This window comes from Pseudophryne corroboree, chromosome 2, assembly GCF_028390025.1.
Source record: "Pseudophryne corroboree isolate aPseCor3 chromosome 2, aPseCor3.hap2, whole genome shotgun sequence".
NCBI lineage: Eukaryota > Metazoa > Chordata > Amphibia > Anura > Myobatrachidae > Pseudophryne > Pseudophryne corroboree.
Window position 1 is genome coordinate 393,321,762 of NC_086445.1, and position 288,358 is coordinate 393,610,119.

General features: G+C 46.1%; 1 protein-coding gene, 2 long non-coding RNA genes and 2 pseudogenes across 4 annotated transcripts in view; 3 read left to right on the plus strand and 2 right to left on the minus strand.

Moving 5' to 3' along the window:
• Positions 1 to 48,896: 48,896 nt before the first annotated feature.
• LOC135050825 (uncharacterized) lies at positions 48,897 to 182,084 on the minus strand. Its single transcript, XR_010241855.1, has 4 exons — positions 181,896 to 182,084; positions 106,455 to 106,517; positions 68,098 to 68,160; positions 48,897 to 49,093 (listed from the first exon to the last, which is right to left on the minus strand). It is a non-coding gene; the product is annotated as an uncharacterized LOC135050825 (long non-coding RNA).
• A 1,880-nt stretch (positions 182,085 to 183,964) lies between these two features.
• Positions 183,965 to 184,083, plus strand: LOC135051885 (5S ribosomal RNA; annotated as a pseudogene).
• Positions 184,084 to 189,977: 5,894 nt separating this feature from the next.
• On the minus strand, positions 189,978 to 227,870 carry LOC135022483 (uncharacterized). Of its 2 annotated transcripts, none has more exons than XR_010219600.1 (3): positions 227,595 to 227,870; positions 195,717 to 195,822; positions 189,978 to 190,734 (listed from the first exon to the last, which is right to left on the minus strand). It is a non-coding gene; the product is annotated as an uncharacterized LOC135022483 (long non-coding RNA). The 2 variants fall into 2 exon arrangements; XR_010219606.1 differs by having other exon boundaries at positions 195,717 to 195,827.
• Positions 227,871 to 263,244: 35,374 nt separating this feature from the next.
• Positions 263,245 to 263,364, plus strand: LOC135052207 (5S ribosomal RNA; annotated as a pseudogene).
• Positions 263,365 to 284,434: 21,070 nt separating this feature from the next.
• Positions 284,435 to 288,358, plus strand: part of LOC135022416 (inosine-uridine preferring nucleoside hydrolase-like) — a 39,555-nt gene continuing 35,631 nt past the window's right edge. The window contains exon 1 of the mRNA XM_063953314.1: positions 284,435 to 284,572. The gene's annotated coding sequence lies outside the window, so the exon portion shown is untranslated. The remainder of the gene's footprint in view (positions 284,573 to 288,358) is intronic.

The window sequence follows — 288,358 nt, forward strand, 5'->3', positions numbered from 1 at the left end:
ATTGTTCATTGGGCACAGGAATGTCTCCTCGCATCATATCAAAAGGTCATAGGTTAGTTTGAACAGGTGGGCTGTGACTATTTTAAACAGCTCAGGTGGGTGGGAATCTCCGAATTCCCGCCGCATGGATAATGAACTGCAAATATAGAATATGTCCAGAAACTACTAATGGTCATAACTACACGCAGGAGCGATTAATCTTTACCTAACCAACACCGGATTATTGCTACTAAAATACTCTTCGGTTAGGTACCAGACACAGCTGTTCAACCTCAATCAGACCCTTAGTACCACGTAAAGAGGGATTCCCAAGTCCGTGAACAAGTCACATTAACCAAACTTACAGTTATTACTAAAGGGAACATTACCTATAAAACATGCTATTTGATTCTATCATTAAATGATTGAGTCGCCCGCTAGACGCACACAAAGTCTACCGTAAATGCACATACCACGCGCTCGAGCGCATGGCCGAGGCGCCATCACGCGGCTGCGTATATCCGCACACACGGGAGAGAATGTGCACGTGCAGCAGGCACGCGCATGAGGTGCATATATGGCAACGTGCAGTGTGATATTTTTCTGACTTTGACAGTAGATATATATATTAAAAAGTATGTTGAACAATTGGACTCATACCTGAAGGATTCTACCCAGGTTTAGCAAATATTGAAAGATTTTAAATGGTCCCCTGAATATTGATGATGTACAATTGACATTGAATCTCTCTATACGAGTATTCCGCATACCAAAGGGGTAGCAGCTGTAAATTAATTCTTGAGGAAAGATTCTAATGTTAGTGCTAATAAGAGAAACTTCCTGGTAGATTGTATGTTTTATATTTTGACAAATTACTTTATTAAATTTCAAGATCAATTCATGTTACAGCGTTGCGGGACCACGATGGGTACGCCCTTCGCGCCCAGCTTCACGTGTCTCTATCTGGGAATTTGGGAAAATACCCACATTCTAGATAGTAATAGGAATCCATTCTTTCAAAATGTAAAAATGTTTAAAAGATATATTGATGACGTGCTAATTATTTGGGAGGGATCTGAGTGTCACGTCCCGGGGCCTTACCGTACGATCAGAGCCATGGCGGTTACCACTCAGGTGTCTGGCAGGCAGTGGCGGTGCTGGGCTGCTGCGATGGGTCCGTGTGCGGTGGTGAGGGGATGCTGTGGTGGGTCCACTCGTAGTAGCCGGAGGCTGCTGCAGCGGGCTTGCTGGCACTAGGGAGCAGCTTCCGGAGAGGCAAGGGGGAGTTCTAGTGATAACACTAAAATGTGTCTGCTGCACAGGGGCGGCCATGTTGGAGTCCAAAGCTTGAACCTATTGCACAGGCTCATTCTGTCCAGCCAATCCAGGGAGATCTCTCCTCTTAAAAGGGAGCTGGTTCTGGTTATGAGTGCCAGTGTTTCAAGTTACTACTTACGTGTAGGATCTCCAGCCCTGTGCTCCCAGGTTACTTCGGTGCCTTGGTTACTCTCCAGCTTTGCTCTGCCTCAGTCTTTCTGATTGCAGCAGTCCCACCGTCCCTAACCTGATACCATCTGACAGTAATCTTGATTCTTCAAGGATCTTGGTCGTCGACAGTTACCGTGCTCTTCAGCCTCGTTATCCAAGCCACAGCTCACAGTTCACAGTCCTTTATCTTCAAGTGTTCTTCAGCCTCGTTATCCAAGCCACAGCTCACCATTCACAGTCCTTGATCTTCAGTGTTCTTCAACCTCGTCTTTCAAACCACAGTTCATTATCTTCAAGTGTTCTTCAGCCTCTTTATCCAAGCCACAGCCCACCGTTCACAGTCCTTCATCTTCAGTGTTCTTCAACCTCGTCTATCAAACCACAGTTCATTATCTTCAAGTGTTCTTCAGCCTCGTTATCCAAGCCACAGCTCACAGTCTTCAGTTTTCCAAGTAACAGATTACCACCCGCAGTTCATTATTTACAGTGACTATTCCATCTCGGTAGTCTCCACTTCCATTGCTCCTGACCCATGAGTAGGAATTACATCCAGCCACCTTGTCTTCTTCCCTCGCAAGTGTCCGCTTCCTCAGGCAAACCTCAGTCGCCAGATCCTCATTTCCAGCTGAGTGTAACAGTAAGCCTCATGGATCCGACAGGTGATCAGGCTTTGGGAGGCGGCGCTACTGCGGATATTCTGTCACGTCTGAGTAAACAGGAGGCCGTACAATCAAAAATTGTGCAGGTCATGCAAAGTATGTCAGATTGCTTTGGTTCTCTCCATGCAGCTATGGCAGCACCCCAAGTGTCCGTGCCTGCTCACATAGTTGCACCCCCAGCAGCAACTCCATCTGTGCCGATCCCACTGCCTCAATTGCATCTGCCATCGCCTAGTAAATTCGATAGGAATCCAAAACAATGCTGCGGGTTTCTTAACCAGTGTGAAATCCAGTTCGAATTGCAGTCTGCCAACTTTCCCTCTACCCGGACCAAGATAGCGTATATAATTTCCCTTCTAACCGGTCAGGCTTTGGAATGGTCTTCACCCTTGTGGGAAAGAGCAGATCCCGTCCTCTCAAACTATTCTGAATTTGTGTCAACGTTTCGGAAGATTTTCGACGAGCCGGGCAGAACCACTTCCGCCTCATTTGAGATCCTGCGTTTACGCCAGGGGACTCAGTCCGTCAGCCAGTATGTGATTCAATTCTGTTCTCTCTCCTCAGAACTAGGCTGGAATAAAGAAGCACTTATCGCAGCTTTCTGGATCGGTCTTTCCGATAAGATCAAGGATGACCTGGTAACTCAGGACGTTCCTGATAAACTGGATAGGTTAATTTATTTGTGCAACAAACTGGATCTAAGGTACAGAGAACGCTGCTTGGAGAAAGCAAAGTCAGACCGACCCAAGCCACGGGTCTATCCTCCACCCCGACCATCATCTCCAATAACGGAGGAACCCATGCAGATCAATCGTTCACGCCTTTCCAATGAGGAACGCCAGAGACGGAGACAAGGAAATCTATGTATGTATTGTGGTGCAACGGATCACTTTGTTACGTTCTGCAGTCAACGTCCATGAAACGCCCGCTCCTAGCTTGTACCGGAGAGGTTAAGCTAGGAGATCCCATAGAATTCCTCCCCCAGAAAGAATCTGTTCTTCTCACTTGTTTGGAGCTTCCTTCATCAGCCCTTCCCATCCCTGCGCTAGTCGACTCAGGAGCCGCCGAAAGTTTCATTACAGCAGCCCTAGTCAAACGAGCCGGAATACAAACGGTTCCATTGGAAAGGGCTATTTCTGTCACTGTGGTGGATGGTAGCTATAACCCCGAAGGGATAATCTCCTGTCGTTCAGTACCCCTTAAGATGAAGATTGGAGCTCTTCACTTGGAGAACATTTCTTTCCTCGTAAATCCTAAAGCCTCTCACAAACTAATCCTGGGATTACCATGGTTACAGAAGCATAATCCACATATAGACTAGCAAACAATGGATGTACTCACCTGGGGAGGATTCTGCTTCCGACACTGCCTGTCTACAGTGAGTCCTCTTCGCACGCTAATTTCTTCCAGTCTTCACACAGAATACCAGTCCTTCTCGGATGTCTTCAGTAAGCAAGGAGCCGACACTTTACCTCCGCATTGAAGTTGGGACTGTCCTATCGACCTGATATCTGGCAAGACCCCTCCCTGAGGTTGGACATCCCCTATCTCTCCCAGAGACGCGAGCAATGTCCAAATATATTCAGGAGAATTTGGTAAAAGGTTTATTCGGCCTTCTTCCTCTCCGGCTGGGGTAGGGTTCTTTTTTGTTAAAAAGAAAGACGGAGGTTTGTGACCTTGTATTGACTACAGGGGTCTTAATGAGATTACAGTTAAGAACAGATACCCCTTGCCACTGATCCCGGCGTTATTTGACAGAGTAAAGGGAGCCACAGTGTTCACCAAGTTGGATCTGCGGGGATCTTATAATTTGATACGCATCCGCTCAGGAGATGAATGGAAGACCGCATTTAATACCCGGGATGGGCATTACGAATACCTGGTAATGCTCTTCAGCTTGTGTAATGCCCCAGCGGTCTTCCAAAACTTTGTAAATTAGATTTTCAGGGATCTTCTTTACAACTGCTTGGTGGTATACTTGGATGACATTTTGATTTTTTCCAGAGATCTCAAGACCCATCGCGTTCAAGTCAAGGAAGTTCTTGAGCATCTGAGGAGGAATAAATTGTTTTGCAAATTGGAGAAATGTACCCTCAATCCCGTTTCTCGGCTACATTATCTCAGGAGAGGAGTTAAGGATGGATCCGGCCAAGGTCCAAGTGATTCGGGATTGGTCATTACCAACCACTCTAAAGGGGATTCAACGTTTTCTTGGTTTTGCCAACTTCAACATAAAATTTATCAAGAATTACTCTTCCATCATTGCTCCCATTACCGCTTTAACTAGAAAGGAAGCAGATCCAGCCAAGTGGTCCTTAGGGGCCTTGGAGGCCTTTTCTTCTTTAAAAAGAGCTTTTACAACTGCCCCAATTCTTCGTCAGCATTGATCTCAGTCGTCCTTTCATTGTGGAGGTGGATGCTTCCACTATGGGTGTGGGATCAGTTTTATCTCAGCTCTTCAAAGATAAAATAAAGTCCATCCATGCGCATATTTCTCACAAAGATTTTCTCCGGCTGAACAGAATTACGCCAATGGGGAACAAGAACTACTGGTAATTAAGTTGGCTTTTGAAGAGTGGAGATTTCTTTTGGAAGGAGCACAACATTCAATCTCAGTAACCACCGATAAGAACCTCCTAAACTTGCAAACAGCTCGATGTCTAAATCCACATCAAGCAAGATGGGCTCTATTCTTCTCCCGTTTCAATTTACACTCAGCTACCGTCCAGGTTCGCTTAACAGAAAAGCGGATGCCCTGTCACTCTCCCTACGTTCCGATGCCTCTGCCGATTGCTCAGGAGAACAATTCATTTTGGATCCCATTTCTTTCTCCACCACTCATACAACCCAAATTCCCCCACCATGAAGAACTTTCGTTGCTCCGAATCTTCGTAAGAAGTTATTGACTTGGGCTCATACATCACCTTTCATGGGCCATGCAGGGGGTCGCAAAACTCTTACATTTTTACAGCGTTCTTACTGGTGGTCTCATCTCAAGACAGATGTGCAGGAATTTATAGCCGCTTGTCAAAAATGTGCACAGCATCAAAGTCCTAAGGGTTCTCCTCCTGGTTTACTTCACCCATTGCCAATACCACAAAAACCGTGGACACATATGATATCTCTATGGACTTTATAACTGATTTACCCACTTCTGGAGGACTAAACACTATCTGGGTCATTGTGGACCGCCTCTCTAAAATGGCACAATTTGTTCCTCTCCCTGGCCTTCCAACAGCATCTCATCTGGCAAAATTATTTATAACAGGGATCTTCCGACTACATGGATTACCACAGGAGATCATATCAGATCAAGGACCACAGTTCGTAGCCAGGTTCTGGAAATCACTCTGTTCAGCCCTTGGAGTTAAACTAAATTTCTCCTCTGCATATCATCCTCAGACAGATGGCAAGACTGAAAAAGTGAATCAGGATCTTGAAACCTTCCTATGTCTGTTTATGTCCTCTTCCCAAGATGACTGGTTGGATTATCTTCCGTTTGCTGAGTTTGCCCATAATAACCTGTAAATGCTGATTTACTTACAGGACTAAAAGCAATACTTTAAAATACACTCAATACACTTTAAAATTGAGCCGCTGCGGCCGCTGTATTCAATCCTTAATCTACGTACTTTTTACTCAGCGTACAAAGCCCCGTACCGTGTACGCACTTTGCGTACACACGCCGCGACAGACGTACAAAGTACACGCAGTGCATACACACGCACACCGACACACTGAGAGCACAATGCAGCTTCACGTGTAGTTGAAATACACTTATAACCTTAGCAGGGAAAGAGACACAACACCAATTGTATTTAGGAAGTTGGGATCCGACCCGCCAACATATAATTGATAAAAAGGGGTTTACAACAAAGATACAATTACAATAACAGAAAAGAGGCTACAGTCAATGGTACATACGTTTGATTGCCTGCACTTCCCGGTCCGGTCCTCAGTCATCAAGGTAGATGACCTTCAGAGATTGAGAGAGTGACTGGGCCTGCAGCTGGCTTTTTATACATTTGTCCAAAACCTAACACAATTGAAACTGTAATCTATTCATCTATTGGTCACTGGGATAGTCGTTTACAGTACAGGAGAGGTCATAGGTCAGTTTGAATAGGTGGGCAATGTCTGGTCCAGGAGTATAGTAAACTCCTTGTTTCCCCTCTATGTGGCTCGTATTCTCTTCTATATGGTCCCTGATCCCAATTATGTGAATTGTAGTGTGGTTCGTATTCAGGTCTAGGGGGTCTGTATACGTTATGTGTCCCTTTATTCCTACAGTCCCTTGCAAAATGTCCTTCCTTCTTACAATAGAAACATACTATTGACCGTGACTTACCATCAGGGGTCTGGGGTCTTGGCTGATGTGGTTTTGCTGTAAGAGCCTGTATACTTACCTCAGCCTATCCCCTTGCGACTCCCTGTGTTTACTGATGTTCCGATCATGCTTGATAGCGGACTCTCTCAACGCAGCCACCGAGATACCTCTCCAGTTAGGTACTGAGGTTTGCACCCTTGTCCTTAGTGATTCCTTTAAACCATCCATCAATACAGAAACAGCTACCTCCCTGTGGTGTGCATTATCCTTAATATCCTCGATCCCAGTGTATGTAGCTATTTCCTGCAGTGCTCGATGGAAATACTCAGATGCCATTTCACCTTCCTTTTGTCTTATGGAGATTTTATTCCATTTGACAATAGTAGGGAAATATACTCCTAATTGCAGATTGATTTGCTTTACGTTCTCCTGATTGTACTCATCAGTGAGAGGTACCTCTGCATTTAACTTACAATCCGTTATGAATTTCGTGATGTCAATATTTGAGGGTAAACACATCCGTAGCACTGTTCGCCAATCTTTATTTGTGGGTTCATGGGCGTTACCTAACTCTTTAACGAATTTCTGGCAACCGACTACTCAGGTGTCTGGCGGGCAGCAGCGGTGCTGGGCTGCTGCGACGGGTCCATGTGTGGCGGTGAGGGGATGTTGTGGCGGGTCCGCTCGTAGTAGCCGGAAGCTGCTGCAGCGGGCTTGCTGGCACTAGGGAGCAGCTTCCGGGGAGGCCAGGGGGAGTTCTGGTGGTAACACTATAATGTGTCTGCTGCACAGGGGCGGCCATGTTGGAGACCAAAGCTTGAACCTATTGCACAGGCTCATTCTGTCCAGCCAATCCAGGGAGATCTCTCCTCTTAAAAGGGTGCTGGTTCAGGCTATGAGTGCCAGTGCTTCAAGTTACTACTTAGGTGTAGGATCTCCAGCCCTGTGCTCCCAAGTTACTTCGGTGCCTTGGTTACTCTCCAGCTTTGCTCTGCCTCGGTCTTTCTGATTGCAGCAGTCCCACCGCCCCTAACCTGATACCATCTGAGAGGGGCGTACTCGGTAATCTTGATTCTTCAAGGATCTTGGTCGTCGTCAGTTACCGTGCTCTTCAGCTTCGTTATCCAAGCCACAGCTCACCGTTCACAGTCCTTCATCTTCAGTGTTCTTCAACCTTGTCTTTCAAACCACAGTTCATTATCTTCAAGTGTTCTTCAGCCTCATTATCCAAGCCACAGACCACCATTCACAGTCCTTCAGTGTTCTTCAACCTCGTCTTTCAAACCACAGTGCATTATCTTCAAGTGTTCTTCAGCCTCATTATCCAAGCCACAGCCCACCGTTCACAGTCCTTCATCTTCAGTGCTCCTCAGCCTCGTTATTCAAGACACAGCTCACAGTCTTCAGTTTTCCAAGTCACAGATTACCACCCGCAGTTCATTATTTACAGTGACTATTCCATTTCGGTAGTCTCCACTTCCATTGTTCCTGACCCATGAGTAGGAATTACATCCAGCCTCTTCGTCTTCTTCCCTCGCAAGTGTCCGCTTCCTCAGGCAAACCTCAGTCGACGGATCCTCATTTCCAGCCGAGCGTGACAGTGAGGAATGCTTTTTGAACTTTATGCGATATATTAGTTGTAATGACCTCAATCTAAGGTTCACGCAAAATTAAAAAAAAAAATAAGATTGCATTTTTAGATTTGGTCCTTGACACTACTGATGTTGATATTTCTAGTAAAGATCAGGTAAATACTTATACATATATAAAACAGGTGGACAGCAATAGTTATGTTCATTTCAAAAGCTGCCACTATAATAAATGGAAGACAAATATACTTTATTCTCAGTTTATAGGACTAAGACGCAATTGTCGGGAGGAACAGAGATATGAAGAACAAGCTCCTATATTAAAGATAGATTCTTGGAGAAGAAATATCCAGAAGTTCTAATTGACAACAGTATTAGAAGAGCAGCGGCTATTCCCAGAGATGAGTTATTGTCTTATAGAGAAAAAAGAGAAGCTACTGACAGGTTTTTTGTACCCTTTGTCACACAATACAACAAAAGGACAAGGAAATTAGGAACATTTTTAAAAGACATTGGAATGTTTTGAAACTCAACCCCATATTAGGTGGGTTTCGGAAGGCGGGATCCATTAAAAATAAATTGGCACCCAGTCTTTTATCTGAAAATATAAGTAGCAATTCTTGGTTGAGTGACACAAAAGGCTTCTTTCCCAGTTCACACTGCAAAGTATGTAAACTTGTAAGCCCAGATAAATCCAATTTTCATAATTTTGATCATTCTAAAACTTTAAAAATTCAGAATTTTATGAATTGCTTATTGATGGGTGTTATATATATGATAGAATGCCAGTGTGGGCTAAAATATATCGTTAAAATGAAACGTCAACTGAAGCTCAGAATATTAGAGCATACTAGAAATATTCTAAACAAAGTCACAAATCATAGTGTTCCTCGACATTTTGCATTACTGTTTGTCAAAAATCTTCTCTTAGTAATTTCAGGTTCAAAGCCATTGAACAAGTGTCATTAGATAGTAGAAAAGGTGACCTATTGAAAAAATTGTCGAAAAGAGAAACCTGGTGGATTCATACATTAAATACTTTCGCCCCTCATGGTCTTAATGAGGGATGTGATATTGTTCCTTTTTTGGTCGATTAGGAGATTGACCTATGTTTTTGTCTTTCTTTTCTCTCTCATTTTTTACCACTCAGCTTACAGTAGTCCTTGCCGTGTGGTGGACGTAGCAGTAGTTGGATGGCGACATCCCTGTTGTGTCCTTTACAGTACGGTGAGAGAAAACTGGTTATTTATAAATGTTAGTAATATTTGCAAACCTAATCTCAATGAATAGATGTTTGCATATTAGTTTTATTTATTTTTTTGTTAATTATAGTAATTGTATGGCTCATTGTATAAGTGTAAACAGGGGGGTAACCTACTGGACATCACTCCCCAGTTATGATTTGGTATAATAAAATATAAAGAACTTCTATGGTAAAATAGTGTTTTTTACTAATTGGTTATGAAAATGGAAATAGTGAGATTTAAAACTGCGAACTACAATAAGATGGAGAATGGAGTACATAATCAATATAGGCAGACTATAACAAAATGGCACCTAAATAAGAGACAGGGATTGATGTACGGAGCTTTCCCCCGGATCTAACTTAGATGTTATCTATTGGTTAGTTTAATCATGTGATGCGGCTATGGGATATTTATGTGTGGACAGGACAACACCTAGCCACACCCACTGACGAAGTCCGGATGGACGAAACGCGTTTTGGCGTGGTTTGCGACGTGAACGTGTTGATGTCACGGGACCAGGAAGCTGTGACTGTGCTAGTATGGGCAGCTGCCGGAGATGCTGGAGACAGCGTGGAACTGCCACGGGAGACACCGAGGACGGAGGCTGGTGATTCTGGTGATTCCAGGTTTTATCTGTCCATATGTGCTATTGTGATATATATGTTTGTATATCACCACGATCTTTGTGAGTGTTTTAATTCTTAGTAAAATCATTTGTGTTTTTAAAAATACTACACTATTGTGCGCCTCCTGATTTTAGGAGTTTATATATATATATATATATATATATACACACACACATGTATATATATTATGTAAGATCAGCTGTCATTTCATAATGGCTAACCCATGAGAAAGGTGCTACGTAATGTTCTCTCACACTCACCGCATTTGGAATTCCCGTCCGAATTCCTATTGGAACTTACATCACTGGTTCTCACGTGTAACCATTTTGTCTATAAAACTGATTATTTTTTGCAAATTGCGGGTACGGCGATGGGGTCCAATCTGGCCCCGTCGTACGCTAACCTCTTCATGGATAATTATGAAAACACATTCATTTTACCACAATACGGGCATAAGATTGTTTTTTTCAAACGTTTTATTGATGACATTTTCCTCCTTTGGTCTGGTACCGAAGGGGAATTTGTCGAGATGATACAACATTTAAATTCATTAAATAATCCCATTCGGTTTACGTATTCTATATCCGATACTGTTATAAATTTTTTGGATGTAACTATTATAAAAACTGGTAACAAATTTGACACAACCTTATATCGTAAGCCTACGGACCGCAATGTGACATTATTGGCGACCAGTCATCATCCGCCTGCTCTTAAACAAAGTTTGCCCATTTCGCAGTATCTTAGAGCTATGAGAATTAACTCCATTCCAGAAAATAGACATGAACAATGTTCTGATATTACAGCTCGTTTCTTGGAAAGTGGGTATTCGAAATCTATACTCTCACAATGTCTTATAAAGGCTTCCCGTATCTATGACGGGGAATGTTCCTCAAATAAACACCAAATAAATCGTATGATCTTCCCTACTCAATTCGATGGCTCTGCTGATGTTACTAGGAAATCACTTAGAAAACATTGGCCTATTATTTCCTCGGATGCCAATTTACCCTTTAAAGGTGTAGCAGCACCTATGATGGCATACCGTCGAGGTGCCAACTTAAAACAACTATTGATGAGACCTACGTTGTACCCTGAGCCCCAGATGTCACATGTGCAATTAATGCAGGCCAAACCTGGCTGTTTTTCTTGCGGCAGTTGTACCACATGCCGTTCCATGATAATAGGTCCTTATATATATCATCCGCACACTGGTAAGAAGCTTAATATTTACACTGCAGATTAGATTTTGTTATATACATTCTTAAATGTCCCTGCGGTCTTTGTTATGTAGGCATGACATCCCGTCCTTTTAGAGACCGTATGGCCAACCACAGGTCAACTATCCACACGGCTTTAACCTCCGGCCTGACTGATAAACCGGTTGCCCGTCATTTTCTGATGGCGAGGCACCAGGTAGCCACCCTTAAATGTCAGTTAATCGATTGGGTTCCTCCACCCGCTCTAGGAGGTGATCGGCTGCTGGCACTTAAACAAAGGGAAAGTTTTTGGATACACACATTGAATACTGTGGCTCCCAAAGGCCTGAATGAGGCCAACCCCCTTAATATCTTTATCTAATCTGATATCTTAATCTTAGGTTTGATGATTAGAATCTCTCCGCTGTAGATACCTTCGATTCTAGGTCCCCTGAGTTTATAATTCATGTTCTGCTTATGTGTATATGTTTTGTTTGTCGTTTTATCGTATGGTGTTTATTCTGGTGCGTCTTCCCAGGTCCCTAACAGATTGACGTAGGACGCCCCATACCGCCTATTCCTGTATATCGTAATTGTATTATCTATGAATCGTTTTTGAATATCTATATTAATACCCCCTTTGGATGTGTTTTACAGATCTATTTTTGATGAGGTGCAGTTAGTATATATATGGTCTTCTATGTAGGATTAGGCGGGTCGGGTGCCTTAATTGGTGACTTTCATTGTACGTGTTACTGACGATGATTACCATCTTTCTTCTTCTATTTAGCACTTAGATGTATACATGGTTGAACGTTTTTGAGTGGTCAGTTATGAGCGGCTATGCCTGTGGAACGCAAGTCGTCGTCCGCTGTCCTGCGCCGCCTAGTTTGGTGAGTCCCGCGTCACTTCCGGGTCGTGGAACGCACGCGCTTCCGGGAGATGACACGCGGAAGAGCGTGTTTGAGCGGCTCCGATCCTGACCCTGATTGTTCTCGGCTTCTTCCTTTACACTCAGTGGGTAGTTTAGTTTGTTTACCCCGTTGACAGGCTGACCAGCGAGCGGTTATAGGCTGTATTACTATTGTATGCCTCACTGTATACTTTTGCGTTTGATTACACTTCCGGTCCAGGGGTCAATAAATAGTCAGCAGCTGATTGTGTGAGACATGCAGCTGTCTGACGCCTGTTTGGTACCGGCTCCGTGAGTACTGGTCTATACACTTATCTGCATTTGTCTGTTTGCACATTACGGGACTCTTATCCTGTGTTTATTATGTTTGTAGTGAATTCACTGGGCAGGATTTTCTGCCGTGACAGCTGCAGTCGATTCAACCATACGTTACACTTCAGGTATACCTCTTATTACCTTATTACATGTTGAGGCTCTGTTAGTTCTGAGTTCATATATGTGATTTATTATACAGGTTGATTGAATTCCCTCGTATGTTTTCTAGTGATTTGTGTACAATGAGCTTTGCATGAGTTTGAACTCGATCCATGCTATTGACGCATTGTCAGTGCAGGTAATTTTCAGCTGCACTAATGATTGATCGTATTTATGCTGATATTCTTTTGGTGATTCCACCAGAGGTGATCTATTTGTTGGTGGTTGGTTTTATGATGATTTTTTACAGCAGTCACCTACAGTCTGGTTCATTAGGGGCCTGGGAGGCATTGGTGGCGGTGTAGCATGTGACCATGTTTTATTTGCATTCTGTATTATATCTTACCCTAACTATGTTATATTGCACTGTTCTATTGTTGTTGAATGTTCTATGACATTAATTTATTATGTTGTAGAATCTTTGAGTGTGCCGGTCTTGAGAAAGGCCCCAAGAGGGACCGAAACGTCGACTTTATATGGCATGATCCTTGACTCTCATTAAAAGAAATTAAAAGGAATTGAACTACAATCAAGTCTTATGGACTATTTTTGCGCGAGTGCACCCTCCACAGCAGTGGCAGATGTATTGTGTATATATATATATATATACACACACATGTATATATATTATGTAAGATCAGCTGTCATTTCATAATGGCTAACCCATGAGAAAGGTGCTATTGCACCTAGACAGCTATCGGGGCTGCTTGCTGCATAAGATCCATGCTTGAATAATGCATGTCTGATAAGTATTCAACAGATTATCCGCTGCTTTTGCACTTTGCACTTTTTTTAAAATTAAATGTTTTCAAGTTGCTTTAAATAGGTGGTGTGCTGGTAGAAATCAGCTCAATAAATTTTTGACCCATTGCTTCCAGGGCCTTAGATGGATCAGAGGTGCTGCATGCACCCTATTAGCTGGGAATAAGGCATACCTCTTTTTAGTGGGGATGGATAAAAGCTAGTACCTAGAAAAAGTGAGTTCCTTGTTGTATATCCTAGTCATGATTTCACCATTATGGTTGGTAATTGATACATTAAAAAAATTGATATGGTGGCTACTTAATGTTAGGCTGAATATGATAGTGCCTGGTATCATATTCAAATAGTCAATAAATGACAACAATTTGGCTCCCCCTCCTTGACATATACAAAATAGGTCATCTATGTATCTTACATTGAACAGGTACTGACCATAAACAGGATTACTGGTAATACTGTATGTGACTAATCATATGCAGACATGAAGATGTTGGCACACGTTGGGGCCATATTGGACCCCATTGCAATGCCCTGTTTTTGCAAATAAAACCAGTTCTTGAAGAGAAAATATGCCTTGATTTCATGAAGATCCTGACTACTGTGGATGTATGGCTTGTGCAGCCCATGTTTAGCCCTGGACTGTTGACACTGCTGCACATCAGTTTATATCAATAGCCAATGCACTACTTACATGTCTGCTTATATGTTTATCACATCCAGGGGGTAATTCAGACTTGATCGTAGCAGCAAATTTGTTAGCAGTTAGACAAAACCATGTGCACTGCAGGGGGGGGGGGGCAGATATAACATGTGCAGAGAGTTAGATTTGGGTGGGGTGTGTTCCAACTGAAATCTAAATTGTAGTGTAAAAATAAATCAGGCATTATTTACTCTGCACAGAAACAAAATAACCCACCCAAATCTAACTCTCTCTGAAAATGTTAGATCTGCCCCCCCCCACCCCACCCCACCCCTGCAGTGCACATGGTTTTGCCAAACTGCTAACAAAGTTGCTGCTACGATCAGGTCAGAATTACCCCCACAGTGCATTGTGCCACCTATTTCCTTGTTGTGTTATGATATTTTTCCCTGCTTGGTGTGGCTGTGACATAAGCCCTGGTGTCTCTGCTGTGTGACACAGAGAGACTCTACATTGGTGTATCTTAACACCATTAATGCTCTATGATATGGTTTCTTGTTTATATGCCATATGTTATGTACTTTACTGTATATGGCCATTTTCTACTCCTGAGTACCTGTTCACTGGTACACACAGGATTAATATAGATTCTTTTTTTCCCCATTCATATCAGCATAGTCATGCAGCTGTTTGATGGTTACCAAGGGGACCAGCTCCCATTGGGTCATCTTTATTTTGAAATGTGCGGCAGAGTGGACAAGCTGCAACTATGTATTACTGTCCTGATGTGGCTGCCTGTTGTCACCTACAAGGTGGTAAGTGAGGGGACAAACAGCAGCACAAACCACTCAAAAAGCCACTGTTCTCAATGGGGGCGGTTTATTGTTTATATTGGTAGTCCTGCCCATCCAGCTGTTGTAAATCACTCCCCGAGCTACTGTAGCTCTCAGCTCAGCCTTTCACTGACAAAGTGGGTTTTGTTTGCTGTATGCTGGCACGGTTTTCAAGTGTATGTATGTATATACACTGCTCAAAAAAATAAAGGGAACACTAAAATAACACATCCTAGATCTGAATGAATTAAATATTCTTATTAAATACTTTGTTCTCTACATAGTTGAATGTGCTGACAACAAAATCACACAAAAATTATCAATGGAAATCAAATTTATTAACCCATGGAGGTCTGGATTTGCAGTCACACTCAAAATTAAAGTGGAAAAACACACTACAGGCTGATCCAACTTTGATGTAATGTCCTTAAAACAAGTCAAAATGAGGCTCAGTAGTGTGTGTGGCCTCCACGTGCCTGTATGACCTCCCTACAACCCACACAAGTGACTCAGGTAGTGCAGCTCATCCAGGATGGCACATCAATGCGAGCTGTGGCAAGAAGGTTTGCTGTGTCTGTCAGCGTAGTGTCCAGAGCATGGAGGCGCTACCAGGAGACAGGCCAGTACATCAGGAGACATGGAGGAGGCCGTAGGAGGGCAACAACCCAGCAGCAGGACCGCTACCTCCGCCTTTGTGCAAGGAGGAACAGGAGGAGCACTGCCAGAGTCCTGCAAAATGACCTCCAGCAAGCTACAAATGTGCATGTGTCTACTCAAACGATCAGAAACAGACTCCATGAGGGTGGTATGAGGGCCCGGCGCCAACAGGTGGGGGTTGTGCTTACAGCCCAACACCGTGTAGGATGTTTGGCATTTGCCAGAGAACACCAAGATTGGAAAATTCGCCACAGGCACCCTGTGCTCTTCACAGATGAAAGCAAGTTCTCACTGAGCACATGTGACAGACGTGACAGAGTCAAGGAGAACATTCTGCTGCCTGCAACATCCTCCAGCATGACCGGTTTGGCAGTGGGTCAGTAATGGCGTGGGGTGGCATTTCTTTGGGGGGGCCGCACAGCTCTCCATGTGCTCGCCAGAGGTAGCCTGACTGCCATTATGTACCGAGATGAGATCCTCAGACCCCATGTGAGACCATATGCTGGTGCGGTTGGCCCTGGGTTCCTCCTAATGCAAGATAATGCTAGACCTCAAGTGGCTGGAGTGTGTCAGCAGTTCCTGCAAGACGAAGGCATTGATACTATGGACTGGCCCGCCCGTTGCCCAGACCTGAATCCAATTGAGCACATCTGGGAAATCATGTCTCGCTCCATCCACCAATGCCACGTTGCACCACAGACTGTCCAGGAGTTGGCGGATGCTTTAGTCCAGGTCTGGGAGGAGATCCCTCAGGAGACCATCCGCCACCTGATCAGGAGCATGCCCAGGCGTTGTAGGGAGGTCATACAGGCACGAGGAGGCCACAGACACTACTAAGCCTCATTTTGACTTGTTTTAATGACATTACATCAAAGTTGGATCAGCCTGTAGTGTGTTTTTCCACTTTAATTTTGAGGGTGACTCCAAATCCAGACCTCCATGGGTTAATAAATTTGATTTCCATTGATAATTTTTGTGTGATTTTGTTGTCAGCACATTCAACTATGTAAAGAACAAAGTATTTAATAAGAATATTTCATTCATTCAGAGCTAGGATGTGTTATTTTTGTGTTTCCTTATTTTTTTGAGCAGTGTATATATATATATATATATATATATATGTATTTGGCTACTGAGCAAGGTGTGTTGAGTCCCTGAGGAAAACCGCCAGAGAGTGGTTGAAACAGATGTTAAGCAGTGGGTTACATTTGGTGACGTCAGTGAGAAAAGTGGAGCCGAGGACCAGCAGCCTTGAAGCAATGCTGGCATTTGGCTTGCAGCTAGCACCAAATTCAAATCACGGCTTGTGGAATGGCAGCAATCAGCCATGATTGGTGCACAGTGTCATAGATCCACTCACTCGCTGCATCTTATATTAGATGCTGCAAAGTGGTAGAGCTCAGTCCAGCAGCAGAGAGGGAGAAGAGAAGAAGAACAAGCTACCCAAGGAGAGAGCCCCAGCAGGAGGCCACAGAAAAGCTGCACCGTAGGGGGAAAAAAAGGAGGCAGCCCTGCTGGGTCAACGGCAGAAGAAAGAAGATGAGAAGTGGGGCCAGTTCAGGAAAGCAAAAGAGTTACACAAAAAAACAAAACACTGCAGTGTCTCCCAAAAATACAATTAGGCAACCTTGGACCAGTGTTATTTATTATCCCTCCTTAGACCACTTTATCACTTTACAAGGCTTAGTATATCTCCCCCAATGTCCTTAAAACAGTGACATCATTGAGGGGTGCAGACCGCAACAGGTGACACCATCCAAGTGGCTGATACCAGTAGCAACTGCTGCCCCTTTGCTGCAGCGCAGACCACACATAGCATGGGGAGGCCAGTAAATACATACACTATGTAGACAAGTTACTGGACAATGACAGCAAATAGATCAACAAGATTTTATTCATGTCAGTACTTTGTAGGTCCACAAGTTCCTGGACAACAAAAGGAGGTATGTTTTACCATTCCGCCTTAAGTACAGTGACCAACTGTGACACTGAAGGTCGAGTCAGCCTAGAATGCACACGTCACTCCAATTCATCCCAGAGGTTTTCAGTAAGGTTAAGTTCTGTACTCTGAACTGGCCAGTCCATCCAGGTTAACAAATTTTCTGTATACAAGTCCAGCGTCGCACTAGTAACATAATATTGTGCAACCTACAATGATCCCCCTTTTCAAACTTGGGGCCTGATTCACACCTGATCACTGCTGGTTTTGCACAGCGGGCGATTATCGAACAATTGTGCATGCACTGCAATGCGCATGACCAAACAGCAACAGGATGGTGAGAAAATCTTGATCGCACGGGCTTTCGCAAGATGATTGACAAAAAGAGGACGTTTTTGGATGGTAACTGCCCATTTTCTGGGAGTGTCTGGGGAAAACGCAGGCATTCCCAAGCGTTTTCAGGGAGTGTGTGTGACGTCAGCTCCGGCCACGATCAGCCTGATTTCTTCGCACTGGAGGAGTAAGTATTGAGCTACGCACAGACTGCACAGAATGGGAAAAACATTTGATGGCGAGTGTGATGTGAACAGTTTTGCAGTTGTCCGCTGACTGAGGGGAATTTTCGCACAGCATACACATGCAATCGCACACATGCAGGGGCAAATTTTCACTAACCCTGGGCCAGGCACGGATACAGAGGGGGGCGGTGGGGGCGGTCGCCCCCCCTAGCACATTCCTGCCTATGGACAAACTGTCTGTGAAGTCCTGCTCCTTAACCCATTCCTATCTCAGCTGGCTGTCAGCTATAGTCAGTGGTGTGAGTTGCAGCAGCTCACAGCAGGTGCCCCTTCCTCCCCACTCACCCTTTTGGCCTGCACAGCAGTTAATCAATCAACATAGTTTGTTTATTGAGACTGCTTTCATCTCCCCAGCTTTCAGTCTGTGCTGATAATAGGAGATCCAGGAAGTGGCTGTGTGTTGGGGGCGTGGCTTCACTTACATGACAGACTAGTGGGCTAATGGAAACAGTATAGTGTGTTGACTTTTCTGCACACTGAGAGCATGCTGCATTCCTGCACCCAGAGACCAGCCAGCTGCCAGAGGAACTTTCCTGTCAACCTGTACCATTGACCAGCCTGTGGAAAAGGGACCATCTTACCAGCCTGTTGCAGTGGAACCAGCCAGTAAGAGATCTTCTTGCTATATTCCCTAGGCAGGGTATTACAGGTTGAGTCTCCCATATGTGCAACACAGTAGAACAGAGGATGTCTGTAGTAGTGTATAGGTTTTAAAACATTCCTTGTATTTCATAATATTAAACATTACATATCACGTCCTGTCAGTGAAATACTAAAATTATAGCGAGATGCGTGTAAAAATAAGATTTTACTTACCGATAAATCTATTTCTCGTAGTCCGTAGTGGATGCTGGGACTCCGTCAGGACCATGGGGATTAGCGGCTCCGCAGGAGACAGGGCACAAAAATAAAAGCTTTAGGACTAGGTGGTGTGCACTGGCTCCTCCCCCTATGACCCTCCTCCAAGCCTCAGTTAGGATACTGTGCCCGGACGAGCGTACACAATAAGGAAGGATTTTGAATCCCGGGTAAGACTCATACCAGCCACACCAATCACACCGTACAACTTGTGATCTGAACCCAGTTAACAGTATGACAAACGTAGGAGCCTCTGAACAGACGGCTCACAACAATAACAACCCGATTTTTTTGTAACAATAACTATGTACAAGTATTGCAGACAATCCGCACTTGGGATGGGCGCCCAGCATCCACTACGGACTACGAGAAATAGATTTATCGGTAAGTAAAATCTTATTTTCTCTGACGTCCTAGTGGATGCTGGGACTCCGTCAGGACCATGGGGATTATACCAAAGCTCCCAAACGGGCGGGAGAGTGCGGATGACTCTGCAGCACCGAATGAGAGAACTCCAGGTCCTCTTTAGCCAGGGTATCAAATTTGTAGAATTTTACAAACGTGTTCTCCCCCGACCACGTAGCTGCTCGGCAGAGTTGTAATGCCGAGACCCCTCGGGCAGCCGCCCAAGATGAGCCCACCTTCCTTGTGGAATGGGCCTTGATAGATTTAGGCTGTGGCAGGCCTGCCACAGAATGTGCAAGTTGAATTGTGCTACAAATCCAACGAGCAATCGTCTGCTTAGAAGCAGGAGCACCCAGCTTGTTGGGTGCATACAGTATAAACAGCGAGTCAGATTTTCTGACTCCAGCCGTCCTTGAAATATATATTTTCAATGCCCTGACAACGTCCAGCAACTTGGAATCCTCCAAATCGCTAGTAGCCGCAGGCACCACAATAGGCTGGTTCAGGTGAAACGCTGAAACCACCTTAGGCAGAAACTGAGGATGCGTCCGCAGTTCTGCCCTGTCCGAATGGAAAATCAGATATGGGCTTTTATACGATAAAGCCGCCAATTCTGACACTCTCCTGGCTGAAGCCAGAGCCAGTAGCATGGTTACTTTCCATGTAAGATATTTCAAATCCACCGATTTGAGTGGCTCAAACCAATGGGATTTGAGAAAATCCAAAACTACATTAAGATCCCACGGAGCCACTGGGGGCACAACCGGGGGCTGTATATGTAGTACTCCTTTTACAAAAGTCTGGACTTCAGGAACTGAAGCCAATTCTTTCTGGAAGAAAATCGACAGGGCCAAAATTTGAACCTTAATGGACCCTAATTTGAGGCCCATAGACAATCCTGTTTGCAGGAAATGTAGGAATCGACCCAGTTGAAATTCCTCCGTCGGGGCCTTCCTGGCCTCACACCACGCAACATATTTTCTCCAAATGCGGTGATAATGTTGTGCAGTCACCTCCTTCCTGGCTTTTACCAGGGTAGGGATGACCTCTTCCGGAATGCCTTTTTCCCTTAGAATTCGGCGTTCAACCGCCATGCCGTCAAACGCAGCCGCGGTAAGTCTTGGAATAGACACGGCCCCTGCTGAAGCAGGTCCCGTCTTAGAAGTAGAGGCCACAGATCTTCCGTGAGCATCTCCTGAAGTTCCGGGTACCAAGTTCTTCTTGGCCAATCCGGAGCCACGAGTATCGTTCTTACTCCCCTTTGCCATATAATTCTCAGTACTTTTGGTATGAGAGGCAGAGGAGGAAACACATACACTGACTGGAACACCCACGGTGTTACCAGAGCGTCCACAGCTATTGCATGAGGGTCTCTTGACCTGGCGCAATACCTGTCCAGTTTTTTGTTAAGGCGGGACGCCATCATATCCACCTTTGGTTTTTCCCAACGGTTCACAATCATGTGGAAGACTTCTGGATGAAGTCCCCACTCTCCCGGGTGTAGATCGTGTCTGCTGAGGAAGTCCGCTTCCCAGTTGTCCACTCCCGGAATGAACACTGCTGACAGTGCTATCACATGATCTTCCGCCCAGCGAAGAATCCTTGCAGCTTCTGCCATTGCCCTCCTGCTTCTTGTGCCGCCCTGTCTGTTTACGTGGGCGACTGCCGTGATGTTGTCCGACTGGATCAACACCGGCTGACCCTGAAGCAGGGGTTTTGCCAGGCTTAGAGCATTGTAAATCGCTCTTAGCTCCAGTATATTTATGTGAAGAGACATCTCCAGGCTTGACCACACTCCCTGGAAGTTTCTTCCCTGTGTGACCGCTCCCCAGCCTCTCAGACTGGCATCCGTGGTCACCAGGACCCAGTCCTGTATGCCGAATCTGCGGCCCTCTAACAGATGAGCACTCTGCAACCACCACAGAAGAGACACCCTTGTCCGTGGAGACAAAGTTATCCGCTGATGCATCTTCGTGCGTGGAATCTGCCGAATGGAATCGCTTCGTAAGAAGCCACCATTTTTCCCAGGACTCTTGTGCATTGATGAACAGACACTTTTCCTGGTTTTAGGAGGTTCCTGACAAGTTCGGATAACTCCCTGGCTTTCTCCTCCGGAAGAAACACCTTTTTCTGAACCGTGTCCAGAATCATTCCCAGGAACAGCAGACGTGTCGTCGGGGTCAATTGAGATTTTGGAAAATTCAGAATCCACCCGTGCTGTTGCAGCACTACTTGGGTTAGTGCTACTACGTCCCCCAGCTGTTCTCTGGACCTTGCCCTTATCAGGAGATCGTCCAAGTAAGGGATAATTAATACGCCTTTTCTTCGCAGAAGAAACATCATTTCGGCCATTACCTTGGTAAAGACCCAAGGTGCCGTGGACAATCCAAACGGCAGCGTCTGAAACTGATAATGACAGTTTTGCACCACGAACCTGAGGTACCCTTGATGTGAAGGGCAAATTGGGACATGCAGGTAAGCATCCTTGATGTCCAGGGACACCATAAAGTCCCCTTCTTCCAGATTCGCTATCACTGCTCTGAGTGACTCCATCTTGAACTTGAATTTTTGTATGTACAGGTTCAAAGATTTCAGATTTAGAATAGGTCTTACCGAGCCGTCCGGCTTCGGTACCACAAATAGTGTGGAATAATACCCCTTTCTCTGTTGTAGGAGGGGTACCTTGACTATCACCTGCTGAGAATACAGCTTGTGAATGGCTTCCAATACCGTCGCCCTGTCTGAGGGAGACGTTGGCAGAGCAGACTTTAGGAACCGGCGAGGGGGAGACTTCTCGAATTCCAACCTGTAACCCTGAGATACTACCTGCAGGATCCAGGGGTCCACCTGTGAGTGAGCCCACTGTGCGCTGAAATTCTTGAGTCGACCCCCCACCGCCCCTGAGTCCGCTTGTAAAGCCCCAACGTCATGCTGAGGGCTTTGCAGAAGCCGGGGAGGGCTTCTGCTCCTGGGAGGGAGCTGCTTGGTGCACTCTCTTACCCTTTCCTTTGCCTCGGGGCAGATATGACTGTCCTTTTGCCCGCTTGTTCTTATAGGAACGAAAGGACTGCGGCTGAAAAGACGGTGTCTTTTTCTGTTGGGAGGGGACCTGAGGTAAAAAGGTGGATTTCCCGGCTGTTGCCGTGGCCACCAAATCCGATAGACCGACCCCAAATAATTCCTCCCCTTTATACGGCAATACTTCCATATGCCGTTTGGAATCCGCATCACCTGACCACTGTCGCGTCCATAAACTTCTTCTGGCAGATATGGACATCGCACTTACTCTCGATGCCAGAGTGCAAATATCCCTCTGAGCATCTCGCATATAAAGAAAAGCATCCTTTAATTGCTCTATAGTGAATAAAATACTGTCCCTATCCAGGGTATCAATATTTTCAGTCAGGGAATCCGACCAAACCACCCCAGCACTGCACATCCATGCAGAGGCGATGGCTGGTCGCAGTATAACACCAGTATGAGTGTATATACTTTTCAGGGTAGTTTCCAGCCTCCTATCAGCTGGATCCTTGAGGGCGGCCGTTTCAGGAGACGGTAACGCCACTTGTTTTGATAAGCGTGTGAGTGCCTTATCCACCCTAGGGGGTGTTTCCCAGCGCGCCCTAACCTCTGGCGGGAAAGGATATAATGCCAATAACTTCTTTGAAATTAGCAGTTTTCTATCGGGGTTAACCCACGCTTCATCACACACTTCATTCAATTCCTCTGATTCAGGAAAAACTACAGGTAGTTTTTTCAGACCCCACATAATACCCCTTTTTGTGGTACTTGCAGTATCAGAGATATGCAAAGCCTCCTTCATTGCCGTGATCATATAACGTGTGGCCCTACTGGAAAATACGTTTGTTTCTTCACCGTCGACACTAGATTCGGTGTCTGTGTCGACCGACTGAGGTAAAGGGCGTTTTACAGCCCCTGACGGTGTCTGAGACGCCTGGACAGGTACTAACTGGTTTGCCGGCCGTCTCATGTCGTCAACTGATTTTTGTAACGTGCTGACATTATCACGTAATTCCATAAACAAAGCCATCCATTCCGGTGTCGACTCCCTAGGGGGTGACATCACCATTACCGGCAATTGCTCCGCCTCCACACCAACATCGTCCTCATACATGTCGACACACACGTACCGACACACAGCAGACACACAGGGAATGCTCTTATCGAAGACAGGACCCCACTAGCCCTTTGGGGAGACAGAGGGAGAGTTTGCCAGCACACACCCAAGCGCTATAAATATATAGGAACAACCCTACAGAAGTGTTGTTTCCTTTATAGCAGCTTAATATATCAATATCGCCAAAAAAGTGCCCCCCCTCTCTGTTTTTTTTTTTTTACCCTGTTTCTGTAGTGCAGTGCAGGGGAGAGTCCTGGGAGCCTTCCTCGCAGCGGAGCTGTGCAGGAAAATGGCGCTGTGTGCTGAGGAGATAGGCCCCGCCCCCTATTTTGGCGGGCTCTTCTCCCGGTGTTTGTGAGACCTGGCAGGGGTTAAATACATCCATATAGCCCCAGGGGCTATATGTGATGTATTTTTAGCCAGAACAAGGTATTATCATTGCAGCCCAGGGCGCCCCCCCCCAGCTCCCTGCACCCTCAGTGACCGCTGGTGTGAAGTGTGCTGACAACAATGGCGCACAGCTGCAGTGCTGTGCGCTACCTCATGAAGACTGAAAAGTCTTCTGCCGCCGGTTTCTGGACCTCTTCACTTTTCGGCATCTGCAAGGGGGTCGGCGGCGCGGCTCCGGGACCGGACTCCATGGCTGGGCCTGTGTTCGATCCCTCTGGAGCTAATGGTGTCCAGTAGCCTAAGAAGCCAATCCATCCTGCACGCAGGTGAGTTCACTTCTTCTCCCCTAAGTCCCTCGTTGCAGTGAGCCTGTTGCCAGCAGGACTCACTGAAAATAAAAAACCTAATAACTTTTTCTAAGCAGCTCTTTAGGAGAGCCACCTAGATTGCACCCTGCTCGGACGGGCACAAAAACCTAACTGAGGCTTGGAGGAGGGTCATAGGGGGAGGAGCCAGTGCACACCACCTAGTCCTAAAGCTTTTATTTTTGTGCCCTGTCTCCTGCGGAGCCGCTAATCCCCATGGTCCTGACGAAGTCCCAGCATCCACTAGGACGTCAGAGAAACTACAGAAAGAAAGTGTGCATAAAAATGCTATACAAAAAAATATGGTGTATGCTAATTTGTCCTCTATTTGGTTAATTTCTCATAAATAACACCATACTCCTTCTATGAGGTATCAACTTGGAATTGTCCTCACCGTATAATTCACCTACAAGGTGACCTCACAAATGAGTATTAGTTACAACTGTCTTCAAGTTCCTGTATAGCATTGGTCCTATAATGTGCATCAAACAGTTTATATATCAGTGGGAGAGATCCCTTGATTATAAATGGCACCCTAATAGCTGGTAGGGATATATTGCAAGATAAGCAGGTAAAGGATTTGTTAGTGGGTGTTTGGTATAATAATCACTTCTACAACACATCAAATCAAAGTCCCCCAATATGACATCTATCCAAATCCCTAAAAATATTTAAATTGCTTGATATGGTGCGTCCTCGGGAGCCTCACTCTCTTATAACTGATGTCATTACAGACAAGGGGCCTAATTCAGACCTGATCACTGCTGTGCATTTTTGCACAGCAGCCGATCAGGTCTGAACTGCGCATACGCCGGCGCATGCCAGACAGCCGACGGCCATCTCAGCCCTGCCAGGCAGAGGCAGTCGCTGGGCAGAGGGTGCAGGCCGGTGGCGTTTGGCCGCCCTTTTAGGGTTGCGGTCTGGGCAACGCAGGTGTGCCCGGACCGTGCGGGGGGCAGGTTGCGGCTGCTGTGTGACATCACACGCAGCCGCTGCGACCCGATCAGTGACTAGTAGCTCCCTGCCTGTGCCCAGGAGCTGCGCTGGTAGGGAGCTACTCATCAAGTACAAAAGCATTGCCGCTGTGCGATGCTTTTGAACTTGTACGGTGGGGCAGAGCCAGACATGCGGGGCGGACTAGCCCTGTGCTGGGTGTCCCCCGCATCAAGTTTGAATTATGCCCAATGTCTTGTCACTGTTGTTGCCACAAATGACATATTTTGATGGCCCTCTATTATACCATCCATATGTTCATCATAATTTATGACACATCATGTACAGTTGTGTTACCTACAGTATACAAAGTTGTAATTCCCTAATATTGGGGTATAGCAAAAAAATATTAAATTAAAGCAGAATGCCTGGATTAATTATGATTGACTTATTCTATATCAGCACCTCATATTAACATGAGAAACAGTAACAATCTGATAATAGATATATAAAATAGACAATCCTAGCAGTGCTCACAAGCAGAAAAAAAGCAGCTTGGTGAGCTCAATATTTTACTTAAAGTTATCCTCACATCTTCACCAAATATGTGCCAAAAAAGGTTGAATAGAACTTATCCAGCGCTACTGCATACAGTATGTAGGTCATTCATAAATATACCACTTCAGATACAGCAGATGTCATATCTCACAGTATACTTCTTATTAGGCTCATTCAGATATACCCAAAATGTAATAGATAAGCAATTATAGTGAAATACTGTTTAGTAATTGTAAGATTTAATATGAGAAAAACAAAAACATATAAACTCCACACAGATTACATGTATTTCCAAGTGGCCACATTTTGACAATTACCAGCTAGACATGAACTGTTTTTAAGCAGTTCAGAATGCACTTGAAACCGTGCAAGTCCTGGGTTCTCCCACTGGTGCAGGCTCAGGTTTGGCTGAAATTTACAATTATTAAACAGTACTTCACTATATTTGCTTATCCCTTTCATTTTGGGGATAGCTGAGTGAGCCTAATAAGAAGTATGACATCTGCTGTATCTGAAGTGGTATATTTATGAACAACAAACATATGCAGTAGCACTGGCTAAATTCTATACAACAATGTGATAATACCTATAATTCCTTAAATTAATTGTATCAATCAGATATCTTTGGTATACTAGCAACATTTTTCTGGAAAAAAAAAATAGGGGGTGGTGGGGGGATTTCCCAAACCTATGTGGCACATAGATGCAAAAGGGATTTTAATCGACGGGTGAACTCCTGCGAGTATTACGTACTCTCACTTAATCCTGGTTAGTCTCAAACTCCATTATTGGACAATTACAAATGTGGAATTCATCTGTTAGGGTTGGCAAGTGTTGAGTACTGTGTGGGATTATCAAATAATTGGCCTAACCCCCCAAGACTCTGTGCCTAAAATCCCCTTGGTACTATTCAGCAGTTCCCCTTATTATAATAATATAACAGGGTATTATAATGTGTCTTCCCTTCCTGGTTCAGTAACACCTAGTATGCCAGTTGTTACCATTTGTATCCATAAAAGTTGCTAGTATCCCAAAGAAAGGAATTATAGGTGTTATCACATTGTTAATGTTTCTCATTTTAATATAATGCGCTTATATAGAGTCAGTCAATCATCAAGGTTTATGATAATACTGTATTTCATAACGACGTTGACATATAAACCTTGATGATTGACTGTCTATATCAGTACCTCATATTAAGATGAGAAATAGATGCAAATAATTACTCCAGACATTTTGTTTTTATTTAATTATTTTATTTAATTTTCTTTTGCTATACCCCAATATTAGGGGATTATAACTTTTTATACTGTAGGTATCACAACTGTACGTGACGTGTCATACATTATGATGAACATAAGGAGGTATTTGGATAGATGTCATATTGGGGAACTTTGCTTTGATGTGTTGTAGAAGTGATTATTATACCTAACATCCACTAACAAATCCTTTACCTGCAATTATACCTATTTGTGTGATGGAGGAATTTGGACTGGAGAGGGGAGGAGTCAAGATGAGAGGGGAGGGGTCAAGATGAGAGAGGGGAGGAGTCGGGACTGGAGAGGGGAGTGGTCAAGATTAAACCGTAAACCGCCCCCCTAAAAGAAAAGTCTAGATCCGACCCTGCCCTGGGCAGGCTAGGCAGCGACTATCTAATCGCAGGACAGTGTAATTTGCCGCACAGCGATCAGGTCTGAATTAGGCCCTTGGTTAGCTCCTCCCAGCAAGCCATTTCATTAGCAGATTATCTAATCAGTGCCCCTCTACTTGTTTTATACCTTCAAAAACAGGTGTCTAATCTCTTTTGTCTACAGTGTATAAACATACCTTTAATGTTACATATAATACATGTGACGGCCAACCAACCCCTGGTATCAGTAGCACTGTGTTTCACAGCTGCAGCTGCACTCAGGACACAGCACTCAGCTTCAGTTCTCCCTCCTGTATAAGCCCACCGAAGTCTCCCATTGGCTAGTTACATAGGAGTCTGGGTGCAGATTTATAAAGGAAGTAGAAGCTGAGTGCTGTTGTGTCCCGAGTACAGCTTAGGGTGCAGTCACACATATTGCATGTAACATTAAAGTTATGTTTATATGTTCTAACCCCCCCCCCCATGCTATGTGTGCTATGCGCGCAGCCCAGGGACCGCAGACACCAGTGGGTGATGCCAAACAGATAGTAGCTGCAAGCATGTGCTGCATGATAATATCACCAGTCAATGATGGGCAGCCCAGCATCTCCAGGAATACTGGCCACTCCTCCTGAGTAATACAAATGGAGATATGCCATTAGACCACGCCCCCTCCCCCACACCCCTATATATTGGGTGTCCATATACCACACTGGGTGACACCAAACCGAGTGACACCACTGTTTAAAAAATAAATAGAAATAAAAATAGATTTTTAATTATAGTAAAAATGAACTGAAATGATTGAATGTATTGTGTTAACTAAAAGCCTTGCTCCTATTCATGTGCATATGTGTGCAGCAGTTGTCAAAGCATAGATTTACAATATAGCATTACTTAAAGTTAATAACATTCATAGTTTTTGGAAGTGGTGAATACAATGGCCGACAAAACTGGGCTGTTTATTGTGAGCAACTGGTGACATTGAGTTGTCCTGGCAACCCCTCTCCATGCTTTCCCCTGAATATGATGTGTGGCCAGATGAAAAGATTCAATAGGGACAATAGCTTTAACAATCAAGTACATGTGTTAGGTTCCTGGTGCTCAGAACAAGGGAGATGTTATGAAGCGAGTCCAGAGCACCAGGACGGAATGCTGGGAAAGGGGAATGGAAAGGGAATAGCCCCTGGCGCCCTATCTCCGTTGTCTCACCCGTGCTGTCAGTACACTCTTGCGAGACTATGGTTGCTTGAGCCCATGGCAGCCGCGTTTGAAGGGCGGATTACGTCTGCCCAACTTCGATGCCCCCTCAGGTCTTAATGAGAGACAAAGAGTGAACCGAGACAGGGTGATAACAAGGGGCCCTCTGACTAAACAACAAGGCCAGGGGCTACTAACAAACCTAAAACCAAAGTATGTGCGGCTTGCCGCCAAAGGAAAAGAACAACAAAGGAAATGCCGACCACACGCCGACAATACTTTTGTGTACCAGCAGTGACAGCATAAGCAGAACCCTCTGCAAAACACCAGTGACAGAAATAATAAGGGAATACAGCAGCCTAGGCCGACGGATGCGGTAGTGCCGCTACTCACGGAACCGGTACGAATACTGGCAAACGGACAGGAACTCCCAATGCTGCTGACACAGACTCTCAGAACTGGAGGACAGGCAGAATCCCAAACGGCAGACCGGTGGACACCAAGAAGCCAGAAACTTGCACAGGCAACGGTACTGGACCTCAGGACAGGAACGCCTCACGGCAGTACACGGGATCAGACATAGGAATCGACACAGGGACTGACACAGGAATCGACACAGGAAGCTCAGGAACTAGCAGGAACCAAGCTCAGAACTCAAGCAGACTGCAAACCAAGGAATATCACCAGCATCTGTGAATTGCAAACAGCCAGCATATAACAGAGAGGCCTAATTAATAATCCCATGCAGCTGCCTTGTTGCAAGATTCCAAACTGACCAGATGCAATTAGCAGCCAGGTGAGGCTGAACACAAGGGAACAAGCTGCAATTACACAGACTCACCAGCGGCAGCAGACAAGAGTATTCTAAAACAGAGCAACAGGAAATCCTGGCATGCAAGACAACTTTATAAACATAAAATAGGAATGAACCACTACCTGTGGTTCATAACAGTATCCCCTCCTTAAGGGTGAGCTCCGAGCACCCCATGACACCCACGGGGAACATAAACAGAAGTATAACATGAAATACAGAACAAAACTGCAAAACAGGAATGAGCCACAGCCGTGGCTCATAACATTACCCCCCCCTTGAGGAGGGGTCAAAAGACCCCAAAATTCAGACTATCCAGAACAAGGGATACAAAAAAAAACCCTGACACACTGGTCTAACAGACAAGAAAACAAAAACAAGCTGTAGCAACAACTTGTAACAGTGCCCTCCCCTTGATGGTGGCCACTGGACACAAGACAAGGGGAAAAAACAAAAAAAACTTTTTTTTTTTTTTATCAAGGCAAGAGTCAAAAATTATTTCTTTTTCTTCTTCTTCTTTTTACAAAGCTCTTTAGGTCTGACCAAGGTAATTCCCCACACATTGTCTGAACTGATGGTACCACCCAGCAAGGCTGCGTTCAAATCAGAGACAGGTCTCTTACCCTTGGGAGCTGAACTTTCTGGTAAAGTACTATTATTAGAAGAAGAAGTCAGAAAAGCACATCCTGCAGTCAAAACAACGGGCTGAGACTCTTGTGCTGAGTTTACAGTATTTGGTGGACTCTCAGTATATAAGACGGGTGACCTAGAGGAACCTGAACCAATTTCTTTGGAACCATATCTTTTAATAATTGCATCACTGAATGCTAAGGGATCCTGAAGAATGGGATCTTCAGCTTTCATTAGGCTGGTCGCCCACTCAAAAGGCTCTCCTCTAAAAGAATAAATCAGATAAAGCACAATGTTCTCTGAAGTGATGCCCAGAAATGGTCTAGACAACATAATAATGTAATAGTGTTTGTAAAGTGTCAAAAATTGGGCTAAGTCCCCATCAAAGATTATGGATGTTGAGATATCAGAGTCAGGATCTGTTTCCTTCTCATCTGACTGACTGGAGTGCTTTGCTAGGACCTGGTCACTATTGACCTTACTCGAGGCTGAGACTCTCTGAACACCACCCGGGGCAGTGACTTTCTGAACCCCACCCGGGGCAGTGACTTTCTGAACCCCACCCGGGGCAGTGACTTTCTGAACCCCACCCGGGGCAGTGACTTTCTGAACCCCACCCAGGGCAGTGACTTCCTGAACCCCACCCGGGGCAGTGGCCTCCGGGAACCCCGCCGGGGCAGTGGCCTCCGGGAACCCCGCCGGGGCAGTGGCCTCCGGGAACCCCGCCGGGGCAGTGGCCTCCGGGAACCCCGCCGGGGCAGTGGCCTCCGGGAACCCCGCTGGGGCCAGCACCTCGGATTCTTTTACTGGGACCGGGCCGTTGGCCTCCCTGACTGGGATCGGGCCATCGGCCTCCCTCTCTGAGTCGATAATTATCGAAAGTTCTCCCGGGACTATGACTTCCGGGACTTTTGCTGAAGCAATAACGTTCAGATCCTCCACTAATGCTATGCTTCTTAAGTTCTTTCCTGGGGAAGCGACTTCTAGACCCTTCTTTGGGGCTGAGTCTCTCGAGACCCCACTTGGAGATATTACTTCAAAGATCCCTTCTGGGGTTTTGCTTCTCGAGTTCCCTTCAAGAACTATGGTTTTAGAGACCCTTTCTTGGGTTGCGCTTTTCAAGTCCCTACCTGGGGTGACAGCTTCTGAGACCCCTTCCGGTATGGACACCTGAACTATAATATTTGATGTCCCTCTATAAGCTAGGGCATCGGGTACCGCTCCAGCACTCTGGGCATCGGGTACCGCTCCAGCACTCTGGGCATCGGGTACCGCTCCAGCACTCTGGGCATCGGGTACCGCTCCAGCACTCTGGGCATCGGGTACCGCACCAAGAACCTGAGCATCAGGCACCACTCCAGGACCCTGGGCTACGGGCACCACTCCAGGACCCTGGGCTACGGGCACCACTCCAGGACCCTGGGCTACGGGCACCACTCCAGGACCCTGGGCTACGGGCACCACTCCAGGACCCTGGGCTACGGGCACCACTCCAGGACCCTGGGCTACGGGCACCACTCCAGGACCCTGGGCTATGGGCACCACTCCAGGACCCTGGGCTACGGGCACCACTCCAGGACCCTGGGCTACGGGCACCACTCCAGGGGCTTGCAACTCCGCTTCCACAGGAACCTCAAGAGAGGAGAAAAACATTATTTTTTGATTCCTGAATCTATAATGGGGCTCCCTTGCCCAAGGACCCCAATTATAGGACAGAGAGCTTTTTAGTGTGGGTTGTGTGACAAGTACCTCTGCCACAGTAGAGACAGGAGTAGGTCTTGTATCCTGACTCAACTTGGCCAGAGGGCAAGACTCGTCACCACACTTTGGCTTGCGCAACTCACAGGTCTGCAGATAGTGGCCTAAACCCCCACAATATAGGCACAAGTTTAAGTTTCTGCGACGCAGACGCTCCTCTTCTGAGAGCCTGGGCCGCAGAAAACTTTTAAATCTTTTCTCTTCAATTAAACCAGAGGATTCTCTTGTCACCATACTGTGAACAAGAGTCTCTTTAGAGATAGATGTACTCTCAACGACTTCTGGCAAGATGAGCAAGATTTTAGTCAGTAGGTTTTGCAGTTGCTTTAGGGATTGCTGCAAAACTTCTAGTCGCTCTGGTCTCAAAGCACTGAATACAGAGTTCAGGGCTGCGAGAGATGCCTGCAGGGCTTGCATAGTAGACATAGGAGGATTTAAAACTAGACAAGACAAGACAAGGCAAGACAAGACTAAATTTTGCTAAACAAAACAAGACTTTTTTTTTTTTTTTTTAAACACCGGACTGGATTCTAAACACCGGACTGGATTCTAAACACCGGACTGGATTCTAAACACCGGACTGGATTCTAAACACCGGACTGGATTCTAAACACCGGATTCTAGACAAGACTGGATTCTAACACTGGACTGGATTCTAAACACCGAATTCTAGACAGGACTGGATTCTAGACTAGACACTGGACCAAAAAAGAAAAAAAAGTTTTATTTCTTTTTTGTGGTATGGCTGGTGATAATGTTAGGTTCCTGGTGCTCAGAACAAGGGAGATGTTATGAAGCGTGTCCAGAGCACCAGGACGGAATGCTGGGAAAGGGGAATGGAAAGGGAATAGCCCCTGGCGCCCTATCTCCGTTGTCTCACCCGTGCTGTCAGTACACTCTTGCGAGACTATGGTTGCTTGAGCCCATGGCAGCCGCGTTTGAAGGGCGGATTACGTCTGCCCAACTTCGATGCCCCCTCAGGTCTTAATGAGAGACAAAGAGTGAACCGAGACAGGGTGATAACAAGGGGCCCTCTGACTAAACAACAAGGCCAGGGGCTACTAACAAACCTAAAACCAAAGTATGTGCGGCTTGCCGCCAAAGGAAAAGAACAACAAAGGAAATGCTGACCACACGCCGACAATACTTTTGTGTACCAGCAGTGACAGCATAAGCAGAACCCTCTGCAAAACACCAGTGACAGAAATAATAAGGGAATACAGCAGCCTAGGCCGACGGATGCGGTAGTGCCGCTACTCACGGAACCGGTACGAATACTGGCAAACGGACAGGAACTCCCAATGCTGCTGACACAGACTCTCAGAACTGGAGGACAGGCAGAATCCCAAACGGCAGACCGGTGGACACCAAGAAGCCAGAAACTTGCACAGGCAACGGTACTGGACCTCAGGACAGGAACGCCTCACGGCAGTACACGGGATCAGACATAGGAATCGACACAGGGACTGACACAGGAATCGACACAGGAAGCTCAGGAACTAGCAGGAACCAAGCTCAGAACTCAAGCAGACTGCAAACCAAGGAATATCACCAGCATCTGTGAATTGCAAACAGCCAGCATATAACAGAGAGGCCTAATTAATAATCCCATGCAGCTGCCTTGTTGCAAGATTCCAAACTGACCAGATGCAATTAGCAGCCAGGTGAGGCTGAACACAAGGGAACAAGCTGCAATTACACAGACTCACCAGCGGCAGCAGACAAGAGTATTCTAAAACAGAGCAACAGGAAATCCTGGCATGCAAGACAACTTTATAAACATAAAATAGGAATGAACCACTACCTGTGGTTCATAACAGTATCCCCTCCTTAAGGGTGAGCTCCGAGCACCCCATGACACCCACGGGGAACATAAACAGAAGTATAACATGAAATACAGAACAAAACTGCAAAACAGGAATGAGCCACAGCCGTGGCTCATAACAACATGCAATTAAGTTTAATGATAAAAATTCATAACTACATTTAAGAGCTTAGAATTTCCGGTCTTCATTATGCCTTTCCAGGTGATTGATGGCATGATTAAGCTGTCCAAAAAAAAGATGAGAAGAGTGATATTTTGTAGAAGCAAATAGCCTTGTTACAGTACATCTATACAGCAAATATAGTTATAAACATATTCCCCTTTCTCTGATATATTTTTTTTCTCTCTGTAATGGTTACATTTTTGCTGTGATGAGCATTATATCAAAAAAGTTGCAAATGTCCCTCACTTTAATTACTGACAATCAGTAAGATGAATAGTAGACATTCTATGGGACTGAGAGCCAACTACCATGTGCTGCTTCATTCCACCAATCCTATAATTGCCAGTTAAATAACTACAGTGAGAGAAAGATTTATCAAACTTTGGAGAAAGATACAGTGGAGAGAAATAAAGTACAACTAGAGATGAGCGGTTCGGATTACCTTGAATCTGAGCTCTGGTTTCCAAGTCAGTCCGAGCCCTGGCTCGGCTTTTTCTGCCAGGCTCAGATTTCAAATCTAGGTAAAAGTCATCCTTCCGGCGTCAGATTCTCATGGGTTTTGGATGCTATATAAGGACCAGTGGCGGATTTAGGGGGGGGGCACCAAGGCACGTGCCCCCCCTGTCATTTTTAGTGCAGACTGACATGCGGACGAGTGTCCGCATGTCAGTCTGCGGTCTCGTTTCGTCCCCTGCTGTTAGGAGGGACACGGAGGGCACAGTGCGCGCCTCTCCTGTGTCCCTCCTGTGTCTCCGGCGGCCGCTGGTCTCATAAAGGAAGTGCCGTTCGTGAGCACTTCCTTTATTACAGTGACCCGCGGCCGCCGGAGACCCAGGAGGGACACAGGGAGGCGTGCACTGTGCCCTCCGTGTCCCTCCTAACAGCAGGGGAGCGGGGGGAGCAGCGGCGGCGGCGGAGGAAGGGGGGGGGGACGGGGGACGCACTGGGGGGGAATATCTGGCACTGGGGGCATATTTGCAGGGAGGGGGGGGGCGAATATCTGGCACTGGGGACATATATGGCACTGGGGGGAATATCTGGCACTGGGGGCATATCTGGCACTGGGGGGAGGATATCTGGCACTGGGGGCATATGTGGCACTGGGGGGGGGGATATCTGGCACTGGGGGGAATAACTGGCAGGGAAGGGATATCTGGCACTGGGGCATTGTCTGGCACTGGGGGCATATGTGGCACTGGGGGGGGATATCTGGCACTGGGGCATATGTGGCAATGGGGGCATATATAGCACTGGGGGCATATGTGGCACTGTCGGGGAATATCTGGCACTGGGGGTATATGTGTACCTGGCACATGGGGGGGGCTATATTTGGCACTGGGGGCATGTGGGTACCTGGCACCGTGGGGGAATATCTGGCACTGGGGACACATGTGGCACTGGGAGCACAGCCCTAGCAACAAGGACTACCTCCTAGCAACGAGCATGACACCCAGTGCATGAAACCCCTGGCAACGAGCATGACACCCAGTGCATGAAACCCCTGGCAACGAGCATGACACCCAGTGCATGAAACCCCTGGCAACGAGCATGACACCCAGTGCATGAAACCCCTGGCAACGAGCATGACACCCTGAGCATGAAAACCCCTGGCACCGTGCATGGAACCAAGAGCATGAAACCCCTGGCAACGAGCATGACACCCAGTGCATGAAACCCCTGACAACGAGCAGGTATTTGAAAAGTAATTAGAAGCCTTACTGTAGGACTTAATGTGTAATGGGCATTACGGTGTGTGGCATAATGTATCACGGACATTGCGGTGTGTGTCATAATGTGTCGCAGGCATTACGGTGTATGGTATACTCTATCGCTGGCATTGTGATATGTGGTATAATGTCTCAGGGTCATTGCAGTGTGTGGCATAATGTATCACGGACATTGCGGTGTGTGTCATAATGTGTCAGGCATTACGGTGTGTGGTATACTATATCACGGGCATTGTGGTATGTGGTATAATGTCTCAGGGTTATTACAGTGTGGCATAATATATAACGGGCATTGCGGTGTGTGGCATAGGGTATAACGGGCATTGCGGTATGTGTCACAGGCATTACGGTGTATGGTATACTATATCACGGGCATTGTGGTATAATGTCTCAAGGTCATTGCAGTGTGTGGCATAATGTGTCCCAGACATTGTATGTGCTATAATGTATCAGGGGCAGTGCAGTGTGTAGCATAATGTATAACGGGCATTGCGATTCCTGTCATAATGTGTCACAGGCATTACGGTGTGTGGCATAATGTGTCTGGGGCATTACAGTGTGTGCATATTGTGTCATGTGCATTATTGTGTGTGGAATAATGTCTAAGGGCCATTGCAGTATGTGGAATAATGTATACTGGGCATTACTATAAGGAGGAAAAATGACAAATAATGTAAGGGGCATGAATCAGGATTATTTTTCTTTTCTGTGGTGGCCAACGTCTGGGCGTGCAGGTTGCAAAACTGGGGTATAAGGTAGTCTTTTCCTGCAATACCACGCCCATTCCAACGAAGCCACGCCCATTCCAACGAAGCCACGTCCCTTATGGTGCCCCCCCTGTAATTTTTTTCTGGATCCGCCCCTGATAAGGACCCTGTGGCGGTGACTAAGTGCTATTTCACTTCAGTCACGCTGCTGTGCTGTGTCCATCCACAAGTGGCTGTATTGTGTCCATCTACAATGGCTGTGCTGTGTCCGTTAACTGGCTGTGCTGTCTAATTCTGTCACAAAGTGGTGGTGCTCTGACTCTGCAGGCCATACTCCACCCACTGCTTTCACATATAAGCAATGTGACTCCGTATGTCAGTTTATTTATTTATTATTAACAGTTTCTTATATAGCGCAGCAAATTCAGTTGCACTTTACAATTGGAAATAACAATGATATAACAAAACTGGGTAATAACAAACAGTCATAGAGGTAGGAAGGCCCTGCTCGCAAGCTTACAATCTATAGGGAAAAAGGCATGAATACACAGGGATAGGTGCTATCTATTGCATAGTTGTCCAACAGATTGCAAAGGTTCTTAGTTGGCTGTATGATATGGTCACACAGCAATGATGAAGCGGGTCGGGAGGAAGGGAAAGTGAAGAATGAGAAGACGTGAGGATATGTGTGGACTGTGCAGAGTGGATGCAATTTTATAGGAAAGTTTATGAAAGTTATGTGGGCGGTTCTGGACTTTGATAAGATTGTCTGAAGAGGTGAGTTGTCAGGGAACGCTTGAAGGTTTGGAGACTAGCGGAGAGTCTTATTGTACATGGTAGGGCATTCCACAGAGTGGGTGCAGCCTGAAGAAAGTCCTGCAATCGTGAGTGGGAGCGAGTAATGAGTGTGGATTAGAGATGCAGATCTTGTGAAGAGTGAAGAGGTCGGGTTGGGAGATATTTTGAGATAAGCAAAGTGATGTACGATGGTGTAGTTTGGTTAATGGCCTTGTGTGTGAGTAAAAGTATTTTATATTGAATACGGTAGAATACAGGTAACCAATGGAGGGACTTAGAGTGGATCTGCAGATGATGACTGTCTAGCGAGGAAAATTAGCCTCGTAGCTGCATTCAGAATGGATTGTAGTGGTGAGAGTCTCATTTTGGGAAGACCAGTTAGGAAACTATTGCAGTAATCAATGTGGGAGATAATGAGAGCATGGATTAGAGTTCTAGTAGTGTCTTGTGTAAGGTATGGTCATATTTTGGATATGGTTTTTAGATGCATGTAACATGATTTTGAGACAGATTGAATGTGGGGACCAAAGGCAGATCAGAGTGAAGGATGACACCTAGACAGCAAGCTTGTGGTGTAGGGTTGATTGTCAAGTTTTCAACAGTGATAGAGATATCAGGTAGGTACCTACTATTGGCCTGTGGAAATATAATTAACTCTGTTTTTGAAATATTAAGTTTGAGGTGGCGAGATATCATCCAAGATGAAATGGCAGAAAGGCATTCAGTGACACGGCCCAGTACAGATAGAGACAAATTAGGGAAGGATAGGTAGATTTGAGTATACAGATGATACTGAAATCCAAAAGAGCTGATTAGTTTACTAAGAAATGAGGTATAGATTGAGAAACGCAGAGGACCTAAGACTGAGCCTTGCGGTACTCCAACTGAAAGAGGTAACGAAGAGGAAGTAGCGAAGAGAAGCAAACACTGAAGGAGCGATTAGATAGGTAGGATAGGAACCAAGAAAGGGCTATGTCTTTAAGACCTAGGGATTGTAGTGTTTGTATGAGAAGAGAGTGGTCAACAGTGTCAAAGGTAGCAGATAGATCTAGAAGAAAAAGAAGTGAGTAATGGCCTTTAGACTTTGTAGTGACCAAATCATTAACCACTTTAGTCAGTGCTGTCTCTGTGGAGTGTTGGTAATGGATGCCTGACTGAAGTGGGTCCAATAAGTTGTGTGAGTTAAGAAAGTGTGTGAGTCGAGTGTAGGCAAGTCTCTCAAGTAGTTTAAAGAGACAAGGGAGCTGAGAGAGCAGTAGTTTGAGAGAGAGTTAGAGTCAGAATTTAGTTTTTTCAAAATGGGAGTAATCACTGCATGCTTTAACAGTGAAGGAAAAATACCAGTAGAGAAAGAGAGAGATTACAGATGTTAGTAAAGGTAAGGATGAGCATCGGAGACAGAGCTTTACTTATTTGTGAGGGTAAAGGATCAAGAGGAAAGGTAGTAGAGAAGCAGGATGAGAAGAGTGATGATACTTCATCTTCATTTGTGGGATCAACTGAAGAGAGAATGCCAGAGGGTTCAGGTAAAGAAGTGAGCAGTTCACTGGCTGATGAAGAGCATACCATTTTATCTCTGATCTTATCAATCTTCTCCTTGAAGTATGAAGCAAGATGTGCCTTGATAGTGGCTGGCGGGGTAGGTGAGGGAGGAATCAGAAGTGGTTTAAATGTATTAAAGAGTCATTTGGGGTTAGAGGCTTGAGCAGAGAGGAGAGTTTAAAAAATATGTGTGCTTGGCAGTATCCAGGGCATTTCGATAAGAGTGGTAGACAGTCTTATATGTGAGGAAGTCATTTGAAATACGAGATTTACACCACTGACATTCAAGTTTACATGTGAGTTTTTGTAGATGTCTTGTTAATTCAGAGTGCCATGGTTGACATCTAGGCCTACGTGGAGTGTGATGGGCAGCTGGAGCCACTTCATCAAGGGCTATTTCTAGAGTCTGATTCAGGTGTGATACAGCCATCTCAGGAGAGGTGAATGCAGAAATAGGTGAAAGCAGTTGTTGAGGTGAGGTGGAAAGTTCTTGAAGATTAATTTTGTTAATATATCTGCGGGTTTGAGGAGAATTGGAAGACCTCAGCAACACAGAGTTTGAATTAATGGAGGAGAGCATGCAGGTAATAAGGTTGTGATCTGAGAGGGGGAAAGGAGTGTTAGCGAGTTCAGAAACGGAGCATAGTCTGGTGAATACTAGGCCCTGATCTGATGAGTCCTCCCAATGGACTGAGGAGTCAGTCCACTGGGAGAGGCCAAGAGAGGAGGTTAGAGAGAGTAGTTTGGAGGCATGAGCAGCAGATTTTGGACAATCAATAGCAATATTAATGATGGTGGAGATGTCAGAGGATAGGAAGTGAGGGAGCCAGGGAGAAAAATCTTCCAGAAATTGTTTGGGATGCCCAGGTGGGCGATAGATTGCTGCAACACGCAGAGAAAAAGTAGAGTAAACCCTGATGGAATGTACTTCAAATGATGTAAATGTGAGTGAGGGAACCTGTGGTAGAACAGTGTATGCGAAAAAAGTAAAAAAAAAAATGTAAAAAAAAATATTTTATAAGTCAGCAAAACCTGTGTGCTGTACCCCAGTGCATTTTTTGTTCATGTATTTCTATAAGCCCTGTAACTCAGCGCAATGTGAGCCTAGCTGTGAGCTAAAAAAAGAATAAAAAAAAGATATTGTACTATTCTGTGCACTGTACCCCAGTACGCTGTATTCCAGTGTGCTTTGTTCACTTCACATACATAAAAAAGTCGTCTGATTCCACGCAGTGTGAGCCAAGTTAAGTTAAAAAAAATATAAAAAATGTACTGTTGTATAATTTGTTTGCACTGTTCTGTGCACTGCACCCCAGTACACTGTACCCCAGTGTGAGCGGAGCTGCCAGTTAAAAATTAGATAATGATCAGTTGAGAGAAAAGAGGGAACAGCAACCAAATACCACTGCAGCCGCTGCCACCAATCATGATGATAGTAGTCATGCAAAGAAAAAAACACCTCTATTAAAGGGAAAGCTTTCAGATCTTTATGAGTTTTTTGGTTACCGACGAGGTCGAGAAGTAGTGCAGGATTCACTAGGGGTTGGAATGAGACGAGGAGGTAGAATATACAGTAGTTCCTTCTCATGTACACAATGGGGTTGGAAAGTAAGTGCTAGGTGAAGCAGGAGACCAAATAACAGGTGAGTATCGAATCAGAGTTCTGGTTGCAGATGGAGTCAGGTAAGTATTGGACACTAGGAGCGCTATGCAAGAACAGACATTGTACTAGTTGCTGGGGAGTAGAGTCATACCAACCTCACTAGTTGTGCTGGACCGCAGTGCAAAACCAGCTATATGCTGGAATGTGGAACAGTACCAGCTGTTTTAGGTGAGCTGTGATCAGATAAGAATCTGTTATACAGGATATACGGAGTAGCAGAGCAGTTCCAGTTACACAGGATACAATGAGATGCGGAGCAGATCCAGTAACACATGATATACTGAGATGCAGAACAGTGGCAGCTACACAGAATATACTGAGATGCAGATGCATTATATGTTATTTTATAAGCGCTCCTTGTTTGTTGAGTCTATACAAACATTACGCTATTTCTATGTTTAGGCATCCAATTTGCCATATAGGAGCAGCTATAAAATAAAATAGATTATACAAAGGTGCTTTTTTAATTGCTAAATTATTTTTAAGTGTTTATAGCACCCGATTCCTCAGTGGAATCTATTTCCCTGTGATACTATTGTATTGTGCATTCAACATGGGGCGGCCATAACACAGACACACAGGAACGATGGTCACATGGAACACACAAAACTGCCCCAAACACAGGCCACCATTACACTAGCTAGTGCTGCCCGCTGTCATGACTAAGATTCACCCACCATTCATGCCACATCACCTGCGCCCAAATAGGTAAGTCCCACACGCAGTGGCAAGGAAAGGCTCAGGACTTCGACTTTATCTGTGAGTGATGGTTCTGCAATGGTCAGTGAGGCATCTTCTTCTGCCTCGCATGATGATGCCAGACCTTTTCACTCAGAGTCTAGAAGTTGTGTAAAAAAATGAAAACCGCTAAGGCAGTAGAACAAACTGTGTTCAGAAACAGAAATGTCACAAATACCTGAGGAAAGTGTTTCCACAATGCTATATTTGAGCCTGACTCTTCCAGATACTGGACTAGCAAACATGCCATCTTCCATGATTTCTGCTCCCCCTGCAACTGTGGGTATGAGCAGCAGAAGTATACTGTAGCTGATGACATAGAAATTGAGGATGCCACTGTGGAATTGCAAGAGGACGAGGGAGATATTTCTGTAGTTGACGTCAGCACTAATGAGGATGAGGATGTTGTTTGTGATAGTCAGTCACCAGTAGAAGCAGTTCTTGCCCATGATAAGAAGAAGGCCATTGTCATGCCTAGGCAATGGACCAAAAAATCAACCTCTTACAGTATGTGTGGAATTATTTTTACCCAATCCTGACAGCAATTGTCAAGCCATCTGTAATTACATATTTACATAGTTAGTGAGGTTGAAAAGCGGCAAAATGCCCATCGGGTTCAACCTGTATTCTGTGTTAAGCTGTAGATATTATAATGCACCTGCTGAAGCAATGGTTTAGTACCAATTGACAACTATGGTTCTTACCACTCCCAGATATTTAATGTCAATATGTTAAATGCTATAGCCCTGGATACTTTTTCCAGTTAGAAATTTGTCCAATCCATTTTTAAATGCATTTACAGAATCCTCCATTATTACCCTCTGAAGCAGGGAGTTCCAAATCTTTAGTGTCCTTACCGTGAAGAACCCTTTCCTATGTTGTGTATGGAATTGTCTCTCCTTTAGCCTCAGCAAGTATCCACATGTCCTATTCAGAGTTCTTTTAATAAACAAATCCCCTGCTAACTCCTTGTAATGATCCTTTACATATTTGAAGATATTAATAATGTCTTCTCTTAGACGCCTCTTTTCTAGAGTATACATATTTAACCTAGTAAGCCTTTCCCCGTACTCCAGTGTCTCTAACTCTTTAATCAATTTAGTAGCTCACCTTTGAACTCTTTCTAGTTCCCTAATATCTTTTTTTTATAATATGGTGCCCAAAATTTAACATAATATTCCAGGATGATTTGTACAGCGGCAGGATTACATCCTCGTCCCTTGTCTCAATGCCCCGTTTTATGCATGCAAGCACTTTAGTTGCCTTCTTTGCTGCATTTTGACATTGTGTACTGTTATTAAGCCTATTATGTATGAGCACCCCCAAATCTTTTTTCTCCACAGTTACCCCTATATTTTCCCCATTTAGAGTGTAGAATGCAAGTGTGCTTTGTGTCCCAAAATGCATAACTTTGCATTTTTCTATATTGAACTTAATTCTCGATTTAGACGCCCAGGTTTCAAGTTTAAATAAGTCATTTTGTAGAGACTCCTCATCGCTTTCTGAATTAATTACCTTAGACAGTTTAGTATCATCTGCAAAGATTGACACTGTGCTTTCCAGGCCTATTCCTAGATCATTGATAAATATATTAAACAGTAGTGGGCCAAGTACGGACCTTACTGGTGCTGAGCTGGAGAACATCCCATTGACCACTACTCATTGTACTCTGTTATCCAGCCAATTACTTATCCATGTACAAATAGTATATCCTAGGCCAGGTTCCCTTAATTTGATGATCAGTCTCCTGTGAGGCACTGTATCGAAGGCTTTTGCAAAATCTAAATAGACCACATCCACTGCTTTTCCCTGGTCAAGATTCTAGCTCACTTCCTCGTAGAAGTGAATTAAGTTAGTTTGCCATGATCTGTCCCTTACAAACCCATGCTGACTTTTGCTAACAATCTTAGTAGCCTGCAGATAATCCCCTATGCTATCCCTCAAAATTCCTTCCAATATTTTACCCACTAGAGGTTAAACTAACTGGTCTATAGTTACCAGGATTATCTTTCGTTCCCTTTTTAAATAAGGGCACTACCTCAGCTATGCCCCATTCCTTTGGTACCATGCCTGATCTAATTGAACTATAGAAAATCAAATATAGGGGTTTTGCTAGCTGTGACCTACAGTAAGCTCCATAATAACCCTAGGATGAAAGCCATCATGGCCTGGTGATTTATTAATCTTTATTTTGCTTAGTCTCTCCAGGACTACTTCCTCACTTAAAAAAGTATCAAGCCAAGAGTCATTATATTCACTATCGTTATGCACTACTCTCACCGTTTGATCCTCCCTGGTGAATACTGAGGGGGGAAAATTGTTCATTATTTCCGCTTTTATTTTGTCATCGTTTATCAAAGCTCCCAGTTCATCTTTTAATGGGCCTACGTTCTCCTTCTTTAACCTTTTACTGTTTATGCACTAATAAAACTTTTTAGGATTGGTTTTACTCTCTATAGCGATTTGCTTTTCATTTACAATTTTAGCTGCTCTTATTACTTTTTTGCATCTTTTATTGCATTCCTTGTAATACTGGAATGACTCCTCCCCTCCATTAGATATAAATGTTTTGAAAGCACACCTCTTTTTAGCAATTGCTTCTTTGACCTCCTTAATAAGCCACATTGGTTTGTGTTTAGTACTCCTGTATTTACTGCTCATGGGAATGAATTTGTGAATATTGTTATCAAGCAACCTGTTTAAAGCATCCCACATTTCCGTTGTGTCTTTACCATGAAACAAAACTTCCCAGTCAATGTCGTTTAGTGCCCATCTTAGCATATTGAAGTTAGATTTTCTAAATTTAAATGTTTTGGTTGATCCCTTATAGCTATGTTTCAAGGAAACTGGTGTTGAATGTGATCATATAGCGATCACTGTTTCCCAACTTTAGTGTTTGATATAATGTCCACATTATTGGTAATAACTATGGGGGTCATTCCGAGTTGTTCGCTCGGTAAATTTCTTCGCATCGCAGCGATTTTCCGCTTAGTGCGCATGCGCAATGTCCGCACTGCGACTGTGCCAAGTAAATTTGCTATGCAGTTAGGAATTTTACTCACGTTTTTTTCCTCGTTCTGGTGATCGTAATGTGATTGACAGGAAGTGGGTGTTTCTGGGCGGAAACTGGCCGTTTTATGGGTGTGTGTGAAAAAACGCTACCGTTTCTGGGAAAAATGCGGGAGTGGCTGGAGAAACGGAGGAGTGTCTGGGCGAATGCTGGGTGTGTTTGTGACGTCAAACCAGGAACGACAAGCACTGAACTGATCGCAGATGCCGAGTAAGTCTCGAGTTACTCAGAAACTGCACAGAGATGTCTTATCGCAATATTGCGAATCTTTCGTTCGCAATTTTGATAGGCTAAGATTCACTCCCAGTAGGCGGCGGCTTAGCGTGTGCAAAGCCGCTAAAAGCAGCTTGCGAGCGAACAACTCGGAATGACCACCTAGGTCCAGAATAGTTTTAACTCTAGTTGGGTCCTCGACTAATTGAGTCAAGTATTGATCCTTTAATGCAGAGGTTCTCAAACTCGGTCCTCGGGGGCACACACAGTGCATGTTTTCCAGGTAACCCAGCAGGTGCACAGGTGTATTAATTACTCACTGACACATTTTGAAAGGTCCACAGGTGGAGCTAATTATTTCACTTGCGATTCTGTGAGGAGACCTGCAAAACATGCACTGTGTGTGCCCCCCGAGGACCGAGTTTGAGAACCTCTGCTTTAATGTATTTAAGAATCTGCTACTCCTAGTTTTTACACATGAATCGTTACTCCAATTTATATCAGAATAGTTAAAATCCCCTAACACTAGGATGTCCCCCATTCCCGCAGCTTTTTCAGTTTGCTGTAAGAGTTGTTTCTCCTCATGTATGCTAATATCCGGTTGCATATAGCACGTATCAATGACTAGTTTCTTTGCTTCAGTGCCCCCACTAGTGATCTTAACCCATAGCGACTCCACATTATCTCCTCATAAATAACATCTATTAAGTCTGGTTTTAGAGATGGTTTAACAAAGAGACATACCCCTCCTCCCCTTATTGTAGCCCTATCCCTCCTGAAAAGAGAATATCCCTCCAAATTCACAGCCCAGTCGTGAGAGTCATCCCACCATGTTTCTGTAATACCTAGAATATCATACTGATACTTTGATACATGCCATTCCAATCCCCCCATTTTACCTGATAGGCTTCTTGCGTTCGCAAGCATACATTTTAGCTTAGTATTTCCCTTGCCCGTTTGTTTTAATGGTATCTTATCTATATTTACAAGTGCCTTTCTAGAATTACCCTCCCCGACTGTTATTCTCCTCCCTCCCTTTCACTCCCATCATACTTAATACAGCCTTCCTCGCTACTATCTCTATTTGACCTACAGTATTAAGACTTTCTAAACCCCCCCTCCCCAATGTTAGTATCTTCCCTTATGCTATGGACATCATTTTCTATAAACCGTATTGTTGAGCCATAATCGTCATTAGGTAATAAATTGGGAATACCTGTGTCAGTAATTCCTGTGTCAATACCCATGCAAATGCCCTTGCCGGCTGATCTTTTGCCCCCCCCCCCCCCACCCCCCCTTCTCCACCCCCTAATTGTTCACTACCCCCAAACTTACTGTTCTCTCTGTTTGACCTGTAGCTTCTAGCTAAACCCTCCCCCCAGGCTCCTAGTTTAAATGCTCCTCCAACCTTCTAACCATCCTGCCCCCCCCCCACACACACACACACCGCAGTCCTCCTCCTCATTCAGGTGCAATCCATTGCGACAAAAAAGATGGCGCCTGAGAAGTCCGCCCAGTGTTCCAAGAACACAAACCCCTCCTTCCTACACCAGTCTCTAAGCCACACATTTACCTCCCTAATCTAATCTCCCTCTGCCTCCCTGGGCTAGCACGTGACACTGGTAATATTTCTGAGAATATTACCCTAGATGTCCTTGCCTTAAGTTTCTTGCCTAATTCCCTATAGTCTTTCTTAAGGACATCTCACCTACCACTAACTTTGTCATTGGGACCAACATGCACCAAGAGAACTGGGTCTTTACCAGCCCCTCCCAACAATCTATCTACCCGATCCATGATATGCCCGTACCCAAGCACCCGGAAGATTACAGACTGTATGGCAATTACGGCCCAATCTGTCTTTTTGATAATAGAATCCCCTACCACCACAATCTGACTAGTTACCTCACTATCTTTTTTCCCGTCTGTACCGGGGGGGACCGCTCCTCTGTATGCTAGCGGGAACAGTCTCCCCTGGTTCAGTTATTTCCTCACTGCCATCCTCAGAATCTTGTCCAATCGGGCAAATTTGTTAGGGTTTGGCAGATCTGAGATGTCCTGTCTCCCCCTCCCTCTCTTCTTCTTCTCCCTTCTAACCGTGACCCAGCTGTCTACGTGATCATCCTCGTCTACCAGTGTTCCCCCCTATAACTCCTCCACCTTTCTATCTAAACTTTGCTCGAGATTGTGAATACTCCCCAGTCGCGTAACGGTCTGCTCTAGATCAGTTACCTGGGCTTCCAAGACAGCCGTTCGCTCCTATCTCGCACAGATGTACCCGCACTCAGACTGTGGTTCCAGGTGCACATACATCATGCACGACACGCACTGAATGAGATCCTCACTCGCGGCCCCACCCATTTTTAATAAGTGCTAACTCCCTGTTACCTTCAGAAAAACAAACAGAGAGAGACACTATACACAGGGATAATATATAAGGGACAATAAAGGACAATAAATAAAGGACAAATAAGGGATAAATTAAGTACAAATTAAGTAAGGACAACATATAAGGGACAATAAATAAATAAATAAAGGACAGATAAAGGATTGTTTAAGTACAAATTAAGTACAATAAAATAAAGTAATGGACAAAGGGAGACAATCAATTATACAACAAAAAAGGAAAAGTTAATACTTATCTGCTCTCTGCTCCTCCGATCAGTGCTCAGATGCTGTGGCTTAGGCTGCGGCTGAGACACATGCACACACACACTCATACTTTGAGCAGCAGCACTCACTCTGTCTTACCCAGCCCTCTGCTCTCACAGACACACACAGACTCTCCTCTTGCTGCTTGCTTTGCTCGTGACTGGCACACACACACACACTCCCCTGCTCCTCTTAATCCCGATTCACCCACTCAATTTCACAAGACCTTGTAGCATTTGTAAAACCATAGTATGTAGAGGTAGGAACATTAACCATCTAGGAACCTCCTCCCTCTTACATAATTTGCAGCAAGCTCATTAAGTGTTTTGCCAACATCAGAAACTTCTGCAAAAAAATGCCAACAAGAATTCCAGCATCAGCAAGCTCCCTTCTCTCAACAAGATCTGAGCCAACATCTTCTTCCTCAATATCCTCACTAATGATTGGAGGTAGTCCTGCATCCAACTTGGTAAGGCTAGGTGACTCCTGCCCTATCCAGGATTCCTCATAAGAATCCTTCAGCACTAGGCCTGCTGCTGCTTCTGCTGCTGCTGCTGTTACTGGGGATGGATCGTTTTCCCAAAAGGGGACCAAGAAGACAAGTATTAAAAATCCTTTGCAAGGGGAAGCAAGTATGATGCTGTCACCCACTTGCATAGCAGATCACTGGTGCCATGACTGCTATGCTAGTATTAGATCTGTGGCCAAAGGGAGTTATTTAGAGATGGACGCAGATCTTGTTTCCTGCAGCAAGATCTGCGTCCCTCTCCTCACATGCTGGGGGCAGCCCAACATGTGTGTGGTGTCGCCTCACGATGTGTCTACAATTTAATTGTGGATGCATCAATTAGAGGCGTGGCAGGTGGTCCGCCGACATATTTTCTATCAGGGCGGCTGCGTGTGACATCACATAGCCACCCTGAAAACGCCTCAAACGCTTGTGACAGGCTCACATTTTTGCCACACACACCTCGCAATGCAGAAATTACACCCTCCAAATGGCCGCTGCTGTCAATCATCTTGCGGCCGCATCTTCTGACCAGTGCGCGTGCGCAGAGGAAATTGACATGGTCGCTACGTACAGATACGCATCTACATCCATCTCTGAATCGGCCCCAACATCCACCATTAATGCAGTGGGTTTTAGACAGTTAAATAAGGTCTTGTGTCCCCGCTACCAAATTCCGCTAATTATGTCGGACTTGTACAGTAGATCAAGTTCTCTTATTGATTAGACAGGATCCAAAGGTTGGCAATATTTTGAAATTGGATCACTACATTTTGGCAACGTGCTTGATTCTAAGTTTAAGTCGACATCTTGTCTTTCTTACCAGTGGGCCCAGATCTTAAGAGATGCAAAGAGCTCCTGGTGAGCACATTGGCTGTTCAGTTGACACATGGCACTACTACGTCTACTCCTTCAGTTTCCTGGGGGATCATCATAGGCCAGCTGGAGTGTCAAGGTTAGCCATCACTGTCATAGGCTGTGCAATGTCATGTTTCTAGGGCGATGCTAGACTGGTATACAGAAAATTTGGTAACCCGGCTAGACTGGCCAGCTCAGAGTTTAGATCTTAACCCCATTGAGAATCGTTGGGATGAATTGGAGCAACGTGTGTGTTTTAGGCCAACTCTATCTTCTTCAGGTTTGCAGTTGGTCACTGTAATTAAGGCGAAATAGCAAAACATACCACCTGCTGTTGTCTAGGAACTTGTGAACAGTTTGCCAAGAAGGGTGTCTGCAGTAATCACTGCACGTGGTGGACCTATAAAGTACTGATGTCAATAAAATCTTGTTGATAAATTTGCTGACCATGTCCAATCACTTTTGTCTACATAGTGTACAAACCGACTTTGCATTACTTAAGTTTCCAGTTTTTTCCAGTTCCAGTGGGAACCTTGTTAGCGATTAGCACAGTTGACTACTTCCTGAAAATGTGGACAAGATGATGTTCATCGAAATGAACTACAAATTCCACAAGGAATTTGTAGTTTATTCAATTCTGTAATGGCGGATTCCAGCGGGATGAATTGACCAACTGTGGTGATATACACACTAATGAGGATGGTAATGACAGTGACATCATGCCACTGTAGTGTTAGCTTAGCTGCCTTAAGCCCGTTAGTAGCTTGTTTTGTGGGGGGGGGGGGGGGGGGGCAAACAAACCAAGTGCTTCAGCCAGAAAAGAGGCAGTCCCTGACGCTGAAGAACTTTGTTAAACTGTATATGTCCTTTTTAATATCCAACATAAGGGTGGACGGGAAGGCCCAAGGACAATTCCATCTTGCACCACTTTTCTGCCACTGCTGTGTGGCAATGTTTCATAGATGTGCTATAAACTGCTGTTTATTTGTGCTGCTGCTCTGTCGCTTAGTCACCAGCCAGCTCGCTGCAGCCTTTGGCCTAAACTGGATGAAAAAAATATTGTGAGTTGTGAGGTCAAAATTGACTGACATGAATGTTATTGAGGTTAAAATACTGTAGGAACAAAAAAAAAGGCACAAATGATGTGATTTTTATAAATTTTTGTAAAAAAATTAAAATACAGATCCAAAACCAAATCCAGTTAGGCGGTTTTGGCAAAACCTAAACCCGACAACGAATTAGAATCAAAACCAGCAAAAATGGGTCGGCGCACACATCTAGTACCAACCAATCAGCTCCTAACTGTAATTTCTGCAGCGCGGTACACTGGTATACCACAGGTTAACATCGGGGTGTGGAGTTGGATCTTGATCCGAGGCACCAGCAGTGCAGGTCACTAACAGGTGGGGCTGCGCTAGGCAGCTCTGAAAAGAGCTTTTTTGGAAGACTTCAAGGGCCGCAGCACATTTTATGTCTTTATGACATGCTGTGCTGCGGCTCCATCACCTCCCTCAGTGGCGCTGCATACTCCCGCGGCCTGGTTCCCGGGTACTTGCAGCAGAGACACGCGGGTTTTCTTCAGGCACAACACCACTGTTACTCTCCAAGATCGCGTGGCTGCACTTGAAGGGGGTAGGTAAGGTAAATCGCGATCCGGTCACGGTCCCAGAAGATGGACCGTGCCGCTGGTGTGGACACTGTCGCACAGGGACCCCACTATATCCACCAGGGCAAGGAGCACAGGTCAGATTTATTCAAATTCATTTGCAAAAGGCCCCACAGTACCCGGTGGTGAAGTCCAGCAGAGGGGATGAGGCGCTGACCTGTAGCCGCTCCCCCAGCTCCGGGCGCCATCTACTGCTGGTGTTCCCACCGTGGGGCTGCATCTCTTTCTCTCTCACTCCCTGAAGAGGAGCACTGGGCACTGTCTCTTCTGTAAATCCGCCTGCATCATCAGCGCTGTGTGTGCATTTACAGACACAAGTATTCTACGTGTCATTTTAAACAGTGTTAGTTAAGAACAAGTGTACTGCTATCTGAATATTTAGTACAAGTATTCTGTGATATACTGTACATCCAGTGTTTACTGTGCATTGTTATATCTGTATACATACATAACTATACGTGATTACTAGTCCATTGCAGTTTTATTGTTATATGTAATAATTCCTGCATTGTACCTGTGACTGAGTGTGCCTATAGCTGCTGTGTGGATTCCACTCTTGTGTATCACATGTTTGCCATCACTATATTTTGTACCCTGGGGAACTAGGTGCGTCAGGGTCTCATATAATATTTAGTGCTACACAGGGTATACTGTTTGTATTTCTCAGTGTTTTTCAGTCACCCCACACCGCTTATATCCTCTGTTTGTGGTCTGTATTTACGGTCACAAAACACAGGGGATTATTTGCTGGTTTCTTTGTATTTGTCTGGCTATATTGTACTATTACGTCCTAAGGCTACATCCCACATGATGTCTGCTACACAGGGTGGGACATCCGCGGATGCTCCTGCAGCATGCAGTGCTGTTGTCACAGATTCACCAGTGGGGGATGTGTTACCTGATGGTTCAGGTGCTGGGGGTCATACATCTTCCAGTCTGTCTGTGGCACCTGTGGTCAGTCAAGACCCACCTTGGGCAGCTTTTTCAAATATGCTGACTACACTTGTAACGCATCTCACGCCCCCTGTGGGGCCTCCTGTGCCATTGCAGCCACATATTGTCCCTGTAGTAAATCCGCCATGGGCGGATACTTTGTCTACCCAGTTACAGCAATTAAATCAGACTTTGTTTAGACAAAAGTCCACCTCACGTCCCTCTGGGGCCAAGGGGTCATCTAAGTGGGCCATTTCTTCCTCACAATCCACTAATAGTTCGGATATTTCTTCCGATGAAGATGGGAAATGTACTGATCCGTCAGATACTGATACAGTTGCTTCTGATGAGGAATCTGCAACCCAGGTTGATGTTCCTGACCTTGTGGAGGCTATCAAGCTGATTCTCCAAATTGATGATGACATTGAGCCTCCTGTTACAGCTAAGAAACCTGATAAGTTTAAACATCAGAAGGTTCTAAAGTAGTTTCACCACATTCTGACCTCTTAATTGACATACATCAGGAATCCTGGTCATCTCCAGGAAAGAAGTTTTCCCTGTCTAAAAAGATGCTATCTCGTTATCCTATCCCTGCGGAGTTGAGCAGCAAGTCGGAAACTCCACCACCGGTGGACTCTCATGTCGCCCGTCTTGTGGTGTCCCTTACTCTGCCTGTCACCACTGTCACCTCACTGAAGGAACCGACAGATAAATGTGTGGAGGGATGCCTGAAGTCTATTTACACTCTTACCAGCTCTGTACATAGACCCACTATGGCTGCTTCTTGGGCGGCAAAAGGAATTGAAGCATGGCTTCAGGCAATTGAGGAGGAGCTACCTCAGAATTTTTCTGACACTGCCAGACAATATCTGTCGTATATTACCACAGCCTCTCACTATATTCAGAAAGTGGTCTCTGATGCAGGGGTCATGGCGGCCAAGGCTTCTGCTATGTTTATCCTGGCTCACTGGATTCTGTGGTTAAGGTCCTGGAAGGTGGACCTGAACTCTAAAAAGACCTTGGAGGTACTCCCTTTCAAGGGAGACATCCTGTTTGGGGAAGATCTGAATAAGATTGTGACTATCTTTGGCGACGGCCAAGACTGCGTTTCTCCCAAGTACTAATCCTTCTGCTCAGAAGGCTAAGAGTACCACTTTTTGCTCCTTTTGACCTCCAAGTAAAGCAAAAGGTCAGGCGTACCTGAGACAGGCTCGCACTTCCAAGAACACTAAGCCCAAATCGAAACAATCCTGGGCCGCCCATCAGCCCGCTTCCAAACAACGCAAGCCTGCTGCATGATGGGGCGGGCCTCCCCCTGGGGGACCCCAGGGTGGGAGGCCAACTTCTGCAGTTCGCCCAGGCCTGGTTAAAGACCACTTCCGATGCCTGGGTACAGGAAATTGTCTCTCACAGGCACGCAATCTCTTTCAAGAGACGTCCCCCTCGCCAGTTCTGTTCAATGGTTATCCCCTCGGATCCGTTGTAAGTGCAAGCTCTACACCTGGTTGTAGAATCCCTCCTGGAAACAGGAGTGGTAGCGGATACTATTCGACCATGTTTCTAGTTCTGAAACCGAATGGGTCTTTGCGGCCTATCCTCAAATAATTGAACAAGTTTGTAAGAGTGTCCAAATTCCATATGGAAACTCTGCACTCGATTGTGCTGGCCATGGAACCCGAGAACTTTATGGTATCCCTGGACATACAGGATGCTTACCTGCACATACCTATTGCCATTTCGCATCAGCAATATCTGCGGTTTGCTATTGGCAACCTTCATTTTCAATACCAGGCTCTGCCATTTGGACTGGCCACGGCACCTCGGATTTTCACCAAGGTAATGGCCATGATAACGGCTTTTCTCCATCGACAGGGAATCAGAATCCTGCCATATCTGGATGACTTGCTGATTCTGGCGAACTCCCAAAAGGTCCTCCTCAGTCAACTGGAGATGTCGGTCAAATTCCTTCAAGCCCACAGGTGGCTCATCAATTGGAAGAAGTCCTCAGTGGTCCCTGCTTGGAGCATGGTGCACCTAGGGGCGCTGTTGGACACACACAGCCAAAGACTGTTCTGTCTCCGGAGGAGGTCCTGAAACTTCAGGACAAGATCAGATGCTTACCCTCTCGCCAAAGAGTGTCGATACACTCGGCGGTGCAAGTACTAGGCCTCATGGTCTCGGCTTGAGTACACTCAATTTCATTCCCACCCTCTGCAGAGGTTAATCCTTTCCAAATGGGATGGTCTGCCTCATCGGATCAGATCTCAAATGATCTCCTGGACTCTGGCGGTTTGTCTGTCACTGAGCTGGTGGCTACAGAACCAACGGTTGAGCAGGTGCCGTCCCTTCTGGATCTCAAACTGGGTCCTCCTGACAACGGATACCAGTCTGTGAGGTTGGGGCACGGTGTTGGAGCAACACTCTCTCCAGGGTCGGTGGACCAGGGAGGAATCTCTCCTCCTGATAAACATTCTGGAATTGCGGGCAGTGTGACTCTGGCCCTGTCTCTGGAACAGAACAGGTCTATTCAAGTACAATCAAACAATGCCACCACGTGGCGTACATAAATCATCAAGGCGGCACTCAAAGCCGCATGGCAATGATGGAAGTGTCAAAAATTCTCCAATGGCCCTAAAACCATCTGCCAGCCATATCGGCAGTGTTCATTCTGGGAGTCCTCAACTGGGAATCGGACTTCCTCAGTCATCAGGACGTGCACGCCGGAGAGTGGAGTCTTCATCCCGAAGTCTTTCAACTCCTAGTGGACAAGTGGGGCCTACTATATGTAGACCTGATGGCATCTTGACACAATCACAAGGTTCCGGTCTTTGGAGCAAGGACAAGGGATCCTCCCAGCAGCGTTCGTGGATGCACTGGCGATTCCATGGAACTTTCAGCTGTCATACGTGTTCCCTCCAGTGTCACTCCTGCCTAGGGTAATACGGAAGTTCAAGCAAGAAGTAGGAATACTACTTCTAGTCACTCCAGTGTGGCCCAGATGGCAGACCTGCAGGGTCTATCGATCGAGCATCCTCTTCTACTTCCTTAACGCCCAGACCTCCTCATTCAGGGCACTTGTGTCTACTCAGACCTGACCAGAGTGGCTTTGATGGCGTGGCTCTTGAAGCGTCACTCCTGGTTATTCCAACTATGCTGAAAGCCTGTAAACCAGCTTTGGCTTGGATTTCTTACAGGGTCTGGAATTCTTACTTCACATGGTTTGCTGCTAAGAATTATGATGCATATACATTCAAAATTTCCAGACTTTTGGCTTTTCTACAACAAGGCCTAGACTTGAGCCTTTGTCTGGCCTCCCTCAAGGTTCATATTTCTGCCTTGTCGGTGTGGTTTCAGAGAAAAATTGTGTCTCTTCCTGACGTTCACACTTTCACTCAGGGTGTTCTACAGATTCAGCCTCCCTATGTCCCTCCTGTGGCTCCATGGGATCTGTCTATCATCTTAAATGCCCTGCAAGAGTCTCCATTTGAACCTCTTGAGTCTGTGGACCTTAAATGCCTTACGCTTAAGGTTGTATTTCTGTTGGCTATTGCCTCTGCTAGGAAGGTGTCGGACATAGGTGCTTTGTCTTGTCGCCCACCCTTTCTGATTTTCACCGTGATCGGGCTGTTCTTCGAACTTGCCCTGGTTATTTGCCTAAGGTGGTATCATCTTTTCACCTCAACCAGGAGATTGTGGTTCCAGCCTTCAACTCTTCTGATCTATCTTCCAAAGAAAAATCTTTGGCTGTGGTACAGGCTCTCCGTGTTTATGTGGAGAGGACTGCCTCCATCAGGAGGTCAGATTCCCTTTTTTGAACTTTTTGGTTTTCACAAACATGGCTGGCCTGCGAATAAGCAGACCTTGGCCAGATGGATTAGAATGGTGATTGCACAAGCTTATGCACAGGCTGGGCTCCCAGCTCCTGCTGCTATCATTCTACTCGGTTGGTTGAACCTTCTTGGGCGGCCCACCATGGCGCGTCCGCTGAACAGTTGTGCAAGGCGGCTACCGGGTCCTCTGTGAACACATTCATCAGGTTCTATGCCTTTGATACTTCTGCCTCCCAATATGCTTCCTTTGGATGCCGGGTTCTTATGCTCACTACAGTGCATCTCCTCCCATGAGGAACTGCTTTAGGACATCCCCTATGTTATTCCCTGTGGAATACCAGTGTACCCCACTGCAGAAAAGGAGATTTATGGTAGACTTACCATTGTTAAATCTCTTTATGCGAGGTACACTGGATTCCACAGGGCGCCCCCTCTGACGCACTTAGTTTATTTGGGTTTGTATGGCATTAGCCACTAGTCCCTTCTCCTGTCGTGAGAATGTGGTTCTATGTGCATAAGATCTACTGTCTCTCTTACCTGCTACTGCATTGGACTGGTTAACAAAACTGAGCTCCAGTGCCTGGAGGCGGGGCTATAGAGGAGGCGGTGCAGTGCATCCTGGGAACATCAAAGCTTTAGCCTGTTGGTGCCCCGGATCAAGATCCAACTCTACACCCTGATGTTATTCCCTGTGGAATCCAGTTTACCTTGCAGAAAGAGATTTAACAATGGTAAGTCTACTATAAATCTACTTTTTTCAAACACAGCCTGTCCTGTAACATGGCAGTTAGAAGCCAATTGATTGGTATTTATCTCTCTCCAGTTTATATTTTTCAAAGTTTTGATAAATGTACCCACCCTATGCACTAAATAGCTGTTTGCTTACTGTATTTGTAAAGTATCTCCACAGGTTAACACTCATTGATACTTGTAAGATAAACATGAATATTTCCACAATATTATAGAAACTTCGATATTAACAGAGGTCTTCTGCAACAGAGACAAGGTTGTTAAAAAGGTTGTTTCAGGAGATTTGTTTTTACCATATTGACAGTGACAAATCCTTCCTCTTGTGCAATTTTGTATTTTTCCAATCCACCTTGGATACCAATATGTTATCCCCTCTAAGGCTCCTAGTTGTTTATTCTGTTGAATATCCCACAGTTATGTTTTCTAGCACAACTCAATAGGAAAACCAGAAGAATATGCAATAACCAGGTTTACCTTACAGAAGATCATCTTAGAAATAGTCAAATTACAGTACTATCTAGTGTTTATTGTGTCTACATTGAAGAGAAATGGTCTAACTGACCATGTTGTGGACACTACCCCAGGCTTTCACTTCAGAGTAGATAAACTCACTCAATCTCTTGGTTGAAAAGGAACGTTAAGTAAGTTTTATACCTGTATATTAAAGTACTTAAGACATTAAATAACTACGTCTTGTGTCACAACAATATATATTATAGTGAAGGCACTAAATTTATATATTTCCTTTTCAAGAAACTCCACCCCATGTCCTGATGAAATCTGGAAATCACATGCTTCCCCACTAGAATATTTCTTGTTAAATCAATTGGTAAATAAATGAACATTAAACACCACGTTTTTCTGTTAGTCCCCATTTACCCATTTCATAGCTTTGTAACTGTGTCTATTCCACAGATTCAAAAGATGCTTTTGTCGTCAACGTCAATTTTGTCTAAAGCTGAGGAAGCATGTAATTTCCATGTTAAATTGAGCCATAAGCCAAATTGATTAGACCTCTTAGGCATGTGTTAAGGGAAAAGGAGATAAACTGAAATTGGTGACAAAAGTATCTTTTGAACCTGTACAGTAGATAAGGAGCTATGAAAGGGGTAATTGGCAGCTAACAAGAAGAATGTGCTATTTAATGTTAATTGGTTTGCCAAATAATTAAACAAGAGAATAATATTCTAGCTATCAGATTGTCACTCAGAGTAATAGTTGAAATAGAACTATAAATTAGTCATCCAACATATTAATGTATTATATATTGTATTCCCTGTGTGAAGACATCTATACACATGCTTAACAACTCTCCCTGAATGTCAGGGAGAGTCCCTGATATAGCATCAATCACCCTGACTCTCTGAAGAATGTAGCAATCTCCCTGATTGCACCTTACCCCCATTATGTCATTGTTATATACTTGGGGTGGGTGGGGGTGGGTGGAATCAGAGATACAGTATATACATTCAAATGGGATAATTTCCATGCATTGGTTTTAAAGCACACTATGAACCCTATGGCTACATGCATTTTCAAATAAGGTTTCTTATGGCCATTTGAGAGCTTATATGCAGATATGTTCTCTTACTTTATTTGCCGGGATGCACGTGAGCTGCAGGTAGCAGGAGCATACGTACGGTCCCAACAGGCTACCCATTAATTTCAGACAATAGACCCACGGGAATGACTGAACATGGCATGCTGCATCAGAACCGCAACAACATGGGACACATCTGTATGTGTTAAACTAATAGAGGCTCATTTATATCTGGATGTAAGTCAGTTTTATGACACACCTCTCAGGCAGTGTACATTCACTTTAATTCCACGCTCATAGGTATTGTTTTCACGATCTCCCTGAAATGCTTTATCAAAAGTAGGCAAGTACAGTATGTCAATACATTTTTATTGTAGCTTTTCCTATTAAAGCATCAAAAGAGATAACACAAGATGTATACAATGTTACAAGCTATAGTATGTGTGAGGATGGTTATTGTTTTCTCCATTGTCATGACAAAAGCCTTGCTTTTGTGTTTCTTAAAGTAAAAATGCAACATTCTATCCCTATGGTGACATCAAGCATATTTCTACAGTAATGATGAAGAAAAGGCGACATCTAAGTGTTGGCAAGGAGGTTCAAGGAAAGGTCTTCTTGGTTTACAGGCTTTGTTATTGTGTTAAGAAGCATATTTCTCCTTTTACTGCAGCTTTGTGTAGGGGAAATAGATGGTGCAATTACTAGCACAGAATATAAGCAATACACATGCTGCTATTGCTCCAGCACTACTGTTTAATGTTTGTACAGTATACAGGCTTTGTTTAAAACTCAACAGAGTATTTTACGATCAGGACAGGCAAATTACCAAGATGCCACATATTGACATATTTAAAATTGTTTACATGATAGCCAAATATTACAGAGACTATGCAAATGTCTCCCAAAGTATGTATGATTCTTGTCCATTTATAGCATACCGTATATCCTAATGTCCAGTATATTCCACTTTAGGCGTGTAGACTTCACAAGTGCTTTTTGTCCCAAGTCACTTTCATCCCAATTGCCTGTTCCCTTATTGCTTATTAACCATGTTATCATTTTACCAAACATAATAACGGATCTATGTTGGCTAAGGCCTGGCTTTGATTGGCATTGTATTATCAGGGGTAAGAAAACATGTGTGAGACAACAGCAAATCCTAAACAGTATAACTATATTTATGTGCCTGGACAGTTTATCTTATTAAGTGCCTTGATAATAAAGGACATAAATGTAAGATTAAATAATATATATGAATACTATTATATCTAAAATACCTAAGATGGGGCATTATGTGTATTATATAGAATTACTTTTTGCTATTCAGTTTTCCTTTCTGGAAAGCTTATATGTATCACTAGTAGAAATTGGTGTAGTGGACTTATTTAAAGGATGAGTTTTTGAATTTTCACATCATAAAATTCAGCAGTAGAACTACAGTAGCTACGTCTACTACATGACAGATTGGTATTATACTGGTTATGAACTATACTTGGAGGTTGAAATGTCAAATGTCGGAAATTACATAATATCAACATTGAGTATATCGACCATGCACATTTCCATTGAACTGGTACTGTAAGTATACCTACAGCGCATCCAGAGACTATTCACTTTTTCCACAATTTTTTATGTTACAGCCTTATTCCAAAATGGAATCAATTAATTTTTGAACTCAAAATTCTACACACAGTACCCCATAATGACAATGTGAAAAATGTTTTTTGGAGTTGTTTGCAAATTTATTAAAAATAGAAAACTTAGAAATCACATGTACATAAGTATTCACAGCCTTAGCTCAATACTTTGTTGATGCACCTTTGGCAGCAATTACAGCCTCAAGGCTTTTTTAAACATGATGCCACAAGCTTGGCACAGATATCTTTGGGCAGATTCGCCCATTCCTTCAATTACAGCCTCAAGTCCCATGGCATAGAATCTATTTAACATATCCCTTGGGCAGTACCACTGAATATGAAGCAGAAGCCTTCTCTGCCTAATGGATAAAGAGGGGGGGAGGGAGTGAGGAAAGAGAGGGGGAGAGTGAGTGAGAGAAGAGAGGGGAAAGAGTAGAGTGAGAGAGTAAAGAAAGAGGGTGGAAAGTGAGTGAGAGAGGAAAGAGGGAAGAGAGAGGGGGGAAAGTAGAAAGGGTAGAAAAAGAGGGTGGAGAGAGAGTGAGTGAGAGGAAAGAGATGGAAGAGAGAGGGGAAAGAGTAGAGAGATGGTAGAGAAAGAGAGGGGAGAGACAGAGGGGGTGAGGAAAAAGAGAGGAGAGGGAGGGGGACAGAGAGTGGTGAGTGATGGAGGGAGAGAGAGGAACGGGTGGGGAGACAGAGAGAGAGTGGGGGAGTGAAGGGAAAAGAGCGGAGGGAAGAGGGGGCGAGAGAAGATTGCCCAGGTGTGAAATATACATTATGGTAAGAACTTACCATTGATAACGTGATTTCTCTTATGTCCACAGGTATCCACAGGATAACATTGGGATATGCCGGAGCGACAGCGGAAATGGCACCAAACGGTCACAAGCTTTCTTGCCTCCCAGGATGCATTGGGGCTTCTCCATATAATCCCGCCCACTGACTCAGTCAAATCAGTTCTTTCCACAGTAATTTAGGCAGGAGCATCAGGTAGAAACCTATTCAGGTAATAAGAACACACATGCACACCCTTCCATGCAAGAGGGAAAAGGTTTAGTGATTGTAAAGATCCTCAAATCAGGTGCGTCAGGGTGGGACCCCTGTGGATACCTGTGGACATAAGAGAAATCACGTTATCAACTGTAAGTTCTTACCATAACATATATTTCTCTGGCTGGGTCCACAGGTTATCCACAGGATAACATTGGGATTCCCAAAGCCAGTTTTAGTGGTGGGGATGCTCCTGATTAGACAGGAGAACCTTTTGCCCGAATTCAGCTTCATGAGAGGCAAAAGTATCCAAGACATAATGTCTAATGAAAGTGTTAATGGAAGACCATGTGGCTGCCTTACAAATCACCATGTTTTGCTGCCCATGAAGGACCTACCTTACATGTAGAGTGAGCAGAGACATTAGCCGAAGTAGGGAGATCAGCACGAGAATAAGCTTCTGAAATTGTCATTTGGAGCCATCTTGCCAGCGTCTGTTTACTAGCAGGCCATCCTCTTCTATGAAATCCGTAGAGGATGAAGAGAGAATCTGTTTTTCTGATGGCACTAGTACGATCTATGTAGATTCTTAACGCTTGGACCACGTCCAGCGACGCTTCTCCCGCAGAAAGTCCCGATACCTGAAAAGCTGGGACTACAATCTCTTCATTTAGGTGAAACTTTGAAAACACTTTCGGAAGATAACCAGATCTAGTTCTGAGAACTGCCTTATCTGGAAAAATACTTAGAAAAGGAGACTACAGGGGGGTACTCACGGAGCGATATTCTAAGCAATCTGACTAGATTGCTTAGAATTTAAGCCTGATCGCTCTGTGAGTACCCCTTACAGCGATAGCGATGCGCAGCCCTGCGCATCGCTATTGCTGCTGCTAGATTGGCCTGCATGCAGGCCAATCTAGCGGGTCGCTCACTTCACCCGCTGGGTGAAGTGAGCGGCCCCTCTGTCTCCCCCCACACGCTCAGCACACATCGCGCTGTGCTGAGCGGCGGGAGATATGTGTGCTGAGCGGGTCGCTCAGCACGCATCTCTCCCACATCGGCCCGTGGGTACTGGGCTTTACACGACAGTGCTCCTAAATCTGACACTCTTCTAGCTGACACCATTGCCAGTAGAAAGAGCACCTTAGCTGTCAACCATTTAAGATCTGCTCTCTCAAGTGGTTCAAACGGAGGTCCCTGAAGGATTTTAAGAACTAGATTCAAATCCCAGGGAGCTGCAGGAGGAACAAACGGAGGTTGAATGTGTACAACTCCCTGAAAGAAAGTATGCACATCCTGTAAGTCAGAAATCTTTCTCTTAAACCATACAGTTAATGCTGACACTTGAACTCTCAAGGAAGCTACTTTCAACCCCTTATCCAATCCTGCTTGAAGAAAATCCCAAATCCTGGATACTTTAAAAGATCTTGGATTCAAACTTTTTTCACTACACCAATTAATATAGGCTTGCCATATTCGATGATAAATACAAGCTGAAGAAGGTTTTCTTGCTCTAAGCATAGTTTGAATTACTTGTTTTGAAAATCCTCTAGCTTCTAGGATAGAGGTCTCCATAGCCACGCCGTCAAAGACAGACGATCCAGATGGCTGTGACAACAAGGACCCTGCATTAGCAGATCTGGACGTTGAGCAGTATTGGTGCTTCCACGGACATCCTTAGTAGATCTGTTTACCAATGCCTTCTGGGCCAAGCTGGAGCTATTAGAATTATGGCTCCCTTTGCTTGCTTTATTATTCTCACTACACTGGATAACAGAGAGATTGGAGGGAACAGATATGCCAGATGAAATTTCCATTTTACTGACAGTGCGTCTACAAAGAACGCTCCGGGATTCTTTGTTCTTGATCCGTACCTCGGAACTTTGTTGTTTAGACGAGACGCCATGAAGTCTATCTCTGGCAGACCCCATCTGTTCACTATAGTCTGAAACACTTCTGGGTGTAATGCCCATTCAGTTTCCTGAATGGTGTGTCGACTGAGAAAATCTGCTTCCCAGTTCAGTACACCTAGAACAAACACTGCTGACAATGCTGGAAGATGGAGTTCTGCCCACCTTAGTATGGGAGTTACTTCCTCCATCAACCTTTTGCTGTGAGTTCCTCCCTGATGATTGAGGTACGCTACTGCTGTTGCATTGTCTGAGCGAATCTGGACTGGTCTTCCTTGCAGACTGTCCTTTGCCTGAACTAGAGCCATATAAATGGCCCTTATTTCCAACAGATTTATAGGCAGGCGACTTTCCCTTATGGTCCATTTTCCCTGGAACCAAAGGCTTTCGAGCACTGCTCCCCAGCCCTGAAGACTGGCATCTGTTGTCAGGACTTGCCATTCTTTTATCCAAAAGGGTCTCCCCTTGTTTAAATGGTCCCTCTGTAGCTACCATGCTAGAGACCTTTTCACATTTACCGGAAACTTTATCGTCTGTTTTTTTATTGTCAGATGATTTCCGTTCCATTTGGACAGAATAAGGTGCTGTAGTGGTCTTGAATGGAATTGTGCATATTTCACCATGTCGAAGGTTGACACCATCAGACCCAACAGTCGCATTGCTGCATGGACTGACATTGTCTGAGTCATAACCTGCACCTCTGCTATCTTTTTCTCTGGTAAGAAAATTCTCTGTAGACCTGAATCCAATATGGCCCCCAAATGAACCATCCGCTGTGACGGATTCAGAGACGACTGTTCCTAGTTTATGAGCCACCGGTGTCTTTGTAGACAAACTACTGTCTGTTGAAGATGGCTCAAAAGTCTGCTAATGTGCTAGGATTAAAAGGTCCTCGAGGTATGGAAATATTCTTATCCCCTGCTTGCGGAGATAAGCTGCCATAACCACCATAATTTTGGTAAACACCCTGGGTGCTGTTGCTAGCCCGAAGGGCAAGGCTTGGAACTGAAAATGTTGCTGGAGGATGGCAAACCTGAGGTAACATTGATGAGACCGTGCTATAGGCACATGTAGATAAGCATCCTGTATATCCAGAGATACCATGTAATCTCCCGGTTCCATAGCCAACACTATAGAGCGTAACGTCTCCATGTGGAACCTTGGAATCCAAATGTATTTGTTTAACATTTTGAGATTGAGAATTGGTCTGAATGACCTATTTGGCTTCTGAATCTAAAATAGATTGGAGTAAAAACCCTGTCCCCTTCGTGATGGGGGTACCGGGACAATCACCCCCTGACTGAAGCAATTTCTGTACTGCTTATTGCAGGGCATTGGCCTTCAACTCTATACGAGATGGGCTGGTGCAAAAAATTATTTGAGGAGGCTGCCTCCTGAATGGGAACCCATAACCGAGAGATACCACCTTCCGCACCCAAGCATCTGTCGTTGACTGTTGCCATATGTGTGCAAAATGAAGGAGTCGGCCCCCAACCCTGGAATCCTCCAGGCGGAGGCTCGTCTCCTCAGGCTGATGGTTTCTGTTCAGGCTTGGAAGCTGGCTTTCTACTAGCCCATTGCTTCCTACCCCTGGCTGATCTATTGAACTGGGGTTGCTTAGACTCCTCTTTAGCTTTTGCCTTGCCATCGAAATGGGCGAAATTTTGAACCCCTAGTCTTAGGGTTATAACTAGCCAGAAATCTGACTTTTTTGGATTCAGCTTCCGATTCTAGAATATCTGACAATTGTTTCACAAACAATATATTACCAATGAAAGGCAATGCTTCCAGAGCTTTCTTGGTTTCTGCATCTGCTTTCCAAGTGCATAGCCAAACTGCTCTACGAGCGGCTACTGTCAAGGCTGATGCTTTAGAAGCAATCGTACCCATATCAATTGCTGCTTCTTCCAAATATTGGGCAGCTTGTCTTAAATGGCCTAGATGATACTCCTGCTCCCTAGAGGCCATTCTCTAGTTCCTCTAGCCATTCTACCATTGCCCTTGCCATCCAGGCTGAAGCCATAGCAGGCCTTACCACTGCTCCTGAAAGAGAAAATATATTTTTCAAGAAGCTATCTACCCTTCTGTCTGTGACATCATTTAGTGAGGTAGATGACAATGGTAAAGCAGATTTATGCACAAGTCGCAGCACATGTGCATCTACTTTAGGAGGAACTTCTCTTTTTGAACAATCCGCAGCTGGAAATGGATAATAAGAATCCAAATTTTTCGGAATCTTATATTTTTTACTGGGCGTCGCCCAGGGTTCTTCCATCATTTCCGTCAGATCCTCTGAAGCTGGGAATTCAGTCTTAACTGTTTTTGTTCGTTTAAACACAGGTGCTTTAGATTTTGACACTGTTTTGGCTGACTCCTCCAAAGAGAGAATAGCCTTCATAGCATCAATAAGTTCAGCTACATCCTCTGAGCTGAAACTCTGCGACTGATCATCATACGGAGTATTTGAATATACTGTATCATCATCTGTTGTATCATCTCGTGTAGTCTGTAACATAGACGTATCTTCTTTAGTCTTACCTGTACCCTGGTTAATAGCCTGGTTACTTGTAGAGGCTACTGGAACCAAACCATAGGGAGGGAGCTTCATGTATAGGTTAATAGTGTAACCTATTCCCTGGGGTGGAGCTGCAGGAGTTAATCTGTCTGCTATTGAAGACAAAGTCTGCGCAAACATACTCCATGGTGGCTCTACTGGTTGTTGAACCAATTCCTGTTTTTTACTTTGCTGAAAAGCAAAACAGGTTGCACATAACCCCTCATAAGTGACCAACTGGCCTATTCCAATTAACCCTGTTTTACAAGATAAACATGTTAAGGATGTAGGAGTGCCTGATAAATTCTCCTCGTCACTTTTGCCGCTCACACACATGGTAATAATCTGTTTTTATGACTACACAATTTGTGACTGAAATCACCTATATATAGAAGTGAGATCAATCTGACCACAATCGTGCACCTGAATTGAGGTTCAGAACAGAACTGACAACATATAAAATTCAGCACACATACTAGCAGTCAGTCACATGTTAAAATATTAGACATTGTCATATGAGAATACAATCACCATCATAATAACTTACAAGTAAGTGGGAAAATTGTATTTGTTTTTAACAAGTTTTTCAGACATATTGTTAGGGTCTCCTGCTCTGTGCTGCCACATCGTCATGGCAACCGGGAGACAAGTGCTAGCGGAGTAACATGAGCGTAGCTGATACTCCGGTTCGGGTCTTTTGCTGTGCAGTGGTTACAGGCTCTGTGCACGGCAGGGGATCCGGTGCTGGTTTTTGTGCTCACAGTCTGTGAGGTCTGAGTGGGCCGTGGACAGCACCTGCTATATAAACCCTCTTCTCAGGTTAGGCAGATGCTGCTGAATCTTTGTTGGTTAGTCAGTTCCTGAAAGCTAGCTAGTACTGTGTAAACTTTGTATTTGTTTGTTGCTTACTGCAAATAGGCCTTGGGATTTGGTATTACACTCTGCCAATCCAGACCTAGCAGTAAGACTGGGGTCAGTCGTTTAACCTGCTGGGGTTCTTTTGCTACTCTGTGAACCTAGCAAGTTTGCGGCTGTATTCTCAGACTTGCCTGCCAAAATCCTTTCTCACTGTGCAAGGTGTTCAGGTGTCAGTTTAGTGGCAGTAAGCTGAACCAGTGCACTGCAAGTGAGGACTAGGATTGTGGAGACTCTCCTTGTGTCTATTATTCCATCTCTGACCAAGGAGTTTACTGCCACACCCGTTGGTAACCCTTTAGGGTTTTGCTGTTGCCCTTAGCAACAGCATTTCGGGTTCTCTACGTATTAAATCACTACATCTCGCTTCTTTCCATCTGAGCATTCCTAATACTAGGGAGACACCCAGTTTCTTAGCCTTTGGGCTTCTCTGTTCACTTTGTGTTTATTTTGTTACCCTATCACCTTCTGTGTATGTAATGTCATATTCCCCAGTCTGTCTGTGAGTTCATTTGTTTTGCATCTCTCACCGTTCAGACACCAGTACATTCGTGCTGGCACTGGTGTGCATAACACATATGCAGAAAACAACAGTAATATACAGGCCTCATATGCAATATGTACCAAAAATTAACAATTCATACTAACAGGTAGAGAGAATTTTTAGTACCGTATAACCCATTTCTCCATAGAGTGGGATACAGGGAGACTCACCACACTTCCAAATCCATCAATACGCTCGCAAGACGCTGAGTGGATTCAGACGCTACTAGTGTACACTGCTGCTCTTGATGACTGATGAGAGACACATACGCTCTTTAATGGACACAGGCGCTCATTGAATGATAAGTGTATGCAGACGCTCCTGTCTGTGACCGGGTCTAGGCGGAAAGTCTAGTGTACACCATCGCAGCATCTAAGCTGCGACCAAGTACCCTCGTGGTAGAGTCTGAGCCGGAAGTGAGGTCATTAGTTCATGAACGGGAGATGCACGGAAACTGGTCATGAACTTGGGGGAGGGGCGGCCAGGAGAGCGTCTAACTCCCCCTGTTGACTTAAACTCTAAGGGTCGCGGCCTCATCTAGTCCTGGCGCCTATGATCCCTAAAGCATAGTGCTGTTGCACTTAAGAGTGGCGGCGCATCAACCACTGTTTGTAGTCTCCTCCAATACAGTGAAGCTGTGTCTGGACCCCCTAGTAAGAGGAAACCGATGCCTTACCTTCTCCCCATGCTCCGGCCACAGTCTGGTAACATCTGCTGTACCTGCTAGAATCATCCGACACAGACGCCTGTCGAGACAGCACGATACCGCGAAGGTAAGCGTAGTTGCGACCCGGTGGAGAGTTGTTGGAGCGACTCTTTCCAGTATGCGTTTAAGACGCCGTTAAGAAAAGTCACTAAAAAAAAAAAAAACATAGTAAGACTATAAAAATAAAATAATAAAAGCTTCAGGCTGCTATTTAATCGCAGCCCTGTGACCATGGTCCAGCTCCTGCCGCACCAAACAAAAAACTGATTTGACTGAGTCAGTTGGTGGGATTATATGGAGAAGCAAAAAAAAACAACTACACTGAAGTAGCTCCCCTAGCGCCAATATCATTAAATTTATTCAATTAATCACATGTATATGTCTTAAATCTGCATGCAGCTCACTATACACAGAGGGAATTCCCAACCCCCTACAGATATAGAAACTAAAAACAAAAAAACTATAGACAGCGCTTGCAGATTTCTTATTATAATGAATTTATTGATAAATTTTTAACTCAGTAATAAAATTTCCACTAGTATTATTATAGTACCGAAACTAATAAAAATCTTTCACTTGCTTTGACAACAAATTTACAAATAAAATTACTAAAACCACATTAATATTTCATATTGCATATAATAAAACATTCAATGCTCTGCTCCTTATAACAATTTCGCTAGCCCTTTTAGTGCAAAGAAGATACAATGGTTACAATGAATCCTAGTGTTGCATTTAATTGCTACAAAAGTTACAGCAGCTGAGTCCGTGGTTTGATTACTGCCACCCTGTGATAGGTAAGTTGAGGGAGAGTAAGAGAGAGAAAGTGTGTGTATGTGTGTGTGGTCATTAACTGTAAGTGGCGCTACTACTAGAGGCATGTATAAGCGGCACCACTACTGGGGGCAGTTTGTGTATAAGCGGCACCGCTATTGGGGGGCATTATGTGTATAAGCAGCACCGCTACTGGGAGCATTATGTGTATAAGCAGCACTGCTACTGGGGGCAGTAATATGGTGCAAGGGGCATAATTTGGTGTTGCTCCAGATGTGCAGTGGATTTTTTTAAAATATATATTTATTATATATTATAAAATATAGTTTAAGTAATATAAATATTTGTTTAATATGTGTGGTTCGCTGCTACACGCAGTAAGCGACTAATCGCAATATAGCGAAACTCGGCAACGAGCGAACAACTCGGAATGAGGGCCATGGTTTTGCCCAACTGCTACCAAAGTTCCTGCTGTGATCAACTCAGAATTATCCCCTATGTCTGAAAGGGGTCGACCTGGGAATTTCCCAGGTCTCAGGTTTAGTGTGAAAGGGGTCTCCAGCAAAAAGCCAGAATTTTTCAGTAATGAAAAACCCGGGACTGAGCAGGGAAATTCCCAGGTCGTATGTCTGAAAGGGGTATTAGTGACTTCTCCAAAGAGGGATAAAATTACAGCCAGCATCATTAATATACTCACCCAGCCACATCCATCATTGGATACAAAAGTAACTACTTCTCTAGGAGTGTACTGGAATTATTACAAACAACTAAAAAAAGTATCTAATTTTGGGTACTGTTGCAAGGAGCTGTATAAGGAAGTGTCAGCCAGGGATAAAAAGAGCTCTAATGATCTATCTCACATATATCTGACTAAATTGATACTTTTTGCCTAACTGGGAATCAGCTGAGCACTTTTAAGACACACACACAAGAGAGGGTTCAAATGACTGATAAACTGGACTATGTGGTCTATTTACTAAGCCTTGGATGGAGATAAAGTGCATGGAGATAAAGTACCAGCCAATCAGCAACTACCTAGCATGTCACAGGCTGCTTTTGAAAAATGACAGTTAGGAGCTGGTTGGTTGGGACTTTATCTCCGTGCCCTTTATCACCATCCAAGGCTTAGTAAATAGACCCCTATATACATTATATTGTATTTGTTGTACATGACCTGTGTATTTCATGTTTATGTCTAGTTGGAAATTCCGGTGGACTTGATATGTTTGTAAGCATCTAATGATAAATGTATCTAATATAAAAGTAAACATGAAAGTTATTTAACCAATGTGTGTTACCTGATATGTGAAGACGACTGGAGTAGAGGTGTTCGCAGGTAAAGAACGGTGCCTTAGATTCTCCTGTTGTAAGACAGAAGCACATATCTTAAAGTTATAAGGAAAACTATACTGAGGGTCAGATACTATAGTAATACATGGGCATTCCAAAACATGCCCTACAACATAGTTTAAACATATTGGATGACATGTAATAGGATGCGATTATTAGTAAGATTCTGAAATCGCCCCCTATCGCATGTTTTGAAATCGTTAATTTTTGTCAAGATGCAGAGAGAGCAGCATGGAGAAAGGCAGCATGGTGGCAAGGAGGGCAGTGTCTGGGAGGAGTCAGAAGGAGCAGGCTCAGCATGAGGAGCAGGAGGAGGCTGGTGCTGGAAGCAGGCAAAGTTAAACAGAGGAGGAGGATTTTGAGAGGGAGCAGGAGGAAGAGCTGGAGGAGCCTCTCCTTAGTGACGTTGACTGGCAGGAGGAGGAGGGTGATGGGGGCCAGTTGGAGGAGGAGGAGGCTGCAGAGGAGGGTGAGGAGGATGAGAAGGGTGAGGAAGGCCCTATGCCAGGGCGTACTCCCAGTGATCACTATGTGCGTTTCTCCTATGAGGAAAACTGTGCCTTAGTCAGGGCAATGGTGCCAGTTTTGAATCGGCTTCTGGGGAAGGATAACCACCGCACTAATATGGTGCGTAAGCGCAAAATGTGGCTGGACATTACAGACGCAGTTAATGCGGTTAGCAATTTCAAGCGAAAAGTGATGATCGTTAAAAAAAGATTTAATGACATAAAAAGACTGCTCAAAACGAAGATGGCTGCAGAGAGAAAGGAGGCCAGATGCACAGGGGGAGGTAGCAGTGCACCCATACGGTTCACAGCCTACGAGGAACAACTTAAGTGAATAATACTGCCAGAGATACTTCCCGAGCTACACATAGCTGATACTGATCAGCCTGCATCACCCCCACAAGCTGGTAAGTCATCACATATTTTTGATGATAAAAAATATATTTACATTAACAAACTATGCTAGGTACTCTTGCTATGTGTTCTACAATGTAATGGTGCTGTGGCACTGCACATCCCAGCAAGGTGCTGTAATGTGAACCTATGCTGGAAAATATTTCTTTAATGCTTTTGCTGGTTCTTGTAGTTCCATAGCAACATGTTTTTTTTTAATAGTGAAGAACTACACATTGCAGTGGTATATAGAATTATAATGTAGTCATTTATTTCTTAGACATTACCTAATAAGCTACATTAATCATGTTTGGCACACAAAAAACAGATATGTTTTTGGTCAAAATACTGTACATTACAGATAAGATTGCCCATAAATGGACTTTTTAAGATTGTAAACATGTTGAACATTTTTTATTAAACATTTTCACATCTGAATCTGCGCGCTGCAAATAAGTGTGGATAATGCCATGCATTTAATCTGTTTCCTCCTATGTCTTTATGGGGGTCATTCCGACTCGTTCGCATGCAGCAGTTTGTCGCTGTGGTGCGAGCAGGTCCGGAATGCGCATGTGCGGTGGCCGCAATGCGCATGTGCGATGTTGCCCGGTGACAGGGGTCGCCGGGTTACGTCCAATAGAACGAAGAAAGCGGTCGCAGAGCCGACCGCAAGAAGATTGACAGATAGAAGGCGTACTTGGGCGTTACTGGACCGTTGGAGACCATTTTCGGGGAGTGGAGAAGAAAACACAGGCGTGTCCAGGAGAACGGAGGGCGGATGTCTGATGTCAAAGCCGGCCCCAGCATCACAGAGATCGCCGCACAGGGTAAGTATGTCCAGGGCTGGTCTTGTTTTACTTGAAATTTTTTTATCTTAGCAGGGCTGCACAAGCGATCGCGGCCCTGCTAAGCTAAAATACACTCCCCCATAGGCGTGGACTAGTTGATCGCAGCAGCAGTAAAAAGTTGCTGGCTGTGATCAACTCGGAATGACCACCTATAGCACCACATCAGAGAAGGGGTCCTGCAACACAGAGGCGGCAACATGTTTGGCTGGATGTAGAAGCTGCTGGTGAGTTTCTCCTGTCAAAAATACACAAAACACACCATAACTATCATACCATTACGTTGGCAGGAAGATTCATACTGGAAACACCACTGAAAGACACCGAAATGTCCAAAAACATAGTAATTTATATATTTACACCCTAGCAAAGGGACAGGGTTATTTTCCTTATTTTCAGAGATTGACACATTAATACTGGCCAAATCTGGCACCATATATCATTATTTATTTACGCAAAACAGCCCTATGCTTTAAAGATCACTTGTACTCCTTTTTTTTTTTTAAATGCAGTATTTTTTGGAAAAATACAAATTTATGACATCTTGATCAAAAAACATCACATACTCCCAAAACATATGTTCATTTGAATCTGCTAAATGAAAGCATGGTTGTGTAGATGGCTAAGGGAAGATGTCACCATAATTGATAACTTACCCCCAAAATTGCTAATTCAACATATATTTACCAATCTCAACATATTCACAGGAACAACACAGCAACGCCAGCAGGCACAGGTTCAGGTACACCAGAGTGAAGAGGACCTAGAAATTATTTTGGAGCCAGTGGAGGCATTTTCTGCTGAAGAACAAACAACACAGGCATCCATTACAGAAAGTCAACCCACTGTCCTGGAAACCCAGCATATACAAACCACAACATCACCCCCTACTACCGACCAACTTGCAAGGTCATTAGAAGACACTTTTAAATCAAAACAGCTTGATTTCATGGCCACCCAAAGCCAACAAATGCTCCATATACAGGGCTACCTTTAAAATATGTGCCAGCAACTACGTAAAGTAGCACACACTGAAAGAGTAGCTGAGGGTACCAGAATCCGGATGGCAGCAACTGTAGATACGAGGCTATATGAAATTAGTAATGCACTAAGGGCCCAAACAGATGCCAATAGGGCACAAAATTAAACAATTGGGGCCCAAACAGATGCCATAAGGTCACAAACAAATGCATTAGTGTTCCTACACACACACACACACACACACACACACACCTTACTGCTGAAACCCAACCAATAATTCTGAATGCACCTTCAACTATAAGTAGTGTATCAAGTACACCTATAAGTACCTCTCCTACTACTCCCCCACGCCGTAGTGTAAGAACAAGGTGTGGGGTCCCAAAAGTAGGCAAGTCTGCTTGCAGCAGGTCACAAAGCAAAAACTAGTGTGGGTCAGCATTTAAGATTAATGTTACTCTCTTTTTTGGATTGTGTTTTTCTATATTTGTAAAGTTTGAAATTTGGGACTCATTGTAATCTTTTTACCTATGTTTATGCTCAACAATTACTTCACAGTAAAAAATGTTTGAAACCACACATATGCATTTTGTCTAAGTAATATTAGCTGTACATTTGGCAGCTGTAGGTTGTTTCCTACTGGAAAAAAGCAAGGCCAATGTGGAAGCACATATATAACAGAGTATGGGTTAAAATCCATGTCAATACTGACATTTAATCAATGTTTTAGATTTACATATGTAAAATTAATCATTTACAAGCATGTATGTATACAAGCAAGCAGCACATATGGGCAAACTTCTTAGGGGTCGGCCACATTACCCTAAACATTTGGAGGGGAGAAATATACATGTTAATGGACATTGATTGAAATGAATATGGGTTTTTTGTTTTTTAAATGAAGCAAGGAAATTCAAGCAAATTACCGGAGAAATTCTACCGTATAATCTCATTCCGAAACACACACCCCCTCCGCGTAATCCTATTTGCCCTAACTCATGTAGGTTCAGCTTCCTCCACGACTGCTGCAATGCCTTCCGCTGCATAATTGTCTTGGCCCAGGGCAATGTTATCTAGCATGCAACAAGCCTGGACGATCATCACTACTTTGGGTGGTTGATAAAGTAGTGTACATGATGACCGGTCTAAATACCTGAAACAACTTTTCAGCGCCCCAAAAGTGCTTTCCACAACATTGCGGGTGGCAGTGTGCGCATCGTTATATTGGTGCTGTGAAGGCCTTGTGGATTACACAGAGGTGTCATGAGTCACGGTAGTCACCCATACCCTGAATCCCCTGCAAAACATAAGTTGTGGTTGTGAATGATTAATTACATTTGTTTTCAGGTATTTGTTACACACTAAGGTATAGTTAATTACGAGACCCTAACAGTCAGTTATTACTACACATAAGCACACTCATTAGAATAATATAAGTTGACTTCATGGCACAAATAAGCGTGTTACTGACCAAATAAGCACACCATTATGGATCAGGGTCATGCTGCATTGTTAGGCATTTAAACAGTACTTTTTTAAGGACATATTAGGAAACCTACCTACCAAGTAGCCATCCCCCAGGCATGGTGTGCTCCTGGAAGCGATCCCAAAGGGAAGGATGACGCAGGATATAGGCATCATGGCAAGACCCTGGGTAACCTGCAACCACACTGAGAATTCTAAGGTTAGCATCACACACCACCTGCACATTGAGGGAGTGATGCCCACGTCGATTGACAAATACATACCCCCTCACGTGTGGTGCCCGAATCCCAAAGTGGGTGCAGCACATTATGGAATGCTGAGAGCCAATAGAATGCCACCTTCAGATCCTGCCACTCGGACTCAGAACTCAGGAATGTGATATATGTGCACCACAGCTTCTTCAAGGCATATAACACTTGAGTTAAATGCCTTGAGAAAGTGGCTTGTGTAACCCCCAGCGACCAAGTGCTCACAGACTGAGTGGTGCCTGTGGCTAAAAAGTGCATTAATTTTTGCAGCCCAGACACTGCATAGTTGGCAGAGCCATATGGCTCCAAATCATCTCTCACCTGCTCATATAAGCTCAAGAGGTTTGTGCGGTTCAGCCGAAACATCTCCACCACCTCTTGATCTGAGAGGGAGTCCAGGTACACCCTCACACGGTACCTACGTGAAGCACAAAGTGGTCTGGGGACCTGGATCTGGTGCACAGCCTGTGTCCTCCTCCTGTGCGGCTCCTCTAAAGGTGCAGTATCACACGCAGCTCAACTCCTGACTGCAAAAACTCCATTGCTCAATCCCTCACAGGTGCCCTGGATGATGTAGGGCTATTTGTATGGTGTTTCTGATGAAAGTAGCTCTACCTGGTCTGTTTTGTGTGCGGTTTTTAGTCCGTTTTTATGTGCAATTTCCAAAATCGCATCCTATTACATTTGTAATTTGTATACTTTTGAATGGGAAAACATCTGAATGCGACATGAAGTTCAAAATAAAAACGACAGGTGAAAATGTGCAATTTTCTCTGGGAAAAATGCAGATTAGAGTGTAATTCCCATCCTAATACATTTGCGAATTACTCTAAACAGGCGATTTCAGCAGTTTTTCGACTAAAAGTCTCAAAAGTCTAAAGATCTCATCCTATTACATGTCACCCATTGTCACTAGAGTCTGGGTGGAGGCACTCTTTAGATCTAAACGTTGAGAAATTTTCACTATTAATACCAAGGGTTACATTTGGAGGCACTTAGTTGAGAAACCAATAAGTATATAAAAATGGAGATTATTAGTAGAGAATATATTATAATTGGTGTAAAAACAAGGGGGTAGATATACAGAAAAGTATAGGTTTCTTAGGGAATTTTACAGATACTACCGAGGAAGATATTATAAAGGAAGTGCAGAGAATGTATGGAACAAAGCACCCATATATAGTAGATACATGGAAGGGTGTTGATGATGAGCCATGTGCTATGTTAATTAGTAATAGTAATTTGTTAGATGAGTTGGTAATACCAGCTAACATTTTAGTGGAAAATGTACCTTGTAGGAGATGGCAAGTGATGTGGCCTGCAGAAAAGTACGTAGAGGCAGGAGAGAAGATAATAATAAATGAGGGGAGTAAAGCAGAAAGTACTAGTGCCGTATGTTACCGTAATGAAAGTAAACCCAATACAGAGGATCTAATTTGTGAGGATAAAATAGAACCCCAAGTTGAGGTAAGTATGGACAAAGTAGTGAGCCATTTCGGAAGGTGGCACTATGAAGAGGGGTGTAGGATATTAAGAGTATTCTCAGGAGTAATGCCCATCCCTACTGGAGAGGAAAGCTATGATGTATGGAGGGAGGCTGCTGTGCAACATTCAGAGGAGTGGAGGTGTCCCGAACACATAAAAAACAAAGGATTGTGGAAAGCTTGAGGGGACTGCTATGTGGATAATACACACCACTAGAAGAAGTAATCCACATGCTACATTAAAAGACTATTTTGAAGCTCTAGATTATTCTTTTGGTACTCTAGAAGATGTAGGGGACATCCGGTCTAGATTGAATCAAACTTAACAAGAACCTACTGAAAACCTCACCAATTACATTTATCGATTAGATAAAATACTTTACAAACTATTGGACAAAGGAGGGATTACACTCGTGGAAATTGATAAAAAGAAGACTGAAGTATGTATTGTGGGGGGATCTGACTACCAATCCGGTGGCTTAATGCTTAATGTGTAGCATGTCCCGGGATCCTGCCCCAATGTTAGGAGAGTTAATAAAAGAAGTAAAAAAAGGTATATTTGTGTTTACTATGTACTTGGTATGCGGTGGGAATCCAGAGCTGACCAGCAGTACACACCCCTGGATCAAGGCATCGCCCATCTCTTCAAACCGACCAATGACCTCTCCTGTACTGTAAACGACCATCCCTCCAACCAATCGGTGGAGAGCATACAACCCCATTGTATTGTATTTTGGGCAAGGGTATATAAACCTTGCACCTGGGCCGGTCACTCTCTCTCCCTTGCTCTAAGGTCATCTTGCCAGATCGACTAGAGGACCGGATCCGGGTTGCGCAGGCGAACAAACGTACGTATCATTGGGTGTGACTCTCTCTGTGATTGAATTGTATTGTGTTGTACCATTTATATTTTAACTTATTGTAACCCCCTTTTACAAATATATTATTACTTGTTGCTGCTTTGGACCACAACATACAATCAAATACTGGTGTCGCATTCAGTTTCTGTTGAGCGTTTGTATAGTGTAATTGCCACACCTAGAGCTGCCTCGTGCTCTCAGCGTGTCGGTCTGTGTGTATGCACTGAGTGTAAGCTGCACGGCTATTCCGGCGTGTGTACGCAAAGTGCGTGCACAGTACGGGACTGTGTACGCTAACTGGGGACAGAGTACATAGGTAAAGGATTTAGTACAGCGGCCGCAGCGGCTTCAGTTACAGTGTGCAATAGGGGTTAGTGGCTACTTTCCAAGAAGTCTATCGAACTTCTCAGTTGAGGGCATCGTCCGGCTCGTCTCATACCCGGCTTTTGCACAACATTGCAGGCGCTTGCCAGCAGCAAAGGGTGGATTAGCATTATTATATTGTGTAGAGCTATCTCGTGCTGCTGAACCGCGCCTGTACTGCATTGGTTAGGGATGCTGGCGTGAACCGCAAGGACAAAAGAAAAAAAAGCCATTTAAAAGTTTTTTCTTTTTTTTTCTTTTGCACATGTAACCTTGCGTAAAGGCGCACACAGCGTACCCATACTTTGCATCCATCCCACATATTGTTGCCATAGGTTATAACGGTCATTTATAGGTTTGTGTGAAACCGGATACATCTGTGTTGCTATATACATTTGAAGTAACTGTGTTAATGGTATAGTTGTAAGAACACAAAACACAGTTCTGGCCTAGTCTTTTAGGTTAAACAGAGCAATTGTGGGGTGTGTTCGTAAGCGACAATAGTTTATATCGCTCACATTTATACTGTGTGATTTGTTTTAGTGCGGGCGCACTTTTGTACACGTGGCCCAGACAAAGTACGTGAGCGCGCACAAGCGTGAAAAGGCACGTGCGGTTGCGCTTTTACGCAAGTTGCGTAAGATCGCTAACGCCGAGGACAAACCACACAATAGTTCAATTTAAAGCGGAGTAGTAGATGTTTATCTACAAATAGCACATAACTATCCGGTTTCAAACGCAGATTAGAATAACATTGATAAAGTGTGTTACCTCTGGGGAAAGCTATCAGTTAACAGGAAAGGATATTTTTCTGATCAGAAAACTAAAGAGTGTTAGTGTGGGCTGAAAAAGGTGTGAATGTATTGAACCCCGCTTGGTGAACTCGGTGAACTCGGTGAAACTCTGTGAACTTGGTGAGCACGGTCTAGGTGAACACGTGCAACGGAGTGTGATAAAGCTTTGTGAAGTTGTTTTTTTTCTTCTTGGTATTACACTCCGGCTGTTTTGGAGCACAGTGTGAAGACTCCAGTGATCCTACAACTTATAGATAGCAAGTGTCTATAAGCGGTACGATTGGACCGCACGGTTGTGTGAGCAATACATGGCGCAACGTGATACGAAGTTTTGCATATTTGTGCGTAAATCTCGTCATCATACGCGTTGTGTAAAGCACATGCAAGCGTGATTTGTGTAAGAATTGTCTTTTAGGCAGATATTCACAGGGTACGGTAAGTTACTCCTAAAGGCCCAGGGGATATAGGCCGAAGTAGGGCCTGGACTGGCTACGCGTGTCTGCTAAATAGGGCGGATCCGTGGTACTCGGAGCAGAAGAAGTTAGTGGAAGAACTTTGAGGACTTCCACCGTTAGACTACTGTGTTTGGAGCATTTTAGGAAGTTTTCCCGTGTTAAAAAGGTCCACAATGGGAGCCAAGTGCACAACACAGGGACGTTCCTAAGTCAGGGTTCAGACAGCAGAATTGAGACCCAGGGGGTCAGCTTGGTTGGTAATGTGGGGGAAGTATGGTCCCCACACTGAGACCTTTTGTGATGAATGGACACGAATGACTGTGGGGGATAAAGCATCATTTCCTGGGATAGGTAGTTTTGATCCAGAGGTACTACACAATGTAAGGATTAGAATATGCCTGCTAAAATCCAGAAAGCAAAGGGTAAGGCATACAGATTGTTTAAACTTGTGGCAACAAGAGGGGGATGTGCAAAGGGAGCTTGCTCGCACAGCAAGTTAAAAAACCAGGCAGAAGCGTGAATGCGACAGCACCACCACCACCATATGTTGATGGAGAGAAGAGTGTCACCACCAATGATACAAAGGTAGAGGTCAGGGAAATGCGCAGCGAATGTATTAAAACTAACGCTTGTACCTTGTACCCTGTTTTACCTTCTCCCCAAGATTACAGCAACGTAGAGGATGAGCCTAGCATGATCTCAGCCCTTGCCCTGGCTGCCACCATACACGACACAAGGGTGGGCATTGCCCAACCACCAAGGGCAGTGGCCACATCAGCCAGTGAGGGGGCAGATGAGATCGTGGCGACTGGTAAGTACGGTACCGTCCATTATGCAGAAACAGTGACTCCCCGTATTGTAGAGACAAACAAGAAAGATGTGGTTGAGTTGCATCCAGTTAGGGTGATTGCAGTCCCTAATGGGAGAACTGACACTCAGGGGGTGACCCCAATCAGGAACATTGCAATGTACTGTCCCTGGTCCCGTATGGAGCTGAGGTCAATTATGGCAGAATTCCCTGACCCCAGAAAGGATTTAGTCGGATGCCAGAAATATATAAGAGATTTAGGACTTTCCCAAGAACCCACAAACAAAGATTGGCGGACGGTGTTGCGAGTGAGTCTCCCCTCTAACATTGACATCCCAAAATTTATTACAGACTGCAACCTAGATGCAGAAGTGCCACTCACTGATGCTTACAATCAGGAGAATGTCAGGCAAATCAATATACAACTAGGTTTGTATTTCCCAGCCGTAGTTAGATGGAATAAGATTTTTTCCATAAGACAGAGAGAGAATGAACTGGCATCCGAATATTTCCACAGAGCTTTGATGGAAATGGCTAAATTCACTGGGGTTGAGGATATTAGAGACAATGTCAACCACAGGGAAGTAGCTGTCTCTGTATTAATGGAGGGATTGAAGGAGGCACTGAAAACCAGGGTGCAAACTTCTATGCCAAACTGGAGGGGTATTACGGTGACTGCACTTAGGGAATCAGCACTGGAGCACGACCGTAATATCCTGAAAACCAGGGAGGCACAAGGGGAGCGGTTGATGGTGATGAGCATCCAAGCACTGGAAGGAGCACCAACTCGACCAAAACCCCAGGCCCCTGACACATGGAAAAAGCCAAGAGTTTGTTATCTGTGTAAAAGGGAAGGGCATTATGCCAGAAATTGTAACAGCACACAAAAATTCAGACCCCGTAGACAAGAACACGAGCAAAGTAATTATACACATAGAGGAGATCAGGGATCATACAGGAGAGAGTACGAGCCGCATAGAGGGGAAACAAGGAGGTACCCACCACGGGAGAACTGGCGAGCCCCCGAAGACTTACTGTTATCCCCCTCACATATCATAGCCGCCAACGCCCAAAGGGTGGGTCCACGGCCCCAATAGAGGTTAGTCTGCAGCCTGTGAAGCTGATCGCTGGCCCTGGGAATGAACCTGAGGTCTTGGTCAAAGTAGCAGGAACACTACAACCATTTCTTGTAGATACAGGGGCGGCCAGATCTGTACTCAGAGCTCCAACCAATTTACTGACCACGGGAAAAACAATTTCGGCAATGGGAGTAACAGGAACAGTGCAACAATACCCTTTGAGTAGACCAGCAGAGATTACGATAGGGCCCTTGCAGACCAAGCATTCCTTTTTGCTAGCTGCATCGGCTCCGACTAACCTGCTTGGAAGAGATTTATTGTGTAAAATGCGGTGTGTCATATATTGTACTCCTGAGGGTGTCTTCTTAGATATACCTGAGAATCACATTCAAGAAGTACAAGATATATTAGACACCCCTCAAAGGCTAATGTCGCATTCTGCTGTTATAGACAAGTGTCCATCAAAGGTAGAGGAAATGATCTCACGAATATCGGGTTCCCTTTGGACCAAAGATGGACAAGACACTGGATTGATGGCGAATGTATCCCCAGTAGTAGTACAAGTAAAAGATGGTAGGATAGCTCCAAAAATCCCTCAGTATCCTCTGAAGCCAGAGGTGGAATTAGGAGTGTACGCCGTCATAGAGCGCTTGCTACAACAGGGCACCCTAGTCAGGACGTCCAGCACTGCCAATAGTCCCATCTCCCCTGTGAAAAAGAGTGGGGGGAGGGGTTACCGGCTAGTGCAGGATTTAAGAGGGGTGAACAAAATAGTTGAGAGTCAATTCCCCGTAGTGTCCAATCCAGCTGTCATCTTGATGCAGATCCCCGCAACCTCTTCATACTTCACTGTCATTGATCTCTGTTCTGCCTTCTTTTCTGTCCCTCTCCACCCTGACAGTCAGTACCTTTTCGCCTTCTCTTACAGGGGAGTACAGTACACCTGGACTCGGCTTCCCCAAGGCTTCATTGACAGCCCAAGTATCTTCTCCCAAGCACTGCATGACTGTTTGCAATCCTTTCAACCTGAAAGTGGCTCAGTGCTAATACAGTATGTTGATGACTTATTGTTGTGCTCTGACTCATTTGAAACGTCCTTGACAGAAACGAAGCAGCTGCTGCTTCACCTCTCCCAGACAGGACACAAGGTTTCAAAGGATAAATTACAGTTGTGCAGTTAAAGGGTGAGGTATTTGGGGCATTGCTTGACACAAGGACAACGACACCTCACTGCTGATAGGATAGAAGCGATTCGCAACATGACTCTGCCACAAACCCAGCAACAGATCTGCACTTTCCTAGGAATGTGTGGGTACTGCCGAAACTGGATCCCAGGGTTCTCCATATTGGCTTTACCTTTGCAAGAGATGGTCTCTTCAAACAAACCAGATCGGATTTCGCACACAGATGAGTCCAAACTGGCATTTGAGAGACTCAAACAGTGCCTATCACAGGCACCTGCATTAGGTATGCCAGATTATGGGAAACCCTTTGAATTGTACGGTACGGAAAGTGCTGGGTGTGCGGCAGGTGTTTTAACACAGAAACATGGTGATGCCAGCAGACCAGGAGCATACTACAGTGCACAGTTGGACACTGTAGCACGGTCTCTCCCCACATGCTTGCGAAGTGTTGCAGCGATAGCTTTGCTAGTGAGTAAGAGCGAAGACGTAGTGTTAGGACACAACCTGACCGTCCATACATCTCATGCAGTATCAGCCTTACTGAACTCTGCCCAAACCAGACATGTCTCATCTGCGCGGTTTACAAGGTGGGAATTATCACTAATTGCCCCTGTAAACATCACCATAAAGAGATGCAGCTCACTAAATCCTGCAACTTATCTGCCAAGTGTGCCTGGACAGACACAAAGGGTGGAGGATGAGAATGATGGTGAAGGAGGATTTAGTGCAGACACTGATACGCATGATTGTATGGAATATCTGAACCAGACTTTCACTGCGAGACCTGACATTAGTGACAACCCACTGGAAGGCGTAGATTTTACTTTTTACACTGACGGTAGTTGCCACAGACAGACGGACTCGGGAGACCTGTGCACTGGGTACGCAGTTGTAGACGACAGAAGTATCATAGAAGCTGAGCCCCTGGGCCCACCGCACTCAGCACAAGTTGCTGAGCTGGTCGCCCTAACCAGAGCGTGTGAACTGGCCAAGGGTAAGTCAGCTAATATATACACAGATTCTAGGTATGCCTTTTGGAGTGGTACATGATTTCGGGGCCCTGTGGCGCCTCAGAAATTTCATGACAGCAGCTGGCACACCCGTGGCGCATGCGACCTACATCAAAAGATTGCTATCAGCAATACAAGACCCCAACAGAGTGGCTGTTATCAAGTGCAAAGCCCACACTTACAGTCAAGACCCAGTGTCACTTGGTAACAGCCGGGCAGACGAAGCTGCCAAGGCAGCAGCAAGTTCAGCCACACTAACCAACATCACACCACTGATGACATTTAACACAATAAGCACATAACAACTCATTGAAATGAAAGATTTGTGTTCCCTGCAGGAGAAGTCCGTCTGGAAGGCGAAGGGATATGGAAGAGAGTCTTCGGGCCTCTGGACAGATGGGCACGGTAAGCCAGTGGCCCCCAAGGCATATCTTCCAGCCCTAGCGGAAGCAGCTCACGGCCTGACCCACTTGGGCAAGGAAGGTATGTGCAAACTGGTCAGGGCATACTGGATTGCACCAGGGTTCTCATCTCATGCAGGTAGGAGGGCAATGGCTTGTATTACCTGCATGAGAAAGAATGTTGGGAAGACAATACCAACGGAGCCATACCATATCCCTCCTACGGACGGACCCTTCCAGGTAATACAAATAGACTTCATACAGTTACCACCCTGTAGGAATCTGAAATATGTCCTAGTGTGTACAGATGTCTTTTCAGATTGGGTAGAAGCATTTCCAGCTGCCACAAATACTGCTACGTTCACTGCAAAGAAAATTGTGCAGGAATTTGTGTGTAGATATGGTATCCCTAGAATAATTGAAAGTGATAGGGGTACCCATTTTACAGGTGAAGTCTTTCAGGTCATGTGCAAACTGATGGGTATTAATAGCAAGCTACATACTCCGTACCGGCCACAGGCGAGTGCAAAGGTGGAGAGAATGAATAGCACTATTAAGAACAAGCTTAGCAGAGTGATGGTTGAAACTGGATTGTTGTGGCCAGAGGCATTGCCACTAGTGTTGTACAGCATCAGAACCACTCCCAGGTCACCACTTAACCTATCACCCTTTGAAGTTCTTTTTGGGCGACAACCTCACGTATTGATTGACCCCCCAGGATGATTTGAAATGTAATAATAAAGTGACTGTGCAATATTTGGTTAGGATGAGCCAGCTGCTCAGAAATCAACAAAGAAATCTAAAGCTGGAGATTCCTGACCTACCAAACAGTAATTGTCATGACATTGAACCTGGGGACTTTGATGATTCAAAATTTTCTACGCTCAGGTTGCCTCATTGACAGGTGGGAAGGACCGTACCAAGTTTTATTGACCAGTACAACAGCACTAAAGGTCGGCGAAAGAGAGACATGGGTCCACTCGTCCCATTGCAAGAAAGTTGCAGACCCAGAGACAGCTTGTGATAAGGAGAAAGGTGAAGAGAACCTTGTATAGCTGGAGCAGCTATTCCGGGAGAACTAAAAAGGCAAGACTGTTGAGTGGCACCCGAGCCTAGGGAGCGGAAAGAGCAAAGACAGTTGGTGCAGCCAGAGACGGTTAACAAAGATCAAGGAAGGTTGTCGCACCAGTTTTTCTTTTTTCACCTCCCCACTACTTTCTCTTTGTTTTTGTTTTTCCCCCTCATCTTCCTATTTTTGTCCCTAACGAAATGGATCCATCCCAAGAGACTGTATTCCGGCTTTTTCTGGTGGTTTTGTTTTTGTGCAGGACAATTTGTTTTTGTGAGGGCCCCCGAGACGTTGAGCAAGGATCTGGAGTGAGTTCTGATGGAGAGTACGGGTTGGTAGGACCCCAGGATCAGCGTATCACTTTCGCCAAGGCTAGCATCAGAAAAAGGAAATCCACAAACCGGAACCCAACTCATCAATCAACAAAAATGGCATTTTATTGTTGTATGTACCGTTACATGTCTTCTGTTCATCTCTGAAGGGCTAGGTTAGTGAAACACACATAGTCATTAGATAATAGGGACACATAATTGCTCACACATATGGATCCCCACGATGTATCATCAGATAAATGTGCTCCCCATTTATCATACAGCTCGATGGAGTTTGTTGGACCATGTACAGACCCTTAATACGGGATGAGAAGGAATATAATGAATACTTCGCAAAGCCTAGAAGCTAGTGATGCATGATGATACATCCCCCTCAGGCAGTTACTCATACATACACGTTTTTCCTATCACACTAGGCCATCAATTTCTCACCTATGACCTTTTCTCCCTCTTCCAAGGTACATACTCGCCCATTGTAATGTATAGCATGTAAAAAAAAAATGTTTCTGTTATTAATATTAGTGGCAGTTATTGTTGACTGCCAAAGGGTGGACTGTCGAAGTCGGAAAATATTGCAATACACACACCACATGCAAACACCACACAGATGGCATCCATGCATGTACTCAGTCTGCCGTGCGTGCGCATACTCGCAAATTGCGTACAATCGCCTCCCACGGGAGTGCGCGTAGGGGCATGGTATGAGCAATTACAGAAAGATTCTTACTTGCAATGGAAATGATTAGACACATGCCACAGTGCCCAGCCTGTTTCGAGTCACTGTTCACACACACACTAATCTAACCAAACATGCACATCCTTCCAAAACAATGTCTTGTTCACTCCAATGTTTGAACAGACCCCCTGGTCTGTGAAGAAAGACAAACACAAACCGAACAAGTCATCATTTGGTGGGAGCCAGAACAATGGGAGACAAATATCCCAATAGATACACATAAGCCTGCATTTTCAAATTATTAACTACAGGCAGCCTGCAGTCTAGAAAACCTTTGATATAATAGCAGGGAAACACTTATAATATATATATATATATATATATATATATATATATATATATATGTGTGTGTGTATCTTGAGAATGGTTGGTCATTTCATGTGTAGGATCATGTTGCTTGGAGATAGCATGACAGGGTAACCTAATGAACATGGAAATATCTGTCACACATTGCATGTTTCCAAAACTTGGTGCACACATTGCACATAGTCTCCCCTTTCCCCTCATGCAACTTTTACTTATTTGCAAGGCACAACAAGGGAATTATACACCTTTACAGTATGCGAGGGGACAGTAACTGATCAGTGCATCATGCATGGTATCTACGTGGTCGGATAATTATGAGTAATAATCCGGTGTTGGTTTGGAGAAGATCGCATGTCGTTGCGAATAGTTATTCGCAAAGGCAGATTAAAGGTATATTTGTGTTTATTATGTACTTGGTATGCGGTGGGAATCCAGAGCTGACCAGCAGTACACACCCCTGGATCAAGGCATCGCCCATCTCTTCAAACCGACCAATGACCTCTCCTGTACTGTAAACAACCATCCCTCCAACCAATCGGTGGAGAGCATACAACCCCATTGTATTGTATTTTGGGCAAGGGTATATAAACCTTGCACCTGGGCCGGTCACTCTCTCTCTCTTGCTCTAAGGTCATCTTGCCAGATCGACTAGAGGACCGGATCCGGGTTGCGCAGGCGAACAAACGTACGTATCATTGGGTGTGACTCTCTCTGTGATTGAATTGTATTGTGTTGTATCATTTATATTTTAACTTATTGTAACCCCCTTTTACAAATATATTATTACTTGTTGCTGCTTTGGACCACAACATACAATCAAATACTGGTGTCGCATTCAGTTTCTGTTGAGCGTTTGTATAGTGTAATTGCCACACCTAGAGCTGCCTCGTGCTCTCAGCGTGTCGGTCTGTGTGTATGCACTGAGTGTAAGCTGCACGGCTATTCCGGCGTGTGTACGCAAAGTGTGTGCACAGTACGGGACTGTGTACGCTAAGTGGGGACAGAGTACGTAGGTAAAGGATTTAGTACAGCGGCCGCAGTGGCTTCAGTTACAATGTGCAATAGGGGTTAGTGGCTACTTTCCAAGAAGTCTATCAAACTTCTCACTGCAGATACCATAGGCGTTTTGTTGCTGAATACTCAAAGACTGCTCTACCTCTAACAGAACTAACCAAGGGGTATCCTCCAAATAATCATACAAACACCCGTTCCTGTGCCAAAATTACTAAAGATTATTACAAACCCCAAGAAGCATTTGTTGAATGGTGGAATGCACACTGTGAAGAAGCCTTTAATAAGTTAAAGTTTTGTCTAACACATTCTCCAGTGCTAGCCTCTGCCAATCCTGAGCTACCCTATGAGCTTCAAATTGATGCCTCCTTTGAGGGGTTAGGGGGAGTTTTATATCAAAAACAGGACAATGGGTGTAATTCAGAGTTCATCGCAGCAGCAAATTTGTTAGCAGTTGGGCAAAACCATGTGCACTGCAGGTGTGGCAGATATAACATTTGCAGAGGGAGTTAGATTTGGGTGGGTTATTTTGTTTCTGTGCAGGGCAAATACTGGCTGCTTTTTTTTACACTGCAATTTAGATTTCAGTTTGAACACACTCCGCCCAAATCTAGCTCTCTCTGCACATGTCATATTCCCCCCCCCCCCCAGTGCACATAGTTTTGCCCAACTGCTAACAAATTTGCTGCTGCAATCAACTTTGAATTAGGCCCATTATGTTAAAACCTGTAGTTTATGTAAGTAGAGGATTATCCACCAGTGAAAAAAAATGTGTCATCCATAAGTTAGAATTTCATACCCTTAAATGTGCTTTAGTGGATAAGTTCCATGATTACCTTTATAGAGTGACTTTTACAGTTCTTACCAATAACAACCCCCTCACCTACATAAATACCACCGCTAAATTAGACGCCACTGGACATAGGTGGCTAGCTGCTTTGTCCAATTAAAATTTCTCTCTAAAGTACAAACCAGGAATAATGAATGTTGTAGTAGATGCTTTATCTAGATTACCTCACACTGACACAATAAGTACCAATAATGAATGGGTGGAAATACCAGCGCCTGCTATGCAAGGATTGTGTCATCAGGCAACCGTGTTTCATCTTAGATCGCTAGGAGTGATTGGAGCTCTCGGAGCTTCACAAGACGCACTTCCTTCTCTATATTGTGGATTTACTGACTCTGACCTCCGTGAGCTGAATGTCTTGTCCAGAGAACAGATAAGGTATGATCAGCAGCGCGACCCAGATATAGCAGCTGCAATAGACTACCTCACAAATAACAATGGGTCAAAAGGGTATGCTCTATCTGCAAAAATGAAAGCTTTACTACGACAGTGAAGGAAATTAGTTTTTAAACAAGGCATACTATTTAGGAGGATCAATTACAACTATGGACAGATTCGATATCAACTTGTGCTTCCCACCTGTCACATTCCTATGGTGCTAAATGCCTTGCATGATCAACACGGCCATTTGGTGTATGAGAAAATGTCACAAATAATTCATAAACGAGTGTATTGGCCTTACATGAGCAAATATATTGAGTATTACTGTAAGAATTGTCGCAACTGTATACTTTGAAAAACACTGCCCACACCTGTTGCCAAATTAGTTAATTTAAAAAGTTTAGGACCTATGGAATTGGTTTGCATCGATTTTTTATCATTAGAGGGACTAATGAAAAAGAAAGCAATATTCTTGTTGTCACAGATCATTTCACCCGATATGCCCAAGCCTATGTCACTGTGGATCAGAAAGCTTTGACTGTAGCTAAAACTTTATGGGACAAGTTTTTTGTACACTTCGGATTACCTGCCAGAATTCATACTGACCAGGGAAGGGATTTTGAGAGTAATTTCTTGAAAGAACTGTGTATCTGTTGCAGTTTAAAAAAATCACGAAATACTCCCTATCATCCTCAAGGAGATCCACAGCCTGAGCCATTCAACAGAACTCTCCTTGACATGTTAGGGACACTAGAGACCAAGAATAAACTTCAGTGGAAACGTTATATTAGCCAGCTTGCCCATGCTTACACTTATACCAGGAATGATGCCACTGGGTACTCCCCCTATGCACTTATGTTCGGAAGAGATGCAAGCCTTCCTATAGATCAGGCATTCCCAACCACGGTCCTCAAGGCACACCAACAGTGCAGGTTTTAGTGATATCCAGGCTTCAGCACAGATGGTTAAATCAAAATAACTGAGCTACTAATTAAGTCACCTGTGCTGAAGCCTGGATATCACAAAATCCTGCACTGTTAGTGTGCCTTGAGGACCGTGGCTGGGAATGCCTGCTATAGATGTTTGCCTAGGGATCTCCTTCTCTATCGATCACTACACTACACATACTGTGAATTTCTGATTATTTCTAATAATTATTTAAAATGCCAGCATTAATATATACTGCGGACGCAAGGCGCATCTTATTACCATATACAATAAAAGTGTGCTGTACGTTGCAAACACTACATCCCTTAAGAGAAAACAAAAACTCGCACACATTGTCTGAGTTCCAACGCTCAGTGATGTATATATTTGATATTAAAAGAATATGTATACAATATAACACATGTACAGTATATATATGGTTACAGATTTACAATTACACAGTAAGCAGTTGTTACAAAAGAATCCATACAGCCACAGCCAGCATACATACGTTACCCTGTCCCTCAATGCACAGTTTTCTCCATATTTGGATCTGCCTCAACAGCAGCTACACAGAACAGCAAAAACCAGCAAACAGAGCTTCTTGTGTTACTGCAATCACCTATATCCTGTGTATTTTGGGGGAGTACATGTCTGGGACTGAGTCTTCTGTTATTGGTCCAGGGGAGGGAGATATCTCATTCATGATGTGTCATTGGTCAGTTCATATGCAAGCAACGTCCAGCCTTGAATCAAGACATCATAGGCTTTGGCCACTGGTTTCCTGCCCACATTGCTTTCCTTTGTTCTCATTAGAATTGTGGCTTCATATTCCTACACTTAATCATAACTAATCATTGCAATGTGCTACAATCTAACCACAGGTATCAAATTAACACACTCATTCCCTTGATCATTTTGACTCCAAGCATGACATGTTTATCTTGTTCTGTTCCAATAATACATATATATATCTGATGTTAAACTCATTATATAAATACATTATAATGTCTGGTGCTTGACATGTTTAATTTATGTGTGGTATGAAATATGTGTTGAATATATCTTTGTGGCTTGTCTGTGTGAATGCGTATGCTACCATATATCGCTGTGCACGCTGCATGTATTCGCACGCACAGAGACTCATCAGTGTGGAGTTTGTATGTTTGCTGTATGTAATATTTTTTACTTCGACAGTCCCCCCTTTGACAGTAGACAATAACTCATAACTGTCACACTAAACATAATTACCAAAAATATAGAATTTCAAACAATAATCGGTGACCTAGACACACGTATGTATTCATTTAGCAAATCAGACATTGACTATATTTGGGGAAGACAGGGAGCAGGATGGGACATCCTCTATATGCACTCGGCGGTCAAGGGACCACTGGTGGGGTGTGGGATGACATTCAACCAGTAGAGTATGCTGGGACAGTGCTATGGTTTATGATGTCTGATTTAAATGAACGTTTCACACATACATGTACCTACGTCTTTGTACACTGATGTTCGGATTCCATAGAGGTTTTGCTGGGTAGAGGGAGAAAACACAAACAAATCGTGAAAGAGACATATAAAATTTTCATGATATATATTCCTATCACTCCCTAAACATTGTTTCCATTTCTGGATCATATGCTAGGTCTGTTTCATCATTGAACAAGGGTTATTAGTAGTGTCCTTCCTAGATAACATAAACCTTCGGAGTTCGGGGAGAGCCATTCGTAAACCTTTCTTCCACATATATTAATGAGCTCTTATCTGCTATGTGTGAATAGCCATTGTCTGATTGTTCCTGATTACCACCCAATTTCCTGATTTCCTGAAATTGGTGAGATTTAAACATACCAGGGACATATCTATGGTACTGGTGGATCTTAAGACTAGGGGTCTAGTTATATTATATTCCTTGTCCATCCCCCCCCCCCCCTTTGTAATTCAAGTACCTCAGCTAACTTTAAAGAATATGGCACTAATCCTGCATTATTTGGTCTTAGAGGTACCTATAAGCACATCCAACATTCCATTTGGTTTAAGACCTTACCCACTAGTGAGTGGTAATCACTCAAGGGATGTCTGTCAAATGCTGCCTTATTGCTAGACTGACATCTCTGGATGCACTCATCTTCAAATATGGAGTCACAATAACTACAAAATACAGTATTCCTCAGACAATAGCCTATCACGTTACCTTTGAACTCCGTAACTACTAGACCTCTGATTTTCTCTGGCTTTAACAAAGTGATAGGCTGATCCTGGGATCCTATAAAGACAACACTCCTTTCTCCAGAACCAGTTCCAGTCCCACACTCAACTCCTCATGAAAACCTCACAAAAATAGAATGTCCTGAAAAAAAAAATGTTTGTCAACGGGAAAAAAAAGAACAAAACAAATGTTGCCCATAGCAAACCCATTACAATGACTGGTCTTTCTGTAATCCTTTAGTACGCTCAGGTAGTGTTCAACAGTGCCGCCTCTCAGTCTTCATGGAACAGACTCTTGGGTGATACTTCTGCGATCTCACTCTCTTTACGAGTTCCTTCCAGACTACCGTCTTTCATGCGATGGTAATCGTGGACCCAAGTCTCTCTCTTGGCTACTTTCACTGGGATCGTGCTGTCAACAAAACTTGGTACGGTCCTTCCCACCTGTCTATTAGGCAACCTGAGCGTAAGAACAATCACACAGTCTCTTGGTTCACAATCAAGAAAATTAGTAGTTGGCATACCAGGAATCAACAGTTTCAAGTTCTTTTGTTAAGTTCTCATAGCTGGCTCATCTCGATAAGGTACTGTACTGTCACCTCATTGGTGTATTTCTGATCATGGTGCGGATCGATCATGAAATGAGGTTGTCTTCCAAAAAAAACAAAAAACAAAAACCAAGACAAAAAATTCAAAGAGGGTGATTCATTAAGTGGGGATCTGGGAGTGGTTCCGATGCTACGTAACACTAGTGGCAGTGTCTATGACCACAATAGTCCAGTTTCAAGCTATCACTTTGCTTCTACTCCTAAGGATACCATATCTACACACAAATTTCTGCACAATTTTCTTTGCGGTAAACACAGAAGTATCTGTGGTGGCAGGAAATGCCTCTACCCAGTTTGAGAAAACATCAGTGCACACCAATACATAATTTAAATTCCTACAGGGTGTTAACTGTACAAAGTTGATTTGTATTACCTGAAAAGGTCCGTCTGCAGGAGGAGTATGGGATGGCTCTGTTGGTGCTACCTTACCAAATGTTCTTCCTCATGCAAGTAAGACAGGTCATTGCTTTCCTGCTTGCCTGAGAAGAAAACCCTGGTACACGCCAGTATGCTCTTACCAATTTGCACATACCTTCCCTACCCTAGGTGAGTCAGACCATGTGCTGCCTCAGCTAGGCCTGGGAGATACGTCCTGGGGGCTTCTGGCTTACCTTGTCCATCTCTCCAGAGTCCTGAGGACTCCTGACCATACCCCTTCGCCTTCCAGACCTCCTTTTCATTTAATTTGCATCTTAATATAACTGTTGTGTGTTGCAAAGTAGAGTACCATGAGCATCACTCAAAAAAAAGGAAAAAACATCTCTAGAAGAGAAAGGGAAGAAGAAAATATCAGGTCTGCGTTCACCAACGGGCTGTCACTTATGTCTGGTCTCGTAGTAAAGGTCTGATTCAGATATTCCATACCATTATGCATATCAGTGTCTATACAAAATTTCCCATCGTGCTGATGAGACATACCAGGTTCGGGCAGAACTTTGAAGGACCAATACAGCATGTGGTGTATGAACTGTAAAATCATGTACCAGTACTACGTCCCAGGTATTTGACCCTTGTCCTACACAACTGTAGTTTATCCCTTGAGACCTGGTGTCCTGTTTGGAAGAGATGAAACAGAAACTGCTTCGTATCTGCCAGGGACGACTCAAATGAATCAGCGCACAACAACAAGTCATCAACATATTGTATCAGCACCGACCCATTCTGAGGCTGAAAGGACTGTAAACAGTCCTGTAGGGCTTGGGAGAAAATATTCAGGCTGTCACTTAAGCCTTGGGAGAATCGGGTCCATGTATTGTAAACCCCTTGTGAACGCAAAGATGAAGAGGAAACTGTGAAGAAAAACAGAATAGAGGTTGGTGACAGATAAGTTTGTAGAGGTGGAGAGGATTTTATTAAAATGACAACTGGATTTGGCACTACAGGGAATTGATTAACTACTTGGTCTACCCCCCTTAAAGCTTGTGCTTGCTGTGTCACTACTTGGGACTACCTCAGCCATCAATCCAGTGTCCTGTCCATCCTAAGCTCATAGGGAACACGGTATCTGTGGGATAATTTCCTCTACCTGTGATGGACATGAATATAGAACAGTGGAATGCAACATTAGTCTTTGAGGAGTATCTAACATACCTTGTACTTCCTGAGCGGGAGTACAATATATGTATTTCACATTTCAATTTACATAACAAAATCTCTGTCGATTAAGTTAGTCAGGGGACACTGCTGCTAGGAAAAAAAAGGAATGGGTTTAGCATCATAGAGGCCCAATCGTAACTTCAGCAGGTTTTGTCAAAAGGTAATGTTGCACTTCTCTCGTTCCTCCCATTTGCCAAATTAGTGTCTGCCAGTGATCTTATCCTGACGAAGAATTTTCTAGTACTGCAAAAAAAAAAAAAGCTTCTAGGTCATGTGAAGTATTCATTCAATCCTTCTCATCCCGTATTAAGGGTCTGTACATGGTCCAACAAACATTTCCGAGCTTATCTTGACTAGGGGCATTACTAGAAATTAGTACTTCTTATGTGGTAATTAAAAAGAAATACCCAGGGGTTACCCTATCTCTGTCCGCTTTCCTACTGGGAAATACTAATGTGCGGACAGGATATTCTCCATTTATGACATTACTTTCTTGATTTTTTTTTTTATTTTTTTTTTGGGGGGGGGGGGGGTTTACTATATATGTACTTGAATGACTCCATACTTACCAGTTCCACTGGTCTCAGCCACTTCCCCTGCAGGCTACTGCTCCTCTTTTACCAGTTGGATACTCCTCTGAGTGCATGAGAAATGGCTGAAACCAGTCAGGTCACCTTCTCCTCCTAAATAAAACTTTGACATTCATTAGTACATATATAGGTTACATTCATATTTTTCATATTTTTATTTTTATTATTTTCTATAGTTTGTATGCTGGCTGTAACTGCTTCCACATATGGCGGTGTACTTGCTTTCTCTTTTTTCTACTTATTTATTGTTGCTACAAGTTCAAACAGTTCTTGTTTTCATTCTTGTCTTATATGACTTTGGTTAAACATACTACCTGCAATACCTCAAAATCAAACCCACCAACTCTAGGAAATGATGCCCTATCATCCACTGTCATTCGCGCCCATTTGTCACAAAAAGCCTCTCCGTGTGGACCATACTTTCCACACATTATCACCTCCGCATGTTTTACACACAGTACGTGCCTCAATACCGAGCAAACCCTCTTGGCCTCAGCTCTCCAGCCTGAGCCCTGGCTACCGAACGTGGTAACGCTTGTGCACTTGGCTCCCATCGCAGACTTTTGACATGATCCCCAAATGAACAAGACAAGCAAACGGTGAAAGTCCTCCGAGTTCTCTCACCAACTCCTCCGCTGGCAGTACCATGACTCACTCCAATAGTGATTCCCTGCGTACCCAGTGAGGATCCCTACCAGGCCCCTCTTCACTGTAAGTATTGACGTATTAACAGCAATAAATCAATATGCCACCTTTTTCAGTGAGGTTAAAAATCAGCCTGATCTTTGGGGTTTCTTTCCACAGGAATTCCGCCTGGGAAACGTCACCAAGCCTTCCTATGGACTTCCATTCGGAATATTACCTGAGAGAGAGTCAGCAAAAAATGTCTTCTACTTTACACAAATCACGTCTGCGTATGCTCCACACAGTGCGTATGATGACACAATTGCGAATAAAGAACGGAAATGGTATCACGTTGCACTGCGTATCACACACACAGATGTGCGGTCCAATCGCACGGCCTATAGATACTTGTTATCTATATGCCCTACGATCACAGGAGTTGAATTCACAAGCTGCACTCCACAGCCAGAGCGTAACACTAAAAAAACCTCTGCACGTTTTCACACAGTACGTGCCTCAATCTATCACGCTCCTCTACACATTTTCACACAGTATGTGCCTAATAGTCAATACATAAGGTTGCGACCCTTTCACGCCGCCGAGCCTCTGCTAACTCAGCGTCTCCCACGGGATCCCGGTTTCTCTGGGGTTCAATACAGCCACACCTACTTTCAACTCACGCTAATTCACAAGGTTTTCTGTACAGAAAAATATCACTCCCTTTGATTGGTAGCTTGTCCCAGAGTTAGTGCACTTTAAACAAAATATTATAGTAATCTGCTTTTAAAATTGGATAGTTACTTGCTATTGTATAAATATGTCTTCTATCCCGCCTTTAAATTTATTTCTATTGCGTGGTAAACTTGCGCTCACTACTTCACGCAACCGTGCGTGTTCTCGCGCCATGTGCGCGTTTCCGTACGCTCACCTCACGTACTTTTTCTACAGTACTATGTGTACACTGTGCGTTCGCACCTAAATATTCCACACTTATCACAATCAATGTAAGCAAGATTCTACTGCTCACTACACAATACACCTTTGTTCCTCACACCCGCTGGAAGTCGTCCACAAGGGTAATCCTCCTTTGAGTGCTTACTTAAACTTTTAGGCTGGAACTGCGTTTTGTGTTTTTACAATTACCCACTTAAAGAAATACACCAAATGTATGACAAATAAACGTATCCGATTCTATGCAGATCTATAATGACTATTGACTATAATTTAAATGCTATGATTCAGATTGGATCGCTATCTTGCAGGACATATGCTGATATAAATACCCATATTTTATATAATAATTTTATATATATATATCTATATACACACACACACACACACACACACCACTTGACTCTACACTTCTATGAAACCCCTCACCCCTTCAGTGCCTCTAATTTGCATATCAACAGATTGTTCACCTGCTTATTCAGGAGAGTGGTTGAACAGGTTAATTAACATTTCAATGCCTATCTTGTAGCAAACAGAGAGTTAAAAAATCCTGGGAAAGAAGAAAAAAAAACTTTTTATATCTGTGAGTAATTCTTACATCAAGCCAAGTATTTATCTCACTATTAACTCTCACTAGGCCCAATTGAAACTATCTGTAATTGACTGTGGCATGGTTTAGTTAAATTCATTGGTAGCTTTTAAATGGTGTTGGATTTGTATATACATATTGTTTATTTGTGACAAAGGAAACTGATTGTTTTAAACACACTGAAAGTCAGCTGTTAGCTAGGTGGATAGAGTGACCTTCCTAAAATGGCCACTGCTCCTCCCCCTTATTCTCAGCCATGTGCTTGGGCAAAATGGTGGACAGACCATGCGGCTAGCACCTTTGTCACAAATAAATCACAAATTATACAAGCACCGGAAGTTTGTTACTTTAGGCCTGCATTAGCAGTATGCAAATTGGAAGCAGCATGCTAACACAGCTATATCATGCCTATGCACCAACTTTTAAATGCTCTCTAATTTACTTAACAGATAAACAATCCAATCTGAATCACACAATATGACTTATTTGAACTTTGTTTTGCAACAATAAAAATACGCTGTAGCATTTTCAAATATTGTGCATTTATATATTATCCCTTGAATTTCATATCAGCGCCTTACTGATAACACAAAAAACAAACGGCATGTGGTTCAGCAGCATCAAGATGCGTCCATCGTTAGCTGATAGACCACAGCGGCATCTGTACAGTGCATCATTAAGTACGTGATATCACAGATGCTGCCCCCAACTGTGAATTTCCGATTATTTCTAATAATTATTTAAAATGCCAGCATTATTATATGGTGCGGACGCTAGGCGCATCTTATTACCATATACGATAAAAGTGCGCTTTACGTCGCAAACACTACATCCCTTAAGAGAAAACAAGCACTCGCACACATTGTCTGAGTTCCAACGCTCAGTGATGTATATATTTGATATTAAAAGGATATGTATACAATATAACACATGTACAGTATATATATATATATATATATATATATATATGGTTACAGATTTACAATTACACAGTAAGCAGTTGTTACAAAAGAATCCATACAGCCACAGCCAGCATACATTACCATTTCCCTCAATGCACTCTCCGCTCCATCTCTCTCTCTCTCTCTCTCTCTCTCTCTCTCTCTCTCTCAATGCTCAGTGAACAGTCATCTCCATCTTTAGCTCTCCCTCAACAGCAAACAAAAAGCAACTGAACTTCTAAGTCCTTGAAACTGCCTATATCAAAACAGTGGGAGTTAACAGGTTGTTGGTTCCAGCCTCCTTCCATTGGTACAGAAGAGGGAGATCTCTCATTCCTTGTGTGTTATTGGTCAGTTCATATGCAAGCAACGTCCAGCCTTGAAGATGACATCATAGGGGTTGGCCACTGGTTTCCTGCCCACACATGCTGTCTTTGTTCTCATTTGAATTGTGGCTTCATATTCATACATTCAATCATAATTACTCATTGCAATGTGCTACAATCTAACCACAGGTATCAAATTAACACACTCATTCCTCTGACTATTTTGACACCAAGCATGACATGATTATCTTGTTCTGTTCCATTAATACCTATACATGATGTTATACTCTATTATATAATTTAAAACATTATAGTGTCTGGTGCTTGACATGTTTAATTTATGTGTGGTATGAAATATGTGTTGAATATATCTTTGTGGCTTGTCTGCGTGAATGCATATGCTACCATATATCGCTGTGCACGCTGCATGTATTCGCACGCACAGTGACTCATCAGTGTGAAGTTTGTATGTTTTCTGTATGTAATATTTTTGACTTCGACAATATATAAAGAAGTTAAGAAAGGACCTGCAAGATACCTATGATCTGGCTCAGAAAGCCTATGAAAAACAGGGTGAACAAAATAAATCCATATATGATGCTAAGGTAAAGGAACAACTACTATTCCAGGAGATAGAGTATTAATAAGATGACTATGGGCTCCTCAACATCAGAAATTAGCAAATAGGTAGTGAGAAACCCCATATCGCATAGTAAAACAGCTACCGGATATTCCTAATAAAGGAAAAGAAATACCCGAGGGTATTGCTACTCCCAGGCGCTAGATGGGTGGTTTGCCACAGCAGCTAAACAAGAAATGGGGTTGGTCAGACCCCCAAACAATATGAGCAAAAAGAAAAGTACAGCGCCTATTGGTCACAAATGCAAGACCTGCCTGATAGTGTTTTTCCCAGCCTTTGGAAAGGATTAAACCTGGACCAAGCCCCCGTGTGGTTTTGCAACATTTGGACCCTTAAAGAATTTCCTATAACACCGTGGAGGATCTACATCTACCACCCTCTGAGGAACAGTCGTTTGCGGACGCAGTTTCGCCTAATTACCTCAAGGGACGCTGGTGGTAACTATTAACTCACGGATAGGACACTGGGCCCTTAAACCCAAGGGGACTTTCATAGGAACAGGCTCCATATATTACTAACTTCCTATAAGGATTTACAATACTGGGAATAACACCATTTCTAATTTATATCTGATTCATGGGGCAGTTGCCACTCATGTGCACTTTATTCAAGTACTTTTTAATATGCTCAAACTATATGTTTTAATAAAATGCTAAATGTTTCTATGTGACTAAGCTTGCATTTGTGACAAATAGGCGCTGTACTTTTCTTTTTGCTCACCGGATATTCCTGTCTACTAACTTATTCCTGAAAACACACAAGGGCCAATACTTACGTATCACTGTCAGAATTTATTGCCTATTGGACAAGACATTTCATTTGAAGGACTAGTTGATGATACTTCCAGTTCACCCAACAACGCTACCATCTCTCATAGGGGGTAATTCCAAGTTGATCGCAACAGGAATTTTTTTAGCAGTTGGGCAAACCCATGTGCACTGCAGGGGGGGGCAGATATAACATTTGCAGAGAGAGTTAGATTTGGGTGTGTTATTTTATTTCTGTGCAGGGTAAATACTGGCTGCTTTATTTTTACACTGCAAATTAGATTGCAGATTGAACACACCACACCCAAATCTAACTCCCTCTGCACATGTTATATCTGCCTCCCCTGCAGTGCACATGGTTTTGCCCAACTGCTAAAAAATTTCCTGCTGCGATCAACTTGGAATTACCCCCATAGTGAACTAAATTCTAACCCTAGATCTCCTGCTGATCAACTCCTATTGGACATACAGTAAATGATTAAAACAGGGGATTTTTCTATAGTGATGTCCTTCTATCTGTTAATTCAGAGAGGCATGAAGCCCCTCCTAACCTGCCATTAGCAGATGAGTTTACCATAGAAGGGGAGAATGAAATTCTGCATACCTTGCCTGAGGATTTAACAACTGAAAATTATTATTTAACATCCATAAGTGATGGATACTTACCTTCAATCCTTACATTGGGTGATACCATCCTTTCCTCAGTGCAGGATAGTCCTGAGCATGTACGTCCCCAAAGAGTACATAGCCCCCCTAAGATTCTAATTTATGATCAGTTGGGACATTCTACTGAAGAGCCCAGACTTATAAATCCTAGCATTCTTTGGTTATATAGGAGAATAGAAATGAGTGTATATTATCACTTTTGTAGGAATGCTGTTATGGTGATCTGAGTAAAGTTCAAGCAAATGTCAGATCACCAGGGGGGAGAAATGTAGGCGAAAATGCCCAATTATAAGGTATATATATATATTTATGTATTAAAAACGAGATTTATGGTAAGAACTTACCGTTGTTAAATCTCTTTCTGTAAGGTACACTGGGCTCCACAGGAAATGACATTGGGGTGTAGAGTAGGATCTTGATCCGAGGCACCAACAGGCTCAAAGCTTTGACCTTCTTCCCAAGATGCATAGCGCCACCTCCTCTATAACCCCGCCTCTGTGCACAGGAGCTCAGTTTTTGTTAACCAGTCCAATGCAGTAGCAGGTAAAAGAGACGACAATCGTTAGTAGCCACATACACCACACACTCACAACAGGAGAGGGTGTCAGCGGCTAATGCCATACCAACCCAAAGAAGCTAAGTGCGTCAGGGTGGGCGCCCTGTGGAGCCCAGTGTACCTCGCAGAAAGAGATTTAACAACAGTAAGTTCTTACCATAAATCTAATTTTCTGTTGCGGAGTACACTGGGCTCCACAAGGAATGACATTGGGGATGTCCTAAAGAGTTCCTTATGGAAGGGGACGCACTGTATCGGGCATAAGAACCTGGCGTCCAAAGGAAGCATCCTGGGAGGCGGATGTATCGAAGGCATAGAACCTTATGAACGTGTTCACTGAAGACCATGTAGCTGCCTTGCACAATTGTTCAAGGGTCGCACCACGGCGGGCCACCCAAGAAGGTCCAACAGACCGAGTAGAATGGGCCTTAATAATAGCAGGAGCTGGGCGACCAGCCTGTACATAAGCATGTGGAATCACCATTCTAATCCATCTGGTCAAGGTATGCTTGTGAGCAGGCCAGCCACGTTTGTGAAAACCAAACAGTACAAAGAGAGAATCAGACTTCCTGATAGGAGCTGTCCTCTTCAAATAGATACGGAGAACCCATACCACATCCAAAGAACGCTCTTTGGAAGACAATTTAGGAAAGGCAAAGGCCAGAACCACTATCTCCTGATTAATGAGGAAAGAAGACACCACCTTAGGTAGATACCCAGGACGTGTTCAAAGAACCGCCCGCTCACGGTGAAAAATCAGATATGGTGATTTACAGGACAAAGCACCCAAATCCGACACCCGTCTAGCAGAGGCAATAGCCCGCAGAAACAACACCTTAAGAGAAAGCCACTTAAGGTCTGCCGATTCAAGAGGCTCAAACGGAGACCATTGAAACGCCTCCAGAACCACCGACAAATCCCAAGGTGCCACCAGCGGGACGTAAGGAGGTTGAATCCACAACACACCCTGAGTAAATGTATGAACATCAGGTAAAGTTGCAATTTTTCTCTTTAACCAAAACGACAAGGCAGAAATATGAACCTTGATGGAGGCCAGACGAAGGCCCAAGTCCAGGCCCTGTTGTAGAAAGGCCAAAAGTTTGGGCGTACTAAACTTGTAAGAGTCGTGATTGTTAGATGTGCACCAAGCAAAGTAAGAATTCCAGACCCTATGGTAAATCTGAGCAGAAGCCGGTTTCCGGGTCTTCAACATGGTTTGAATGACCGCCTCAGAAAATCTTTTGGCCCTTAAGACGGAAGCTTCAAAAGCTACGCCGTCAAAGCCAATTGGGTAAAGTCCTGATATACACAGAGGCCCTGAACGAGGAGATCTGAGCGCTGTGGAAGTAGAAGGGGACGTTCTATCGAGAGACTCTGAAGGTCTGAGAACCAATGCCGTCTGGGCCACGCTGGAGCGATCAGAAGTAGGATTCCTCCTTCTTGCTTGAACTTCCTTAATACTCTGGGCAGGAGTGACACTGGAGGGAACACGTATGGCAGCTGAAAGTCCCATGGAATTGCCAGTGCATCCACGAATGCTGCTTGAGGATCCCTTGTCCTTGCTCTGAAGACCGGAACCTTGTGATTGTGTTGAGATGCCATCAGGTCCACATCTGGAAGGCCCCACTTGTACACGAGGAGTTGAAACACATCTGGATGGAGGCTCCATTCTCCGGCGTGTACGTCCTGACGACTGAGAAAGTCTGCTTCCCAGTTTAGGACCCCCGGAATGAACCCTGCCAATATGGCTGGCAGATGGTGTTCCGCCCACTGAAGAATCCGTGATACTTCCCTCATTGCCATGCAGCTTTGAGTGCCGCCTTGATGATTGATGTACGCCACCGTGGTGGCGTTGACCGACTGTACTTGAACAGGTCTGTTCTGTATTAAATGCTGGGCCAATTTCAATGAGTTGAACACCGACCGCAATTCCAGAATGTTTATCGGGAGGAGAGACTCCTCCTTGGTCTACCGACCCTGAAGGAAGTGTTGCTCCAACACCACGCCCCAACCTCTCAGACTGGCATACATCGTCAGAAGAATCTAGTTGGAGATCCAGAAGGGACGATCCCTGCTCAATCATTGGTCCTGAAGCCACCAGCTCAGTGACAGGCGGACCTCCGGAGACAAGGAGATCATGTGAGACCTGATCCGGTGAGGTAGGCCGTCCCATTTGGCAAGAATCAGTTTCTGCAGAGGGCGTGAATGGAACTGAGCGTACTCCACCATGTCGAAAGCCGACACCATGAGACCTAGCACTTGCATCGCCGAATGTATTGACACTTGCGGAAGAGATAGGAAGTATTGAAACTTGTCCTGAAGTTTCAGGACCTTCTCCTGAGACAAGAACAACCGCTGGTTGCGGGTGTCCAACAACGCTCCCAGGTGCACCATGCTTTGCGCAGGGACCAGGGAAGATTTCTTCCAGTTGATGAGCCACCCGTGGGCTTGCAGAAACTGGATAGTCAGATCCAGATGGCGTAGGAGAACTTCTGGGGAATTTGCCAGGATCTACAAGTCATTCAGATTCGGTAGGATCCTGACCCCTTGACGACGGAGTACAGCCGTCATCACCGCCATGACCTTGGTGAAAACACGCGGCGTTGTGGTCAACCCAAAAGGTAACGCCCGAAATCGGTAATGGAGGTTGCCCACAGCAAACCTCAGATACTGATGATGCGACATTGCAATGGGAATATGCAGGTAAGCATCCTGTATGTCCAGGGAGACCGTATAATCCCCAGGCTCCAAGACCAGAACAATAGTGCGAAGGGTTTTCATATGTAATTTGGAAACCCTAACAAATTTGTTCAAGGACTTGAGGTTGAGAATGGGCCGTGAAGACCCATTCGGTTTCGGGACTAGGAACAGCGGTGAATAGTACCCCTTGCCTCTCTGAGCCAGAGGCACTTGTACTACCACTCCTGTGTCCAGGAGGGACTGTACCACCGAATGAAGAGTTTTTGCCTTCACCTGATCCAAAGGGACGTATGTCAGGCAAAATCGCTGAGGGAGACGATTCTTGAAGGATACGGCGTAACCTCGAGTGACGACTTCCCGTACCCAGGCATCGGAAGTGGTCTTCAACCATTCCTGGGTAAACCCTAGAAGTCGGCCCCCCACCCTGGGATCCCCCAAGGGGAGGCCCGCCCCGTCATGCGTCAAGCTTGTCTGTTTTGGAAACAGGCTGACGGGCATCACAGGCTCGTTTGGGTTTGGGCTTAGCAGGTTTGGAAGTGCAACTGTGTTTCGGGTACGCCTGACCTTTTGCTTTTCTGGGAGGATGAAAGGAACAAGAGGAAGTACTCTTAGCCTTCGGCGCCGAAGGAGCAGTACTAGGCAGACATGCCGTTTTAGCAGAAGCTAAGTCAGCCACTATCTTGTTGAGCTCTTCTCCAAAAAGAATGTCTCCCTTAAAAGGGAGCACCTCCAGGGTTTTCTTGGAGTCCAGATCTACGGACCAGGACCGCAACCAAAGAATCCGGCGAGCCAGGATAGATGTAGTAGAAGCCTTGGCCGCTAGAACACCGGCATCACAAGCCGCCTCCTTCACATAATGAGAAGCTGTGACAGTATACGACAGGCATTGTCTAGCATGATCAGAAGCATTGGAAGGCAACTCAGCTTCCAACTCCTGGGCCCACGCCTCAATGGCCTCTGCAGCCCAAGTTGCTGCAATAGTGGGCCTATGCGCAACACCAGTGAGGGTGTAAATCGCCTTTAAATAACCCTCCACACGCTTATCCGTCGGTTCCTACAGAGATGTGATGGTAGTCACAGGCAGAGCTGAGGATACTACCAGCAACGCCACCTGCGAATCCACTGGCGGGGGAGTCTCCCAATTTTTACTTAGCTCCACAGCAAGAGGATAGCGAGCCAGCATCTTCTTGTGACGTGTGAATTTCTTACCTGGAGTTTCCCAGAATTCCTGATGTATGTCCACTAAGTGGTCAGAGTGAGGTAAAACTTGCTTAACCACTTTCTTTTGTTTGAACCTGTCTGGTTTCTTAGAAACGGCATCAGGCTCTGTGTCATCAGTGATCTGAAGAATCATCCTGATTGCCTCCAAAAAGTCAGGAACATTTACCAGCGAACCAGCCTCCCCATCAGAACTATCAGGATCAGTATCTGAGGGCTCAGTATAGACACCATCCTCATCAGATGAGATGTCTGGGACAGTGGTAGACTGTGAGGAAGTAATGGCCCGTTTAGGTGACCCCTTGGTCTTAGGCGGGCGAGTGTCAGATTTCTTTTTAGTCAGTGACTGATTTAATTGCTGTAACTGATTGGAAATTTGATCCGCCCAGGGCGGATTAACTGCAGGAACCATGATCGGTTTTACCGGTACAAGGGGTCCCATAGGGGGCGTAAGTTTAGTTACAAGCGTAGTTAATAATGAGGAAAATGTAGCCCACGGTGGGTCAATTTGAACCCCCGTTGCCACTATTCCAATGGGGGGAAAGGAACCCCCAGAACCTGAACTCTCTGCTGCCAAATTTTCCTCAAACATGCCTGCAGCGTCACCTCCACACACTGTGGGATCAGCTCCAGCTATGTTGACCCCTGTAGCCGACATAGCTAAAAGTACAATCTTAGGCAACACAGTACAATATCAGCAGCAATATACCTGACAAGCACCCCCTGTGCAGCTTATGTACTCCACAAACAGGGAATTCAAGAGGTACAGTATATGGTGACTAAAAATCATGAAGAAAAATATGCAATGAGTATATCTTGTGAGACACCTATATCAGAATATAAACCTGACGCACTGAGCACCCTCAGGTCATAGAATATAGGGATAGCCATCTGAGTGAGAGACACGAAATGGAGGTCACACAGCAGCTACATGCACACACATATAGTCACAATGTACAATGCAGAAATTATGACATGCAATAAAACTGCACTGGACTAGCAAAGTAATACTCAGTATAGCTATATAATTAGTAGATATATCAATACACAGTAAAGACTGGATGTATATCACAGAGTACTTGTACTATATAACCCTGACCAAATGCACTGTTTCTTAACTAACACTGTCAATAGACATGTAGAATACTTAAGTGTCTTGTAAAATGCACAGCGCTGACATGCAGGCGGCTTTACAGAGGAGGATTTGCCCAAACAGTCCCAGGAATAGTGCTGCTCTGTGTAATGGCGCCCAAACGCTGACTGGGAGTGAGGGAGAGAGATATATGCAGCTCCAGGCCGGAACATTACTGTAAATGTTGCCCTGGGGCTGGGGGAGGGGCTACAGGTCAAAGCCTTATCCCCCTGCTGGACCTCACCACTGGTACTATAGGCTGTAATAAAAACGTTTTTTATGAGGTAAAAAAAACCGACCTGTGCCCTTGCCCTGGTGGTTTAGTGGAGTCCTTGCTCGACCACAGTGTCCAAGCCAGCGCATGCGGGCCGTCTCACACTGGCCACGATGGACCGCGATTTCAGTAGGACCCGTCTAGGGGACCCACTTACATCCTCCCTGAGTGTGACCACGCGATACAGGAGAACTTTGGCGAGTGTGTGACTAACAGTGAGCAAACTGGAGCCTCCGCTGTAAGTACCTGGCAACCAGGGCGCGGGAGTATACAGCGCCGCTGGGGGAGGTGATGGAGCTGCAGCAGGAGATGTCAGACTGACATCTATCACTGCTGCAGCCCTTGAAATCTTCGATCTTTGCTTAAAAAGCTCTTCTCAGGGCTGCTGTAGCAGCCCACCTGTTGTATGCCTGTTTACTGCGTGGCACCAACTACAAAACTGAGCTCCTGTGCACGTCGGTGGGGTTATAGAGGAGGCGGTGCTATGCATCTTGGGAAGAAGGTCAAAGCTTTGAGCCTGTTGGTGCCTCGGATCAAGATCCTACTCTGCACCCCAATGTCATTCCCTGTGGAGCCCAGTGTACCCCGAAGCAGAAACATAGTTTAAGTTATATAAATGTGTTTAATATGTGTGGTTCGCTGGTACATTGTTGTGCCACACTGGGACTGGTGCTGTCAGGGAGGCTACTGGTGTTGCTCATCATATAGGATGCATGTAGGATGCAGCGTGAGGAACTGAGTGCCCTATGTTAACAAGGTTTGACAGTTCATGGGCACGTGGACAATTTACCTGCACGCGGTACCAGCAGGAAACTGAAGCCCTCGCTGACAGAAAGACTGCCAATAAAAAGGGGATATCAGCGCTGAGTCAGTCAAGAGTGCGCTGCGGTGAGAGCTACTTCTCTCTCTCCTGCCCCACAACAAAAAGCTGTGCTGTAAACATTGGTGGGCAGCAGGAGATAGGAAGTGGCTGACACTGTCTGAGAGCGCACTGAAGAGAGAGAGCCAGCCCAGCTGAGCGGCAGTTCGCCGCCGGTGACCTCAATGCTGGAGGAGTGGCAGTGCGGTACCGTGTCTTCTGAGCCGGGGTTAGCAGAAGCAGGCACCTATGACTTCAGAGCAGGGGGAGCGGAGGCTGGCACCACATTCAAAGAAAAAAGAGCCGCAGCTTACCCTCCACTCCGTAGACTAGGAGAGGAAGAGGGAGAAGAAGCGGCTGGCTACTTAGCACCGCTCACCATCGAGTGATACAGCGAAGGTCCCCACAGTGCCGGCCCTTGGCATAGGCAAACTAGGCAAATGCCTAGGGCATTTAGTATGCCTAGGGGAACAAGCAGCTTCTGCTGATTAAAATGATATGTGGCATGCATATATTCTGTGTGCGACTGTGACTGTATCTGTATACGAAATGCTACATAACAGTGATTTCCAGGAATACACTGTAACGTAGCATTTTGTATGCAGATACAGCCGCAGTCACACACAGAATAAAGGCATGCAGAATATAATTTTCATAAGCAAAAGCTGCATGTGCATCCTAGCCCATACTAATGCAAATAAGATGCATTTTCATCATAGAAAAGCAACCGATGTTGGCAGAGCTGGCAGCTGACTCATGGCAGGCATCTCTTGCTGAATGGTGTATTGAGACAAGATGTATGAGGACACATCTGTATCCAAGCAGAAGCAGAGGTCAGTTTTAGCAGCCATGTGAGTGCGGGTGGGTTGGTTGTGCAGTAGTGTAAGGTGCATTATGTGTGTCGTGTATAAATGCATTAATAATGTGCGGCATATGTGAAAGGGACATTATGTGTGTCATTATGTGTATAAGGGCATTAATAATGTGTGTCATATTTGTAAGGGGCATTTCTGTGTGGTGTATAAATGCGTTACTAATGTGTGGCATTATGTGTATAAAGTGCTGTACTGTGGCGTAACGTATAGAAAGGGCACTACTGTGTGGTCTAATGTGAATAAAGAGCAATAAGGTGTGGTGTAATGTAAATAAGGAGCAATTCAGTGTGATGTAAGGTGAATAAGGGGCATTACTGTGAGGAGTAACGTTTATAAGGTAAAGTGGTACTACTGTGTGAAGTAACGTGAATAAGGGACACTATCGCATAATATAATGTAAATAAAGTTGCACGACTATGTGGCGTAATTTGAATTGGGGGTACTATTGTGTGGCCGTGCCCCTTCCCAGCAAGAACACGCCTCTTTTTGGGCTGTGCGCCGAATGTGCACACTATTCCTATTTAAAATATAGGTGGAAAGAGTACCAAAGTGAGGATTGCTTTGGGTGAGGGGTGATGGTGCTGGCAAAGGGGTGCAGGGTCAGAGGTGAAACTAGTGGCAGTGCTAGGGGGCATCAGCCAAAATCTTGCCTAGAGCACCATATTGGTTAGGGCCGGCTCTGGGTCCCTGGGTGCAGCACCTGTCAGAGCAAAGCCCCACGGCAGCGTCAGTCAAAGTCCAGAGACTCAGCCGCACACCAATAGCAGAGGTTTGAGGGCGTGGCCATGCAATAGCTTCAGGGGTGATTGGCTGGAGCCTCTCACTGAAGACAACAGAGGTCTGTAAATCTATGCACAATAATCACCACAGGGACATCAGTAGTGGCCACAGGAAGCAATACTGGGAGTAATTTTTTTACTGATGTCAGGATGGCTGAACTGCAATAACTATTATTAAACTGGTTCAGCACAACAGATTATCAGTTAATACCTTGAGTATAATTACTTATTTATGTACAGATTGGAGTAATTTACCAAGTAAAATCTCTCTTAAGGAATACCAGTACAGACATATGTTTATTATCCTCAAATCCTTCCAGTACTAAACACTTAAATGCATTTAAGTAGAATTTTTGCCTGAACAGTGGCTAATTAGTGACGTCTCCAGAGAGGGATACAATTACAGCCAGCATCATTAATACCCTCAGCCAGCCACATCCATCATTGGATACAAAAGTAACTACTTCTCTAGGAGTGTAATGGAATTATTACAAACAACTAAAAAAAGTATCTAATTTTGGGTACTGTTGCAAGGAGCTGTATAAGGAAGTGTCAGCCAGGGCTAAAAAGAGCTCTAAGGATCTATCTCACATATATCTGGTTAAATTTATATTTTTTGCCTAACTGGGAATCAGCTGAGCACTTTTAAGTCAAGGGAGGATATATATTTACATATATATGCATATATATATATATATATATATATATAAGAGGGTTCAAATGACTGATAAACTGGACTATATACAGTATATTGTATTTGTTGTACATGACCTGTGTATTTCATGTTTATGTCTAGTTGGAAATTCCGGTGGACTTGATATGTTTGTAAGCATCTAATGATAAATGTTTCTAATATAAAAGTAAACATGAAAGTTATTTACCAATGTGTGTTACTTACCTGATATGTGAAGACGACTGGAGGAGAGGTGTTCGCAGGTAAAGAACGGTGCCTTAGATTCTCCTGTTGTAAGACATAAGTTCATATCTTAAAGTTATAAGGAAAACTATACTGAGGGTCAGGTACTATAGTAATACATGGGCATTCCCAGACATGCCTCACAAAATGGTTTAAACATATTGTCACTAGAGTCTGGGTGGAGGCACTCTTTAGATTTAAACGTGGAGAAATTTTCACTATTAATACCAAGGGTATTAATTTGGAGGCACTTACAAATACACTTATATATTTGGCACTTATACATTTGGAGGCGCTTAGCTGAGATACAAATAAGCATATAAAAATGGAGATTATTAGTAGAGAAGATATTATATTTTAAAAATGTATCTTTTATTGGGGGGGCTGCCTATTTTGTCAGTCTCAGGCCCCACAATTTATGTTGGCTGCCCTGCCGCAGCCTAACCCTAACCTTAACCTTAAAGTTAGTTTAAAAAACTTTTAGGGTGCACGTTCCAGGCAACGCAGGCGTGCCTGGACCATGCGGGGGGGCGGGTCGGGGTGGCTGCATGATGCCACACACAGCTTCTGCGACTCGTGACATGGTGAAAATTCACCTACCAGCGCAGCAATGCTATGCAGGTAGGGATTTACTCACTGGGTGCGCTATCATGATGCTATCACACCCATGTGGCGGGGCAGGGCCAGACAGGAACTGCTAGTAGGATTACTGGGGTGTCTTTGCCCTGTATGAAGGATTTTTATGTAAAAAGAGTTTCAAGAAAAGCCAGATGCAAATTAGCTGTTCCTAGTCATCCAATTTATTTGGTCTTTGAAAGATTGCCGTCCCTAAAACCTTTTAGGAGTCTACGTGCACACACAAAGCGCATGTTAAATAGCTTCTTCCCTACAGCTGTTCGGTTGCTAAACAAAAGGATTAGGGCTAAGTTCTTTTAATTAAATATGTTTATTGTTTGTTCCATTGTACAGAGTGTCCATACAGAAATTTCATTGACATTTCATTGCTGTTTTGTTAATGACAAATAAATTACATTATTATTATTCTGGCATGTCAGCAATGACTTGTTCCATAGTTCTCATAGGGTGATGGGTTCTTAGTAGTGCTTTATTGAGGTGTACGGGCAGGGGCGTCAAAAGGCGGGGGTGCAGTCCACACCCGGGGGTGACACCAAAATGTCAGCTCCTCTGCAGTGACAGGAGCCAGGTGCTGCAGTGTGAAAGTTTCTTACAGCACCTGGCTCCTTCTTTCATAGAGGAGCTGACAGTGCAGGGAAACTGTCTCAGCCCAGTACAACCCAGCACCTCTGGAGATGCTGGGCACACCCCCAGAGTGACTATCTCGAGATCCCCGAGAGGCCATACCCACTCTATATACATCCATGACCCCTTTTTGCCGTGGGCCCGCCAAGAGATCAAGGGTGCACACTGGGTGTCACCTTACCCGGTGACGCCTCTGTGTATGGGGTCAATACAGATCCTGACATCCCATCTTTATATACAGGAGCTACCATTGCTACCCACTGGGTCGCCTTTCAATAGGGGTTATGACACCAAGCACGGTCATGTGCTCCAACTTAGCTAGGACTTTGTCCTTCATATTGATTGGATCTGCTAGGGTGCACACACTGTAGGGGTAATGAATTAATCCAAGTGCATGTGGTAGATGACAGGTAGTTTGCTGATGGTGTTGCAAGTGAATAAATCCTTAAAGTCATGGAACTCTAGGGTGTCTTGCTGTACCATGTGTACTTCAAGCCTCAAATGTATCAACCTACGACACACCCATGGTCTTAATAATTAGACACCCATATGCCTCTAAGTTTACAGTGTTTTTGTGGTCTACTGTTGCCTGTGGGCTGATTTGATGCAGCATGGTCCTGGACATTACGTTGCATTTGACACCGGTGTTCATTTTAATCTTCAATGTATTGGCACAATTTTTATCACATAAGTTAGTAAAAATCTCTCCTTGTTTTGCAACAAGATCTACACTTTCACAAAATATGGGTGTGTGCTGTGGACTCCGTAACTACATGCCCACCAGTGGCGGAACTAGCGAGCGGTGGGCCCGTGTGCGACAAAATGGCTTGGGCCCCCCCCCCTCCCATCCAAGTCCACCCCCTCACCCCTGGAGAGGATCTGGTGAGGGGGGACCTGCTCAGGGAAGTGGATACCTAGCAACAGTGCCGTAACTAGACATTTTAGCAGTGTGTGCAAGAAACGGCATTGGAGTCCCACCCCTGCATGCAAAACAGGGGCAGTGCGCGCCGTAGGCAAAAATACATAGTGGCGTGGCTTCGTGGGGAAGGGGTGTGGCCAGAAAATAATACCAATTCATAAAACGGTGCACAGTAGTCTCCATTATTCAAATTACGCCGCACAGTAGCACCACTACACCAGGTAGAGACCCTTTTACACCTTACGGCGGACAGATTCCTCTTTTTACACATTACGGCAGACAGCGTCCCCCTTTTTTACACACAACGGCAGAAAGCGTGCCCTTTTTACACATAACGGCAGACAGCGTGCCCTTTTTACACATAACGGCAGACAGCGTCCCCCTTTTTTACACATAACGGCAGACAGCGTGCACTTTTTACACATAACGGCAGACAGCGTCCCCTTTTAACACATAACGGCAGACAGCGTGCCCTTGTTACACATAGCGGCAGACAGTGTACACTTTTTTCACATAACGGCAGACAGCGTGCCCTTGTTAAACATAGCGGCAGACAGCGTACACTTTAAACACATAACGGCAGACAGCGTGCCCTTTTTACACATAATGGCAGACAGCGTCCCCTTTTTACACATTACGGCAGACAGCGTGCCCTTGTTACACATTACGTCAGACAGCGTGCCCTTGTTACACATTACGGCAGACAGCGTGCCCTTGTTACACATTACGGCAGACAGCGTGCCCTTGTTACACATTATGGCAGACAGCGTGCCCTTGTTACACATTACGGCAGGCAGATTCCCCCTTTTTACACATTGCGGCAGACAGCGTGTCCTTGTTACACATAGCGGCAGGCAGATTCCCCCTTTTTACACATTGCGGCAGGCAGATTCCCCCTTTTTACACATTGCGGCAGGCAGATTTCCCCTTTTTACACATTGCGGCAGACAGATTCCCCATTTTTACACATAGCGGCAGGCAGATTCCCCATTTTTACACATTGCGGCAAGCAAATTCCCCATTTTTACACATTGCAGCAGGCAGATTCCCCATTTTTACACATTGCGGCAGGCAGATTCCCCGTTTTTACACATTGCGGCAGGCAGATTCCCCATTTTTACACATTGCAGCAGGCAGATTCCCCGTTTTTACATATTGCGGCAGGCAGATTCCCCGTTTTTACACATTGCGGCAGGCAAATTCCCCATTTTTACACATTGCAGCAGGCAGATTCCCCGTTTTTACACATTACGGCAGGCAGATTCCCCGTTTTTACACATTGCGGCAGGCAGATTCCCCATTTTTACACATTGCTGCAGGCAGATTCCCCATTTTTACACATTGCGGCAGGCAGATTCCCCATTTTTGTTGGAAAGAAAGAAAAAGAGAAAGAAAGAAAGAAAGACAGAAAGAAGAATTATACTTACCCTCTCCGCTGGCTCAGGCTCCTCGGTGCAGCGTCAGACGATTCCCGGGCAGAGAATGAGGAGGAGGGAGGTGGAGGAGGGAGCCGCAGCAGCGCTTTGTTACTGGTGGAGGCGTTGCTGCTGCTGCCCCTCTGCTTCACTATAGGCTGTTCTCGGAAGACAGCCTATAGTGAAGCAGAGGGGCAGCAGCAGCAGCGCCTCCACCAGTAACAAAGCGCTGCTGCGGCTCCCTCCTTCACCTCCCTCCTCCTCCTTCCCCCGTCCGTGCCGCTGCTCCTCTCCTCTGTGGGCGGCTGTGCGCTGCGGGCAGCGGTTGCCCGCAGCGCACAGCGGCATGTAATGTGTCAGTTTGACTCATTACATGCTTGGGCCCCTGGACAGAGGCGGGCCCCAGTGCAACGCACTGCTTGCACTGGTGGTAGTTCCGCCTCTGATGCCCACGTGATTGACTTTGTGATGCATTTGTCTTTCTCTCTGTGTTGCATGTGGCTCACCTGTCAGGGAATGTCTCTATTATTATCATCATCATCATCATCCTTTTTTATATGGTGCCACAAGGGACCTGCGGCACCCATTACACTGTACATAATCAAATGAGCAAACAAGAAAACAGTACTTACAGTTCAACACAATATAGGACAGGTATGGAAAACCAGGGGTTAGGTGCCATCAAAGGGAGTATGGAGTATAAGTGTAAGTAAGAAAAGGAAAGGCACATGAGTAAAAAAGGCCTTGCTCTTGTGAGCTTACAATCTAAAAGGTGAAGGGCTGACAGACTGGGTGACTCCGAAGGGGTTGACAGTGAGCATAGACAAGAGGGTTAGGAGGAGAGTTGGCTGGTGTTGGTGATGAAGTGGGTCTTAAGGGCCCATTTGAAGTTTTGTAGAGAGGTGGAGAGCTGGATAGGGAGAGGTAGAGAATTCCAGAGATAGGGAGCAACACATGCAAAATCTTGTAGGGAAGAGTGGGACGAGGTAATCAGTTGGAAGGAGAGATGGTGTGCATTAGCAGAGCGAAGAAGACGGGTGGGAATGTAAAGAGAGATAAGGTCAGAGATGTAAGAGGGAGAAGTGTGGGTGAGGGCTTTGTAGGTGAGTGTGAGAATCTTGAATTGGATTCTGAATGGGCAGGGTAGCCAGTGGAGGTCCTGCAAGAGAGGGGAGGGGATGTACGTTTGGTGAGGAAGATGACACGAGCAGCAGCATTGAGGATAGATTGAAGTGGTGAGAGGCATTTTTCAGGGAGGCCAGATAGAAGGAGATCCAATCTGGAGATGACCAGTGAGTTGATGAGGGTCTTAGTAGCATCCTGGATGAGAAAAGGTCTGATCCTTGAGAGGTTTTTGAGATGGAAACGGCAGGTTTGTGAGAGGTACTGAATGTGTGGTTTGAAGGAGAGGCAGGAGTCAAGGACTATTCCAAGACAGCGCACTTGGGGGCCAGAAGAGATAGTAGTGCCATCAATGGATAATGAAATTGTGGGAGGTGAGGTTATGAGGGAGGGAGGGAGGGAGGGAGGGATGGAAGATGATTAGCTCAGTCTTAGACAAGTTAAGTTTAAGAAAGTGCTGGGACATCCAGGAAGAGATAGCAAAGAGACAGTTGGAGATACGAGTGAGGAGAGCAGGGGAGAGGTCAGGGGAGGACAAGTAAATTTGAGTGTCATCAGCACAGAGATGATATTGTAAGTCAAAAGTGCTAATGAGCTTACCTAATGAGGATGAATAGAGAGAGAAAAGGAAAGGCCCAAGAACAGAACCTTGGGGGACACCTACTGGTAGAGGAAGTGGGGGGGAGGTGGAGTCATGAGAGGAGACAGAGAAGGAATGGTCAGAAAGATAGGAGGACAGACAGGAGAGAGCAGTATCACGCAGACCAAGGGAGTAAAGGATTTGCCGGAGAAGAGGGTGGTCCACAGTATTAAGACCAGCAGAGAGGTCAAGGAGAATAAGCAGAGAGTAGTGGCCCTTGGATTTAGCAGCAGGTAGGTCATTGCAGACTTTTATGAGGGCAGGAAATAAAGACAGTGAGGTGGTTGCAGACAATACATTCAAGGAGTTTGGAGGCAAAAGGGAGGAGAGAGATTGGTCGGTAGTTGGAGAGAGTGGAAGGATTAATGGTAGGGTTTTTTTAGAATAGGAGGGACAAATGCATGCTTGAAGGCAGAGGGGTCAGTGCCTAAGTAGACTGAGAGATTGAGAAGATGGGAACAGGCAGAAGAAAAGATGAAGCGGAGAAGGTGGGAGGGAATAGGGTCAAGTGGGGAGGTGGAGGGAGGGGATGACCGGATGAGGACCATGACTTCCTATCTGCAACACTATGCAAAGTGGTTGAGCTTGGTGCAGGGCATGTCTCCATGCGAATGCATGGCGCCCCACACAGTTGTAACATCGTATGTATTGCATTTGTACACTGCATATTTCAGTCTCCATCCATAACATCTTTGTTCTCTGTTCTGATTGCTTGTGCAGCATGTAGATGTGAATCCTTTTCTCATAGTAAGTATGCACGTACTGCACCACTACTGGTGACTACTGATGAGCTGTGTCATCACTCGTCATCCATTAAGTATACTATCCATCCATCTACATTGTATACCTGTGGTGCCTTTTAGTTGTGCGCATTAAAATATGGAGAACAAAAATGTGGAGGTTAAAAAAATAGGGAAAGATCAAGATCCACTTCCACCTCGTGCTGAAGCTGCTGCCACTAGTCATGGCCGAGACGATGAAATGCCATCTACGTCGTCTGCCAAGGCCGATGCCCAATGTCATAGTACAGAGCATGTAAAATCCAAAACACAAAAGATCAGTAAAATGCCTCAAAAATCAAAATTAAAAGCTTCTGAGGAGAAGCGTAAACTTGCCAATATGCCATTTACGACACGGAGTGGCAAGGAACGGCTGAGGCCCTGGCCTATGTTCATGGCTAGTGGTTCAAATTCACATGAGGATGGAAGCACTCATCCTCTCGCTAGAAAAATGAAAAGACTTAAGCTGGCAAAAGCACAGCAAAGAACTGTGCGTTCTTCTAAATCACAAATCCCCAAGGAGAGTCCAATTGTGTCGGTTGCGATGCCTGACCTTCCCAACACTGGACGGGAAGAGGTGGCGCCTTCCACCATTTGCACGCCCCCTGCAAGTGCTGGAAGGAGGATATGGGTGTTGCTGGTGCTGGGGAGGAAATTGACAAGGAGGATTCTGATGGTGAGGTGGTTTGTTTAAGTCAGGCACCCGGGGAGACACCTGTTGTCCGTGGGACGAATATGGCCATTGACATGCCTGGTCAAAATACAAAAAAAATCACCTCTTCGGTGTGGAATTATTTCAACGGAAATGCGGACAACTGGTGTCAAGCCGTGTGTTGCCTTTGTCAAGCTGTAATAAGTAGGGGTAAGGATGTTAACCACCTAGGAACATCCTCCCTTATACGTCACCTGGAGCGCATTCACCAGAAGTCATTGACAAGTTCAAAAACTTTGGGTGACAGTGGAAGCAGTCCACTGCCAACTAAATCCCTTCCTCTTGTAACCAAGCTCCTGCAAACCACACCACCAACTCCCTCAGTGTCAATTTCCTCCTTACACAGGAAAGCCAATAGTCCTGCAGGCCATGTCACTGTCAAGTCTGATGAGTCCTCTCCTGCCTGGGATTCCTCCGAAGCATCCTTGAGTGTAACGCCTACTGCTGCTGGCGCTGCTGTTGTTGCTGCTGGGAGTCGATAGTGATCCCAGAGGGGAAGTCGGAAGACCACTTGTACTACTTCCAGTAAGCAATTGACTGCCCAACAGTCCTTTGCGAGGAAGATGAAATATCACAGCAGTCATCATGCTGCAAAGCGAAAAACTCAGGCCCTGGCAGCCTGGGTGGTGAGAAACGTGTTTCCGGTATCCACCGTTAATTCACAGGGAACTAGAGAATTGATTGAGGTACTGTGTCCCCGGTACCAAATACCATCTAGGTTCCATTTCTCTAGGCAGGAGATACCGAAAATGTACACAGACGTCAGAAAAAGAGTCACCGGTGTCCTAAAAAATGCAGTTGTATCCAATGTCCACTTAACCACGGACATGTGGACAAGTGGACCAGGGCAGACTCAGGACTATATGACTGTGACAGCGCACTGGGTAGATGTATTGCCTCCCGCAGCAAGAACAGCAGCGGCGGCACCAGTAGCAGCATCTCGCAAACGCCAACTCGTTCCTAGGCAGGCTACGCTTTGTATCACCGCTTTCCATAAAAGGCACACAGCTGACAACCTCTTACGGAAACTGAGGAACATTATCGCAGAATGGCTTACCCCAATTGGACTCTCCTGGGGATTTGTGACATTGGACAACGACACCAATATTGTGCGTGCATTACATCTGGGCAAATTCCAGCACGTCCCATGTTTTGCACATACATTGAATTTGGTGATGCAATATTATTTAAAAAACGACAGGGGCGAGCAAGAGATGCTGTCGGTGGCCCGAAGAATTGCAGGCCACTTTCGGCATTCAGCCACCGCGTGCCGAAGACTGGAGCACCAGCAAACAGTCCTGAACCTGCCCTGCCATCATCTGAAGCAAGAGGTGGTAACGAGGTGGAATTCAACCCTCTATATGCTTCAGAGGATGGAGGAGCAGCAAAAGGCCATTCAAGCCTATACAGCTACCTACGATATAGGCAAAGGAGGGGGAATGCACCTGACTCAAGCGCAGTGGAGAATGATTTCAACGTTGTGCAAGGTTCTGCAACCCTTTGAACTTGCCACACGTGAAGTCAGTTTAGACACTGCCAGCCTGAGTCAGGTCATTCCCCTCATCAGGCTTTTGCAGAAGAAGCTGGAGACATTGAAGGAGGAGCTAAAACAGAGCGATTCCGCTAGGCATGTGGGACTTGTGGATGGAGCCCTTAATTCGCTTAACCAGGATTCACGGGTGGTCAATCTGTTGAAATCAGAGCACTACATTTTGGCCACCGTGCTCGATCCTAGATTTAAAACCTACGTTGGGTCTCTCTTTCCGGCAGACACAAGTCTGCAGAGGTTCAAAGACCTGCTGGTGAGAAAATTGTCAAGTCAAGCGGAACGTGACCCATCAACAGCTCCTCCTTCACATTCTCCCGCAACTGGGGCTGCCAGGAAAAGGATAAGAATTCCGAGCCCACCGGCTGGCGGTGATGCAGGGCAGTCAGGAGCGAGTGCTGACATCTGGTCCGGACTGAAGGACCTGCCAACGATTACTGACATGTCGTCTACTGTCACTGCATATGATTCTGTCACCATTGAAAGAATGGTGGAGGATTATATGAGTGACCGCATCCAAGTAGGCACGTCAGACAGTCCGTACGTATACTGGCAGCAAAAAGAGGCAATTTGGAGGCCCTTGCACAAACTGGCTTTATTTTACCTAAGTTGCCCCCCCTCCAGTGTGTACTCTGAAAGAGTGTTTAGTGCAGCCGCTCACCTTGTCAGCAATCGGCGTACAAGGTTACTTCCAGAAAATGTGGAGAAGATGATGTTCATCAAAATGAATTATAATCAATTCCTCCGTGGAGACATTCACCAGCAATTGCCTCCAGAAAGTACACAGGGGCCTGAGATGGTGGATTCCAGTGGGGACGAATTAATAATCTGTGAGGAGGAGGATGTACACAGTGAAAGGGGTGAGGAATCGGACGATGAGGAGGAGGTGGACATCTTGCCTCTGTAGAGCCAGTTTGTGCAAGGAGAGATTGATTGCTTCTTTTTTGGTGGGGGCCCAAACCAACCAGTCATTTCAGTCACAGTTGTGTGGCAGACCCTGTCGCTGAAATGATGGGTTTGTTAAAGTGTGCATGTCCTGTTTATTCAACATAAGGGTGGGTGGGAGGGCCCAAGGACAATTCCATCTTGCACCTCTTTTTTCTTTCATTTTTCATTTCATCATGTGCTGTTTGGGGACTATTTTTTTGAAGTGCCATCCTGTCTGACACTGCAGTGCCACTCCTAGATGGGCCAGGTGTTTGTGTCGGCCACTTGGGTCGCTTAGCTTAGTCACACAGCTACCTCATTGCGCCTCTTTTTTTCTTTGCATCATGTGCTGTTTGGGGACTATTTTTTTGAAGTGCCATCCTGTCTGACACTGCAGTGCCACTCCTAGATGGGCCAGGTGTTTGTGTCGGCCACTTGGGTCCCTTAGCTTAGTCACACAGCTACCTCATTGCGCCTCTTTTTTTCTTTGCATCATGTGCTGTTTGGGGACTATTTTTTTGAAGTGCCATCCTGTCTGACACTGCAGTGCCACTCCTAGATGGGCCAGGTGTTTGTGTCGGCCACTTGGGTCCCTTAGCTTAGTCACACAGCTACCTCATTGCGCCTCTTTTTTTCTTTGCATCATGTGCTGTTTGGGGACTATTTTTTTGAAGTGCCATCCTGTCTGATACTGCAGTGCCTCTCCTAGATGGGCCAGGTGTTTGTGTCGGCCACTTGGGTCGCTTAGCTTAGTCACACAGCTACCTCATTGCGCCTCTTTTTTTCTTTGCATCATGTGCTGTTTGGGGACAATTTTTTTAATCTGCCATCCTGTTTGACACTGCAGTGCCACTCCTAGATGGGCCAGGTGTTTGTGTCGGCCACTTGGGTCGCTTAGCTTAGTCACACAGCTACCTCATTGCTCCTCTTTTTTTCTTTGCATCATGTGCTGTTTGGGGACTATTTTTTGAAGTGCCATCTTGTCTGACACTGCAGTGCCACTCCTAGATGGGCCAGGTGTTTGTGTCGGCTACTTGGGTCGCTTAGCTTAGTCACGCAGCTACCTCATTGCGCCTCTTTTTTTCTTTGCATCATGTGCTGTTTGGGGACTATTTTTTTGAAGTGCCATCCTGTCTGACACTGCAGTGCCACTCCTAGATGGGCCAGGTGTTTGTGTCGGCCACTTGGTTCGCTTAGCTTTGTCACACAGCTACCTCATTGCGCCTCTTTTTTTCTTTGCATCATGTGCTGTTTGGGGACAATTTTTTTAATCTGCCATACTGTCTGACACTGCAGTGCCACTCCTAGAGGGGCCAGGTGTTTGTGTCGGCCACTTGGGTCGCTTAGCTTAGTCATCCAGCGACCTCAGTGCAAATTTTAGGACTAAAAATAATATTGTGAGGTGTTCAGAATAGACTGGAAATGAGTGTAAATTATGGTAATTGAGGTTAATAATACTATGGGATCAAAATGACCCCCACATTCTATGATTTAAGCTGTTTTTGAGGGTTTTTTTGTAAAAAAAACACCCGAATCCAAAACACACCCGAATCCGACAAAAAAATGTCAGGGAGGTTTTGCCAAAACGCGTCCGAATCCAAAACACGGCCGCGGAACCGAATCCAAACACAAAACCCGAAAAATTTCCGGTGCACATCACTACTGGTAACACAATACAGTCTCTGATTAGCTTGTCTGTTATACTGCAGCTCCAAAATTGCATTTTTTTGCCAACAGTCTCTGAGTGAACACGTATGATTGTATATTTTCTGATTTGTGGAATCGAATGTATGTCCATTATGACATTTTTAACAGGCATACAAATCTTTTCAGACTTTGGCCAGTATTTACTAAAAATACGAGTTTGGCCGATTTGTGTTTTTTTTTCTAAGTCCCAATCCGGGAATTCACTAAGCACCATTCTCGGCAGTGTCTGGTCTATTCGTAATGTTTTGAATGATAACGTTCCGAAATACGAATGAATAGACCATCGGTCAAACGCGGCTGTTATTTCATAGAATACGGGAATTCACTATTCATTCGTATTTGGGAGTTAGTCTCTGAGTGCTCAAATGCGGTCGTATTTTTTTGCGATTCGTAAAAAAAAAGCGGCAAAAAAATAGACCTGCTTTTTTCAGTCGTGTTCACATGTGTTGCAAATAAAAAATCACTCACACCTGAATTAGGATGCCTATAAAAGGATGTTAGGCCCATTTCAATACACCTACACTCAGAAATGGCAGCAGGACTGTGGGCCAGTGATCTTTTGTGTGCTGTGGGATTCCTCAGACTCAGACATCAGCCTGTAAGTAACCAGGGCCAAGAAACTGAACATGGTCAGCAGGTTGTACAGGTTCCGTGGAGGCTGCGCAGGCCTCGTTTTTTTAGGGGGCGTTTAAACTTGAACGCATTGTCCGATGATAAGGTCATACAGATGTTCCGTCTAAATCGTAACAACATTTTCCGTCTGTATGACCTTATCAAACTGGGCCTAGACCCTGAGACAGCACGCTCTCGCCCTGTCTCAGGCCTGCACAAACTCCTGGCTGTGTTGCACTTTATGGCTACTGGCAGCTTTCAGGCTGTGTCTGGGGATGTCATAGGAATCTCACAGCCCTCATTTTCCAGAATCTTAACACAGGTGATGTATACCTAACTACCTCTTCTGTTTTGTGTTTGTTTTAATTTCTCGGACAGTTCTGTCCTAAAATCTCATGATTATTGTTCTTTAAAATATACACACAGGTGTTGGCTGTTTTGCAACCCCACATCGAGGCCTCAATCTGCTTCCCTACCCAGGAGTCTCAGTGGCATGCCGTCAGGGTAGATTTCTATGAGCTGGCTGGCATGCCCAATGTGCTTGGAGCCATAGATTGCACACACATTCAGCTGAGACCACCTAGGGGCAGGCAGCACATATATACAAACCGCCATTTCGAACACTCCACAAATGTGCAGGTGGTTTGTGATGCAAATCTCAAAATAATGACTGTTGTTGCTGGTTACCCTGGGGGCTGCCATGACTCCTTCATCCTCAGTCAGTCATCCCTCTTTGATAAGTTTGAGGACGGACAAATGCCAGATGGATGGCTGCTGGGTATGTCATTTGATATGTGTAGGCCTGCGTATACTTTGTCCAAATACAGGTGCAGATGTATTAACTTGTAGAAGGCATAAGGAAGTGAGAAACCAGTGATCTGTGCAAGGTGATAAAGGCACCAGCCAATCAGCTCCAATATGTAAATGAACATTTAGGAACAGATTGTCTGCTGCCTTTATTACCTTGCACATATCACTGGTTTTTCACTTCCTTATGCCTTCTACAGGTTAATACATCTGCCCCACAGTGTGTTACTTATGTGTTGCTGTATCTTAACATGAATCACGTTACTATATCTGTCTTTTAGGTGATGAAGGATATGGCTGTTTCTCTTGGCTTCTAACTCCATTGTCCCGACCTGATACCCCTGCTGAACACAATTACAATCATGCACATAAGTCCACGCGGAATGTGATAGATAGATGTTTTGGTGTGCTGAAATCTAGGTTTCGGTGTCTGGATAAGTCTGGTGGCCTTTTGTTGTATAGTCCCTCCAAGGTGACTCAAATTGTGTTCTGCTGCTGCTTTCTTCATAACATGTGTTTGTGTAATCATAAATAGATGTTTTGCCTTTTTTTCCAAAAACCATTACTCAGAATGTGTCTGTCTCCTGGACACATACAAACATACCCTCGCTATATGAAAAACAAATGTCGCATGTGTATTGTGTGTATTTTTATTCTCAAAACAACAGATTATGAGTGGCATGCATTAAGTCTGGATAAGTGATCGTAAACTTGCAGTGCTTATTTCTTACAAGCCCACATCATCCATTTAGTATTTCACTTTATCATTGTGTGTAACGTCCTAATGCACAGGTTCACACACTCGGCCCTCAGGACCACACACAGTGCATGTTTTTCACGTAACCCAGTAGAAGCACAGGTGTATGAATTACTCACAGACATATGTTAAAAGGTTCACTGGTGGAGCTAATTATGTCACTTGTGATTCTGTGAGGAGACCTGCAAAACATGCACTGTGTGGGTTCCTGAGGGCCGAGTTTGAGAACCTGTGTTCCCAAAAAACACTCCTCAATATATAATAAATAATAATAATAATAATTTTATTTATATAGCGCTCTTTCTCCCATAGGACTCAAGGCGCTTAACAGATACATAGCATAATATAGTACAGAAAATAATGAAGTACATTTTCATAAAATACAGAAGCATGAAGATACTAAAAGGGACAATTATGGGAATGCTTGAGTAAACAGAAAAGTCTTGAGTCTACTTTTGAAGGATTCTATTGTTGGGGCCTCTCGCACTGTGCGGGGAAGTGAGTTCCATAGAGTCGGAGCCGCATGACTAAAAGCTCGACCCCCAGATGAATTACGGGAGATTCTAGGTACTGCTAAAAGTCCTTCATCTACAGATCGCAGTAATCGAGTGGGGCAGTATGGGGTCAGAAGCTGTTTGAGGTACCTTGGGCCTTGGTCATGTAATGCTTTGAAACTCAGTAAGCCAATCTTGAAGATGATTCGCCATCGTACAGGCAGCCAGTGAAGGGAGTAGAGGATGGGTGTTATGTGGCTAGAACGGGGCTGGTTGGTTAATAGCCTGGCAGCTGTGTTTTGCACCAGCTGTAAGCGCTGCAATTCTTTTGCTGGGAGACCAAGGTAGAGGGCATTACAGTAGTCTAAACGAGATGATACAAATGCATGTATGACTTTTGGCATATCATCTGAGGGAATTAAGTGCTTGATTCTGGCTATGTTCCTCAGGTGAAAGAATGAGGATTTGATTGTGGCTGATATCTGATGTTTAAGTGTCAAGCCACCATCCAGGACAACGCCAAGATTCCGCACACAATCACTGGTCTGTAATTCTGAATCCCCGAGTGTAAGTCCAGTTGGTTGGCTATGCTGCAGTCTTGTCCTTTGATGTTGCGGTCGTATCATAAGGACCTCTGTTTTATCCGGGTTCAGTCGCAGCCAGCTGGCGCTCATCCACTCCTGTAGTTCAGCTAGACAGCCATTAAGGGTTGCTATTGGGTTATCAGTGCCCGGAGCAAAGGACAAGTACAGTTGTGTATCATCTGCATAGCAGTGGTAGACCAGGCCATGGCGCCTGATTATTTCGCCCAATGGGAGCATGTATACTGCAAAAAGCATGGGGGATAGTATAGAACCTTGTGGGACACCACATGGCAATGACACTGGTGGTGATGAGTATAATCCAGATGATACTCTCTGTGACCTGCCTGTGAGAATTGATTTGAACCATCTTAGGACTGTGCCATCCAGACCACAGAAATGTATCAGTCGCTCAATCAGAAGCCCATGGTCCACGGTATCAAATGCTGCCGAGAGATCCAGAAGGATTAATATTGAACAGTCACCTCTGTCTTTTGCCATCAGAAGATCATTTAACACACACACCAGTGCTGTTTCAGTGCTATGTCTTCTCCTGAATCCTGATTGAAATGGATCATAAATATCATGGGTTGTCAGGCGGGTTTCCAGTTGATTTGCAACGACTTTCTCAATAACCTTTCCTAGGAAAGGAAGGTTTGATACCGGTCTGTAGTTGGTCATGCAGTCGGGATCTAAATTAGGTTTTTTAAGAAGCGGTCTAACAATTGCTTCCTTTAGGGGTCCAGGAAAAATGCCTGTCTGCAAAGAGCATTGAACAATTTTTGTAAAGACAGGACCAATTATATCCATACAACCTATTAGAAGCTTGGTTGAGGCTGGGTCCAGATCACAGGTGGTGGGACGCAAAATCCGAGCAATATGTTAGCCTTGAGGAATACATGTGTCCCTATGTGTGATGCACCATCATATTTAAGACACACAAACTTACTGTAATCAGGAATAATTTATTTCCTAATGTTTGATGCTGTAAACATGATGATGTGTAAGTAAATACACAGTTTGCCACACATATACATTATTATACACATTTTTTCTTTTTTGTTGTAAAAGTACATATTTGTTTGTTTCAGCATCATGTGTAAAAACATTCTTACTAATTTTTAACACACACAAACATGTCCCAACAATACTGACATTCATTTGGACAATGTTTTTCAAACAAAACAAAGCCAACATATTACAAGCTTTTTACGCAACTCAATTGTGTACTTCTAGTAATGTTGTATAGATAAGAAAGCTAAGATATGTATCAATAACATTGTAATTTGGATTGTCTGCAGGAAAAGAGAATGATTGGAATCTAGAAAGAGTAATGATTAGAAAAAAATCAAGTGGTCAGTTTACTTCCTGCTAAAGACATTCTGCCTGGCTGGCAATTATTGTATCTGCAGGAAAAGAGAATGATTAGAATCTAGAAAGAGTAATGATTAGAAAAAAATCAAGTGGTCAGTTTACTTCCTGCTAACATGTATGTGTGGCTCCATCGACATTTCCCTCCTCCAATACCAAAAAAAATGGTAATGAATAAATGTGTGTACAAATTTTATGTTTTTGTTTGTACCACTTATAATTAATGATGTTGAAAAAAGTGTCAAGGAGCTAAGTGTTATATTTTTGTTGCAAAAAAAACACTTGCTAACTATTTTGAGTTACTTATCACAAATGTCTAACTTGTTTTTTTTCACGTTTTTTTGGGTGGCTGCTTGTCCTGCCCTTTACCTTTAGCACTGTCATGTTGTCGTGCTCTGGTGGAGCGTCTTGGTGGTGATGTGACTGGCGTGATATTTGGAGTAGTCGTACCAGAACTGCTGCTTGTTTGCTGTTGGTGCATGCATCTGAGTGTTTAATTCAGGTTAGTGAGGGTGGCATTGAGTTCACGTGTAGCAGCATTTTGATTGTCTACTATTCGGAATAAACTTTCATTAATCTTTTGATTGTTTTGAAAAATGCTCATATAACTTTGCTGTTGTCTGTGCTGTTCTTCCATTATGCACTGTAAGTTGCCCATGACCTGTGTAATGTCTGTACGCATGAGTTCCATGGTATTGCCTATTCTGGTTGTTTGTTCATTTTGTCTACTCAGATTTCTTGATATTCTTCTGAGGTGAGATGGTAGGCTTGCAAACATTTGTGTCTGCTTACGCAGGCAATCTTCATTAGTGGCCTGCTGTCTAGCCCAAATAGTCCAAAACACCTGATCAGGGCCTTGTGTTCCTGGTGTTGTTGGGCTGTGTTGTGGTGGTGGTGTGCTTTGCTGTGGTGGTGTACTCACAGGTTCTGGGGGGCTCATTCCTTGCATTAATGGCTGCATTTCTAAGATGTTTGTCTCCTCCATGTCACTGTGTTGCTGTTGTTGCAGAGGGATGCTGTTCCCAGGACTCGAAGCTGAAATGTTAAACAAATCTCCGTTAGCTATCCATATGTTTGTGAAATGTAAACAAATCACTACACATGTCATTCACTGTTGCTTTCAACTATTCTGCCTAGCAACATCATCACTCATAGCTTAAATACATACATATGCCTGTTTGAGGCAAATGTGTCTGGTTACTTAATTGTGAAAGCAAACACTTTAGTTTTATTGTAGCTCACACATACTCCACCATAAAAACACATTGGAATACATAATGTGTTACCTTATAGCTTTGTTCAAACAAACATAGTAATGTTTTTATATGTATTTGGCAATGTTACCTCAAGCACACATGTTAAATTTGGAAAAATAACCTTACTTTTTGCAAACAAACCAACATGCTTTTTTGTTGCAGCATCTTACACACAATGTCATACTGTATGACTCAAGTGGACATACATATCTTTACTGGATGTGGACAAGGCCATTTAGCTTGGATTCCATTTCAGCTTTTACTTACTGCGGTAAGTATTTTAGTTTTTGATGTGTTTTGACTTAATGCGGTTATGAATGATTTTGATTATGTTCTGACATTTTACACATTTTTTTCAGTTTGATGCTCACAATCAAGATGAGGGGAGTGTGGATGACGTCTTGGAGGTGTGTCCAAAATTTGGAGTGGGGGTACAGAACATACGGACGATAATCTTCGTGGCGGGGTAGCCTGCTGTGTTTGTGCCGGGACATACGACCTTGCTTTCTTTTCGGCCACAGGTTTTTTGTGGTGATGTCTTACAGAAGTGCCACTTCTGCTGCTCCATACTTCTTTTGATGGACCTTTTAATGAAAGTGCAATTTTGTTATGGCCATTCCTTTACAAGCATACCCTATACTACAATGGACACTTTACCTGCTTCCGCAGCGTCGTCATCATCAGATGTGATAGGAGTATTTGGCCGACGAGTAGTACTGCTTTTTTCAAACACTGTATAAAATAAATTTAAATAAAAAATTCATGCTATTGTGCATACATCCACCCATTATGCTTATAAACATTTATTCTTTTAGAAATGCTTGGTTTTTATTTAAAACAAACATAAGGACCAGAAATATTAAATAAATAAAAAAACATTGACCAAAATACATATGCACTATGCCAACATCAACACAGGAAAACATGTACAGGACACTGACATAGGCCACAAGTTCAAGAAAAAATAAATAAATAAAAACACACACAACTTCATTTTGTATTGAAAGGAAAAATATTACAGATGCAATATATAAATTGCTCTGTGATGTGGCACTCCAAAGACACATTACCACTATATGAGCAAAAACAAAATGCAGCAATTTATATAAAAATTACACTGCAGTGTGGTGTCACGGTACAAATACAAGCAAAAAAAAACAAACAAAAAAAAATAAGATTTTACTTACCGATAAATCTATTTCTCGTAGTCCGTAGTGGATGCTGGGACTCCGTAAGGACCATGGGGAATAGCGGCTCCGCAGGAGACAGGGCACAAAATAAAAGCTTAAGGATCAGGTGGTGTGCACTGGCTCCTCCCCCTATGACCCTCCTCCAAGCCTCAGTTAGGATACTGTGCCCGGACGAGCGTACATAATAAGGAAGGATATTGAATCCCGGGTAAGACTCATACCAGCCACACCAATCACACCGTACAACTTGTGATCTGAACCCAGTTAACAGTATGATAAACGCAAAGGAGCCTCTGAAAAGATGGCTCACAACAATAATAACCCAAATTTTTGTAACAATAACTATATACAAGTATTGCAGGCAATCCGCACTAGGGATGGGCGCCCAGCATCCACTACGGACTACGAGAAATAGATTTATCGGTAAGTAAAATCTTATTTTCTCTGACGTCCTAGTGGATGCTGGGACTCCGTAAGGACCATGGGGATTATACCAAAGCTCCCAAACGGGCGGGAGAGTGCGGATGACTCTGCAGCACCGAATGAGAGAACTCCAGGTCCTCCTCAGCCAGGGTATCAAATTTGTAGAATTTAGCAAACGTGTTTGCCCCTGACCAAGTAGCTGCTCAGCAAAGTTGTAAAGCCGAGACCCCTCGGGCAGCCGCCCAAGATGAGCCCACTTTCCTTGTGGAATGGGCTTTTACTGATTTTGGCTGTGGCAATCCTGCCACAGAATGTGCAAGCTGAATTGTACTACAAATCCAACGAGCAATCGTCTGCTTTGAAGCAGGAGCACCCAGCTTGTTGGGTGCATACAGGATAAACAGCGAGTCAGATTTTCTGACTCCAGCCGTCCTGGAAACATATATTTTCAAGGCCCTGACAACGTCAAGCAACTTAGAGTCCTCTAAGTCCCTGGTAGCCGCAGGTACCACAATAGGTTGGTTCATGTGAAATGCAGAAACCACCTTAGGTAGAAATTGAGGACGAGTCCTCAATTCCGCCCTGTCAGAATGAAAAATTAAGTAAGGGCTTTTATATGATAAAGCCGCCAATTCTGACACACGCCTGGCTGAAGCCAAGGCTAACAGCATCGACACCTTCCATGTGAGATATTTTAAGTCCACAGTGGAAAGTGGTTCAAACCAATGTGACTTTAGAAAACTCAACACAACATTGAGATCCCAAGGTGCCACTGGAGGCACAAAAGGAGGCTGTATGTGCAGCACCCCTTTTACAAATGTCTGAACTTCAGGTACTGAAGCCAGTTCTTTCTGGAAGAAAATCGACAGGGCCGAAATTTGAACCTTAATGGACCCTAATTTTAGGCCCATAGGCAGTCCTGTTTGCAGGAAATGAAGGAAACGACCCAGTTGAAATTCCTCTGTAGGGGCCTTCTTGGCCTCACACCACGCAACATATTTACGCCAAATGCGGTGATAATGTTTTGCGGTTACGTCCTTCCTGGCTTTGACCAGAGTAGGGATGACTTCTTCTGGAATGCCTTTTTCCCTCAGGATCCGGCGTTCAACCGCCATGCCGTCAAACGCAGCCGCGGTAAGTCTTGGAACAGACAAGGCCCCTGCAGTAGCAGGTCCTTTCTTAGAGGTAGAGGCCACGGTTTGTCCGTGAGCATCTCTTGAAGTTCCGGGTACCAAGTCCTTCTTGGCCAATCCGGAACCACGAGTATAGTTCTTACTCCTCTCCTTCTTATGATTCTCAGTACTTTTGGTATGAGAGGCAGAGGAGGGAACACATACACTGACTGGTACACCCACGGCGTTACCAGAGCGTCCACTGCTATTGCCTGAGGGTCCCTTGACCTGGCGCAATATCTGTCCAGTTTTTTGTTTAGACGTGACGCCATCATGTCCACCTTTGGTTTTTCCCAACGGTTTACAATCAGGTGGAAGACTTCTGGGTGAAGTCCCCACTCTCCCGGGTGAAGGTCGTGTCTGCTGAGGAAGTCTGCTTCCCAGTTGTCCACTCCCGGAATGAACACTGCTGACAGTGCTATCACATGATTTTCCGCCCAGCGAAGAATCCTTGCAGCTTCTGCCATTGCCCTCCTGCTTCTCGTGCCGCCCTGTCTGTTTACGTGGGCGACTGACGTGATGTTGTCCGATTGGATCAACACCGCCTGACCCTGAAGCAGAGGTTTTGCTTGACTTAGGGCATTGTAAATGGCCCTTAGTTCCAGAATGTTTATATGAAGAGATGTTTCCATGCTTGACCACAAGCCCTGGAAATTCCTTCCCTGTGTGACTGCTCCCCAGCCTCTCAGGCTGGCATCCGTGGTTACCAGGATCCAATCCTGAATGCCAAATCTGCGGCCCTCTAGTAGATGAGCACTCTGCAGCCACCACAGGAGAGACACCCTTGTCCTTGGCGACAGGGTTATCCGCTGATGCATCTGCAGATGCGATCCGGACCATTTGTCCAGTAGATCCCACTGAAACGTTCTTGCATGGAATCTTCCGAATGGAATCGCTTCGTAAGAAGCCACCATTTTTCCCAGGACCCTCGTGCACTGATGCACTGAGACCTGGCCTGGTTTTAGGAGGTTCCTGACTAGCTCGGATAACTCCCTGGCCTTCTCCTCCGGGAGAAACACCTTCTTCTGGACTGTGTCCAGAATCATTCCTAGGAACAGTAGACGTGTCGTTGGAATCAGCTGCGATTTTGGAATATTTAGAATCCACCCGTGCTGACGTAACACTACCTGAGATAGTGCTACTCCGACTTCTAACTGTTCCCTGGATCTTGCCCTTATCAGGAGATCGTCCAAGTAAGGGATAATTAAAATGCCTTTTCTTCGTAGAAGAATCATCATTTCGGCCATTACCTTGGTAAAGACCCGAGGTGCCGTGGACAATCCAAACGGCAGCGTCTGAAACTGATAATGACAGTTTTGTACTACAAACCTGAGGTACCCTTGGTGAGAAGGGTATATTGGGACGTGGAGATAAGCATCTTTGATGTCCAGAGACACCATATAGTCCCCTTCTTCCAGGTTCGCTATCACTGCTCTGAGTGACTCCATCTTGAATTTGAACCTTTTTATGTAAGTGTTCAAGGATTTCAGATTTAAAATTGGTCTCACCGAGCCGTCCGGCTTCGGTACCACAAACAGCGTGGAATAATACCCCTTTCCCTGTTGCAGGAGGGGTACCTTGATTATCACCTGCTGGGAATACAGCTTGTGAATGGCTTCCAAAACTGCCTCCCTGTCGGAGGGAGACTTTGGTAAAGCAGACTTCAGGAACCGACGAGGGGGAAACGCCTCGAATTCCAGTTTGTACCCCTGCGATACTACCTGTAGAATCCAGGGATCCACTTGCGAGTGAGCCCACTGCGCGTTGAAATTCTTGAGACGGGCCCCCACCATATCTGAGTCTGCTTGTAAAGCCCCAGCGTCATGCTGAAGACTTGGCAGAAGCAGGGGAGGGCTTCTGCTCCTGGGAAGCGGCTGCATGGTGCAGTCTTTTTCCTCTTCCTCTGCCCCGGGGCAGAAAGGAGTGGCCTTTTGCTCGCTTGTACTTATGGGAACGAAAGGACTGAGTTTGAAAAGACGGTGTCTTTTTCTGCTGATGTGAAGTGACCTGGGGTAAAAAGGTGGATTTCCCAGCCGTTGCCGTGGCCACCAGGTCCGATAGACCAGCCCCAAATAACTCCTCCCCTTTATACGGCAATACTTCCATGTGCCGTTTGGAATCCGCATCCCCTGACCACTGTCGCGTCCATAACGCTCTTCTGGCAGAGATGGACATAGCATTTACTCTTGATGCCAGGGTGCAAATATCCCTCTGTGCATCACGCATATATAGCAATGCATCCTTTAAATGTTCTATAGTTAACAAAATATTGTCCCTATCCAGGGTATCAATATTCTCAGTCAGGGAATCCGACCATGCGACTCCAGCACTGCACATCCAGGCTGAGGCGATTGCTGGTCGCAGTATAACACCAGTATGTGTGTATATACTTTTTAGGATATTTTCCAGCCTTCTATCAGCTGGTTCTTTGAGGGTGGCCGTATCAGGAGACGGTAACGCTACTTGTTTAGATAAACGTGTGAGCGCCTTATCTACCCTAGGGGGTGTTTCCCAACGCGCCCTAACCTCTGGCGGGAAGGGATATAATGCTAATAATTTATTAGAAATTAGCTGTTTTTTATCGGGGGAAACCCACGCTTTATCACACACCTCATTTATTTCCTCTGACTCAGGAAAAACTATTGGTAGTTTTTTCACACCCCACATAATACCCTTCTTTGTGGTACTTGTAGTGTCAGAAAGGTTCAATGCCTCTTTCATTGCCGTGATCATGTAACGTGTGGCCCTACTGGACATTACGTTTGTCTCGTCACCGTCGACACTAGACTCAGTATCTGTGTCAGGGTCTGTGTCGACCCACTGAGGTAACGGGCGTTTTAGCGCCCCTGACGGTGTCTGAGACGCCTGGACAGGCACTAATTGATTTGCCGGCTGTCTCATGTCGTCAACAGTTTTTTGCAAATTGTATTTAAACAATTAAGTGATAATGTCAGCAATCATCCAGTCAGGTGTCGACTCCCTAGGGGGTGACATCACCAACACAGGCAACTGCTCCGCCTCCACATCATTTTCCTCCTCATACATGTCGACACACGCGTACCGACACACAGCACACACACCGGGAATGCTCTGATAGAGGACAGGACCCCACTTAGCCCTTTGGAGAGACAGAGGGAGAGTCTGCCAGCACACACCCAGCGCTATATATATACAGGGATAACCTTATATAAGTGTTATTCCCTTATAGCTGCTGTTATTATCGTTATTTGCTGCCAAAAATGCCCCCCCTTCTCTTTTTTTACCCTGATTCTGAAGCAGGACTGCAGGGGAGAGTCAGGGAGCCGTCCTTCCAGCGGAGCTGTGAGGGAAAATGGCGCTTGTGTGCTGAGGAGATAGTCTCCGCCCCTTCACGACGTCCTTATCTCCCGCTTTTTTGTGTAAAAATGGCAGGGGTTAAAATACATCCATATAGCCCAGGAGCTATATGTGATGTATTCTTTTTGCCACCTAAGGTATATACTGTTATATTGCGTCTCAGGGCGCTCCCCCCCAGCGCCCTGCACCCTCAGTGACCGGAGTGTGAAGTGTGCTGAGAGCAATGGCGCACAGCTGCGGTGCTGTGCGCTACCTTAGTCTGAAGACAGGATGTCTTCTGCCGCCGATTTCACCGGACCTCTTCGTCTCTTCTGGCTCTGTAAGGGGGACGGCGGCGCGGCTCCGGTGACCCATCCAGGCTGTACCTGTGATCGTCCCTCTGGAGCTAATGTCCAGTAGCCTAAGAAGCCCAATCCACTCTGCACGCAGGTGAGTTCGCTTCTTCTCCCCTTAGTCCCACGATGCAGTGAGCCTGTTGCCAGCAGGACTCACTGAAATAAAAAAACCTAAACTAAACTTTTATTCTAAGCAGCTCAGGAGAGCCACCTAGATTGCACCCTTCTCGGCCGGGCACAAAAATCTAACTGAGGCTTGGAGGAGGGTCATAGGGGGAGGAGCCAGTGCACACCACCTGATCCTTAAGCTTTTATTTTGTGCCCTGTCTCCTGCGGAGCCGCTATTCCCCATGGTCCTTACGGAGTCCCAGCATCCACTAGGACGTCAGAGAAATAATTAAAATTAAATAATTAACATTATCTAAAGATGACATTACACATGTAAGTGGTTTCCAAACCACTTTCCAGTACTCCAGCCTCTAACATGACAACCACTGTTTTTAAAACAATGCACATGGATCACTTAAATATAAAACATAGTCACAATTTTTTTTTTTTTTAAACTCCCAAAAGGAAAACATTATTGCAGGACAATTCAGACACACCAAGTCCAAACTACACATGCAAAATATCTGTCTGAAAAACACATGACATACAATAAAGTAAGATGTTACATTGGCTTTTGTATAAAACATTAACCAAAACAATGTATTTGCTGACAAACACTTGAAGATGGGAGTAATATGCAACGTCACATGACACACATTTAAAAAAAAACAACCATAGAATGTAAATGCAAATACACATGCTCACCATTCTTCCTGGGCCTATCTGAATCCCGGACATGGGTTGCAGAGACAACTTCTGGAGGGATTACACTCCGCATGGGCTCCTCATACTCCAGATAACTTGCAATATAGGGCTGCCCACCACCGGTTTTCCGAGCCAACTTGGCCTCCTTGGCCATTTTGGACTTGACACGTCGCTTTATGTCATAGTACCGTTTGCGGCACGTGTCCTCCGTCCGCTTGACCACCCCCTCACTATTGACAGCAGCAACAACTTTCGCCCACAACACCGTCTTCCTCCGTGTTGGCACCTTGGTGGACTCAGGGCCAAATAGCTGCCTCTGATACTTCATAAGCTCACGCACCAATGCCACATTTTCTGCAAAACTAAACTTTACATTCCGCCCAGTCTTAGTAGTGGTGCGTGGCTGCGGAGCACTCTGACTGTCACTATCACTTGAGGCTGCTGCAGCAACCTCACCCACCTCCTCCACCTCACTAACCTCACTAACACTCACCTCCTCCACCTGACCAACCTCCTCCCCCTCACTCACACCCTCCACCTCTGAGTCACACATAATTGTGTGTCTAAACAGTTAACACAGGGGAAAAAAAGACAAACAACACACTCCTCCACTACCACTACACAACTCACACACACACACACACACACACACACACACACACACACACACACCCACACACACACACACACACCCCCCCCCACACACACACACACACACACACACACACACACAAACACTGACAAGGAACTATAAAGAAAAATAACTTGGACTAAAAATGAGACAAAACCACAAAATACAAGACAACAAGAATGACAAGACGACTTCCAAACACAATACCACACTCAGAAATCGCTACCAGCACTCCTCACCAAACCACAAATTCACCTACCTCCACAGCACAACCTCCCTCCTCCTCACCACTAACTAAACCCACGAGGTGCGGACGGTTTGGGGCGTATTTATATGGTTGCGCACAGACACTCCTACCTTCTGAAACACAACCAATCATGGACGGGGATGAAAATCGAAACTGAAAGTGAAAATGCGGCAGCGGGGGAAAAAAACCCTGCCGCGTTTAACTTAGGAAAAAACCCAGCAAATACAACAAAAACACGTACGCAAACGACAATGACGGCCGTAAATGTGCCAAAAAAACACGACTGGCATCGACATCGGAAAACACGACAACCATAAAGTCGACTGCTATGTAACTTTGCGTATATGGATTCAAAAAGTTGCATGAAAATGCACCCGATACAAAATGAGTTTAAACACTACACAAACCGACTCAAACACGAATATTAGTAAATATTGCCCCTTGTATTTGTCCTTGTCTTCCCCCTCTTCATATGTAAATGTATCCACTTTAATAACTTTCTCTGCACCCACCAGATTAAGTATTGTGTATGCTTGTACCTTATTCAATTTGTCAACCGTCCAGCAATGTGATACACAGCCCATTCTCTCCTGAATTGCACCCATCTGTCAGTGATATTTTCATCAAATACAAAAGGGTCCATGCAGCAGAGTCCTTGAGCCATGGTATCCCACTTCTCTCACCATGTAGATGTGCAGTGAAACAGGCAAGACTCAGACTCTGGAGTGCAGAAGAACATCTTCAGCTGGCTTCACATCAGGAACTGAACTAACTCCCAAACAGGAAACATTCTTGGGGTATATTATATTTATATAGTCAGACTTCTTGGGGTATATTTACTTAGTGGCGGCTTTTCTAACATGTCTGGTTTTGCATTTTAGGGGTGAGATGTAACAGAGTCTGAGTTCAACGGCAGTGCTGGATGCCGAATAAAACTCACATAGTTTTTTTAACGGGGCAATAAATTACAAGGCTAAACCATGCCTTACAAATTATTGCCCCTTTAAAAAAACATCAGAGTTCGGTTGCCATCCTGCGCCATCGCCGAACTTAGACTTCATTACATCCCAGCCAATATTACTATTGTGTTAAATCTTTTGGCTAAAACAGTCACCAATCAGCAACTTTATAAAAAAGTCACTGCTTAGTAAATATACCCCTTGTCTACATGTGTATACCACTAATCTGCTGTTTGTATTGGTTGAGAAGACTTTTACAAATCAAATAGTAGGAAATGCATGAATCACTGTTTGGAATATTTAAGATGCAGTGAGATAAACAAACTTACTTGTAGTGCAATGGCTCCCTTAGCTTCCATGCGTCTCCTAAATTATCGTCTCTGTATTGGATGTAGTTATGTAACCAGCGGCCAGGAGACCGCCAGTCACAATACCGACACCTCCATCCCGCCCCCAAAAATCCTGACAGTCAGCATGCCGACTAACAGGGACTATTCCCACTCGTGGGTGTCCACGACACCCATAGAGTGGGAATAGAACTTGTGGCAAGCGTAGCTTGCCACAAAGTCTGCAGCATGGTGAGTACAGTCAGCCCGCAAAGGTCTTCATTGCCCCGCCGGCATCCTGGCCACCGGCAAAACAGGCACAACCCTCCTCTCTGTATTATCCACTATTCCCTGAAAACTCTCCATTATTCTCTATGTATCCACTGCATACCCTCCATCCTCCTTTCTGAATCACACACTATCTTATGTATACTCTCCATCATTCCCTCTGTAGCCCCCACTATACACTGCATATGCTCCATTATCCTCTCTGTATCTGCTGCATGCCCTCCATCATCCTCTCTGTATCCCCCACTATCTTCTGTATACTCTCCATCATCCTCCCTGCAGCCACCACTATCCCCTGCATACTCTCCATCACCCTCTCTGTATCCCCCACTATCTTCTGCATACTCTCCATCATTCTCTCTGTACCCCCCACTATCTTCTATATTCCCTCCATCATCCTCTCTGTATCCCCCACTAACTATGCATTGCAGCAAAGTTCTAAGAGCACACATCTTTAATGTTTAAAGTACATTACTGTGTGGCATTATGTGTATAAGGTGCATTACTACTGTGTTGCGTAACATGTATAAGGGGTACTACTGTGTGGCATAATGTGCCATAAAGGGTATTACTACTTTGTGGCATATTGTGAATAAGGGGCTCTACTGTGTGGCATAATGTGTATAAGGGGTACAACTGTGTGGTGAAATGTGAATAAGGGGCACTACACTGTGGCATAATGTGTATAAAGGGTACTACTGTGGGGTGTTACGTGAATTACAGACACTACTCTGTGACATAAGGTGAATAAGGGCCATTTCTGTGTTGCATAACGTTAATAAATATTACACATATAATACATGTTATGCTTATCCCAACATATAGTGTTAAAGTTTGTTTGTTTTCTGCTACAGCTTAAATTTGCAATTCAACTTGAAAATGTTTTGTAATTGAAGTAACATAGCTACTAACATCTTTGCAGCAGTTCTCTTAGCAGCTTCTTCGTCTCCTGCAGACTGGGCAAAATCATGTCATGTAAGAGATTTACAGTCTTCATATCACAACAATCACCCCTATGCAGAAGCCTGAGTCACTTTTAGACACTAAGGGCAAAATTCAGTTGTTATTCTGACGCGAAAAGCCACCAACGCTGATATTTCTGGTCGCTGCTCCCAAAAAGTGACCCATTTGAGCACCCAAATGGCACTTTTCACATTGCATCTGGCAGGTTTAGCCATTATACGCGGCAAAACTCGGCCTCTCTGGGCGCGATTACTGCAAAAAAAAAAATCTAAAGTGACAGGAGATCAGGTGCACAAATCAATTGAATTTCCTCCATTGGCTGGTTTCCTATTAACCTATTAGGTAATTTACTGTTGATATTTTCTACACCTGGTGCTATGCAATTAGCCCCAATGTCATTATCATGGATTTTGTGGCAGGCAACACAATATCTGCTATAAGCATTCATTTTATTTTGCCAATCGCAGACACATGAATCAAATGCACAAGCAGCTTCTGCTGATTAAAATGATGTGTGCGAGTCTTGCTGTATCTGCATACGAAATGCTACATTGCAGTAATTTCAAGGAAAACAAAGTGGTCACAACAATGCAGCACAGATATGGATACTAGAAGTGACACAGAGCTGCAAGATACAGCAATGGCCTACTGTACTGTACTACTATATACTGGTGGTCACCACAATGCTGCACTGTACTACTATATACTGGTCACAACAATGCAGCACAGATATGGATACTAGAAGTGACACAGAGCAGCAAGAAACAGCAATGCCCTACTGCACTGTACTACTATATACTGGTGGTCACCACAATGCTGCACTATACTACTATATACTGGTCACAACAATGCAGCACAGATATGGATACTAGAAGTGATACAGAGCTGCAAGATACAGCAATGGCCTACTGTACTGTACTACTATACACTGGTGGTCACCACAATGCTGCACTGTACTACTATATACTGGTCACAACAATGCAGCACTGATCAGGATACTAGAAGTGACACAGAGCAGCAAGAAACAGCAATGGCCTACTGTACTGTACTGCTATATACTGGTGGTCACCACAATGCAGCACTGTACTACTATACTGGACACAAGAATGCAGCAGATATTGAGCACTGATCAGTATACTAGAACTGAATCTGACACGGAGCTGCAAGATACAGCAATGGCCTACTGTACTGTACTACTATAATATACTGGTGGTCACCACAATGCAGCACACTGAGCACAGATATTGAGCTTTTCAGGCAGAGAACGTAGCCACGTCCTCTCCGATCAATCTACAATGCACGAGTGAAAATGGTGGCGATGCACGGTTCTTTATATGGAATACGAATCTCGTGAGAATCCGACAGTGGGGTGATGACGTTCGGCCTCATTTGGGTTAACCGAGCAAGGCGGGAAGATCCGAGGCTGCCTCGGACCCGTGTAAAACACGTGAAGTTCGGGGGGGTTCGGATCTTGATGAACCGAACCCGCTCATCTCTATATAATATGTAATATTTTGGGGGGAAATGTTGGCAACAGTAAGATTAATAATATAATGCTGTCATATTAAATAATCTGCAGTGTTCTGTCATATGCATATCCATGTATTACGGTAGGTGAAGCCTTGCTTGTTTTCACTTATACCTATGGTGTGCAAGCAAAAATAATAGGATTTTAATTACCTACCGGTAAATCCTTTTCTCGTAGTCCGTAGAGGATGCTGGGGTCCATATTAGTACCATGAGGTATAGACGGGTCCACCAGGAGCCATTGACACTTTAAGAGTTTAATAGTGTAGGCTGGCTCCTTCCTCTATGCCCCTCCTACCAGACTCAGTCTAGAAACTTGCCCGAGGAGACAACAAACTTCGAGAGAAGGAAATACACAGATAGTGGCGAGATTCATACCAGCTCAAACAACAAGGCAAATCCGGCCAACAGGCCGGAGAACTCAGCAACAGCTGAAACAGTACTGAAACAGGAACGAACACAGAACTTACCTAGGAACCAGGTAGTACTGAACCAAATAACCACTGCAGGATAAAGAAGCGCTGGGCAGGCGCCCAGCATCCTCTACGGACTACGAGAAAAGGATTTACCGGTAGGTTATTAAAATCCTATTTTCTCTTACGTCCTAGAGGATGCTGGGGTCCATATTAGTACCATAGGGATTAGTACCAAAGCTCCCAGAATGGGAGGGAGAGCGCGCAGGCTCCTGCAGAACTGCTTGGACCAAATTGAGGTCATCAGAGGCCAAAGTATCGAACTTGTAAAACTTAGCAAACGTGTTCAAACCAGACCAAGTAGCTGTTCGGCAAAGCTGGAAGGCCGAGACACCCCGTGCAGCCGCTCAGGAAGAACCCACTTAAAGGGTAGATTTTGGACACGGCAAACCTGCCGTAGAATAGGCATGCTGGATGGTGAACCTGATCCAGAGAGAAATCGACTGCTTAGAAGCAGGACACCCAATTTTCTTGGGATCATAGAGGACAAACAGAGAGTCAGATTTCCTGAGAAGAGCAGTCCTCTTCACTAAATCTTCAAAGTCCTCACAACATCCAAAACCTTTGAAGCAATTGGAGGAGTCAGTAGCCACTGGCACCACAATAGGTTGGTTGATATGAAAAGCCGACACAACCTTAGGAAGGTATAGGTGGACGAGTCCTGAGTTCCGCCCTATCTTCATGGCAGACCAGATAGGGACTTTTACAGGACAAAGCCCCCAATTCCGACACACATTGAGCAGAAGCCAAGGCGAACAATGTTACCGCCTTCCATGTGAGAAACTTGATTTCAGCCTCCTGTAGAGGCTCAAACCAATCCGATTGCAGGAACTGCAACACCACATCAAGATCCCATGGTGCCGTTGGCACCACAAAGGGAGGCTGGATGTGCAGAACCCCTTTAAAAATGGTCTGAACCTCAGGGAGGACAGCCAATTGTTTCTGGAAGAAAATGGACAAAGCTGAGATCTGGACCTTGATGGAGCCCAATCTCAGGCCCATATTCACACCTGCTTGCAGGAAAAGGAGAAAACGTCCAAGTTGAAACTCCACCGCAGGAAATTTCTTGGATTCACACCAAGACGCATATTTTTTCCAAATTCGATGGTAATGTTTAGACTTTACCCCTTCCTAGCCTGTATCAGGGTAAAAATAACCTCGTTTGGAATACCCTTACAAGCTAAGATCTGGCGCTCAACCGCCATGCCATCAAACGTAGCCGCGGTAAGTCTTGATAGGCGAACGGCCCCTGCAGAAGAAGATCCTCTCGAAGAGGTAGGGGCCTTGGATCTTCCAGCAGTAGATCCAGCAGATCCGCATACCAAGCCCTCCTTGGCCAGTCTGGAGCAATAAGGATTGCCAGAACTTTTGTTCTTTTTACAAGTTGTAGAACTCTTGGAATTAGAGGAAGTGGAGGGAATACATACACTGACATGAACACCCACGGTGTTACTAGTGCGTCCACCGCCACTGCCTGTGGGTCCCTCGACCTGAAACAGTACCTCTGCAACTTCTTGTTGAGGCGGGAGGCCATCATGTCTATGTGAGGAACCCCCCACCAACTGGTTACCTTATCGAATGCCTCTAGGTGGAGGCTCCACTCTCCTGAATGGAGATCGTGTCTGCTGAGGAAGTCCGCTTCCCAGTTGTCTACTCCTGGAATGAAGATTGCGTACATCGCTACGGCGTGCCTTTCTGCCCAGAGGAGGATTTTTGTCACCTCCGACATTGCAGCCCTGCTCTTTGTTCTGCCTTGTCGGTTTATGTAGGCCACTGTGGTCACGTTGTCCGACTACACCTGAACAGCCCGATCCTGTAGAAGGTGTGCTGCTTGAAGAAGGCCACTGTATACGGCCCTTAGCTCCAGGATGTTAATCGGAAGAAGGGACTCCTGACTCGACCACCTTCCTTGGAAGGTTTCCCCTTGAGCGACTGCTCCCCAACCTCTTAGACTTGCATCCGTGGTTAGAAGGATCCAGTCCTGGACTCCGAACCTTTGGCCCTCCAGAAGGTTTGGTAGTTGTAGCCACCAGAGGAGCAGTGCCTGAAACTGATAGTGATCGTCTAACAGTGCAAGCCTGAGATAAGCCTGATGCAGCGACCAAATGGGAATGTGGAGGTACACATCATTGATGTCCACCAGGAACTCCCCCTCCATCAGTCCTGAGATAACTGCCCTCAGAGACTCCATCCTGAATTTGAAGTCCCTGAGATAAGGGTTCAAAGATTTCAAGTTCAGACTAGGCCTTACTGAACCATCCAGCTTCGGAACCACAAAAAGGTTCGAATAGTAACCTTTGGTCAACAGATGAGGTGGAACTGGAACAATGACCTCGGACACTATCAATTTTCGGATAGCGTCCAGTAGAATAGCTCTGTCTGCCGGCAAAGCCGGCAAGCCTGATTTGAAGAATCTGTGAGATGGGAGAGTTTGAAACTATATCCTGTATCCAAGGTTGGTTCCAGGCCAGACGACACCCAGATGTGGCTGAAATGCCGGAGTCTTGCTCCCACTCGACCTTCCTCCAGGCTTTGCGGTCCACCATTACGCTGAGGACTTTGAGGTACCAGAAGCAGGCTTGTGGTCCTGGGAACCTGCGGGAGCAGGCTTTTTGGATTTGGCACGACTACCTCTAAAGAAGGTGTGAGAGGGCTTGCTCTTTCTAGGCATAGTGGGCCGAAAGAACTGTGACATGTTGGGAGTAAAAGGCTTCTTCGTAGCCGGTGCAGCTGAGGAGAGAAAAGAAGACTTACCCGCTGTAGGCGTGGCAATCAACGCATCCAGCGCCTCTCCAAACAGAGCCTGACCTGTATAGGGTAGGCTCTCCACACTTTTCCTGGATTCCGCATCCACAGACCATTGGCGCAGCCAGAGACCCCTGTGAGCCGAGACGGACATGGAGGAGATCCCCGCAGCCATGGAACCCAGATTCTTCGTGGATTCTACCCGGAACCCTGCAGAATCCTGTCTGTTACGTAAAAATAAATCAACGTCACCTTTATCCATTGTAGTCAAGTCCTCCTGCAGAGTGATTACCACTTTGCTATAGCTTTTGAAATCCATGCACAGGCAATAGTAGGTCGTAGTATAGCCCCTGAAGCCGTGTATATTGATTTGAGCGTAGCATCCACTATGCGATATGCCGGGTCTTTCAAGACGGTAGATCACGGGACTGGTAAGACCACCTGTTTTGACAGCCTAGAGACAGAGGCGTCAACTATAGGTGGAGACTCCCATTTTTTTCTATCATCTTCCGGGAAGGGAAGAGCAACCAGAACCCTTTTAGGGATCTGGAATTTTTTCTCCGGGTTTTCCCAGGCTTTTTCAAATATAGCATTTAATTCCTTAGATGCCAGGAAAGTGAGGGGAGCTTTATTACTGTCCATGATAAGGGCCTTTCATTCTGCTCAGGAGGTGTGTCAGAAATATGTAACACATCCTGCATGGCCTCAATCATCAACTGCACCCCCTTAGCAAGTGATGCCGACCCCCTCGACACATCCCCATCACCGTCTGCTGTGTCAGAATCGGTATCCGTGTCATCCTGCATAATCTGGGCAAGAGCACGTTTGTGAGAATGTACCGCAGGGGGCCCCGAGGGAACAGTATCAGACCATACTGCCATAAAGGACTGCAATACCCGAGTAGCATGCTCAGTCCTTGCAACCCTTTTCAGAAATCTGAGAAATAGTCCCCCTAAGAGAGGTTCTCTAGCTGGGATCTGCGCTACAACAGTACAATCCTGATTACATGGGATGGGATCTTCCCGAGAAGATAAATCCTCTGCAGCATATGAGACTTTAGACATGTTTGCTTGAACACCCCACATACACACAGGGTACAGGCCAGACAGAGTTTCCCCCCCAAGAATGGCAGAGAGACACAGAGATTGGAGCGAACCCACACACAGCGCTATATAGGTATAGGGGGACCCTTAACCAGCGCTGACTGTGTCCCTTAATAGGTGACACAGTCTTTACACATCCTCCCCTCCGTTCTACACCCCCCTGGTACCGTACAGATAGCTGGAGGTCCTCTGGAGAGACTGCTCTTCCACTGGCAGCGTGTCTGCAGGCAGGAAAATGGCGCTAAACGCTGCTGGGACCACTCTGAGGAGACGCCCCGCCCCCTTAATGGCGCTGTCTTCCCACTCTTCCTAGATTATACTGGCGTGAGGATTATGTGCTGGCCCCAACAGGCTTTCTGGTCAGTGTAGGGTTAAGGCGCCGGCTCAGGGCGCCCCTCACAGCGCCGCACCTAAGTACCGCTGAGCTCCCCGGAGCGCAGTTAGTACTGCTCTCCTACCCTGTAGCCGTCATCTTCACATCGGCTCCCTGCTTGTTAGGGAGCAGATGACTCACTCGCCACACTTCAGCTCTGTAAGGGGGTGGCGGCATGCTGCTGAGGTGAGCGTTCCCCTGCGGCGGGGAGCGATCTATACCCTCTGGAGCTCAGTGTCCAGTCAGAGGAGACAGTGGCTCAGACCCCTCAGGGCGGACACTGCTCCCCCTCTCAGTCCCTCGATGCAGGGAGGCTGTTGCCAGGAGCGAGCGACGGGTAGCTCGCAACCGCAATCCGGGTTGCTCGACCCGTGCTGGCCGGTGCCGCTGCCCAACTTCAGGGGAAGTCCACAGGCCGGTCCGTAGCGCTCCTAGTCGTGGCAGAGACAGACGCTAGAGGTCATACTTGACCTCTAGCTTATGTCAGGCAGCACAGCGCTATAGCTACCCGGAAGTACCCCCCACTTCCATTACGCCAAGTGGTGTAACTACCATAGGTGCAGGGGATGCAGCTGCTACGGGGCCCGAGATTGCAGGGGACCTATGGCTGCTCCCCTGCACCCAGACATTTTTCAGCACACAATACATGCTGCCGCCGCTGCGCAGCTTCTGGGAGTCCATGATGCCCAGCTCCTCTGTGTGGGAAGAGAAAGCCAGAACCTACCAGACGGGGTGAGAGGGAGGAGGAGCACCCAGCTGCAGCGCACTCCGTGGCAGGCAGCTGCCTGCCACAGGCTCCTCCCTTTATGTAGGCACCATTCCTGGATCCACCTCACTCACATGGGCCGGGGTCCCTGAAGGCAGACTATGATGCAGCCGGCCCCCGAACAAGCACAGGAGGAGTGCAGCAGTGGCAGGTGTCCCTGTTGGCTGCGTTTTCCCAGACCTTGGCCATGGTAAGCCAAGCTATATGCACAGGTGAGGAAGGGGGGCAGATGTATGGTATTAAATGCACAGAGAGGGGGGTGTAATAACATATGCAATGGGGAAGGTGTATATAATGTCATATGTAGGGGGGGCAAATGTATAGTGTATTATGTACAGTGGGGGACAGGTGTATAGTGTTATATGCACAGGGGCAGGTGTATAGTGTTATATGAACAGGGGCAGGTGTATAGTGTTATATGTATAGTGGGAGGCAGGTGTAAATTGTCATATGTACAGTGGGGGGGGGGGGTAGGTGTATAGTGTTGTATGCACAGAGGGGGGCAGGTGTAATGTGTGGTATGCACAGGGCGCAGGTGTATAGTGTTATATGCACAGTGGGGGGGCAGGTGTAAAGTGTTATATGCACAGGGGGCAGGTGTATAGTGTTCTATGCCCAGTGGAGGGCAGGTGTAAAGTGAGTATGCACAGGGGGCAGGTGTATAGTCTTATATGCATAGGGGGCAGGTGTATAGTGTTATATGTACAATGGAGGGCAGGTGTATAGTGTTATATGCACAGGGGCAGGTGTATAGTGTTATATGTACAGTGGGGGGGCAGGTGTATAGTGTTATATTCACAGGGGGCAGGTGTATAGTGTTATATGTACAATGGGGGCAGGTGTATACAGTTATATGTACAGTGGGGGACAGGTGCATAGTGTTATATGCACAGGGGGCAGGTGTATAGTGTTAAATGTACAGTGGGGTGTCAGGTGTATACTGTCATATGTACAGTGGGGGGCTGGTGTAATGTGTTGTATGCAGGCGTATAGCGTTATTTGCACAGTGGGGGGCAGGTGTACAGTGTAGTATGCACAGGGGGCAGAGGTATAGTTTATATGCACAGGGACAGAGGTATAGTGTTATATGTACAGTGAGGGACAGGTGTATAATGTTATATGCACAGGGGCAGGTGTATAGTGTTATATGTAAAGTGGGGGGCAGGTGTATAGTGTTATATGCACTGGGGCAGGTGTATAGTGTTATATGTACAGTGGGGGGCAGGTGTATAGTGTTATATGCACAGGGGCAGGTGTATAGTGTTATATGTACAGTGGGGGGGCAGGTGTATAGTGTTGTATGTACAGTGGGGGGCAGGTGTATAGTGTCATATGTACAGGGGCAGGTGTATAGTGTTATATGTACAGTGGGGGGGGCAGGTGTATAGTGTTATATGCAGAGAGGCAGGTATATAGTGTTATATGTATAGTGGGGGCAGGTGTATAGTGTTATATGCACAGTGGGGGGCAGGTGTATAGTGTTATATGCACAGTGAGGGGCAGGTGTAAAGTGTAGTATACACAGGGGGCAGATGTATAGTGTTATTTGCACAGGGGCAGGTGTATAGTGTTATTTGCACAGGGGCAGGTGTATAGTGTTATATGCACAGGGGCAGGTGTATAGTGTTATATGTACAGTGGGGGGCAAGTGTATAGTGTTATATGCACAGGGGCAGGTGTATAGTGTTATATGTACAGTGGGGGGCAGGTGTAAAGTGTAGTATGCACAGGGGCAGGTGTATAGTGTTATATGCACAGTGGGGGCAGGTGTATAGTGTCGTATGCACGGGGTGGTTGGGGGGGAAAGGTATAGTGTTGTACATACAGAGGAAGGGACAGGTCCATAGCATTATGTGTACAGGGGATGGGGCATGTGTATAATGTCTTTTGCAGTGTTTGCTTACTGTAGCAATGCTCCTTGTACTGCATATGTGGCCACATGGGGGTGGGGGATCTGGCTTCTACATTTCCTGCAATACCACACCCCTTGCAGTGAGGCCACATCCTCTTTTTGGAGCAGGCACACCCATGGTGCGTGCTAATTCTTTACTTTTACTATAGCAATGGGAGGGGCGCCAGAAAGTTTATTGGCAGGAGGGTGCAAAATGTATAGCTACGCCACTGCCCACGAGTCTGGTCTGAACACTGAGAGAGCGCCAGCAATCATTCAAGTACAGAATTAAAAAAAACTTGAGTAGCTCCTCAGGAGGTTTAATTTTTCTCGAGTAACTGACACCCCAATTAAGGTTGGAGACCACTGCGGTTAGGGTGTAGAGTAGCAAGTGCAATTAGCATGTGCCATGCTCTCCTTGAGGAACAGAAGTGTTTGAAAAATGTGTATACATAGGGTATAGATACGGTCAGAACTAGTGATGTGCACCGGAAATTTTTCGGGTTTTATGTTTTGGTTTTGGATTCGGTTCCGCGGCCGTGTTTTGGATTCGGACGCGTTTTGGCAAAACCTCCCTGAAATTTTTTTGTCGGATTCGGGTGTGTTTTGGATTCGGGTGTTTTTTTACAAAAAACCCTCAAAAACAGTTTAAATCATAGAATTTGGGGGTCATTTTGATCCCATAGTATTATTAACCTCAATAACCATAATTTCCACTCATTTTCAGTCTATTCTGAACACCTCACAATATTATTTTTAGTCCTAAAATTTGCACCGAGGTCGCTGGATGGCTAAGCTAAGCGACACAAGTGGCCGACACAAACACCTGGCCCATCTAGGAGTGGCACTGCAGTGTCAGACAGGATGGCACTTCAAAAAAATTGTCCCCAAACAGCACATGATGCAAAGAAAAAAAGAGGCGCACCAAGGTCGCTGTGTGACTAAGCTAAGCGACACAAGTGGCCGACACAAACACCTGGCCCATCTAGGAGTGGATGCTAACATTATGTTAAAACAAGGCGCTTGTAACAATGGCCCTCATTCCGAGTTGATCGGTTGCAAGGCGAATTTAGCAGAGTTACACACGCTAAGCCGCCGCCTACTGGGAGTGAATCTTAGCTTCTTAAAATTGCGACCGATGTATTCGCAATATTGCGATTACTAACTACTTAGCAGTTTCAGAGTAGCTCCAGACTTACTCTGCCTGTGCGATCATTTCAGTGCTTGTCGTTCCTGGTTGACGTCATAAACACACCCAGCGTTCGCCCAGGCACTCCCACCGTTTCTCCGGCCACTCCTGCGTTTTTTCCGGAAACGGTAGCGTTTTCAGCCACACGCCCCTGAAACGCCGTGTTTCCGCCCAGTAACACCCATTTCCTGTCAATCACATTACGATCGCCGGAGCGAAGAAAAAGCCGTGAGTAAAAATACTTTCTTCATAGTAAAGTTACTTGGCGCAGTCGCAGTGCGAACATTGCGCATGCGTACTAAGCGGATTTTCACTGCGATGCGATGAAAAATACCGAGCGAACAACTCGGAATGAGGGCCAATGTGTATTCTATTTTGCAACAATTAAATGTTGCAATACTGTGGTGCAATACCTGTAAAAAAAAAGGATTCGTAATGTTTACAGCTCCTTTTATGTTTATTTTCAGTCCTGCCGGATTTTTTATAATACCGGCTCCTTATCCCATTAAGATCTCTGTACGGGGTGATGGTTACCCTATCTTTCCCTATACTACCCACCTTGTATTCAGCAGTGGTGGGATGAGATCTTTACTCCAAGCGGTGAAGTGTTTCTTCTTCGTGACCGCTGCTTGTTTCAGCTCCGTCTCCAAGTGCCGTGCTGTGCTGCGGCGGCTGTTCGGAATCCCGGCTTGTGAAGCGGAGGAGAGAGAGGTTGTTTCTTCTATGCTCTCCGTCTCCGTCTCCAGTGCGCCGTGCTTTGCTGCTGCGGCCGCTCGGAATCCCGGCTTCTAAGACGGACGTGAGGGATGTTATTTCTTATTGTGCACTCTTGTAAGGTTAAGAGTGCACGGACCGTAGAAAAAAAAAGTCTTAGACGTAGGTTTTAAATCTAGGATCGAGCACGGTGGCCAAAATGTAGTGCTCTGATTTCAACAGATTGACCACCCGTGAATCCTGGTTAAGCAAATTAAGGGCTCCATCCACAAGTCCCACATGCCTAGCGGAATCGCTCTGTTTTAGCTCCTCCTTCAATGTCTCCAGCTTCTTCTGCAAAAGCCTGATGAGGGGAATGACCTGACTCAGGCTGGCAGTGTCTGAACTGACTTCACGTGTGGCAAGTTCAAAGGGTTGCAGAACCTTGCACAACGTTGAAATCATTCTCCACTGCGCTTGAGTCAGGTGCATTCCCCCTCCTTTGCCTATATCGTGGGCAGATGTATAGGCTTGAATGGCCTTTTTCTGCTCCTCCATCCTCTGAAGCATATAGAGGGTTGAATTCCACCTCGTTACCACCTCTTGCTTCAGATGATGGCAGGGCAGGTTCAGGACTGTTAGCTGGTGCTCCAGTCTTCGGCACGCGGTGGCTGAATGCCGAAAGTGGCCCGCAATTCTTCGGGCCACCGACAGCATCTCTTGCACGCCCCTGTCATTTTTTAAATAATTCCGCACCACCAAATTCAATGTATGTGCAAAACATGGGACGTGCTGGAATTTGCCCAGATGTAATGCACGCACAATATTGGTAACGTTGTCCGATGTCACAAATCCCCAGGAGAGTCCAATTGGGGTAAGCCATTCTGCGATGATGTTCCTCAGTTTCCGTAAGAGGTTGTCAGCTGTGTGCCTCTTATGGAAAGCGGTGATACAAAGCGTAGCCTGCCTAGGAACGAGTTGGCGTTTGCGAGATGCTGCTACTAGTGCCGCCGCTGCTGTTCTTGCTGCGGGAGGCAATACATCTACCCAGTGGGCTGTCACAGTCATATAGTCCTGAGTCTGCCCTGCTCCACTTGTCCACATGTCCGTGGTTAAGTGGACATTGGATACAACTGCATTTTTTAGGACACTGGTGACTCTTTTTCTGACGTCTGTGTACATTTTTGGTATCGCCTGCCTAGAGAAATGGAACCTAGATGGTATTTGGTACCGGGGACACAGTACCTCAAATAAGTCTCTAGTTGCCTGTGAATTAACGGTGGATACCCACCACCCAGGCTGACAAGACCTGAGTTATCCGCTTTGCAGCAGGATGACTGCTGTGAAATTTCATCTTCCTCGCAAAGGACTGTTGGACAGTCAATTGCTTACTGGAAGTAGTAAAAGTGGGCTTACGACTTCCCCTCTGGGATGACGATCGACTCCCAGCAGCAACAACAGCAGCGCCAGCAGCAGTAGGCGTTACACTCAAGGATGCATCGGAGGAATCCCAGGCAGGAGAGGACTCGTCAGATTTGCCAGTGACATGGCCTGCAGGACTATTGGCTTTCCTGTGTAAGGTGGAAATTGACACTGAGGGAGTTGGTGGTGTGGTTTGCAGGAGCTTGGTTACAAGAGGAAGGGATTTAGTGGTCAGTGGACTGCTTCCGCTGTCATCCAAAGTTTTTGAACTTGTCACTGACTTCTGATGAATGCGGACCAGGTGACGTATAAGGGAGGATGTTCCTAGGTGGATAACGTCCTTACCCCTACTTATTACAGCTTGACAAAGGAAACACACGGCTTGACACCTGTTGTCCGCATTTGTGTTGAAATAATTCCACACCGAAGAGGTGATTTTTTTTGTATTTTGACCAGGCATGTCAATGGCCATATTCGTCCCACGGACAACAGGTGTCTCCCCGGGTGCCTGACTTAAACAAACCACCTCACCATCAGAATCCTCCTTGTCAATTTCCTCCCCAGCGCCAGCAACACCCATATCTTCATCCTGGTGTACTTCAACAGTGACATCTTCAATTTGACTATCAGGAACTGGACTGCGGGTGCTCCTTCCAGCACTTGCAGGGGGCGTGCAAATGGTGGAAGGCGCAAGCTCTTCCCGTCCAGTGTTGGGAAGGTCAGGCATCGCAACCGACACAATTGGACTCTCCTTGGGGATTTGTGATTTAGAAGAACGCACAGTTCTTTGCTGTGCTTTTGCCAGCTTAAGTCTTTTCATTTTTCTAGCGAGAGGATGAGTGCTTCCATCCTCATGTGAATCTGAACCACTAGCCATGAACATAGGCCAGGGCCTCAGCCGTTCCTTGCCACTCCGTGTCGTAAATGGCATATTGGCAAGTTTACGCTTCTCATCAGACGCTTTCAGTTTTGATTTTTGGTCATTTTACTGAACTTTTGTTTTTTTGATTTTACATGCTCTCTACTATGACATTGGTCATCGGCCTTGGCATACGACGTTGATGGCATTTCATCGTCTCGGCCATGACTAGTGGCAGCAGCTTCAGCACGAGGTGGAAGTGGATCTTGATCTTTCCCTATTTTAACCTCCACATTTTTGTTCTCCATTTTTTAATGTGTGGAATTATATGCCAGTATCAATAGCAATGGCCTACTACTATATATACTGCGCACAACTGAAATGCACCACAGGTATGGATGGATAGTATACTTGACGACACAGAGGTAGGTAGAGCAGTGGCCTTCCGTACCGTACTGCTATATATACTGGTGGTCACTGTCAGCAAACTGCAAAACTAAAATGCACCACAGGTATAGAATCTAGATGGATAGTATACTTGACACAGAGGTAGGTAGAGCAGTGGCCTTCCGTACCGTACTGCTATATATACTGGTGGTCACTGTCAGCAAACTGCAAAACTAAAATGCACCATAGGTATAGAATCCAGATGGATAGTATTCTTGACGACACAGAGGTAGGTAGAGCAGTGGCCTTCCGTACCGTACTGCTATATATACTGGTGGTCACTGTCAGCAAACTGCAAAACTAAAATGCACCACAGGTATAGAATCTAGATGGATAGTATACTTGACGACACAGAGGTAGGTAGCGCAGTGGCCTTCCGTACCGTACTGCTATATATACTGGTGGTCACTGTCAGCAAACTGCAAAACTAAAATGCACCACAGGTATAGAATCTAGATGGATAGTATACTTCACGACACAGAGGTAGGTAGAGCAGTGGCCTTCCGTACCGTACTGCTATATATACTGGTGGTCACTGTCAGCAAACTGCAAAACTAAAATGCACCACAGGTATAGAATCTAGATGGATAGTATACTTGACGACACAGAGGTAGGTAGAGCAGTGGCCTTCCGTACCGTACTGCTATATATACTGGTGGTCACTGTCAGCAAACTGCAAAACTAAAATGCACCACAGGTATAGAATCTAGATGGATAGTATACTTCACGACACAGAGGTAGGTAGAGCAGTGGCCTTCCATACCGTACTGCTATATATACTGGTGGTCACTGTCAGCAAACTGCAAAACTAAAATGCACCACAGGTATAGAATCTAGATGGATAGTATACTTGACGACACAGAGGTAGGTAGAGCAGTGGCCTTCCGTACCGTACTGCTATATATACTGGTGGTCACTGTCAGCAAAACTCTACACTGTACTCCTCCTATATAATACTGCTGGTCCCCAGTCCCCAGAATAAAGCAGTGTGAGCACAGATATATGCAGCACACTGAGCACAGATATGGAGTGTTTTTCAGGCAGACAACGTATACTGGTGGTCACTGGTCAGCAAAACTCTGCACTGTACTCCTCCTATATAATATACTGGTGGTCCCCAGTCCCCACAATAAAGCATTGTGAGCACAGATACTGTATATGCAGCACACTGAGCACAGATATGGAGTGTTTTTCAGGCAGACAACGTATACTGGTGGTCACTGTCAGCAAAACTCTGCACTGTACTCCTCCTATATAATACTGCTGGTCCCCAGTCCCCACAATAAAGCAGTGTGAGCACAGATACTGTATATGCAGCACACTGAGCACAGATATGGAGTGTTTTTCAGGCAGACAACGTATACTGGTGGTCACTGTCAGCAAAACTCTGCACTGTACTCCTCCTATATAATATACTGGTGGTCCCCAGTCCCCACAATAAAGCAGTGTGAGCACAGATATATGCAGCACACTGAGCACAGATATGGAGTGTTTTTCAGGCAGACAACGTATACTGGTGGTCACTGTCAGCGAAACTCTGCACTGTACTCCTCCTATATAATACAGCTGCTCCCCAGTCCCCACAATTAAGCAGTGTGAGCACAGATATATGCAGCACACTGAGCACAGATATGGAGTGTTTTTCAGGCAGACAACGTATACTGGTGGTCACTGTCAGCAAAACTCTGCACTGTACTCCTCCTATATAATACAGCTGCTCCCCAGTCCCCACAATTAAGCAATAAGCACAAATATTTGCATCAAGATTAATAAACGGAGAGGACGCCAGCCACATCCTCTCCCTAACATTTCCAATGCACGAGTGAAAATGGCGGCAACGCGCGGCTGCTTATATAGAATCCGAATCTCGCGAGAATCCGACAGCGGGATGATGACGTTCGGGCGCGCTCGGGTTAACCGAGCCATACGGGAGAATCCGAGTATGCCTCGGACCCGTGTAAAATGGGTGAAGTTCGGGGGGGGGGGTTCGGTTTCCGAGGAACCGAACCCGCTCATCACTAGTCAGAACATAATGATACAACCTGGTGTATAATGTAGATAGGCCAGCCATAATATCACTTTAATCCAGGACCCCTATGATTTACACAGGTTCTGTTGCTGATTAAATCCAGGTGAAATGGAGGCTTGAATTTAGCCAGCCTTATGTATGTATACAGTTGAATTAAAGATGCACCCGCCATTTTCATCAAATTGATGATATCTAACACTTATTTACTGTAAAAGGAGAAGAAGGGCTAGAGGTTTTCCATTCCTCACATACCACCAAAACTGGCCTGGCCAGCCTGTGGCTCTCCGGCGGAGGTTCTCCAGTCCTCAAGGACCATCCAGCTGTTGTGAAACTACAAGTCCCAGAATGCCCTGCTGGGATGTGTAGTTTCACAACAGAGAACTGTTGTCCATAGGTTGTGCAGGCCTGCACCAAAAGGTCATGTTTTGTGGTTTACTTTCGTCATGTACATGTGAGTTAATCTATGTTGCTGGGTCCATAGGCGTTTCTATAATGGGTGCAGTGTGTGCAGTGCACACGGACTCCTGGGTCCAGAGGGGCCCACACTGCACAAACTACACCCATATATTATACTTACCAGGGACGTGCGGTGAGCTAAAAGGCTAAGGAGGCACTAGCTAGCACCAGAGCCAGATTTACACACAAAATATGAGCCAAAGGGTACATCTGGGCATTATACACAGGTGCAACAGTATAAACTCCTGGAAATTTGGTGAGTTTTGATCAGAGATGTGCGGAAAAGATAAGCAGGTGGGGCACTGCCTCACCTGCCATAGACTTTTTGCTCCACAGTTTTGGCTATAAAAAATAAGAATTTACTTACCGATAATTCTATTTCTCGGAGTCCGTAGTGGATGCTGGGGTTCCTGAAAGGACCATGGGGAATAGCGGCTCCGCAGGAGACAGGGCACAAAAGTAAAGCTTTTACAGGTCAGGTGGTGTGTACTGGCTCCTCCCCCTATGACCCTCCTCCAGACTCCAGTTAGGTACTGTGCCCGGACGAGCGTACACAATAAGGGAGGATTTTGAATCCCGGGTAAGACTCATACCAGCCACACCAATCACACCGTACAACTTGTGATCTAAACCCAGTTAACAGTATGATAACAGAGGAGCCTCTGAAAGATGGCTTCCTAAACAATAACCCGAATTAGTTAACAATAACTATGTACAAGTATTGCAGATAATCCGCACTTGGGATGGGCGCCCAGCATCCACTACGGACTCCGAGAAATAGAATTATCGGTAAGTAAATTCTTATTTTCTCTATCGTCCTAAGTGGATGCTGGGGTTCCTGAAAGGACCATGGGGATTATACCAAAGCTCCCAAACGGGCGGGAGAGTGCGGATGACTCTGCAGCACCGAATGAGAGAACTCCAGGTCCTCCTTTGCCAGGGTATCAAATTTGTAAAAATTTACAAACGTGTTCTCCCCTGACCACGTAGCTGCTCGGCAGAGTTGTAATGCCGAGACCCCTCGGGCAGCCGCCCAAGATGAGCCCACCTTCCTTGCGGAATGGGCCTTAACAGATTTAGGCTGTGGCAGGCCTGCCACAGAATGTACAAGTTGAATTTTGTTACAAAACCAACGAGCAATCGACTGCTTAGAAGCAGGTGCACCCAACTTGTTGGGTGCATACAGTATAAACAGCGAGTCAGATTTTCTGACTCCAGCCGTCCTTTAAATGTATATTTTTAAGGCTCTGACAACGTCCAACAACTTGGAGTCCTTCAAGTCGTCTGTAGCCGCAGGCACTACAATAGGCTGGTTCAGGTGAAACGCTGATACCACCTTAGGGAGAAAATGCGGACGCGTCCGCAGCTCTGCCCTATGTCGAATGGAAAATTAAATAAGGGCTTTTATAAGACAAAGCCGCCAGTTCAGATACTCTCCCGGCCGAAGCCAGGGCCAGTAACATAGTCACTTTCCATGTGAGATATTTCAAATCCACATTCTTTAGTGGTTCAAACCAATTGGATTTGAGGAAATCTAAAACTACATTTAGATCCCACGGTGCCACCTTAGGCACCACAGGAGGCTGTATATGCAGTACTCCTTTGATAAAAATCTGGACCTCAGGGACTGAGGCCAATTCTTTGTGGAAGAATATTGATAGGGCCGAAATTTGAACCTTAATAGATCCCAATTTGAGACCCATAGACAATCCTGATTGCAGGAAATGTAGGAAAACGACCCAGTTGAAATTCCTCCATCGGAGCACTCCGCTGCTCGCACCACGCAACATATTTTCGCCAAATACGGCGATAATGCTTCGCGGTGACTTCCTTCCTTGCCTTTATCAAGGTAGGAATGACTTCTTCTGGAATGCCTTTTCCTTTTAGGATCTGGCATTCAACGCCATGCCGTCAAACGCAGCCGCGGTAAGTCTTGAAAAAGACAAGGACCCTGCTGAAGCAGGTCCCTTCTCAGAAGTAGAGGCCACGGATCGTCCGTGACCATCTCTTGAAGTTCCGGGTACCAAGTCCTTCTTGGCCAATCCGGAGCCACTAGTCTTACTCCTCTTTGCCGTATAATCCTCAATACCTTTGGTATGAGAGGCAGAGGAGGAAACACATATACCGACTGGTACACCCAAGGTGTTACCAGCGCGTCCACAGCTATTGCCTGCGGATCTCTTGACCTGGCGCAATACCTGTCCAGTGTTTTGTTGAGGCGAGACGCCATCATGTCCACCATTGGTTTTACCCAACGGTTTAATAGCATGTGGAAAACTTCTGGATGAAGTCCCCACTCTCCCGGGTGAAGGTCGTGTCTGCTGAGGAAGTCTGCTTCCCAGTTGTCCACGCCCGGGATGAATACTGCTGACAGTGCTATCACGTGATTCTCCGCCCAGCGAAGGATCCTGGCAGCTTCTGCCATTGCCCTCCTGCTTCTTGTGCCGCCCTGTCTGTTTACATGGGCGACTGCCGTGATGTTGTCCGACTGGATCAACACCGGTCTTCCTTGAAGCAGAGGTTCCGCCTGGCTTAGAGCATTGTAGATTGCTCTTAGTTCCAGAATGCTTATGTGAAGAGACTTTTTCAGGCTCGACCACACTCCCTGGAAATTTCTTCCCTGTGTGACTGCTCCCCAGCCTCTCAGGCTGGCATCCGTGGTCACCAGGATCCAATCCTGTATGCCGAATCTGCGGCCCTCCAATAGATGAGCCTCCTGCAACCACCACAGAAGGGATACCCTTGTCCTCGGCGACAGGGTTATCCGCAGGTGCATCTGAAGATGCGACCCTGACCATTTGTCCAACAGATCCCTTTGCATGGAATCTGCCGAAAGGGATTGCTTCGTAAGAAGCTACCATTTTTTCCCAGGACTCTTGTGCATTGATGTACAGACACCTTTCCTGGTTTTAGGAGGTTCCTGACCAGGTCAGATAACTCCTTGGCTTTTTCTTCGGGAAGAAAAACCTTTTTCTGAACTGTGTCCAGAATCATCCCCAGGAACAGCAGACGAGTTGTCGGCATTAATTTGGATTTTGGAATATTCAGAATCCATCCGTGCTGCTTTAGCACCTCTTGAGATAGTGCTAAACCCATCTCTAGCTGTTCTCTGGACCTTGCCCTTATTAGGAGATCGTCCAAGTATGGGATAATTAATACGCCTTTTCTTCGAAGAAGAAATATTATCTCGGCCATTACCTTTGTAAAGACCCGAGGTGCCGTGGACAAACCAAACGGCAGCGTCTGAAACTGATAGTGACAGTTTTGTACAACGAACCTGAGGTACCCCTGGTGTGAGGGGTAATTGGAACGTGGAGATACGCATCCTTGATGTCCAAGGATACCATAAAGTCCCCTTCTTCCAGGTTCGCTATCACTGCTCTGAGTGACTCCATCTTGAACTTGAACTTCTTTATGTATAGGTTCAAGGACTTCAGATTTAGAATAGGCCTTACCGAGCCATCCGGCTTCGGTACCACAAATAGAGTGGAATAATACCCCTTCCCTTGTTGTAGAAGAGGTACCTTGACTATCACCTGCTGAGAATACAGCTTGTGAATGGCTTCCAAAACCGTCTCCCTTTCTGAGGGGGACGTTGGTAAAGCAGACTTCAGGAAACGGCGAGGTGGCTCTGTCTCTAATTTCAACCTGTACCCCTGAGATATTATCTGCAGGATCCAGGGATTTACCTGCGAGTGAGCCCACTGCGCGCTGTAATTTTTGAGACGACCGCCTACCGCCCCCGAGTCCGCTTGCGAAGCCCCAGCGTCATGCTGAGGCTTTTGTAGAAGCCGGGGAGGGCTTCTGTTCCTGGGAAGGAGCTGCCTGTTGCTGTCTCTTCCCTCGTCCTCTGCCTCGTGGCAGATATGAATAGCCCTTTGCTCTCTTATTTTTAAAGGAACGAAAGGGCTGCGGTTGAAAGGTCGGTGCCTTTTTCTGTTGGGGAGTGACTTGAGGTAGAAAGGTGGATTTCCCGGCCGTAGCCGTGGCCACCAAATCCGATAGACCGACCTCAAATAACTCCTCTACGCATCGCCTGTCCACTGTCGTGTCCATAAAGCTCTTCTGGCCGAAATGGACATAGCACTTACCCGTGATGCCAGTGTGCAGATATCTCTCTGTGCATCACGCATATAAAGAAATGCATCCTTTATTTGTTCTAACGACAGTAAAATATTGTCCCTGTCCAGGGTATCAATATTTTTGATCAGGGACTCTGACCAAACTACCCCAGCACTGCACATCCAGGCAGTCGCAATAGCTGGTCGTAGTATAACACCTGCATGTGTGTATATACCTTTTTGGATATTTTCCATCCTCCTATCTGATGGATCTTTAAGTGCGTCCGTCTCAGGAGAGGGTAACGCCACTTGTTTTGATAAGCGTGTTAGCGCTTTGTCCACCCTAGGAGGTGTTTCCCAGCGCTCCCTAACCTCTGGCGGGAAAAGGTATAAAGCCAATAACTTCTTTGAAATTAGCAGTTTTTTATCGGGGCACCCCACGCTTCATCACACACGTCATTTAATTCTTCTGATTCGGTAAAAACTACTGGTAGTTTTTTCACACCCCACATAATACCCTGTTTAGTGGTACCTGTAGTATCAGCTAAATGTAACATCTCCTTTATTGCCAAAATCATATAACGTGTGGCCCTACTGGAAAATACGGTTGATTCGTCACCTTCACCACCGGAATCAGTGCCTGTGTCTGGGTCTGTGTCGACCGACTGAGGCAAGGGACGTTTTACAGCCCCTGACGGTGTTTGAGGCGCCTGGACAGACACTAATTGAGTGTCCGGCCGCCTCATGTCGGCAAACGACTGCTTAAGCGAGTTGACGCTATCCCGTAATTCCACAAATAAAGGCATCCATTCTGGTGTCGACCCCCTAGGAGGTGACATCCTCATATTTGGCAATTGCTCCGCCTCCACACCAATAACGTCCTCATACATGTCGACACACACGTACCGACACACAGCAGACACACAGGGAATGCTCTATACGAAGACAGGACCCACTAGCCCTTTGGGGAGACAGAGGGAGAGTCTGCCAGCACACACCAAAAAGCGCTATATATGACAGGGATAGCCTTATGATTAAGTGCTCCCTTATAGCTGCTTTTATATTAATATATTGCCATTTATTCTGCCCCCCCTCTCTGTTATACCCTGTTTCTGTAGTGCAGTGCAGGGGAGAGACCTGGGAGCCTTCCTGACCAGCGGAGCTGTGACAGAAAATGGCGCCGTGTGCTGAGGAGATAGGCCCCGCCCCTTTTTCGGCGGGCTCGTCTCCCGCTATTTAGTACATTTAGGCAGGGGTAAATATCTCCATATAGCCTCTGGGGCTATATGTGAGGTATTTTTAGCCTTTTTAAAGGTTTTCATTTGCCTCCCAGGGCGCCCCCCCCCAGCGCCCTGCACCCTCAGTGACTGCCGTGTGAAGTGTGCTGAGAGGAAAATGGCGCACAGCTGCAGTGCTGTGCGCTACCTTAAGAAGACTGCAGGAGTCTTCAGCCGCCGATTCTGGACCTCTTCTTGCTTCAGCATCTGTGAGGGGGCCGGCGGCGTGGCTCCGGTGACCATCCAGGCTGTACCTGTGATCGTCCCTCTGGAGCTTCATGTCCAGTAGCCAAGAAGCCAATCCATCCTGCACGCAGGTGAGTTCACTTCTTCTCCCCTCTGTCCCTCGTTGCAGTGATCCTGTTGCCAGCAGGAATCACTGTAAAATAAAAAACCTAAGCTAAACTCTCTAAGCAGCTCTTTATGAGAGCCACCTAGAATTGCACCCTTCTCGGCCGGGCACAAAAATCTAACTGGAGTCTGGAGGAGGGTCATAGGGGGAGGAGCCAGTACACACCACCTGACCTGTAAAAGCTTTACTTTTGTGCCCTGTCTCCTGCGGAGCCGCTATTCCCCATGGTCCTTTCAGGAACCCCAGCATCCACTTAGGACGATAGAGAAATGATTATAATAATGCAAAGAAGATATTTCAAACATATTCTTTGTACTATTCATATACTTTATACAGTCAAAACTCTGGTACAAATATAAGTATGACAGGAAAGGCTCTGCCTCACCTGCCTAACCCCACCGAACGTCACTGATACTTACCCCCCGGAGTCCCTCAACAGCGGCCCTGCACTGTGTACAAAAATCACTTGTAAAATGGTCGCCGTGGCCATTACCGAGTGATTTGTGCATGTGCACTGGAGATGTCCCCCAGGAATAGGGGGGAACCATGTTCCCAGAGACCTGCGCATGCGCAGTAAACTCTGTCATTATGCCAGAGTCTACTGCTGCCAGAGAGGAGGTGGCCTGCGACGGAGGCTGCACACGGGTCACCTCCTCTCTTAAAACGCCCCTGGCTGTGTCAGTAATCATCTCACCTGCTTCCACAGACAGAAATGCTAAAACATGACCTGCTGGAGGTACTTAAGGGTTGGGTTCGAGAACCCTTGTCCTAAAGCAAGGGAATAATGCACAGATGATATCCCTACAAAGGCAATAGCCAACATTAATGTATGTCAGTATGGTTACACTATAATAGGAAGGCCACCCATAGTGTTGTGTCCCCTACCAGCCCCAGCGTTTATAAGCCAATAGAGGATGTGTGGTAAAAACAAATTCACCCCTCTTTGGCCTCCCACTACCAACCACATGCTGATTAGCAATGGGGTCATTTCTAATACCCCTGTGTGATGGGAGGCAGGGTAATAGTTAAACATAGAAAATAAATGTAAATACTATTGTGGGACTATACATCTGAACACTCTCTGAAATCCATGACAATTTAGGCATACCAAAGCACACTGGAGCTACTAGAGAGTCATAATAGTATAGGACAAAACAAAGCAAACACACAGTTGATTTATTACATGGCTAAATCCTTAGGGATTCTTACTGATGGTTACATGACTGGAAAAGCACACAATTACTGGAAATAAGATACATGTAAAGAATGTGACAATTTCAAAAGAAATGCTTTAAATGTGCTAGAAGCAAGAAAATTAGAGGAAACTTCCAAATATTTGCCCCTTTTCTTATGTTATTATGTTATAAGATGGGGTACTTATGGAAAGATCCATATTTTTAACTAGTACAAATGATGCTGGGTGGGTAGAGATGAGTGAAACAGCTTTTTTAGTCTGTGATCCTCATACCTCCCAACTGTCCCAAATTTCACGAGACAGTCCATATTTTTGGGACTGTCCAACTGTCCTACCTGCTGGCTGCAGTGTCCTGTGGTGGGGGAGGGCCAGTTAGAAGGCCCCTGACTCTTAGCGCTCTGCTGTGAAGACAGAGGGACTGGGGGCATGTCAGCAATTAACAGAGCGCTGGGCATGCCCCCACAATGATGAAAACATAGGAGTGGCAGGCAGGCATGGCATTCCCACAATGCCACACCCCCTTTTCATGTGACCACGCCCCCTTTTTTGCACACTGCTTCGCCGCCCAGAGTACTTGGGAGTCCCAAATATGAAATACTGAAAGTTGGGAGGTATGGATCCTACCATAGTACAACTGTGGGATACTTAATATTTGTGGGTAACCCCGGAAAACACCTGTTTTCAGGTAATAATCCCACACAAATATCTAAAATGTTTAGATGGTGGTTTTATTGAATCTGTCATGCTTAGCTAACACTTGTAAGGTGGTCATGCTTTCTATTGATGTTATACAGTGATGCAGTTCTCAGTCGGATTGCCTGTGGGTGAGCAATAAGCTGTTGTGAACAGGTCTTTGGCAAAAGAAAGGTAACAAGGTGGATGTGGGCACTTTTTCACCATATAATGTCCCAACACCAATTTGACAGGAGTCTATCTTTACCCAGATCATGACCTTTCCCCCATAACATGCAGAAAATCCCACACAATCACAACTGGTCACAGTTTCCCACAAGATCACCTCACGCATCTCATAAAATATACTGCTTGGAATATGCTGATGATCTTATTGGCTACCAGTTCTTCTAGCTCAGTCAAATGCATCTAAATATATCTGAAGTATTGTATAAGCTTTGAAAAGGTATTTATATTCTGTAGCTTGTGACCTTGTTTGAGTATCTGGAGGCAATTATTATTCTCAACATGTGAAAACATTCACTTTGCTAAGTGAAAGAGAAATGCCACTATCCAGATGTACTTAACCATTTTAAAAGATGTCATAAATACAAGAGCAACAGAAGAAAGTGTTAATTCTCTGACTTAGTGGAGCGATTTGCTGCTGGTATAATTTATAGTACAGTACATATTTAATATTACATCCAAAATGGTAATTTAAATAAAATGTCACCAACGCATATTGCATAGAGGAAGCACAGTGTGAGTTGGCAATGTGTTTGGAAACAGTGACCTCTTTTGGTTGTGCTGTATTATCACAGCTGAAGCTTATGGAGAACAAAAAGGTCATATTTATATCTTCAGGATTTTAGGGGCATATTTATCAATTATTCTAGACCTGATAATTGTCATTTTGAATCATTGCTATTTGTGTCATTAAGAAATTAAATTTTGACCAAATTTGCTGTTATAAACATGCAAGGTTAAGGGCTCAAATTGGAACCCGTCTCTGTGACATGTGAGAAGTTAAATGATCTTTCGGGGACCCTGCGATACAAATGCGTTTGTGCTGTCTGCTGACTATGCATGTGCAGCGCCCATTGCCGCAATGTTTTTTTATGGTACTAATTTGTGTGGAGCCCATACACTACTGTGGCTAAAGCCATCTAAAAATAGCGTTATTTGATGAGGCATGCAATGCATTCTGGAATCCATGGGATCTAAAAATAGTTTCTATGAGGGCTGCTTCTGCTGTCAGAAATTAAAGGATTGCGCATCTCCATGGTATATTTAGCAGATGCGATTATTTTAGGGTAAAGTTCTGGATGTACTGATGCCTGAAAGTAGGTACTGTACGGAAGAATATAGGAAAAGACCATTTTGCACATGAAAAGGCCATATAATAAAACAATGCCGATACAGATAGATTACCAAAACATACTTTTTTTTTTGTCACCAAACAAAAAACAGGTTAGATTTGCTTGATATATCAAAAATAGAACATTTGAAGTTAATCATAAATCTGGATAAGGACATGCAGGGTAGAAATTCTCCAGTCAATGGGGGAAATTCAAATGTTTGAAAAGTTGGTTTGGTGTCTGTTTTTTCTTGTCTATGAGATAGGAAAAAACAGACACCCAACTGACTTTTCAAACAATTGAATCAACCCCAATAAGTGGTCAGATAGAGACGAGATCTTAGATTTTAAAAAAAAAACTTTCTATAAAAATGTATACAGTAAGTAAAAGTTTCAATGCTCTGGTGAACATTAACGTATATGCTATTGTTGGCTGGATGTAAGGAAAATACAGGCAAAAATCACAATACTGCCATTTTCGGAATTTGCATGCATTTCCCAACATGTACCAAGCTCTGGAATGTGATACTTTTAGAGCTTGGACCCGGAGGTCACTACATCTTTAGTTGGCAGTGCCCAGTAAAAGCCTATGGGCTTCTTTTCCACTTTTCTAACTGTCCTTCTGTGCACATGCACATTTTCTAGGTACATACCGGTTTTATTAACACTGGTATGTACCCAATAAGTGGCAGAATGTATCACATTTTAAATGCCTTGTATGTAACTTCTGTGCATATGAATATAGGATCCCAACAGTCAGGATGCCAATGGTCATAATACTGACAGCGGCATCCCTACTGTCAGAATACTGACACATTCTGCCTGTAAGTATTAGGGTTAAGGTTAAGGCTGCAGGAGAGAGGTTAGGGTTATGCTTCGGGAGGGTTAAGGTTAGTGCCCAACCCACTTATATGCTTAGTTAAGGAATGACATTATATTCGTCTCTGTGGGGCAGATGGCAGGAAGTTTGTAAATTCTGACAAGCACATAAGGCCTGATCGTTCAGTCTCTGAACTTGGGGGGTAATTCCGAGTTGATCGCAGCAGGAATTTTGTTAGCAGTTGGGCAAAACCATGTGCACTGCAGGGGAGGCAGATTTAACATGTGCAGAGAGAGTTAGATTTGGGTGGGGTGTGTTCAATCTGCAATCTAAATTGCAGTGTAAAAATAAAGCAGTCAGTATTTACCCTGCACAGAAACAAAATAAGCCACCCACATCTATCTCTTTCTGCACATGTTATATCTGCCTCCCCTGCAGTGCACATGGTTTTGCCCAACTGCTAAAAACTTTCCTGCTGCGATCAACTTGGAATTACCCCCTTGATTCAGGAGCATGTGCTTTGAAAATACACTCAGGATGCACTATGCAAATGGACTTTTGCATCAGCCCCCATATGTGTAAAAATATAAAATGATTATTAAAAAAAAATGCAATGTCTACCCAGAAAACAGTATCCAATGCATCACCCCTCATAGTCTAGGCTAGTTGTTGTAATTTCATAAGAATGAATTGCCCATGCAGGACAGACTAGCAGGAATATTCAATTACCTGCAGCGACTGCGGGTGTAAAATTATCCCGGGGGGGGGGGGGGGGGGCTATCTAATTAGCCCCGATAAGCCGGTGCATGCTGCGTCTTATCGGGGATTTTGTTTCACCTGCCTCTGGCAGGCGAAGCAAAATCCCCGATAACAGCCCCGTTTTCATCCGAAAACGGGGCTATTTCACCTGAAAACACACAGGTTTCACTGAACCTGTGTGTTTACGGGTGTAAATGCACTTTTTAATGGATGAGCTAATCGAATAGCCTGACTGCAACACCCGAAGAAACATCGGGAGTTTTTACTCCCGATGTCTCTTCGGGGCTAATTGAATATCCCCGTAGGACTCCCATCCTGCCCTGACAGTGGGTATTGGGGCAATATGCTAAAAGTTACATTTTCAAAACATTGTTGTTGTTTCACAACTAGTCCCAGTAATGCTGGGAGGCATAGGCGTGCGCACGGGGGGTGCCTGGTGCGCACAGGCACCCCCTAATGTCCGGCACCTCCCACACGCCACACCTGCTACAGCATAGTCACTGTGCCGTCGCTCCCCCCTGCAGCGCCCGCCTCCCGCCGCGGACGATGTACACTATGCGCAGCAGCAAGTGTATAGTGGCCGCACAGAGGGGACTCACGTCAGGCTGCGCCTCTTGGTGTGACGTATCGGTGTCACACGGTGCTCCCTCCCTTCTCACTCGGCTCTCAGTGTGCCCTGCCACTGCCGTCCCGCCAGCGCCGCAGGCCCAGCTCAGGCAGCGTTCTTCTCAGGAGGACTCGGAGCCGCTGCCGGAGTGGAGGACACAGCAGAGCCTGAGACAGCAGAGGGTGATACTCTGTCATTCTTTTCTTTTATTCTTTTTTACTTTGGCTCTATTTTTTTTAAACACACACACACACACCAGGCTTGCCTACCCTCCCGCATTCAGCGGGAGGCTCACGTTTTTTAATAAAGCCTCCCGCTGCCCCGCGAACTCTGCTTGCCCTCCCGGATTTTGCAGTCCCGCCGCGAAAAATCCGCACTGCGCATGCGCGAGCGCGAAATTGTCTGAGGGTGAGATGATGTCATGACGCTTGACATTATTACCTAAACACCGGCCACCGCGGGTTGTCAGTAGCGGTGGCCGTTCTGCAGAGAGAGCCGGGGGCGAAGCAGTCTGTGGAGGAGGAAACAACAGCAGCGGCTGTGAGAGGAAGGATGTCCCTGCCTCCCTCAAGGAAGTTCCCTGGAGCCCTGCAGCAGAGCCCTGACATTCCCCAGTGGGTAAGGACAGGAGGGGGGTGTCTGTACTTACCAGGACAGCCTTTCCTTCGGCTGCCAGAGCAGGGACAGCCTCCAGGCTTCCTCCGTGCAGCCCCAGGAATCAGGACCTCATAGCTGCAGTGCTGTGTCTGCTCTTCTCTCATACTCCGGCTTGTAGCCCCGCCCCCTCCAGCTCCAAGTCAGTCAGAGCTGGACTCAGGCAGAGAGAGGGTGAGGTGACTGGGGCAGGGGTATATATGCATACCCTCCAACTGTACCTTTTTAATAGGTACAGTACCTTTTTTTCATGGTCTGTACCGATTTTTGGCTCTCCAAACTTCCATTGAAAGTATAGGAAAAGGTGCGTGGCCACGCCCCTTTACCCGTGACCACGCCCCCTTTTCGGATTTGTACCGATTTTTCTGTGTAAAATGTTGGAGGGTATGTATATGGGCCCTCATTCCGAGTTGATCGGTCGCAAGGCGAATTTAGCAGAGTTACACACGCTAAGCCGCCGCCTACTGGGAGTGAATCTTAGCTTCTTAAAATTGCGACCGATGTATTCGCAATAATGCGATTACTAACTACTTAGCAGTTTCAGAGTAGCTCCAGACTTACTCTGCCTGTGCGATCATTTCAGTGCTTGTCGTTCCTGGTTGACGTCACAAACACACCCAGCGTTCGCCCAGGCACTCCCACCGTTTCTCCGGCCACTCCTGCGTTTTTTCCGGAAACGGTAGCGTTTTCAGCCACACGCCCCTGAAACGCCGTGTTTCCGCCCAGTAACACCCATTTCCTGTCAATCACATTACGTTCGCCGGAGCGAAGAAAAAGCCGTGAGTAAAAATACTTTCTTCATAGTAAAGTTACTTGGCGCAGTCGCAGTGCGAACATTGCGCATGCGTACTAAGCGGATTTTCACTGCGATGCGATGAAAAATACCGAGCGAACAACTCGGAATGAGGGCCATGGTTCAGGGAGGGTAGGTTACTGGGTGCCAGGCTAGGTTATATGGATGTGAGGGAGGTTGCTAGGTGCAGCACTGGGGCATATTGGTTTAAGGGAAATTGCTGTGTGCAGGGCTGGGGCATAATGGGTGTGAGGGAGGTTAGTGGGTGCAGGGCTGGGTCATGTGTGTGAGGGAGGCTGCTGGGTCAGACTTGCCTATCCTCCCAAACTGAAGTGCAGCTCCTGGATTCACCCCCCTCTCTCTCTCTCCCTGACACCCTCTCTCTATCCCCTCTCTCTCTACCGCTGACACCGTCTCTATCTCTCACCCCTCTTTCTCTCTTCCCTCTCTATCCCTGACACCCTTTCTCACACCACATTCTCTCTCTTCACTCTCTCTCCCTCTATCCCTGACACCATCTCTCACACCCTCTCTCTCTATTCCTGTCACCCTCTCTGCCTCCCTCTCTTTATCCCTGACACCGTCTCTCTCATCCCTTTTTCTTTTTCTTCTCTCTCTCATCCCCCTCTCACTATACCTGACACCCTCTCACCCCTTCTCTCTCTTCCCTCATCCCCCTCTTTCTATCCCTGACACCCTCTCACCCCCTTCTCTCTTTTTCCTCTCACCCCCCCCCCCCTTTCCCCACTCTCTATCCCGGGCAACCTCTCTCTCACACCCTCCTCTCTTTCTATCACTGACACCCTCTCTCTCTAATCACCATCTCTGTCAATGACACCCTCTCTCACCCCCCTCTCTCTCTATCCCCGACACCCTCTCTCTCTCCCCCTCTTCTCTCTCTATCAAAGACACCCTCTCTCTCACCCCTCTCTCCCTCTATTCCTGACCCCCTCGCTCTCTCCTCTCACTTTCTGTCATTCCCTCACTCTCCCTGACATACCCTCTCATGCTCTCACCCCTCTCTTTCACCCTGACACTTTCTCGCTCTCTCCTTCTCATTTCCTCGCTTTCTCTTAACCACCCTCTCCCTGACACTGGAAAAGATCTCCAACACTTCCATCTCCACACCCCCCCCCCCCCCCTCCCCAATGTGGCATGTATACAATGTAAGAACATTCAAATTTAAACTTAGTAGTTATCACCGGGGCTGGATTAAAGTCTGTCAAATGTATATGTCACATATACTGTATGTGTATGATGATGTGTGATGTCAGTATTATGCTCTGCTGTGTAATTGTGTAATGTAGGTGTGATGTTAGTATTATGCTCTGCTGTGTAATGTAGGTGTGATGTCAGTATTATGCTCTGCTGTGTAATGTAGGTGTGATGTCAGTATTATGCTCTGCTGTGTACTGTAGGTGTGATGTCAGTATTATGCTCTGCTGTGTAATGTAGGTGTGATGTCAATGTGTAGCTCTGCTGTATAATGTAGGTGTGATGTCAATTTGTAGCTCTGCTGTGTAATGTAGGTGTGATGTTAATGTGTAGCCCTCCTGTGTAATTTTGATAAGATGTCAGTGTGTAGCCATGTAATGTAGCTGTGATGTCATTGTGCAGCCCTGTTGTGTAACGTTAGTGTGATATCAGTATGTAGCCCTGCTGTGTAATGTAGCTGCGATGTCAGTGTGTAGCCAGTACTGAGCTTTGCAGTTTGGGTTTCACCTGACACTGCAGGACACACCCCTGATTGACAGTAGATACGCCCATAGGTGGAGATAGACACACCCCTTGGGTGCAATGTGACACGCCCCCTCAATGGTGCGGCGCATTAGAGTGCGATTCGTAATCTCCCTGAAACTACTTTTCAAAAGTAGGCAAGTATGACACACACACACACACACACACACACACACACACACGCTGAGCCAAGCATTTAGTAGTTTCCTGAGTGCACCTACAGTATAGTGTATCGGTGCACTCAGGAAACTACTGAATGCTTGGCTCAGCTTATATGTGTATATATATATATATATATCCCTTTTCTTTTCTTATTTTAATGAGTGCATTTTTTTATATCTTATTATTTTCTTTAAAATAACACAAAAAAAACATACTGTATTTGGCCAGGCCAGCCAGGGGGTATTTGGCCAGGCCAGCCAGGGGGCATGTATATACTATATATACTATTACTATGTATGCATGAAGTTACCCCACACACACACACACACACACACACACACACACACACACACACACACACACACACACACACACACACCCTTCCCTAAAGGAAAAAAAAATATCTGTGGATGCACTCATAAAAAATATGTTAGCATTCACTTGTTTCCAGAGTACACTTATAGATCTCATTCTTTCCTTTTTAGTAACTTTATTTATATACAATGATAAGATTGGTATTGTAGCACCACCTCTCTTTTAGTATTAGCATATAGAAATATACATGACACTCATATTGTGTGTCGTAATGTGAAGTTTGGCTTATACTGTGTGGGGTAATGTGAAATTCGGCTCATACTGTGTGGCATAATGTGAATTTCGGCTCATACCGTGTGGCATAATGTGAATTTCGGCTCATACCGTGTGGTGTAAAGTGACTTTCAGCTCATACTGTGTGGGGTAATGTTAACTTTGGCTCATACTGTGTGGCATAATGTGAATTTTGCCTCATACTGTGTGGCATAATGTGAATTTTGGCTCATACTGTGTGGCGTAATATGAATTTCGACTCATACTGTGTGGCGTAATGTGAGTAAGGGGCACTACTGTCAGTAGCTGGTGAGCATGAGGACATGTATGACAAATGGTGTCCCGCAGAGGAGGTTGATGGCATAGAAAGAGGCAGATGTGGCTCTAATGGCATGTGTATATTTTAAACTTGACTTGTGTTATATTGAAACTGAAATGTTCAGCCATCTAAATCTCTCGTACTTTTCAGAGTGGCCCACTCAAAATCGAGGTGTAGGTGCTGGCGGGTGCAAAGGGTGGTGTGTGTGTGTGTGTGTGTGTGTGTGTGTGAATGCATATGCAGCTAGGCCCACCACTCTCTAGTTCCGCCGCTGGGTCAGGGATAGGTTGGTGAAGTGTAAGCAGTGATAGGGTGCAGCGGCAGCTAGGACTAAGAGTTATGCCATAGCGGACAGTCAGTACTGGGCGGTGGTCACACCATTATGTTTAATTTTATTTCTCTTGGGTGTATTATGTCTACTTGTAGTATTAGGAACTAGGGAGAAATTGGATTAAGCCATGTGAATCTACTGAGAGAATGTAAAATAGTGCTAGACACGCCCAAAAGGCGGTGCTAGACACACCCATAAGGCGGTGCTAGACACACCCCTCCTGCGGTGCACCCCCTAATAACATTGGCTGCGCACGCCTATGCTGGGAGGTTTAAATTGCTTTGGTATGCTGGCACCTGTAGAACTGCAAGTGTCAGCAGATCCTTGGCTGTCAGAGCATACTGGCACTTATAGAACTACAAGTGCCAGCATCCTCTAGCGCATCTGCAAAATAAAAAATAACTTGGAAAATCATTTAAAAACAAATTCCCTTTTACGGTATCACCAGCCCAACTTGTCATAGCCTAGTGCAGGTATCGCCTTATCTGGTGCACCCCACATTGTTATTTCCCTCACAATTGCTGCTACCAGCCCAGGCTATAAGTGCTGCCACCAGGGGCGCATGCAAGGTGCATGCGGCAAGCATCTGCATACGCATTTTGTATGGAATATTAGAGCAAAAGCTTGGTATGGAGCCTGACGATGCAATGTTCTTTCTGCTGTTAGAGTCTCTTTGTTTGTAATGTATCGTTCAATTCTCCATCCCTACCCACTGCCCCTGTTTATTTTACTGTTCGATATTTTTCTCCTATTACGAAGAAAATATCTATACAGGATTTATGAAAAAGCTGTTGCAAAGTGTATGAAATGGAACAAGAACATAATTATCTTTAGAAAGAGGTCAGTGTCCTTTCAAAAAAAATATCAGAGAATTGTCCCAATACATTATACTGTATGTACTGTATGTGACAGCTTGTAGATTACTATATATAGTATATATTGAAGATGACCTTATATTCTCTCTCTGCCTCTGCTGCAGTCAGCCAGCCACTGTAATCATGTGCATTAGCAGGCAGTGTTATGAAGTGATGCGTGGGACTTCGCTGCTATTTGCCCACTGTGCTCACACAAAGAAGGCTGTGTGGGGAGGGACCATTGTGAGTAGGTTTGTTAATTCAATTTCCCTTAACCTTAAACCATCTATAAAACCGTACTCTTGATTAATACATAGCCTCTGATTCCTTACATACGGTATAGAATACAAACTCCTCTGTTATATAAAGAGCTCCTTTTTATCTGCAGAAATGCATCTCCAATCTAATTTAAATTTAAATTCAAATATTTATAGAATGTCCCAAATATATGACAGAAAATATCCCCTCACTACACTAATCTTCAAAACACATTATTTTCTTTAGAGACCTGTGGAAGACAATCTGTATTCTGCTTACAATTCCACACCAACAGGGAATGCGGGGTCATGCGGCCGGCGCTCGGGATCCTGGCTGTCACCATGCCGACACTGGAATCCCGCATTCTGCTGCCGGAATCCCGGCTGCGCGTTCCCAAACTACCAACAGAACCCACATAGGAAAAGACAACAAAACTGCACCACAGTAACAAATAATAAAATGCATCTTCTGTTTACACATACATTTATTACAAAGTAGAGGAGTGTCCTTTTAGAACTCTCATGGAATGTTCACCTTATTCTGTATTTGGGTGCAGAATTGATCACATTTCTGTCAAGGTAAATTTCATGAGGAACACGTCACGTAAACATCTGTCATCCTTTAAATGCAAACTCTACCACATAACTGAATGAATGCACCATCATCCTCCAGACTCTTTGCATAAAGCTTGTGCAGTCAGCAAACATTGTACAGACAGAAACTTGCACCTTGGCAATTCAGTAATTACCAATCCGATTTGCATGAAATTCTGCTGCTACTTCGCTTATCTTTGTTATGGGCAAGAGTTTAAAAGAGTTCAGCATAATTTAACCTACTTATAGAATACTTCACTAAGTTATCACCCCCAGCAGGGGTGCAATTTGCACCTAGCTGTAGGTGTGATTCATTTGGCATGATGCACGTGCACTCTGCCATGTGCATGCGTCTAATTAGCACCCGCAACCATATGCTTTCTATGGAGACGATCGCAGGTGCGGCAAGCCGCAGATCGGCGTATTAAGTCAACGCACATGATGGATGAGTGTCTTCCATCTATAGCTGGCACCTAGCCAATTTGCTGCGAGCGCTATCTATATAATTCAGTATAATATATATATATATATATATATATATATATATATACATATATACACTAGGGATGTGCACTGGGCCTTTTTCGGGTTTTGTGTTTTGGTATTGGATTCGGTACTGCGGTCGTGTTTTGGATTCGGACGCGTTTTGGCAAAACCTAACTTAAGAATTTTTGTCGGATTCGGGTGTGTTTTGGATTCGGGTGTTTTTTTCAAAAACCCCTCAAAAACGGCTTAAATCATAGAATTTGGGGGTAATTTTGATCCTATAGTATTATTAACTTCAATAACCTTAATTTCCACTCATTTCCAGTCTATTCTGAACACCTCACAATATTATTTTTAGTCCTAAAATTTGCACCGAGGTCGCTGAATAACTAAGCTAAGCGACCCAAGTGGGCGGCACAAACACCTGGCCCATCTAGGAGTGGCACTTCATAGTCCCCAAACAGCACATGATGCAAAGATAAATACAAAAAAAAGAGGTGCAAGATGGAATTGTCCTTGGGCCCTCCCACCCACCCTTATGTTGTATAAACAGGACATGCACACTTTAACAAACCCATGATTTCAGCCACAGGGTCTGCCACACGACTGTGGCTGAAATGACTGGTTGGTTTGGGCCCCCACCAAAAAAGAAGCAATCAATCTCTCCTTGCACAAACTGGCTCTACAGAGGCAAGATGTCCACCTCCTCCTCATCGTCCGATTCCTCACCCCTTTCACTGTGTACATCCCGCTCCTCACAGAGTATTAATTCGTCCCCACTGGAATCTACCATCACAGGTCCCTGTGTACTTTCTGGAGGCAATTGCTGGTAAATGTCTCCACGGAGGAATTGATTATAATTCATTTTGATGAACATCATCTTCTCCACATTTTCTAGAAGTAACCTCCTACGCAGATCGCTGACAAGGTTACCAGCTGCACTAAACACTCTTTCGGAGTACACACTGGAGGGGGGGCAACTTAGGTAAAATAAAGCCAGTTTGTGCAAGGGCCTCCAAATTGCCTCTTTTTCCTGCCAGTATCATATGCAGTGACAGTAGACGACATGTCAGTAATCGTTGGCAGGTCCTTCAGTCCAGACCAGATGTCAGCTATCGCTCCTGACTGCACTGCATCCCCGCCAGCGGGTGGTTTTGGAAATTTTATCCTTTTCCTGGCAGCTCCAGTGGCGGTAGAAAATGAAGGAGGAGCTGTTGGCGGGTCACGTTCTGCTTGACTTGACAATTGTCTCACCATCAGGTCTTTGAACATCTGCAGACTTGTGTCTGCTGGAAAGAGAGATACAACGTAGGCTTTAAACCTAGGATCGAGCACGGTGGCCAAAATGTAGTGCTCTGATTTCAACAGATTGACCACCCGTGAATCCTGGTTAAGCGAATGAAGGGCTCCATCCACAAGTCCCACGTGCCTAGCGGAATCGATCCGTTTTAGCTCCTCCTTCAATCTCTCCAGCTGCTTCTGCAAAAGCCTGATGAGGGGAATGACCTGACTCAGGCTGGCAGTGTCTGAACTGACTTCACGTGTGGCAAGTTCAAAGGGTTGCAGAACCTTGCACAACGTTGAAATCATTCTCCACTGCGCTTGAGTCAGGTGCATTCCCCCTCCTTTGCCTATATCGTAGGCAGATGTATAGGCTTGAATGGCCATTTGCTGCTCCTCCATCCTCTGAAGCATATAGAGCGTTGAATTCCACCTCGTTACCACCTCTTGCTTAAGCTGATGGCAGGGCATGTTCAGGAGTGTTTGCTGGTGCTCCAGTCTTCGGCACGCGGTGGCTGAATGCCAAAAGTGGCCCGCAATTCTTCGGGCCACCGACAGCATCTATTGCACGCCCCAATCATTTTTTGAAAAAATTCTGCACCACCAAATTCATTGTATGTGCAAAACATGGGACGTGCTGGAATTTGCCCACATGTAATGCACGCACAATATTGGTGGCATTGTCCGATGTCACAAATCCCCAGGAGAGTCCAATTGGGGTAAGCCAATCTGCGATGATGTTCCTCAGTTTCCGTAAGAGGTTGTCAGCTGTGTGCCTCTTATGGAAAGCGGTGATACAAAGCGTAGCCTGCCTAGGAACGAGTTGGTGTTTGCGAGATGCTGCTACTGGTGCCGCCGCTGCTGTTGTTGCTGCGGGAGGCAATACATCTACCCAGTGGGCTGTCACAGTCATATAGTCCTTAGTCTGCCCTGCTCCACTTGTCCACATGTCCGTGGTTAAGTGGACATTGGGTACAACTGCATTTTTTAGGACACTGGTGACTCTTTTTCTGACGTCTGTGTACATTCTCGGTATCGCCTGCCTAGAGAAGTGGAACCTAGATAGTATTTGGTACCGGGGACACACTACCTCAAGCAATTCTCTAAGTCCCTGTGAACTAACAGCGGATACCGGATGCACGTCTAACACCACCATAGTTGTCAAGGCCTGAGTTATCCGCTTTGCAACAGGATGTCTGCTGTGATATTTCATCTTCCTCGCAAAGGACTGTTGGACAGTCAATTGCTTACTGGAAGTAGTACAAGTGGTCTTCCGACTTCCCCTCTGGGATGACGATCGACTCCCAGCAGCAACAACAGCAGCGCCAGCAGCAGTAGGCGTTACACTCAAGGATCCATCGGAGGAATCCCAGTTAGGAGAGGACTCATCAGACTTGCCAGTGACATGACCTGCAGGACTATTGGCGTTCCTGTCTAAGGAGGAAATTGACATTAAGGGAGTTGGTGGTGTGGTTTGCAGGAGCTTGGGTACAAGAGGAAGAAGGGATTTAGTTGTCAGTGGACTGCTTCCGCTGTCACCCAAAATTTTTGAACTTGTCAATGACTTCTGATGAATGCGCTCCAGGTGATATATAATGGAGGATGTTCCTAGGTGGTTAACATCCTTACCCCTATTTATTACAGCTTGACAAAGGCAACACACGGCTTGACACCAGTTGTCCACATTTCTGTTGAAATAATTCCACACCGAAGAGGTGATTTTTTTTGTATTTTGACCAGGCATGTCAATGGCCTTATTCATCCCACGGACAACAGGTGTCTTCCCGGGTGCCTGACTTAAACAAACCACCTCTCCATCAGAATCCTCCTTGTCAATTTCCTCCTCAGCGCCAGCAACACCTATATCCTCATCCTGGTGTACTTCAACAGTGACATCTTCAATTTGAATATCAGGAACTGGACTGTGAGTGTTCCTTCCAGCACTTGCAGGGGGCATGCAAATGGTGGAAGGAGCCACCTCTTCCCGTCCAGTGTTGGGAAGGTCAGGCATCGCAACCAACACAATTGGACTCTCCTTGGGGATTTGTGATTTAGAAGAACGCACAGTTCTTTGCTGTGCTTTTGCCAGCTTAACTCTTTTAATTTTTCTAGCGGGAGGATGAGTGCTTCCATCCTCATGTAAAGCTGAACCACTAGCCATAAACATGGGCCAGGGCCTCAGCCGTTCCTTGCCACTCCATGTCGTAAATGGCATATTGACAAGTTTACGCTTCTCCTCAGATGCTTTTAATTTAGATTTTTGGGTCATTTTACTGAACTTTTGTTTTTTGGATTTTATGCTCTCTACTATGACATTGGGCATCGGCCTTGGCAGACGACGTTGATGGCAATTCATCGTCTCTGCCATGATTAGTGGCAGCAGCTTTAGCACTAGGTGGAAGTGGATCTTGATCTTTCCCTATTTTACCCTCCACATTTTTGTTCTCCATTTTTTAATGTGTGGATTTATATGCCAGTAATATATCTGGAATTAGACAGCAGTAATGTCTGGAATTAGATACCACTAAATAGATACCACTGTGACTGGAATGATGATGACCTATGCACAGTGACAGGACACTACCACAGCACCCTACAGCAGCAAGATGCAGCACAAGACACTGGACTTTTAGTCACCACAATGCAGCATTGATACTGAGCACAGATATTGAGCACTGTTCAGGATACTAGAACTGACACTGGGCAGCGAGAACACCACTGGACTACTGGACTACTATATACTGGTCACCACAATGCAACAATGATAATAATGAGCACAGATATTGAGCACTGTTCAGGATAATAGAACTGACACTGGGCAGCGAGAACAGCACTGGACTACTGTACTGTACTACTATATACTGGTCAGTGGTCACCACAATGCAGCAATGATAATAATGAGCACAGATATTGAGCGCTGTTCAGGATAATAGAACTGACACTGGGCATCGAGAACAGCACTGGACTACTGGACTGTACTACTATATACTGGTCAGTGGTCACCAAAATGCAGCAATGATAATAATGAACACAGATATTGAGCACTGTTCAGGATACTAGAACTTACACGGAGCAGCAAAATACAGCACTGGACTACTGTACTGTACTACTATATACTGGTCATCACAATGCAGCAATGATAATAATGAGCACAGATATTGAGCACTGTTCAGGATAATAGAACTGACACTGGGCAGCGAGAACAGCACTGGACTACTGTACTGTACTACTATATACTGGTCATCACAATGCAGCAATGATAATAATGAGCACAGATATTGAGCACTGTTCAGGATAATAGAACTGACACTGGGCAGCGAGAACAGCACTGGACTACTGTACTGTACTACTATATACTGGTCAGCGGTCACCACAATGTAGCAATGATAATAATGAGCACAGATATTGAGCACTATTCAGGATACTAGAACTTACACGGAGCAGCAAAATACAGCATTGGACTACTGTACTGTACTACTATTTACTGGTCACCACAATGCAGCAATGATAATAATGAGCACAGATATTGAGCACTGTTCAGGATAATAGAACTGACACTGGGCAGCGAGAACAGCACTGGACTACTGTACTGTACTACTATATACTGGTCAGTGGTCACCACAATGCAGCAATGATAATAATGAGCACAGATATTGAGCACTGTTCAGGATAATAGAACTGACAATGGGCAGCGAGAACAGCACAGGACTACTGTACTGTACTACTATATACTGGTCAGTGGTCACCACAATGCAGCAATGACAATAAAGAGCACAGATATTGAGCACTGTTCAGGATAATAGAACTGACACTGGGCAGCGAGAACAGCACTGGACTACTGGACTGTACTACTATATACTGGTCAGTGGTCACCACAATGCAGCAATGATAATAATGAGCACAGATATTGAGCACTGTTCAGGTTAATAGAACTGACACTGGGCAGCGAAAACACCACTGGACTACTGTACTGTACTACTATATACTGGTCACCACAATGCAGCAATGATAATAATGAGCACAGATATTGAGCACTGTTCAGGATAATAGAACTGACACGGAGCAGCAAAATACAGCAATGGACTACTGTACTGTACTACTATATACTGGTCACCACAATGCAGCACTGATACTGAGCACAGATATTGAGCTGATATTTAGCTGCTATTGGGCTATTCAGGCAGAGAATGTAGCCACGTCCTCTCCGCTCAATCTACAATGCACGAGTGAAAATAGCAGCGACGCCCGGCTCTTTATATGGAATCCGAATCTCGCAAGAATCCGACAGCAGGATGATGACGTTTTCCCCCGTTCGGGTTTTGCGAGTAAGGCGGGAAGAGCCGAGGCTGCCTCGGACCCGTGTAAACCATGTGAAGTTCGGGGGGGTTCGGATCTCGACGAAACGAACCCGCTCATCTCTAATATACACATACACACATAATCTTATTTGTATAGCTCTCTGTCTCCAATAGGACGCAAGATGCATAACAGATACATAGCATAATATAGTATAGAAACAATGAGGTACAGAACAGCTTTTCATAAAATGCAGAAGCATGTAGATACTAAAGGGACATTATGGAAATGCTTGAGTTAACAGGAAAGTCTTGAGTCTATTTTTGAAGGATTCGATAGTTGGGGCCTCTCACACTGTGCGGTGAAGTGAGTTCCATAGAGTCGGAGCCGCATGACTAAAAGCTCGACCCCCAGATGAATTATGGGAGATTCTAGGTACTGCTAAAAGTCCTTCATCTACAGATCGCAGTAATCAAGTGGGACAGTAGCAGGAGGAATCAGAAGCTGCTTCAGGTACAAAAAAAGACGAGCATTTAAAAAATACAAATCTGAAAGGGATGCGGAGTCATTTCAACACTATAAGGACTGTAACAAAATATGCAAAAAAAGGAATAAGCGCGGCTAAAGTAGAAACTGAAAAATTAGTAGCAAAGGAAAGCAAAGCGAATCCCAATTTTTTTTTAAGTACATCAACAGCAAGAGACTAAAGAAGGAGAGTATAGGCCCTTTAAAGGACAAGACGAGAGTCTTGATCAAAAATTATGACATAGCAAACAAACTAAATAAGTTTTTTTCAACGGTATTTACCAGAGAGGACCAAATGCTGGGTCTAACACAAAATCTCAACAAAGATAATGTCCCACTGCTAAATGCTTATTTATGTGAGGAGGTAGTCTGTGACCGATTAAAAGAGTTAAAGATTAACAAGGATTAACAAGTCACCTGGTCCCAATGGAATTCACCTGAGGGTTCTTATGGAGCTGCACGCTGAACTAGCAAGACCTCTATTTTTGATCTTCATGGATTCGGTTAAATCAGGTATGGTTCCCAAAGACTGGCATATAGCGGAGGTAGTGCGGATATTTAAAAAGGGGAGCAAAGCTGGACCAGGTAATTATGGACCAGTTAGTCTTACATCTATAGTGGGGAAAGTATTGGAAGGTATTCTAAGGGACACTATTCAAAAATTCCTTGAAGCAAATAAGGTCATTAAAAAGAACCAACATGGATTTGTGAAGGACAGATCATGTCAGACCAACTTACTTGGCTTTTATGAAACAGTAAGTGCGAACCTGGATCAGGGTAAGGAGGTGGATATAATCTTTTTAGACTTTGCCAAAGCTTTCGACACTGTACCACATGTGTGTCTTATCTACAAGCTACAAGAAATAGGGCTAGGGAGCTAGGGAGCAGGATATGCATTTGGGTGAGTAATTGGTTAGGTAATAGGGAGCAGCGCGTTGTGGTCATGGATCATTTTCAAATTGGACTAAAGTACTAAGTGGTGTGCCACAAGGGTCTGTACTTGGACCACTTTTGTTCAACATTTTCATCAACGACCTAACAGTAGGTCTAGAGAGCATGGTATCAATTTTCGCAGACGATACCAAATTGTGTAAGGTTATAAATACGGAGGGGGATGCTGAGTCTCTTCAGAACGACTTAACTAAACTGGAAGCATGGGAAGCAAAATGGAGAATGAGATTCAACACAGACAAGTGTAAGGTAATGCACTGTGGGGGCAAGACCAAAAATATCACCTACATACTAAACGGGGTAATATTAGGGGATTCTGTACTGGAAAAATACTTAGGTGTTCACATAGATAACAAATTAAGCAGCAGTACGGAGTGCAGCAAAGAAGGCTAATAAGATATTAGCATGCATAAAACGGGGAATTGATGCAAGGGACGAGAGTATTATACTCCCATTATATAAATCACTAGTGAGGCCTCATCTTGAATACTGTGTGCAATTTTGGGCACCATATTACAAAAAGGATAATCCTGGAGCTAGAAAAGGTTCAGAGGCGGGCGATCAAACTAATCAAGGGCATGGAGACGCTGGAATACGAGGAAAGGCTTGCAAGGCTAGGCATGTTTACATTGGAAAAGAGGAGACTAAGAGGGGACATGATCAACATCTACAAATATATAAGGGGTCAATACACAGAGCTTGGGAGGGACCTGTTTTCTATAAGATCAGCACAGAGGACACGTGGTCACTCGCTTAGGTTAGAGGAGAGGAGTTTCCGCACATTGAGGTGAAAAGGTTTTTTTACAGTAAGGACAATACGTGTTTGGAATTCCCTGCCTGAGAGAGTAGTAACTGCGGACTCAGTCAACACCTTTAACAATGGGTTAGATAAATTCCTGTTGGATAAAGATATTCAGGGTTATGGTGCGTAGGCACGCATTATAGTTAATATAACTAGTCCTAACATAAAATAACTAGTCCTATAATAAGACTGCATAGGAGACCACAAATAGGTTGAACTCGATGGACAATTGTCTTTTTTCAACCTTAGTTACTATGTAACTATGTTAGTTACTATGTTACTTTGGGCCCTGGTCATGTAGTGCTTTGAAACTCAGTAAGCCAATCTTGAAGATGATTCTCCATCTTACAGGCAGCCAGTGAAGGGAGTAGAGGATGGGTTTTATTTGGCTAGAACGGGGCTGGTTGGTTAACAGCCTGGCAGCTGTGTTTTGCACCAGCTGTAAGTGGTGCAATTCTTTTGCTGGGAGACCAAGGTAGAGGCTATTACAGTAGTCTAATCGAGATGATACAAATGCATTTATGTCTTTTGCCAGATCATCTGAGGCAATGAAGTGCTTGATTCTGGCTATGTTCCTCAGGTGAAAGAATGAGGATATGATTGTGGCTGATAACTGATGTTTAAGTATCAAGCCACCATCCAGGACAAAGCCAAGATTCCACACACAATCAGTGGTTTGTAATTCTGAATCCCCAAGTGTAAGTCCAGCTGTTATATACTTACCTTGGTGGGTGTCTTTTATATATATATATATATATATATATATATATCAGGGACGTGCAGTCAGGGGAGGCAGTGCCTCCCCTGTCAATAATGAATTAAAATAATACAAAGAACATACTTTAGCCTTAGTATTATTTTATAAAATTTTTACCTACTAGAAACTATTTTAAATGTGTTTTGGAGGCACCGCTCTCGGTGCCTCCCACTATCAATGAAGAAAGGCCGGAAGAGGGGGGTGGGGCCAGGCATCGGGCAGTATGAGCCCATTAAAAAAACTACTATAAGCGGCACCTCTAGAAGTGCCGCTGCGCATGCTGGCAGCAGTGGCGTAACGAGGGTGGGTGGCGCTAGTAGGGTGCGTGCAGGTCCCTCCTCCAGCACATCCAGCATGTCGTCAAGGCCACAGGAGTCCCAGCGCTCTCCCTCCTCCAGCAGCCAATATCCCCCCGGCGCTCTCCCTCCTCCAGCGGCCGATGTCTCTGCGGCGCCCTCCCTCCTCCAGCAGCCTTTGACCCCCGGCGCTCTCCCTCCTCCAACAGCCGATGTCTCCGTGGCGCCCTCCCTCCTCCAGCAGCCGATGACCCCCGGCGCCCTCCCTCCTCCAACAGCCGATGTCCCCCCGGTGCCCTCCCTCCTCCAGCAGCCGATGACCCCCGGCGCCCTCCCTCCTCTAGCACGTCACCAAGGCCCCAGGAGCCGCGGCGCCCACCATCCTCTAGCAGCCGATGCTCCTGTCCCTGTATGTCCCCATGGCAGGCAGGGCTGTTTCTTTTGGAGGACGTTTAGGGGAAGCAGGGCTCTGCCTCCTGTAGCATAGTACAGTTCCCCGTGGTGTCTCGCCATTAGCCAGTGGAGGCCCGTACCTGGTTCCGCGGGTCCCCCTCTTCCCCTTCAGCTCACCTGAGGTGGATTGGAGCTCAAGTGGTGAGTGCCCGAGGAGCCCTGTACCCCCCTACCCATGTGTGTGTGACACCCTGTACCCCCCCGATCCGCGTATGTGACACCCTGTGCACCCTTCCTACCCATGTGTGTGTGTGAGACACCCTGTACTCCCTTACCCCTCTATGTGTGTGTTTGTGACACTTTACTCCCATACCCGTGTGTGTGACACCCTGTACTCCCCCCTACCCATGTATGTGTGTGAGACACCCTGTACTCCCTTACCCCTGTGTGTGTGTTTGTGACACCCTTTACCCCCATACCCGTGTGTGTGTGACACTCTGTACCCCCCCTACTCCTGTGTTTGTGGGTGTGACTCATTGTATCCCCCTACCCCTGTGTGAGTGTGAGACACCCGGTACCCCTCTACCCTTGTGTGCATTACACCTAGTGTCCCTTTCTCCAGTGCATGGCAACCTGTATCCCCTACCGCTGTGTGTTTGACACACTGTACACACCTACCCCCTGTGTATGACACACTGTACACACCTTCCCTCTGTGTATTACACACTGTACACACCTTCCCTCTGTGTATGACACACTGTACACACCTTCCCCCTGTGTATGACACACTGTACACCCCTTACCCCTGTGTATGTCTCCTTGTAGCTCCCTGCTGCTGACCTGGTGGACGCTGGTTGGAATTCAGAGGACCCTTTAGCTTCAGGGAGCCACACGCAGCTGACCCGACGGTGGATCTGCGCAATATCAGAGAGAGATATTGCTTCCATACACTCAGCCGCTCCGGTTCACGGTAACCCCGCAGCTAATATTTTTTTGTATATATTTATATTGAGTATATACTCATTTTTATTGATAAATCTAAATGTGATTTATTAATAAATGTAATATATTTTTATGACTCCCCCCCTTCTCCCCCTCTCCTTCTCTTCCTCTTCTCATTTCTCTTCTCTTATTCCTCTCTCCTCCTCCCTCTCTTACTCTTCTCCTCTCTTCTCCTTTCTCTTTCTTCTCTTATTCCTCTCTCCTCCTCCCTCTCTTCCTCTTCTCCTCTCTTCTCCTCCTTTCTTTCTTCTCTTATTCCTCTCTCCTCCCTCTCTCCCTATTTCTTCTTATCCTCCTCCCTCCTCCTTCCTTCTCTTCTGCCTCTTCCGCCTCCTCTTCCCTCCTTATCCTCCTCTTCCTCCTCCTCTTCCCTCTTTATCCTCTTCCTCCTCCTCTTTCCTCCTTATCCTCCTCATCCCTCCTTATCCTCCTCCTCTTCCCTCCTTATCCTCCTCCTCCTCTTCCCTCTTTATCATCATCCTTCTCCTCCCTCCTCTTCCCTCCTTATCCTCCTCCTCTTCCCTCCTTATCCTCCTCCTCTTCCCTCCTTATCCTCCCTCCTCTTCCCTCCTTATCCTCCTCCTCCTCTTCTTCCCTCCTTATCATCCTCCTCCTCTTCCCTCCTTATCCTCCTTCTCCTCTTCCCTCCTTATCCTCCTCCATCTCTTCCCTCCTTATCCTCCTCCTCCTCTTCCCTCCTTATCCTCCTCCACCTCTTCCCTCCTTATCCTCCTCCTCCTCTTCCCTCCTTATCCTCCTCCATCTCTTCCCTCCTTATCCTCCTCTTCCCTCCTTATCCTCCTCTTCCCTCCTTATCCTCCGCCATCTCTTCCCTCCTTATCCTCCCCCTCTCTCTCTTCTCCTCTTGCCCTGGGCGCCAAAAACCCTTGTTATGCCTCTGGCTGTCAGTCCATATGCAAGCACGCTCCTGTCACTGAGTCTTATGTGATTGGGTGGCGGGGGTGTGCACCAATTATATTTTTTAATAATTGGACTGAGATGCGAATTAGCAGTAGGGGTGTCGGGGTGGCAATTTGTAGGCCATTGGCATGAGCAGCAGCCATTAGTGGCGGTGGTAGTGGGCATTAGCTTGGGGGTGGTAGCAGGCATCGGCTCGGCTGTGTTAGGGGTCATCGGCGGGACTCGGTGGACATTATGGCTGCAGTGCCTCACCAGCCACTGACCTCACCGCACGCCACTGATATATATATATATATATATATATATAAAAATATATATATATATATATATATATACATTTTCATTGTTTGGCACTGGAGAGATAGGATCACTGCAGAATCTATGTGCTTCTGGATTTTTGGGGAAGTGTATTGATCAGAGGCCCCAAAAAGATTTTTTTTTAAAAACCCACAACATTAGGATCATGGGATCGCTATGAAATTCTCCAGATCATTGAAAGTGTCCAGACCCTGGCACTAGATTCATTTTTATAGATTTGTTGTTGAAATCTCCATTGGAGAAATACATACATCCACCATAACAGTCATTAGATGGTTTTACCCCTGAAGAAGTCCGTTTAATGGACAAAACGCGCAGGGTTTAAAGGTGATTAGGATACCTAATTACATTAGGGAGCCCCTACCACTGAACTCACATCTTAGGGTGGTTGGTGGCGCTAATTACATCTATCCTGATGTTTATTGGGTTCCTGGAAACACCTGTGTGTTAATGCAAATTGATCTGGCATTGTACTATATTTTAATTGGATGTTCTAATAGCAATACATTTTTATTAATCTAAGGCCTTTGTCCAACTGTTTTGGGTGTTCATGTCTTTGGTGAGAGGGTATCATTACAGGAGGATTATCTTTTGGCTGAATTCGAATCAGAATTGTGTCCCTATCCCAAGTTGAACTCTGAATCAAGTCCGTTAAAAGAAAAACATCATTGGGACACTCATCATATTGTTTATGGACTTTATTTGGACAATTTCATGTAATTAGCGCCCTCCGGGTTCATCTTCTTTATATATATATATATATATATATATATATATACACCCACCAAGGTAAGTATCATGGAATTCTACAACACTAGGTCTCCACTGTAGGACACAGTACAATGCAATGCAAATTAGGTTATAGTGCGCACACATTAAAGATACAACTTTTCACAAAAGATTTGTTTTATTTCACCGGAGAACTTCAGTAAAACTTCCTCCGCTGCAAAGAACTGTAAACTATTCAAGAGCAATTTAAATTAGCATACCAGAATGAATCATATAGTACAAGCAGCCGTATGTGCTCTGAACAATCTTATTGCATTTAAATTACAAGGTACAGTGTCAGTAACAATGACATTTAGAACATTTACAATTGGGACCCCGTGTAACCACTGGTAGATACAGTCTCAAGTGCACTCTGCCTTAAAGGTCAGGTTAAAGTATTGAGAATGGTTATAAAGTCTGTGGGGAACAAGTGAAAACTTATAATATGGAGTACTGCTGATCCTGTTTGGATTGTTGCAATATTTTTCCTCTCTGTGAGCGATAAACAGCACAGTTTAGCAATCTTTCCAGGTCTCAGTCAACTATACTTTTGGCGTCCTTATATCTTTCCGACAAACCCGGTCTAGTGTAAGAGCTTAGGGTGTCTGCTAGTAACTGCCAGCGGAGAATTATACAGTTGGCTTTAAGTCTCTGTCTCTCTCATATAAGCTATCTACCACATATGCGGAACTGTGTCACTTTCTGAGTGAATAGTCCTCTGTAAGTGATCCACTTGATCCAGCTATGCCCCTTTATTACTGTTTTATGAGCTGTAGCTGTCAGTTATGGGTACTATGCTGCATTTCCCTGGACGAACTATCTCAGGTCACAGGCTGCTAACTCAAACTGCAATTAGTACTTAGGCATCTCACAGTGTTAAGCTGTTCCTGTCTGCAGCATCCCTTTGCTAATACCGTGTTTCCCCGATAATAAGACACTGTCTTATTTTATTTTTTTCAGTCCAAAAAACACCATAGGGCTTATTTTTGGGGTAGGTCTTATTTTAATTAACATTGACAGTGCTAATAGTGTATAGCAGCTCAAGTTGTAAAAGTGATTTGTATAGTAAAAACTTCTGGACAAGTCTGTGTACCATACCGCAATAGAGCTCCAGGAAGGGCTGTAAACATTTGTTTAATTAACCATCCTTTTTTACAGGTGCCACTTAATGAAATCAGCACTCGTTTTTTACTATACATGCCCCTCAGTCCTGCTTTACAATACGGTACTTTACTTACCGTTTTTTTTCTTCACTTTCCTATACTCTCCTCCGTGGTGCAGCTGTAAATGGCGCTGGCACGCACGCCAGCAGCATTTACAGAAAACGAGGGGAGGGTGCGCACTTACTGTGAGAGAGTGAGACGCTGCAGCTGTGATTGGATTTATGCGGGGGTGGGGGGGTAGCTGGGGGCATTGTAGTGTAGCGCAGGGACTGGACAAAATGGGGATTTAGCTAGGTCTTATTTTCGGGGTAGCGCTTACTTTGGACCGTTCTGCAGAAGTAAAGGTAGGTCTTATTATCGGGGAAACATGGTACCAGTAGTAGTTTCTGTCATATTTAACTATATCATGCCATGTACTTGGAGAGCAAGCGGTTAATTGATGCTGCAGCTTTGGTGTATGCTATAACGCAGAGATGTGCGATTTCACAAAATATAAACCTTCACAGTGACTTACTCAGCTGTCCTGTTGGGATAGTTGCTCAAGAAAGCACTGCTGCCTCACTACCCCCTGTGGAGGCTGCTGGATACCTGCTTATTGCGGAGTGGAGAGCCTGCTTCTCGGTGGCCTGCTCACTGTACATCTCTAAGGGAGGAGCTGCGTCCCCACTCCCCTTTCCAGCCTCTCACCTAAGATGGCTGCTCCAACTCCTGCTCACTTTCAACTGTCACACTGTACCACCTGACACCGGTCATGTGATGTGCACCTGTCCTCCTGAGCAGCTACAGAGGCTGCTGGGAATTTGAGAAAGTTGTCTGTCTAAATGTTGCAGTGCGATGAACAGCATCAGCACAACCCACATAGGGGTTAAAGTGAGCCGAAACTGCATTCCCTCAGTTCCAATTGGAGACAGAACGCAGTTCCGCCTCCTCCGACTCACCTAACCCGATGTCCCGGCGCTGCAGAGAGATGCCGGGCGCCCGCTGGTAACACAATCTCACTACTGAGCTCCAGCTTCCGGCTCTGTCAGTGTGCGCTATGGGAGAGACGTCATGACGTCTCTCCCATAATGCAGAGGAGCAGACGCCGAGAGGACTGCGGCGGGAGCGGGGCTTGGTGAGTATGGTGTCCCCCTCCCTCCCATATGTGTAGTGGTGCTTTTACTGGGGGGCAAGCTACTGGGGGCAAACTACTGGGGCATTACTACTGGGGGGCTTTACTACTAAGGGGAAACTACAAGGGGGCAAACTACTGGGGGCATTACTACAAGAAGGCAAACTACAGGGGGGCTAAACTACTAGCGGCATTACTACTTGGGGGCATTACTACTGGGGGCTAAACTACAAGGGGGCATAACTACAGGAGCTAAACTACTGGGGGCATAACTACAGGGGGCAAACTACAGGGGGGCATTACTACAAGGGGGCAAACTACTGGGGACATTACTAATGGGGGTTATCTACTGGGGACAAACTACATGAGGGCTAAACAACTGGGGGCACAACTGCAGGGGGCATTACCACTGGGGGCTAACTACAGGGGACAGGGCTAAACTACATGGGGCAAACTACATGAGGGCTAAACTACTGGGGGCATTACCACTAGGAGGCTAAACTCAAGGGGGGGGAGTAAACTACTGGGGTCATAACTGCAGGGGCATTACCATTTGAGGCATAACTACTATGGCTAAACTACAGGGGGCCAGTGAACAAGCCTGTAAAAAGTGAAATGGTCCGTTTGGTCAGTGGAGATATAGGGCAGCGCGCAGCCCATATCTCTTTGGTGATATCCCGGTCATGTAAGCGCCCACTTGGGCATAACTACACTAGTACTAATTGTTCACTTTGTTAATCTTTTTGTGCACCACTCACTTTAAACTTTGAAGAGATTACTCTGACATACTTGTTACTTTTTTCCAAGAGATTGTTTCTCTATGCTCATGCTGCAAATTAGGCTCATAATGTGTTTATTCTGACATATAGGTTCCTCTCTCTTGTTTCAAGAGATTGCCTTCTAATGTTCTTTATGCAAACCATGCCTATACTGTGACTGCACAGCTGATTTATTTTTAGGACAAAATCATATACTTTACGTAGCTCTAACAACATTTAATACAAATTGAAACAGCCGACACCAAAAGGGTTGTTGTGTTATACCTGTCTTTCCCTTCTGTTTGAAGAGATTATTTTTCAATACTGATGGTGCTAAATTATGTGTATAACTAAATAGATTTATCTGCCTTTAGGACTAATTTATTAACCTGATTCAGCTTGAAAACTAACTACAATCCTCTTTATAATTAATTGTAATTGATTGATTTCAACCAGCTGCACCTAGTCGCTATGCATATATTTACAAGCTATTATCTTCTCTTTTTTTCTTTTCCTCCATACCCAATTCATGCCCTATTGGCATTTATTGCTATCATTTTTTCTCTCCTTATACTCTTGCACCTCTGTGCCAATGTGCTCTCTCATCCAGTTCTTTTCACCACGGTGGTGGTGATTAATGTTTGTGGAAGCCCCTATTCTGGACAGCAGAAGCACATTTCTGTTTACCAGGAATAAGTACTCACTCATCCAACCGTTTACGGCCATACTCCACAGGAGACACCTAATCTCGTCTGATCTTGGAAGCAAAGCTCTGGAAGGCCTGGTCAGTACTTGTTTGGGAGACTGCCAAGGAACACCAGGTGCAGTAAACTTGGCTGGAAAGCAGCAGGAACATTCCTCTATTTTTCTTCTTCTCTTCTTTCAATAGAAAGAACTGATTGATTTTTTTTATATGTTTCATATATGAATGTCCATACCTTTTTACAAATTTGCTGTGTCTTTAAAACCACTTCTTCATGATTCAATCCACTATCTGTTGGTTATCATTAATTAATCTTTCATTAACTCAGCAGATTATACACTCCTGTCTAATCCGCTGCATTAAAATGCCTATGGTGACACTACTGTCAGACATTGATACAGAAGGTGGTTCAACACCATACTAGGCAACAAACCTTTCAATTCATTGGTGCTTAGATTAACTCACGGGATATCATCACAGGAGATTCCAGCTATCCACCTGTTGATAGTGGACATATGTTAAGATACTCCTGCGATTATATATATTAAATTTTCATCTTTTGCGGTATTTACTGTTTATTAATTTGAAATTACCTTGGTATTTATATTTGAGCTTAGAATACCTTATCTTGACTGTCACACTATATTTTATATGATCCTAAATAAAGGTTAAATTTTACTGTCTCATTTTTTCAATAAGAGTGCCCCAGCATAGAGTCTTTCTTTTTCCGTTTTGATTTTTTCAATGTAAACCCACTGACTCTGGGAGAACCACCGACGGTTTCATCTACACATTAGTGTTATATTTCCAAGGTCGGTTACGGACATTTTACCTTACAATAAGGTTTTGTCTGCTATTTTTTACTAGTACGGAACACCCCTCTTTTTCTTTTGTATTAAGTACCCTTTAACATCAATGACAGCTTGAAGTCTTTTGTGGTAGTTGTGGATGAGGCTCTTTATTTTCTCAGATGGTAAAGCTGCCCATTCTTCTTGGCAAAAAGCCTCCAGTTCCTGTAAATTCTTGGGCTGTCTTGCATGAACTGCACGTTTGAGATCTCCCCAGAGTGGCTCAATAAAATTGAGGTTAGGAGACTGAGATGGCCTTCCAGAACCTTCACTTTATTCTGCTGTAGCCAATGACAGGTCGACTTGGCCTTGTGTTTTTGATCATTGTCATGTTGGAATGTCCAAGTACGTCCCATGCGCAGCTTCCGGGCTGATCAGTGCAAATTTTCCTCCAGTATTTTCTAATAACATGCTGCATTCATCTTGCCATCAATTTTGACCAAGTTTCCAGTGCCTTTGTAGCTAACACATCCCCAAAACATCAGCGATCCACCTCCGTGTTTCACAGTAGGAATGGTGTACCTTTCATCATAGGCCTTGTTGACTCCTCTCCAAATGTAACGTTTATGGTTGTGGCCAAAAAGTAAAATTTTGGTCTCATCACTCCAAATGACTTTGTTCCAGAAGTTTTGAGGCTTGTCTCTGTGCTGTTTGGAGTATTAATTAATTAATCTTGTAGTATATAATTTTTTCGTCTGTTGAATATATTAAAAGTTAAGTTTTAATACATCATATATCACAGTTTCATAACTTCACCATCCAGTTAATTTAAAATAAAGTGTGCCCCAGAGAGACATACCAAACAGCCTTTCTTTTGCTTCTTTGCAAAACAATCCTTAACTGTTTGGAGTATTGTAAGCGGAATGCTTTGTGGCATTTGCGTAGTAATGGCTTTCTTCTGGCGACTCGACCATGCAGCCCATTTTTCTTCAAATGCCTCCTTATTGTGCATCTTGAAACAACCACACCACTTTTTTTCAGAGAGTCCTGTATATCAGCTGACGTTTTTTGTGGATTTTTCTTTGCATCCCGAACAATTTTCCTGGCAGTTGTGGCTGAAATGTTTGTTGTCTACCTGACCGTGATTTGGTTTCCACAGAATCCCTCATTTTCCACTTCTTAATTAGAATTTGAACACTGCTGAGTGGCATTCTCAATTTGCTTGGATATCTTGTTATATCCCTTTCCTGTTTTATACAGTTCAATTACCTTTTCCCGCAGATCCTTTGACAATTCTTTTGCTTTCCCCATGACTCAGAATCCAGACACGTCAGTGCAGCACTGGATGAAAGATGCAAGGGTCTTTCAGGAGTCCAGAAACTCACTGACCTTTTATACACACACACTGATTACAAGCAAACAGATCACAGGTGAGGATGGTTACCTTTAGTAGCCATTCAAACCCGTTTGTGTCAACTTGTGTGCATGTTACCAGGCCAAAATCTCCAGGGTATGTAACATTTTGATCAGGGTCATTTGGGTAGTTTCTGTTGTCATTATGATTTAAAAAGAGTAAACACAGTTGTTTGACAATAAATGGCATCACCCAACCACTAACCATGAGTGGAAAAAAAGTTTGTGAGTTATCATTCATATTCTCTGACAAATGGCCAGAAAATCACAAATTCTGCTAGGGTATGTAAACTTATGAGCACAACTGTATATATTCTGTCCATAGCATCAATGCCTTCGTCTTGCAGGAACTGCTGACACACTCCAGCCACATGAGGTCTAGCATTGTCTTGCATTAGGAGGAACCCAGGGCCAACCGCACCAGCATATGATCTCACAAGGGGTCTGAGGATCTCATCTCGGTACCTAATGGCAGTCAGGCTACCTCTGGCGAGCACATGGAGGGCTGTGCAGCCCCCCAAAGAAATGCCACCCCACACCATTACTGACCCACTGCCAAACCGGTCATGCTGGAGGATGTTGCAGGCCGCAGAACGTTCTCCTTGGCGTCTCCAGACTCTGCCACTTCTGTCACATGTGCTCAGTGAGAACCTGCTTTCATCTGTGAAGAGCACAGGGCGCCAATGGCGAATTTGCCTATCTTGGTGTTCTCTGGCAAATGCCAAACGTCCTGCACGGTGTTGGGCTGTAAGCACAACCCCCACCTGTGGACGTCGGGCCCTCATACCACCCTCATGGAGTCTGTTTCTGATCGTTTGAGTAGACACATGCACATTTGTGGCTTGCTGGAGGTCATTTTGCAGGGCTCTGGCAGTGCTCCTCCTGTTCCTCCTTGCACAAAGGCGGAGGTAGCGGTCCTGCTGCTGGGTTGTTGCTCTCCTACGGCCTCCTTTACGTCTCCAGATGTACTGGCCTGTCTCCTGGTAGCGCCTCCATGCTCTGGACACTACTCTGACAGACACAGCAAACCTTCTTGCCACAGCTCGCATTGATGTGCCATCCTGGATGAGCTGCACTACCTGAGCCACTTGTGTGGGTTGTAGACTCCGTCTCATGCTACCACTAGAGTGAAAGCACCGCCAGCTTTCAAAAGTGACCAAAACATCAGCCAGAAAGCATAGGAGCTGAGAAATGGTCTGTGGTCACCACCTGCAGAACAACTCCTTTATTGGGGGTGTCTTGTCTTGCTAATTGCCTATAATTTCCATCTGTTGTCTATTCCATTTTCACAACAGCATGTGAAATTGATTGTCAATCAGTGTTGCTTCCTAAGTGGACAGTTTGATTTCACAGAAGTGTGATTGACTTGGAGTTACATTGTGTTGTTTAAGTGTTCCCTTTATTTTTTTGAGCAGCGTATCTATCTATCTATCTATCTATCTATCCATGAGGACAATAACTTTCTGGGCAATATGCGATCGTCAGCTATAGCTGCTAATTATGTTTATAGTTATAATATTGTATTTGGTAAATACTTATCTGCTGGCAAAACTGGCAATTTAGTATTTGTAGGCAGAGTTCTCTATTCTGCTTAGGGTGTGAGAGCTATTTTAGTCAGTGGAGCACAACTCAATCATTTATCTCCTGAGGTAAATTATCCAAAACCAAACCAAACTCCCAAGGACACAGATGGGGATTATTAGTGGATAGTCTTACTGCCTCACAGCACTGAGGTCATGGGTTAAATTCCGACCATGGCCCTAACTGTGTGGAGTTTGCATACTCTCCCCATGCTCTGTGGGTTTCTTCCCACAATCCAAAAATATACTGGTAGGTTAATTGGCTCCCACCAAAGTAAACCCTAGCGTGAATGTGTATGTACATGTGACTGGGATTATAGATTGCAGTGCCGTAACTTGACATTTTAGCCCCCCCCCCCCCCCCCATTCACAAATAAGGGCCAGTGTGTGCCAAACATATAGGGGTGTGGCTTTATTATGAAGTGGTGTGGCCACAGAGCTCCCTTTTACACATTATGGCCCTCTTTTACAAAGTACAGCAGGCATAGCTAAATTTTAAACTTTAGGCAGGTATTGTGCTCCCTTTTACAAATTACGGCAGGCAATGGCATAGCTCCCCTTTATACATTACGACAGGCATAGCTCACTTTTACACAGCACGGCAGGTAGAGTCCCCCTTTTACACACAACGGCAAGCAGATTCCCCCTTTTTGACACATTAGGCAGGCAAAGTCCCCTGTTTTACACATTATGGCAGGCAGCCCCCATTTTTAACACATTATGGCAGACAGTCCCCCTTTTTTTTTTTTTTTTTTTTTTTTTAAACATTATGGCAGGCAGTCCCCCTTTCATGAGGGGGGAGGGAGAGGGGCAGAGAGTGTCATACTCACCCTCATCTGTGACCTGGGATCCGGCATCCACTGCAGGCTGTCAATGAAGCTCCTGAGTCCCCTGCAGAGGTAGCGGCAGGCAGGCGCCGACGGATGCGGGAGGCAGGCGCCGCAGCGGGACTCAGACCTAAGAGCGCAGCAGTGGGGGGGGAGTGAAGGCGGCCGTGCGGGGGGTGCTGCCGATGGTGCGCCTTCAGTGCATGTGCGCTGTGAGCAAGGCACCATCGGCACACACTTCGTTATGTCCCTGCTAGATTGTAAGCTCCTCTGGGACAAATACTGATATGAATGGCCAAATATTTTCTGTAAAGTGCTGCGGAATATGTGTGTGCTAATTAACTAATAATAATTATAATTATTAATAATAATTATAATAATAATAAATAGTTACTATTGACTGATTTCTCACAGATCTCTTAGAGCTCATAAAAGTCTCCTGTGAGACATGGCAGTATTCAAATGATATATCATGCCCAGTCTCCTTTCTAAAGTGACCCCCCCCCCCCCCATTATCACGCATATTGCGCTCATAGTAATCAGGTTTAGCTGCGTAAAGGGTTCGGTGCCATTTCTACCCCAGGGATAGCCTGCTGAAATGATTATACCCCGTCAGCAGAAACAGAACAGGTGTGGAAGGGGGTGAAAAGAATTGAATACCAATGTTATATTTCTCTCTCAGTTATACAGTCTCCTGTAATGATGTATTAAAGGTATAGATAGCTGTGGAGTTTCAGTACTTCCCTTTGATATTCTATTTCTCCTGGCTGATTTTTGTGTACAGACTTCTGTAGACGACTTCAGATCAGCAACCGATCAAAATGGAGAACTGCAGACACTTTTTTGTATCTCTTTCTTATCTGTCTCTGAGCTATGGGCTGCCAGGTCCTGTCACTACTGGAGGAAGGGGGTGGCTTCATACAGTGCTTCACCCACCTCTATGACAAGCAGCTCACAGCTACTCCTTTTTAATCTCACTCTCACAGTGAATCTATGCTGTCTGAGGCAATGTTGTCTGGCTTCTCACTGCTGTAAATGTACATGTTTCCCCACAGAAGTTTAATTTAGATGCAGTCCACACAAGCCCTTTTAAAGTGATGCCCCATGTTGGGGGTATCACATCTGTGTGACCTCTATTTCCAAATGTGAAGAGCCCTAAATAATATGAGATTGTCTCACTGATTTATTATTTTGCTGCATAAAAGTGACTGATTTAATTGCATTAGGACAAATAAAAGGTCTGTGAGACATTTATTATCTGCCATTCCTGTGTCACAACCGAGAGCTGAGGCTGACTGAGGGAAGCCTCGGATGTAGGAGCTGGCGTGTAGGTGAACCGTGGAGGTGAGATTAGGTTCCTAGACATACAGGATGTTAGAACAGCATGAACCCGAAGGCATGACCACAACAACGGAGTAAAATATAACAGTCAGTTTATTAAACATACAGTATAAATCATGGCAATGAGATATCTTCAGCAGTGAGTGCAGAATGAAAATGCAGTACAGTTCCTGGGAATGCAACTGGTATTTGAGACTGTGGCTATGCAGAACAAGATAACAAAGTCCTTGCCAAAATCCGGAGTTGGAAAGTCCGTGGCCACAGCTAACCGCTGTAATGAGGAACGAGCAAGTACTGCTCAGTAGGTGGTAGACAGGAGACTGGGATAGGCACTGATACACTGAGGTTAAAGAGATGTAGATAGGAGTGCCAGAGACTACCGGACGGAACCGGTGTGAGGAAAGATGTGCTGAACTCACCACTGGAGCATCAGTTCAATGGCGAGCATCGATGGATACTGTGGTCCGATGTTGTGTGGAATGATATGCAGGGTGATATATGAATACTGCTGGAGATGACGGGAAGCACCGCTGTAGGCAGATGGTAACACCAATCACTGCTGAAAGCGATGTAAGTGACACGCTGGAAGCTGGAAGCCAGTGGCTCTTTACCACAGAAGCTAGTGAGCGATGCCATAGTTAATGGAAGCAATAACGATACCAGGACACCGCTGGAAGCTGGAGGCAGAATAGAACCAACGCTGGAAGCCGATGTCAGGACAGCAGTAGAAAGCCAGGAAGCAGAACTGGAACACCGCAGGAGTCGGGCTGCACCGCAGGATGGTAATTGGTGCAGGTCTCTTGGAGAAGCTGAATCACAGGAGCTGGAATACCTGGAAAGTCAAGCTGAGAATTCACCAAACAGGAGAGACATGTTTGCAGGATTGACAACCAAAGCACTGACTATTATCCAGCCCTGGAGCAGGATATTTATACCAGCTGGTGAGCAGGGATTGGCTGGATAATTACACAGAATCCAGACTGCAGTGGATAGGCTGAAAACAACATGTGATGAAAACAAACATGGCTGCGCCCATGTTTGAAACTGGAGGGAAAGTCTGTTTGTATTTAACATGTGAGAATCAGCAGTAATGGCGGCGGAGGCTGCAGAGGGCAGGAGACGCCATACTTTAAACAGATGGATATTTAATATAATGTTGCCATGTCAGCGCTGCTGCGATCCCAGAGGAGAACCTTGAGACACAGATATGCAGCGCACTGCCCGCAGACATCGCAGGTGGAACCCAGGCCAGTCTCAGAAGGCACTTAGCAGGTAACTTTTGGATGCTAATAACCCGGATCGTGACAGTTATTATGTGCACAGAAATAAACGTTGACCTGTGCCTTTATTCCACTGGGTGCATATATACAACTGCATTGCTTGCAGGGCCGTAACTACGTGTGTGCCAGGTGTGCCTGGCACACAGCGCAGTTGCCCTGAGGGCGCAACAGCCAGCGGCATTTAATTAGTCAAATTGACTCATTACATGCCGCCTCTGCTGTGTGCGCCACGCTGTTGAGGAGAGAGCAGCGCCGGAGGCAGTGGAGAAGGAGGAGGAGGGAGGGGGACTGGAGCCGCAGCAGCGCTATGTAATTGTTAGTAGCGCCGCTTCAGCAGCCCCTCTCCTTCCATATTGGCTGCACGGCGCTGCTATGAATGCTGAGATGCGGTTCCTTCAATGCCAGCGGAGAGAGATGGTAAGTATAGCTCTCTCTCTATATATATATATTTCGCTCTCTATTTCTCTATCCTGTCTGCTGCAATGTGTAAAAAGGGGGACTGGCTGCCGTAATGTGTAAAAAGGGGGACGCTGTCTGCCTCAATGTGTAAAAAGAGGGACTGGCTGCCGTAATGTGTAAAGAGGGGGACGCTGTCTGCCGTAATGTGTAAAAAGGGGGACGCTGTCTGCCGTAATGTGTAAAAAGGGGGACGATGTCTGCCGTAATGTGTAAAAAGGGGGACGATGTCTGCCGTAATGTGTAAAAAGGGGGACGATGTCTGCCGTAATGTGTAAAAAGGGGGACGATGTCTGCCGTAATGTGTAAAAAGGGGGACGATGTCTGCCGTAATGTGTAAAAAGGGGGACGATGTCTGCCGTAATGTGTAAAAAGGGGGACGATGTCTGCCGTAATGTGTAAAAAGGGGGACGATGTCTGCCGTAATGTGTAAAAAGGGGACGCTGTCTGCCGTAATGTGTAAAAAAGGGGACGCTGTCTGCCGTAATGTGTAAAAAAGGGGACGCTGTCTGCCATAATGTGTAAAAAGGGGGACTGTCTGCTGTAATGTGTAAAAGGGGCTCTACCTGGTGTAGTGGCGCTACCGTGCAGCGTAATTTGAATAATGGAGACTACTGTGCACCGTAGTATGAATTGGTAATATTTTGTGACCACGCCCCTTCCCCATGAAGCCACGCCCCTATATATTTTCCGCGCACACTGCCCCTATCTTATGTGGGGGGGGGGCAATGCCGTTTCTTGCACACAGCGCTAAAATGCCTAGTTATGGCACGGATTGCTCGTATACATCTCCTTGAATAAGTTGCCCTCATTACTATCAGCAAGCATTGTACAATCCATATCCTAGGTACAAGAGAATTTAGATGGATCTCATTCTCTGCATACAATCAACTCTGAATAGCCCACAGTTTTGTCTACAAGCCCATAACATGTCTTCAGAACGCTTAGTCTATGTGCATCAGCCCAGTTACACCCATTCTACAAAAATAGGTTCAGGGACTATGGGTCTGGGGGTGGAGCCATTAAAAAAAGGGATAGCTAGAGTTTAGAAAGAATGCACTCAAAATGGACTTTAAAATAAATCGTATCTTATGGAATATACATTGTGGCCCAGGACTGGTTCAGGAACCCAGGTCCTGATTAGGTTATATTTAATGAGAGGTTCAGGAACTGAGTTCCTGCTGGAAATTAGCACTGCTTATAACCACTCAGGTGCAAGCAAAGAGACATGTACGACTCTAAATCACCCAAATTTCATATGCTCGACTACGGAGCATGCACAGTGCGAATACTGGCAAGAAGCGGACAGAAAAAGGACTTCCATGCAGCTCTGATTCAGCCTTCCAGTGTGTGCATGCTGTTAGGCCAATGGCCAATCTTACTAGTCTCTTCTTTTCGTTGAGGCACTAAACACCATGGATATTAAGGGGTTAAACTGTGTGACTGATCCTATAATTATGTTCTAATCTAATCAAAAACTTACTCCAGGGGTAAAATAATCAAAATGCAATCTTTGCATAAGTGAAAAAAATGGGTCTCTGTGAGGTGCTTTTTCCCATAAATAATGCTGTGTGTGTACATTACAGAGATGAATAACAAACAGAATAATCTACCTTTGAACTCTGCCATGTGTAATATTGATGCAAGATTATTGAAATATTAAGGCATGCGACATTATAAGAGGAAATGCCTTTCCCTGCTGTTCCTATCATTAAGAATTCCCTATGCATGCATCTATTGCGATGAGCTTCTAATGACATTATCACTTTCAGCTTCAGAAAACAGGGCCAATGGCTTTTGTGGTCATCATCTAATGTTCTACATCGAAAGATAAACAGGAACAAGGTTGTCAGGGAAAATTAAACTTGATGCAAAACAAAATTTAAAGGATACTTATAGTAGAACTGCTATATAGATCAGGTCATTGATTGTTGATCTGCCCAATAAACTGGCATAAGAAGCGTTTTACAGCTAGAACCAGGTGAGGATTGGGATGGAAAACCAGCCTGGGAAATTTATGGAGGCAGCCCTAATGGAGGTGTGGTCTGATGAGGGGGTGGGGTCTGTTGAGGGGCGCGGGATGCCTCCTTATAGGACCTGATTGTATGCAAATGCGGCTTTCCTTGCGTCTATGCTGCCGCTGTGTCTGAAGCCAGGGGTGGATTGAGAACTAAAAGTGGCCCCGTACTATTTTGTAGAAGTGGGCAGCACAAGAGGTACAGTATAACATACCGTGTAGCCATGGCAGCATCACTGGATTGCAGAGTTGCTGTACTGCAGAGATGGAATAACAATGAATGGGGTTAATGCAATGTACTGAGTGTGGTGGGCTGCCTGTCATGTGGACTGGGGCCACATGACAAAACACAAAACAGGCACCACGGACACATCGGCCTACCAGGATTCTTCATGGTGAGCCCTATGGCCAATCCGCACCTGGCTAGAACGGATTCCATTAGGACATTTATAAAGGTATCTGTTTTTGAAAACCCCTTGTAAAATATTAATTATATCTTCTGTATGTGCCAAGTAGTTACTTCATTTAGTTAAATGTACTTTTTTCTTTATTGTATTTATAACTTTGTATTTTTAGTATATAGAAATGTACCTGTAGGATACACACCATTGCAGGAACTGAGTATAGCCCAGATTTATCAAGCCTTGGAGAGTGATAAATTGCACGGTGATAAAAAAAAAGCCAATCACCACCTAACTGCCATCTGAAAAATGACAGATAGGAGCTGATTGGCTGATACTCTATCACCGTGTCATTTATCACTCTCCAAGGCTTGATAAATCTGGGCCTGTGTGTGCTAAACTAATATGATTGAGAAGTTGCCAATTAGCTTACTAGGATTCTGTTCCTCATAAATCAGTCAGGCCACATATAAATTTTAGTCAGGCAGTGGCTTAATAAGCTGATTGCTAAGTTGATAGTGTAAATATAATATAATATATGTGTAGTACGGATGGTGTAATGGTTAGCATTACTGCCTCACAGCACTGAGGTCATGGGTTCAATTCCCACCATGGCCCTAACTGTGTAGAGGTTGTATATTCTCCTGGTACTTGTGTGGGTTTCCTCTGTGTACTCTGGTTTACTTCCACAATCCAAAGATATACTGGTAGGTTAAAGATATACTGGTAGGTTAAATTTACCCCAGCATGAATGTGTGTGTGTACATGTGGTAGGGAATATACTGTAGATTGTAAGCTCTACTGGGGCAGGGATTGATGTGAATAGCTGAATATGCTCTGTAAAATGCTGTGGAATATGTGTGAGCTATGTAATACCACGTTCACACTGCCTTGAAAAATCTGGGTTATTGCACGTGAACGCGCAGTAATCCGGGTTTATGTGCAGTGTGAACAGGGGTCCTGACTAATTCCAGGGTCGTCTGACCCGGTATTTCAACCTGGGAATAAAGAAGGGTTATTCCCGGGTCAATACCGGGTCAGGCGCAAGTGTGAACGGTGTTAAGTGTTCCCGGGTCGATGCGACCTGGGACACTTCAACACTATTGGAGCTGGCGGTGCTTGGGGATCATCTGATCTCCAAGCCCCACCCCCACATGTGACTCGGTGACGTCATCGACACGGCATATTGCCGTGTTGGGGCCGCCAGTCTGAACGGGGTCTCAAGCGGGTTGCACCTGGGAAGGTCTCGTGCACGAGTCCCGGGTGCAACCCCCTAAAAGTCAGTGTGAACACGGTATTAATAACTGTTAATAAATAATAGAGATCCAGTCACTTAGGGCCGTACTTTTACCAGTTGGTGAAGAAGATATAAATCACCAGTAAATGTGTGTTGTTGTTTGTTTTGTTTTTTTTACACCACCTAGTCAGAGTTGGTCAGGAAAGGCTCTTTTTAAACTATCCCAGCCTTGACTTTTGCTCCAAGATGTCATATTAATCATTTCATGATGCTGTCAGTGACCTCTTGGGGCTGCTGTAGCTTGAGCTATAGCCAGAACTTCAGAAGAACCTTGTTACATCAGGAACTGGGCAGAGACTGTAGCCATAGGAGCAGAGTTGCATGCAGAAAGGGACGGAATACATTTATGCTGTGCCTAAATACCTTTATTCTGATTAGGTCCACTCAAATATTGATATTTTACAGCACGGATTGCTCTGTTCAGACTTTTCATCATTCTGTCTTCTCTTTGGCACTGGTCACCACTGGACTGCTCTCGAGGGGAAAAAAAAAATCACAAAGTGATCTACTGTATGACTCTCCAACTGGCTGTTAGCTTAGATCTCTGGAGACAGAACATCTGGCTAATCATGATACTGTTATGTACTGTAAATTCCCTGATTTATGGACCACACCCACTTGTATCTCTGAGCTCAGCTCCCCATCAGTGATTAGACTTCTACTTTGACTGATGCCTATGATCAAACGGTTCAGGAAAATGTGTAGGCATATTTATTAAATGTCAGTATTACTAGTTCAATTTTGGGTCGTAGTGGTGGGAGGAAGCTGACCTCATTCTGTTTTTTCCTAGAGATAATTAGTGCCTATCTAGATATGATTAGTACCTACTGTATCTAGAGGTGATTAGTGCCTATCTTTTTGTAAACAGGGCTCTAACATTACAGGATCTGGCCAAGCAGCAACTGATCTTAAGGCAGCTAGTCAAATCCAGGCCCACCATCAGGGTGGGCCTGGATTTGACTAGCCTCTCCAACAGAGAGGAGAGGGCCCAGGCCGCTGCTGCAGCCGTCTGCCAGACGCTCTGCTCCGCCCCTTTTTCATGTCAGAGTTCTGACACTGTCAAAGGATGGGGAGAGGAAGCTGCAAGCTTCAATTGTAAACCTCCCTCCCAAAATGGCCACCATCTCAGAGGAGACCGTTATTAAAGATACTAGAGGAGGCTCCTCTAGTATCTTTAATAACCGTCTCCACTGAGGCAGAGGCCATTTTGGGAGGGACATTTAATTGAAGCTTGCAGTGTCCTCTCCCCCTCCTGTTTCAGTGTCAGAGCTCTGGCATGGAAAGGGGACCGAGCTACACGGAATGGAGGGGGTGGAGCTACACAGGACCAGGCTGCTACCACAGGAGAATGATCTGCAACAGCTCCCCCCAGCCTGTGATAGGCAAGTTGAAGGAGAGAGAGAGAGAGAGAGAGAGAGAGAGAGAGAGAGAGAGAGAGAGAGAGAGAGAGAGAGAGAGAGAGAGAGAGAGAGAGAGAGAGAGAGAGAGAGAGAGAGAGAGAGAGAGAGAGAGTGAGAGAGAGTGTGTTGCTCCATATGTGCACAGGATTTTTTTTTTGAAATATATATTTATTTACATATATAAATATATATATTTACTTACGTGTGTGTGTGTGTGTGTGTGTGTGTGTGTGTGTGTGTGTGTGTGTGTGTGTGTGGAGAGAGAGAGAGAGAGAGAGAGAGAGAGAGAGAGAGAGAGAAAGCAATGCCAGGCTGGAAGTCAGTCTGGCTCTTATAAAGGTGCACCTTCCACTAAGATGGAGGAGGAAGGTCTTAGTGCATCCACAAATGACTTGTTAGGACTATGGCTTCATCAATGTCTGACACTGTCTCCAACTATGTGTGGCACATTAAGAATAGGAGTTAAAAAGGTATACAATACTATGATATATAACCAAATTAAACTATATGGGTACTATGATATACTATATCAGTTCTTCAGAACACGTTTTCCCATTTTCAACAAAATTATACAGTATTTACAGTATATCAGTTTTTCACTCACTGCTTACTCTGAAAAATGTCTGCCCAGGCCAAGAGTTATCCAGTACTTATTATAGAGATTGATGAGAAACAGGGATAAGTGAAGTCAATAAACCTGTAAATCTACCATTGAGTAAAACTGCAAAATAGGTAATGGAATTGAAAATTCAACATTTATGATCTTACATTAATAGACCCCAAAGTGTTCTGAGATGTAAGCTATATTAAAAAACACCTTGAAAAAGAGTTGGATTAGAGCTTGAAGCACAATGGCAAGCTGCTGCATGCTTCACCTACAAAATACCACATTCCAGTGGACATCTGTTACACCCCTTTCACAACAAGCTTTTGACCAGGATATTTCTGGGTAAACCCGGGTTGTATTTTGGTGTGAAAGGGTCAACCCAGGTTAAGTGTCATGACCCCTGTCATTCCCAGGGTTATTCCAAGGACCAAGTCGGATACGCTGAGGTGGGACCCTGGATATTTGACACAGGTTTTGTTAAAAGGAGCTCATTGGACAATTGGGAGCACTGTGTTATGATGTAATCAAGAAGTGGCAGACATGGTAAATTGGCAATATGTGAGGTGAGAGCTCCAGGCCATTAGAGGGGAAGAGGAGATGAAGAAGCAAATGACTGCATACTTGCCTACCTGACCCTCTCCATGAAGGAGAAAATGCTCTGTTCCTGGACTTTCCTGGTAATGTATGATTGCCATCACCTGTGATGAAACACCTTTCTTATCAATTAACTAGCTCACCACAGGTGATGGCAATCATACATTACAAGGAAAGTCCAGGAACAGAGCATTTTCTCCCTCATGGAGAGGGTCAGGTAGGCAAGAATGAATTACTGACACAATCAAGTATGCAACTGTGTAAAGCAATATTGCTAAACTACTCAGTGACTGTGGGAGCAAGCTCTCACAGCAGCAAGTTGTACACAAATTGAAGGCTCTGAGGAAACAGTTTAGTAAAGTACATGACCTCAAAAGAAACAGTGGATTGGCCATATTGCAATTTGTGCAACACAGTGCTTGGCAACTCTGCTGGGGGGGAGGGGGTGGGGTGCAGGCCACACCTACAGTACTCAGCTCCTGTCTTAGATGAAGAGCCGGCCCACCACTACACAGAGCTGACATCCACACCCCCTGGAGTGACGTAACAGATCCACATGAGGCTATGGCCCTTTTTATTAGTCCACGCCCCCTTTTTCTGTTACAGGGTACACTGGGCTCCACAAGGAATGGACAATGGGGTGTAGAATAGGATCTTGATCCGAGGCACCAACAGGCTCAAAGCTTTGACTGTTCCCAGAATGCACAGCGCCGCCTCCTATATCACCCCGCCTCCCAGCACAGGAGCTCAGTTTTGTAAGTTGGTGCTGCAGTAAGCAGGCACTGAACAGAGGGGCTGCTCCAGGCAGCCCTAAGAAAAGCTTTTTATCAGGTAAAAAGTGAAGACTTCAAGGGCAGCAGCGGTGGTAAATGTCCAGCTCTCCCCAGCGGCGCTGTACACTCCCACACCCACCAAATCAATTTGGCGCTGTACACTCCCAAGCCCTGGTTGCAGGGTACCTACAGCGGAGGCTCCGGTTTTCTTCATGTTAGACACACACGGCTGGGGCTCTCCAGGATCGCGTGGCCGCGCTTCGGGAGGTGGTAAGCAGGGGTTAAAGTGGGCCGGAACGGGGCGGAACTGCATTCCGTCGCCTCCTTCTGGAGGCGGAACCGTTCCGCCTCCGCCAGCCCACCTTCCCCTGCTTATACCCGAACAGCTACTGCTGGTGATGCGCCGCGCTGCATATTTAAATAGACGAGGGAAGCGGGCGGCACTACAGTGACATGGCCCGCCTCCCCCATCCGATGGCAGGCTGGGAATGAGACGCGGTGACATCATGGAGGGACATCTGCCTTGTTCCCAGCACTGCGCCGCACACAGAGCAGCAGAGGAGCTGCTGCTGGGGTCGATGCTAGATCCATGCTGCTGGACTTACAATGCGGTAAGCATGCCGTCACTGCACAGATTAGGAGCGGGCACACAGATAGGAGTACTCGGCCAGCCCTACCTTACACGCAGCTGAGCCCACTCTGTTGTTGGCTGTGGAGGGTGCACACAGCAGCCCACAGGTCAGCAACAGTGGGTGAATGCTGGAGGAGGTGTGTGTGTGTGTGGGGAAGGGGGGCTATTTATATCACATTTCTCTAAAAAGTATTCTGAGGTTTGGGTTGTTGTTTTTTTGTTGTTGTTTTTTTTTTTTGGGGGGGGGGGGTTGTTACTAGTCATTGAGGATTGCTAGGGGTGTAATTAGTGAATGAGGGTGTGGGTGCTCTGGGGTTTTTATTAATGAATGATGGTGTGGGTGCTCTGGGGTGTTATTAATGAATGTGGAATGTGGGTGCTTTGGGGTGTAATTAAATGAGGGTGTGGGTGCTTTGGGGTGTAATTAAAGGGATGGCGCTGGAGAGATGAAGACAGGGATGGCGCTGGGTAGATACAGGGAGGGATGGCATTGAAGAGACAGAGGGAGGGATGGTGCTGGAGAGACTCAGGGATGGCGCTGGGTAGACAAAGGGAAGGATGGTATTGTAGAGACAGGGAGGGAAGATGCTGGAGAGACGCAGGGAGGTGGGGATGCCGCTGGGTAGATACAGGGAGGGATGGTGATGAATAGGCAGAGGGAGGGAAGGTGCTGGAATGACGCAGGGATGGCGCTGGGTAGATACAGGGAGAGATGGCGCTGGGTAGATACAGGGAGAGATGGCGCTGGAGAGACGCAGGGAGGCAGGGTTGGCGCTGGGGTAGATACAGGGAGGGATAGTGCTGGAGAGACGCAGGGATGGCGCTGAGGTAGATACAGGGAGGGATAGTGCTGGAGAGACGCAGGGAGGCAGGGATGGCGCTGGGGTAGATACAGGGAGGGATAGTGCTGGAGAGACGCAGGGAGGCAGGGATGGCGCTGGGGTAGATACAGGGAGGGATAGTGCTGGAGAGACGCAGGGATGGCGCTGGGGTAGATACAGGGAGGGATAGTGCTGGAGAGACGCAGGGAGGCAGGGATGGCGCTGGGGTAGATACAGGGAGGGATAGTGCTGGAGAGACGCAGGGAGGCAGGGATGGCGCTGGGGTAGATACAGGGAGGGATAGTGCTGGAGAGACGCAGGGAGGCAGGGATGGCGCTGGGGTAGATACAGGGAGGGATAGTGCTGGAGAGACGCAGGGAGGCAGGGATGGCGCTGGGTAGATACAGGGAGAGATGGTGCTGGAGAGACACAGGGAGGCAGGGATGGCGCTGGGGTAGATACAGGGAGGGATAGTGCTGGAGAGACACAGGGAGGCAGGGATGGCGCTGGGGTAGATACAGGGAGGGATAGTGCTGGAGAGACGCAGGGAGGCAGGGATGGCGCTGGGGTAGATACAGGGAGGGATAGTGCTGGAGAGACGCAGGGAGGCAGGGATGGCGCTGGGTAGATACAGGGAGGGATAGTGCTGGAGAGACACAGGGAGGCAGGGATGGCGCTGGGGTAGATACAGGGAGGGATGGTGCTGGAGAGACACAGGGAGGCAGGGATGGCGCTGGGTAGATACAGGGAGGGATGGTGCTGGAGAGACGCAGGGAGGCAGGGATGGCGCTGAGGTAGATACAGGGAGGGATAGTGCTGGAGAGACGCAGGGAGGCAGGGATGGCGGTGGGGTAGATACAGGGAGAGATGGTGCTGGAGAGACGCAGGGAGGCAGGGATGGTGCTGGGGTAGATACAGGGAGGGATGGTGCTGGGTAGATACAGGGAGAGATGGTGCTGGAGAGACGCAGGGAGGCAGGGATGGCGCTGGGTAGATACAGGGAGGGATAGTGCTGGAGAGACGCAGGGAGGCAGGGATGGCGCTGAGGTAGATACAGGGAGGGATAGTGCTGGAGAGACGCAGGGATGGCGCTGGGGTAGATACAGGGAGGGATAGTGCTGGAGAGACGCAGGGAGGCAGGGATGGCGCTGGGGTAGATACAGGGAGGGATAGTGCTGGAGAGACGCAGGGAGGCAGGGATGGCGCTGGGGTAGATACAGGGAGGGATAGTGCTGGAGAGACGCAGGGAGGCAGGGATGGCGCTGGGGTAGATACAGGGAGGGATAGTGCTGGAGAGACGCAGGGAGGCAGGGATGGCGCTGGGGTAGATACAGGGAGGGATAGTGCTGGAGAGACGCAGGGAGGCAGGGATGGCGCTGGGGTAGATACAGGGAGGGATAGTGCTGGAGAGACACAGGGAGGCAGGAATGGTGCTGGGGTAGATACAGGGAGGGATGGTGCTGGAGAGACACAGGGAGGCAGGGATGGCGCTGGGGTAGATACAGGGAGGGATAGTGCTGGAGAGACGCAGGGAGGCAGGAATGGCGCTGGGGTAGATACAGGGAGGGATAGTGCTGGAGAGACGCAGGGAGGCAGGGATGGCGCTGGGGTAGATACAGGGAGGGATAGTGCTGGAGAGACGCAGGGAGGCAGGGATGGCGCTGGGGTAGATACAGGGAGGGATAGTGCTGGAGAGACGCAGGGAGGCAGGGATGGCGCTGGGGTAGATACAGGGAGGGATAGTGCTGGAGAGACACAGGGAGGCAGGAATGGTGCTGGGGTAGATACAGGGAGGGATGGTGCTGGAGAGACACAGGGAGGCAGGGATGGCGCTGGGGTAGATACAGGGAGGGATAGTGCTGGAGACGCAGGGAGGGAGCGATGGCTCTGGGGAAACGCAGGGGAAAGCTGTAGGAGGATGGTGTCTCCAGCATGTTTGATCAGGGAAGTTCACCTTTACCCTGCCCCAAACAATATCTAGTTAAACCTTTATTATATGAAGATGACATTACTATTCCTATGCAAACAGGTGGCTTCCGGCCGTTCCGGGACACATCTCCTATATGTATACTGAATACCATCTCAAGACATTGTCTGCACAGGGAGACTCCCCCGATGCAAAGAAACCGCCAAACAGGTAAGAAAAGACCCAAACACAGGGTATACATACAGTAGGGGTTGCCAAAAAAACAAAACATTAAGTGACGAAGACTTGGATACCCAATAAAAAAACAGAAACGGGTGGCAGAAAAATAATTGCGTGGCATAGAACAATTTTTTTTCTTTTTAAGAGACCTAATATTGTAATCGCAGCTGGTGAAAGGGGTGTTAGAAAGCATCTAGAATGTATTACACACTATCATAGCCCCTATAGCTTCAGGGGGCCTAAGCAGCCCCCAGGCCCCCGGCTATTCACTTTCAATTTCCTATACACAACAGTGTGTTTACATGTGCACATGGTATTCATTCCATGTGTATTGATGTTTAACACCATGTTTTTACGCTAAAATCATCTGTGTTGCTAGTGTGTATTTCAGTACCTAGATAACTAAATTTTTTCAAGATCTTAAGTGCAACATTTCTCATATGTGTTCTACACACCAACCCTAGTTGGTTGCAAATCCGGCAGTGGCAAGACACCATTTCAGGGTAGCTCCCCACCTAGCACACGGGGAAGGGGGTTTGGAGGACATGGGGGAGGGGTAAGCTGGCGATGAAGGGGGAGTTCCACCACCTCCCCAGGACCACTTTAGGCACTGGTGGTAATTGGGTCCCGCTTGCGGGACCCGGTCTTTATCGCGATCCGGCGCGGTCAGTGGGAGGCGGGCCGCGCGCCCACTGTGGATACAGGCGATCCCACTAGATCACCAGGGCATGGGCGCAGGTCAGGTTTTCTCTCTAAACCAATTCTTATATCACCCACAGTACCCAGTGGTTTTGCCAGCAGAGGGGATAAGGCTTAGACCAGAAGCCCCTCCCCCAGCCCCAGGGCGCCATTTCTACCAAGTGTTCCCGCCCTGGAGCTGCATATCTGTCTTTTCCTCACTCCCTGTCAGTGTCTGCGGCGCCATTATCCCTCAACTCACTGTTCCTGGGACTGCTTGGGCAAATCCTCCTATGTAAAGCCGCCTGGTTGTCAGCGCTGTGCCTTAACATGACACTTAAGTATTCTACTTGCCTTTTTAGACAGTGATAGTTAAGAAAGAGTGCACTTAGTCAGGGTTTTATAGTACAATTACCCTGTGATATACATCCAGTTCTTACTGTGTACTGTTATATCTATTGTTATATAGCTGTGTAAGCTAGTCCAGTGCAGTATTATTGTCAGTAATAACCTCTGCATTGTACAAACTGTGACTTTCTGTGTGTGCATTTGATAGCCGAGTTGTGTCCATTTCGTGTCTTTCACTCAACCTGCTATCCCTATATTCTATAACCTGAGGGGGCTTGGTGCATCAGGTGTTATTTAATATAGGATTTTCACAAAGATATACTGTATTACGTATTTTTCTCTGTGATTTAGTCACCATATCTCTCCTTTATTTCTGCTAGTGCTGACTACACTGCGCAGGGGTTTGGGTTCAGAGGTATAGTGCTGCTGATAATTGTACTGTGTTGTACTGCAAGTTATATCATGTCTGCTTCGGAGGGTAACGGTTCTGGGGCTGAACACACTGCCGGTGTTGCTGACGCCACAGGGCCATATGAGGAGAATATAGCAGCTGTGGGCTCTGGTTCTGGGGGCTCCTTGCCCCCCAGTGGGACTGTGGCAACTGAGGCACATACTGACCCACCGTGGGCCGCTTTTTCAACGCTTCTGCATACGCTAGTTTATAAACTAACTCCCCCTATGGGAACCCCAATGCCGGTACAACCGTATGTGGTCCCTGCAGCTAACACGCCGTGGGCGGACGATTTATCTGCTCAATTAAAGAAGTTGAACCAGTCCTTGACTACTAAAAAGTCTGACCTACGCTCGCCTAAGTCCAAGGGGTCCTCTAAGCGAGCGCTTATCTCCTCACAATCCACTGCTGTCACTGACACCTCGTCTGATGAAGACGGCACATTTACTGACCCCTCAGGTTCTGACTCAGATACGGCTGATGGGGAGGGTAGTTCACATGTGGATGTTCCTGATCTTTTGGAGGCTATTAAGTTAATTCTGCAGATTACGGATGATCCCGAGCCATCCGTCCCTCCTAAGAAACCAGATAGGTTCAAGTGTCAGAAGGTGGTTAAGCAAGTTTTACCTCACTCTGACCACCTAGTGGATATACGTCAGGAACCCTGGGAAAACCCGGGTACGAAGTTTGTGCCTCAAAAGAAGATGCTGGCTCGCTATCCCCTCGCGCCAGAGCTGTCTAAAAATTGGGAAACGCCTCGTCCAGTAGACTCACATGTGGCTAGGATGGTGGTTTCCTCAGCTCTACCTGTCACTACCGTCATGTCTCTAAAAGAGCCTACGGATAAACGTGTGGAGGGTTGTCTGAAAGCGATTTACACCCTCACGGGTGCCGCACGGCTGCAGAGGCTATTGAAGCATGGGCCTTGGAGTTAGAAGCTGAAATCTCTTCTGACCATGCTAGATGATGCTTGTCATATATTGTCACAGCTTCTCGATATATTAAAGAGGCGGCTTCTGATGCCGGTATCCTAGCAGCCAAGGCCTCTACTACGTCAGTCCTGGCTCGCCGGATATTGTGGCTGAGATCCTGGTCTGTGGATCTGGACTCTAGAAAAACCCTGGAGGTACTCCCTTTCAAGGGAGATATTCTGTTTGGGGAGGACTTAAATAAGATTGTGGCTGACTTGGCTACTGCCAAAACTGCCCGTCTGCCTAATACCGCTCCTTCTGTGTCGAAGGCTAGAGGTACGTCCTTTCGCCCCTTTCATCCTTCAGGTAAAGCAAAAGGTCAGGCGTACCATAAGCACTTCCAAACCTGGTAAGCCGAAGCCCAAAAGAGCCTGGGCTGCCTGTCAGCCAGCTGCCAAGACCAATAAGCCTGCTGCATGACGGGGCGGGCCTCCCCCTGGGGGATCCCAGGGTGGGGGGCCGGCTTCTAGGGTATACCCAGGAATGGTTGAAGACCACTTCAGATGCCTGGGTACGGGAAGTCGTCACTCAGGGTTACGCCATAGCCTTCAAATACCGACCCCCTCATCGATTTTGCCAGACAGACGTCCTTTTGGACCAGACAAAGGCAAAAACTCTACACTCGGTGGTACAGACCCTCCTGGATACAGGAGTCATAGTACAGGTGCCTCTTGATCAGAGGGGCCGGGGGTACTATTTCCGCTGTTTCTAGTCCCGAAACCGAATGGGTCCTCCCGGCTCATTCTCAGCCTCAAGGCATTGAACAGGTTTGTGAAGGTCTCCAAGGTCTGTATGGAAACCCTTCGCTCTGTAGTTCTGGCCTTGGAACCTGGGGACTACATGGTCTCCCTGGACATACAGGATGCTTACCTGCATATTCCTATAGCAGTGTCACATCAGCAATACCTGAGGTTCGCTATTGGCAACCTACATTACCAGTTTCGGGCGTTACCTTTTGGTTTAACAACGGCTCCGTGAGTCACCAAAGTTAGGGCGGTGAAGGCGGTGGTACTCCGCCGTCAAGGGGTCAGGATACTGCCATATCTGGACGACTTGTTAATCCTGGCAAATTCCCCAGATCTTCTCCTGCGTCATCTGTATATGACGGTCCGGTTTCTACAAGCCCACGGGTGGCTCATCAACTGGAAGAAATCCTCCCTGGTCCCTGCTCAGCGCATGGTGCACCTGGGAGCGTTGTTGGACACTCACAACCAGTGGCTTACATAAATCATCAAGGCGGCACTCAAAGTCGTTTGGCAATGAAGGACGTCTCACGGATTCTACGTTGGGCGGAACACCATCTACCGGCTATATCGGCAATATTTATTCCGGGAGTCCTGAATTGGGAAGCGGACTTTCTCAGTCATCGTGGAAAAGTGGGGCCTTCCAGACGTGGATCTGATGGCGTCTCGACACAATCACAAGGTTCCGGTCTTCGGAGCAAGGACAAGGGTTCCTCAAGCAGTATTAGTGGATGCGCTGGCGGTGCCGTGGAGGTTTCGGCTGCCGTATGTTTTCCCTCCGGTGTCACTCCTGCCCAGGGTAATTCGGAAGTTCAAGCAAGAAAAAGGAACTCTGCTTCTCATAGCTCCAGCGTGGCTCAGACGGCACTGGTTTTCAGACCTCCAGGGCCTATAGTCAGAGCATCCAATTCTACTTCCACAACGCCCAGACCTCCTCGTTCAGGGCCTCTGTGTCTACCAGGACCTAGCCCGGCTATCTTTGACGGCGTGGCTCTTGAAGCTTCCGTTTTGAGGGCTAAGGGGTTTTCTGAAGGGGTCATTAAAACTATGTTGCGGGCCCGGAAACCGGCTTCTGCTCGGATTTATCATAGGGTCTGGCATTCCTACTTTGTTTGGTGCGCATCTAACAATTATGACGCTTCCAAGTTTAGTACAGCCAAACTTTTGGCTTTTCTGCAGCAAGGCCTAGATTTAGGCCTGCGTCTGGGCTCCCTTAAGGTTCATATTTCTGCCTTGTCGGTGTGGTTTCAGAAAAAAATTGCGACTTTACCTGATGTTCATACTTTCACTCAGGGTGTGTTGCGTATCCCACCTCCCTATGTCCCGCCTGTGGCTCCTTGGGACTTGTCGGTGGTTTTGGAGGCGTTGCAGGAGCCTCCATTTGAACCTCTTGGTTCAGCTGACCTTAAGTGGCTTTCCCTTAAGGTGGTGTTCTTGCTGGCTATTGCCTCTGCTAGAAGAGTGTCGGATCTGGGTGCCTTGTCTTGTAGTTCCCCATATCTGATTTTTCACCGTGACCGGGCGGTTCTTAGGACTTGTCCCGGATATTTACCTAAGGTGGTTTCTTCGTTCCACCTTAATCAGGAGATTGTGGTTCCGGCCTTTGTCTCTCCTGATTTGTCTCCCAAAGAGCGGTCTTTGGATGTTGTACGGGCTCTCTGTATCTATGTGAAGAGAACTGCTTCTATTCGAAAATATGATTCTCTCTTTGTTTTGTTTGGATTTCACAAACATGGCTGGCCTGCTCATAAGCAAACTCTGGCCAGATGGATTAGAATGGTGATTGCACATGCTTATGTGAGGGCTGGTTTGTCAGCTCCTGCTCACATTACAGACCATTCTACTCGGTCTGTTGGACCTTCTTGGGCGGCCCAACGTGGTGCGACCCTTGACCAATTGTGCAAGGCGGCTACGTAGTCCTCAGGGAACACGTTCATAAGGTTCTATGCCTTCGATACTGCCGCTTCCCAGGATGCTTCCTGTGGACGCTGGGTTCTTGTGCCCGCTACAGTGCGTCCCCTCCCATAAGGAACTGCTTTAGGACATCCCCATTGTCCATTCCTTGTGGAGCCCAGTGTACCCCGCAGCAGAAAACGAGTTTTATGGTAAGAACTTACCTTTGTTAAAACTCTTTCTGCAAGGTACACTGGGCTCCACAAGGCGCCCACCCTGACGCACTTAGCTTCTTTGGGTTGGTATGGCATTAGCCGCTGACACGTCTCCTGTCGTGAGGATGCGGTGTTGTGGCTACTAACCGTTGTTGTCTCTTTTCCTGCTACTGCATTGGGCTGGTTAACTAAAAACTGAGCTCCTGTGCTGGGAGGCGGGGTGATATAGGAGGCGGCGCTGTGCATTCTGGGAACAGTCAAAGCTTTGAGCCTGTTGGTGCCTCGGATCAAGATCCTATTCTACACCCCATTGTCCACTCCTTGTGGAGCCCAGTGTACCTCGCAGAAAGAGTTTTAACAAAGGTAAGTTCTTACCATAAAACTCGTTGTTTTTTTTTTGGGGGGGGTTATGCTGAGTGTGCACCGAGTGTCACCACACCCAGTGACGCCTCTGGCCCTATCCAACCCTATTTCCCTATCCTCTTGAATCCGTAGTAAGAGGCATGCAACAGTGCACTAACTGGATACTTTGTGTGTGGTATAGCTAACCGCCGCTCAGCATAACAATGCCGGGATCCCGGCAGCATACAGACGCTGGGATCCCAGCGGGGAGGGGCGAGTGCAGCAAGCCTCTTGCGGGCTCGCTGCGGGCTCAGTGGCGACCTGTGGTATTTTTAAAGAGGTTTGGCATAATCACATGTGGTGTGGTCATTTACCCTTAGAAAAAATACTGGGAAAAAATAAGAATTTACTTACCGATAATTCTATTTCTCATAGTCCGTAGTGGATGCTGGGGACTCCGAAAGGACCATGGGGAATAGCGGCTCCGCAGGAGACTGGGCACAAAGTAAAAGCTTTAGGACTAGCTGGTGTGCACTGGCTCCTCCCCCTATGACCCTCCTCCAAGCCTCAGTTAGGATACTGTGCCCGGACGAGCGTACACAATAAGGAAGGATTTTGAATCCCGGGTAAGACTCATACCAGCCACACCAATCACACCGTACAACTTGTGATCTGAACCCAGTTAACAGCATGATAAACAGAAGGAGCCTCTGAAAAGATGGCTCACAACAACAATAACCCGATTTTTGTAACAATAACTATGTACAAGTAATGCAGACAATCCGCACTTGGGATGGGCGCCCAGCATCCACTACGGACTATGAGAAATAGAATTATCGGTAAGTAAATTCTTATTTTCTCTAACGTCCTAGTGGATGCTGGGGTTCCTGAAAGGACCATGGGGATTATACCAAAGCTCCCAAACGGGCGGGAGAGTGCGGATGACTCTGCCGCACCGAATGAGAGAACTCCAGGTCCTCCTCAGCCAGGGTATCAAATTTGTAGAATTTAGCAAACGTGTTTGCCCCTGACCAAGTAGCTGCTCGGCAAAGTTGTAAAGCCGAGACCCCTCGGGCAGCCGCCCAAGATGAGCCCACTTTCCGTGTGGAATGGGCTTTTACAGATTTTGGCTGTGGCAGGCCTGCCACAGAATGTGCAAGCTGAATTGTACTACAAATCCAACGAGCAATCGTCTGCTTAGAAGCAGGAGCACCCAGCTTGTTGGGTGCATACAGGATAAACAGCGAATCAGATTTTCTGACTCCAGCCGTCCTGGAAACATATTTTCAGGGCCCTGACTACGTCCAGCAACTTGGAATCCTCCAAGTCCCTAGTAGCCGCAGGCACCACAATAGGCTGGTTTAAGTGAAATGATGAAACCACCTTAGGAAGAAATTGAGGACGAGTCCTCAATTCTGCCCTGTCCGTATGAAAAATTAGGTAAGGGCTTTTATAGGATAAAGCCGCCAATTCTGAGACACGCCTGGCTGAAGCCAGGGCTAACAGCATTACCACTTTCCATGTGAGATATTTTAAGTCCACAGTGGTGAGTGGTTCAAACCAATGTGATTTTAGGAATCCCAAAACTACATTGAGATCCCAAGGTGCCACTGGAGGCACAAAAGGAGGCTGTATATGCAGTACTCCCTTGACAAACGTCTGAACTTCAGGAACAGAAGCCAGTTCTTTCTGGAAGAATATTGACAGGGCCGAAATTTGAACCTTAATGGACCCTAATTTGAGGCCCATAGACAGTCCTGTTTGCAGGAAATGCAGGAAACGACCCAGTTGAAATTCCTCTGTAGGGGCCTTCCTGGCCTCGCACCACGCAACATATTTACGCCAAATACGGTGATAATGTTGTATGGTTACATCCTTCCTGGCTTTGATCAGGGTAGGGATGACTTCATCCGGAATGCCTTTTTCCTTCAGGATCCGGCGTTCAACCGCCATGCCGTCAAACGCAGCCGCGGTAAGTCTTGGAACAGACATTGTCCCTGCTGGAGCAGGTCCTTTCTTAGAGGTAGAGGCCACGGGTCTTCCGTGAGCATCTCTTGAATTTCCGGGTACCAAGTCCTTCTTGGCCAATCTGGAGCCACGAGTATAGTCTTTACTCCTCTCCTTCTTATGATTCTCAGTACTTTTGGTATGAGAGGAAGGAGGAGGGAACACATACACTGACTGGTACACCCACGGTGTTACCAGAGCGTCCACAGCTATTGCCTGAGGGTCCCTTGACCTGGTGCAATATCTGTCCAGTTTTTTGTTGAGGCGGGACGCCATCATGTCCACCTTTGGTTTTTCCCAACGGTTCACAATCATGTGGAAGACTTCTGGGTGAAGTCCCCACTCCCCCGGGTGAAGATCGTGTCTGCTGAGGAAGTCTGCTTCCCAGTTGTCCACTCCCGGAATGAACACTGCTGACAGTGCTATCACATGATTCTCCGCCCAGCGAAGAATCCTTGCCACTTCCATCATTGCCCTCCTGCTTCTTGTGCCGCCCTGTCTGTTTACGTGGGCGACTGCCGTGATGTTGTCCGACTGGATCAACACCGACTGACCCTAAAGCAGAGGTCTTGCCTGACTTAGGGCATTGTAAATGGCCCTTAGTTCCAGGATATTTATGTGAAGTGACGTTTCCATGCTTGACCACAAGCCCTGGAAATTTCTTCCCTGTGTGACTGCTCCCCAGCCCCTCAGGCTGGCATCCGTGGTCACCAGGACCCAATCCTGAATGCTGAATCTGCGGCCCTCTAGGAGATGAGCACTCTGTAACCACCACAGGAGAGACACCCTTGTCCTTGGAGACAGGGTTATCCGCTGATGCATTTGAAGATGCGATCCGGACCATTTGTCCAGCAGATCCCACTGAAAAGTTCTTGCGTGGAATCTGCCGAATGGAATCGCTTCGTAAGAAGCCACCATCTTTCCCAGGACCCTTGTGCATTGATGTACTGACACTTGGCCTGGTCTTAGGAGGTTCCTGACTAGGTCGGATAACTCCTTGGCTTTCTCCTCCGGGAGAAACACCTTTTTCTGTACTGTGTCCAGAATCATCCCTAGGAACAGCAGACGTGTCGTCGGAATCAGCTGCGATTTTGGAATATTTAGAATCCATCCGTGCTGTCGTAGTACTACTTGAGATAGTGCTACTCCGACCTCTAACTGTTCTCTGGACCTTGCCCTTATCAGGAGATCGTCCAAGTAAGGGATAATTAAGACGCCTTTTCTTCGAAGAAGAATCATCATTTCGGCCATTACCTTGGTAAAGACCCGGGGTGCCGTGGACAATCCAAACGGCAGCGTCTGAAACTGATAGTGACAGTTCTGTACCACAAACCTGAGGTACCCTTGGTGAGAAGGGCAAATTGGGACATGGAGGTAAGCATCCTTGATGTCCAGAGACACCATATAGTCCCCTTCTTCCAGGTTCGCCATCACTGCTCTGAGTGACTCCATCTTGAACTTGAACCTTTTTATGTAAGTGTTCAAGGATTTCAGATTTAAAATGGGTCTCACCGAGCCGTCCGGCTTCGGTACCACAAACAGCGTGGAATAATACCCCTTTCCCTGTTGTAGGAGGGGTACCTTGATTATCACCTGCTGGGAATACAGCTTGTGAATGGCTTCCAATACCGCCTCCCTGTCGGGGGGAGACGTTGGTAAAGCAGACTTCAGGAACCGGCGAGGGGGAGACGTCTCGAATTCCAATTTGTACCCCTGAGATACTACCTGCAGGATCCAGGGGTCCACTTGCGAGTGAGCCCACTGCGCGCTGAAATTCTTGAGACGGGCCCCCACCGTGCCTGAGTCCGCTTGTAAGGCCCCAGCGTCATGCTGAGGACTTGGCAGAAGCGGGGGAGGGCTTCTGTTCGTGGGAAGAGGCCGTTTGCTGCAGTCTTTTTCCCCTTCCTCTGCCCCGGGGCAGATATGAGTGGCCTTTTGCCCGCTTGCCCTTATGGGGACGAAAGGACTGAGCCTGAAAAGACGGTATCTTTTTCTGCTGCGAGGTGACTTGGGGTAAAAAGGTGGATTTTCCAGCCGTTGCCGTGGCCACCAGGTCCGATAGACCGACCCCAAATAACTCCTCCCCTTTATACGGCAATACTTCCATATGCCGTTTGGAATCCGCATCCCCTGACCACTGTCGCGTCCATAATCCTCTTCTGGCAGAAATGGACATCGCACTTACTCTTGATGCCAGAGTGCAAATATCCCTCTGTGCATCTCGCATATATAGAAATGCATCCTTTAAATGCTCTATAGTCAATAATGTATTGTCCCTGTCCAGGGTATCAATATTTTCAGTCAGGGAATCCGACCAAGCCACCCCAGCACTGCACATCCAGGCTGAGGCGATTGCTGGTCGCAGTATAATACCAGTATGTGTGTATATACTTTTAAGGATATTTTCCAGCTTCCTATCAGCTGGTTCCTTGAGGGCGGCCGTATCAGGAGACGGTAACGCCACTTGTTTTGATAAGCGTGTGAGCGCCTTATCTACGCTAGGGGGTGTTTCCCAACGCGCCCTAACCTCTGGCGGGAAAGGGTATAATGCCAATAATTTTTTAGAAATTAGCAGTTTTTTATCGGGGGAAACCCATGCTTCATCACACACCTCATTTAATTCATCTGATTCAGGAAAAACTACGGGTAGTTTTTTCACACCCCACATAATACCCTTTTTTGTGGTACTTGTAGTATCAGAAATGTTCAAAACCTCCTTCATTGCCGTGATCATGTAACGTGTGGCCCAACTGGAAAATACGTTTGTTTCCTCACCGTCGACACTGGAGTCAGTGTCCGTGTCAGTGTCTGTATCGACCTGAGGTAACGGGCGTTTTATAGCCCCTGACGGTGTTTGAGACGCCTGTACAGGTATTAACTGATTTGCCGGCTGTCTCATGTCGTCAACAGTCTTTTGTAAAGTGCCGACACTATCACGTAATTCTTTCCATAAGACCATCCAGTCAGGTGTCGACTCCCTAGGGGGTGACATCACTAACACAGGCAATTGCTCCGCCTCCACACCATTTTCCTCCTCATACATGTCGACACAGCGTACCGACACACAGCACACACACAGGGAATGCTCTGATAGAGGACAGGACCCCAATAGCCCTTTGGGGAGACAGAGGGAGAGTTTGCCAGCACACACCAGAGCGCTATATATATATATATATATATATATATATATACACAGGGATAACCTTATATAAGTGTTTTTCCCTAATATAGCTGCTGTATATATTAATATGCCAATTTAGTGCCCCCCCTCTCTTGTTTTACCCTGTTTCTGTAGTGCAGGACTGCAGGGGAGAGTCAGGGAGCCTTCCTCCAACGGAGCTGTGAGGAAAAAATGGCGCTTGTGTGCTGAGGAGATAGGCCGCCGAAAAAGGGGCGGAGCCTTTCTCCCGCTTTTTTGTGGAAAACTGGCAGGGGTTAAATACATCCATATAGCCCAGGAGCTATATGTGATGTATTTTTAGCCATTTAAGGTATTTTCATTGCGTCCCAGGGCGCCCCCCCCCCCCCCCAGCGCCCTGCACCCTCAGTGACCGGAGTGTGAAGTGTGCTGAGAGCAATGGCGCACAGCTGCGGTGCTGTGCGCTACCTTATTGAAGACAGGACGTCTTCTGCCGACGATTTTCCGGACCTCTTCACTCTTCTGGCTCTGTAAGGGGGCCGGCGGCGCGGCTCCGGGACCCATCCATGGCTGGGCCTGTGATCGTCCCTCTGGAGCTAATGTCCAGTAGCCTAAGAAGCCCAATCCACTCTGCACGCAGGTGAGTTCGCTTCTTCTCCCCTTAGTCCCTCGATGCAGTGAGCCTGTTGCCAGCAGGTCTCACTGAAAATAAAAAAACCTATTTAAACTTTTACTCTAAGCAGCTCAGGAGAGCCACCTAGATTGCACCCTTCTCGTTCGGGCACAAAATCTTAACTGAGGCTTGGAGGAGGGTCATAGGGGGAGGAGCCAGTGCACACCAGCTAGTCCTAAAGCTTTTACTTTGTGCCCAGTCTCCTGCGGAGCCGCTATTCCCCATGGTCCTTTCGGAGTCCCCAGCATCCACTAGGACGTTAGAGAAATTGTATTTTAAGCGCTTCCATGGCCACAGTGCAGCCCAGTACACAGCAGAGTGTACTGGGCTGAGGAGAAGAGATGCAGCTGCTGCTGCCAGGTAAGGGGGAGGGGGCCTGGGCCCCTGCTGGACCCTCACTGGGTCCCTCCATCAGACCTGGGCCCGGGTAATTTGTACCCCCCCCCCCCTCTCTCGACACCACTGGGTGTACATGGGCGCCTGGGTTCAGTAGGGTCCACATTGCACACCCTGCACCCATATAATTATACTTACCAATACAGGGTCCAGCGGAAGCTGGCATTGTAGACAGAAATCACCAGGAAAATAGCGCGGGGGCCATTTTTCCTGTGATTTGCACATGTGCAGTAGAGAAATAAGCTGCAGGCCCCATGTTCCATATGTGAAATCAACAAGATAAAGGGAATCAGGTAATGGATGGGTGCACACTATCCCTTAATAGAACATGATTAAAATCACCCTTTATAAAAAAAAAAAGGTAGCAAACCCCCACATATATCTTAACGGCCTAAATGGCTTGTGTATCTCATTTTTATATAAGAATGTATATAGAAGGTCTAAATAAAGTGAAATATTAAAAAGATAGTAAAAGAATAATGTGATGAAAAGAGAAATAAATATTGTGAATAAAGGATAATGTAAAACAATGCTGTGTCCTGTCTTGATTCTAAATTAGTAATGTGTCCTAATTCTCTTCTTGCACCTGACCTGTGAAAAATAATTATCTGCTTTTAGTCTGACTATATGTAATGTTATGTAATCTACTTATCTAGTTGCATAACAACCCTAAATTGTCCCAGTTGCATACAATGCATCTCTAATCAGAGAAGAAAACGGTTTGAACTATGAAGTAATTCAATATGTCAGTATTCCACTCTTTTCCATATATTGGGGTATATGCAATTGCGGTCGAATTCGCGGCAATTTTCGCCGTTTTTTAATTCGACCAAATTCGCCAGGTGAATTCCGGAAGGTGGCTTCCGGAATTCACCATATTCAATGAAAAACGGATTCGCCAGAATCGCGGGCGAAAATCGGACGATTTGGCGGATTTTACCGCGATTTTAAAAAACGGGGAAAAACCCGAAAAAAAAAATGGCGTGGGGTCCCCCCTCCAAAGCATAACCAGCCTCGGGCTCATCGAGCTGGTCCTGGTTCTAAAAATCCGGGGAAAAATTGGCCAGGGATCCCCCGTATTTTTAAAACCAGCACCGGGCTCTGCGCCCGATGCTGGTGCCAAAAATACGGGGGACAAAAAGAGTAGGGGTCCCCCGTATTTTTAACACCAGCATCGGGCTCCACTAGCTGGACAGATAATGCCACAGCCGGGGGTCACTTTTATGCCGTGCCCTGCGGCCGTGGCATCAAATATCCAACTAGTCACCCCTGGCCGGGGTACCCTGGGGGAGTGGGGACCCCTTCAATCAAGGGGTCCCCCCCCCCCAGCCACCCAAGGGCCAGGGGTGAAGCCCGAGGCTGTCCCCCCCATCCAATGGGCTGCGGATGGGAGGGCTGATAGCCTTTTGTGATAATAAAAAGATATTGTTTTTTCCAGTAGTACTACAAGTCCCAGCAAGCCTCCCCCGCAAGCTGGTACTTGGAGAACCACAAGTACCAGCATGCGGGAGTAAAACGGGCCCGCTGGTACCTGTAGTACTACTGGGAAAAAAATACCCAAATAAAAACAGGACACAGACACCTTGACAGTAAAACTTTATTACACACTACCGACACACACATACTTACCTATGTTGACACGCCGACTGCCACGGTCTCCGACGATCCGAGGTACCTGTAAAAAAATTATACTCACCTTCCAGCGTCCAGAGGTACATCCAGGTCCAGAGAGATAATCCACGTACTTGGCAAAAAAAAAAAACGAACACCGATCCAGCGGACTAATGAAAGGGGTCCAATGCTTTCACATTAGACCCCTTTCCCCGAATGCCGGGACATCACGTGACTCCTGTCACTGATGTCCCTTCAGCCAATCAGGAAGCGCTACTGCCGTGGCGCTCACCTGATTGGCTGAGCGCTGTCTGTACTGTGACAGCGCATCGCAAAGCCGCTCCATTACTTTCAATGGTGGGAACTTTGCGGGTAGCGGTGGGGTCACCCGCCGGTCAGCCGCTGACCGGCGGGTGACCTTACCGCTAGCCGCTAAGTTCCCACCATTGAATATAATGGAGGGAGCTGTGCGATGCGCTGTCACAGTACAGACAGCGCTCAGCCAATCAGGTGAGCGCAACGAAGTTGCGCTTCCTGATTGGCTTAGAGACCTGTCTGTGACAGCTGTCACTGACAGGTCTCATTCGTGGAAAGGTGTCCCATGTGTCAGCATGGGACCCCTTTCAGTCCGGTGGTCGGGTATTTGCGGTTTGTTTTTTTGCCAAGTACGTGGATGTATCTCTGGACCATGGCTGAGGTGAGTATATTGAACTTTTCTTTTCAGGTATCCGTGGATTCTACATGGAGAAGAGGACCGATGTCGGCGTGTGAACATAGGTAAGTATGTGTGTGTCGACGTATGAAATAAAGTTTTACTGTCGACGGTGTGTGTGTCCTGTTTTTATTTGGGTATTTTTTTCCCAGTAGTACTACAGGTACCAGCGGGCCCGTTTTTCTCCCGCATGCTGGTACTTGTGGTTCTCCAAGTACCAGCTTGCGGGGGAGGCTTGCTGGGACTTGTAGTACTACTGGAAAAAACAATATCTTTTTATTATCACAAAAGGCTATCAGCCCCCCCATCCGCAGCCCATTGGATGGGGGGGGGGACAGCCTCGGGCTTCACCCCTGGCCCTTGGGTGGCTGGGGGGGGGGACCCCTTGATTGAAGGGGTCCCCACTCCCCCAGGGTACCCCGGCCAGGGGTGACTAGTTGGATATTTAATGCCACGGCCGCAGGGCACGGCATAAAAGTGACCCCCGGCTGTGGCATTATCTGTCCAGCTAGTGGAGCCCGATGCTGGTGTTAAAAATACGGGGGACCCCTACTCTTTTTGTCCCCCGTATTTTTGGCACCAGGCGCAGAGCCCGGTGCTGGTTTTAAAAATACGGGGGATCCCCTGTCAATTTTTCCCCCGCATTTTTAGAACCAGGACCAGCTCAATGAGCCCGAGGCTGGTTATGCTTTGGAGGGGGGACCCCATGCCATTTTTTTTTTAGATTTTACCGTTCCAGCATAAAAAAAATAAAAATAATATTTTAAAAAATATATAAATAATATTTGTGCCTCCCAAAAAAAAAAAAAAAAGTACCTAATCCCTTCTAATATAAATAGATCTGCTATTCCCAAAAAAAAAAACACCAAAAAAAACATGTTTAAAATTTTTTTATTTGTTTTCACCCTCCAAAGTGTGGCGGATTGAAAATGACGAATTTGCTGTCTAAAAGCCCTGCTGTCGAATTTCCAAACTTGAATTGAATATGCTTTGGTCGAATTGCAGCACTTGTATCATTGCAGAAAAGTCGAATTTGCAAAAATTCGAATTTTGAAAGTCCGTTTTTTGGTCGGAAAGCACTGAATTGCATAGGCGATTTTTTTTTTTGGTCGAAAATGACCCGAAATTCGACCGCAATTGCATATACCCCATAATCTCCAATAACTCTGACAGAACTGTTGTGTATGGTTTTGGAGGCAGAATTTGTTATTGCTGGTGTTTAGTTTTAAATATGCATCTCCCCTGCTTTCGATATTTCAAGCCTATTTACAGATGATACCAACATTCTTTATTATTTCAGAATCACTCTAATTATGTTCCCACATTTTTAGCTTAACATTTAATCAGTGATTAAGGTGACAGGTCAATATCACAAGTCTTTAGGCATATGAAAACACTATGGAACCTGTTAAAAAATGTGGGAGGAAACCCATACAAGTACGGGGAGAATATACAATTCCACACAGGGCCAGGGTGGGAACTGAAGTGATGACCTCAGTGCTGTGATGCAGTAATGCTAATCATTACACTATCCATAATGTGAGGTATTATTCATACGAGTGTTAGTCCATTATTATGATACTGTTTGTATAATGCTGTATAAATTTCGAGATATTAGCTAGAGCATCAATCCGTAGTTGTAGTAATATGTATATGAAACAAGGTTTTCTGCTCAGCACACCTAAATATTCTAATAGTAATGTATACCCATACATATAGGACACAAAAGATACTGTACCTGTGTGATTATGGGTGTATTATCAGATACTATCTAGGGTGTTAATCTGTAATTATATTCATATGTATGTACAATGGAGTTCCCAGCCCAGTACGCATCAACATCTCAATGAGAGATTATAATTATATATATATATATATATATATATATATATATATATATATATATATATATATATATATATTATTTATATATTCCAATATGCCCGGCTCTCCCAATACAAAAATACATGCACAGGGTGACGTCACCGGAAATGCGCTTGCCGGAAACGGACGGGCGCTCCGGAGCACTGGGTGGTACTATTTAAGGTAAGATCTCTTTGTATTATGTTATACCTGATGAAATTGACAGAGTAAAGTCAGTGAAACGTACTTATGCTGATATGAGTGATTCTTTGTTGTCATTTCCGATAGGGCGGAATGCATATTTAATTAGTTTTGTATGATTATGATTCATGTTGGGTATACTCTCCATGTTTTGAATTATTATTTATGTATCTTAGTTCCTCTTATTTACATTGTATGTTGTAACATTCCTAGTGAAGCCCCATCCACCGCTGAGCCGCTCGGCAGTGCTCGAGCCGTGCAACTTCCGGTCTGTGGAACGCATCCACTTCCGGTCATTGGAACGCGGAAGTCCCCCGCCCCGCGGCCGCAATTATTATTATTACATTTTATTTATAGGGCGCCACAAGTGTTTCGCAGCGCCGTACAAAGGACAGTACAGGGAGACAAAACTTAGCATAACAGTAAATAAATAACAAAAATGGAGTGCAGGTAACAAAGAGCAACACAGTTCTCAAAACATAATACAGCTTAGATGTAAGTAGCGAAGGAGTAATCATTGTACTACTTGGGGCTGGCAGCCATAGATAGAGATGAGCCTTTACCAGCAGGAGAGAAAGCAGGTAAAGATGGTCGCTGAGTGAAATGTGTCAAGAAGAGGGTTTAGACAAGAGGAAAGAGGGCCCTGCTCTGAAGAGCTAACAATCTAGTGGGGAGGGGCAACAGACAGATGACATGAGGTGCAAGCAGGTAAGCCTGAAGGTGGTATGCGAGCAAAGCAGAGATGTCCAAGGCATGGGGCAGGGGGATGGAGGAGCAGCCTAAGGACTAGGTTATGCATTGGAGGGGTACGCTTTGATGAATAGGTGGGTTTTCAATGCCCGTTTGAAGCTTTGCAAGGTCGGGGAGAGTCTAATGGAGCAAGGGAGCGCATTCCAATGAAGGGGTGCAGCACGGGCAAAATCCTGAACTTGTGCATGGGAAGCAGTGACCAAGGCAGAGGAGAGGTGACGGTCATCAGCCGACCGTAGTGGGCGGGAGGGAGTATGAAGGGAGAGGAGGTTGGAGATGTAGGGAGCAGTGGAATTAGAGATGGCCTTGTATGTGAGGGTGAGAAGTTTGAAGAGGATTCTGTAGGGGAATGGGAGCCAGTGTAGATTTTGTTGAAGGGGAGTGGCAGAAGTGGTGCGGCGGGAGAGGAAGATGAGCCTAGCTGCAGAGTTGAGGACAGATTGGAGGGGAGCGATGTGGGAGCAAGTGAGGCCAGTGAGGAGCACATTGCAGTAGTCAAGTCGTGAGATGACCAGTGAGTGGATGATTAGTTTAGTTGCACTCTGGGAGAGAAATGGCCTGATGCGAGCAATGTTGCGTAGCTGGAACCGACAAGATTGCGCCAGAGCTTGGATGTAGGGTGTAAAGGAGAGGGAGGAGTCAAGAGTGATGCCCAGGCAGCGGAGTTGGGGAATGGGGGAGATGATAGTGTTGTCAACAGTGATAGAGATGTTTGTAGGGGGTGTTGCTCTGGCTGGGGGAAAGATAATAAGTTCAGTTTTATCCATGTTGAGCTTCAGAGAGCGCTCAGACATCCAGGAGGAGATGGCAGAGAGGCAGCTGGAGACCTGAGCGGGGACAGATCAGGAGAGGAGAGGTAGAGTTGTGTGTCATCAGCATAGAGGTGGTATTGAAGTTGGATATAGATTATTCCACGGCCTCTACATCACCCATACGTTTATATCCTTATGATTCAGTGCACAGCGGCATTGAGGTTGTGCCCAGTTCTTACTAGCATTATCCATATAGCCTGATTCATAGACTTTTTGATTTAAGTGGTACTTCCTGTCTCTGTGTCTTAAAAAGCTGACAGCTGCGGTTGTGCAGCATGCAGCTATCACTAGTCCTCTGGTAGTCGAGTTGTGAGTATGTTGTCTCCTGTGGATCCCTTTGGAAGGACTGCATTTCTATGGTTGGTTAGTACGGTAAGTATGTCTTTTTTTTAAGTTGTAGACTGTGCTGAAATAAGCTGGCACCTGCTGAATGACTTATACCTGCCACATGTTGTTTTAAAAATAATCAGGTATGATCTCTATTATGTGGTTCCCCTGTTTGGAGTATGTTTATCCCTTTGGGTGTCTGTTTGACAGGCTGTGATTTTTCTTAATTACAGTGGCCTTGTGTAAAAGGAGCTGCTTATTATTCCACTGTGATTTAGTATTATCTCAGGAAATTATACTAGTTGTAATTACACCATGGAATGTCGCTTATAGTTTTCTTCGGTGAGTTGAGATGGTGGAGGCTCTCTCAGATTATCTGATATACATGTTTATTATTCTATTTTCACAGTAATGCCATATTTTTCTGCTATAAGGTCCTGGCAGGCACTGGTGGTGATGGTGTTTGTGATCTGGTTTTTATGTTAATTGATTTTAATTAAATTTAATGTTGATCTTTGATTGTCTAGATGCATACTTGCCTACTTTTGAAAACTAGTTTCAGGGAGATTCCAGGCGGCAGTGGAATGTGCCATTGAGGGGCGTCTCTAGCTCCGCCCAGGGTGTGTGTCTAGCTCCACCCATGGGGGTATTTATTGCAATCAGGGGTGTGTCCTGTAATTGCAGGTAAAAACTATAGTACTAAAAGCAGCAAAAGGCAGCATTACACCCAGCACTTTACATTATAACATTCCACCAAACTTGTTGAATCCTCCAGGAGGGACATCTGTGCGCGCGCCGTAGGAATTAGGGACATGGCCTCGTTGATAAGGGTGTGGCCTCACAGGAAGTTCCGTGATTACGAGCCATGCCTGTTTTTGTTACTATGGGGGCATGAACAGCGCTCTGTGAGCAACTGGCCACGCCCTGTGTCCTCTCTGCCGGTGAATAGAGCATGTGCGCATGTGCTCAGTGCCTATTCACTGCTGCTCTGCTAACGTCTGCCAACTGCCCCTCCCCCAACTGCGGGACACTGATGCCCGCGGGTGGGACAACGGTACAGTCAGTGAAAAAATGGGACTGTCCTTAGAAAATTAGGACAGCTGGGAGGTATGACATAAATAACATATACAGCACCCCTCGCCCATTTTACACCCAGTACCAGATTACACACAGTATACACAGCCCCACATATTACACCCAGTACCACATTACACACAGCCCCTCAATATGGGATGTAATCATGTTAAAGGCGGTCAGGATCACGACCGCTAGAAATCCCAACAGTCGGCATTCCGACTAACAGGGACTATTCCCACTCGTGGGTGTCCATGACACCCATAAAGTGGGAATAGAACCTGTAGTGAGCGCAGCGTGCCTGCAGCATGGCGAGTGCAGCGAGCCCGCAAGGGGCTTTGTTGCACTTGTCCCCGCCGCCGGCAATCTGGCGTCTGGGATCACAGCGCCATTATGCTGACCAATGGGATCCCGACTGCCGGTCATCCGATCCCAACCCCCCCATATTACACCCAGCACACGACATTATACATAGCACCCCCCATATTTCACCCAGCACATGACATTATACACAGCGCCCCCATATTACATCCAGCACATGACATTATACTCAGCCCCCCCATATTACACTATACACAGCGCCCCCCATATTACACACAGCACGACATTATACACAGCGCCCCCCATATTACACCCAGCACACGACATTACACCCAGCACATGACATTATACACAGCCCCCCCCATATTACACCCAGCACATGACATTATACTCAGCCCCCCCATATTACACCCAGCACATGACATACTCAGTCCCCCCATATTACACCCTACATATGACACTATACACAGCGCCCCCCATATTACACACAGCACGACATTATACACAGCGCCCCCCATATTACACCCAGCACACGACATTACACCCAGCACATGACATTATACACAGCCCCCCCATATTACACCCAGCACATGACATTATACACAGCCCCCCCATATTACACCCAGCACATGACATTATACTCAGTCCCCCCATATTACACCCTACACAGCACACTCACCCCCTCCCCTATATTTCACTCTGTACCAGCTTAGTTACATATTATTATACACAGCCCCCCCCTCCTATATTTCATCCAGTGCCACAGTACATCCCCACCATTACATCCGTACTGACCTGCTATAAAGCTAACCTGAGGACAGTGTGGGAGGGGACATGAACACCCAGAGAGAGCCGAGGAGCTGCTGCTGCTGCTGGGCTGATGATACACGCAGCTGAGTGTGGTGGGAGGGGCCAGCCACAGGGAAGCAAAGCCCTGCTTCAGACGGCTTCTCAGTGTGCACAGCAGGACAGCTGCTGCTGCACACAAAGCTCCGGAGGCTGCCCTGAAGTCTCCCGTGAAGGACCCGCCCCCCGGCCTCTCCGGACTTGCGCATGCGCAGTATAGCATGTCACGGATGGCTTTATATCCGGGAGGTCTAACAAAGTTTGCGGGGCAGCGGGAGGCTCTTTTAAAAATCAGGAGCCTCCCGCTGAATGCGGGAGGGTAGGCAAGCCTGTCTAGATGTCATGAACTGCCTGTCTTGATAAAGGTCCATGAATGGGCCAAAACGTCGATTGTTAATGGCATCACCTCTGAACTTGATTAAACAGATTGACGCAGCTATTGTTCTAAGAGACTGATCCTTGCGAGAGTGCACCCTCCACTCCGGTGGTAGATACGGTCAGGGCTGCCATCAGAAATTGTGGGACCCGGGACTGACAAAATAGGCAGCCCCCCCCCCTCTCCAATTTGCTGTGCTGTGTCCTGAAGAAGGGACCACGTCTCCCGAAACGTTAATTAAAGCACATCTTTTGAATATATGGAAGCCTCCGAGTGCCGCCTTCTACCGTGTGTGTGATATATATATATATATATATATATATATATATATATATATATATATATATATATATATATATATATATATATATATATATATATATATATATAATTATGTGCGTGTGTGTCCCCATGCACATTTTGCTTAACAACAACTTGCTCAAGGCTGCAGGTGCATGCCGGGGTCTTATTCTTCGATAGCAGTCATTAAATTTAGCGCAAAGCTGCAGTTTTGCCATAATATGAAGGAGACAAAATACAAGATAAATATGCCCTGAAGGGGCACCTGCACAGAGGTGAAACTACCACTGGTGCATCAGGTAAACTGGGGACCCTGAGGACTGAGGGGCCACTGCTGCCCAGACAAGCAATGAACTATTCCCTGCCCCCCCCCCCCTTACACACACACACACACACACACACACACGTAGAGATGTGCCCTGTGGGCACATTAGTGGTGCTGTCCCTGGCTGGAGACAGCGCTGGGGCAGCTTGTCTGTCCCCAGCGCTGGGTGCGTGGCGGCGGCGGGTGTCCGGTGCAGGGATTACCCTTTTCCCTGCACTGGACCGGAGGCTGCGGAGAGGTTCAAATATTGGCGCCCTCCGGGAGCCAATCGCGGCTCCCGGAGCGGCGGCCAATCAGAGAGGGGCGCGGCGAGCCAATCGGCGCTCGCCGCGTCATAGGCCCCGCCCCCAGCGTCTGACGTCAGACGCCGGGCGGGAGCCGAAGAGACCGCGCGGAAGAGCGCGAAGAAAGCAGCCGGGACCTGGAGAGAGGAGTCGGCGCGCCGGAGCGCAGGAGAGAGTCCGGCGCCGAGGAGAAGACGACGGCCGTGGGAAGAAGAGCTCCGGTGGCCGCTGAAGAGGCCGGAAGACGTCGGGCTCCTACAAGAAGATGTCCAGCGGCGGCTGGACGCGGAGCAGCGGAGGCGACGCCGCTGGCCAGGACGGGTCAGCGGCAGAAGAGGGCACCGGAGACCCCTTGAAGCAGGTGAGGCCTCAGTGAGGCTACTTCCACCCCCTTTCCTTTCCTCCCTAGACCATCAGGGACGGGCATTAGGCCCGGGGGCACAATTCAGGCACTAGGCCTGTGGCGCCGATAGGAGGTTTGAGTCACCATTGGATTTGGTGGTTTGGGCATTAGGCCCAAGCCACCCCAACAGCACAGTAGGCGGGCATTAGGCCCGAGGGGCATATCAGGCAATAGGCCTGTGGGGCATTAGAGGGCATTAGACCCTAGTGTATTCTGGCCAATTAGGTAAGCATAAGGTGACGCTGGGTACTAGGCCCAGGTCACCCAACGAGTGACAAGTTAGGCGGGCGCTAGGCCCGTGGGTGAAATCAGGCCTCCGGCCTGTGTGCAGTCAGGGGGCGCTAGGCCCAGTGGATAAGTGCCCCCGAGGTGAATAAAGGTGGCACTGGGCACTAGGCCCAGGCCACCCTGAGGTGTTTAGGTAGGCAGGTCCGCTTGACCTGAGCCCTATAGAAGGAAGTGTACAGGAGGTGGGCAGGCTGTGTGGCGCCCACCCCCTTCCAGCAGCAGGTAGGGATTTAAAGGGACAGCACCGTGTGATCTTGTATTCCGATATTGTGATGTATGTTGTTACCGTGCAGGGCAAAGTGTCTGTTTGTTTTAAGTTTGTGCATAGTTGTGTTGCACCACTCACACGAGCTAGTTTGAGGGCTCTGTTTATGTAGCTAGTGTAGCGGACGCACACTAGGGTAGTTCTAGGCCCTGCACGGCTGTTTCTCTCTTTGCCTCCTTACAGGGACCTGTAAGTGGAGAAGATCGGAGTACAAGACGTAGGACGGTGAGTAACATCGGTCTGTGTGTTCCTTCTGTGTGTGTCCCTATCTGTCTCCCTTCCTTCAGGGCGAACGGTGAGCCTTGCACGCCGGTGCAAGGTAGAATTTCCACCTGGTGCGAGAGTGCCAATAGGTGAAATTCGGGCTCTGAGGCGGACGCCTGGGATGACCCTCACCTAGCCCGAAAGCACTATTTTCCTCGGCTCCGGAGGGCGTTTCGGTCCACAGTCAGGAGGACGGCACTCAGCAATCTCCTTCCTCCTAGGTCATCGTGTCTGGATCCGACGGAAGATTTGCCAGGTCCGTTGAAGGTTCCGGTACCTGAAGGTGAGAGAGAGCGGCGCCTGGTGAGTACCGAGACTACACCTGCACGGCAGCAGGTACCACCACACGCGCAGCCGCACCTCTCTCACACACACACACACCAGGGAGAGCTCCACTGCCTGAGGGACCTGCCCCTTACCTTAGGTGTGTGCCGTACTTATAGAGGAGTCCTGCCACTTATCAGCACTGGTATTCATAGCCACTTACTGCCTTTAATTAAGTGTCAGCTGTACATTTTTTTTTCTAATTCATTGCTCTCTGTGAATTAAAGGCAGCTCACAACCAGTGTAACTGGCACTGTAATGCTGGTTACCATACGCGTTCGCAGCTAATTTTATTAGGCGGTGCACTGCAGGAGGGGCATGTCTAGCATCACCTTTTGGGCGTGTCTAGCACTGCCTTTTGGGCATGTCAAGCAACGCCCAGGAACATATCTAGCACTATTTTACATTCAGTAAAATCACATGGCTTAATCTAATTTCTTCCTAGTTCCTAATAATAACGTAGATATAATACACCCCAAAGAAATAAAATGAAACATAAAGGTGCAACCACTGGCCAGTAATCACTGTCCGCTGCGGCATAACCCTGCGTCCTAGCTGTTGCTGCACCCTATCGCTGCTTACACTTCCCCAACCTGTCTCTGACCCAGTGGCGGAGCTAGAAAGTGATGGGCCTAGGTGCAAATAAATCGCCCCCACACACACACACACCCCAACACTTGCACCCCCCATTACCTACACCCTGATTTTCAGTGGACAAATGTAGGGGGCCGAACATTTCAGTTTTAATATAACAAAAGTAAAGTTTCAAATTTACACGTGCCATCAGAGCCACATCTGCCTCTCTCTATGCCATCAGACCCCTCATCCGCAGGACATGAGCATTTGTCACACATGTCCCCATGCCCTTTATTCACATTACACCACACAGTATGAGCCAAAATTCACGTTACGCCACACAGTATGAGCCAAAATTCACGTTACGCCACACAGTATGAGCCGAAAATCATATTACGCCACACAGTATGAGCCAAAATTCACATTCTGCCACACAGTATGAGCCAAAATTCACATTATGCCACACAGTATGAGCCGAAATTTACATTATGCCACACAGTATGAGCCAAAATTCACATTATGCCAAAAAGTGAGATGAAATTCAAATTATGCTACACAGTATGAGCCAAAATTTACATTATGCCACACGGTATGAGCCAAATTCATATTACGCCATACAGTATGAACCAAATTCTCATTATGCCACACGGTATGCCTGCAGCAGTGCTAGATACACATAAAACTCCCACTCTGGAAACTACTGAATGCTTGACTTAGCTAATATATTTATGTAAAACCTCATAGCTCAGCATGTGTTTGGGGTCGCCTCTGCTTCCATGCAGGGCCTCACACAGTGTAAGCACAAGCTGCAGCGTTCTTTCCCTCCTCTCCTAGCAGAAACAAGACGCAAAGTTGTGCATCCATTCCTGGGTGTATGGCACCAACTCTTATGGTATACAGGGAGGGTGCTGAGCTATCGTTATTAGAAGATACCAGCAGCCAGGTACTGGAAATCTCACCATGAGACCAGCACTGGGAGCAGCAGTCACAGGTGGGAGAAGCGATGCCACTGGAGTTACTAAACGAAACTTCTCCACTTCCTGTGTACAGAATGAGGAATGGAAGCTGGGCAGCATAGAGACTGTGCTCTGCTGCTGCTCCCCGGTGCATAGAAGTGTCTGCTCTCCCTGCTGCCGCCTGTGCCAGACGATACTGAACCATTATACCTTAGCTTCCCCTGTGACTGCATGCAGTCAGTCGGCGCAGCGGCATGTACAGAGTGCGCTGGTTGGGGCAATGTTTGAAGCAGTGTAGGGGCCCTCAATGTGTGGGATCCCTGGACAACCACCCTTTTCACCCCACCTAAAATCCGTCCTTGAAGGTCACATATTAGATCATTTATTGTAGTATGGGGGATACTACAATAAATGATCTAATATGTGACTGAATATAAATGAAATTACAGTCTCAATGCTCTAATATGTAGTATAGACCTCATCCTCTAATAAATAGCACAGATTCAACACCGACCGCTCAACCCCCACTACTTACTGCTCTCTTCTACTCCTGTCTTCACTCTGAGCTGCTCCTCACAGGCTGGCTGCGGGTGTCTTGCTTGCTGGCTCAGGCTGCTGTTCTTTCTGGGTATGAGACTGTCTCATAGCCCAGAGTTAGTGACACCTGCAGGAGGAGGGAGCTCAGGCTGGGGAGTAAGCCTGTCATCTTCAGGTGTGGGGCACCCACACTTCTCCACGTGATCGTGGTACACTAAGCTCCACCCCCTCACAGAAAGGGGCGTGGATTTAAAGCAGCGGTGCCCACCTTGGAATTAATTAGCTCCGGGCCAACTCCTCCCTGCTTGATATCTGCCACGGCTGTAAACTCTGGAGGGGGAAGATTTGTTCTTTCAGTGGTGGCTGCAACTCCAAGCTCCAGCCCCTCCCTCCCCTAACTTGTAAGGGCGCAGCAGCAGCACGTCCCAGCTCTGCAGTCTGAGGCTCTCAGCCTATCTTGGAGAGCAGATGTATGCGCTCATGTGCTGCTTGAGGGACAGGGGACCATCTTCAAAGCACTTTCTGTGCTCACTCAGGTAGCGCCGGCCCTGAATAAACTATATACAGCCAGTGCTAGCACATCGCTCACCGGGCACAGATGCATAGGAGTGGAGGCACAGTGTCAGGAATGAGCAGCAGGTGGCGGGGTCCGATTACACACCAGCGGACCGCGGCGATCATCACTGTGCATGACGTGTGAGGGGTGCCGGACATTAGGGGGTGCCTGTGTGCACGCCTATGCTGGTTACACACTGGCTAATATATCGGGCGCTCTATTGAGCAGGTGTACCCAGCATAAGAGAGTCTGCCTGCCTGATTACCAAACTGAGGAAAAACACAAGGGGATGGGGCCCATATCATGGACAGAGCAGAGGCTGCTGTGTTCCTGCCACCACACTAGGTACATGTCATACCCCCTGTTCTCCACACCACACAATACCGCTGTCACCCTCTGCCTCACCTTGCCTTCCGATATCACCTCTGCATCCTCCTGTCTTACGCTGTCACCCTCTGCCTCTCCTTGTCACCCATTGCTGTGTAGTATATTATGAACTTGGAGGGTAATTCAGACCTGATCGCTCGCTAGCTGGTTTTTGCAGTCCTGCGTTCACCTAGTCACCGCCCACCCGCGAGTGTATTTTAGCTGTACAAGTGTGCGATTGCATGTGTAGCTGAGCGGTACATAAAGATTTTGTGCAGTTTCTGGAGTAGCCCAGGACTTACTCAGCCACTGCGATCACTTCAGCCTGTCCGGGACCGGAATTGACGTCAGACATCTGCCCTGCAAACGCTTGGTAATGCCTGCGTTTTTCCAACCACTCCCAGAAAACGGTCAGCTGACACCCACAAACGCCTTCTTCCTTTCAATCACCTTGCGATCGGCCGTGCGAATACATTCTTTGCACAAACCCATCTCAGAGCAACGAACCCCTTTGTACCTGTGCAACGCGCCTGCGCATTGCGGTGCATGCGCAGTTCTGACCTGATCGCAGTGCTGCAAAAAACGCTAGCGAGCGATCAGGTCTGAATTACCCCCTTGGTTTGGCATTTTGTGAACTTGGTTTGGGGTGGAGGAGGGGGCCCAAATTATATTTTTGCACCTGGGCCCACCACTCACAAATTCCACCACTGCACCTACATGTACATCATCACTGTGTGGTTCACAGTAGGATCCAAGTGTGACCGCAACTCTTCCAACATAGCTCAGCTGCACATCCGCTGCTGCTGCAGAGTTAATTTTCTCTGTTCCATGAGCCCTGCTAACGCCTGCAGTATGAGACTGCTCCCACCTGGTACAGCTCAGCCTGTGCTGCAGCAAGTGACGGTGCACCAGCTGCTGCTACTTGACTGTGAGAGGAGAATCGCCGGTGAGGGCTGATTCTGCATGCTGCTGACGGCTGCATCGCAGCATGGCTTCACATAATGTGTGTGTGTGTGTGTGTGTGTGTGTGTATAATATATATATTTTTTTATATATATATTTTTTTTTTTTTGCGCACACACACAATGTATACACACCCACACCACACACATCGGGTTTAATGTGGTATGTGTTTTTTATATTTATAGTTTTCATTGTTCCACAAGGAAGAAGTATAGTCTACAAAGATGGAGCAGATCAATAAAGTGTCAACCACCATATTGGCTGAGCAGATGAGGAAGCTGGATTTGACTATGCAGACACAAGATGACACCCATCTACAGGGGTTCTTGGAAAATGACAGAGTTACAAAATACCCAACCTATGCGCATGCATGAGCTCAGCTGCGTAAATAGAGAGAGTCAGATAGCTTTCCTAGATCATTTGTTTTCAAGAGGCCAGGGCCCCACACCCCAGCAACAACCCTCTTCACAATGGCCCTCATTCCGAGATGTTCGCTCGTTCTTTTCCTTTGCATCGGTGCGATTTTCTGCTAACTGCGCATGCGCAATGTTCGCACTGTGGCTGCGCCAAGTAAATTTGCTAAGAAGTTAGGTATTTTACTCACGGCATTACGAGGTTTTTCATTGTTCTGGTGATCGGAGTGTGATTGATAGGAAGTGGGTGTTTCTGGGTGGAAACTGGCCGTTTTATGGGTGTGTGTGAAAAAACGCGGGAGTGGCTGGAGAAACGGGGGAGTGTCTGGGCAAACGCTGGGTGTGTTTGTGACGTCAAACCAGGAACGACAAGCACTGAACTGATCGCACTGGAAGAGTAAGTCTCGAGCTACTCAAACTGCAAAGAAAAGTCTTTTCGCAATATTGCGAATACTTCTTTCGCAATTCTGCTAAGCTAAGATACACTCCCAGTAGGCGGCGGCTTAGCGTGTGCAATGCTGCTAAAAGCAGCTTGCGAGCGAACAACTCGGAATGAGGGCCAATATTCTGAGAAAAGTTATCAAAATCATGGCAGAGGGCAAAATTTGTTTGATCCTAACATAGTTAGCACTCCCCATAATCCTTACATCAGTGTTTACAGGCATTTGTAGTAGACGTACAATATTCTTTTTAAATAATGTATGTTTTGTTTTACTCAGTTACACAAAGCATCTTTATTATTATAAAAAAATGTGCACCTATTTTTAGGCATGTATGCTTTTGGGAACTTTCGGGGTGGGCCACATCATTAGGCCGTGCTCCCATTGTGTCAAAATGTCATGATTCATGGGTCCATAAGAATGTTGCGTTATTTAGCCCTGCCTCCCGCTATATGTAGCCACAAATCCCAGGTATAATGTCATCAAGTATAATCTCCTCATCCCACCCACTTTACTAGGTAGCGGGAGGTAAACATGAGATCTGGCTAGTCTTCCGTAGGTGCGGGAGACTACCTAAAAAATCATGAAACTCCCCCCAACCTGAGGCAGAGTAGGCAAGTATGCTTGACATATTGTTTTTTTTTTTTTTTTTTAAATGTATTCTAACACCCTTTTAAAAAAAAAAATGTACATATGTGCAAACATGTTTACTGAATGCATTGCAGTTTCACAACTATTTTGTACAAATAAATAAAAATGGTACCCTTTATGTCTTTTCTACTCAATCATTAAGTAATATCATCTATAACTGAAAACTCCATGATAGGGGCTGTACACAAATTGCAATCTAATGCATGAATGCATGAGTTTTCTGAGAAAAAAAACAAACACCAAACTTGGCCATATACTACTGTTCATATACTACTTGGCCATATACTACCTCTCTAGGAAAAAGCCAGTCATCTTGTTTCTCCATTGAAATCTTTGGGTGGTATTCATGTGACCGGCGGTCGGGAGACCGACAGTCACATGACCTCCTCCACCATCCCGACCGCTCACTATCCCGATGGTCGGCATGCCGACCAACAGGGACTATTCCCACTCGTGGGTGTCCACGACACCCATAGAGTGGGAGTAGAACCCGTGGCGACCGCAGGTCGCCACCGAGACCGCAGCGTGGCGAGCCCGCAAGGGGCTTGCTGCACTCGCCCCTCCCCGCCGGGATCCCGGCATCGGTATGCTGCCGGGATCCCGGCGTCGGTAAGCTGACCAGCGGTCTCCTGACCGCCGGTCAGCCGCACTACACCCGAAATCTTTTACAGGTGAGAATTGGCAGGAACCCTGACGTCATGAGCATGCCCAGGCCAGCACACGTAGACATCTGTGAAACTGAAAAGAATATGTATTAGCTTTGTTTTACACAGAACATCATGTGCACTGCATATAACTCACAGTAACAAAAATTATGCTTACCAATAACTGTAGTCAAATACAGCCTGTAGAATAAAAAATAAATAAAAATGCCAGCGTTTAAGTTTGTAGTAGTCTGCTGGGTTGTCTGTGCGGGCAATTATAGGTATAGGTGTTCCATCGATGACTCCAGCACACCGCGGATATCCACGTCGCAGGGATCATTTAATGGTGTCATCTTGGCACTGACCATGAGATGAAACGGGTGTAGTATGGTATGCCGGCGGGCGGGCTCCCGGTGACCAGCACGGCGGGATCCCGGGTGTAGTATGGTATGCCGGCGCCGGGAGCCTGACCGCCGGCATACCGACAGCGTGGCGAGCGCAAATGAGCCCCTTGTGGGCTCGCTGCGCTCGCCACGCTGCGGGCACGGTGGCGCGCTATGAGCGCCATGCTATTTTATTCTCCCTCCAGGGGGGTCATGGACCCCCACGAGGGAGAAAAAGTGTTGGTATGTCGGATTCCGGCGCCGGTATACTGTGCGCCGGGATCCTGACAGTCGGCATACTGAAGACCACCCGATGAAACGATGGTACAGGGTTTCCACCAATGCTTGAGCCACTTGTGCACTAGAGTGCAAACTGTGGATGTCCCAACACCAAACAAGCAGGAAATTGTGCGGTATTCTCCCACGGTTGCATACCTCTACAACGTAATGGCTAGTCTCAGGAGCGTAGCTAGAACTTTGTGGGCCCCATAGTAATATATTGAAGAGGCCCCTGCCTCAGTGCTTTAGAGAGACACCTCTCTGCAGCAGTTGTTAATTTTATGCCCCATGATAGAACGCTAGTTCATTTTGTGAGCCATAGTAGTGCCCTAGTTAATGTTATGCCCCAGAAAAGTGTCCCACTTTCATGAAGAATAGTAGTGTACTTGTTTAAATAATGTCAAATTGCAGGGCTGCCAATACACATTATGCAACACAGTACCTGTAATTCACATTATGACATACAGTGTTCCCAGCTCATATTATGCCACATTACAGTGCCCCCTGTTCATATTATGCCACACTCAGAGCCAGATTAAGGTCCACATGGGCCTGGAGATGACAATGATGAAGATCCTATTGTGTGCCGCTGCAGTGGTCTGGCCTGTGACATGGCAATCTCCATATTTATATTACTGTTCATCACACATACCTAGCCACTGCAGTAAGTTAAATTAATACTGGAGAGAACATCACAGTAACTAACATATAATACAGAGAGCATTAAAGTGACTGCCATCTAATGCAGAGAATATTACGGTGACTGCCATTTAAGAGAGGATTGCAGTGACCGTCATATAATACAGTGCACATTGCACTGCCTGCTAGATAATAAAGAGAGCATTAAAGTGACATTCATAATATAAAGAGAGCATCAGTGGCTGCCAAATAAAACAGAGCATTGTAGTCCCCATCATATTATATACCAACCATCCTAGTGACCACCATACAATACAAAGAACACCGTAATGAGTCCATATAAAATAGAGAACTCCAACAACTACCATAAAATACAGACATCACAGCCACGCACAATGGCCCATGGAGTTAAATAAACCACACAGCAAGTATATCTATGGTACAGTATCTATAATCAGTACAAAATGGAATTTACACTTTTAGCATTGGGTGCTGGCTGTGGCTCTGGTCAGGCAACTCACTGGAAGAATGCCTGGGTCAGAGGTTCCCAAACTGTGTGCCGTGGCTCCCTGGGGTGCCTCGGGACACTAGCAGGGGTGCCCTGGGTTGGTGGTCCAGGACCAATTCAAATTATTCATGGTCAATATAATAGGAAAAACCAGTGCTGGTGGCTGCCAGTCATAAAATATGTGGCCAAACAGAAGCAAATCTTGTCCCTCACCACAGAACTGACCCTAAGGATGACATATAAACGCGATCTACTTAATGTAACATTTCTTTCTAAATTTCTCAATAAGAAATTTTTGGCCTAGGGGTGCCGTGAAAAAAATTCTGATATTCTAGGGCGCCGTGATTCAAAAAAGTTTGGAAACCACTGGCCTGGGTAAAGACAGGACATCAGTCACAGCCCCGCTTCCTTCCTCCCTTTTCTGTTCTTTACTCCCTCCTCTGTCCTCCTGGCTCCATTTATACCATGTGTACCACAGCCAGTGTTTCAACACAGGCGCACTGTTCCTGTGGCTGTGCTGTAGTGAAGCACAGCAAAGGCAGGAACAGCCGTGGTCCATGGCACTGCTGAAGAGTGATGATTACTGATCTTCATCACCCTTCCTTCATCATGATGCTGCAGCTCACTACTAGCCACCCTGCCCTCCGTTACCTGGAGCACATGCCTCACCCACTCCCTGCACCACAGCATACATACAGTAGATACACATAAAACATACAAGAAATACAACATACATGCATACAAATAAAATAAATAAATAAATATACCCTCTAGAGCCCACATATTAGAATTATAATTATTAAAAACCTAACTAGAATTCAGATTATGTACCTCAATCTTAACTCTCTCAGGTGACAGGTCTCAGTCAGTCAGAATGTCATGACTACTCCTACAGTGCCATGGGATCTGTATTACCGATCAGAGCGTCCTATGGATGCTCCAAGTAGCACCCTAGACACCCTGTGAAGGAACTCTTGCCCACCATACCCATGGACCACAGATTTTAGGATGCCAACCAGGGGGAGGGTGCGGCACAGGGGACACTGAAGCCCTGTTATGGGGTTGACCAGGGCCAGATCTAGCATTTTTGTCACCCGGGGCAAGAAAGTAATTCGGCACGCCCCCATGGGTAGAGTCCGCGTGCCGCCTTTCGTGCACAGACATTCTAGTGCCGATTTCGACCCCCAGTCGTCCCTGCCCCACCCTAATTGCGGCCCTGAGTTGACACACACAAATACATACATACTAGACAGGGGAAGACCGAGGTCAAATTGTTTGGTAAGCAAATAAATACTTTGGCGACCACCTAAGCATTGTTGCGCGTGCCAAAGGCACGTGCCTGAAAAAATTAAGGAGGCATGGTCTCATTGTAAAAGCCCAGTTGTAGTGCCCCTTACACATTTGCCCACTGTTGAAGTTCCCCTTACATATTTTGCCCACTTTAATATTTCCCCTTACATATTAATCTAATCAAAGTACTATATTACCTGATATGCCCCCTGTGCCCGGAGACTCGCAAAGCAGTCAGTGGTGTTGGTTCCTCCGCCATGCCCAGCACCGCACTATAGTACTAGAAGAAGAAGAATCTCCAAATAAACTACCGCTACTAGTAGCCGGACAGCAAGGGCTTCTGGGAGCGGTAGTTGATTTTGCATGTACAGTAATGTGAAGAATCTCAAAATAAACTACCGCTCCCAGCAGCCCTTGCTGTCTGGAAGCAAGGGATTCTGGGAGCAGTAGTTTATTTTACTTCACATTACTGTAGTGGGGTGCACTGACTGAAATAGCGCTGCAACGCCAACATCACTGCCTGCTCGGTGAGTCTCCGGGCAAGCGCTACATATCAAGGCGTATCAGGAATGGCCAGTGTTACACATATTGCTGGCGCAGCTGAGTAGGGCACCTTCCTCTATGCTGCGCCTTCCTCAGCTGTGTAACCAGCGTATGCGTAAAACCGGCCCTGCTGATCAGTAGGGTGAGGGAAGTAGGGGGATAGCAGGGTGGTGATTAAGTTGGTCTTTTGGTGGTAACTGATTTTTTTTTTCCTCCTGTCAACACTGGCTGCTTTACAGCAGATCCTGTGAGCATATTTTCCTGGGAGGGTCTGGAGCTGCAGCTCTACCCGCCCCATGGTTAATAAGGCACTGTCAACACTATAGTGCCTCCACTTCATATTGTGTCACATTACAGTACTCCGGTGATTCAGGAACCTGAATCACTTTTCTCCCAACATTAGTACTCATGATTCAGGACCCTGTGCGTGACAGAAGTCGTGGCCATGCTCAAAAAGGGTGAGAAGCATTGGGGAAAGGGACGAAGCCTCATCACTGTGGGGGCATGCCCAGCACTCTCCAAGATGCTGGGCTGCCCCCAGGCTGTACCTGCACTGTGAATAGATGCCACGTGGTATGTGCTTCCTCCAACTCCCCCCCCCCCCCCCCTCCCTTCCCACCTGTGGGTCACTGCAGCCCATGGGTAGGACAGCAAAACAGTCCCAGAAAGACTGTATGATTCCACTGATTGCAGGACAGCTGGGAGGTATGCAATGAGCAGGTCCAGGGACATAACTAGATATATTGATTGTAAGATCCCCTATGTACCACCCAGTGGTGAAAGATGTATATGAGACATGTAACTGACAGGGAAGGTGGGCCATTCCCAGATCTGGGCCCCATAGCAGCTGCACTCCCTGCACCTATGGTAACTATGCCCATGGCTAGACTCCTACTTGGCTCAATAGGTTTTCTGTAGTTGGTTGTCTGTTTAGAAAGCGCTGGGTTGATAAGATCCAGTTAATAGGGAAATGTTGAATGTGATATGTGAAAGTGTGCTATCCATCGCTTGTCTTCAGAAGCTTCTACAGTCGACCAGAAGCATGTGCCTTTGTTCTCTGAACCACATTCACTTGTTTGTCACATTGCTGAATTTCACTAAGGAGGCAATTGTGAACACCAGGGCTCTCCTCCTGCACAAATAATAGCAAAGGGCAGGCCTGGCCAACTTGTGGCTCTCCAGATGTTGTGAAACTATACATCCCAGCATGCCCTGCCACAGTTTTAGCATTCCCTAATAGCAAGACTGTGGCAAGGCATGATGGGACTTGTAGTTTTACAACAGCTGGAGAGCCACAGGTTGGCCAGGCCTGGCATAGGGTATTAGCCCTCACAGTGTAACAAGCTGCAGCAGGGTCTCATTTGCTGTCTGAAACAGCAGTAATCCGCAATAATAGAGGTTACTACAGACTACACAGTAGTAACTCGTCGGCCACCCACTTTTCATGACTCATTTTTGTGAGCCTGTGTTACAGTCATGGCATCATGTTGGTGACACCTGCAGCACCAGTTACAACCCCGCATGCGCGCCAAAGACGTCTACACCCAAAAAAGTGGTGTGGCTTCATAGGAAGGGGCATGACCTCACTAGAAGTCTCCCTGATAATATTACTATGGGGATGTGGCCTTGCAGGAAGTATTACTTTTACATTACTCAGGGGGTGTTCCAAGCATCCCAAAGATGCTGGGCTTTCCCCAGAGACTGTCTACACTGCCGGCTCCCTCTCAGTGATAGGACTGGGCACTGCAGCACCTGGCTCCTGGTCACTGTAGAGGAGCCAGCATTTTGGTGTCACACCACCGAGAGGGACATCCTGGTGTGGTCCGCACCCAGGGCCGCCATCGGGGGGGGGCTGCTGGGACTGGAGTCCTGGGCCTGCATAGAGAGGGGAACCTAGCTGTGTCAATTTTTGCAGATGATACCAAACTATGTAAGGTTATAAATTCGGAGGGAGATGCTGAGTCTCTCCAGAATGATTTATTCAAACTGGAGTCATGGGCAGCAAAATGGATAATGAGTTCAATACAAACAAGTGCAAGGTAATGCACCTTGGTAGCATGAACAAAATTAACACCTGCATACTAAATGGGGTGGTGTTAGGGGACACTGTACTGGAAAAAGACTTGGGTGTTCACATAGATAACAAACTTAGCAGCAGCACCCAATGTAGAATTGCAGCAAAAAAAGGCAAACAAGGTACTAGCATGCATAAAGAGGGGTATTGATGCAAGGGATGAGAGTGTTATACTCCCACTATATAAATCCCTAGTGAGGCCCCATCTGGAATACTGCACACAAATTTTGGGCACCTTACTACAAAAAGGATATCCTGCAACTAGAAATGGTTCAGAGACGGGCGACCAAACTAATTAAGGGGATGGAGAAGCTGGAATACCAGGAAAGACTTGCAAGGCTTGACATGTTCACACTGGAAAAGAGGAGATTAAGAGGAGACGTGATCAACATTTATAATTATTTAAGGGGACAATACACAGATCTTGCGGGGGACGTGTTTTGGTAAGATCAACACAGAAGACCAGTGGTGTCACAACGTGGGTGCGGGGGGGGACACCAGAATGCCGGCTCCTGCTCAGTGACAGGAGCCGGGTGCTGCACTGTAACAATACGTGCAGCACCTGGCTCCTGTCTCTGTGTAGGAGCCGGCAATGCATTCCGCATTTGGCCTGTGCGCGAGAGACCTGCCGTTGCTTCACCTGCGGTGTGAGAGTCAGACACCGGCAGCGCCGCGAACTCACATGCAGACTGGACACAGGTGAGAGACTCACAGTGGCAGGAGCCCCAGGCTGCAGCAGGCTCAGGAGGGGGGAAGCTGGGACGGGCGACGGGGGGAGGGACTGAGTGGGCATGTATGAGGCATAGAGGCACTCCCCGGGGGGCAGCCAACATCTTCTTAACCCCCTGGAGTGCCGAAAACGGGGTCCACCTGCAAGGCCATGCCCCCTGTTAGGCCACGCCCCTGTTTCACGGCCTCCTGCACCGGGTGTCACCAGGGGCAGTGACGCCCCTGCGACAGACACATGGACACCCACTTAGGTTAGAAAGGAGATGAGATTCCGCACACAGAGGTGAAAAGGTTTTTTCACAGTAAGGAATTCCCTGCCTGAGAGAGTAGTAATGGTGGACTCGGTCAATACATTTAAGAATGGGCTATATAAATACCTAATGGATAAGGATATACAGGGTTATGGAGGATAGATCACGTACTATAGTTATAACAAAATGAGGAAATACAACACAACGGCCGAGTAGGAGAACACAAATAGGTTGATGGACAAATGTTTTTTTTCCAACCTCAAACTATGTTACTATGTAACTGGGCATAGCACTGGGCATGCATGGTACAGCACTGGGCATATTGCTGGAACAGCACATAGCATAGCTCTGACTCATAACTGGCATTACACTGACAGCAATGACATACAGTAGCACTGGGCTTGCCACTTGAACAACCCCAGGAGGCCAAGAGGGGGAGGGGGCCCTGCCTATTTTGTCAGTCCCAGGCCCTTCACTTTCTGATGGCAGCCCTGTCCGCACCCCCCATACCTCACTTGTGATGTCTTTGCTGTTACATCCACTTTTGATAACTCACACTAGTTTTGCAGTGCAGACATTGGTACAGTACAAAAAGGAACAACATGGGAATAACCTGGGTCCAATGTGCATTGTGAAATGGGTTTGAGCAACTGTGACGCAGCTTGAAGAAACCATGGGACCTCATTTCGAGTTGTTCGCTCGCTAGCTGCTTTTAGCAGCATTGCACACGCTAGCCCGCCACCCTCTGGGAGTGTATCTTAGCTTAGCAGAATAGCGAACGAAAGATTAGCAGAACTGCTACTAAATAATTCTCTGCAGTTTCTGAGTAGCTCCAGACCTACTCCTAGACTGCGATCACCTCAGTCCGTTTAGTTCCTGGTTTGACGTCAGAAACACGCCCTGCGTTCGGCCAGTTACTCCTCCGTTTTTCCAGTCACTCCTGCGTTTTTACCTGGCACGCCTGCGTTTATTAGCACACTCCCTGAAAACGGCCAGTTTCCGCCCAGCAACACCCACTTCCTGTCAATCACACTACGATCACTCGAGCAATGAAAAAACGTAGCTCGAGCTTGTGTAAATATACAAAGTTTTGTGTGAAAGTACTTAGCGCATGCGCGCTGCGTACCATGGGGGTCATTCCGAGTTGTTTGCTCGCAAGCTGCTTTTAGCAGCATTGCACACGCTAAGCCGCCGCCTACTGGGAGTGAATCTTAGCTTATCAAAATTGCGAACGAAAGATTTGCAATATTGCGAAAATACTTCTCGGTGCAGTTTCTGAGTAGCTCGAGACTTAAGGCCCCCATCCACTAGTCCGATTTGGGCAGTTTTCTTCAGATTTCGACACATCTGACCGTCATATCTGAAGAAAAGTGTCACATCGGATGGCTCTTCCGATCCGATGCGCACTCCCGTGTCAGATATATCTGAACTACAGATCTCTGAGGCTGCCCCAACTATTTATCTGAATCTGAAGAAAACAGGTGCACATCGGATTGTTTTTTTTACTTCAGATGTATCTGATCAGATTCATCTGAAGCGTCACTTGACTGGCATCTCCCTAGCTACTCCCACCCACCAAGAGGGGGATCAGCGGCAGCAGCAGCATCAGATCAATCGCATGTAGCATGTGTGCATCAGATATATCTGATGCGATCTGGCACATGATATATCGCATCAGATATATCTGAAGTGAATGTAATTAAAATTAAAGCCAGGGTCTGATCCAATTCCCGGGACGCTCCCGGGAGAGTTCAAGAGAAATCTGATGCTATCTGCAGTTCAGACAAGTCTGAGTAGTGGATGGCCACCTTTACTCTGCCAGTGCGATCAGTTCAGTGCTTGTTGTTCCTGGTTTGACGTCACAAACACACCCAGCGTTCGCCCAGACACTCCTCCCTTTCTCCAGCCACTCCCGCGTTTTTCCCAGAAACGGTAGCGTTTTTTCGCACACACCCATAAAACGGCCAGTTTCCGTCCAGAAACACCCACTTCCTGTCAATCACATTACGATCACCAGAACGAAGAAAAAACATTGTAATGCCGTGAGTAAAATACCTAACTGCATAGCAAATTTACTTGGCACAGTCGCACTGCGGACATTGCGCATGCGCATTAGCGACTAATCGCTCCGTTGCGAAAAAAAAATAACGAGCGAACAACTCGGAATGACCCCCCATGCGCATGCGCATTTTTGCAGTTTTTTTACTTAATCGCTGCACTGCGAGAATCGGCAGCGAGCGAACAACTCAGAATGACGACCCATGTTCAGTAACCTGGCTTTGACCCAAGAGAAGTCTGAAAGGGTAGTTAGACATACAGAGTGTATCCGCAAAACAGTGCTAACTTTTGTCCCCATTCTGGTCTAGTTTATACATTGTGAATTTTATTAGACTAATTGCTTGCTCTATTTTGAGGGTTTGGGATATTTTTCACTTGTGTTTTTAAAATTTTCTGTTCATATTGATGGACCGTGTGCTGCATTTAAAAAAACAAAAGTAAGTAAAGTAATAGATCCATTACTATTTACCTATTATATAGCTCCCAGGGCACCTTTCATACAGTATTTATACTACAGTGGGCTAGATGCATCATCGCTTGGAAAGTGATAAAATGGAGAGTGAAAAAGTGCCAGCCAATCAGCTCCTAACTGCCATTTTTCAAACACAGCCTGTGACATGGCAGGTAGGTCGGATCTGATTGGCTGGTACTTTTTCACTCTCCATGTTATCACTTTCCAAGCGATGATGCATCTAGTCCTATATCTTTTGGGTTCAGGGATACCCTGTATATTGTACCTCAGATAGCTTTGTGTGCTCCATAGCCCTGCTCTTCTAATAACTTACAGTACCAAGTACATTCTGAAGATGGCAATGTTGTCAAAGACATCCTTATAAAAAGGTACGGCGTGCACTGCTCACTGTATAGAGGAAAATGACCCTAGGCAGTCTATTCTTGAACAGTGCATCTCTGTGTAACATTCTAAAGTCCAAGCACTACAATATTACATCAGCAAAGCTGCAGAGACAACATAAAGCTATGATGTCATCTAGGGTGCAGAGGGGCTGTCAGAGGATGGTATTCATTCTATGCAGAGTTACACTAGGTACACACACTATATAATTATTGGGCCAATTAACAACAATTTGGTGCTTAGCCTGTTTTAGTGTAGAGTGTGTAGGATCGATCCGATCGATTCGCTATAAAACCAAAGAAATCGTGGTCATAAATACGCTCTTACGATTACTGGATCGGTCAGCCAACACAGAAATTCTCAGCCAGAATCTTCCATTATTGTGCAGGATGTGGACATTTCATAATCTGACCGCATTTCCGTTTTCCCTGACTACGTCATCCTCCTTGTGTGCGGACATATGCAAATTCAGTGTGGTGCTGCAGGGAATTGGTTACTATTAATATATATATATATATATATATATATATATATATCGGTCAGGACCATCAAATAAATCAGATTGTGTGTACCTACTTTTACTGTGGATCCTATAAAACCGAACATTCCAAACAATTACTGTTGTGATGAGACAGACCCATTTGTCATGCACGGTCCCGCCTTCCTACCTGCGGGCTGCAGTGTCCCGAGGTGAGAGGAGGGTTGGAAGGCACCCTCAAGCTGCTATACTTAGAACAGCAAGCTGTAAATGGATGCCATGCACATGCGCATGACTTCTATTAACTGGAGAGAGGGACTGGGGGCAGCCCAGCAGCGCCAGCTCCTGGACCGTTTCCAGACTACACCCCTTGCCACGACACTACACCCCATTTTTTCAAGACACACTCAAGTAAATGCACAGAATTGGATCTTACTGTAAATTAAGGGAGACTGAGAGATTTTACTGTATATATAGTGATGAAAATGTATGTATATAAGCAGAAAAACAGGACTGGAATGTTGGGCCTGATTCATAGTTGTACGCCATGCTGATGGTTTTGTAGTTGAACGATTACTATTGGCTTATTGTGCATGCATCTGAGTCGCACTGCCCATGTGCTGCAATGCAGTGCTGTAACTTGACATTTTGGTGCCCTGTGCCAGCAAGAGAATTGGTTCAATAGCCACCAACAACCACCCCTCTCCCCCCGCTACATTCGAATTAGGTATAGCGCATAGGTGCGCACCAAAAATAAATGGGTGTGAGTTTGTGGGGAAGGGGCATAACCACAGAATAGCACTAATTCATATTACACCGCACAGTAGTGTCCATTATTCGCATTACCACACAGTAGAGCCGCTTATACACATTATGCCGCACAGTAGTGTCCATTATTCACATTAAATGGCACAGTAGAGCCTCTTATACACATTATGCCGCACAGTCATGTCCGTTATTCACATTACAATGCACAGTTCTTCCGCTTACACACACTACACCGCACAGTAGAGCTGTCTATACACATTACGCCGCACAGTAATGTCCGTTATTAACATTACACTGCACAGTAGTGACCATTAGGCATACAACACCGCACAGTAGTATCAGTTATTCTCATTACACGGCACAGTAGAGCCGCTTATACATATTATACTGCACAGTAGTGCCCATTATTCGCATTACACCACACAGTAGAGCCGCTTATACACATTACACCACACAGTAGAGCCGCTTATACTTATTATACTGCGCAGTAGTGCCAGTTATTCAGCAGTATTGGACTGGTCCCACATTCCAGCTAGACTGTAGCAAGCAACCCTGGTGGGACACATCCAGATCCCCAGGGGAGAGTTTATAGAAAGGGGACCTCCAGGACCATTAGGAGAGAGTGCTGAGGTTACTGAGGGAGCTGCACTGTGATACACGCAGAGGTGTAGCTAGGTGCCATGGTGCCTGGAGCAAGGTATGTTTTGGCACCCCCCTCCCCTGTACTGAATTGAGGGACTGGCCAACATGTGGTGGCATGTTACATTTTAAAATATAAAATATTTAAAAATACTAAATTAGTGACAGGGCAAAAGATTCCTTTGGGTGCCCCCATGTCTAAAATATGGACAGTGCGTGCTAAGATATAGGAGTGTAGCTTAAAGGGAAGGGATGTGGCCACAGAATATTACCAATTAACATTACACCGCACATTAGTGTCTGTTATTCACTTTATACCACACAGTAGTACCCCTTATATATGTTATGTACACAGTATAATTGCTTATACACGTTACGCCACAGTAGAGCCACGTATACACTTTACCCCACACAGTAGGCTAATTATACACATTACGCCACAGTTGAACTGCATACACATGTTAGGTCACACAGTAGAGCGGCTTATAAACATTAAGCTACAGTAGAGCTGCTTGTACATGTTATGTCCCAGTAAAGCCACTTATACAAGTTATGCCAAAGAAGAGCTCCTTAAACATATTATGGTACAGTAGAGCCCTTATACACATTACATGATGGTAGAGCCCCTTACACTTGTTATGCCATGGTAGAGCTCCTTATACACGTTACAACACAGTAGAGCAGCTATAGAAGTAGCTGTATTTAACAATTTACTTTTTTAATTCAAATAAATTCAAAACACTATGTATGCCCCGACTGACCTGACCTCACAACCCCCCAATCCCTTAATGAAAATAATACCCAAATGTGACCCCCACAGACCTGATAATCCCCCCATACTCTCAATGAAAATAATGCCCCAAAACTGACTCCATCCACAGATCTGATAGTCATCCAATGCCAAAATGAAAATAATACCTTAGAACTACCATCTCTGACCTGATAATCCCACAATGCCTCAATTAAAATTATGTCCCAGAATTGCCTGAGAGTCAGAAATAGCTGCTCTGCAGCAGCTTAAGGGGCGGAGAGAGGTACTACAGCTGCCTGAGAGGCAGAGTGAGGTATGTACCCATATGTACTAAGCCCCGGATGCCGGGACATTGGTGTGGAGGTTAATAACGACAAATCCTGGTGTTACTATATAGAAGCCTATGGGCTTCTTTCCACATTGATGCTGTCATAGGGATCCAATCAGATCCCTCCGGGCATACCCCTTGGCCACCGCGTCTTTCTGTGCATGCGCAGACGGACTCCCAGGTCATTAACCCAGAAGTCCAGGAACTGCTGTTGAGCGCAAAGAGCAGCTCTTATTGGGAGAGCTGCCCTTTGTGATACTAATCGCTAGTAGATTAGTATGTTGACATGGTAAGTGGCGGGATGTACTGCAGGTACATACACGTTTCCTAGAATCTGCAGTATTATTCAATTGCCTTGTCATATTGTTTTACCATTGGATACACTAGTAGTGATATCGGTTTTATTTCCTATGAACGGACAGGTACTTGGCGTCACAATCGATGTGTCCTGTATACAGCCGTTGGGTATACAAATAGCAGTGCCTGATCAATTCCAGGTGTTGCATACTTAGATCATTCCCATAAGTACACACAAATCAATGTCATGAACTACTGAGGCTAATCTGCACTGCAGGTCCCAGTTGTTGCTAGGCAACCAGGATGTCTAGATACTTACGGCCTGGTGGCCCCGGGGAATTTTGGGATGGCGCTAGTGGACGTGCAGCGCTTCAGCTGCACAAGATTGTAATTAAAGGGGGCCTGGCTAACCTAGCCTCTGGATTGACACCTCTACCCTTTATCTTCCAGTGAGCCCTATCAGGAATTGCCAGTTATAGCTTATGCCTGCAGTGTGCATATCTGGTCCGTTTTCCTGGTGCCTGTGTACCCCTGATAGTCAGTGGTCTTGTTGATTCTAGTGAAGACATCCTGCAAGCTGGTCCTGTTCTAACTCCATCATACCTGTATTCTGCAAGCTAATCCTGCTCCAACTCCAGCATATCCTGCAAGATGATCCTATTCTAACTCCAACATATCCTGCAAGCTGATCCTGCTACAACTCCAGCATATCCTTCAAGCATGTCCTGCTATACTCCAGCTTGTCCTGCAAGATGATCCTGTTCCAACTCCTACATAATCCTGAGTGACTGGCGCTGCACTATTTCTAGTCAACGTTCTATGAAACTGAATCTGCTCCTATGCATCATAAATCCCGGACTGTTGACGCAATCTCTATTTCAGCAAGTATCCTGTACATCTGACATAACTCCAATCAAAACCCTGAATTTCCAGTATGTCTACCATTTGTATCCTGTACCTCATGATTACCTGACAAAATGACATAAACCCTTACTGTGTCGAACAAAAGACCAGGTGGTCACCTAAGTACCGATAAGTGCACTTGCTTTCTGGGAACAGCGGGTGACTGTTAGTGGCTTGAAGACCTCGCTAAAGTGACTCTAAGGGTCTCATGTAAAATTTGCTCAGTTAGATCATAACAGTAAATTGAACTCTACCAATTATAAAAAAAATGTAAGACAATGACTTGGTAGCTGTGTATCCATACGCTAGATCACCATCAATTAATCTAAAAGAGATATGAGTGTGTCTGTCAAACTAGTTTGTTTTACGTATGTTTCACATTGAAATGCTTTGTCAAAGGTGGTAGTACCCCAAAAAGGAGTGTAATGGTAGATTTACAATTGTTAACACTCTTTCTGCGAAGTACACAGGGTTCCACAGGGAAACATCAGGTGTAGAGCGGATCTGGATCCAGAGGCACCAACAGGCAAAGCTTTAGCTGTCCCAGGATGCATAGGGGCCTCCTCTATAACCCCACCTCCAGGCACTGACAGCTCAGTTTTGTTAACCAGTCTAATGCAGGAAGCAGGCAAGAGAGAAGGAAGATGTAAGTCACATAAGAACACATTCTCACAACATTAGAAGGAACCAGTGGCTAATATCATACAAACCCAAAGAATCTAGGTGCATCAGGGTGGGCGCCCTGTGGAACCCTGTGTACTTCACAGAAAGAGTGTTAACAATGGAACGTATACCATAACACTTCTTTTCTGCAGCAAGGACATCCCTGATGTTTCCACAGGGAAACATCAGGGGTGTCCTAAAGCAGTTCCTCAAGGGAGGGGACGCGCCTTAGCGGATGTGAGAATCCGGCGTCCAAAGGAAGCATCGTGGGAGGCAAAGGTATCAAAGGCATAAAACCTAAGAAAAGTTTCCACTGGGGACCACGTAGGCACCTTGCACAATTGTTTGTGGACGCGCGGTGATGTGCCGCCCAAGAAGGCCCAACAGACCGGGTAGAATGGGCCTTATTCGAAGCAGGAGCTGGAAGACCAACTTGCTCATAGGCATGCGCAATCACCATTCTGATCCATCTGGCCAAAGTTTGCTTATTTGCAGGCCAGCCACATTTGTGGATTCCAAACAGGACAAATAGGGCATCAGACCGTCTAATAGAGAAGTCCTGTCCACATAAACACAGACAGCCCTAACAACATCTAAAGACTGTTCTTCAGCAGATTAGCCTGAAGAGATAAAGGCTGGGACCACAATCTCTTGGTTAAGGTGAAAAGATGACAACACCTTAGGAAAGTAACTGGGTCGGGTTCTGAGAACCTTTCACGGCGCTTTGTCCTGTCGTCCGCCCTAACTCTGATTCCCTTCTTGCAGAGGCAATAGCCATCAAGAACAGGACCTTGGCCGTGAGTCTTTTGAGGTCCATTGATTCAAGAGATTAGAAGGGAGTCTCTTGAAGGGCTTTCAATACAATAGACAGATCCCATGGAGCCACTGGGGGGACATAGGGAGGCTAAATACGTAGAACACCCTGAATGAACGTATGTACATCAGGTATAAAGGCAATCTTGTGCTGAAACCACACAGACAAGGCAGATATGTGAACCTTGAGGGAGGCAAGATGAAGACCTAAGTCCTAAGTCCAAGGCTCTTTGTAGAAAAGCAATAATTCTGTAAGTTCTGAATCGATAGGAGTCATAATTCTTATCAGCACACCAGGTGAAGTAAGAATGTTAAACTCCAGTTTGCAAGCCTTCAGCATAGTTTGAATAACAGCCTCAGAAAACCCTTTGGCCCTTAGGGGTGATGCTTCAAGAGCCATGCCGTCAAAGCCAGTCTGGCCAGGTCCAGGTTGAGGCAAGGGCCCTGCACTAGGAGGTCTTGATGCTGAGGAATAGAAGGGGACACTCTGTCGATAGACCCTGCAGGTCTGAGAACCAATGCCATCTGGGCCACGCTGGAGCGACTAGAATTAACATTACTCCTTCTTGTTTGAACTTCTGCAGAACCCTGGGCAGGAGTGACACTGGAGGGAATATGTAAGGCAGCTGAAAGTTCCACAGTACTTCCAATGTGTCCACGAACACTGCTTGAGGATCCCTGGTCCTTGATCCAAAGACCAGAACCTTGTGATTGTGTCGAGATGCCATGAGGTCCACGTCTGGCAGATCTCAATTGTTCACCAGGAGTTGGAAGACCTCAGGATGAAGGCTCCACTCTCTCCGGAGTGAATGTCCTGGCGACTGAGGAAGTCTGCTTTCCAGTTCAGAATGCCTAGAATGACGATGTCGATATAGCTGGTAGATGGCGTTCCGTCCAACAGAGCATTTTGGATACTTCCAACATTGCAATGCGGCTTTGAGTGCTGCCTTGGTGGTTTATGTAGGCCACTGTGGTGGCGTTGTCTGATTGTACCTGAACAGGCCTGTTCCATACCAGAGGAAGGGCGAGAGACAGTGCATTGAACACTGCTCTCAGCTCCAGAATATTTGATTGGAAGGAGAGATTCTTCCCTGGTCCAACGACCCTGAAATAAGTGTTGCTCCAACACCACTCCCCATCCCCGAAGACTGGCATCCATTGACAGCAGGATCCAGTTGGGGATCCAGAAGGGATGGCCCTTGCTCAATTGCTGGTCCTGCAGCCACCAGGACAGCGACAGGCGAACCTCTGGAGTCAAAGAAACCATTTGGTATCTGATCCGATGAGGAAGGCCGTCCCACTTGGAAATGTTCAACCGTTGCAGAGGACAATAGTGAAATTGAGCATACTCTACCATGTCGAAGGACGACACCATCGGGCCAAGGACTTGTATTGCCGAGTGTATCGACACTCTGGGGTGACAAATGAAGTGTCTTATCCTGTCCTGAAGCTTCAGGACCTTGTCCGTGGCCAAGAACAGTCTCTGACTGTGAGTGTCCAGTAGTGCCCCCAGGTGCACCATGCTCTGAGCTGGGACCAGAGAGGACTTTTTCCAATTTATCAGCCACCCGTGGGCTTGTAGGAAGGACACAGTCAGTTGGAAATGACTGAGGAGGACTTCGTGTGAACTTGCCAGAATTAGGAGATCGTCCAGATATGGGAGAATTCTGATTCCCTGGCAATGGAGGTGCATGACCTTGGTGAAGATCTGATGAGCCGTAGCCAGTCCAAATGGCAGAGCCTTAAATTGGTAATGAAGGTCGCCAATAGCAAACTGCAGAAACTGCTGATGCAAGATGGCAATAGGAATATGCAGATATGCATCCTGTATATCCAGGGATACTATAAAGTCTCCGGGATCCATAGCCAGAACTATTGAGTGCAGCATTTCCATACGAAACTTCCTGCTCCAGGGTAGGAAATCTGCAGGAGATGGCGCCCTGGGCCGGGGCTACAGGTCAAACGCTGCCTCCCTATGCCGGTACTATGGAGCCTTTTTAAATGGAGGTGGTAATACACCTGACCTGTGTTCCTATTGCCCTGGTGGTCTAGTGGGGTCCCTGCCCAGTGACAGTGTCCACGCCACCGCCACGACCTATCTCCCTAAGTCACGGATGGAACACGATTTAACAGCGGGTTCCACAAGGAGACCCTCTTATCTCCCTCCCAGTAGCAGCCACGCGATCCTGGAGAGTGCCTACATCCGCAGATATCCCCGCCGCAAGTACCCGGGAACCAGGCCAGCGGGAGTATGCGGTGCCGCTTGGGAGGTGATAGAGCTGCAGTACTGAAGTCAGACTGACTTACAGTCAAGGGCGTAGCTACCATAGGTGCAGATAGTGCAGCTGCTATGGGGTCCAGAGCTGAGAAGGGCCTACCTACCCTGTTAAAGTTACATGTGTTATGTACATTTTTCGCCATTGGGTAGTACGTAGGGGTCCTTTCAGACTTTTTCCTTGGGGCCTGCAATATATCTAGGTATGCCCCTGGACCTGTTTATTGTAGTGTGGCAGAAAATGAACTGGAGGGCATTTTAAGGTTATATAATATGAACCGGGGCACTGTAATGAGGCACAATATGAATGGGATGCACTATATATCATAATGTGAATTGGGGGTACTGTGCGGCATAATGTGTACAGGCAGCTATGAAATGTGACACAGGGTGAACTTAAACACTACTGAGATTCATAAAGGAAACTAGGGCACTACTGTGAGGCATAACATGAAATAAGGCTCTACTATTTTTTAGAGATGAGCGGGTTCGGTTCTCTGAGAACAGAACCCCCTCCCCCCCCGAACATCACGTCCTGAGCCCAGATCAGAGTCCAGCTCAAGGACTTCCCGCCAGACTCGGAAACCAGAACGAGGCAAAATGTCATCATCCCGCTGTCGGATTCTCGCGGGTTTTGGTTTTCATATAAGCAGCCGCGCATCACCACCATTTTCACTCCAGTCCTGGAGAGTGTAGCGAGAGGACGTGTATCCTCAGTGTCTGTGCGGGAAAATGGTGTGGCGCATAGAGTGGCGACCTGCTGTTTGTGTAATTCCAGTGGTGGTATCTTGTGCTGCATCAGTCTAGTCACAGTGGTGGTGTCCTGTGCTGCCATAAATCCAGTGCTGCTGTATAAGTCCAGTCCAGTGCAGTGGTGCTGCTTTGTGCGCATCAGTCCAGTGGTGGTGTCCTGTGCTGCCATAAGTCCAATGGTGCTGCTGTATAAGTCCAGTCCAGTGGTGGTATCCTGTGCTGCCATAAGTCCAGTGGTAGTCTCCTGTGCTGCCATAAGTCCAGTGGTGCAGCCATATAAGTCCAGGGGTACTGCCATATAATTCCAGTCCAGTGGTGCAGCCGTATAGGTCCAGTGGTGCAGCCGTATAAGTCCAGGGGTACTGCTGTATAAGTCCAGTCTAGGGGTACTGCCGTATAAGTCCAGGGTTACTGCCGTATAAATCCAGTCCAGTGGTGCAACTGCATAAGTCCAGGGGTGCAACCATATAAGTCCAGACCAGGGGAGCAGCCGTGTAAGTCCAGGGGTACTGCCGTATAAGTCCAGGGGTACTGCCAGGGCCATCTTAACAGCAGTGTAGGCCCCTGGGCAAAGCAATGCACTGGGCCCCCTACCCATCCTCCAGCGGTAGGGGTAGGGGGTGCTATAAGCAGCAGCTTTGAAGTCCCACGGGAGGTAGGGGGTGTTCTATCTTCTGCTCAGCATGTAGGACCTGGAGCAGTAATTTCTGCTAATCACTCCTTTACTGCACAGATAGTGGGAGATGGAGCGGGAGGGAGAACGCTAAACTGTAGAAGGGGGCATTGGGCTGAATAAAAGGGCCCCCGGTACATGACTTCCAGGTTGGTAGGGGGTGTTTAATACGCAGATGAGGGGTGGATAGTGCAGTTAGCTTAATATTCATCATTTTCTGTCAGCTTGCCTGACTGCAGATATCTCCAGTTCCTGGAAATACATTTTTTAGCTTTCAATGGGAAAAACTAGAGAGTCCCACGTTTCAGGAGGTACTGGTGACACCTTTCAAGAGGTACTGGGGACACCTTCCAGGAGGTACTGGGGACTTGGGGATCAGAGTTCAGGAGCCAGAGCAATCCACCGATAAATATATATATGCATCCCAGGCGTGTGGAGCTGGAGCAGGGACTGGCTGCTGGAAGGCTGATACCTCTGGTTCTGGGTATAGTAGAGACAAGCTGTCAGTGTCCACCAAAAGTGGAGAGTCCCAGCTTTTAGAGTATACCCGCAAAGTCAGACAGAACCCAAGATATCTGACTGGGAAGAGCAATTAACAGGCTTGGATGAGGACCACTGCTTTGAAGTAGGATATCTCCGGTTCCCCAGGTCCGATTTTCAAAAATCTGGTACCCCTGGAAAGAGGGGACCCTCAGCTATCAGCTCAGGGCCCTTATACTCCTGGGGCCCTTGGGCAAGTGCCCATTGAGCCCATATGTAAAGACGGCCCTGGGTACTGCCATATAAGTCCAGGGGTACTTCCATATAAGTCCAGTGCAGTGGTGCAGCTGCATACTGTAAGTCCAGGGGTGCAGCCATATAAGTCCAGCGGTGCTGCCCTGTGCTGTATATTATTTACTCCAAATAAAAGGGGTTATTAATATTTAATCCAAATAATTTTTACAGGGTTTGCTCTTTGTGGTGTAGGGATACGCTCTCCTGTGCCGCATATAGGCCCTCATTCCGAGTTGATCATTCGCTGCCAATTTTCGCAGCGCAGCGATCAGATAAAAAAACGGCAAAACTGCGTATGCGTACGGGCCACAGTACGCATGCGTGACGTACTTTCACACAAAAGTATGTAGTTTTACACAAGGTCTAGCGACTCTTTTCCGTCGGTCTGTTGATCGGTGAGTGATTGACAGGAAGTGGGAGTTTCTGGGTGGTAACTGACCGTTTTCCAGGAGTGTGCTAAAAAACGCAGCCGTGTAAGGTGAAAATGCAAGCGTACCTGGGGAAACGGGGGAGTGGCTGCCCAAACGCAGGGCATGTTTGTGACGTCAAAGCAGGAACTAAACAGACTGAAGTGATCGCAAGGAAGGAGTAGGTCTGCAGCCACTCTGAAACTGCATGAAAAAATGTCAGCACTGTTCTGCTAACCTTTTGGTCGCACTTCTGCTAAGCTTATATACACTCCCAGAGGGCGGAGGCTTAGTGTTTGCACTGCTGCTAAAAGCAGCTAGCGAGCAATCAACTCGGAATGAGGGCCATTGTTATATAACTCCAGAAAAATAATGGTGAATAAAAATTTGGAGGATAAAATAGGGAAAGATCAAGAACCACTTCCTCCTACTGCTGCTGCTGCCGCTGCTGCTGTTGTTGCTGCTGGGAGTCGATCGTCATCCCAAAGGGGAAGTCGGAAGACCACTTGTACTAATTCAGCTAAGCAATTGACTGTCCAACAGTCCGTTGCGAGGAAGATGAAATTCGACAGCAGTCATCCTGTTGCAAAGCGGATAATTGAGGCCTTGACAGCTATGTTGGTGTTAGACGTGCGCCCGTTATCCGCCATTAGTGCAGGGGGATTTAGACAATTGATGGAGGTAGTATGTCCCCGGTACCAAATCCCATCTAGATTCCAATTCACTAGGAAAGCGATTCCCGGACTGTACAGGGACATTAAGAAAAGTGTCCTCAGTGTCCTGAAATGTGGACAAGTGGAACAGGGCAAACTAAGGACTACATGACTGTGACAGCCCACTGGGTAGATGTATTGCCTCCTGCAACAACAACAGCAGCTGCACCAGTAGCAGCATCTCACAAACGCCAGCTCATTCCTAGGCTGGCTACGCTGTGTACCAGCAGTTTCCATTACAGACACACCGCTGAGAACCTCTTACGGAAACTGAGGGACATCATCGCACAATGGCTTACCCCACTTAGACTCTCCTGGGTATTTATGATATCGGACAACGCCACCAATATTGTACATGCATTACATTTAGGCAAATTCCAGCACGTCCCATGTTTTGCACATACAATTAATTTGGTGGTGCAGAATTTTTAGAAAAATGACAGGGGCGTGCAGGAGATGCTGTCGGTGGCCCGAAAAATTGCAGGCCACTTTCAGCATTCAGCCACTGTGTGCCACTCTTAGATGGGTCACGTGTTTGTGCCGCACACTTGTGTCGCTTAGCTTAGTCATCTAGATACCTCATTGCACCTCTTTTTCTCTGACGTCCTAGTGGATGCTGGGAACTCCGTAAGGACCATGGGGAATAGCGGGCTCCGAAGGAGACTGGGCACTCTAAGAAAGAATTAGGACTACCTGGTGTGCACTGGCTCCTCCCTCTATGCCCCTCCTCCAGACCTCAGTTAGAACCTGTGCCCGGCTCGAGCTGGTTGCACACTAGGGGCTCTCCTGAGCTTCTAGTAAAGAAAGTTTTTATTAGGTTTTTTATTTTCAGTGAGATCTGCTGGCAACAGACTCACTGCAACGAGGGACTTAGGGGAGAGAAGCGAACCTACCTGCTTGCAGCTAGCTTGGGCTTCTAGGCTACTGGACACCATTAGCTCCAGAGGGATCGAACACAGGCCCAGCCTCGGTCGTCCGGTTCCGGAGCCGCGCCGCCGTCCCCCTTGCAGAGCCAGAAGCATGAAGATCTTCACGGAAATCGTCGGCAGAAGACTCCGGTCTTCATTAAGGTAGCGCACAGCACTGCAGCTGTGCGCCATTGCTCCCTGTGCACACCACATACTCCGGTCACTGATGGGTGCAGGGCGCTGGGGGGGGGGGGGGGGGGGCGCCCTGGGCAGCAATTAGAGTACCTTAAAGTGGCTAATCACACATAATATAGCCTAAGAAGCTATATATGTGTAAAATACCCCTGCCACATTATTATTATAAAAGCGGGAGAAGTCCGCCGAAAAAGGGGCGGGGCTATCTCCCTCAGCACACTGGCGCCATTTCCTCTCACAGCTCCGCTGGAAGGATGCTCCCCAGGCTCTCCCCTGCAGTTTCCAGGCTCAATAGGGTAAAAAAGAGAGGGGGGGGCACTAAATTTAGGCGCAAATACTATATATATAGCGGCTATAGGGTAAATCACTTGTGTAGTGTAACTCCCTGCATTATATAGCGCTGTGGTGTGTGCTGGCATACTCTCTCTCTGTCTCCCCAAAGGACTTTGTGGGGTCCTGTCCTCAGTCAGAGCATTCCCTGTGTGTGTGCGGTGTGTCGGTACGGCTGTGTCGACATGTTTGATGAGGAGGCTTATGTGGAGGCGGAGCAGGTGCCGATAAATGTGATGTCACCCCCTGCGGGGTCGACACCTGAGTGGATGGATATGTGGAAGGAATTACGCGACAGTGTCAACTCCTTACATAAAAGGTTTGACAACATAGCAGATGTGGGACAGCCGGCTTCTCAGCCCGTGCCTGCCCAGGCGTCTCAAAAGCCATCAGGGGCTCAAAAACGCCCACTACCTCAGATGGCTGACACAGATGTCAACACGGATACTGACTCCAGTGTCGACGATGATGAGACTAGTGTACATTCCAACAGAGCCACCCGTTACATGATTACGGCAATGAAAAATGTGTTGCACATTTCTGACATTAACCCAGGTACCACAAAAAAGGGTATTATGTTTGGGGAGAAAAAACAACCAGTGGTTTTTCCCCCATCTGATGAGTTGAATGAAGTGTGTGAAGAAGCGTGGGCTTCCGCCGATAAGAAATTAGTGATTTCTAAAAAGTTGCTAATGGCGTACCCTTTCCCGCCAGAGGACAGGATACGTTGGGAGACATCCCCTAGGGTGGATAAAGCGCTCACACGCTTGTCAAAGGAGGTGGCACTACCGTCTCAGGATACGGCCGCCTTAAAGGAGCCTGCGGATAGAAAGCAGGAGGCTATCCTGAAGTCTGTATATACACACTCAGGTATTATACTGAGACCGGCTATTGCTTCAGCATGGATGTGCAGAGCTGTTGCTGCGTGGTCAGATTCCCTGTCTGATAACATTGATACCCTCGACAGGGACACTATATTGCTAACCATAGAGCATATTAAAGACGCAGTCTTATACATGAGAGATGCACAGAGGGATATTTGCCGGCTGGCATCTAGAATTAATGCAATGTCCATTTCTGCCAGGAGAGGACTGTGGACTCGGCAGTGGACAGGTGATGCAGATTCTAAAAGGCACATGGAGGTTTTGCCTTACAAAGGTGAGGAATTGTTTGGGGACGGTCTCTCGGACCTCGTTTCCACAGCAACAGCTGGGAAGTCGACATTTTTACCCCATGTTCCCTCACAGCCAAAGAAAGCACCGTATTATCAGGTACAGTCCTTTCGGCCCCAGAAAGGCAAGCGGGTTAAAGGCGCGTCCTTTCTGCCCAGAGGTAGAGGGAAAAAGCTGCACCATACAGCCACTTCCCAAGAACAAAAGTCCTCTCCCGCTTCCTCTAAGTCCACCGCATGACGCTGGGGCTCCACAGGCGGAGCCAGGTGCGGTGGGGGCCCGTCTCCGGAACTTCAGCGACCAGTGGGCTCGCTCACGGGTGGATCCCTGGATTCTGCAAGTGGTATCTCAGGGGTACAAGCTGGAATTCGAGACGTCTCTCCCTCGCCGTTTCCTCAAATCAGCCTTGCCAACAGCTCCCCCAGACAGGGAGGCAGTGCTGGAGGCGATTCACAAGCTGTATTCTCAGCAGGTGATAATCAAGGTACCCCTCCTTCAACAAGGACGGGGTTACTATTCCACAATGTTTGTGGTATCGAAACCGGACGGTTCGGTGAGACCCATTTTAAATTTGAAATCCTTGAACACTTATATAAGAAGGTTCAAGTTCAAAATGGAATCGCTCAGGGCGGTTATTGCAAGCCTGGATGAAGGGGATTACATGGTATCACTGGACATCAAGGATGCTTACCTGCATGTCCCCATTTACCCTCCTCACAAGGAGTACCTCAGATTTGTGGTACAGGACTGTCATTACCAATTCCAGACGTTGCCGTTTGGTCTGTCCACGGCACCGAGGGTATTTACCAATGTAATGGCCGAAATGATGATACTCCTTCGGAAAAAGGGAGTTTTAATTATCCCATACTTGGACGATCTCCTTATAAAGGCGAGGTCCAGGGAGCAGTTGTTGGTCGGCGTAGCACTATCTCGGGAAGTGCTACAACAGCACGGCTGGATTCTGAATATTCCAAAGTCGCAGCTGGTTCCTACAACGCGCCTAGTGTTCCTGGGGATGGTTCTGGACACAGACCAGAAAAAAGTGTTTCTCCCGGAGGAGAAAGCCAAGGAGTTGTCATCTCTAGTCAGAGACCTCCTGAAACCAAAACAGGTGTCGGTGCATCACTGCACGCGAGTCCTGGGAAAGATGGTAGCTTCCTACGACGCAATTCCATTTGGCAGGTTCCATGCAAGGATCTTTCAGTGGGATCTGTGGGACAAGTGGTCCGGATCGCATCTTCAGATGCATCGGCTGATAACCCTGTCTCCAAGCACCAGGGTGTCTCTGCTGTGGTGGCTGCAGAGTGCTCATCTTCTAGAGGGCCGCAGATTTGGCATACAGGACTGGGTCCTGGTGAGCACGGATGCCAGCCTTCGAGGCTGGGGGGCAGTCACACAGGGAAGAAACTTCCAAGGACTATGGTCAAGCCAGGAGACTTCCCTACACATAAATATTCTGGAACTAAGGGCCATTTACAATGCCCTAAGTCAGGGAAGACCCCTGCTTCAACACCAGCTGGTGCTGATCCAGTCAGACAACATCACGGCGGTAGCCCATGTAAACCGACAGGGCGGCACAAGAAGCAGGTTGGCGATGGCAGAAGCCACAAGGATTCTCCGATGGGCGGAAAATCACGTGATAGCACTGTCAGCAGTGTTCATTCCGGGAGTGGACAACTGGGAAGCAGACTTCCTCAGCAGACACGACCTCCACCCGGGAGAGTGGGGACTTCATCCAGAAGTCTTCAAAATGATTGTAAACCGTTGGGAAAGACCACAGGTGGACATGATGGCGTCCCGCCTCAACAAAAAGCTAAAAAGATATTGCGCCAGGTCAAGGGACCCTCAGGCGATAGCTGTGGACGCTCTAGTGACACCGTGGGTGTACCAGTCGGTTTATGTGTTCCCTCCTCTGCCTCTCATACCCAAGGTACTGAGAATAATAAGAAGGAGAGGAGTAATAACTATACTCGTGGTTCCGGATTGGCCAAGAAGAGCTTGGTACCCAGAACTTCAAGAAATGATCTCAGAGGACCCATGGCCTCTGCCGCTCAGACAGGACCTGCTGCAGCAGGGGCCCTGTCTGTTCCAAGACTTACCGCGGCTGCGTTTGACGGCATGGCGGTTGAACACCGGATCCTAAAAGAAAAGGGCATTCCGGAGGAAGTCATTCCTACACTGATTAAAGCTAGGAAAGATGTGACCGCAAAACATTATCACCGCATATGGCGGAAATATGTTGCTTGGTGTGAGGCCAGGAAGGCCCCAACGGAGGAATTTCAGCTAGGTCGATTTCTGCACTTCCTACAGTCAGGGGTGACTATGGGCCTAAAATTGGGTTCCATTAAGGTCCAGATTTCGGCTCTGTCGATTTTCTTCCAAAAAGAACTGGCTTCACTGCCTGAAGTTCAGACTTTTGTAAAGGGAGTGCTGCATATTCAGCCCCCTTTTGTGCCCCCAGTGGCACCTTGGGATCTCAACGTGGTGTTGGATTTCCTAAAGTCGCATTGGTTTGAGCCACTTAAAACCGTGGAGATAAAGTTCCTCACGTGGAAGGTGGTCATGCTGTTGGCCTTGGCGTCGGCCAGGCGTGTATCAGAATTGGCGGCTTTGTCATGTAAAAGCCCTTATCTGATTTTTCATATGGATAGGGCGGAATTGAGGACTCGTTCCCAATTCCTTCCTAAGGTGGTATCAGCTTTTCATGTGAACCAACCTATTGTGGTGCCTGCAGCTACTCGGGACTTGGAGGATTCCAAGTTGCTGGACGTAGTCAGGGCCCTGAAAATATATGTTTCCAGGACGGCTAGAGTCAGAAAAACTGACTCGCTATTTATCCTGTATGCACCCAACAAGCTGGGTGCTCCTGCTTCAAAGCAGACTATTGCTCGCTGGATCTGTAGCACGATTCAACTTGCACATTCGGCGGCTGGACTGCCGCATCCTAAATCTGTAATAGCCCATTCCACGAGGAAGGTGGGCTCTTCTTGGGCGGCTGCCCGAGGGGTCTCGGCTTTACAACTTTGCCGAGCTGCTACTTGGTCGGGTTCACACACGTTTGCAAAATTCTACAAGTTTGATACCCTGGCTGAGGAGGACCTTGAGTTTGCTCATTCGGTGCTGCAGAGTCATCCGCACTCTCCCGCCCGTTTGGGAGCTTTGGTATAATCCCCATGGTCCTTACGGAGTTCCCAGCATCCACTAGGACGACAGAGAAAATAAGAATTTACTCACCGGTAATTCTATTTCTCGTAGTCCGTAGTGGATGCTGGGCGCCCATCCCAAGTGCGGATTGTCTGCAATACTTGTATATAGTTATTGCCTAACTAAAGGGTTATTGTTTGGAGCCATCTATTCGAGAGGCTCAGTTATATTTCATACTGTTCACTGGGTATAGTATCACGAGTTGTACGGTGTGATTGGTGTGGCTGGTATGAGTCTTACCCGGGATTCCAAATCCTTTCCTTATTGTGTCAGCTCTTCCGGGCACAGTTTCCCTAACTGAGGTCTGGAGGAGGGGCATAGAGGGAGGAGCCAGTGCACACCAGGTAGTCCTAATTCTTTCTTAGAGTGCCCAGTCTCCTCGGGAGCCCGCTATTCCCCATGGTCCTTACGGAGTTCCCAGCATCCACTACGGACTACGAGAAATAGAATTACCGGTGAGAAAATTCTTATTTTTTCTTTGCATTATGTGCTCTTTGGGGCCTAGTTTTTAAAAGTGCCATCCTGTCTGCCACTGCAGTGCCACTCCGATATGGGCCAGGTGTTTGTGCCACACACTTGTGTCGCTTAGCTAGGTCATTCAGTGACCTTGGTGCAATCTTTTGGCCTAAAAACAATATTGTGAGGTGTTCAGAATAGACTAGAAAGGAGTGGAAATGAATTTTATTGAGGTTAATAAAACCGTAGGATCAAAATTACCCCCAACTTCTGTGATTTTAGCTGTTTTTGTGCTTTTTCAAAAATCATCCAAAGCCAAAACCAAAACCCAAAAGGGTGGTTTTGGCAAAACCAATCCAGGTCCAAAACACGAGCGGGGATCCAGATCCAAAACCAAAACACAAAAAGTGCCCGCCGCACATCTCTACTGTTTTTCAGAAAATTAAATAGGGCACTATCATAGGGCAGAAAAGATTAACAACTGCTGCAGAGAAGTATCTCTCTAGTAGCATTGGGACGGGGGCCCCTTCAAAATGTTGCTATGGGGCCCACAAAGGTCTGGCTACCAGCTCTGAAGAAAAGAAAAAAAAACATTTACAGTGCTGCTTGCAGTGCTGCCAGCTCTGAAAAAAAAACCACAAAAAACAACAACCATACAGTGCTGCGGCCAGCTCTGAAGAGAAAAAAAAAATACAGTGCTGCTTACAGTGCTGCCAGCTCTGAAGAAAATATATATACGTTATGGTAAGAACTTACCGTTGATAACTGTATTTCTCCTAAGTCCACAGGTTCCACAGGATAACAATACGATATGATGGAGCAACAGAGGGCATACATCTGTGCCTTTATATATATATATATATATATATATATGTGGAAAAAGGGGGGGATAAGGGTAACGGCGACCTGTGTTGTTTGAAAAGTACTTACTAAAAAATACAAATTTATGAGCCAAAAAATATATATATAAAAATAAACCTTTCAGCATTACTATACCAGCATTGCATTCTTAGGGGTTGGCAGACACCTATAACAAGGTTGTGTGTGTGTTTTTAACGGCATCTTTTTAGTAATTTTATATATTTTATAGTTGAAGTCCATCCCACAAGTGGCGCTGTATATATTTTCTCTACATAATTGTTTCCTGGTGTATTTATATAGCAGCCTGGTGAGATAATTATCCATCACAAACTAGAATGTTTGGAAATAATGATCGCACAGTCAAAAGAAATGATTTATGCCAAAAAATATTTAATGAAAATAAACTAATAGATGCTCCAACACCAACACAGGATATAGACGATATGTTCTGGGGCATAGAGAAACTTCTTATCAAGGAAGTGAAAACCTGGTGGGATATCAAAGGCCTGGAACACTATGTGACAGTAAACAGAGTACCCAGAGGTCTGAGACTCCTCAAACAACCAACGTTCGGTACTATGGATACAGAATTCATAGAGGAATGGGACTCTATTCTACATAGGTGCTCCATAGATCTTATGAAACTTCTCATCAGGAAAAAGAAAGATGTCTTGGTGGAATTAGAGGTTGAAATAAAGGCAAAAGATTCTGAAATGAGCGGATTTAAGGACAAGGAGGACTATATCATTAATGAAAAAGTTCTCAAGAAGAAACTAGAACATGTTGAAGGGGTGGTCATGAAAGGGAAAGAGAAGAAATTTCTTCGGGACAAGAATGATTACAATCAAGGGCGTTTGAAAAACTGGAGCAGATTCAAGGCTCCCGATCATCAGTCCAATGGAGTGGGAAGATATCAATGGAAGACGATACCGAATAAAGGGAGAAAGACCAGAACCAATAGTGAGGATTCTCCATCAAACCCACACTTAAGAATGGCTAATAGGTTCTCAGCTCTACAAAGAAGAGACTCTACAGGGGATCAGGATTTTTTGTATCAGTAAGAACGGGCGCACGAACAAAGGACATGATAAGAGGCGTGGTGAGAGAGGACAGCAGACAGGCATCCCCCATGAAGAAAATACATTTAGAAGAAGAGGAAAACGGGGCGGTAGGAGGGAGAGACCAAAAAAGAAGGAATCTACATTAATTAAACCACAGGACAAGGGTATCTTCAACTTATCAAAGCACATTTTAACAGACTCAGAGACTAAACTCCTTAGCAAAGGTTTGTCGTTTGCACCGACAAGTAGTTTAAACAAATTTGAGACCTTTATTGACTTGAATAAGTTTGTGAGAAAACTGACTTTCAAGAGACATTTTTTGAGGAAAGAGGATGCCATAATAAGCAATTACGAGGAAAAATAAAAATCGGGCTTAAAACCCAAATCAAAGTATTATCCATTGGAGTCAAAGGGGAGCAATGTCAGCATTTTCTATGACATGGTAAAGAAAGACCTATGTGACACTGAAATGAAACCGCCCAATGAAAAGAATATGAAGAACTGTGAATACGAAGCCTTGAAGAAGCTACAAAGAAATAAAAATATAGTCATCAAGCAAGCTGACAAAGGGGGGGATTGGTTATAATAGACTATGACCTCTATACAAAGGAGGCACTAAGACTGCTGGGAGATAGAAACTCTTACACACTACTCAAGGATGATCCAAAGGAACCTTTTGTGGAAGAGTTGAGGACCATATTTTTACATGGCCTACGAAATAACGTAGTAACGAAGGAAGAATACCAATACCTCATGCAATCCAATCCCATCACCCCCATTTTTTATTTTCTACCCAAAATACATAAATCCCTGACTAACCCGCCCGGTAGACCAATAGTGGCAGGTATAGGCTCACTGACTTCCAATCTATCAGAGTATGTGGACACGTTTTTAAAGAACTATGTGAAAGACCTGCCATCGTACCTCAAGGATACGACATCAGTACTCAACATACTAAGAACAGTGGAATGGAAGGACACGTACATCTGGGCGACTGTGGATGTCCAATCCTTATACACATGCATCGAACACTCAAAAGGCATTGCTGCATTTAGGGAATATCTAGATAATGATCCATCTCTGACTCCCATCCACTAAAATTTCATTTGTGATCTTACGCATTTTATCCTCAGCCACAACTATTTTAAGTTTTTAAATCAGTTTTACTTACAATGCTGTGGCACAGCTATGGGGACTGTTTTTGCCCCAAGCTTTGTGAATCTATTTATGGGATGCTGGGAAAAAACTCATGTCTACAGTTCCAGTGCTTTTAAGGAGAAAGTGGTCTTTTATAAACGTTATATCGACGATATTTTAATCATCTGGGACGGCACCATTGAATCTTTTAATGAGTTCTTAACGATGCTGGGAAACAACGATATGAACTTGGTTTTTACCTCAACTACCAATACTAGGTCAGTTGAATACCTGGACTTGATTTTAAACGGAGAATCTGGAGGCGTTACCACTAAGAATTTCATTAAAGAGGTCGACATGAACAGTTACTTGCATTTCCGAAGTAATCATCTAGAAAAATGGAAAAATAATATACCGGCCTCACAGTTTTCCAGGATTAAGAGGAATTGTACAAGGACCAAGGACTGTAAAGACCAACTGGAGGTCTACAAGAGAAGATTCCAAGATAAAGAGTACCCTGAGCCCATCTTGAATGAAGCAATGAAAAAGACAAGAAGTTTGGATAGAGAAGACCTTTAAGGTACTAACCGAGAGACGAAAAGAAAGACACAGTCGCTTTCATCACCACCTACAGTCAACACGAGAGAACCATAAGGAATTCACTTAAAAAGCATTGGAACATTCTTCTTATGGACACAGTACTAAAAGACATCCTACCGCCCGAACCAACACTCATTTTTAAAAAATCAAGAAACCTGAAGGACCACCTGGCACCCAGCATGATAAAGGAGAAACCTACCCAAAGTGTCCCAATGATGAAATGTGTAGGATCTTTTAAATGTGGGAATTGTAACATATGTAAATATCTACATCAGAATAGAAAAACCTTCAGTGATATATGGAAGATAAAAAAGAGTACACTATTAAACATTTTATGAACTGCAACACCACGTCCGTGATCTACCTATTGGAATGCACCTGCAAAATGAAGTATGTAGGCAAGACCAAGAGACCTTTGAAAATAAGGATCCAGGAACACATTAGGAACATTAAGAATAAGGTGGAGAGCCATACAGTTTCCAGACATTTCACACTACAACATAATTCCAATCCAGAGGATCTCACGTTTAAGGCGATCAAGCATGTGGATCTGGGTGAGAGAGGAGGTGACCTTGCAAACAAACTCTCAAGACGAGAAATGTACTGGGTATTCCAGCTACAGACCCTGCAACCTACTGGTCTAAACGAAGGATATGAGATTGCTACTTTCCTGTGAGGTGCAGTATCCTCCATTATCCCTTTCTATGTTATCTTGCTCCTCACGCTTTCACAAATCCCTCTAGTTCTAGCAAACACAAATGTTGCACTTTAACGAATAAATTAATAAGCCAACTTGATCTCGAGTGTTATTAAGCGATCGGGTCCCTGGTATTATGATGTCTCATACGTGTGTACAGTCAAACCACACTGGCACGCCCAATCTCGTCCGATCTTGGAAGCTAAGCAGTGTTTCGGGCCTGATCAGTACCAGGGAGGGGGACTACCTGGGAAGATCAGGTACTGTAAGGAGTGACAAGAGGACGTCAAGCCAACTGGTGGGCGATCGATTATCACTTGGCATCTTCACGGCTAAAAAGTCTTTTAGAAATAGGTTGATTAATGTTGGATGATCTTTGAATTTTTAAGCTAATTGGTTTTTAGAAAGTAGGGAATTGATTAATATACTATCTAAATTTTCTGGTCCTATTCTGGCACATAATCTATTTTCTTTGTATGTATTTGTTTACACCGTGTGCTGAAATGATACATTACAAAATGCTTGCTAAACACAGCCGTGTTAATTGCAGTATACATATGTGGTATAGGCACACCCACTTCACCTTAGATTCACCTGAGAGATCCCTGTAGAGATTTAAATAGATCACTGCATTGTACATATATAATTGCATTTAAGCACATAACTAATACAGCTCTTGTATATTAGCCTATGGGTTAATATGATATTGGTTATTGTCTGTTTTATGATAAGAAACTCCAATATAAGGTGTACTACCAATTGTTTATTTTTATTTTGCATGGAAACGTTGCCATGGGCACTATTAAGTGCAAGAAATATGGGTCTCCTAAACTCCATCAAAATGGCCACCGCAACTCCTATGAGCCCTATGGACTTTCCCCACAAAGAAATGGCCGCCGTGGAAACACCCCCCGAACTTAGACTGATGAAACACAAGAGCCCATGCTGGCACAGACACAGAGACCGGGATTCGCCGCATGCGCAGACGTGCACAGGAAGTGGGGCGGAAGTGCCCGAAGTCACGTGACCCGCAACCTCCGTCACCAGAAGTGTGGCGGAAGTGCCACAATTTACTGTTCTACACCTTTCCACACGTTATTTAAACAATTTTGGGACTTAGAAACCACCCGTTTTAGATGTAAATATGCCCTTAATGATACTTACTGACTGCTGTCATGTGTTGAATTCACTACCTTGTTTATTTTTATGTGAGATTTCTAGATTGAATCACCTGACCAATTGTGATGTCACAACCCCTTAGCTAGTATGTAGGGGTATAAATAGGCTTGAGAAATCATTCTATCCCTACCCTTTGAAGAAGTCGGATGTGACGAAACGCGTTGGGTTCCCTGCACTGACCCCCTGCCTATTTTTCAGTTAAGTCGGATCTCCTACCTTGTATTGGGATTTTATATGCTTTTATTTGCGCTATAGATCTCTTATATCTTGTACATTTTATCTATTATCTTTTATACATTATTAAAACTGGTTTATTTTTATATATATATTTTTTGGCTCATAAATTTGTATTTTTTAGTAAGTACTTTTCAAACAACACAGGTCGCCGGTACCCTTATCCCCCCCTTTTTCCATACTTTTCAGCATTACTATACCAGCATTGCATTCTTAGGGGTTGGCAGACACCTATAACAAGGTTGTGTGGGTGTTTTTAACAGCATCTTTTTAGTAATTTTATATATTTCATAGTTGGAGTCCATCCCACAAGTGGCGTTGTATATATTTTCTCTCTCTCTCTCTCTCTCTCTCTCTCTATATATATATATATATAAATGTGATGTTAGTGTACTGCCTGGAGAGCATAAAATAAATATAGACACGCAAGTTTCTTCAGTGATACACCCCTGTAGAACAGTGCCGTTTGCACTGAGAGAAACACTGAAACAAGAGTTAAATCGCATGGAAGCCTTGGGTGTGATACAGAAAGTTGATGAGCCTACTGAATGGGTAAGCTCCTTAGTAATTGTTGAAAAGAAAAATGGACAACTCAGAATATGTCTAGACCCAAGAGATTTAAACAAAGCTATTAAACAAGAACATTTCAAACTACCAACCAGAGATGAAATCATGTCGCAATTTGCGGGAGCAAAATGGTTCAGTAAATTGGACGCATCTTCAGGATTCTGGCAAATTAAGTTAGATGAGGCCAGCTCAAAGCTTTGTACATTTAATACACCAGAAGGTCGATACAGATTTCTTCGACTACCATATGGAATATTGTCTGCTCCAGAAGTATATCACAAAAAGATACACATGATTTTTGAACATATTCCAGGTGTTGAAACAATGATAGATGACATTATTGTCTGGGGATCTACAAAGGAAGAACATGATTCTAGATTGAGACAAGTAATGGAACTTGTCAAGAAAGTGAATCTAAAGCTAAACAAGGACAAATGTGAATTTGGCATGAATACACTTACCTTTATGGGCGACGTGGTCTCGGATCAAGGTGTAAAACCAGACTCAAGGAAAATATCAGCCATAGTGAACATGGAACGCCCTAACAACAAAGACGACGTCAGAAGAGTCCTAGGAATGATTACTTACTTAGGAAAGTTTATTTCTCAACTCTCTGAATGAACAGCCTCTCTTAGATGGTTGTTGGACAAAGATAACGAGTGGATGTGGTCACATGAACAAGAAGAAAGTTGTCAAAACTTGAAACAGATCATTACAGTGCAACCAGTGCTAAAATTCTTTGATCCTGCGAAAAGAATAAGAATTTCAGCAGATGCTTCACAATTTGGCCTAGGCTCAGTGCTGTTACAAGAACATGAGGATACATGGCAACCAGTAATCTATGCATCAAGAGCACTGACAAGTGCTGAAACAAGGCATGCTCAGATAGAAAAAGAACTTCTAGCGATCACATATGCATGTGAGCGATTTCATCAGTTTGTGTATGGTCAAACATTTACAGTGGAAACTGACCACAAGCCATTGATAGCTATCATGACTAAATCATTACATGACTGTCCCATGAGAATTCAATGAATGCTTATCAGACTACAGAAATATGATGTACACTTTACTGTACTGTCCCGGCAAATACATGTACATTGCTGATACACTTTCTCATGCTGTGGACAAAAGTGAAGGTTTCAAAAGTCTGATGGATGAAGAGATAGAAGCCTATGTTAATTTGATCGTAGCTTCTCTACCAGTGTCTCTTGCAAGACAAGAACAGATTAGGAAAGAAACTGAGACAGATGACACAATGAAAGTGTTGAAAGATATCATTCTGAAAGGTTGGCCAGCAGAAAAACATGCGTGCCCGCTGTCTATCCATGATTATTGGATGTACCACAGTGACCTTATAGTTGTCGATGGTATTATTTACAAAGGCAATAGGTTTGTCATACCTGCACAACTAAGAAAAACTATGCTGTGCAAGATACATGAAGGCCACTTAGGAGAAGAAAAATGTAAGCGGAGAGCGCATGAAGTTATCTATTGGCCAAGAATGAACCAAGACATAGCACAGACTACAGCTACATGTGAATTATGTCTTACGTATAGACCGAAACAACAAATCCTCACGCAGTGCCAGAGAGACCGTACCAGAAAGTTGGCACAGATTTGTTTGATTCTAATGAGAAAACGTACATTGTCGTGACTGATTATTACTCTAACTACCCTGAGGTGAAGACACTACATACAACTACTAGTAAAGCCGTAATCAATTGCATGAAGTCAATCTTTGCAAGGCATGGTGTTCCTATGGAAGTGTTCACTGACAATGGTTCTCAGTTTTCCAGTGCTGAATTTAGACAATTTGCTGATGAGTGGGAATTTGTCCATACTACCTCAAGTCCCCACTATCCACGCTCAAATGGGTTGGTGGAAAGTTCAGTAAAAACTGTAAAGAGTCTCATGAAAAAAGCTCAAGAAGGTAAAGAAGATTTCTACAAAAGTCTTTTAATCTACCGCAGTACACCTTTACAGAATGGACTTTCTCCTGCATAAATGCTGATGGGAAGGAGGATTAGAGCAAATCTCCCGATACATGATGAACTGCTTAATACACATAACTCAGCGTTGGTCAGACTGTGTAAGGAACGTCAACAGGCGAAACAGAAACTGTTCCATGACAGGCGAGCAAAAAGCTTATCTGATCTAAAATCATGTGACCAAGTCCATCTCAGAGATCACGAGAAAGGTATTTGGGTGCAGAAAGGTATTGTGCAAGCACAAGTAGCACCAAGATCTTATACTATACGTACAGAGCATGGAACGGAAGTAAGAAGAAATCGGGTAGATTTAAGATCTCAACCTAACCATAATGAAGACAACATGACTGAAGAATACCCTTCATCTGACATGTATGATGATCCTGATAATGGTGGACAAACCACGATTCTAGAAAGGTCCAACATGGTCGATGAAACACAGACTGTGTATGAAAGACCCAAAAGGGAAATACGCAGACCTGAGAGACTCATTGAAACGTGTTAGATGATGTTCTTAATATGACGTTGTTAATTGTTGCATTGAAGCGTACAGGGCTTATCTTTAAAGAAAAGAGGATGTGATGTTAGTGTATTAGAATGCTTAATATTTGTAGACACTCCCTTACTAATCTGTGTAAGCCTGAATCTTCAGTGATGGTCCTGGGACCAGGGGGATGCTGGGAAGTGGGTGGTCCAGTGTGCAGTGTGCCTGGAGTTGGTGAGGGAATAAACAGCACAGCAGTAAACTCACATGTCTCTGTGTCCTGATGACTGGATTTACAAACGTATGAACAAAACAATATATACATGCACACACTTTTGAAAAACCTAGCATGGCTCTACAGCAAGTCAGCAACATCCATTATACTGCACGCACGCATTATTGATTGTCTCACTCTCAGCCAGGCACTGCAGGATGGACTCCAGTCCATCCCTCTGAGTCTGGCCGGCGCCGCGTCCCCGCCCATCTGACGTCACTGACGTCATGACATAAGATGCCCGTGCGTGTGGCGCATGATGTCAGACGCAAGCCAAGACGCGGAGGGTAGGGGAGGTGAGTGGAGGGGAGCGGAGGAGGGAGAAAGTTGCCGCTGGAGCTGTCAGCTGTCTGCGAGCGGCCTGCAGCGGTTCCGGCGGAGTCGAGCTGTGGTGCCCTCTACTGTCTTGGGCGCCTGGAGCTCGAGCTCCACCAGAAACACCCTCCCTACGCCCCTGTTGGCACCAATCGATCAAAGCTTTCTGGCCTCCCAGGATGCAACGGGCCCGTCCATATATCCCCGCCCACTGGCTCAGGCAAATCAGTTATATTCCAAAGCACAAGGCAGGAGCATCATGAAGAGCGCTAATCAGGCGATGAGAACACACCTGCACACCCTTCCATACAAGAAGGAAGAGGTTAGTGAGTAGAAGGATCCTCAAATCAGGTGCATCAGGGTGGGATCCCTGTGGAACCTGTGGACTTAGGAGAAATACCATTATCAATGGTAAGTTCTTACCATAACATATATTTCTCCAGCAGGGTCCACAGGATAACAATGGGATTTCCCAAAGCAATTTAGTGGTGGGGACGCATCTGATTGGACAGGAGAACCTTACGTCCGAATTCAGCGTCATGAGAGGCAAAAGTATCCAAGGCATAATGTCTAATAAATGTGTTAATGGAAGACCATGTGGCTGCCATACATATCTGTTTTGCTGAAGCACCATGTTGTGCTGCCCATGAAGGACCTACCTTATGAGTAGAGTGAGCAGAAACATTATCCGGAACAGGGAGATCAGCTTGCGAATATGCTTCTGAAATCGTCATTCGAAGCCATCTTGCCAGCGTCTGTTTAGTAGCAGGCCATCCTCTCTTGTGAAATCCGTAGAGAATGAAGAGAGAATCTGTTTTTCTGATGGCACTGGTATGAGCCACGTAGATCCTTAATGCATGGACCATGTCCAGCGATGCATCTCCCGCAGAAAATCCCGATACCTGAAAAGCCGGGACTACAATTTCTTCATTAAGGTGGAATTTAGACACCACCTTAGGAAGATACCCAGACCTAGTTCTGAGAACTGATTTATCTGGATAAAAAAATCAGAAATGGGGAACGACATGACAGTGCCCCTAAATCTGATACTCTTCTAGCTGATGCCATAGTCAGTAGAAAGAGCACTTTAGCTGTCAACCACTTAAGATCCACTTTATTAAGTGGTTGAAATGGGGCAACTTGAAGAGCTTTCAGGACTTAACATAAGTCCCACGGTACTGTAGGCGGAACAAAAGGAGGTTGAATGCACAGCATTCCCTGGAAAAAAGTACGCACATCCTGTAAGTTGGCAATTTTCTTTTGGAACCATACAGTCAATGCCGATACTTGCACTCTCAAGGAAGCCTCTTCAAACCTTTATCCATTCCTGCCTGAAGGAATGCTAAGACCCTGGAAACTCTGAAAGATTTCGGGTCCACATTTCTTTCACTGCACCAATGAATATAGGCTTGCCACATTCGGTGATAAATACGAGCTGAGGAGGGTTTCCTTGCTCTGAGCATTGTTTGAATTACCTGTCGTGAGAATCCTCTTGACTTCAGGATAGAGGTTTCAAGAGCCACGCCATCAAAGACAGTCGATCCAGATGTCTGTGATAACAAGGACCCTCTGTCAGCAGGTCTGGACGTTGAGGGAGCAGAAATGGAGCATCTATCGACATTCTCTGCATATCTGTGTACCAATGTCTTCTGGTCCAAGCCGGAGCTATTAGAATGCCCCCCCCCCCCCCCAGGGCGGGGTGTACTAACCTCTCCGGCAGCATTAACTGCCTTTCTCTGCGCTCCACTGACATCTCCTCGGTAACCTGGCTCCTCCCCATCCCAGCGCTGTTATTTGCTTCTTGTTGCTCACATGCACCACCTCCTCACCACCGCAACCACTCAGGTCTCAGCATTGCGGATGCCACGCTGAGCCTTGGTATTTACTGGCGGCGCATGTGCTCATTCCACAGCATCCGGAGAGATAGCTGTGATGCGGAAACAACAGGAGCGAATAGCAGCGCCAGGACGGGGAGGAGCCAGGTTACCGAGGAGATGTCTGGGGAGAGCAGAGAAAGGCATTTAACGCTGCGGGGGAGCAGGGGTGTATCTACCCATTGGCCAGGATGGCACTCGCCAGGGGCGCCAGCCAAGGAGGGGGCGCCGCCCGGCAGTACCACCCTCGGCCAATGGGAGGAATCACTTAGTAGTGGCATCTCCTGTGCTGGAGGATCGCACAGTATTCAGGAATAAGCTCCGGTGTTCGGCACTGCAATACACTAGGGAAGAAAGTGGAAAAAAAAGCTACAGTTACCAGAAGCCCTTGCTGTCGGGAGCTGCTGCATGCAAGAGTTGCTGGGAGCTGTAGTTTACTTTCACTTTCTTCAGAAAGTGTGGTGCGGTGCGGAAGTGTGGTGTTCCTGCCTACTGTGTGATCCTTCAGCCCAGGTGATGCCCAGCTCATCACACTAGGTATACATATTACGGATATGTTCTTTGACCTATGTGCAGGAGGGGAGACTGAATGGCTATGTGCAGAGAGTGGGAAGACTATGCCTATGTGCAGGGGGGGAGACTATGGATATGTGCAGGGAGGGGAGAGACTATGCCTATGTGCAGGGAGGGGGAGACTATGCCTATGTGCAGGAGGGGAGACAAAATGGCTATGTGCAGAGAGTGGGGAGACTATGCCTATGTGCAGGGGGGGGGGACTATGGATATGTGCAGGGAGGGGGGGTCTATGCCTATGTGCAGGGAGGGGAGACTATGGATATGTGCAGGGAGGGGGGAGTCTATGCCTATGTGCAGGGAGGGGAGACTATGGATATGTGCAGGGAGGGGGAGGCTATGTCTATGTGCAGGGAGGGGGAGACTATTCCTACAGTATTTGCAGGGAGGGGAGACTAAGGCTATGTGCAGGGATGAGAAGACTATGTATTTGTGCAGGGGGGGAGACTATTCCTATGTGCAGGGAGGGGAGAGACTATGCCTATGTGCAGGGAGGAGGGAGACTATGCCTATGTGCAGGAAGGGGGTAGACTATGCCTATGTACAGGAGGGGAGACTAAATGGCTATGTGCAGAGAGTGGGGAGACTATGCCAATGTGCAGGGGGGGGGGGACTATGGATATTTGCAGGGAGGGGGGAGACTATGCCTATGTTCAGGGAGGGGAGACTATGGATATGTTCAGGGAGGGGGGAGACTATGCCTATGTACAGGGAGGGGAGACTATGGATATGTGCAGGGAGGGGGAGACTATGCCTATGTGCAGGGAGGGGAGACTATGGATATGTGCAGGGAGGGGGGAGACTATGCCTATGTGCAGGGAGGGGAGACTATGGATATGTGCAGGGAGGGGGGAGACTATGCCTATGTGCAGGGAAGGAGACTATGGATATGTGCCGGGAGGGGGGAGACTATGCCTATGTGCAGGGAAGGAGACTATGGATATGTGCAGGGAGGGGGAGACTATGCCTATATGCAGGGAGGGGGGAGACTATGCCTATGTGCAGGAGGTGAGACTAAATGGCAATGTGCAGAGTAGTGATGTGCACTGGAAATTTTTCGGGTTTTGTGTTTTGGTTTTGGATTCGGTTCCGCGGCCGTGTTTTGGATTCGGATGCGTTTTGGCAAAACCTCCCTGAAAATTATTTGTCAGATTCGGGTGTGTTTTGGATTCGGGTGTTTTTTTTTTACAAAAAACCCTCAAAAACAGCTTAAATCATAGAATTTGGGGGTCATTTTGATCCCATAGTATAACCTCAATAACCATAATATCCACTCATTTCCAGTCTATTCTGAACACTTCACACCTCACAATATTATTTTTAGTCCTAAAATTTTCACCAAGGTCGCTGGATGACTAAGCTAAGCGACCCACATGGCCAGCACAAACACCTGGCCCATCTAGGAGTGGCACTGCAGTGTCAGACAGGATTGCACTTCAAAAAAATAGTCCCCAAACAGCACATGATGCAAAGAAAAAAAAGAGGTGCACCAAGGTCGCTGGATGGCTAAGCTAAGCGACCCAAGTGGCCGACACAAACACCTGGCCCATCTAGGAGTGGCACTGCAGTGTCAGACAGGATGGCAGATTTAAAAAATAGGCCCCAAATAGCACATGATGCAAAGAAAAAAAGAGGTGCAATTAGGTAGCTGTGTGACTAAGCTAAGCGACCCAAGTGGCCGACACAAACACCTGGCCCATCTAGGAGTGGCACTGCAGTGTCAGACAGGATGGCACTTAAAAAATTAGCCCCAAACATCACATGATGCAAAGATAAATAAATAAAAAAAGAGGTGCAAGATGGAATTGTCCTTGGGCCCTCCCACCCACCCTTATGTTGTATAAACAGGACATGCACACTTTAACAAACCCATAATTTCAGCGACAGGGTCTGCCACACGACTGTGGCTGAAATTACTGGTTGGTTTGGGCCCCCACCAAAAAAGAAGCAATCAATCTCTCCTTGCACAAACTGTTTCTACAGAGGCAAGATGTCCACCTCCTCCTCACCGTCCGATTCCTCACCCCTTTCACTGTGTACATCCCCCTCCTCACAGATTATTAATTCGTCCACACTGGAATCCACCATCTCAGGTCCCTGTGTACTTTCTGGAGGCAATTGCTGGTGAATGTCTCCACGGAGGAATTGATTATAATTCATTTTGATGAACATCATCTTCTCCACATTTTCTGGAAGTAACCTCGTTTGCCGATTGCTGACAAGGTGAGCGGCTGCATTAAACACTCTTTCGGAGTACACACTGGAGGGGGGGCAACTTAGGTAAAATAAAGCCAGTTTGTGCAAGGGCCTCCAAATTGCCTCTTTTTCCTGCCAGTATACGTACGGACTGTCTGACGTGCCTACTTGGATGCGGTCACTTATATAATCCTCCACCATTCTTTCAATGGTGACAGAATCATATGCAGTGACAGTAGACGACATGTCAGTAATCATTGGCAGGTCCTTCAGTCCGGACCAGATGTCAGCACTCGCTCCAGACTGCCCTGCATCACTGCCAGCGGGTGGGCTCGGAATTATTAGCCTTTTTCTCGCAGCCCCAGTTGCGGGAGAATGTAAAGGAGGAGCTGTTGACGGGTCACGTTCCGCTTGACTTGACAATTCAATTCAATTCAATTCAATTCACCAGCAGGTCTTTGAACCTCTGCAGACTTGTGTCTGCCGGAAAGAGAGATCCAACGTAGGCTTTAAACCTAGGATCAAGCACGGTGGCCAAAATGTAGTGCTCTGAGTTCAACAGATTGACCACCCGTGAATCCTGGTTAAGCGAATTAAGGGCTCCATCCACAAGTCCCACATGCCTAGAGGAATCGCTCCGTTTTAGCTCCTCCTTCAATCGCTCCAGCTTCTTCTGCAAAAGCCTGATGAGGGGAATGACCTGACAGTGTCTGAACTGACTTCACGTGTGGCAAGTTCAAAGGGTTGCAGAACCTTGCACAACGTTGAAATCATTCTCCACTGCGCTTGAGTCAGGTGCATTCCCCCTCCTTTGCCTATATCGTAGGTAGCTGTATAGGCTTGAATGGCCTTTTGCTGCTCCTCCATCCTCTCAAGCATACAGAGGGTTGAATTCCACCTCGTTACCACCTCTTGCTTCAGATGATGGCAGGGCAGGTCCAGGAGTGTTTGCTGGTGCTCCAGTCTTCGGCACGTGGTGGCTGAATGCCGAAAGAGGCCCACAATTCTTCGAGCCACCGACAGCATCTCTTGCACGCCCCTGTCGTTTTTTTTTAAATTCTGCACCACCAAATTCAATGTATGTGCAAAACATGGGACGTGCTGGAATTTGCCCACATGTAATGCACGCACAATATTGGTGGCATTGTCCGATGTCACAAATCCCCAGGAGAGTCCAATTGGGGTAAGCTATTCTGCGATGATGCTCCTCAGTTTCCGTAAGAGGTTGTCAGCTGTGTGCCTCTTCTGAAAAGCGGTGATACAAAGCGTAGCCTGCCTAGGAACGAGTTGGTGTTTGCGAGATGCTGCTACTGGTTCCGCCGCTGCTGTTCTTGCTCCGGGAGGCAATACATCTACCCAGTGGGCTGTCACAGTCATATAGTCCTGAGTCTGCCCTGCTCCACTTGTCCACATGTCCGTGGTTAAGTGGACATTGGGTATAACTGCATTTTTTAGGACACTGGTGAGTCTTTTTCTGAGGTCTGTGTACATTCTCGGTATCGCCTGCCTAGAGAAGTGGAACCTAGATGGTATTTGGTACCGGGGACACAGTACCTCAAGCATTACTCTAGTTCCCTGTAAATTAACGGTGGATACCGGACACACGTTTAACACCGCCCAGGCTGCCAAGGCCTGAGTTATCCGCTTTGCAGCAGGATGACTGCTGTGATATTTCATCTTCCTCGCAAAGGACTGTTGGACAGTCAATTGCTTACTGGAAGTAGTACAAGTGGTCTTCTGACTTCCCCTCTGGGATGATGATCGACTCCCAGCTGCAACAACAGCAGCGCCAGCAGCAGTAGGCGTTACACTCAAGGATGCATCGGAGGAATCCCAGGCAGGAGAGGACTCGTCAGACTTGCCAGTGACATGGCCTGCAGGACTATTGGCTTTCCTGTCTAAGGAGGAAATTGACACTGAGGGAGTTGGTGGTGTGGTTTGCAGGAGCTTGGTTACAAGCGGAAGGGATTTAGATGTCAGTGGACTGCTTCCGCTGTCACCCAAAGTTTTTGAACTTGTCACTGACTTCTGATGAATGCGCTCCAGGTGACGTATAAGGGAGGATGTTCCTAGGTGGTTAATGTCCTTACCCCTACTTAGTACAGCTTGACAAAGGCAACACACGGCTTGACACCTGTTGTCCGCATTTCTGTTAAAATAATTCCACACCGAAGAGGTGATTTTTTTTGTAATTTGACCAGGCATGTCAATGGCCATATTCGTCCCACGGACAACAGGTGTCTCCCCGGGTGCCTGACTTAAACAAACCACCTCACCATCAGAATCCTCCTTGTCAATTTCCTCCTCAGCGCCAGCAACACCCACATCCTCATCCTGGTGTACTTCAACAGTGACATCTTCAATTTGACTATCAGGAACTGGACTGCGGGTGCTCCTTCCAGCACTTGCAGGGGCCGTGCAAATGGTGGAAGGCGCCACCTCTTCCCGTCCAGTGTTGGGAAATTCAGGCATCGCAACCGACACAATTGGACTCTCCTTGGGGATTTGTGATTTAGAAGAACGCACAGTTCTTTGCTGTGCTTTTGCCAGCTTAAGTCTTTTCATTTTTCTAGTGAGAGGATGAGTGCTTCCATCCTCATGTGAATCTGAACCACTAGCCATGAACATAGGCCACGGCCTCAGCCGTTCCTTGCCACTCCGTGTCGTAAATGGCATATTGGCAAGTTTACGCTTCTCATCAGATGCTTTTAATTTAGATTTTTGGGTCATTTTACTGAACTTTTGTTTTTTGGATTTTACATGCTCTCTACTATGACATTGGGCATCGGCCTTGGCAGACGACGTTGATGGTATTTCATCGTCTCGGCCATGACTAGTGGCAGCAGCTTCAGCACGAGGTGGAAGTGGATCTTGATCTTTCCCTATTTTACCCTCCACATTTGTGTTCTCAATTTTTTAATGTGTGGAATTATATGCCAGTAATAAATATATCAATAGCAATGGCATACTGTACCGTACTGCTATATATTATATACTGGTGGTCAGCAAAATTCTGCACTGTCCTCCTACTATATATACTGCGCACAACAACTAAAATACACCACAGGTATGGATGGATAGTTTACTTGACGACACAGAGGTAGGTAGAGCAGTGGCCTACTGTACCGTACTGCTATATATATATATACTGGTGGTCAGCAAAATTCTGCACTGTCCTCCTACTATATATACTGCGCACAACTAAAATGCACCACAGGTATGGATGGATAGTATACTTGACGACACAGAGGTAAGTAGAGCAGTGGACTACTGTACCGTACTGCTATATATTATATACTGGTGGTCAGCAAAATTCTGTACTGTCCTCCTACTATATATACTGCGCACAACAACTAAAATGCACCACAGGTATGGATGGATAGTATACTTGACGACACAGAGGTAGGTAGAGCAGTGGCCTACTGTACCTTACTGCTATATATTATATACTGGTGGTCAGCAAAATTCTGCACTGTCCTCCTACTATATACACTGTGCACAACAACTAAAATGCACCACAGGTATGGATGTATAGTATACTTGACAACACAGAGGTAGGTAGAGCAGTGGCCTACTGTACCGTACTGCTATATATTATAAACTGGTTGTCAGCAAAATTCTGCACTATCCTCCTACTATATATACTGTGCACAACTAAAATGCACCACATGTTAGGTGCCGCGGTCCACGGCGCCGCTCGGTCTGTTTCCGAGCGACGCTCACGGCCGCCGCACCTCCTTCCCTGCCCGCCCGGCGCCTAGCAACGTTAGGACGCCGTGCGCGCTGAGCCGCCGGGTCCCTAGCAACACTAGGACACCGTGCGCGCTTAGCCGCCGGACCCTTAGCAACAGGGACGCCACTAACTACCGCGTTCCCCGTTGCTTCCTGCCAATCATTACACCTGTTAGCTCTGGCGGTGCAGCAGGGCAGCTGCACGACATTACTAATCAGGCTTCGCTGCAGCTATTGGAGGGTTCCCTGTTAAATTCTCCCTCACTACCTGGCACAGACGCCGGTGATAGCTTCCTGTATGCTGTTCCTGCCTGGTAACGTCTGTTCCTGGTTTAGCTGTATCTGGTCGATCCTGCTCCCTGTGCTCCCGTGTCCTGGAGTTCTGAAGCCGGTCCTGGGAATCCTTCCTGTCCAAAACGAACCTGTTGCAGTCATCCGTGGGTTCTCGTTACTTGGGGTTCTCTCCCGGTTTGTGAGTAGCGGCTTCTGCCGCGAGTTGCGGCCTAGGCCGCTTAATCCTTGTATTACCTCTGTGTTGGTGGTTTTTGCGGAGGTTTCCGCTTTTCGCTGTCCTCCCCAGAACTCGGCGGTGCCGTGTGGGGGAACGGACAGTGGTATCTTTTGTTGTTCTTTTCCTTTGGCGGCGTGCCGCACATATATTTAGTTTCAGGGTAGTTAGTAGCCCCTAGCTTTTGTTTGTTTTAGTTAGAGGTCCCCTTGTTATTATCCTGTCTCGGTTCACGCTTTGTCTCACGCTAAGACCTGGTGGCATCGGAGTTGGGCAGACCTAATCCGCCCTTCAAACGCGGCTGCCGTGGGCCCAAGAAACCATAGTCACTCAGGCGTGAATTGACCACACGGTTAAGACAACGGTGGTAGGGTGCTAGGGGCTATTCTCGTACCACTCCTTAGTTCAGCGTCGCGTCCTGGTGCTCTGAACTCACCTCGCAACATCTCTCTAGTTCTGAGCAGAAAAACGTAACACCACAGGTATGGATGGATAGTATACTTGACGACACAGAGGTAGGTAGAACAGTGGCCTACTGTACCGTACTGCTATATATTATATACTGGTGGTCAGCAAAATTCTGCACTGTCCTCCTACTATATATACTGCGCACAACTAAAATGCACCACAGGTATGGATGGATAGTATACTTGACGACACAGAGGTAGGTAGAGCAGTGGACTACTGTACTGTACTGCTATATATTATATACTGGTGGTCAGCAAAATTCTGCACTGTCCTCCTACTATATATACTGCGCACAACTAAAATGCACCACAGGTATGAATGGATAGTATACTTGACGACACAGAGGTAGGTAGAGCAGTGGCCTACTGTACCGTACTGCTATATATTATATACTGGTGGTCAGCAAAATTCTGCACTGTCCTCCTACTATATATACTGCGCACAACTAAAATGCACCACAGGTATGGATGGATAGTATACTTGACGACACAGAGGTAGGTAGAGCAGTGGACTACTGTTCCATACTGCTATATATTCTATACTGGTGGTCAGCAAAATTCTGCACTGTCCTCCTACTATATATACTGCGCACAACTAAAATGCACCACAGGTATGAATGGATAGTATACTTGACGACACAGAGGTAGGTAGAGCAGTGGCCTACTGTACCGTACTGCTATATATTATATACTGGTGGTCAGCAAAATTCTGCACTGTCCTCCTACTATATATACTGCGCACAACTAAAATGCACCACAGGTATGGATGGATAGTATACTTGACGACACAGAGGTAGGTAGAGTAGTGGACTACTGTACCGTACTGCTATATAATACTGGTAGTCACTGGTCAGCAAAATTCTGCACTGTCCTCCTACTATATACTACAATGCAGCACAGATATGGAGCGTTTTTCAGGCAGAGAACGTAGATATTTTCAGCACACTGAGCAGAGATATTTGCAAGCACACTGAGCACAGATATTTGCAGCACACTGAGCACAGATATTTGCAGCACACTGAACACAGAAACTGAGAGAACGCTGCACGTCCTCTCCCTATCATCTCCAAAGCACAAGTGAAAATGGCGGCGACGCGCGGCTCCTTACATAGAATACAAATCTTGCGAGAATCCGACAGCGGGATGATGACGCTGGGGCGCGCTTGGGTTAACCGAGCAAGGCGGGAAGATCCGAGTCTGCCTCGGAACCGTGTAAAATGGGTGAAGTTCGGGGGGGTTCGGATTCCGAGGAACCGAACCCGCTCATCACTAGTGCAGAGAGTGGGGAGACTATGCCTATGTGCAGGGGGGGAGACTATGGATATGTGCAGGGAGGGGGGAGACTATGCCTATGTGCAGGGAGGGGAGACTGGATATATGCAGGGAGGGGGAGGCTATGTCTATGTGCAGGGAGGGGGGAGACTATGCCTACAGTATTTGCAGGGAGGGGAGACTAAGGCTATGTGCAGGGAGGAAGAAGACTATGTATTTGTGCAGGGGGGGAGACTATTCCTATGTGCAGGGAGGAGGGAGACTATGCCTATGTGCAGGGAGGGGGGAGACTATGGCTATGTGCAGGGAGGGGAGAGACTATGCCTATGTGCAGGGAGGGTGATGGGGGCTATGGCTACGTGCTGGAATGGGGGCTATGGCTATGTGCTGGGGGGAGACTATGGCTATGTGCTGAGAGAGGGATGGAGACTACGGCTATGTCATGGGGATGGAGACTACGGCTATGTGCTGGAAGGGGGATGAAGACTACGGCTATGTGCTGGAAGGGGGATGGGGACTACTTCTGTATGCTGGGAACAGAATGGAGACTACTGCCATGTGCTGGGAGGGGAATGGGGACTACTTCTATGCTGGAAGGATGTGGGGACTACGGCTATGTGCTCGGGACAGGAGGTTATCTACAGTACCTATTGGCCAGGATGGCACTCACCAGGTGCACTGGCCGAGGAGGGGGCGCTTTCTGGTGTTGCCACCCTTGGCCAAGGGGTGGAATCACTTAGTAGTGGCAGTGCCAGGGCAGATGGTTCACACAGCAACCAGGAGCTGGCACCGGTGTTCGGCACTGCAATGCACCACAGTGAAGAAATGCAAAATAAACTACTAGAATACTATCCTTAATATATCACTACATCACCACTACTAGGTAGTGAGCAGAGATACCTTTTCATTGACATTAATATTTGATTATATCCCCTGGCTTCGGGTGGCATCGCCGGGCGGTGCCCCTCCTTGGCTGTGCCCCTCCACGGCCGTGCCAGGCACTGCTGATTTCTCCACAGTGTGACAGGGATTACTACTGTACTACTGTACTACTGTGAAACATAATTTTAATTGGGAGTACTATTGTGTGGTCATGTCCCTTTCCCACAAGATCATGCCCCTTTTTTGCACATGCGCCTTCACTATTTCAAATATGGGGGCGCCAGTCTCTTACTTTGCCAGGGGCGCCCGCACCCCTAGATACACCACTGCGGCAGAGGTTAGTACATCCGCCAAAAGAGAGACACAGGGAATGGGTAAGAGATGAGAAAGAGAAGTGAGGGGAAGGAGTACAGAAATGAGCTACTTAAGAACAAAGAAAATAAAAATACATTTACCATGTTTAGAGAGAGAGAGAGAGAGAGAGAGAGAGAGAGAGACATGAACCTCGGATCAGATCAAGGTGCAGCTTCCAGACTCCAGGGTATTTCCTCTCTTGTCGGTGGAGGCAGCAGGTGGCTTCTGTAACCATTGTCCCGCCGCAGGAGAAACGACTACACAGGGGAGGGAGGCGAAAGGCTCTGACCATCCGCCAGGTGTGGATAAGCAGCAAGCGGCCAACTTCCGCGAGGTCACGGAGGTTAACGCGCCGCAATGAGAGGACAGGAGGAGAGGGAGGTGAGCTACGCTGCAGCGTGTGGGTGATTGGACCAAACGGATCCAGCCCTGGATCCGCTGTCCAATCACATCAGTCCCTGTCCCAGAGGCACTTATACTAGTGCCGCTGTATCGTAGTTTTTTCAATGGGCTTTTACAGCCCAGTGCTTGACCCCGCCCCCCACTTTATGCCCATTAACATTGACAACGGGAGGAAGTTATTTTAATCATGAATGACAGGGGAGGCACTGCCTCCCCTGCTTCCCCTGACTGCATGTCCCTGCTAGGGCATTTGGTATGCCTAGTGCCACAAGCAGGTTCTGCTGATTAAAATTATATGCGGCATGCCTATATTCTGTGTGTGACTGCAGCTGTATTTCTGGAAATCACTGTAACGTAGAATTTCGTATGCAGATACAGCCACAGTCGCATACAGAATATAGGCATGTCACATATCATTTTAATCAGCAGAAGCTGCTTGTGCATCCTAGCCACATAGTACAGGTTGAGTATATCTTATCCAAAATGCTTGGGACCAGAAGTATTTTGGATATCAGATTTTTCCGTATTTTGGAATAATTGCATACCATAATGAGATATCATGGTGATGGGAACCAAGTCTAAGCGCAGAATACATTTATGTTTAATATACACCTTATACACACAGCCTGAAGGTCATTTAATACAATATTTTTAATAACCTTGTGCATTAAACAAAGTGTGTGTACATTCACACAATCCATATATGTTTCATATACACCTTATACACACAGCCTGAAGGTAATTTAATACAATATTTTTAATAACTTTGTGTATTAAACAAAGTATGTGTACATTGAGCCATCAGAAAACAAAGGTTTCGCTATCTCACTCTCACTCAAAAAAATCCGTATTTCGGAATATTTGGATATGGGATACTCAATCTGTAATGCAAATAAGAGGCACTGACATCAGCAGAGCTGCCAGCTGACTCATGCCAGGCATCTCCTGCTGCATGGTGTATTGAGGCAAGATGTATGAGGACACATCTGTATCCAAGCAGAGGCAGAGGTCACGGTGTTAGTGGCCATGTGAGTGCTGTGTGCGGGTGGGTTGGTTGTGCAATAGTGTTTGGCATATGTGTAAGGGGCATTATGTGTGTCATGTATAAATGCATTAATAATGGTCGGCATATGTGTAAGAGCCATTATGTGAATAAGGAAATTAATAATGTTTGTCATGTGTAAGGTGTCACGCTCGGCGTAAGTTGGGGTTCCGACAACCGAGTTTTGGCTGAAGGGACAGCTACCTGTGAGGAGAGTAAATGAGGTGGCTGAATGTAATTGCTCCTCATGGGGTGGAAGCCAAACTAAGTGTTAACGTTGGTCGGAGGGCGTAAAGAAAAGGAGGACTTCGTAGGAAGATAACTGTAGTTTTAATGAATAATCAGGCTGTACACGAATATTGACGAAATAGAAGAAACTGGAAGAATTAGAGTCTATGGTTAAATGACTTGAAGAGTGAAGCTGAAGAACTCCGGTAAAGAAGAACTGAAGACTGTGTTTTATGACTAAAAGACGAGGCTGAAGACCTTGGACTTTGAAGAAATGAAGACGTGGTTTGTGATTGAAAGAAGAGGCTGAAGAACTTGGACTTTGAAGAAATGGAGACTGTGGTTGTGATTGAAAGACGAGGCTGAAGAACTTGGACTTTGAAGAAATGAAGACGTCTGCGGGAACCGCCGTTAGCACCTGGAGCTCCTCTACGACCTGGGATCCCGTGAGCGCTTCCATGAGTGGCAACGGACTGCAGCAGCGTTTTGGTAACCGATGGATGAGAGCAACCAGGACCAGGGAACCATAAATAACCTTGGAGCACAGAGCTGGAGAACCTTTCACAAGGAGGTAACTTGAAGCACTGGCACTCTCCCTGTGAGCCAGCCCTCTTTTGTAAGGGGAGAACACGCAGGATTGGCTGGACTCAGATTGGGAACTTCATTGGTAATACTCTGGTCTCCAACATGGCTGCCCCCAGCACAGGAGACACACTTAGCTGTTAGCACACAGCTTTGGCCAGCTTCTGTCTCTGACACACTATAGTGTGTCACCACTAGAGGACCTTACCGCAGCGCCCGGCTCTCCAGACCCTCGGCCACCGGCCCTTGGCAGACGCACATCCGTTCAGGAGGACCTGCCGCTGCAGCCGCGCCAACCAGCAGGACGGTAACCCGCGGGAGCACCCACCGGAGGTAAGGCTCTGGAGCCTGACATAAGGGGCATTACTGTGTGGTATTAGGTGTATAAAAGCATCACTAATGTGTGGTATGTGTATAAGGCTCTTTACTGTGTGGCGTAACGTATAGAAAGGGCACTACAGTGCCTTCTAATGTCAATAAAGAGAAATATGGTGTGTTGTAATGTGTATAAGGAGCAATAAAGTGTGATGTAATGTGAATAAGGGACACTATTGCATGATGTGAATAAAGTTTCACTACTGTGTGGCATAATTTGAATTGGGGGTACTATTGCCCCTTCCCAGCAAGAACACGCCACTTTATGGTCTGTCCGCCGAATATGCGCACTATTCCAATTTAAAAATAGGGGGTAGGAACACAAAAATGAGGACTGCTATGGGGGAGGGGTGATGGTGCTGGGAAAGTTTGGGTGCAGGGTCAGAGGCAAAACTAGCAGCGGTGCTAGGGGGCACCAGCCAAAATCTTGTCTAGGGCATCATACTGGTTAGGGCCGGCTCTGTGTGTGCCAGGCACCACTGGAACACCACTAGTTACGGCACTGCTGCGATGGTCTTGTAACATTGGTTGCAGAGAGGATTTCTTCATAAACATGAAAAGGGACCAGTGGCGCTGTGCGTCTCACAGCCGCTGCTGCACCCAGGACTTAGCATTCAGCTTCACTTCTCCTTCCTCTATTAGCCCACCCCCAGTCCCAGTTGCAGCAGCTCAGTGAAATCCACAGTGATGCTGATCCCCAGGGACAGCCATCCAGCACATATATTACATACATAGTGTTACCGGGCATCCCCATGCTGTGTGGTCTGCTCTGCATCCCACAGGCAGCAGCTGCCACTGGGAGGGACCATTTGTTGGGGAGGTAATGAGGAGTGGCACCAAAAATTCATATGTATCACCACCATTTTTTCGGGTATAGTCTCAGCCTGAGTCTATGATCCCATATGCATTAAACATTGGCTCTGGCCTCTTACTTCCGACGCCCATTCTGCATGACCGTAGGGTTAATCAGAGGGCCATTTACTGAATCTGGCTGCATCTTTGTACGCAGTTGCTGAGATTAGGATAGCCGCCAGTGGGCATCTCAACACAAATCCTGCTAGCTGAGACATTGGCATATTTTTGCACAGTGGGCCTAATTCAGGTTGGATTGCAAATCGCAATCCAACCGTAATTTCTACGATTGGCCCACAGGCGCATGGCAGTGCCCGTCCTGCGCAAGCGCCCGCACTTTCTGCGGGGGGGGGGGGGCACATAAAATACGATTGCCTCTGCCTGTCAATCAGGCAGAGGCGGTCGCGGTGTGAGGGATGGGCAACCCTCCGTTTCCAGGGAGGAGACAGAGAATTGCGGGCGCAGGGCGGCAAGAACGGGGGCATGTCGGGGCGTGATCACGGAGGCAGGGTAACATCACATGCAGCCGCTGTGATCAAGAACGTGGCGCGGCAGGAGACGTTCTCTGTTTCTGCTAACAAGCAGAAATTGCGATATGATCGCAATTTCGGCTTGTTGAAGGGGGGGGGGGGGTCAGCATGCTGGGCGCCTTGTCCAGCGATGGGCGGCCCCCAGCATGCTAATTTGTAGAATTTGCTATCCTTACTGAATTAGGCCCTGTATCTGTGTACAAATGCAAATGTGTTCACGTACAACTATATATCAGGCCCATTGTCAAGAAAATAGCAAACGTTTATTACAGTAATGTAATTGTAATCTGATGCCAGTGAATTTTTATTATTAACATTTATTTATGTAGCTTGTCAGCTGGGAAATGAACTTCTCCTCTGACTATGAGTGTATGTGCTCGGTCAGAGATGCACTTTGATCAGCCAGCCCAACACTTAACTGCCATTACTTTATTACTGCTCAGCAAAGAAACCTGCATTACACTATAAGCTACAGCAGTGTTGTTGTTTTTGTTGTTGTTGTAGAGTTGTAAGAGGAAGACCCAGGAGATTCCTTTGCCCGTGGCTGCAGGAGGTCTGGGGTAGCAGGTATGATTTATTTATATCTAATTCACCCTTATATATCAATGTGAGAATGATGACTGGGTATTGTAAGGTCAGAATAGCCTGTGATAGATCTTGGGGGATATCTACATACAGATTGGTGGCTTCAAATCTGAGTTACCACCCACATAGACAAAGATGAGATGGATCAGTGGTGGGATTCAGCTGGATCACACCGGTTCTGCAGAACCGATACCTAATGTTAGGTATGGTTCTAACTAAGAACCGTTTGCTAGTGAGCGCCGCCCACACACCTGCTAGCCAGCACAGACCGGCGACCGCAACAGGAGTTACTACCCACCCGGCCCTGGTCTGCTGACTCCTCCTCTCCCTAGTGTCCTGACATGTGCAGTAAGCATGTCAAAACGCTGAGAGAGGGTGGGCCAGGCGCGGAGGAACTCTGCAGTGCTACACAGAGACGCTTGGCCCTGTTGCAGTCTGTGCTGGCGGGCGGGTGTGACTGCGGGCGGCAGCTCAGGCTAAGCAGGGTTGCCATTTTTCGGGAGTGGTCACCCACACACCACCACCTACAACCAGCGTGTCCTGGGGCAGGCAAACTGGCTGGGGGTATGTATGTAGTCCCTCTTTTTCCCTTCTGCTAGTCCCACTCTGCTATACTTAAAATGGTCATTAGGACATAGGCCCTCATTCCGAGTTGTTCGCTCGCAAGCTGCTTTTAGTAGCTTTGCACACGCTAAGCCGCCGCCTACTGGGAGTGAATCTTAGCTTATCAAAATTGCTAACGAAAGATTAGCAAAATTGCGAATAGACACTTCTTAGCAGTTTCTGAGTAGCTCCACACTTACTCGGCAACTGCGATCAGTTCAGTCAGTTTCGTTCCTGGTTTGACGTCACAAACACTCCCAGCGTTCGGCCAGACACTCCTCCGTTTCTCCAGCCACTCCCGCGTTTTTCCCAGAAACGGTAGCGTTTTTTCGCACATACCCATAAAACGGCCAGTTTCCGCCCAGAAACACCCACTTCCTGTCAATCACATTCCGATCACCAGAACGAAGAAAAAACCTCATAATGCCGTGAGTAAAATACCTAACTGCATAGCAAATTTACTTGGCGCAGTCGCACTGCGGACATTGCGCATGCGCATTAGCGACTAATTGCTCCGTTGCGAGAAAAATATAACGAACGAACAACTCGGAATGACCCCCATAGAACCTGTTGTTGATTTATTTGAATCCCACCACTGAGATGGACCCTGTAGCCACTGCACCCCCTGCTACTATGGTAGTTACATTTGTGCTTTGAAAATAAACAGGAATGACATGTAAGAGGACCTTTGCATAGCTAGGTTGTTTTTTTTTCTAGTAAAATGTACATTTTATTTTTTATAATGCATCAGTGGGATGGATGCAAGAGACTGATAATGACGATGTCACCAGTGAGTATACTTCATAGTGAGTACTACACTATGGGGGTAATTCAGATCTGATCGCTGGGCTGCGATTTTTGCTGTCCAGCGTTCAGATGGTCGCTGCCTACAGGGGGAGTGTATTTTCGCTGTGCAAGTGTGCAATGCTATGTGTACACTGAGCTGCTAAAATACAGTGTGTGCAGTCGCTGCTCAGCCCAGGACTTACACCTCCAGTGCGATCACATCATGCTGATCGGGGCCGGATCTGACGTCAGACACTCACCCTGAAAACGCTTGGACACGCCTGTGTTTTTCCAAACACTCCCAGAAAATGGTCAGTTGCCACCCACAAACGGCCTCCTCCTGTCAATCACCTTGCGAACGCCCGAGCGAACAGATTTTTCACACCATCCCACTGCTGACCAGAGATGTCCTTTGTTGTTGTCCAAAGCACGTGCGCATTGCGGTGCATACACATGCACATTTAGTACCTGATCACCCGCTGTGTGAAAACGCGCAGCAGCAATCAGATCTGATTTACCCCCTATGTCGGACTGGGATCCCGATGGGTGTAATGCTATTTAGAGCATTTTATCTATGCAGGTGTTATAACTTTAAACATGCTGGTTGCATACCTCCCAACGTGGCTGGTGAAAGAGGTTGCATACCTCCCAACGTGGCCGCACCTGCCCATAAAAGGGGGCGTGACCTCAGAAAATGGGCGTGACTTTGTGGTAATGACGTGATTGCAAACCACGCACCCATTCTCCGTCACTATGGGGACATGGCCCGTACTCTGTGAGCTGCTGGCCATGCCCCCATTCCCTCTTGTCTCCGTGAATAGACGCTGTGCGCATGTGCACAGCATTTATTCACCGAGTGACAGAGCTTCCCAACTGCTCCCCCACCCCACAGAGGGACACTGCGGCCCGCGGGTGGGACAGCGGAACAGTCCCCCACAAAAACGGGACTGTCCCGTGAAAATCAGGACAGTTGGGAGGTATGCGGTTGGTTTAAGTGTGCTTTAACCACATGTACTTTCCCGCATAAGTAGAGATGGCTGCTGAATAATATGTCCCATTATAAGGATGAGTCCCAATCTCTGTGCCTGTCAGTTGTGGAGAATTAACAGAGGTGGATTTAGACCTCATGGGGCCCTAAGGAGGACACCCACTTTGGGCTCCCAATCCATAGCACTATATTTCCGTTTCTGGTAAGTGCAGCGTGCTCGCGAGGGGACTCTTAGCACTTGCCCCACTGCCGGCATTCTGGTGGGCAGGATGCCGCTGTCGGGATCTTGACAGCTGGCATCCCGCCCACCAGTAAAAAAAATAGGATTTTAATTACCTACCGGTAAATCCTTTTCTCGTAGTCCACAGAGGATACTGGGGTCCATTTAGTACCATGGGGTATAGACGAGTCCACTAGGAGCCATGGGCACTTTAGGAATTGGATAGTGTGGGCTGGCTCCTCCCTCTATGCCCCTCCTACCAGACTCAGTCTAGGAAACTGTGCCCGAGGAGACGGACATATTTAGAGAGAAGGATAGATAAGGATAGTGGTGAGATTCAGAACCAGCACACACAACAAGAGGAATGCCAAGCTAACCAAACTTGAAACAGAAACAGCAACGGCTAAACCAACATTACTTAACCAAGTAACAGTGCAGGATGAACGAAGCACTGGGCGGGCGCCCAGTATACTCTACGGACTACGAGAAAAGGATTTACCGGTAGGTAATTAAAATCCTATTTTCTCTTATGTCCTGGGGTTTATTTAGTACCATGGGGATGTACCAAAGCTCCCAAACTGGGTGGGAAAGTGCTGAGGTTCCTGCAGAACTGATTGACCAAACTGAAGGTCCTCAGAGGCCAAAGTATCGAACTTGTAGAACTTAGCAAACATGTTCGAACCTGACCAAGTAACTGTTCGGCAGAGATGTAAAGCCGAGATACCCCGGGCAGCCGCCCAGGAAGAACCCTCCGACCTAGTAGAGTGGGCCTGTACAGATTTTGGACATGGCAAACTTGACATGGAATAAGCATGCTGGATAATAAGTCTAATCCAGCATGCAATAGTCTACTTTGAAGCAGGACATCCAATCTTATTGGGATCATAAAGAAAAAACAGCGAGTCCGTATTTCTGTGACGAGCTGTTCTTTTCACATACACCTTCAAAGCCCTCACAACAGCCAAAGACTTTGAAGTAGCAGAGGTGTCAGTTACAATCGGGACCACAATAGGTTGGTTGATGTGAAACACAGACACCACCTTAGGAAGAAATTGCTGATGAGTTCAGAGTTCACCTCTGTCCTCATGGAAAATTAAATAGGGACTTTTGTGAGATAAAGCCCCCAGCTCCGACACACGTCTTGCTGAAGCCAAGGCCAACAGTGTGACGG